The following is a 238766-nucleotide window of genomic DNA, read 5'->3' as shown; positions in this document are numbered from 1 at the left end:
AGGGGTTAAAGGTCAGCCTGTGCAAATTGTGAGACTTAGACTCTTAAAAAAAAAATAGTTCTGGAACTAGATAGAGGCAAATATACTAAAAACCACTAAATTGTATAATTTTAAAAGGTGAATTTTTATGATTTGTAAATTATATCTTTAAAAAAACATGCACTGGAAGCAGGGCAGTTGTGCTCATGTCCATTTTGTATATGAAGAAAATGGTGAAAAGTTTAAGTGACTTACCCAAAGTTTCTAAACCAGTATATGATGGAACCAAGACTCAAAATCTGTTCTTGTGATTCTCATGTTATTTCTTGTATGCCAAATTTCAGATTTTTCAGAGTATAGCTGATTCAGTAGTTCTTCCTTAAATCATTTTATCCTACATCCTTAGCTCAACCGAACAGCACTCATCCATATTAAACCTGTATGTCCACAATTAAGTATAATAGCAACTTTTAATTGAGTGCTTCATTTGTGTCAGGTACTTTACACATGTTATTTCCAATCCTTTACATCAATCAAAATAAAGATACTGAGGATCAAAAAAGTTAAGCATTTGTCCAAACTCACACAACTAGTAAGTGGTAGAGCCAAGTTCAAAGTCAGTTTTTTCCTGGCTGGGCGCGGTGGCTCACGCCTGTAATCCCAGCACTTTGGGAGGCTGAGGTGGGCGGATCACAAGGTCAAGAGATCGAGACCATCCTGGCCAACATGGTGAAACCCCATCTCTACTAAGAGTACAAAAAAAAAAAAAAATTAGCTGGGCATGGTGGCGCGTGCCTGTAGTCTCAGCTGTTCGGGAGGCTGAGGTGGGGGAATCCTTGAACCCAGGAGGCGGAGGTTGGGTTGCAGTGAGCCGAGATCATGCCACTGCACTCCAGCGTGGCGACAGAGGGAGAATCCGTCTCAAAAAAAAAAAAAAAAAAATAGTTGGGCGTGGTGTCTCACACCTGTACTCCCAGCTATCTGGGAAGCTGAGGCATGAGAATTGCTTGAACCTGGGAGGCGGAGGTTGCAGTGAGTTGAGATCACAACACTGCCCTCCAGACTGGGCAACAGAGTAACACTCAGTCTCAAAACAAACAAACAAAAAAACAAAGTCAGCTTTTTCCATTAAAACACACTGCCTCTGTATCTCCTGTGTGTTCCCTAACATTTATTGAACACTTACAGCATACCAGCCATTACTCTAACTTCACACAGATTATCTCATTTAATCCTCACAAGAATCCTCTGAGATAGGTACCTTTATTGTCTCCATTTTACACATGAGGAAATCAAGGTACAGAGAAGAAAACTATCCCACCACAGGTCTCATGGCTAAAAAGTAGGTAAGCGAGGGTTCAAACAAAGGCTGTTCAACTTTGGACTATACCCTTAAGCACTGCATTATAGACTTCTTGCTCTTACCCGTATCAATTCCATCTCCAATGGCCTTCTAATAGAAATCTTTAGAAAGCTCAAATATTTTTAAATTTTATATGTCTGGGAGGATATATGTCAAACTGTATTTTAAAGTTTTTTTCATTAAAAAAACTTTTTTAGAGAGATGGGGGTCTTGCTATGTTGCCCAGGCTGGTCTCGAACTCCTGACCTCAAGCAGTACTCCCATCTTGTCCCCCCAAAGTTCTGGGATTGCAGGAATGAGCCACTGAGCCCAGTCAATATTTAAAAAAAAAAAATTTTTTTTTTTTTGGGAAGGAGTTTCGCTTTTGTTGCCCGGGCTGGAGTGCAACGGTATGATCTCAGCTCACTGCAACCTCTGCCTCCTGGGTTGGAGGGATTCTCCTGACTTAGCCTCCCAAGTAGCTGGGATTACAGGCATGGACGACCACGCCTGGCTAGTTTTTTGTATTTTTAGTAGAGATGGGGTTTCACCATGGCCAGGCTGGTCTTGAACTCCTAACCTCAAGTGATCTGCCTGCCTCAGCCTCCCAGAGTGCTGGGATTACAGGCGTGAGCCACAGCTCCCGGCCTATTTTTAAATTTTTTAATTGACACGTAATACTTGTACCCACTGGCCAGGTGCGGTGGCTTACGCCTGTAATCCCAGCATTTTGGGAGGCCGAGGTGAGCGGATCACTTGAGGTCAGGAATTCCAGACCAGCCTGAGCAACATGGTGAAACCCCATCTCTACTAAAAATACAAAAATTAGCTGGGCGTGGTGGCCCATGCCTATAGTCCCAGCTACTCGGTGGGAGAATCGCTTGAACCCCGAGGCAGAGATAGCAGTGAGCTGAGGTCTCGTCACTGTATTCCAGCCTGGGCGACAGAGTGAGACCCTGTCTCAAAAAAAGAAAAAAAAAGTGACAATGGGTACAAACTTTCTTTAGGGGATGATGAAATGTCCTAAAAAAGATAACAACTGTACACATTTATGGGGTAACTTTTTATTTATTTATTTATTTATTTTGAGACAGTCTCACTCTGTTGCCCAGGCTAGAATGCAGTGGTGCCATCTTAACTCACTGCAACCTCCGCCTCCCGGGTTCAAGCGATTCTCCTGTCTCAGCCTCCGGAGTAGCTAGGATTACAGGCATGCACCACCACACCTAATTTTGTATTTTTAGTAGAGATGGGGGTTTCACCATGTTGGGACAGGCTGGTCTTGAACTCTTGACCTCAGGTGATCCACCTGCCTCGGCCTCCCAAAGTCCTAGGATTACAGGCGTGAGCCACTTCACCCGGCCCAATTTTAATTTTTGTTACAAAAAGCAGACATATTTTAAGAAACATGGAACAAATTCTTATTTTTTTAGAAAAGTAAAAATCCTGTTAGAAACTATTGCCTTATTGTAGCACCTTCCAGGGCTTCCAATTTGGATCTCAGAAGCTCAGCAAAGACCAGTTGATGCTGCTTCTTTGGAAATATAACGGTAGCTGAATTAAACCACAGAAGAAAAAGCAACCCTGTAAGCATGCTTCTTGAGGAGTCCCATAGTGGCAGTATATTATAATGGTTAAAAGCAGAGACTTAGGAATCAGACTGACCTGTGTTTGGCTGCTATTTTCAGCGCTTATTATGAGCGACTTTAGGCAAGTTACTTTAACTGTCTAAGCCTCAATTACCTAATCTGTAAATTGGCAGTAACATCTATCTCATAAGGTTGTGAAGTAAATTAGATGATATAATCTAAGTGCTCCCCACAAAAAAACTAAGTGCTCCTACATAGTAAGTACTCCACATTACATATCCACTTTTACGAGCAAAACAGATCACAAATTTTTTTTAAATGCAGTTCTATTTTTAACTATCAGTATCCCAGAAAAGCTGTCTCTCATTTTTTAAAGGCACTTTCCTTGTTTACCTCTGGTAGGTTTTCAGGGTCAAATTTCCAATATTATTTTCTTTTTAAAATTTATTGCTATTATTATTATTTTGAGACGGAGTCTCGCTCTGTCGCCCAGGCTGGAGTGCAGTGGTGCGATCTCGGCTCACCACAACCTCCACCTCCCGGGTTCAAGCAATTCTCCTGCCTCAGCCTCCTGAGTGGCTGGGATTACAGGCACGTGCCACCATGCCTAGCTAATTTTTGTGTTTTTAGTAGAGACGGGGGTTTCACCATGTTGGTCAGGCTGGTCTTGAACTCCTGACCTTGTGATCCACCCACCTTGGCCTCCCAAAGTGCTGGGATTACAGGCGTGAGCCACCGTGCCCGACCAAAAAATTATTATTGTTATTATTCATTATTTGTATTTGAGATGGGGTCTTGATCTGTTGCCCAGGCTGGAGTGAATGCAGTGGCCCAATCTCGGTTCACTGCAACCTCTGCCTCCCTGGCTCAAGCAATCCCCCCGCCTCAGCCTCCCGAGTGGCTAGCACTATAGGCGCGTGCCACCACACCTGGCTAATTTAAAAAAAATTTTTTTTTTAATTTTTAATAGAGTGGAGGGGGGCGGTTCCTGCTATGTTGCTCTAGCTGGTCTCAAACTCCTGAACTCAAGCAATCCTCCCACCTCTACCTCCTGAAGTGCTGGGATTACAGGTGTGAGCCACCGCACCTGGCCTCCAATATTTTATGTTTCTCTCTCCCTGACTTCCCAAATTAATTATGTCCACAGTTTGAAAATATTTGTTCCTTACATCTCCGTTCACTCATTCCTCGATTCATCCACCCAAGGAGCATTGTTAGTGTCTAATTTCTGCAATGCACTGGTGTTACAAAGCTTAAAAATTAATTAGACACAGGTCTTGCTTTAAATAAGTTAACAGTCTTCTTTAGCAAATAAGAAAGACAGGACACAGAGTGAAAAAAAAATTTTTTTTGCGACGGAGTCTCGCTTTGTTGCCCAGGCTGGAGTGCAGTGGTGCGATCTCGGCTCACTGCAAGCTCCGCCTCCTGGGTTCATGCCATTCTCCTGCCTCAGCCTCTCGAGTAGCTGGGACTACAGGCGCCCACCACCACGCCCGGCTAATTTTTTGTATTTTTTAGTAGAGACGGGGTTTCACCGTGTTAGCCAGGATGGTCTCGATCTCCTGACCTCGTGATCCGCCCGCCTTGGCCTCCCAAAGTGCTGGGATTACAGGCGTGAGCCACCGCGCCCGGCCCACAGAGTTAAATTTGAACCTCAGATACCCGAGGAATAATTTATTGCTATAAGTATGTTCCATTCCATGGCACCCTGTGGAGGGGAAAGACTATAGTGTAATATAGTGCTAGAAAAGGACTTACAGAGTGCTGCGAAATTCCCCCTGGAATGTGTCTACATCCTGCTAAGACTGATCTGGGAGCAACTGCATCCCCAGAGATTGTTGTCCTAGGGGAACAAACGCACACCTTGTTTCCAGATTGAAGGGCTAACTCTACACCAGCCCGAAATTTATCAGCCGGCGTTGCCACCCACAGCCGCTAGATGCCGCAACAGACGTATTTACGGAAACCATAGACAAACAGGCGACTTGGCCGCCCAGAGAGGCTTTATCCGTGACTCCTTGATCTTCTTCCTGCGTGGAGAGCCTTCGCGGGTGAGGCTTAACGCGCAGGAGGTCTCACGAGAGTGGAAGCAACTCTCGCGAATTTTAAAATTTATCTTTTTGCCTAGCGACTGACAACAGGCTGGTTGCTTGGCGTGGAATCCTAAAGTGGCCTGGCTTTGAGACTGGAGTGAGACCCCAGCCCTAGGCTGGGGTTCTTTCCATTATAGAGGAGACGGATTCAGAAGGGCTACAGGTAATTAGTACTCATCCCAGCAAAAAGGGAACTGTCGTCTTTCTAGAGAGGCTTAAGAGGACTCCCCTTTACCCCATTCCCGGTTACCTCTTCCAATCTCCGTGGTAACTGTTCCTTCGTCACCTCACCACCAACCGTCCTGCTTCCTTTATTCCCCCAAGAAACTTAGGTGGGATCCTATCTGCAAGATAAGGGTGAAAGTGGAGGTGATGATTTGGGGATTATTGGATGGGACTGAGAGACTGGAGTTTCCCCGCTCTTCGGGGACCCTCCCACCCTACCCTGCCTCAACCCACCCCACCCCACCCCAGAGGTGACTCCAGAGACAGAACTCTTTCTAGAACCTCTACAGCCTTCCCTGAGAAACCTCAACAGCCTTGGCCATCCACATACAAATAGTGTTCTGCCCTTGCGCGTGGTCGTACAGCTTTGGGAAGCTGCAGAAGTTGGCTCTCTTTCCCTCCACGATTCCCTGGTTCCTCAGCCAGCCTGCCAGCAGTTCCTAAATAAGGGCTGCAACAGAATGACTTAACTGCTTGACCGAGGGCCAGGAAGCCTGAAGGAAAGTTTGGATGCGGTGATGGTTTTGTGAAAAACTGGTTTCTTGAGTAAGGAAGAGGAGCCAATGCTGGTTTGGAATATACCTCCTGGCAGAGTGCTTTATGTCTCATGATAGGAGCTATGTAATTATGTCTCCCTTTGCTCAGACCAAGGTTGTTGAAAACCAGACATATGATGAGCGTCTAGAGATTAACGACTCCGAAGAGGTTGCAAGTATTTATACTCCAACCCCAAGACACCAAGGTAAGAGAGGAAAGAAGAGAAATGCTACTGAAAGAGCAGGTTGGATTCACGGTTGTCTTCAAGAAGTTCTTGTTTTATAATAGCAAATGTTGACTTTCAGCGTCAATTTACTTCACTTGCCATTGTTTGTTTTCTGACTAGTTAAGGGGGAGAAATCATAGCCTTCCAAATTACAGGATCTTCCCCCAATCCAACCCTGTCACCATTTACTTCATGTTACTGCTTTGCTCACTGTCTGCCAGGAATTCACTGTTCTTTTTCTTTTCTTTTTTTTTTAACTTATGTCTTTCCTAGCTTTGAAGATGCTTCATAACCTCCCCTTAGCCTGCAACCCCAACCAAAATCACAGTGGAATGTTTTTAAAGGACTGAACACTATTTATTTATTCAACAAACTTTTTTTTCTTAATTTTATAGAGACGAGGCCTCCCTATGTTACCAAGGCTGATCTTGAACTCCTAGCCTCAAGCAGTCCTTCCGCTTTGGCCTCCCAAAGTGCTGGGATTATAGGTGTGAGCCATCGTGTCTGGCCAACAAGCATTTTAAAATGCCTACTGTGTGCCAGCCTTATGCCTGGCACTTGGGTAAATAGTGTTAAATGACACAATGTCCCTGCCATCCCGATGCTGGTAATCATGGGAGGCAGATGACAAATGAGTAAACACATGCCAAATGTGGTAAGTGCACACTGATGGAGGCAGATTGTTTGCTGTTAAGGAGAATAACAGTGAGGAAGGAGACCCACTTTTTTTTTTTTTTTTTTTTTTTTTTTTTGAGACAAAGTCTCACTCTATCACACAGGCTGGAGTGCAGTGGTGCGATCTTGGCTCACTGCAATCTCTGCCTCCTGGGTTCAAGTGATTCTCCTTCCTCAGCCTCCCGAGTAGCTGGGATTACCACACCCAGCTAATTTTAGTATTTTTAGTAGAGACGGGGTTTCACCATGTTGGCCAGGCTGGTCTCAAACTCCTGACCCCAACTGATCCACCTGCCTCGGCCTCCCAAAGTGCTGGGATTACAGGTGTGAGCCACTGCACCTGGCCAGAGACCCACTTTTGATAGGGTGGTCAGGGAAGACCTAAAGGGGTGACATGTAAGACTGATAGATGTCAGGGATCCAGACACTGAGGAAAAGTAGACCAGGAAGAGGAAACAGTATGTGAGATGTGAAAAACCTTGAAGCCTGAAAGAACTTGGCTTAGTTTGAGGACCTGAAAGAGACCAGCTTATGGTAGAGGGGACACTACCGTATGATATGGTCAGATCAGAGAGGTAGGGCAGGAAGCACAATAAGCAGAGCTTTGGAGGCTGTGTTGCTGTCGTGTGTGGAATGGACTGTTGTGATGGCTGAGTTGAGATGATAGTGGCTTGGCCTCTGGTGAGGAAGCTGAGAATAAAGAAAAGAGGCAAATACGGTATAAGACATTGTCGCAGAATCACTAAGACTTGGTGATGGATTGGATTTGACTCGAGTTAGGAATCAAGGATGACATCCAGGGTTTCTGTTTGTTTATTGTGGTAAAATATACATAACATAAAATTTGCCATTTTAACAATTTTTAAGTGTGCAATTAAATAACATTAAGTACATTCACAATGTTGTTTAACCATCACCACTATTTCCAGATCATCCCGAACAGAAAATCCATACCCTTCAAAACAATAGTTCCCTATTGCTTGCTTCCACTCCTCCCTGGTAACCACCATTCTACTGTCTCTATGAGTTTGCTTATTCTGGGAACCACATAAGTGAAATCATACTGTATTTATCCTTTTGTGGCTGACTTACTTCACTTATTGTGATGTTTTTAAGGTTCATCTGTGTTGTTGAATGTAGACTTTCTTTTTAAGGCTGAGTAATATTCCAGTGCATGTATATTCCACTTTTTTTTTTTTTTTTTGAGACTGAATTTCGCTCTGTCACCCAGGCTGGAGTGCAGTGGCACGATCTCGGCTCACTGCAACCTACGCCTCCCGGGTTCAAGCGACTCTCCTGCCTCAGCCTCCTGAGTAGTTGGGACTACAGGTGCACACCACCACACCCAGCTAATTTTTTGTATTCTTAGTAGAGACGGGGTTTCACCATGTTGGCCCGGATGGCCTCGATCTCCTGACCTTGTGATCCACCCACCTTGGCCTCCCAAAGTGTTGGGAATACAGGCGTGAGCCACTGCACCAAGCCTATGCCACGTTTTTTAATTCATTCATTTGTTAATGGACACTCGGGTTGTTTTCATATTTTGGCTATTGTGAATAACACTGCTATGAACAGAGGTGTACAAGTGTCCATTTGAGTCCCTGTTTTCAATTCTTTGTGACCTAGCCACCTAGTTTTTTGACTTGAGCATGTTTGTGCTCTTGACAGCTGTGGATATTATAGTTTGTTTTTAATTTGGGCTAATTTAGTAAATAAAAAAAGGTGTTTAATTTGCATTTATTTGATATGGAAATCATTTATCATGTTTTCATTCCAGTTAATGCCTTACATCTAATTATACTTTTATTTTAATTTTTTATTTATAGAGACAGAGTTTTGCTCTGTCACCCAGGCTGGAGTGCGGTAGCATGATCATGGTTCACTGCAGCCTTGACCTCCTGGGCTCATGCAGTCCTCCTGCTTCAGACCCCCCGGTAGCTGGGACTACCAGCCCATGCCCCCATGTCCAGCTAATTTTTTTTTTTTTGAGATGGAGTCTTGCTCTGTCGCCCAGGCTGGAGTGCAATGGCGTGATCTCGGCCCACTGCAACCTCAACCTCCCAGGTTCAAGCGATTCTCCTGCCTCAGCCTCCCGAGTAGCTGGGATTATAGGAGTGTGCCACCACGCCTGGCTAATTTTTTTGTATTTTTAGTAGAGACGGGGTTTCACCATGTTGGCCAGGCTGGTCTCGAACTCCTGACCTCAGGTGATCCACCCGCCTCAGCCTCCCAAAGTGCTGGGATTACAGGCATGAGCCACTGTGCCCGGCCTAATTTTTGTATTTTTTGTAGAGACAGGGTTTCGCCGTGTTGCCCAGGCTGGTCTTGAACTCCTAGGTTCAAGCAATCTGCCTGCCTCCGCCTCTTAAGAGTGATGAGATTACAGGTGTGAGCCACTGCGCCTGTCATTAATTATCCTTTTAATTGTTCAGAATATTTAAAAATTGCTTTTATCTTTGCATACTGATTCAGATTCAAACTTGTGACTATTATTTGCCAGGCCCTGGGTCAGTTCCTTGCACATAAATTTTTTCACTTGATCCTTATAAGAGGCCTGGGTTAGAAATATTAGTGACCCCATTTAGAGGTGGGAATACTGAGACTCAAAGAGGTTAAATCTTTTTTTTTTTTTCTGTCCATATGTTTATCGTCTTTATCTGAAAAATCTTTATAGAAAATTGTTTGGTTTAGCTCTCAGCAGCCCACTCCTGAGCTCTGAGGGAGCTTGCCTTCTTTTAAGCTACCTGATGTTTCTTCTGAGCAAGGGACATTTTGGGACGGTTCCACCTATTCTTTTTAACTTCTTTCTTGGGCCTCTTTTCATAGACTGGATTCTCTCCTATAGCAGCATGAGCTTTCTTATACATCTCTTCCATCATGTCTGGAGTTACGCTCTTCTTTATGCATTGAGAGAACTGGTTCTTGTAAGCATCTTCATCTTCTTCTGTTAAGTAGTGCATGTAATCTGCAACATTCTGGCCCATGATGTGCTTCTGGTGTACTTCTGCATTAAATTTCTTGCTTTCAGAATCATAACTAGGGAATCGTTTGGTACTGTGAGGGACAGACAAGCCTCCATCCACAGCTCCCTTCAGGGTGCCAAAAACTTTATTGCCAGTAGTTCTGGCAAGACCTGTATCCAAATAGCAGGTAAAGGCACCTGGCTGACCATCAATGCTTTCCACATTGTATTCATTGCCAGTCTCCTCCACTTGGCCTTCATAGATCTTGTCCATGCCAAACCTATTGGGAAGCCTGCGGGCCAGCAGCAGGCCAGTACAATAAGCTGCAGCATAATTTGTCAGGCCAACCTTCACACCACATTTTGGCAGTTTGTGTGCATATGCTGCACAGACTATATCCCCCTCTATACGGGCATAAGCAGTCTGACAAATGATATCTCTGTTTGTTACATGAACTATCATCTTATATTTGGGTGTGTTGTATTTATTTTTACCCTGTATCACCAAGCGTTTCTGAGGATAGTAACCAGTTTTACCCTCTCGTCGTCTTCTAAATTTCACTTAGTATCTCTTAAAGTAGGCTTTATTCTTAACAATTTTAATAAACCCCATTCTGCGGAAGAGAGACCCGCGTCCGCGGCTCGACAGAGACCTGCCGGCCCAGCAGTGCTAGGGGGTGAAAAGGCAAAATCATTTTAAGTAATTTTTCTTCAAACCCACTCTTAGTATGAATTCAGCACTCTGTACTTTACTAGTTATTAACCTAATTTGACTAATGTGTAAACTAAGGGCAGAGTGTATATTTTTCTCTTTCTTTTCTTTTCCTTTTCCTTTTCTTTTCTTTCTTTCTTTTTCTGAGACAGGCTCTCACTCTGTTGCCCGGGCTGGAGTGCAGCGGCATGAACACTGGACACTGCTCACTGCAGCCTCGAACTCCTGGGTTTAAGCAGACCTCCTGCGTCAGCCTCCCGAGTAGCTGGGACCACAGGCGCACGGCATCACACCCAGCTAATTTTTTTCCTTTTTTTTTTTGTAGATGGGATCTTGCCATATTGTCCAGTCTAGGCTCAAACTCCTGGGCTCAAGTGATCCTCCTGCCTCCCCTTCCCAAAATGTTGGGATTATAGGCATGAGCCACTGCCCCTGGCCAGAGTTTATATTATTTATGTAATGGCAGATAATTTGAATAGTATAATGTCTAACCCAATGCCTTAAGCACAGTAATGTTTAGTAAATATATCTTGAATTGAACTGGCAGAGCCATGACTAGAATTCAGTCTCCTGTCTCTTTAGCCAGATGTTCCAATAAACCTTGTTTTATAAAATGGTTAGAGCATAAAGTATTAAAAACTAAAAAATATTTGTCTTTAAAAATCATTTTAACAATAATCTAAAGGAAAAACTTTTTTTCTAAGGACTTCCTCGTTCTGCCCATCTTCCTAACAAGGCTATGGCTGATAACAGCAGTGATGAGTATGAAGAGGAAAATAACAAGGTACAGTAAAACTCACAGCTTCTTGTAGAATTTCTGCTTTGGGTTTTTAGTAGTTAGAGATGACACCAGTTCAACGGTAAACATTTCTTGAACACTCACCTCCAGGGGTTAGGGACCTTTGAGCTCATGGAGGAAAATCAGTTACAAAGAGCCTTGAGATTTTGACCCTTCTTCAGGAATAAAGCCTACTACTACAATTGACTTTGGTGAGGAATTTCACATAATGTAGGCCAGTGTTTCACAAACTTTCCTGATCATAATACTCAACTGAGGTACTTATTTTTAAATATACGGATTCCCAGTCCCAGCCCAGAATCTCAAAAGTAAAAGCCTGGGAATTTATATTTTTTAGGAAGCAGTCCAGGTAATTTTATGCTAAAGCGAGTTTGAAATTATCAGTCTAGGCATTTTTTCATTGTCAATACTTGTGATACTGCCAGTATTTTGTGAAAGAGATTTTAATTTTGAGGTCTTAAGACCCAGATATTGGCTGCTGTTATTCTGTGAACCTAGAGAATCACCCTGCTTCTGAAAGAAACATGGCAAGAGGCCCACCTCTCTAGAAACATATAGGACCTTAGAGTTGCACATATGATTTCTTAAAAACCGTTTATGTTGGCCGGGTGTGGTGGCGCACTCCTGTAATCCCAGCACTTTGGGAGGCCGAGGCGGGCGGATCACCTGAGGTCAGGAGTTTGAGACCAGACTGTCCAACATGGCGAAACCCCGTCTCTACTAAAAATACAAAAAATTAGCTGGGCGTGGTGGCGGGTGCCTGTAATCCCAGCTACTCGGGAGGCCTCCCAAGGTGCTGGGATTACAGGCATGAGCCACTATGCCCAGCCTGTTTTTTTTTGTTTTTTTTTTTTTTTTTGAGACAGAGTCTTGCTCTTTCACCCAGGCTGGAGTGCAGTGATCTTGGCTCACTGCAACCTCTGCCTCTTGGGTTCAAGCAATTCTCATGCCTCAGCCTCCCGAGTAGCTGGGGGATCACAGGCCTGCACCAACTCGCCTGGCTAATTTTTGTATTTTTAGTAGAGATGGGGTTTTGCCATGTTGGCCACACTGGTCTTGAACTCCTGACCTCAGGTGATCCTCCTGCCTTGGCCTTCCAAAGTGCTGGGATTACAGGTGTGAGCCACTGTACCCAGCCTGATGGCTGCATTTTAATGGTTTTTGTTTTTGTTTTGAGACAGAGTCATCTCGCTCTGTTGCCTAAGCTGGAGTGTAGTGGCATGACCTCAGCTCGCTGCAACCTCCGCCTCCAGGGTTCAAGCAATTCTTCTGCCTCAGCCTCCTGAGTAGCTGGGATTACAGGCGTGCGCCACCACGCCTGGCTAATTTTTGTATTTTTGGTAGAGATGGGATTTCACCATGTTGGTCAGGCTGGTCTCGAACTCCTGACCACATGATCCGCCTGCTTCGGTCTCCCAAAGTGCTGGGATTACAGGCATGAGCCACCACCCTGGGCTGACAATATTCTTAAAAGTTCCCTCTGCCAAAACTGCTTCCTATGTGACTAAGGATAATTTTGGCAAATCTTGAATTGAGAAAGAATGCTCTAGAAAGTTCTTATCAGTCATATACTAATAAGGCATAGTCACTGAATAAATTCTGCAACTGTGTTTCATTATCTGCCATGCATATTATAGCTTAGTTAGAATATACTTTTATCTATGTATAATAAATTTGTTATTCTTAGAGCAAAATGTGACCAAAAGCAGTTTTTGGTGTCCTGTAACGTGTCACAATTTTGTGTGCCAATAGCTGCTTTACCATAAAAACAAATTAATTTTAAACAACTGGAATCAAACGTGTTAACCTCAGTATAAGCCATATGGTATATAGAAATCAAGTTTTGAAAACCTACTTTTAAAGGGGGCCAATTGGTCATCCTTCAGGTCCTAAGGGAGGGCATGCCACAGGCTCCAGGCCACAGAGGCAAAGACATGGACCCTGTTCCACCCGCCCCTGCAAGTCTCAAGTGCCACCAGACCCCTTCTCATGTACTTGAGAGGGCGGGATGGTACAGAGAGAGCCAGAAGCACAGAAAGGTAGGTTATAATGTCAAGAACAAAAGAGCTGTTTATCTTGAGAGAGAATGTGTAGTCATTTTATGTAATTTATGGGGTAAGGGAAGGGAAATACAGATAGGTCAGATACTCCATGAAGAGAAATATCACTGAACAAAAATGGAAAGTCCATAGTCTCTGGGACTGCTGGTTTGATGGGCACAAGGTTGATTTTGAACTTTCTTCTTTTGATAGTTTCAAGCAGCTTATGCTGGGCAGTCTTGCAAATTAAGTACTAGATTTCCTCTCTATGGTCTTTGTGAGTATTAAGACCCCTAAAATTTCTATTCCCACTTCATATTCCCTGATTTTCTTCCAAAATAACTAGAGTTGCCATCCTCTTCTTTGAAAGTCCATAGCTTTTCGGGCCGAAGCTGTCTAAAGTGTACACAGGGCCCTGAAGACCTAAGTAATATGTACAATAGATAAAATTAGATAGAATTTATACCCCAGCCTCAAGTAGAGAAATGGAATAGGGTTCTAGAAAGTGGAGTCCCCATTTGTAGCTGAGCAGGGGCAGAAGAAGGCTCTCAAGCCCCTTCTGGGAAGTGCCCCCTTCTCTTTCTGGTGACGAGGTGCCAGGTGGTTGGTGTATTGGTTAGAGCAATAGAGAACTGGGCATAGGTACATTTGATTTTTTTACTTGAAGCTTTCTATGCCTGCCCTGCCCTATCGCAGGAGAAGAAGAAGACCTCACAGTTGACACCTCAACGGGGCTTTAGTGAAAATGAGGATGACGATGATGATGATGATGATTCATCTGAAACTGATTCTGATTCTGATGATGATGATGAAGAGCATGGAGCCCCTCTGGAAGGGTGAGGAAAGAACACCCAAGCCAAGGGTGCTCTTCAGAATACCTCCTTCAAAACACTGGAGTGGGAGGACGTCAGTTAGAAGTGAAATTCCAGCATCTCTTTTCATCTCCTGTATTTAGGATTTTCAGATGTCTCAGAAACCCAACATAATAATGAGTTTTCCTCCCTTTATGACTCCACTACCTTATCCAGTCCTATAGTATCACTTTACTATCTGAAACGTTTGTGGGCTTGGGGGTGACATGAGATTTTGCTGAGTAAATCTAAAAGGTGGTGGCCAGGCATGGTGGCTCAAGCCTGTAATCCTAGCATTTTGGGAGGCTGAGGTAGGAGGATTGCTTAAGGCTGGGCGTTCAAGACCAACCTGGGCAACATAGCAAGACCTCGTCTCTACAAATTTTTTTTTTTTTTTTTTGAGACAGAGTCTTGCCCTATCGCCCAGGCTGGAGTGCAGTGGCGTGATCTCGGCTCACTGCAAGCTCCGCCTCCTGGGTTCACGCCATTCTCCTGCCTCAGCCTCCTGAGTAGCTGGGACTACAGGTGCCCGCCACCACGCCCAGCTAATTTTTTTGTATTTTTAGTAGAGATGAGGTTTCACCGTGTTAGCCAGGATGGTCTTGATCTCCTGACCTCGTGATCCGCTCGCCTTGGCCTCCCAAAGTGCTGGGATTACAGGCGTGAGCCACTGCACCCGGCCGCCCAAAAATTTTTTTTAAATTAGCTGAGCATGCTGGTGTGTGCCCATAGTCCCGGCTGCTCGGGAGGCTGAGGCAGGAGAATCACTTGAGCTCAGGAGTTTGAGACTGCAATGAGCTATGATCGGGTCACTGCACTCCAACCTGGTCAACAGAGTGAGACCCTGTCTCAAAAATAAATTAATTAAATTTTAAAAATAATAATAACACTGCTAAAAACACTTCTATAATTTTTTTTTTCTGGTGCAAACTATTTTCATGTCAGATATTTAAATCTCTTTTTTTTTTGAGACAGAGTCTTGCTTTGTCACCCAGGCTGGAGTGCAGTGGTGCGATCTTGGCTCACTGCAACCTCTGCCTTCCAGGTTCAAGTGATTCTCCTGCCTCAGCCTCCTGAGTAGCTGCGACTACAGGTGTGCACCACCACACCTGGCTAATTTTTGTATTTTCAGTAGAGATAGGGTTTCAACCATGTTGGCCAGGCTGGCCTTGAACTCCTGACCTCAGGTATCCGCCTGCCTCGGCCTCCCAAAGTGCTGGGATTACAGGTGTGAGCCACCACGCCCAGCCCTAAAATCTCTTGTTCTACCTTTTCTTGTCATCCTTTCATTAAAAAAAAGGAAAACCATGTATGCTACATTTTAACATCAAAAAAATATTATGTTTTGGATTTTCTGCACCTCTGTCCTTCAGAGTCAGAGATAATTGAGAGTTAAGTACAATCAACCTTAAAGTTGCCTTGCAAGCCACCAGGAAAGGCAGATATTGGAGAGGCAGAAGCTAGCTTCAGGATCATGTCCCTATAGTCAGTAACACACCAGCACCTAGGACCCTGCCACCTCTGCTCTTTTCTGGCCACCTCGAACAAACTGTTTTCCTTTTCCCAGGGCCTATGACCCTGCAGACTATGAGCATTTGCCAGTTTCTGCTGAAATTAAGGAACTCTTCCAGTACATCAGTAGGTGAGTACTAGGACCTCCCACCATACCCCACTATCCCTACCTTGCCCCAAACCTTTCCTATCTCTAGGCTGAAACAGGGCCATTCCCCTTAGATTTTTTTTTAGCCTGAATAGTAAAGTAACTTTTTCTGACTGTCTCTACCTTCCCTTGGCAATATCTCCTAGGTACACACCTCAGTTGATTGACCTGGACCACAAACTGAAGCCCTTCATTCCTGATTTTATCCCAGCTGTCGGGGATATTGATGCATTCTTAAAGGTATAGTCAGTACATCCTGAAAATGACTCCTTAAGTATTTCTTCTGATGCCCCTGTTACTCTTAACAGTTTCCCTAATTTCTTTGACTAGCATTGGCTAGTCATGTTCATTTCATTGGAGTTCTTAACCTTGCTCTCAACTCCAAATTACACTCATTGCTCTTAAGTAATACTTAATATCTCATTACACATTAACAGTTTGTCATGTATTTGCTTCCTAATTATCTATGACAACAGGTTCATATTTAAGCTGCTATGGATCATATTTTTTTTCTGAATAGTATTGAGTACAGCATGATAAGCATGCTTTTAATACTAGTAATAATGATGAACCAGAAGTGTTCTTCCTCTTTAACTTATTGGAAACATTTTCCTTTCTGCTTTCTTACCTTTTTCTTAACCAGGTCCCACGTCCTGATGGAAAGCCTGACAACCTTGGCCTATTGGTATTGGATGAACCTTCTACAAAGCAGTCAGACCCTACAGTGCTCTCACTCTGGTTAACAGAGAATTCTAAGCAGCACAACATCACAGTAAGATACTAGCTTAGTATAGGCCCCAGCTGGAGAGGGCCAAGAGTGGAGGAGGCCTTGCTGGCACTCATACAGTTGACTTACTGCCTGTCAAAAGAGATGGGCCCGGGCGCGGTGGCTCATGCCTGTAATCCCAGCACTTTGGGAGGCCGAGGCGGGTGGATCATGAGGTCAGGAGATCGAGACCATCCTGGCTTAACATGGTGAAACCCCGTCTCTACTAAAAATACAAAAAAAAAATTAGCAGGGTGTAGTGGCGGGCGCCTGTAGTCCCAGCTACTCAGGAGGCTGAGACAGGAGAATGGTGTGAACCCGGGAGGCGGAGCTTGCAGTGAGTCGAGATCATGTCACTGCACTCCAGCCTGGGCAACAGAGCTAGACTCCATCTCAAAAAAAAAAAAAAAAAAAAAAAAGAGATGGTTATTGCTTTGGGCCAGCTCTATTTTTAAATGACAGCTTTATTTATATATAACTTAAATACCAGCAAGTTTAGCCTTTTAAATTGTACAACTTATTAGTTTTAATATAATCACAGTTTTGTAGCCATGACCACTACCTAATTTAGAATATTTCATCACCTCAAAAAGAAACTTCATACCCATTACTATTCACTCCTCATTCTCCCACTTCCTCCTAGACCCTGGTAATTATTTCATTCCTTCATTATGGCCGAATAATATCCACTGTATGGATTTACCAGATTTTCTTTATTCATTCTCTAGTTCTGTCCACTCTTATTAATAATGGTGCTTTGAATATTTGTATACAAGTTTTTGTGTAGGTATATATTGTTATTCTGTTGGGTATATACATAGGAGTAGAATTGCTGGGCCATATGGAAACTCTATGTTTAGCCATTTGAAGAACTACCAAACTGTTTTCCAAAGTGGCTGTACCATTTTACATTCCCACCAGCAATGAATGAGAGTTCCAGTTTCTCTACATCCTCATCAATACTTTTTGTTTGTATTTTTTATTCTAACCATCCTAGTAGGTGTGAAATGGTATTTCTTTTTTTTTTTTTTTTTGAGACAGTTTCACTCTTGTTGCCCAGGCTGGAGTGCAATGGCGTGATCTTGGCTCACCACAACCTCCACCTCCCGGGTTCAAGGGATTTTCCTGCCTCAGCCTCCCGAGTAGCTGGGATTACAGGCATGCGCCACCACGCCCAGCTAATTTTGTATTTTTAGTAGAGTCAGGGTTTCTCCATGTTGGTCAGGCTGGTCTCGAACTCCTGACCTCAGGTGATCCACCCACCTCGGCCTCCCAAAGTGCTGGGATTATAGGTGTGAGCCACCAAGCCCAGCCTAAATGGTATTTCATTATGGTCAGTCCTGCCATTTTGACCTGCTGCCTTTCCATGGCTTCAGCAAATTATTTTTTTTTGAGACAGGGTCTCGCTCTGTTACCCAGGCTGGAGTGCAGTGGTGTGATTGGGGCTCACTGTAGCCTCGATCTGCAAGCAATCCTGCTACCTCAGACTCCCAAGTAGCCAGGACAGACCACAGGTGTGTGCCATCATGCCTGGCTAGGTTTTTTTTTTTTTTTAATTTTTATTTTATAGAGGTAGGGTCTCCCTATGTTGTCTAGGCTGACCTCAAGTGATCCTCCTGCCTCAGCCTCCCAAAGTGCTAGGACTGCAGGTGTGAGCCACTGCACTTGGCTTTTTTTTTTTTTAAAGACAGGATCTCGCTCTTGCCTAGGCTGGAGTGCAGTGGCACAGTCGTAGCTCACTGCAACCTCAAACGCCTGGGCTCAAGTGATCCTCTTGCCTCAGCCTCTCAAGTAGCTGAGACCACAGGCACACACCACCATGCCTGGCTAATTTTTAAATTTTTAGTACAGACAAGGTCTCACTATGTTGCCCAGGCTGGTCTTGAACTCCTAGCCTCAACTGATCCTCCCACCTCAGACTGCCAAAGTGCTAGGATTACAAGTGTGACCGCCATGCCTGGCCTGGCTGCAGCAGATTTTATCAGGGTTTCCTATCCCCTTCATTTGGCTACTGTTTCATGTGGCAGCAGCTGGCAGCAGCTGTCATCAGCAAGCTCGAATATGAAACAGCAGCAGATATAATGAGACACTGTAAAAACAAGAGAGCTACTTCAGTGCCATCAGCTAGGCTTTCTCCTTACTTTCCTAGCAACATATGAAAGTAAAAAGCCTAGAAGATGCAGAAAAGAATCCCAAAGCCATTGACACGTGGATTGAGAGCATCTCTGAATTACACCGTTCTAAGCCCCCTGCGACTGTGCACTACACCAGGTAAGAAATACCACATTCTTTGCAACAGTAACACATAGTAACCTTCACTACCTGTGAACTATTGCTCCTGAGAAGAGGCCCAGAGGCTGGGAACATATTTGATCAACCTGAGGTCCTGTGGATCCTGGCAACTACTGGCTGAGATTGTAGACATAAAGATTGTAATTTCTCTAGTATTACTTAGCTACCTCCTCCAAACCCCAGGCCCTGGGTAACTTTGGTATGCCCAGTCTAGGTTCTCCTGAAGCCTTCCTGACGTGCCAGATTGAAGACCTCTCCTTCATCCTAGAATATGCTGATCCAGAGGTTGCTGATGTTATCAGTTCACGTTTCTTGTTCATATTTACCTTTATACTTTTAGGCCCATGCCCGACATTGACACGCTGATGCAGGAATGGTCCCCGGAGTTTGAAGAGCTTTTGGGCAAGGTGAGTGGAAGGTAGCAGGAGGTAGGGTAAGAAAGTACAGTATTCGCTCTAGGGCCCAGTGTTTTTTCTCTTCCTCCATTATTATTATTGGTAACTTTTTTTTTTTTTTTTTTTTGAGACAGGGTCTTGCTCTTCCCAGGCTGCAGTGCAGTGGCATGATCATGGCTCACTGCAGCCTCTACCTCCCGGGCTCAAGTGACCCTCCCACCTCAGCCTTACCAGTAGCTGGGACCACAGGCATGCACCACCACACTCAGCCAGTATTTTAATTTTTGGTAGAGACGAGGTCTTGCTTTGTTGCCCAGGCTGTTCTCAAACTCCTGGGCTCAAGCAGTCCTCCTTCCTCAGCCTCCCAAAGTGCTGGGATTACAGGCATGAGCCACTCCACCCAGCGATCATTAATTTTTTTTGTTGAGATGGAGTCTCTCTCTGTCGCCCAGGCTGGAGTGCAGTGGCATGATCTCAGCTCACGGCAACCTCCACCTCCCAATTCAAGTGATTCTCCTGCCTCAGCCTCTCGAGTAGCTGGGATTACAGGTGCCTGCCACCATGCCACCATGCTAATTTTTGTATTTTAGTAGAGAAAGGGTTTCACCATGTTGGCCAGGCTGGTCTCGAATTCCTGACCTCAAGTGATCCGTCTGCCTTGGCCTCCCAAAGTGCTAGGATTTCATTAACTTTTTAATGGTAACACAGGAAACCCATGTATATGTGGTAATTTGATATATAAGAAAGATAGTTTTTTTTTTTTTTTTTTTGAGGCAGTCTCACTCTGTTGCCCAAGCTGGAGTGCAGTGGCATGATCTTGGCTCACTGCAACCTCTGCACCCCCCGCAGGTTCAAGCAATTCTCCTGCCTCAGCCTCCCAAGTAGCTGGGATTACAGGCATCTGCCACTGTGCCTGGCTAATTTTTGTATTTTTAGTAGAGACGGGGTTTCACCATCTTGGCCAGGCTGGTCTTGAACTCCTGACCTCGTGATCCACCCGCCTCTGCCTCCCAAAGTGCTGGGATTATAGGCGTGAGCCACCATGCCTGGCCAAGAAAGGTAGTTTTTTAAATGATTGGTGATAGAATTAGGGTATAATGAGACAATTATTTGAAAAAAATTAAAGTAGGTTTCTGCCTCAACTGTATACATATGTGAATTTCAGATGAATTAAAGAGTTAATGTGGGCCGGGCACAGTGGCTCATGCCTGTAGTCCTATAATTTTGGGAGGCTGAGGTGTGAAGATTGCTTGAGCTCAGGACCAGCGTGGGCAACATAAGGAAACTCTGTTTCCAAAAATAAACAAATAAATAAAAGAAGGGAAAAAAAGAGTTATTGTAAAAATAAAGCCATGTAAGTAATATAATAAAATATAGGAGATACAGAAGGAGCATGACTGAAAAAATAAATGAAATAAAATATAGGAGAAATTTAATTATCTCTTTTTAAAAAATTCAAGTGTCTTATAACTTAGGGAAATTTAATTCTATTAGGATAGTTAGGTGTTTCTCAGTGTAATAAGAAACTTAAAAGTCATATTGAGGCCGGGTGCAGTGGCTTAGGCCAGGCGTGGTGGCTCACACCTGTAATCCCAGCACTTTGGGAGGCCGAGGCAGGTAGATCACCTGAGGTCAAGAGTTTGAGACCAGCCTGGCCAACATGGCGAAACCCCATCTCTACTAAAAAAATACAAAAATTAGCTGGGTGTGGTGGTGGGTGCCTGTAATCCGAGCTACTTGGGAGGCTGAGGCAGGAGAATCACTTGAACCCAGGGGCGGAGGAGGGCGCGGAGGTTGCAGTGAGCAAAGATTGAGCAACTACACTCCAGCCTGGGTAATAGAGCGAGACTCCATCTCAAAAAAAAAAAAAAAAAAAGTCATAATGGAGTGGGAGGCTGAGATGGGAGGATTGCTTGAGCCCAGGAGTTTGAGACCAGCCTGGGCAACATAGACCCATCTCTGTTAAAACCAAAAGAAAAGGCCAGCCACAGTGGCTCACGCCTGTAATCCCAGCACTTTGGGAGGCTGAGGCGGGCTGATCATGAGGTCAAGAGATCGAGACCATCCTAGCCAACATGGTGAAACCCCATCTCTACTAAAAATACAATAATTAGCCAGGCGTGGTGGTGCACACCTGTAGTCTCAGCTACTTGGGAGGCTGAGCCAGGAGAATCGCTTGAACCTGGGAGGCAGAGATTGCAGTGAGCCGAGATCGTGCCACTGCACTCCAGCCTGGTGACAGAGCGAGACTCTATCTCAAAAAAAAAAAAAAAAAAGTCATAATGGAGAAAATGTGACAGTTTAAACTCATAGAAATGAAAGGTTCTACATACCAATAGATACCATAAACAAAGTTAAAAGACAGTAGCAGTCTGAGAAAAAATATTTTATATATGTATGTAATAGAAAAAATTACCGTCCAAGCAAAGAGCTCTTATATATCAATAAGAAAAGGAAACTGGGCCAGGCACGGTAGCTCATACCTGTAAATCCCAGCACTTTGGGAGGCTGAGGTGGGACGATCACTTGAGGCCAGGAGTTCAGGACCAGTCTGGGCAACAATAGGAGACTCTTCTCTACAAAAAAAAAAAAGAAAAGAAAAAAGGAGCTGGACATGGTGGCTCATACCTATAATCCCAGCACTTTGGGAGGCTGAGGTGGGCGCATCACCTGAGGCCAGGAGTTCAAGACCAGCCTGGCCAACATGGCAAAACCCCATTTCTACTAAAAAAATTTAAAAAATAGCTGGGTGTTGTGGCAGGCACCTGTAATCCCAGCTACTCAGGAGGCTGAGGCAGGAGAATCTCTTGAACCCGGGAGGGGTGCAGATGTTGCAGTGAGCCAAGATTGCACCACTGCACTCCAGCCTGGGTAATAGAGCAAGACTCCATCTCCAAAAAAAAAAAAAAGTCATAATGGAGTGGGAGGCCAAAATGGGAGTATTGCTTGAGCCCAGGAGTTTGAGACCAGTCTGGGCAACATAGACCCATCTCTATTAAAAGAAAAAAAAAAGGCCAGGTGCAGTGGGTCACGCCTGTAATCCCAGCACTTTGGGAGGGCGAGGCAAGAGGTCAAGAGATCAAGACCATCCAGCCAACATGGTGAAACCCCATCTCTACTAAAAATAGAAAAATTAGCTGGGCATGGTGGCGCACACCTGTAATGTAATCCCAGCACTTTGGGAGGCCGAGGCGGGCGGATCGTGAGGTCAAGAGATCAAGACCATCCTGGCCAACATGGTGAAACCCCATCTCTACTAAAAATACAAAAATTAGCCAGGCATGGTGGTGCACGCCTGTAGTCCCAGCTACTCGGAAGACTGAGCCAGGAGAATCGCTTGAACCCGGGAGGCGGAGGTTGCAGTGAGCCAAGATCGCGCCACTGTATTCCAGCCTCATGACAGAGTGAGACTCTGTCCAAAAAAAAAAAAAAGTCGTAATGGAGAAAATGTGACAGTTTAAACTCATAGAAATGAAAGGTTCTACATACCAACAGACACCATAAACAAAGTTAAAAGACAGTGGCAGTCTGAGAAAAAATATTTTATATATGTATGTAATAGAAAAAATTACCGTCCCAGCAAAGAGCTCTTATATATTAATAAGAAAAGGAAACTGGGCCAGGCACGGTAGCTCACACCTGTAATCCCAGCACTTTGGGAGGCTGAGGTGGGATGATCATTTGAGGCCAGGAGTTCAGGACCAGCCTGGGCAACAATAAGAGACTCTTCTCTATGAAAAAAAGAAAAAAAAAAGTCTGGGCGTGGTGGCTCACGCCTGTAATCCCAGCACTTTGGGAGGCCGAGGCGGGCGGATCACGAAGTCAGGAGATCGAGACCATCCTGGCTAACATGGTGAAACCCCGTCTCTACTAAAAATACAAAAAATTAGCCGGGCGCTGTGGCGGGCACCTATAGTCCCAGCTACTTGGGAGGCTGAGGCAGGAGAATGGCGTGAACCCGGGAGACGGAGATTGTAGTGAGCCAAGATAGCACCACTACACTCCAGCCTGAGCGAAAGAGTGAGACTCTGTCTCAAAAAAAAAAAAAAGAAAAGAAAAGAAAAGAAAAGTAAAAGGAGCTGGACACGGTGGCTCATGCCTGTAATCCCAGCACTTTGGGAGGCTGAGGCAGGTGGATCACCTGAGGTCTGGAGTTTGAGACCAGCCTGGCCAACATGGTGAGACCCTGTCTCTATTGAAAACACAAAAAAATTAGCCGGGCCTGGTGGCGCACATCTGTAATCCCAGCTACTCAGGAGGCTGAGACAGGAGAATTGCTTGAATCCAGGAAGTGGAGGTTGCAGAGAGCCAAGATCATGCCACTGCACTCCAGTCTGGGCAACAGAGCAAGACTCCGTCTCAAAAAAGAATTTTTTTAAAGTATCAAAACAGAAAAGGAAACTGAACAAAGATGACCAACAGGTCCTTCCTAGCCATCATGTTTAAACTGCTGCACCAGCTCCCCAGCATTCCCCGCCCTCTGTCCCTGCTTTTTCTTGATAACACTTATCTTCTAACATACCATAGACTTTATTTACTTATTTTGTTCTTCCCTACTAAAATGTAAGCTCTACAAAGACAGATTTTTTTTGTATATGAAGAATTGATTGTAAACACACAGAATTTGGAAACAGTCTCTTTCCTCAGAGCATTTTGAAGCTGTAGTTGAGGGGAAGGTGTCTGATTAGGGGATTGAATAGCTAGGTTGCAGTACATCCATTCAGTGAAATACTATGCAATGGAATATTATTTGGCCTTATTTTGCTCTAATATGAAGAAATATCAGTGATATATTGTTAAATGAAAAAAGCAAATTGCAGCAAGTTGCAGAACTATATGTACTCTGTTTTTTGTAAAAAGAGAAAAGAAGTTTTAAGAAACCAGTAGTTTAAAAACTTCACACTGTGACTTGTTTAGATCCAGAGCCTGTTACCTGAGTTAGATGTCATGCCCATTTTCTCTGTTCATATGGTGCCCTGGAATCATTAGGCATTATAACACCAAGTAATGCATATATAACTGTTAATACTTGCCCATAACTTGGTATCAGTTTCTTTTTCACAGATTCCCACAGGAAAAGAGTATGGCAGTGTATTTTACCTATAAAACGTATGACCAATTCCATACTGATCGGGGGAAAAAATAGCATGTTGTATTATTTTGCTAGGCTGCCATAACGAAGTACCATAGACTGAGTGGCTTAGACATCAGAAATGTATTATTTCACAGTTCTGGAGGCTAGTAGTCCAATAGTAGTCCAAGATCAATTTGTTGGCATGATTGATTCCCTCCCTCCCTTCCTTCCTTTTTTTTTTTTTACAGGGTATTACTCTATGCCCAGGCTGGAGTGCAGTAGCTCAATCTCAGCTCACTGCAGCCTCAACCTGCTGGACTCAAGCAGTCCTCCCACCCCAGCCTCCCAAGTAGCTGGGACTACAGATACTCAACACCACACCCGGCTAATTTTTTTGTAGAGATGGAATTTCACCATGTTGCCCAGGCTGGTCTCGAACTCCTAGGCTCAGGCGATCTGCCCACCTCAACCTCCCACAGTGCTGGTATTACAGGCGTGAAGCCACCGCGCCCCACCAAGATTGATTTCTTCTGAGGGGTCTCTTCTTGGCCATCTTCTGTCTGTGTCTTCCCATAGTCTTCCCTCTGTTATGTGTCTTTGTCCTGATTTCTTCTTCCTATAAGGACACCAGTCATACTGGATTAAGGCCCACCCTAATGACCTTGTTTTAATTTAATTATCTCTTTAAAGATGTTATCTCCAAATATAGTCACATTCTGAAGTACAGGGAGTTAGGAACTCAATATCTGAATTTTAGGGGAACACATTTCAGCCCATAACCTGTGTCTTATGCTAGAAGCTCTTTTGCTTCAGAGAGAGAGAGTGGTTCTGGGACCACTGACACCATCCTTTTGACTTTGGTCCTTCCATGCCCCTTCCAGGTAAGCCTGCCCACGGCAGAGATTGATTGCAGCCTGGCAGAGTACATTGACATGATCTGTGGTGAGTTCCTCTTTCCTTTCCTCGTCCCCATCTCTGGATAGAGACACTCTAGGCTTTTGGACAGGCTTGTTTACTCTGGGAAGATAGTATCTTGAGTTTTATCCTTCACTTTAAGCCCGTTGTGCTCTTTGGCAGCACTCAAAGGTGGTGTTTGGGCTTATGTGACTACCTGCTGGGTATTTAACCCCCAAAGTCATAGCGACACCCCATCTGCCAGGGCTTTGCCTATGCTAAACAGAAGTGCCTCTAATTCCCAGAGTTTGTTTGGTTCTGTTCCTGGAAGTTCTTCTTCGTTTCAGCCATTCTAGACATCCCTGTCTACAAGAGTCGGATCCAGTCCCTCCATCTGCTCTTTTCCCTTTACTCAGAATTCAAGAACTCACAGGTGAGCCAAGCGTCAGGGGTTGACTTAAGCTGTAGAGAGGATCACTACAGTTTCTACTGTTCTGAGCCTGCTGTGATTGCATCCTATAGCGATGTAGGATGTCTCTGCCCAGTTACCTTCACCCTTTCCCATAATTAGGAGAGCAAAGGAGGCAGGGATGGAGTTTTCAAGGGGAAAGTGGAGGAAAAAAAGGGTGGGTAGAAGTAGGAGTTGTGGGCCTTAGATGAAATCAGGTGAGGATCTACAGAGGACACTCATTCTTTCAGAACCAAGTGGCCTCATGAATGGAAGCAGGAAGGAAATAAAGGGGGTTCATTTTAAAGAAATTAATTCTTGTTAAAATATAGCAATTAGCATATCCCTAATACTCAATATTCCCTCTCCTCTTCCTTGCAGCATTTTAAAGCTCTCGCTGAAGGCAAGAAAGCATTCACTCCTTCATCCAATTCCACCTCCCAAGCTGGAGACATGGAGACATTAACCTTCAGCTGAGACACCTCCCAAGCTGCTGTTTCAAGGCTGAGCTGGCCCCTCTGCCCCAGCTGAGATGCACAGATCGTTGTCAGCTACTTGATGTCCTTGCCCATGCCACAGCTTGGCTCAGGGGCAGTGCATGTCCTGCTGCCCTCTCTGCCAGAGGGCACAGAACATGTTTGTTTAATGAACCTGCCTGCCTCAGATTGCTGTCCCCGGGGAGTTAATGCATCTACACCACTGTGGGGATTTGAGTTATAAGAATTGGAATTTCTGAGATCCCATGGAGGTTAGATTGGGAGGAAAGCTTAAAAGATGTCCTTTTTGTGAGAGGGATGGAATTGTTTTCTTTCATTCGTAAAGTTAGTAAAGATTTTATAAATCAAATGCTCTATTATATTGTCAGATTATTCTGCTATTTAATATGAAAGAGAAAAGGCTGACTGAGCATAACGCAGAGACACAGGAACTTTGCTTAGTAATGGGCATTAAATGAAGAGTAGTTAAAGCAAACACATTTTGTGAAATAAAATGAAACCCCAATCCTCCAAGATTGGCAGTCGAGGGGAATCATTTTTCCTCTGGAATTTAATTTTTCTAAGGGTCTCTCTTCAGTTAATGCCACCTTCCTGAGGCTGTCTGGCTCCAGACCTGTCTGGTTGTGGTCTCAGGGAGCGTAGCTATTGCAGTAATCCAGGTGAGAGGTGATTGGGGTGGCAGTAGTAGAGATGGACAGATTCAGTAAATATTTTGGAGTTATGTCAGCCAAGCTCCAGTCAGGAAGTCTGAAACCATGCTAGTTATTTCTAACAAAGGGTGTTTGTTTAGCCAGGCACAGTGGCTCACGCCTGTAATCCCAGAACTTTGGGAGGCCCAGGCAGGCAGATCATGTGGTCAGGAGTTCGAGACCAGCCTGGCCAATAATATGGTGAAACCCCACCTCTACTAATAATACAAAAATTAGCCGGGTGTTGTGGTGCATGCCTGTAGTCCCAGCTACTCAGGAGACTGAGGCAGAAGAATCACTTGAATCCATGAGGTGGAGGTTACAGTGAGCTAAGATCGTGGCACTGCACTCCAGCTTGGGCAACAAAGCAAAACTGCATCTCAAAAAAAAAAAAAAAAAAAAAAAAAAGGGGGTGTTTAATATGGGGAATTGGCCAGGTGCAGTGGCTCATGCCTGTAATCCCAGCACTTTGGGAGGCTGAGGCGGGTGGATCACTTGAGGTCAGCAGTTCAAGACTGGCCTGGCCAACATGGTGAAACCCTGTCTCTACCAAAAATACAAAGAATTAGCTGGGTGTGGTGGTGGGCACCTGTAATCTCAGCTACTCGGGAGGCTGACAGGAGAATCACTTGAACCCAGGAGGTGGCAGTTGCAGTGAGCCAAGATCGCGCCACTGCGCTCCAGCCTGGGCAACAGAGCAAAACTCTTTCTCAAAAAAATATATAATAATATGATAAATTGGTTACAAAAGTGTTGTAGAGGCTGAAGGAGCAAAAGGGAGAACGGAGGGTACTGAGGAACATAAAAGTCAAAGGGGTGGTAGTCATTGCCGGCGCTGGTAGCAGAGGTACTGTCTAAAAAAACAAAACAAAACAAAATCAATACCATCAGCCTAATAGATAGATACACAATAAACACATGGGTAGGAGAGGAACTGTTTCTTAAAAACCCTTTAACTATGATCATCATGCTTGAGTTTAAGGAGCAGGCACGTTTGAGCTGATGACAAACTTTGAGCTGACAAAACTGAGGCTTACAGCAACCTCCACCTCCCGGGTTCAAGCGATTCTCCTGCCTATGCCTCCCGAGTAGCTGGGATTACAGGCATGCACCACTACACCTGGCTAATTTGTTTTGTATTTTCAGTAGAGATGGGGTTTCACCGTGTTAGCCAGGGTGGTCTCAATCTGCTGACCTCATGATCCGACTGCCTCAGCCTCCCAAAGTGCTGGGATTACAGGCATGAGCCACTGCGCCCAGCCTCACCCAGCAAATTTTTGGTTTTTTGTTTTGTTTTGTTTGTTTGTTTGAGACAGAGTCTCGCTCCGTCACCGAGGCTGGAGTGCAGTGGTGCGATCTTGGCATACCGCAGCCTCTGCCTTCTGGGTTCAAGCAATTCTCCTGCCTCAGCCTCCCCAGTAGCTGGGATTACAGGCATGCACCACCACGGCTGGCTAATTTTTGTATTTTTAGTAGAGAAGGGGTTTCACCATGTTGCCCAGGCTGGTCTTGAATTCCTGCCTTTAGGTGATCTGCCTGCCTTGGCCTCCCAAAGTGCTGGGATTATAGGAGTAAGCCACTGTGCCCAGGCTTAATTTATATATATATATTTTTTTTGTAGAGGCAAGTTCTTGTTATGTTGCCCGGGCTGGTCTCCAACTCCTGGCCTCAACTCATCCTCTGGTCTTGGCCTCCCAAAGTGCTGGGATTATAGGCATGAGCCACTGCGCCTGGCCCTCAATATTTATTTATGATTTGCTATTGTTTGCCTATTTGTCCCCTCCAAAACTCATGTTGAAATTTAATCCTCCATGCGGCCGTATCAAGAAGTGGGGCCTTTAAGAGGTGTTTGGGTCACGAGGGCTCTGCCCTGATGAGTGGATTAATCCACTTATAGATTAATGGGTATTAAATGCATTGGCGGCTTATCATGGGAGTGTGACTGGTGGCTTTATAAGAAGAGAGACCTGACTTAGCATGTCCAGCCCCCTTGCCATGTGATGCTCTGCATTGCCTCAGAATTCTGCAGAGTCCCCACAAGCAAAAAGACCCTCACCAGATGTACCCCTCAACCGTGTACTTCCCGGCCCCCAGAATTCTAAGTGAATTAACGCAGGAACAGAAAACCAAACAGTGCATGTTCTTACTTGTAAGTGGGAGCTAAAAAGGCCAGGCACAGTGAGTCACACCTGTAATCCCAGCACTTTGGGAGGCTGAAGCCGGAGGACTGCTTGAGCCCAAACGTTTGAGACCAGCCAGGGAACGAAGTGAAACCACGTCTCTACAAAAAATACAAAATTAGCCAGGCATGATGGTATGCACCTGTGGTCCCAGCTACTCGAGAGGCTGAGGTAGGAGGATCGATTAAGCCCGGGAGGTCGAGGCTGCAGTGAGCCGTGATTGTGCCACTGCACTCCAGCCTGGGTGACAGAATGAGACCCTGTCTTAAAACATATATAAAAATAAGAGCTAAACATGGAGCACACATGGACATAAACATGGGAAGAACAGACACTGTGGACCACTAGAGTGGTTGAAAAACTACCTATTGGATACTATGCTCACTACCTGGTGTAATACCAGGTAACAATCCTGCACATGTACCCTGTGTATCTAAAATAAAAGCTGAATTTAAAAAAAAATTTGTTTTTAATAAATGACCCAGTTTTAGGTATTGTTATAAGTAACAAAAAATGGACTAAGACATTGTTCTTTTGTTAGGTGAAGTTTCTTTTTCTTTCTTTTTTTTTTTTTTTTTTGAGACAGGGTCTCGCTCTGTCACCCAGGCTGGAGTGCAGTGGCACAATCTTGGCTCACTGCAAGCTCCGCCTCCCAGGTTCAAGCCATTCTCCTGCCTCAGCCTCCCGAGTAGCTAGGACTACAGGTGCCCGCCACCACGCCCGGCTAATTTTTTGTATTTTTAGTAGAGACGGGGTTTCACTGTGTTGGCCAGGATGGTCTCGATCTCCTGACCTCATGATCCGCCCGCCTCGGCCTCCCAAAGTGCTGGGATTACAGGCGTGAGCCACCGCGCCTGGCCTGTTAGGTGAAATTTCTAAACAGTGAAAAGTACAAATCAAATTAACATTTGATCAGTTTTTAAACAACAGCTTTATTGAGATCTAACTCACATACCATAAGTTCATCCTTGTGTAAGTGTTTTTAGTATGTTCACAAAGTTGTGCATCTATCACTACGAATTCCAGAACATTTTCATCACCCAAAAAAAGAACCCCATATTCACCAGTAGTCACTCCCCATTCTGCCCTCCCCCCAGACCCTGGCAACCACTAACTTGCTCTCTGACTCTGCAGATTTGCCTACTCTGGACATTTCATATAAATGGAGTCAAACAACGTGTGATCTTTTGGGTTTGGCCTTTCACTTAGCATAATGTCATCAAGGTTCTTTCATGTTGTAATCTGCTAGGTTTTGATCTGCGTAACAAGCAGGAGTCTCTTATCTGTGTCTTCTGAAAAAAAGAGTGTTTGGCTTTCATCAACTTCTCCAAGGGGTCTGTCACCCGACAAAGGAACAAGGAATCCCTGATCTAAGGGATGTGTATCGAGAATTGGGACAGTAGTTTGCCAGTCCACCCCCTACTGAATATTTGGCAAGATGGAAGCCTTGTCAGGAAGAGTAAACTTTCTGATAATTAAGACCTTGGGTGCAGCTGAGAGGAGCTCAGAGCTTGCAGTCTTGCCAAGGGGCTATCAAAGGAAGAGCCCCAGGACCTTCTGAGGGAGCATGGATGAGCAAGTCAAAAGAAGTGACAGCAAGGCCCTCTGGCTAAGAAAAATTTTGGAGTGGCAAGGAGCTCACACGCAAAATCAGTAGAGGCTAGAACTCAGCTCCTTTCAGGTGGCTGGCACGGCCTTAGCCATTCTATGGAGGAAAACACTGAACAAGAGAGAAAGGAGGAAAGGGCATGAACCAGAAGCCCCCACAGCCATGGAAGCCAAGCCAACCCGTAGTCCCAGCTAGTGGGGAGGCTGAGGCAGGAGAATGGCAAGAACCCGGGAGGCGGAGCTTGCAGTGAGCCGAGATTGCGCCACTGCACTCCAGCCTGGGCAACAGAGCGAGACTCTGTCTCAAACAAAAACAAAAACCAGAAGATAAATCTGCGCTCAAAACGTCATCCCATTTCTAGGCTTTTCCCGCCTCATGATTCTCCAATGTAATTTTTTTTTTTTTTTTTTTTTGAGACGGAGTCTTGCTCTGTTGCCCAGGCCGGAGTGCAGTGGCATGATATCGGCTCACTGCAACCTCCGCCTCCCGGGTTCAAGCAATTCTCATGCCTCAGCCTCCTGAGTAGCTGGGACTACAGGTGCACACCACCATGCCTGGCTAATTTTTGTATTTTTAGTAAAGATGGAGTTTCACCATGTTGGCCAGGCTGGTCTCGAACTCCTGGCCTCAAGTGATCTGCCCACCTCTGCCTCCCAAAGTGCTGGTATTACAGGTGTGAACGATTGTGCCTGACCAAAAATTAAAGAAAAAATCACAGCCCATCGACAGAGCCGATGAAAACTTACACTTGGGAAAGTACACCCTCCACAATACATGGTGCTGGGAAAATTGGATAGCCACCTGCAGAAGAACGAAACTGGACCCCTTATCTCTCATGGTATATAAAAATCAACTCAAAGTAGATTAAAGACTTAAACATAAGACCTGAAACTATAAAAATACTAGAAAAAAACCTAGGGAAAACTCTCCTGGACATTGGTCTAGGCAAAAAATTTATGACCTGGCCGGGCGCGGTGGCTCATGCCTGTAATCCCAGCACTTTGGGAGGCCAAGGCAGGTGGATCACAAGGTCAAGAGATCGAGACCATCCTGGCCAACATGGTGAAACCCTGTCTCTACTAAAAATACAAAAATTAGCTGGGTGTGGTGGCACGCACTTGTAGCCCCAGCTACTTGGGAGGTTGAGGCAGGAGAATCGCTTGAACCCGGGAAGTGGAGGTTGCAGTGAGCCGAGATCACACCACTGCATTCCAGCCTGGCAACAGAGCGAGACTCCGTCTCAAAAAAAAAAAAAAAAAAAAAAAAAAAATTTATGACCAAGACCTCAAACGCACAGCAACAAAAACAAAAATAGACAAATGGGTCTTAAACTAAAAAGCTTCCGCACAGCAAAATAAATAATGAACAGAGTGAAGAGACAATCTGTTGAATGGGAGAAAATATTCACAAACTATTCATCCAACAGGGGATTAATGTCCAGAATATTCAAGGAATTCAAACAACTCAACGGGAAAAGAAACCAAATAATTCCATTAAAAAGTTGGCAAAGGACAAGAATAGACATTTCCTTTTTTTTTTTTTTTGAGACGGCCTTACTCTGTTGCCCAGGCTGGAGTGCAGTGGCATGATCTCAGCTCACTGCAACCTCCGCCTCCTGGTACAAGCGATTCTCCTGCCTCAGCCTCCCAAGTAGCTCGGATTGCAGCTACGTGCCACCATGCCCAGCTATTTTTTGTATTTTTAGTAGAGATGGGGTTTTGCCATTTTGGCCAGGCTGGTGTCAAACTCCTGAGTGCAAGTGATCCGCCTGCCTCGGCCTCCCAAAGTGCTGGGATTACAGGTGTGAACCACCATGCCTGGCCGACATTTCTCAAAAGAAGACATACAAACGGCTAACAGGTATATGAGAAAATGCTCAACATCACTAATCATCAGAGAAATGCAAATCAAAACCACAATGAGATACAAGCTTACCCAAATCAGAACAGCTATTATTAAAAAGACAAAGCCTGGCGCAGTGGCTCACGCCTGTAATCCCAGCACTTTGGGAGGCAGAGTTGGGCAGATCACGAGGTCAGGAGTTCAAGATCAGCCTGGCCAATATGGTGAAACCTCATCTCTAGTAAAAATACAAAAATTAGCCAGGCATGGTGGTGCACGCCTGTAGTGCCAGCTACTGGGGAGGCTGAGGCAGAAGAATTGCTTGAACCTGGGAGGTAGAGGTTGCAGTGAGCTGAGATCGTACCCCTGCACTCCAGCCTGGGTGACAGAGCAAGACTCTGTCTCAAATAAATAAATAAATAAATAAATAAATAAATAAATAAATAATAATTACAGATATTGATGAGGATGAGGAGAAAAGGGAACTCTTATACTCTTATATTGGTGGGAATGTAAACTAGTACAACCACTATGGAAAACCGTATGGGGATTCTCTCTTTTCTTTGGAGACAGGGTCTCACTCTGTGGCCCAGGCTGGAGTGCAGTGGAGTGATCTCAGTCACTGCATCCTCTGCCTCCTGGGCTGAAGTGATCCTCTTGCCTCAGCCTCCCAAGTAGCTGGCACTACAGGTACACACCACCATGCCCAGCTAATTTTTGTGTTTTTGTAGAGATGGGACTCTCACCATGTTGCCCAGGCTGGTCTTGAACTCCTGGGTTCAAGCGATCCGCCCGCCTCGGCCTCCCAAAGTGCTAGGGTTACAGGTATGAGTCACCACACCCGGCCTGTAATTTCTCAAAAACTAAAAATAGGATTACCATTCAATCCAGCAATCCTACTTCCGGGTATCTCCAAAAAGGAAAAGAAATCAAAATATCAAAGAGATGCCTGCACTTTCATGTTTATTGCTGCACTATTCACAATAGCAAATATCCAGAATCAACCTAAGTGTCCATCAATTGATGAATGGGTGAAGAAAATGTGGGTGAAAGAAAATGTGGGATAAACAAAAGAAGTGAGTTAAAGGGTACAAACATATAGTTGGAATAAATTCAATGCTTGATAGCAGAGTGGGGTGAGTATAGTTAACAAAAGTGTATTGTACTTGGGTAATGGACACCTTGAATATCCTAACCTGATTACTACACATTATACACATGTCACACCAGCCTGGGCAATAGAGTGAGACCCTGTCTCTACAAATTTTTTTTTTTTTGGACGGAGTCTTGCTCTGTCACCCAGGCTGGAGTGCATTGGCGTGATCTCGGCTCACTGCAATCTCTGCCTCCTGGGTTCCAGCATTTCTCCTGCCTCAGCCTCCCGAGTAGCTGGGACCACAGGCACATGCTACCATGCCAGGCTAATTTTTTGTATTTTAGTAGAGATGGGGTTTCACCATGTTGCCCAGGCTGGTCTCGAACTTCTGAGCTCAGGCAATCCACCCGCCTCGGCCTCCCAAAGTGCTAGAATTACAGGCGTGAGCCACCATGCCTGCCCCCTCCAAATTTTTTTAATTAGCTGAGCACAATGGCACACACCTGCAGTTCCAACTAGTCATGAGGCTGAGGTGGGAGGATCCCTTGAACACAGGAGTTCAAGGCTGTAGCGAGCTATGATTGCACCACTGCACTCCAGCCTGAGTCATAGAGCAAGACACACACACACGTGCTCTCTCGCGCTCTCTCTGTATATACACATACATACATAGATATGTTACAAAATTTCAATGAACCTCATAACTTTGTACCAAAAAAAATCACATCCCAGTCTGAGCCTTCTGTTCCCAAGGGCAGGACAAAGGGGCTCAGCATACTTTAGCCCAGTCCTGAGGTGGGAAGAAGCAGCTGAGTGAGGACCAAGTGAGAATCAGATGCTAGTTATAGCCAAGAGCCCCTGAAATAGAAAATGCCAATCCGGCCATTGGGAACACTATAATTAAAGAAATATTATTTATTTTTCTGAAGCACATTTGGTAATGTCAGAGTTGAGTGGTGGGTATACAGGTGCTTGCTATATTTTTTCCACTGTGAGACTGGAAAACTTCATTTAAAAAACATATTAGGCCGGGCGCAGTGTGGCTCATGCCTGTAATCCCAGCACTTTGGGAGGCTGAGGCGGGTGGATCACCTGAGGTCGGGAGTTCAAGACCAGCCTGACCAACATGGAGAAACCCCATCTCTACTAAAAATACAAAATTAGCTGGGCATGGTGGTGCATGCCTGTAATCCCAGCTACTTGGAAGGCTGAGGCAGGAGAATCACTTGAACCCAGGAGGCAGAGGTTGCAGTGAGCCGAGATCACACCATTGCACTCCAGCCTGGGCAACATGAGCAAAACTCTGTCTCAAAAAAAAAAAAAAAAAAAAAAAAGCATATTAGAAGGCTGGGTGTGGTGGCTCACACCTGTACTCCCAGCACTTTGGGAGGCCGAGGTGGGCAGATCACTTGAGGTCAGGAGTTCGAGACCAGTCTGGCCAACATGGTAAAACCCCATCTCTACTAAAAATATAAAAATTAGATGGGCGTGGTGGTAGGCGTCTACAGTCCCAGCTACTTGGGAGGCTGAGGCAGGAGAATCGTTTGAATCTGGGAGGCGGAGGTTGCAGTGAGCCAAGATCGCGCCGCTGCACTCCAGCCTGGGCGACAGAGTGAGACTCCATCTCAAATAAAACAAAATAAAACAAAAACAAAAACATATTAATAGAAGAAATGAAGCAGAGATATGTAAATGAATTCAGTCAAGTTTATTAAACTTGCTGTGTGCTCAGCACCGCCCTAGGCAGTAACATGAAAAACATTACAAAAGAAGATCTCAACAAGGGAAAAATATATTCTGTACTATACTAATTTCCAATCATTTACATGTTGCTTTTTAAAGCGTTCTTAGGTCATTTTGGGGTATGTGGTCTCCTTCTTTCTCCATGTTCCCCTAAAGCTTCCACACTGTTGAATTATGTGCCTGTGGCGACCATCCTCCAGGAAGGGCACCTTCCTGCTGGTGAGGCAACCATGGGTTGGTCAGGGCTGGGGTCCCGTGGTGGAGGAGACATGCTGAGAGAAAAACCATCAACCCCGAGAGCTCAGGACACTCACAGTGAATCCCAGAAGGCCAAACGTGGGGAAGCCACAAAGAGGGCTCTGGGCCCCTCACTCACCCCCTCCCCTAGGGGATGTGCTTAAAGTGCTAACGCCGTAGGAAAATGATGCATAGCTACAAGCCGTCCTGGGTGCTACTAGACTCATCGCCTGCCTCTTCCTCCCTAACTTGTGCTAATACTGGGCGATGGCACAGGCCAATAGAAAAGTCTAGTGCCCAGTGAAGTAGTAGAGAAGGTCCAGCGTGTAACCTAGAATTCCCAAGAGGAGGTGGGGACAGAAGAGAAGAAGTGAAGGGCAGAGACATGTGCAGCAAAAAGGACGTTTGTGCTTGGCCGGTACCCCTGGGTCAGGGGTTGGTTTCTGTGCAAAGGGCAACTGGGTTCTGCACAGCTAGCAGGGTCCTAAATTTTACCGGAGGGAACAAGGCTACATAGCATAGGAAGGAGGAAAATCCATGCAGGGCCCTCCCTGTCCCCCATACAGGCACGCCCCCATGCCTACTGTACAAGGTGCTGTGGAGTACTGGGGTGGGGCATACAGCAGGCCATGCCACACTTGGATGCTGGATGACATCTGAACACCCCTGGCCAAAGAGCTCCCTCTGGAAGGGCCCAGTCATCACATGCAGGGCCTACCCTGAGTCAGGATGAGGGGCTTACGTCCAACTGGTAGCCTTGCCAAAGATACCTGTGCCCCTGCGGGTTACAGCCCAGTGAAATGCATCACGTGCATGACATAGAGGGCACCCCAGCCAGGAGGGCAAGCAAAAGTGGCAGTGGCATAACTTCTTCACATTGGTGATGTAGCTAGGCAGAGGATGCCTTGGAGGAATGGGAGGGTGTCCAGAGGCCAAGAGAATACTCCTGTCTCGCCCTCGGCTCAGAGCCAGATCTCATCACTGCTCACGCTGGACACTCGATAGATATAGCCCAGCATTGGAAGGCGGATGAAACCTGCGGGATCAAAGAAGCCCGCGGGGACTCAGTAACGCTTGTTCCTTGGAATTTGGAGAGCTCTCTCTGCCTCCTGGGCACTTGGAGGCCTCTGGCATAAGCACAGGGCTTGGGGGCAGGGGAGGAGGGTGGCAGGCCCCTTCCCCAGTACCTCGGCTGGTGAGGAGGCCGCCGGGCTCCGGGTCCAGAAGCTCTGGCCGGCTGTTGTTCTGAGCCATCTGCCGGTCTGCTGGTTTCACTGCTGGTTGACAAAGAGGGCAGTGTTCAGGACGAGGAGTGTGCCTGATGGGGCCTCGCCCCTCCCAAGCACCAAGTTCTTTTTCTCAGAAGCACTTCTGGAGATTAAGCAGGGGCAAAGAGCAGGGCCCTAGATATACCTCTGGAATCTGGAGTGAGGTCATTGAGCTGAAGGTTGGACGGGAGGGACATGTTCTCCCGTGGCAGGCGCACGTTGTTGAGTTTTAGGTTGTTGGAGTCACTACAGGGAGGACAAAGTTCGGGATGGATATGAGTCCCGGCACAGGCACTCATGGCTGCCTCTACCAGAAACCCCAGGCTCCCTCCTGTTCCCATCCTGCATTTCGGTTAGGCTTGTCCACCCAGCCCAAGGAAGAGTTACCTTGATATCAGAGATGGGCGCCGGGAGGGGCCTGTGGAGAAAGAAACCATGTCCCTAATTCTCAGTGTGCCCTCCCACGCTGGGCTGTCCTACCCTTTCAGACCCAGGACCCTCAGGCAAGGGGTCTCTCAAATGCCCAGGCCTGGCCCTGGGGCCAGAGACTGGGTTCCCAGTGCTTGACCCTGCTACCTGGGATGCATGTCACCGTACCCATGGCCACCCCCTGGAAGTGCTCTGCCACCGTCAGAGATGACCGGTTCTGCCCAGCTGCACTTGCTGTCTTGGCTGCTGCTCAGCCTGACCTCATCCACACTGCCCCCAGTGTCCCTGGCCTACCTTTGGTTTTCTTCTCTTTTCTGCAGACCAGGCAGGCCACCAAGGTGCTGAACCCCACGAGGGTGCCCAGGGCAAGCCCAGCAGCCACAACAATGCCCAGCAGTGGCACTTCCACCCGGGTAGCCAGAAGCCCTGGAGGATGTCCTCTGTGTCAGGTCCCAAGTGGGTAGTGCCCCAGCCCCAACATGCCATAGGTACTACTCTGCCCTCCTTGCCCAGGGTGGCTGGGGACAGTTCATCCACAAGACCCAACCACAGGGCAACAAGTATTCCCATTTCTGTATGGGGACGGGACCCCTGAGCCCACCTGAGGCTTTGCAGGGCCGCTTGCTGGCCATGCTCACCTGGGGCTGGAAGCGACGCACTGGTGACACCCACGTCATTGGTGGCCACCACCGAGAGGTTGTGTGCCAGGCTGCGGAGCTGCAGCTGCACCGTGTGGTTGGTGAGCCAGGGGTAGTTCTGCGCATCCAGCACCAGGAAGTCAGAGGTGTTGACAGTCACTGGCCCATCCTGGTCGATCCAGGTGACATTGGCAGGCGGGTTGGCACGCACCAGGGCAAACAGGACAACCAGGAGGCCTGGGCCCTGAGCTTCCTGGTACTTGGCGCCGACTTGGGCAATCTCTGGCTTGACTGGTACAAAGCAGAGGCCAATATGCTCTCACCACAGCCCCTCATACTTCTAGCCCTTTCTTCCCTAACCCAGATGGGAGCCAGGGGCCTGGGCCTCTCCTCAGAGGGGATGCTGAGGAACAGGATGGCTGGGTCTGCCAGAGAGGCAGCATTTCGGAGTGATTATGAGTGTAAATACTAGAGCCAAATGCCCAGATGTGAATCCTGGCTCTGCTTCTTACCAGCGGGATCATCACCCTGGGCAGATTGCTTACCTCTTTCTGCCTCAGTTTTCTTATTTGTAAAATGGTGACGACAATAGTAATGACCTCATGGGGTTACTCAGAGGATCAAATGAGTTCATATTTGCAAAGTGCTTAAGTGTCTGCTAAATGTCCTGCAGACCACCTGCCTGGTGGGTGCTGGGGGTCCCTGGGCAAAGAACCTCTCTCCCTGCCCACCTCAGGGCCACTCACATTGCACATTAAGGATGACAGAGGCGTTGGCTGATCGGCCACTGCTGGGGTCCTGCAGGGAGCAGTTGAGCTCATGCTGGGCCCGATGGGCAGTGACAGTGAAGGTGCTGGTGCCTCCAGAGAAGGCCTCCCCTCCCACGCTCAGCAGTCTTGAGGTGCTGGCCTCCTGCAGCTGTCCATCCAGATACCAGGCCAATCTGGGGGTGCCAGGCCCCCCTGCCACCCGGCAGGTGAAGGCGTGGCGTTCATTCTCCCGAAGTGCCCGCTCAGCCCAGGTCTGACCATCTATTTGTGGCTCCAACTCCCCCCAACCTGGAACACAGCAGGGGGCCTCTGGGAAGGGCTCAGGCACAGTTGGTACTGTGCTGTGACCAGGAATTGGCCCAGTGAGAGAAGCAGCAGGCCAAAGGAAAGGGCGCCTGAGTCCTCTCACCAGGGACTGGCTGGTTGGACCTAGGGTAGGTGGGTGAAGGGGACAGGGACTCCAGGGCTTGGGGCCTGGAGTGGGTACCCAAACAGAAGTGCAGACAGGGGAGAGAGGGGGCTTTGGAACCCAGAAGGACTTGGTCAACGACTGAACAGGGGTGTACCTGAGCTCAGAAGGGCTGGCAGGAGCAGCAGTGTGTGCCGGAGGGCGGCTGGGCCCGGAGGCAGCGCCATGGTGGCCCGGGCCTGGGCCCTAGGCTGCTGAGAGAAGGCGACGGGCCTCCCTGTCAGCCAGGTGACAGCAGGCAGGCCTAGCAATTGCTCCAGGAATTTACTCTCCAGAAACAAAAGGAACCATGTACGGAAACGCAAATGTAGACCAGCCCCCAGTGGCGAAGGCACGGACCCACCCAGCAGACACATGGACATCCTGCAGGCGCAGAAGCGAGCACTGACTCCAGGCTACAATACAAAGAGGCACACACCCGCAGATACGCAGAAGCAACGAGCATCCGTGCAACCACACCTTGCACACACGCACACTCACACACACTCATACTCCACGCGCCCCTCCCCCAAAGGGATCGCCTTTCTCCTAATCCTATCCTCTCTCCTGCCCTGTTCCCATCCTCTCTCCTGCCCTGTTCTCTCTCCCATCCCTCGCCCTACGCCCCCTTTCCTGATGTTGGTGGTTCCGGTGGATGTCGGCGGAAGAGGAGAGGGTCGGAGGGTGGGGTCGCCGAGCATCCCGCCCCCGCCCCCCGCCACCGGGGCGGCTCACCTGGCTCCCTTCCCGCGCGCCGCCGGAGCAACTGCTCAGGTCTGATGAGCACCGCAGTCCGCTGCAGGGGCGGGGGCTGCGCCAGGCGGGGCCAATCGATGCCCGACCACGGGCCCGAGGGGCCCTTACCCGGCAGGTGGGCGGCCGCGGCTCACCACCCCCCGGCTGGTCCCCAGCCCGCGCCGAGTACCCCCGAGTGCCCTTCTCTCCGGGCGCGGGCAGGACGCAGGAGCAGGCGGAGTCGGTGAGGCCCGACGGCTTTATTGGTTCAGGGCCCAGTCCCGTCCCCTCGCCCGCGGACGCCCGGGTCCGCGGCGCTCAGCGGCTGTCGCGGGGGCGGCGCAGCTGCCCCATCATGTCGGCCAGCATGCGGTTGCACAGCGCGGCGTAGGGGTTGAGCAGCACCAGCTGGCGCCGCGCGAAGGGGCTGCCCAGCCGTGCCGCCCTCTCGAAGTCCTTGCGGGCGTCGTCATCTCGGCCCTGCAGCCGCGCCAGGAGTCCGCGCTGCACAAAGCTCTGGCGGGCGGCGCGGCCCCGGCCGCCGCTCAGCTCCACCGCGCGTTCCAGATCCTCCAGGGCGCCTGCGGGACCGACGAGACGGGCGGGGCGGGGGTCAGCGGAGGCCAGGGCGGCCTTGCCCGAGCCCCAGCCCACCTGCGGCCGCGCGGATCACCGTGGTCCTTGCGGCTCCCGGGCGTGGCCATTTACAACCCGCTTCGCACCTGCTAGAGGTACGGATCGTTATTCCCATTACACAGATGAAGACTGTGGAAGAGTTAAGAGGATTTGCCGAGGGCTCTACAGCCAAGCCACTTAGTGGCAGAGCTGGGACTGAAGTCCAGGTCTCGCCTTGTTCCTATTATTTTCCACCCCTGATACACGAAAACATGAACGTTGCAGGATTCTGAATGGCCACTATGTTTATGAGTCTGGCCCACTGCCCGGGCAAGTAGCAGCCAATTTATTCCACACCTGTTATTAAGCATCCACTATGTGCCAGGTGACTGACTCTGAATGTCAGGGTTCAAAAAAATAATATTAACCGCACAATCATTTCTTAAAAGTACAATCAAGACAGTTTCTCATTGTTTTCCTTTTGAGGGCCCTTTTCTCTTTTCCATTGCTTTCTTTAGAACACCTTCTCTCTCCCCTGTATCCTGGACTGATTGCCTTTCATCATTCTTTGGTTATCTCCATGTATCTAATTTCCTTGGTCCTGGAGCCAGAGCTGGCCTGCACCATTTTTATTTTTATTATTCTCATAAAATACTTGGGTTGGGCCTCAGAACTCTGAACTCAGAACTTCAGGCAGCCAGCCACCTTCTTAAAGTCCACCAGGCTGGCTTCTTTCGGGCTCTGCTTCAATTCACTCATGTTCTCTAATCTCCCAAAGAGCCTGAGCCTCCGGAGAAGCACTCAGAATGCAGTACTCCTTGGTTTCCCTCAGACGAGCTGGTCTGGAGGAATCTCCAGTTGGAATCACCACTGCATCTCTCTGGGGTTTTGGTCTGCAGGCTGTCTCCAGTGATCTGGGGCACATAAGCCTGGATAAGGGGCTCCTGGGAGGTTCCCATCGTTCCTGGAGTGGACTCAAAACTCCCTAGCCTGGTATTGCTGGTTCTGGGAGCACCTGTGTCACCACTGCTCCTAACAGTCAAGTAGTACTAGGTTTCCGTGGTTTATACCTTCACATTAGCCTCATCTTTGGTCCCCAGCATGGTCCCATTGTCTTCACTTAATTAGAATAACCTGAATGCAGCAGGAGTTTTGGACCTCTACAGACTGTACCTTCTCCACCCACCAACTAACTCCCACTCATCCTTCAAAACTCGCCCTTCGGGAACAGGTCCCACGCTGACCCCTCTCAAACTTGTTTTGCTGGTCTCAGAATTATGTGTCTGCTCTGCCTCCTGGACTGGGAGCTTTTCGAGGAGCAGTATCATGTGGGGATTAAGAGCACACACTCGAGCCCTACCACCTGGCTGACATCCCAGCTCTGCTGCTGCCTGACTGTATGATAGTGGGCAAGTTACTTAGCCTCTTCATGCTTCAGTTTCTTCATCTATAAACTGGGGATAACAATAGTACATACTTTTTAGGGTTGTTGTGAGGATTGATTTACTAGTTTGTATGTAAAGTGATTAATGCCTGGTACATAGTGACTGCTATATAAATGTTGGTGATCCATATACCTTTTATCTCAGTGTCCTCAGCACCAGCCTACTGCCACATAGTAGGCTCTCATTAACTGTTCCTTCATCAATGGAATGCAGTCTCTTCTGAATTTCACATTAGCCCCATGATATTAGCAGGTCCCCTGATACTACTCCTACCTTATAGGTAAGAAGACAGGCTCCACAGGGGTTTAGCAAGGCCACCCCAGCCGCACAGCCACTTCAGTTCTGGTCTGTGCCCTCCCGTGGGCCTTTTTGCAGAGGATACAGGGCATCTCCCCTTACCTGCCACGTCTCCCTGGAGTCGCCGGGCCTGGGCACGGTTGTTGTAGGCTGAAGCCCTCTCAGGCAGCAGGCAGATGGCTTGGCCAAACCTCTCCAGGGCTGTGCTGAGGTCCCCAGCCTCTGCTGCCATCACCCCCTGCAGCTCCAGGGCCTTGGACTGTTCCAGCTGTGCTTGAGGGAAAACTTCATCTGGGCCAGGGAAGGAGCCAGGAGAAGCCAGGTGTGCAGTTGGTAGCAAGAAGAAAAAGCCACCTCAGGCTTTGGAATTCTGAGATCTGAGCCAGAGCTGACTGGGTATGGGTCACAGCAGGGGTCAGTTGCAGTGTTTGGGGTAGGGGGAGATGAGGTCACTAAGGCTGGGAGCTAGCATTGCCTGAGTTCCAAGAGACCTGGGAAGGGGCCTTGGTTGGTTCCCCATTGCCAAGAAAATGAAGCCCAAACTCCTCAATCTGTTAAAGAAGTTGCTCAAGTTTTTTGTGTATGGCCTCAGCAGGCCATACGTTGCAGAGCTTGGATTTGAACCCAGGTCATTCTGGCTCCTGTCTGCATTTTACTCTACTACACCGCCTCTTATGCAAAGGCCACCATGACATTCCCAGATCATGAACATCACTTCTGACGTATCCCTCTGCGTTTCGGCCTGAGTTAGTAAGGTGTAGGCTTTACTCCTCTAGAAACAAAGGATCAAAAACTCCTTCATTAGGGACTAATGGAAAAGCCAGTGAACGCACTCACTGCAGAAGAGTTAGTTTGGAGCTTGGCTTGTGACAGTGTTTAACGGATACTGGTTGTGCTTGCTATATTGGAACCACTCAACTGAGCAACCATGCCCTGCCTTATTTCAGTCTTCTGTTCTGGTGGTGGTATTCTCTGTTATGACAAAAATGTGAGAGTTTAACATCACCTGGCAGTTAAGCTTGGATCATACAGTCAATTAAGTGGTAAGTTCAGAGGCATGAGAGCTGATGGATTGAGAGACAAACCCCAGCTTACTCCTCTTGGCAGGACATCTCTTACCAAACCCCCATCAGTGCGCTAAGGAGCAGCCAACCTCTCTGATTCCAATCTCAATCATAATCATGGAACAAGGGGCCTTATAAAACCACCTCCCTCTCTGCTACCTCGGGAGGCCAGCAGGCCAGCCTATGTGCAGAGCTACACTCCAGATGAAATGCCTACCTTCTTCTCGTTCTTCCTTTTCTGCTTCCTCTCCGAGGTCCAATCCAACAATGTCTCCAAATGGGGTGTCAGGGTTGAAGATGGCCTGCAGCACTGCCTGATCATTTGGAGTCCCCATGGTGCTCAACTCCAAAATCCCAAAAGGTGACTCCAGATGAGAGAAGAGGGAGGGACGTGGTGAGGGTGGAGCCTCCAGCAGGAAGTTGATCTGAAAGGATGAGGACCACCCCTTCATGAGGAGTGTCTCCCTGTCCATGGCTGTAGCATTTGCTCAACCTGTGGCCTGGAGGGTTGACCCTGGCTTGGCAGACTATTTGGTTATTTCTCAACTGCCCCTGCCCCCAGGAGAAACAGTAAACAAATCCAGCTTCAGCCTTAAGGTGGAGTGCAGCTAAGAGAAGGTGCTCTCCAGCTTCTCCCTGAAATGCTTTCAGTTTATTATATTCACAGTTGAGAAAATCGATACAAATCAATACTTAACCTCCTTGGATAAAACAGGGGAGCTATGTAGAAGGTAAAGGCCCTGTTCCTTTGTCCTCTTGACCCTGCCTCATATCCACAATTAATTAGGTCCTGAACATACATCACTGATGAATAAAGGAAGAAAATAGTCAAGAGAGCCAGTGTGGAGTGGACCTGAAGGTGGGCTACAGGGAATAATTTAGTGATGCCACCTTAAAGTAAAAGACTGTGGAAGGTACTTTGTGACCAGGTCACAGGCCATGCCCCTCCCGCTTTTCTCCACCCTCTCCAACCAAAGCCAAAAGGAAGCTTAACCATGTGCAGCAATAAACTTGACATGTTTATTAATTAAACTATCACTTAAATAAAAAAAAGTGCATAGAAAATAAACATGTTTAAAAACTCCTTTTTTTTACAACTATGTACACTTTTTACTTTTACATTCAGTCTTTCGTAGAGAGCTTTCAGCATTATTATTTTTTGAACTATTAAAGTATTTTCCTTCATCCCTGTCACAGGGAGTTAACACTGATGGACTTTAGACACATTTTCCTTTTTTTTTTTTTCTCTTTTTCTCTAACCAGAAGCTTGGAAGAACACAAGGAAAAAAAACAGATCTGTTATACATGATAAAGTTGTCAAAAAATGTCTTATTTCTAGAAAAGAAGCTTGTCATCTGTTGAGCTCTTGAAACAATTATTCAACTACCTGTATTTACTAAAGAGACTGTTAAAAGTTCAATAAAAGAAACACCACAATTCTATTTTCTTGGTTGAAAGACAGAACTAGAGTACCTCGGAACAAGATACCAGGAAAGCACAGAACACAATTTTCCCCTAAATGCAGGTGGTAACCCCAACATTCATAACCAAAAATAGAGAAACAAGGAGGACAGGTACTGACTGGCAACATTCATGGGCAGAAAAAAATCCAGGTGACACCATGTCTGCATTTTTCTCTGATCCGAGGAATGGACTGTTCTACCATTCCTTTATGGTTAGAGGTTCCCCCATTTCGGGAATCAGAGGAAAGTGAGCCTGACATCTTCCTGCCGCTACTAGCAACTGTAACACAATCCTTATCTATAGTGTTAAGAGAATTAAAAGCCATGGACTGAACTAGGCTTTGTTACATGGTGCATTACTATATTAGTTCCTATATATATCATATTTATATTTATTTGAAAACCAAAACAAACAAAAAGTTGCAAGTTTCCAGAGTGTGTGACTTGACTAGTATTCATGATTCGGCACAAAACCATCTGCTCCATAACCTTGTATTGCTTTAAAATGAAGGAAATGAAACATAAAATTACACCCAGCCCTTTGCAATGACCCGCTTTTCCTTAAAAACAAAAACAACTTGATTTCTATTAAAAAAAAAAATCCCAAACCGAACTTAAAAGTTAACATCTGACAAGGTTTTGACCTTTAGTATTTTCAGATATTTGATTGAACGTCAGTCCTTTAGAAAGATACATTCATTAGAATATTTTTTTTTATTTTTGTGTGTGTGTTGTATTTTTTTTTCCTTTTTTTTTTTTATTTTTTATTTTTTTTAAATCAAGGGAGCTACATGGTGCTCACTGCATTGGCCGGGGGTTTGACGGAGGCGAGCAGGGTGGCGGGCTGGGTCCCGGCAAAGGAGTCTGGTTGAAAATGTATAGCTGCCAGGGCTTCCCCCTTAATTCTTGTTATTGGTGTAAAAACAGAGGGGCTGTGCGAGAGGTGGTGGGTGGCCAAGGAGGGAGCCAAGAGACCAAGTTCCGGCCAAAGGGTCAGCGCCATGCAGCTATTCTGGTTACACAGTTGTCACTGGCCACCAGGAAATGCAGCCACAACAGGTTCTAGCAGCAAAGCTGTAAGTGAGCTGGCTCTCACTGAGAACTGACCAGGTTTGCAGCTGTTACTCCTCAGGGATTTGGGATGCCCCTTGGGGGATTCTTGGGAATGACCCATCACAATTCCTCAATCTGCACTTTTGTGCGGAGATTCCCTTGGTCACTTTTGAAATGAACTCAGATGTGTTTGGAGATAGCTGTGCCGTTTTTGCCTTCTTTCCCTCTTGTAGGGAAACCTTCGCTTATCCCCCCAAGTTGCTGGCAGGTGTGCTGAAAATTTGGCAATGGACTCAAGGCTGAGCTAGAAGAGGAATTTCTCATTTTTGTGGTTGACAATTAGGGGGTGGAAAGGCAAGGCAAACCATCTGCAGCTGGCAGGAGAAGGAAGCTGTGGGTTCCTCCCCTGTCCTCAGGGTTTAGGGTTGGTAGAGAGTGAGGAGGGGGCTCACAGTACAGCATGGCCTAGCAGGGCAGTAACTAGGTCTATTTAGCTGAGTTCCCCCCACCCCCTGACTGGCCTTTGGGTCTTTCTCAAGGTGAATTCAGGACCCATCAGTGCATTAATCATTTCAGTAACAAATGCAGCTTAAGTTTTTTTTTTTGTTTAAAAAAAAATAGGAATACAAGGATTTACAAAAAAACCTCACACAGTGCAATAATAAAGGAAAGCAGACACTAGTGGAACCCCTAGGGCCACTGCATCTTGTTCATGGGCAAAAGGAGGAAGGGAGGTGAGGTCTGGGTAGAGTGCTTTTCCCAGTCCCCTGCTGGCACTTCTCCATGATGACAAGGAAGTCTCTGCCATCCTGGCCACAGTGCTGGGCTCCCTGCATGACAGTGAAAACAGTGACAATGTTCCAGCAAAGCCACCAGACAAAGTTCTTAAGGTCACGGGAGAGAAGGGAGCCCAGGATGGAAGGCACAGCAGAGCCATGAGTCCTGGGGCAGAGAGTGCTGGGCTGAGTCGTATTGCTTTGCTAGACTTCCATAGGAATGGGCTTCTTGCGGCGAGAAAAGGGTGCCCCACCCTCTACTTGGACTACACTACTCTGAAACCTTGTGGCAGAGGCAGAGAAAAATCTGCTTTATCGTGAGTGGTCAGACTGTGCTTCAGTTTCAACAGGCTGCCCCAAAAGAGGGCACAAGGTGATCAATGGGTTCTCTGCAGATATGAGGACTTGGTGGGCAGAGGGAAAGGAAAGAGTGGCCTATGAGGCAGATGGTGATGGAAAAATGTCAAGTTGCCATTCAACTTGTTGTTTGCTAACTCTGAAGTAAGAAAGATGAGGGAAATGTAAAGATTGCCGTCTCCCACCACTCTGGAAGTTGCGCCGGAAAGGAGAGAGGCGGGAAAGAAGAGAAGCTGTTGTATCAAGATATTACTGTAGCCTTTTGAGGAGCTTCAATAGGGGAAGGAGGGGAGTGGCCCAATGGAGTTGGGTGACCTTCCTTCTCCATTTATTGTCAAAGAGCAAACCCAGGAAACATTTATGTCAACAGGGCACAAACAAGCTACACATTAAACAACAAAAAGTACACCTTCCAGGGGGAAGTTGGGCAGGAAAAACCAGACTTTGTGTGTACAGCTGAATATTTTCTCTAACTTCATCCTATGAAAATAAAAAATTATTAAAAACCGATCTTCTTTTAAATTAGGATAATACCGCGGTTTAAAAAATAGCCTTGTCATAAGTGCTTCTCCCTATGAAGTGCTTCTCATAGAAAAATATACAAAATATATTTACATTTATAAAACCTTAAATAGTAAACTGTAAACAGAACAGAGTAAAATCCAATGACTTAATTTAACAGGTTCAGGACACTGTCTTGGGGAAAGGAAGAGAAGAAACATTTGATGCTGTTTTGACCACATCCTAAGGAGTAATCAGGGCAGTAGTGTCATTGAATTTACTTTAGCTGTGGGTTGCACGCAGGTGGCAGAGTTCCCTCAACATAAGGTGGTCTAGTCCCCAAGTTGTGGGCCTTGAAATCTGATTAGTGTTCTGCCTTCAACTGGACACTGACCGTTTAAAAACTAAGTCTCCTATGTCTTAACAAGGGGAAAATAAAGTAACCATGTCTTAGGAATGGGACCCAGGGGTCATCCCGGCTGTGATACTCTCGTTGTTGCATGATTTAAATCCTATTTAAATAATCTTTTTCCTCTCCTAAAAAATCATGCTACATATGTTTCTTTAAAACTCTCCATGGAGCTTTATGAAAATGTTTCCAAATTCTGTCTGGTTATGACCAATGGCTCCTGTCCACTTCCCCACCTGGAGTGCTTACAGGCTCAGGGAACTTTTTGCAGGCACATCCTATGCCCAGCAGGGAGTGTCCTTGAGCAGGCAGTCAGTCTCCCCTACAACCAGAAAGAAGCATGGGAAAGCAGTGGGATGAAGACAGGGGAAAGGAAGAAAAGGGAGTGAAGAGGGAATGGGAGAGGGAAGCCGCTCCTACTGTCAAGAAAGGTAATTGGCTGAGATAAGGCTCCTGGGGGCAACACTCCCACTCAAAGCCTGCAGGCTCAATGTTTGGTAATTAATTGGCACAACCCCATGACAGCCTTTTGACACCGGAGGTGCTAGGAATCCTGTCTCCCAACCAGAAGTGAACTCTCGAGTGGGAGGATAGTAGGGAAAACCACCAGACCTCTGTTTGTTCGACAGACGCTGTAGGTGGGGCCTGGCTGGCAAACTGTCAGGAATCCAACCAACCCTCCATTTGGGGCTTTGCCTGACCCACTCACTTATAGTGCTTGGGAAAGGGCCAACCTGAGGATGGCAACGTATTTCTGTGGAGAAATTCAGGCCCAATCTCCCAACATAACCAACCCTCTATAATAGGCTCCTTCCAGGCAAGTCTGCTAGGGACCCCATTCCCACTTTCTAACAGTAAACAATTGGAGGGGCCCCAGGAGAAAGCCGATCATGGATCTTTTCTTCGAGACCTCAACTCTGTCTCTGGGACTATGATCACATGTCTGATGTGAGTATAGGACATAAGAGAGCTCAGCCATCACAGAGGCCCCTCAGCTGTGCCACGCAATCCGGGAGCTCCCAGCTGCTGGAAAAGGCCTTCAGCGTTGCTTTGGATGGCCCCGCGTCCTTGCACTCCAACACTGGGGGAGAAGAGCAGCTTTAGTTTAGGAACTTCCGGCATTTCTTGGCGCCACAGTTGCAGGGCAGCTTGTTGCTGGCATCCTCAATGGGGAACTTATAGTCGTAAGTGAGTTCCTCTCCTCGGTAGATCTTACGCATGGCAAAGATGACAATGTGCTTCTGCCCATCAATATTGATGACCCGAGAATAGCAGTTAGGCTCACACGAGTGATTGATGAAGCGTGCAGCATTTCCATGCATGGTGGCATCCACTACCTCTGAGTCATCAATTCGGAACATATAGCAACCAATGCCCTGCACATGCAGAAGAAGGGAGAAGAACTTGTCATTTCTTATAAACTCAGCTTTAAGAACATGTCCCAATCTTCTCTTGATGTTACCTATAGCCGCTGAGAAAGTTTCTTCTAGTAAAATTTCCAGATTTCTCCCAGTACTATCTTTCAAGATGCTTCCACGAGGATTTCCTAGATTACAGGCCACTAGTCTAGAGGTTTCTAACGTCTCTGCAGGAAAGAGAAACCTAAAACTTGTATAGCTATTTGCTTCTGATACTAGGAGCCACTCAGACAAACCTTCTAAGAGCAACTTTCTGTACTAATCCTCAGAGTGGATTCTGTATTTTTACTGGGCCCCTCACAAATTTCAGAGTTTATTTTTTTAAGAAAGGTCTTTGAATTGATAACATACCCTATTTCTTTTGTGATCCAGGGGTCATACTGGTCCCTTTCTACAGCAAAACAAAAGAACTGTGTGAGTGCAAGTGGGAGACTTACCTTGCTGTCGTAATACTTTTCCCGCTTGTCAGTCTGGATGGAGCGGATGACGTTGCCGGCATACTCAATCACCATCTCACCTGCATCAATGTTTCTCTTACAGAAAAGACCCCGGCCATGGATGGGAGACCTAGGACAAAGACGGAAAAGAGGTCAGACACAAATTTTGCAAGTAAGGTTAAGTGCATGAATACATGAATAAGTTCTCCTGGTCTGTTAGTTCCCCAGGAGGGACATATACTTGAGAAAATAAAAATTTGGACCCACTTGATTTGGCCATCTAACACATGGCCAAAGATAAAAGTTATTTCCATTCTGCGACCCGCTGGAAGCAGCAATATTTTAATGCTTATTATGTTAAAGTCCTTGTTCAACACAAGGAGGTGCAGGATCCCAGGATATGAGGGTCAATAAATAGTGTCCGTAAAATCCTCACTTACTGAGTGAGGAAGGTCACTCCAGCATTTGGTCTGCTTTGATTTTGAAAAACTGCATTCGTTTTCTGTAATTCTTTCTAGAATTTTAGCCATACCTGTAGACACCAACTGCCTCCTTAGAAGTCTTTTTTAAGTGCCGGAAGCGCATGGGCATTGGCAGATCCATGCTAGTTGCCCTCCTAAGAGATAAGACATACTATTAACGAATTTTTTTCAGGAAATAATGTTTTGAGTCTTGAATCGAAGGTTCCTAGAGACAATTAGTACACTCTTTGTTTAATGCCAAACTGAACAAGTGCCTTATAAAATGAGCCCCCCCCTTTTTTTTTTTGAGATGGAGTTTCGCTCTGTCGCCCAGGCTGGAGTCCAGTGGTGCGATCTCGGCTCACTGTAACCTCCGCCTCCTGGGTTCAAGCGATTCTCTTGCCTCAGCCTGCTGAGTAGGTGGGACTACAGGCGCGCACCACCACGCCGGGCTAATTGTTGTATTTTTAGTAGAGATGGGGTTTCACTATGTTGGTCAGGCTGGTCTCGAACTCCTGACCTCATGATCTGTCCGCCTCGGAGGCTTCCAAAGTGCTGGAATTACAGGCATGAGCCACTGTGCCTGGCCAATGAGTCCCATTTTTAGTATACATAGTACTTTCTGACCATGACAACTATGGTGGTACAACCAAAGCTGACAGGGTATACTATCATTAAAGAAAACAGGCATCTTACAGTTCTTTGAATTTCTCTTCTGTACCTTATATTCCTCACTCCTTACCAGGCACCTACTGCTACTTCAACACAAATGGTTTTCAGTCCTTTTAAATCTTATCCAGGAAATTCTGATGCAAACAAATTCCTACGTAGTGCCCTGACCAGCTGGAGGAGAGGGAAAGCAGTTTCTAATGACTGCTCCCCACTCAAGACTTACCGAGCTGACTTCAGCTGTACCTCCTCCTCTTCTTCATCATTGGGGTTGTATTCAGGAGGCTGACGATGTTTAGAAGCCAGGAAGTTAAACATGTCAAATGCTGACTTCCTGGGGCCAAAAGATTAAAACATATTTAGAGAAATGCTTTAATAAAGCAGTAAAGGATGATGGCATTAAAACTGGAAATCTCAAAGGGTATGTGGGAAGATGACAGTGTCATGAGATAAGAAAATCGAGACCCAAAACTGCTGACAGAAAAGAAGGGAACTTGCCTGAGGTGGACTTCAGCCCTGGCTGAGCCGTGAGGGTTCAAGGGGGGTTCATTGGCCTCCTCTGGCTTGTGGAAACGGAATTTGTAATTTCGACAGTGCTTGGCACCAGACAGCTGCTCAATGAGGAACACAACTGCATCATGGAGAATCCCCAGCATCCTCAAACCGTTAACACCTAGAAGAATCAGAAGCACCAGGGCAGTGAGGAGCGCAGTCAACAGGAAACAGCATGGTCCTACAGAAATGCCTATGCTACAGTCACTCTGCCAGAGGCTGCTCCAGGGTGAATTATAGTACATATTAGCTCGAAATTAGCATCAGATAGCCATTAAAATGATGCTGATACAGATCTATCAATATGGAAAATGTTTGTGATAGACGGCTAAGTGAAAAAAGCATGCCACCAAACTATGGACTATTTTGCTGTATTACACAGAAATGCTATATGCTAATGCTATATACACGTGTTATTTCATTTCGTGCTCATAATGACCACACAGGGCAGGAATTACTAGCTTCATTTTCAGGTGAGCAAACAGGCTTAGAGAACTGATGTAACACTCCCAAGGCTACATGATTTGACAAGATATGAACTCTGGACTGCATAACTACAAATATAATCCATCTAGGAATGGATTAGCTAGGTTCTATAAGCTTATGTTCCCCCAGATACCTCACTAAAGTTTAATTTTTTTTTTTTTTTTTTTTTGAGATGGAGTCTCGCTCTGCCACCCAGGCTGGAGTGCAGTGGCATGATCTCAGCTCGCTGCAAGCTCCATCTCCCGGGTTCACGCCATTCTCCTGCCTCAGCCTCCCGAGTAGCTGGGACTACGGGCGCCGCCACCACGCCTGGCTAATTTTTTTCGTATTTTTAGTAGAGACGGAGTTTCACCGTGTTAGCCAGGATGGTCTCGATCTCCTGACCTCGTGATCCACCCGCCTTGGCCTTCCAAAATGCTGGGATTACAGGTGTGAGCCACCGCGCCCGGCTTTTTTTTTTTTTTTTTTTTTTGAGACAGACTCTAACTCCGTCACCCAGGCTGGAGTGCAGTGGTCCGATCTCAGCTCGCTACAACTCCACCTCCTGGGTTCAAGCAATTCTCCTGCCTCAGCCTCCCAAGTAGCTGGGACTACAGGGGCACGTCACCATGCCCAGCTAATTTTTTTGTATTTTTAGTAGAGACAAGGTTTCACCATATTGGCCAGGCTGGTCTTAAACTCCTGACCTCAGGTGATCCACCTGCCTCAGCTTCCCAAAGTGCTGGGATTACAGGTGTGAGCCACAGCACCCAGCCAGCCTCACTAAAGTTTAAAAGCAATGTTAATACACCCCTAACACAGAACTCTTGTGTTGTTATGATGAATGTGTGGAGTAATACACTCAGTAGCTGCTTTGTTCTACTCACCGTCTCATGCTGTTAATGAGCATTTTTTATTTATTTTTATTTTATGAAAACAACATTTATATAAGTCTGCTGGCATTGATGGTGAAAGGCTTTCATTTTAAAATTATTTGGCTTTTTCCATTAAAGGGACAGGGCACAATTACAACTGCCACACTTCTTTTTGACACTAGCAAATAGCTAATGTTCTTTATATTTTTATTAAGTAAACAATATTATTTCATTTACGAATACTGGTTTGGTATTATTAATAGATATAGAAACAGTAATGGTGTTAATTTTGGATCAGGTATCCATTTCATAAGTGTAATTGTATTAGGACTGCAATTGCACATATGCAATTCCAACAGACATACAGTTTGCATTATGAAGCATATTTAGAGATGTAACCTTGGTGTAATGTCCTGGTGCAGAGGAAATAGCAGATGAAAAAGCAGATGATCACGCCACTGCACTCCAGCTTGGGCAACAGAGTGAGACCTCATCTCAAAAACAAACAAACAAACAAACAAACAAAAAGAACGCTGTCTCTAGATAAGCAATATTCTTTTTCTAAGAGACAGGTTTCACTTTGTTGCCCAGGCTGGAGTGCAGTAGCATGATCATAGCTCACTGTAACCTTGAATTTCTGGGCTCAAGCTGCTCCTGCCTCAGCCTCCCAGGTAGCTGGGACTACAGGCATATATGCCACTGTGTTTGGCTAATTTTTAAATTTCTTGTGGAGACAGGGTCTTACTGTGTTGCCCAGGCTGATCTTGAACTCCTGGCCTCGAGTGATCCTCCTTCCTTGGCCTCCCAACTTGCTAGGTAGGATTACAGGTGTGAGCCACTGCACTGGCCCCAGATAAGTGACATTCTTATGATCACAACTGTTGGTCCCTTAAGAATTTGGCTTAAGTATGTAACACTATGTAACACAACTCTATAAGATAAGAACTTAAGCCATATAAGGCAATGGCAAACTCTTTTTTCTTTTCTTTTTTATTTTTATTTTTATTTTTTTTTGAGACGGAGTCTCACCCTGTCGCCCAGGCTGGAGTACAGTGGTGCGATCTTGGCTCACTGCAAGCTCTGCCTCCCGGGTTCACACCATTCTGCTGCCTCAGCCTCCCGAGTAGCTGGGACTACAGGCGCCCGCCACCACGCCTGGCTAATTTTTTGTATTTTTTAGTAGAGACGGGGTTTCACTGTGTTAGCCAGGATGGTCTTGATCTCCTGACCTCGTGATCTGCCCGCCTCGGCCTCCCAAAGTGCTGGGATTACAGGCGTGAGCCACCGTGCCCGGCTGGCAAACTCTTTTTTCTACAGACCACTAATTTTCCTTAATAATTTTTTCCTGGAAGTTCTAGATAGCTGTGAATTCTTAGGTTAAAAAAAAAAGACATTGAAAAACATACTACATACTCAAGTATATTTTCACAGAAAGTTCCTTTTAATATGTACGCTGAATGTTCAACTCTCACTCACCAGAGAGATTACAATGAGATTAATGTTGTGTTGATAATGGGAAAACAAAGATGCATTATGTGTGGGCCCCCGTCTGTTCTTAAGGAGCTCACAGCAGAGGAAGGCAGAGACGTATACAAACCATGCAACGTGCAGGTGTCCAAATTAAGGTATAATATAAAGTACTATGGGAACTCTTAAGAAGGAACAATCTGTTCTGCTTGTGGGAGACTCATTTATTCATTCAATAAATATTTACTGCACACCTAAAATATCCCAGGCACTCTTTCCATCTTTCCACTGTGCCAGACAGGACCTTAGGAACTTACAGGTGAGCAAGACAGGCAAGGTACCTGTATTCATAGAGCTTTTACTTCATGGAAGAGACAGACAATAAACACATCAAAGATATTCCCACTTCAGGACTTTTTCATCTGCTGTTTCCTCTGTGTCAGGACTTTAGAAAACATAGTTAATTTAATTTAATTTTTTTTAAGAGAGAGTTTCACTGTTGCTCAGCTGGTGCCGTGGCTATTCACAGGTATGATCTTGGCACACTATAAGCTCAAACTCTCCTTCCTCAGCCTTCTAGCTTGCCTCGAGGACTTTCGCTTTATGTATATGCATGATTGGCTTCTTCTCATCATCACTCAGGTCTAAGCTCAAATGTTGCCTCATCAAGAGATTCCAGATTTCCTGCCACCAACTACCCACCTCTGTGTCACTCTCTATTTCATTTCCCCATGTTATCTTCTTCATGGTACTTACATATACATATACACCACTAGAATACAAGGGCATGAGGGTAAGGACAAGGTGGCAGCACTGGAAATGGAGAATAATGGACAGGTTTTGGATTGGGGAACACAAGGGTCATTGTGGTTAACCTCCAGGTTAAACCTTCCACCCCAGATGATTAATCTAAGACAATCCTGGGAATCCCAGTCCCTTTGCCAGAGACTGGCTTAGAAATGGACATGGGGCTGGGCACAGTGGCTTATGCCTGTAATCTCAGCACTTTGGGAGGCCAAGGTGGGTGGATTACCTGAGGTCAGAACTTCAAGACCATCCTGGCCAACATGGTGAAACCCCGTCTCTACTAAAATACAAAAATTAGCCGGGTGTGGTGGCGTGTACCTGTAGTCCCAGCTACTCGGGAGGCTGAGGCAGGAGTATTGCTTGAACCCGGGAGGCGGAGGTTGCAGTGAGCCAAGATTGCACCACTACACTCCAGCCTGGGCAACAAAGTGAGACCCTGTCACAAAAAAAAAAAAAAAAAAAAAAAAAAAAGGACAGAAAAAGAAATGGACATGGTACCAAATTCTGGTCTGTGAGATGTCCATTTGTTCCTAAGCCTCTCCTGTTCCTCTGAACACTGTGATGACTGAATGTTATTGTGGGAACTGCTGCAGCCATTTGCTATCAGCTTGAAGATGAAGTTTTACTATAGATCGTAAAGTGGAAAGAAGAAAAGAATCTAGGTATTTGATGACATTGCAAGCTCCTGTACCAATCAATCCTGACGTCTGTCCTACCTCTGGACTTTCTGTTATATAAGATGATAAATTATCTCACTCTTTAAATCAGTTAAGAGTTGGGATTTCCTTAGGCACAGGAAGAATGATCAAAAAAGGTTAAAGAGGTGACCTTGAGCAAAGTCTTAAAGGATTAACAGGAGTTTGTTGTGTAAACCAGGGAATTTGGAGGGAAGAGAGTAGATGGAGGAAGTAGGTCCTGGTGGAGGGAACTGCATCAACCATGTTATGCTGATATGAAAGCACATTTAGGGTAAGTAATAAGAATTGCTTGGGGGCACATGTTAAAAATTCAGCTTTCTCAGCTCCAAGCCCAGGGATTCTGATTCACACCTACAGGCTACACTTTAAGACACATGGATGGGCCGGGCGCAGTGGCTCACGCCTGTGATCCCAGCACTTTGGGAGGCCGAGGTGGGCAGATCACAAGCTCAGGAGTTCTAGAGTAGCCTGGCCAGCACGGTGAAACCCCGTCTCTACTAAAAATACAAAAATTAGGCCGGGCGTGGTGGCTCACGCCTGTAATCCCAGCACTTTGGGAGGCTGAGGCGGGCAGATTACCTGAGGTCAGGAGTTCAAGACCAGCCTTACCAAGATGGAGAAACCCTGACTCTACTAAAAATACAAAATTAGCCAGGCATGGTGGCACATGCCTGTAATCCCAGCTACTCGGGAGGCTGAGGCAGGAGAATCGCTTGAATTCGGGAGGTGGAGGTTGCGGTGAACCGAGATTGTGCCATTGCACTCCAGCCTGGGCAACAGGAAAGAAACTCCGTCTCAAAAAAAAAAATAATAATAATAATAAAAAAATAATAATAATACAAAAAATAGCCGGGTGTGGTAGCATGCGCCTGTAGTCCCAGCTACTCAGGAGGCTGAAGCAGGAGAAATCACCTGAACCTGGGAGATGGAGGTTGCAGTGAGCCGAGATCACGCCACTGCACTCCAGCCTGGGTGACAGAGTAAGACTCTGTCTTGGAGAAAAAAAAAAAAGACACATGGATGGATCTGGAACAGTAAATAGTGTAGTGTGGCTGCAGAACAAAGAATCTTGAGCAGTGAGGGAAGTGGGGAAAGCTGAGACTGAACAGATGAATCTGGCTGAAGAGGACCTCGCCATGTAAGGATCCGTAGACAGGAAACCTCAAAGAGCAGGGCTAGGTCGCTACTCAGCGACTGTATCCTGTGTTTAACATGGTACCAGGCATTTTACAAGTGGTCAGTAAATATTTACTAATAACAAATACGTAAGGGTTGAAGATTGTACTCTGTAACTAGTAGGCAATAGTAAGATTCTGAGGCACCTCTGGAGACTCTGAGGGTACAAGGAGGTGAGATAGGAGACTCAGTTATAGGGCTTTTTAACATTGCATGAGAGAATAACAAGGGATATGTCAGAGAAAAAGAAAGGGATGTGACTTATATTTTTGGGGTAGAATTTTAAAAATTATGAGCAAGACTTTTTTTTCTTTTTCTTTTTTTTTTTTTTTTTGAGACAGGGTCTTGTTCTGTCACCCAGGCTGGAGTGCAGTGCCATAATCTTGGCTCACTGTAGGCTTGACCTCCCAGGCTCAATGTGCTCCTCCCACATCAGCTTCCCAAGTAGCTGGGACCACAGGCATGAGCCATCATGCCTGCCTAATTTAAACAATTTTTTTTTTTTATAGAGATGAGGTCTCACTCTATTGCCCAGGATGGTCTTGAACTCCTAGACTCAAACAATCCTCCCAAGATGTTGGAATTCAGGTGTGAGCCACTGTGTCCAGCTGAGATTGAGTACCCTTTCATGCTATGGGCCATTTGTATTTTGTGGGAGATAAACTGCCTGTTGGGTCTTTTTCTCTTTTTTTTTAATTAAAAAAGTTCTGAAAAATTTTAAGTATAAAAAAATACACAGGGTGTTATAATAGCCATGCATGTACCTGTCACATAAAATGAACAAATGTTAGTATTTTCTAAAGTGCATCCAAACATTTTCCTTCCCTTCCCTCTTAAAGGAAGAACATCACTGATAAAATTAAATTCCTAAAAAAAAAAAAAGTTAAAATTCCTGTAAGTACCCATTCGCCCACCTTTCCAGGAGCAATCTGAAAGGAGGTAGGAGAGGTAGATATGGATAAAACAAAGTCAATGGAAGGTTCTACCTTAGCTTAATTAAATCCTTCTTCTTCTTCTTTTTTTTTTTTTTGCGACAAAGTATTTATCTGTCGTCCAGGCTGGAGTGCAGTGCTAAGATCATAGCTTAATACAGTCTCATACTCCTAGGCTCCAGTGATCCTCCTGCCTCAGCCTCCAGAGTAGCTGGGAGTACAGGTGTGCATGCCACGGTGCCGGCTAATATATATTTTTATTTTTTGTAAAGATGTATTCTCTGTATGAAGCCCAGGCTGGTCTTGAACTCCTGGCCTCAAATGATCCTTCTGCCTTGGTCACCCAAAGTGTTGGGATTACAGGTGTGAGCCACAGCATCCACTGATTAAAATCTTTAGTGTTTGCTCAAAACAAGTGTATTATTAAGTTTGTATGCTGCCTAAATTTAATATGAAGTCTAATACCAATGGTAAATGATTTCAACTTTAAGAAAAGATATCATTTCACACTACAATGTCTAAAATAAAAAAAAAAACCAAAAAACAGGTAAGTGTTGGCAAAGGTGGAGAAATGCGAACACTCGTGCATTGCAGGTGGAAATGTAAAATGGTATAGCCACTTTGGAAAAAAAACCTGGCAGTACTTCAAAAAGTTAAAGAGTTACCATATGACCCAGCCATTCCACTCTGAGGTATATACTGAAAAAAAATAAAAACATGTCTACACAATAACTTGAACATGAATATTTGTGGCAACATTATTTGTAGCAGAAAATAGAAAAAACCCAAATGTCCACTGACTAATGAATGGATAAGCAACATATGGTATATCTACACAATGGAATATTTGGCAATAAAAAGGAATGAAGTACTGATGTGGAAGGGAAGATGTAACAGAAGGGAAGAACCTGGAAAGCATTCTGTTGAGTGAAAGAAGACGGTCACAAAAGGCTACATATTGTCTGATTTCATTTATATGAAATGTCCAGAATAATCAAATACATAGAGACAGAAAGTAGATTTGTGGTAGCCAGGGGCTGAGGAATGACTGCTAATGAATAGGGGGTTTCTTTTAGGGATGACGAGAATGTTATAGAATTATAGAGTAGTGGTGGTTATACAACTCTGAATATATTAAAAACCACTGAATTGTATGCTTTAGATGGGTGAACTGTATGGTATATGAATTAAATCTCAATAAAGCTGTGAAAAAAATTTTTAACTGATTTTTTTTTCACAGAATCAACTCTGCCTTAGGCGAACAATTTACCATAATATTCTGAGACAGGAGTGGAATAACACCTCCAGCCATTACCTGCAAATGAGAGCTGCTTTAGGCGGGCATTTGATCGAGCTTCCTGGACTTTATCTGTCAATGACTTCCAGGCATCTGAAAGGAAATAAATAAAACCATAAGCCAGAAAATATGCATGTAAACCCTTCTTAACACCAATGATGTGCACAAGCACTGCTTAGAATCCCTACAGTGTGAACACTTGCCCTCCTAGAGCAGTGTTTTGATATTTTTCTTAGAGTTTAAATCAGTTCATTACATGTGAAAGGAGCCGAAAAGGTACACTCCCCAGCAGGGCTTCTTTCTGTTGGAGGACACAGAAGCACTAAGGACCTTCCGAAATGAACTCTGAATCCCCAACGCATTCACATCCCTTGATGTAAGTCTGGGTCTCACACCTGAATGTTTGGTACTATTATGTTCCCCGTACCCCTAATCAAAACAGCACTAGTAATAATGATTTAACCAGGACTGTGGGAAGATCATAACCTCTCTGTTCCTTAAAGTTAAGAGGCAGAACTAGAAAATCCTTACAGTTCCTTCCAGCTCTAACCCAAGATTCTGTGATCTTTTCCTGTCTGCTAGGCATTTCCACATGGATTTCTTACATCACTCCACATCAATGTCTTCTGTGGAGCCCCCATACTCCTTACTTATCTCCTTTGTTCTCCATGCATTATCTTTTGTTTTAGTCACCCAGGCCTGAATCTTTAGGGTCATCTTTGACTCTCCCCTCTCCATATTCTACCAAGTGTACTCATTCTTCTTTCCTTTCCTTTCTTTTCCTACCAAATGTTGGCTTTATTACCAGACATCTCTACTCTAGCAATACTCTCATTAGTAAACTCTCGTCTTTGAGCATCTCCAGTTCATGCTCAATCTGTCTCATATAGAGAGCTTATCACATTATGTTTCCTGAAATTCTGCTTCTATTCACTCCCTCAAGTTTTCAAAGTCCTCAAGGTTTGGCACTGAAAGCCCTCTAAAACCTGTGCCCTGTCCACCTTCCCAATTTTCTCTTTCACTACTACCTCACATGGATTTCAATGCCATCTCACCTGACACTACTCTAAACCCACCAAATGCAATCCTGCCTTTCTAACTTTGCTTACCTCCCTTCTTCTTCCTAGAGAGCCCTGCATTCTTCTTTGCCTAACCCAAATTCCACTTTCTCCTTTAATAGAATCTTCTATTTATCTTCATGGGTTTTTGATAACCCTAACTCACCCATGGTGACCTTTCTCTTCTTTGAACTCTTCTAGTACTTACAGCCTAGAGAACATTTACTAGTCCTTCAAAGGTGGATGAACACTTAGATGCTTGCGATACAAAGATGAATAAGAAAATAAAATTCCAGCCCTTATGGAGAGCTCGCTGTTGAGTGAGTGATAAAAGTAAACAAACACGGACAAAACAAAATTTAAGCTATGAGAGAAGAACATGTAAGATTCAAAAGGAGGGAGAGGGAGGGCTTAGCTACCTCAGAAGGTCAGGGAAGACCGTCTGAGCTGGATCTTGAAGGGTGAGCTGGAGCTCACCAGGTGATTGAGGGCAGGGAGAGAACTCCAGGCAGAGGAGAAAGCACGTGTGAAGGCACACAAGGGAGAGAGAAGGGCACAGAAGGCGCATGAAGGAATGGCAAAAAACAAGGCTGGAGGGGGAAGCAGAGTTCTCAGGGGCTCCGCTAAGGTGTGTGCAATGTTGAAAACATAATCTGTATCATTAACTTTTCATGTAAAATATGGCTATTTCTCCAATAAGACAAACTTCTCAAGGACAAGGAAAATGTACGATGCCTCCAGGTATCCCACTACCATCTAGCATAAAACAGCCACCTAAATGGTGCTAATACTCAGAAAATGAAGCTCTAGCTGAAACAGGGCTTCTGCTGATGGGTCAACCTGGTTTAATCCACTCACCTTCAATACTTTCTGCACAGATCTGAAAGCCATCATCACTGGAAATTTCAAAAACAAGTCCTTTCTTGGGTTTTTTCTCAGTAATGCTTTCCTTCCGCTTTTGTTCTTGCTGAAGCCAAAGCATCAGTGGGGAGCTGAAATTACTTTCTTCTTCTTCCACTGTTTTAGGTTCTAATAGGGAGAAAATAGATAGTGGTTGCAGTAACAAATGCTCACTGAGCACTGACTACATGTAGAGTACTTTACATAAATGATCTCTAAGCCTAACAACATTCCACAGTTGGTTTATTATTCCCATTTATAGATAACAAACCCAAGACTCAAAGAGCTTGCCTAGGTCATTGCTAGAAAGTGGTGACTAAAACCAGATTTTTTTTTACATGAAGTTATGCTGTCTCTGTGGTAGAATTTCTAGTATGACGATCTGATAGTTTTTCAATAAGCAACTGTCCTCAATAGAGTTATACCCAGAACTCTCTAATCTTGAAGTGACCATTTGTTTCCTAATCAAATTCATTAGAACTGATGGAAAATGCTATGGAGATGTATCTGGTATTGTAACCAAAATCTGACTATCTAATAAAAATGGTTCTTAGTTTTCTTTAGTAACAACTAAAAAGTGAAGTCAGGTTATTACTAGCTATTTAAGCCTCAGTGCTGGTAAAACCAGTACAGCAGAAGAGTATGGGTATGGTCTTGAGTCCTTAGCTGACAGGTAATCACAGAATATGTACTGGAAGAACACTGCACCGAGAGACAGGTGCGCCAAGTTTCAGTCTCCAATGTGGGCCAAATCACTTAACTTCTTTGGAGCTTAGATTTTTTTTTTTTTTTAATGTAGAAAATAAATAGGTAAAGTGGGTGATTCTCATAATCCTTTTAGCATTGATATTCTCTGATTCTAACCTTTTACCCACCCACATACCTGTACTTTCTTGTTCATTTGCTGGATTTTGGGTCACCTGAACTTCCGGAAGAACAGCCACTTGCCTAAATAAAAACCAAATGTAAGATATAATATCAGCTAGTTCTTCAATTCAAAGAAAAAACCCATAATTTTCTATACAGCTGTGGTATACAAAATAACTGCTAGAAAATGAGCCACAGGGGGCTTTCTGTAGAACTTGTTGAATGAATACAACCACCACACCACTGTATGGTACATAACATAAAACTCTTTTGTGAGATTCTTTACCAAATACTGACATTAAGTTTCTGTTTTTAAAGTTGTAAATTGTGCCCTTGAAATTCTTCTCATATTCAGTATTAGAAAAAAATGAAAGGACACTTGTCAGAAGCAATTCTAAAGTTACTTAAATAAGTAAGCTGGTTTAACTAAAACTAAAAAATAAGCTGCATGAGCTTATAAACCACAGTCAATTTTCACTTTTTTTTTTTTTTTTTTTGAGATAGGTTCTCACTTTGCTGTCCAGGCTGGAGTGCAGTGGCAATCACGGCTTGCTGCATCCTCCAACTCCCAGGCTCAAGCAATCCTCCCACCTTAGCTTGGACTGTGGATGTGCACCACCATGCCTAGTTAACTTTTAATTTTTGTACAGAGAGGGTCTCCCTATGTTGCCAAGGTTGGTTTCAAACTCCTGGGCTCAAGCAATTCTCCTGCCTCAGCCTCCCAAAGTGTTGGGATTACAGGCATGAGCCACTGTGTCCAGCCCCAATTTTCACTTTTTTAAACTAAATAAATTCTGGAAACAATCCAAATGTATATCAATAGAGGACTCATTAAATTATTGTAGATCCACACAATAGAATTGGGGGCAGCGATTTAAAAGGTGAAGCACACCTACATATATTGGCACAGAAAGATGTACATAAGTGAAAAACCAAATACAGAACAGTATGTACAGTATTATTCCTTTTATGTAAAAAAGTGTATACATATTCATATATATACCACGTTATATCTTTATATGCAGAGAGATGTCTGCATAGATAAAAACAAATTATTAGCAATGACCACCTCTAGGGAATAGATTGGGCGGGGGTGAGGGGGACAAATAGGAAACTATTATCCATTATTTAAATAATTCTTGTTATATTTTTTGTTTACTTGTTTACAAGCCTGTACTATTCTCATTTAAAAAACTTTGGCAAGAAAACAAAAATCAATGTGAATCAGGAAGAACTATTTTTTACCTTTTTTTTTGAAACGGAGTCTTGCTCTATCGCCCAGGCTGGAGTGCAGTGGCGCGATCTCAGCTCACTGCAAGCTCCGCCTCCTGGGTTCACGCCCTTCTCCTGCCTCAGCCTCCTGAGTGGCTGGGACTACAGTGGCCCGCCATCACGCCCGGCTAATTCTTTTTGTATTTTTAGTAGAGACGGGGTTTCACCATGTTAGCCAGGATGGTCTCGATCTAACCTCGTGATCCACCCGCCTCGGCCTCCCAGAGTACTAGGATTACAGGCGTGAGCCACTGCGCCCGGCCTGGAAGAACTATTTTTTAAATGAGGTGGACAAAACTGAGAGCTTAGTCTTAAAGGACGAATTCTTCAGCTTACCCTGCAGGTTGCCCACATTCCTTCTGGGAGGACTGCTCCACACTAGCTGTATCCTGCTGCTCAGCCTCTGCTCCTGGAGTCCTGGAACACAGGCATTTGTATCTTTTCAAGACAAACCACCAGTAAATATGTACTGAATGTGGAGGTGAGTCGAAAGAAATGGCTCTATCAGGATCTGATAAAGTCTATAAGCCAGCAAAACTGACCTAAGGTCATAAAGGTTAGAATAATGGTTACTTTCAGGGGGCACTGACCTTATAAGAGAAGACACCCTTGTGGGTTGCTAGAAATGTTCTGTATCTTGATCCGAGTGGTGGCTACATAGGTGCACTCCACCTAGGCTGGAGTGCAGTGACATGACCATGGATCATTTAGCCTCTAACTCTTGGGCTCAAGCAATCCTCCCACCTCAGCCTCCTGAATAGCTGGGGCTACAGGTGTGCAACACCACACCCAGCTGTTTTAAAAAATTTTTTGTAGAGACAGGGTCTTACTATGTTGCACAGACTGATCTTGAACTCCTGAGCTCAAGCAATCCTTCTGCCTCAGCCTTCCAAAGTGCTGGGATTACAGACATGAGCCACTGTGCTTGGCTTTCAATGATAAAGTTTTAAAAAAAGGACTCTGTGGATCTACAAGAGGGAGCTTTGCCCTCAAGATAAGAATAATCATTCTAGTATAAGCCTCAGTAAAAAAGAAACAGGAACAAACAGCAACACTGTTTGAAATCAGAGCAAAAAGTGATTAGATGTGGTTCTATTCAAGAGACAAACTGCCCATGGATGGAACTACATTTTGTTATATAAATCACCACTCAGAGAGAAAAAAAGTCAAAACCCGGAAAACTCCCAAGTAATGCAACTTGAACAGAAGAGTGTCTCTCCCAGACTACCACATCAACAGCCCCTAATTTACAACACGAAATCCCACAGACCCAGCCTAGCTAGTATTTGGATCTCTCACCCTGTGCCTGAGGTCAGGGATGTTGTTTCTTGGTCTGGAATGTGTGCTTCAGAAGAACTGGTCCGCAAATGGGAAACTTTGTGCTTCTTGCCATTCCCTTTGTCTAGAGGCAGCTGAAACCGTTTGGTTTTTGGTTTGGGTTTAGTGGGACCCGGCACTGAAGGGCTTGCTGACCGCTGTCCAGAAGATGGAGAGGATGGAGAACCCCCAGGAGAGGTGGGGCTGGCTTGCACAGCTGAGGATAAAGCCTTGTTCTGCTCCAGTCCCATGCTATTAGGAGCATCTACCGTCTGGGTAAAGTTGGATACCTGGGGCCCTGAAGCAGAATCAAGATCACGCTGGGAAGAATGAATCCCAGTTTTGCTGGCAAGGAGCTGGTTCACATGCTGAAGCTGATAGTGTTCGTCTGCTTCCCCAGAAGGTGAAGCGGCTGTTATGCCCGTAGTCTGAGTGGAGGGGAGCACACAGATGCTAGATGCTGCTGTCATTGCAGCAGTAGAGGGGGTCTGTGATGTCCCCAGTTGTGGAAACATTCCTGAACTTGGCGGTAAAGCCACAGGCTGGTCCTGAATCCCCAGGCTCTGCTGGCTAGCTTTGATTAAAAGATTGCTTATTGAGCCAATATCTGGGGTACCAAGCAACCTTGGGTTGGTTAAGGTGACGTGTCCTGGAACTGACGCACTACTTGTAGGGGTTGTGGTAGTTTGCATGGATACAACATTCAAGACAGAGGAACTGGATGCCAAGCCAGACACAGACCCTGATGTGAGGTGGCTAGTATCCTGGCTTATTGTTGATGTGCCTGCCGCTGTGGCAGCAGTTCCTCCCACACTCTGTGGTAACAGGGGTGCCGGTTCAAAATACATGATGCTAGATTTAGATCTTTTTATGATGTTGGGGACAGTTCGGTGAGATGAAGTATTAAGTGACCCCAAATCTAACAGACTGGGATGATTAGGAAGCTGGGAGGGTGTGAAGTTAATCAATGTCATATTAGAAACCACATCAGAAGGGGCAATGTTTGAAGGGGTACTAGAGGGAGCAAGTTTTTTATTCTTTCGGGTCTGTAGACGAGATATGGGTCTTTTCTTGAGTCCAGAGGATGGAGTGGCTACTGTGGTACTGAGGTCTGTCCTCTGGCTGGATTCTGAAACCAAAAGTTGGGGATCCGGAGGAGGCTGAACCCCAATAAGCAGGCCTGAAGGAGGATTGCTGATGTTTGGTGGGAAACTACTTTGAGTAGCTGCAGGGAAGGAATGTAAGTGCTGGTGATGAGACATGGGTAGCAACCCTTTGCTAGCAGAAGGGAACAAAGATTGAGAAGTTGGCAAGCTTGGATTTAGTCCTGTGGTAAGGGTGAGACCACCTCCCATGGGTCCCAATACTGAAGTATTCGTCTCCATCACACTGGGTGTAGAACTAACAGAAGAGGTCAATTGGATTTTTTGGGTCACTCCATTTGGAAGAGTTTGGAGAACATAAAGTGGCTGCATGTTCTGGTTAACAACTATGAGTTTCTCAGTGGCTGGCTTCAGGTGGGGTGGAGTGGTCTGGACAGCTGCATTGGAAATCTGAGACGGGCCAGGACTATCAGTAGAATTGGGCACATACTTCTGGTTCTGGATGGGAACAGTTGGGGAAACAGGTACCTGAAGGCCAGGGGTGCTACTGTTCCTAGTTAAATCCTGATTGTTGCCATGACCTTGCTCTACTGAACCACAAGGAGGGCTAGAGATGTGGTCTGCATCCATGTGTCCTTGGATAAAATGATCAGGAGTCATGTGGCCTTCAGGAGTTGGATCTACTCCTGGGCTCAGCAGTGCTGGGTCACCTTCAGAGGAGGCTACAGATTTTTCTGTGATGGTTACTCTCTTCTCCCCTGAGTCTGAGATAACAGCTAGTCTACTGGGATTCTGGCTGGGGACAGTGGGACTCCGGGTGGTCAAGACAGACAGATCAGATGGTAGCTCTAGAGGCAACTCAAACTGTTCCTCTGCTGAGATAGAGGAAGAGACACTACTATCCACAGGTTCTGTTGTAGGCAGCTGCTGAGAAAATACTTCAAAAAGACCCATGTCTTTTTCACGATTACTGTCAAGACCCAATCCTTCACCAAGATTCAGGAGTTCTGATGAAGATGACTCTGGGCTCTCACCCAAAGCCTGCATGGATGGAGTATTCTTTAGTACAAAGTCCATAATGTCTGAAGGCAGGATATTCCCACAGTCATCACTGTTGTTATTGTCTGAATCTGATTTCAGGAGCTCAGTATTATAGGTGTCCAGTAAATTTTTGTCAGAGGGGGTACTTGTGTGGACTCTGCGGCTTGACTCCAATGAGCTGAGCTGAGCTTCCAAGGAATCCTGTCCCTGTGTTTTAACTCTGCTTACAGAATGGCAGTTATCCATCTTTGGCTCATTTTTGTGGCCGACAGAACTCTTAGTGACATGGTCTTTCTCCCCAGCATCTTCAGGTCGATCAATCTTTAAGTTCTCTGTTCCATTTTCTTTACCATTTCTTTTTGGAATCTGGCTGCTTTTCCTTGTTGTGGCTGTGACACTAGTATCACTCTCTGTCCCATCATCAACACCATCCAACTGTGAGATTTTTGGAAGATCACACTGTTCCTCCTCCCGAAATAAATTATGGGATGCCAGTCGTTCCTCTCCACCTGAAGAAATCACTGTTCTAGTGAAGTTGTAATAGTATAAGTCGTCTTCATCTGAAGTGCTTAAGTCATCGGCCCCATCCACCTGTCCTTCAGCTGATCTCTTGCCTCGCTTCTTCCCAGTTGAGCTGCTGTAGAATGGAATGTCTTCTTCACCATAGGATCTTACTCCATAGAGTGGGGTAAGCCCAAAAAACATGTTAGAACGTGCACGGGCACTGCGACGGGGATACCTCCTTTTAAAAGAGCCATCCTCCTGAGGTTTGGGGCCATCTGGAAGCATTAGGTTTCTGTCCTGTACTGGAAGATTCTGATAGTTGTTACTTTGAGAATCCTGGCATGAGGTATTATTGGGGCTTGGTTGGGCCACTGGACCATCTCCTGGATTTTCAGAGGCTGAAATTGGTTCTGTGGGAGATGTTGACTCTATCTGCAAAGGGGAAGCAGGACTACTTTCTTTCAGGGCGTTTTTGGATTGACTCTCATTTTCCATTTTTAGAGGTGTCAGTGTCACTTTGACTGTGCGTTTCCGTGGTGCCTGTAATTCCTTGGCAGATCCTTCTACTTGCATGGGTGGAGCTTTGGGGACTCCTGGCATAGAAAGGCCTTTATCACCAATCTTATCAGAAGAAACATTGTTACATGGTCGTTGGCCCATATACTCAGGAGTCAAAACCTCATCCATAAACTCTGGCTTCAAGTTTCCTTCCTCACCAGTTGTCACCTGACCAGGTTCCAAAAAAGATTTACTGGAATGCTTTTCTTTGAAAGTTTCTTTACAAGATTTTTTCCCTTTCTGTCTCCTATCTCTGGAACTAGATCCCATATGTTCATTGATAATGGATGATCTGTTGCTCATTCCAGATAGCTTCAAGGTTTTGACTTCAGTATCTTCATCTGCAGAGGAGTTTGCTGATTGGGTAGAATCTGTGTGTTGGTCTCGATCATTCCTTTGCCCTCTCAAATGGAGGTGTGGGAAGGAGAGGGCCTCTTTAGAAGAAAACGACACTGAAGAGGGTTCAGCAAAGGAGCCGATTTTACTAACATTCAGTTCTCTAGATGTTGTGTTATGAACCTGTGGGGCCAGTTTAGGAATTCCAGGGTAAGCCACATTATGTGCAGATCCCTCTGAGCTCTTGGAACTCAGCACTTTGGTCTTCTCTCCCTTTAAAGAGGAGCTCTTGGATGCCAAGTCTGAAGCACTGGACTGCTTCATTTCTGAAGATGAAGATCCATCCAAGTGACTGTTTTTATTGCCTACAGTAACCACTGTCCTTTGCAAATTTGAAGAGGTGGAAGTGTTTTGCCCTAAACTAGTACTTGAATTCAGTGGCCCCAAGACATGATCAACTACTTTGGCACTTGATTCAAGATCAGTAGCGGTCCCAATGGTGGAGACTGAGGAAACATTATTCCTAGAGTAAGTATTCCCAGTTCTCATTGGAGACATTATCCGGAGTTTGGACCGCTGGGGTGATAAGGAAGAGGTACTGTGACGCCTGGAGCCAATGCTTCGAAGTCCAGAGGACAGTAAAGGATCACCTACTGTGACTATTTCATGAGTGGTTGGGGTAGGACTTCCTAAACAAGAGAGAAAAAGTAATAAATGCTATTGTAGATAGAACAAATGTGTAGAAGTCACTGGTTTCAATGATTTGACTATATATATATATATATATTTATAGGTAACTGGAAATCTACATTTTCTATTTATTTATTATTACTTTTTTGAGACAGTGTCTCACTCTGTCACCCAAGCTGGAGTGCAGTGGTGCGATCTTGGTTTACTGCAACCTCCACCTCCTGGGTTCCAGCGATTCTCCTGCCTTAGCCTCCTGGGTAGCTGGGATTACAGGCATGCGCCGCCACACCCGGCTAATTTTTGAATTTTTAGTAGACATAGGGTTTCACCATGTTGGCCAGGCTGGTCTTGAACTCCTGACCTCAGGTGATCCACCTGCCCTGGCCTCCCAAAGTGCTAGGATTACAGGCATGAGCCACCTCACCCACCCAGAATCTACATTTTCAATCAGTAAAAGTCACCAAGATAAAGTTGCCTGAAAGAATTACAAATTAGTCTTTGGGCTGATCTTCTTAGGTCAAGTAGGTCAATAAAGTCTTTTACCTGCAGAAGGCAATGGTCGACAGCCAGGGGATCTCTGTGTTGGAGAATAACTGGGTGTTCGAATCCTGGGGACCTTTGAGATGACATGATAATAACAGGAGCCAGAGGTTTGTGAATGAGGAGGTCGGTCTGGTGATGGAGGACTTATAATTTCAGCTGTGTTTTGACTCTCTTTTGATGAACTTTCTGTGGCAGGAAATAAAAACTCTTAACTAAAAAGGCCCAATTAAAATATCAAACAAATTAACCAATAAAAAGTCAGCTATCAGGTAAATGTAAAACTAGAAGCAAATGAGACTTCCCAAGTAAATGACTTTTCCCCCAGCTTTCAATCATAGTACTCCCTGAATCGAATTCAAGTTCCATCCCATCTTTTTTTTTTTTTCTTTGAGACACAGTCTCACTCTGTCACCCAGGCTGGAGTGCAGTGGCGTGATCTTGGCTGACTGCAACATCTGCCTCCCTGGTTCAAGTGATTCTTGTGCCTCTGCCTCCTGAGTGGCTGGGATTACTGGGATTACAGGTGCCTGCCACCATGCCTGGCTAATTTTTTTGTATTTTTAGTAGAGATGGGGTTTCACCATGTTGGCCAGGCTGTTCTTGAACTCCTGGCCTCAAGTGATTCGCCTGCCTCAGCCTCCCAAAGTGCTGCGATTACAGGCGTGAGCCACTGTGCCCAGCCTCAAGTCCCATCTTGATTCAAGACTAACCTGTAAAAGATGTTGGACTATGGGCAATGGTCCTGTTTTCATCATGTTCAACAGTGCTGTTGATATCCGGCTCTACGACTGGAGGACGGCACTCCACTATCTTGCATGTATATACACAGCGCTTGCGAGCATCTGTGGTGCTCCAGTATACCCTGGAACACCTGGGTAAACAGATTTGGGAAAATCATCATAAGGGAGAGGATAGAAGCAGAAACTAGCATTTTTCAAAACCTCTCTTTATCCTAGGTTCCCTGGCCCTCTTAATTACAGAATTTAGCTTTATTTTATGGGTTCTTAGTATAGATTCCCCTAGTTAGGTTGTTCCAAGCTTTTTGAAGTCCTTGGTTTTTCTTAGCCTCTCAGAAAATAGCCTAAGATCTTTTTTTCTTGTACCATAAGCAGGCACCAAATATAGTAAAATATCCTAAAAGCAAGAGAAAGAAAAATATTAACTATTACAAAAATTAGTTTTGGTCTTCAGGACAGAACTATTGCCTTACAATGTATACAAAGTACGGCCTGAAAATAAAACAAAGGGCAAACCTGAGGTTTCCTTTGGGAGAAGAGCCCCATGAGACAAGAGAAAGGTAACTGCTTCAAATCTGCTGAATGCTAGTGGAATCTGGTTTGTGTGAAAAGCTGCCAGCTAAATGTGGAGCACAGACTGTGTCATCGGAATAGGAATACAGAGTAAGTTGGAGCATATATTGCAAAATGAGACTCCAACGCGGGAGCGGTAGAAGGGGAATTTTGAACTTATATTGTTAGCTTGTTAGACATTTTAACAACTTACTTCATATAGGTAAGAATATAAATTCTTATTGAAAAATTTGATCATTATTGTGGGGATTTATAGTTTTAGAAGGACTTATAAAATGTAAAGTTGGGAACAGGGCATGAGCTGTTTTATCCATGAAAACAATCTGCACTTCTGCATGGAGATGAATGGAATTTGGAGGAATCTTAAGAGACTGACCTTGTGTTTTCTACTAAGGTTTTATTTTTAAGTAATTCTGAAATTATGTCAATAATACTTTCCTTCTATAACTGGATTCCGCCAACATAGTCCCAATCTACAAGCAGACGAATCCGAGAACTAGCAAAATAAGTGATTAATTTTTAGTAGCAGTTTAAAGTAGCTAACAGGTATGCCTCTACATTTAATGACCTGCACATGGCTTCAGTGTGTTCAGGTTGTGGGGCTGCTGTCTTCTCTTTATAGTGCTACTTACTGATATCCAATAGGAAAGAGCTTATCTTCACAGTCGGAGAGATCATTTAGAATTCCTAAGCAGTCGATTGTCATAGACCCTGACCAAGGAAAGAAGAACCGATTAGAGAAGATAATGAGCGTCATTTTATTTTTTTGAGAGAGTCTCACTCTGTCGCCCAGGCTGGAATGCAGTGGCGCAATCTCAGCTCACTGCAGCCTCTGACTCCAGGGTTCAAGTGATTCCTGTGCCTCAGCCTCCCAAGTAGCTGGGATTATAGGGATGTACCACCACTCCCAGCTAATTTTTTTTAGTAGAGACAGGGTTTCACCACATTGGCCAGGCTGGTCTCCAACTCCTGACCTCCAGTGATCTGCCCGCCTCAGCCTCCCAAAGTGCTGGGGTTACAGGCGTAAGACACCACACCTGGCTGAGGGTCATTTTATAACTGAGGACCAGAAATTTCCCCAATGATATATACAGCCTTCCCCAATAACCAAGGCTAGGTCATACCAATCATCATGTGGATATTTTCTGGTTCCAAGCCATTGAGAAACTTCCTTCTCAAGCTGATTCCTTCAAAGTCCACAAACACTCTTCTGAAAACTTCAAATCCATTCTCAGGAACCACCTTAAATAAAACCCATGGTAGCTGTTAATAGGCTGTCCCTTTGCACATTATACTCATGATCCTGACTGTCTCAGAGTGGAAGGCACATAGCATATCTCAAAAGCATCCTTCTATTTCACTTAGCAGGACACTTCTGTATTTCCCAAAAGAGGTGGTGCCTCTAGGAACACCAAGTAGAAAAGCAAAACAGTTTATCATCTTGCTGTATTTTTGTTTTTCTTTTGCATTTCGAAATAATTCAAAAAGCAACTAAATAAGCCATGAAAAGACTTGAAGGAAACTTAAATGCTAAGCAGAAGAAGCCAGTCTGAAAAGGCTATGTACTATATGATTCCAACTATGTGAACTCTGCAAATGGCAAGACTATGGAGATAGTAAAAACATCAGTGGTTGCCCAGGGTTGGGGAGAGGCAGGGATGAATAGGCAGAGCACAGAGGATGTTTAAGGCAGTGAAAATACTCCATATGATGCTATAATGGTGGATATATGTCATTATATATTTGTCCAAACCCACAGAATGTACAACAACAAGAGTGAATGCTGATGTAAACTACAGGAGTCAGGGTGATAACCATGTGTCCAGTGTAGGTTTATCCATTGTAACAAATGCACCACTCTGGTGGGGGATGCTGATCATGGGGGAGGCTGTGCATATGTGGGTGCAGGAGGAATATGGGAAATCTCTGTACCTTCCAGTCAATTTTGCTGTGAACCTAAAACTGCTCTAAAAAATAGTCTTTTTTTTTTTTTTTAAAGCAACTAAAGCTCTCTCACTTCGCCTTTGATCAAATCCCGATGTCGTTGGCAATATACTTTTTTATCATCCAGAAAGACACAGTTCTTGGCTCGGGAACACATGAAGTGATAGTTGCTGGTGCAGGATGTGAGACAGCAACCCACGGTGGCTCCTGGCTTTTGGCAGAATTCACATCTCTAAAAATCCAAAAAGAACAGAGCCCTATTCAGACTTTCATATGTTTTAAGACGTTTACCGTCTCCTCTATAGACTCATCCCATTCTACAGTTCCTACAATTCATTTTATCTATTGATAAATTGAAAACAGATAAAATTTATCATTTTATCTGTTGAATTATGTATATCAATACTTGTTGGTTAACTACCCTGATGGCACTGTGAAAAATATCAGGGAGGCCATATTCACCCACAGGAAGAATATCTGGAAACTGAGAGGGAATCTCTTTCATAAAATTTACCCATAAGGTCTTACCAGCTGCTTGCCCCTGATCACAGCCATATGCACATTCTTTAGTGATCCATCATCATCTTCAAACACTTCCGCTGACCACAAAGCACAATTTACATGTGTCCACTCATTTTGGCCAATATATAGTAAACGACCAGCATCCTATAAAATAAAGAGATTTCTTTTTTCCTAAAGAATATAATGCCAAAGGAGGTTTTCCTTGGCATTAGCTTTTCCAGTGAAGATAACCTCAAGAAAGCAACTATAATTCTTTAATGTAGGGAGGCACACAGAAATCAGAATTCTTTTTGCAACGTTGCTCTGTTTCCACTTCCTTCTTTTCAAGATTACTTTTTCCATAGACTGAAACTATTTCACAAATCTAGAGAATAAAAAAATGAGCTGGGTATGGTGGTTCACGTCTGTAATCCCAGCACTTTTGGAGGCTGAGATGGTAGGATCGCTTGAGCCCAAGAGTTTGAGACCAGCCTGGGCAACATAGGGAGACTTTGTCTCAACAAAAACAAAACAAAAATTAGCCAGGCATGGTGGTGCGCATCTGTGGTCTCAGCTACTCAGGAGGCTGAGGTAGGAGGATCACTTGAGCCCCGGAAGCCGAGATTGCAGTGAGCCAAAAGCATGCCACTGTACTCTAGTCTGGGTGACAGAGCGAGACCTGGTCTCAAAAGGAAACAAACAAACAAAAAGAGCAATAGGTGGTAAGTTTATAAAAATGTGCAGTGACATCTATAAACTGTATTTCAAAGCCAGTTCTCTCAGATTGTATTTAAAAGCTTTTGGCCGGGCACGGTGGCTCACGCCTGTAATCCCACCACTTTGGGATATGAGGTGGGTGGATCACCTGGGGTCGGGAGTTTGAGACCAGCCTGACCAACATGGAGAAACTCCGTCTCTACTAAAAATACAAAATTAGCCGGGCATGGTGGCACATGCCTGTAATCCCAGCTACTCGGGAGGCTGAGGCAGGAGAATTGCTTGAACATAGGAGGCGGAGGTTGTAGTGAGCCGAGATCACGCCATTGCACTCCAGCCTGGGCAACAAGAGCGAAACTCCAGCCTGGGCAACAAGAGCGAAACTCTGTCTCAAAAAAACAAAAAAAAAAACAAAACAAAAAACACAAAAAACTTTAAAAAAAATTGTAGCTTACTGTGTGTGCCAGGCACCAAATAGAGGCTTTACATACATTATTTCATTTAATCCTCACAGCCACTCTGAGGTAAGCATTATTATCTTCATTTTAAAGATGAAACTGAGGGTCAGAGAGGTTAAACTACTTGCCAAAGTCAATAAGTAGGCAGTTAAGCACAGAAATGTATTCAGGCAGGCGGCAGAACTCGGGCTCTTAACGATTCTGCTATCCTATATGAAACACAAGCTTTTTAATATGCAACTTAGATTTTATTAACTTTCACAAAATATTCTTGAGGAACTTCCATTAGAAATTACTAGACATCAAGGGTTTAATTTAAGGCAAATCAGTCACCTTTTAATCAACAAAATCAGTCATTAAAAAACTCCAAGTGCCATGAACTAAGTGACAAAAAATAAGTTACAAATTAATAAGTTATAAGTTATAGGTAAATAAAAGTTATAAATTAGTAAGTTATAAGTAAGTTCATTAAATAAATGGCACCCAGTCATCAAGTATGGACACAAGGACAAACAGTTCTTTTGGAGTATGTATTAACTAGGGCCCTGTGTTGCAAAGTACTTACATTAGCACTGTCATCACCATAAGTCAAACATAACGCACACTGTCTATTGTCTTCTATGCCTGGAGGTGGGTTCAGCTCTGGACTGTCTTCTCGACTCCTATCAGTACCTTGAAATCCAAAAGACTCCCATCAATACCTTGAGATCCAGTTAAAATTGGCAATACTATGTCTGATTTCCAGGAAAAAAGAAATAATTCAGCTTACATAGCCCACAGCCTATAAAATAATCACTTTTCAAAAAGTGTTCAGAGTTACGCTACCTCATCATCTATGTTACAGTACTCCAGAGTGTCCTCATTAACACCTCAAGTGAAGCAAAATTAATGATGGTATTACATTTAAGGATGACCTGAAAATTCCTTTCTGATATCCAAGTATATCTAATTTTAGTGAATTGGATTCACGAAGTCAATCATCTGCATCTAGAGGGAAATGGGTGACGACTCTCCTTTTGGTGGCTTACTCAAAATTGGTGGTGTAGGAGGATGCAGAGGAGTTGGTGAGTCTGGTTCTCCAGGACCTTTGGGTTTGGGAGCTGGAATGATTTTCTTCATTAAAGGAGGCTGCTCAGTGTGGCTGTTTTCCTCTCGCTCCTGCCACTGAGCATAATTATGGTCAAGTGAAGGTGGAAGCACTGCGTTTGGTAACATCCCACTGCTGAAAATAATTGATTCAACAAGCATTTATTGAACTCCTACAGTATACCCAGAACTGTATAAAATAAATTCTTGATATCACCTGTTGCCCCATGTAGGAGCCATTCACAGAATATAAGAACAAGTCACAGCGTTTGAAAATTGCTGAAGTACACAGAACTCAATATTTTAAAAAATATCTCAACATATGACTCTTGGTTAAACTTGCTGAAACAAATGATAACCCTATCAAAAACTTAAAAGAGGCCGGGCATGGTGGCTCATGCCTGTAATACCAGCACTTTTGGGAGGGTAAGGCAGGCGGATCACCAGGTCAAGAGATCAAGACCATCCTGGCCAAAATGGTGAAACCCAGTCTCTATTAAAATACAAAAATTAGCTGGGCATGGTGGTGCCCGTTTTCCCAGCTACTTGGGAGGCTGAGGGAGGAGAATCGCTTGAACCAGAGAGGCGGAGGTTGTAGTGAGCCGAGATCACGTCACTGCACTCCAGCCTGGTGACAGAACGAGACTCCGTCTCAAAAAAAAAATAAATAAATAAATAAATAAAATCAAATCAAAAGAATTTACTGGAATAAAAATTAAAGGTTACATATGGAAAATCAAGAGCAGTACAAAGCACCATTTGAACTATCAGTCAAACAGAACCCATTTATAACAAGGCCAGCTACATGGCTATACCACACATGTATTGTACATTTGTCACAATTAAACCAAGCTCCCTACAATAAAACAAATATAAAAGTAAAGAACAAAAACGCAATTGCTTATAACAAACATTAAGTGTAGTCCTCAAAACCACACCGAAAAGGCATTTCAACCAATTCATTTCTAGTATTAAAACCTTTCGGAAAACTGCAATCTAGAAATATGAGAACTCTCAGATTTCTAGCCGATGAGGAGAAAAAAAAGTTATGCTAAATTCACTTACTTGCTTGATACTTTATTTGGCTCCCAAAACCTGGACTTTTTGACACTGAACCATGGAAAAACACGTTCCATTTGCTAAAAGAAAACACAAACAAAATGTAAATATGTAAACACTCATTTAGATACCACATGAAAAATCTTCAAACCAGCTTCTCTGTTAATACGAGGATAATTTCAGGCCACCAAGGGAAAGATCCATCCACTCTGGCAACCTCACCAAATTCCTCTCAAAGAATCAGGGGATCAAATTAAACCAAAGATGTTTTATACACACGACAAAGCAAAAAGTAGAAGAGAACAAGTTCATTGTATTCACAGGGTAATTACTTATAGGTAAGCATTAAAAACATGAATTAGTAATATCATTCACCCGAATGAAGAAGGACTTGACCATGCTGTTGGCTTTTTTAATTTCTGGCTGTCCTCCATCTGAATTAATGGCTGCTTGAATGATCTTCACAATATCATCACTGAACTCCAACTGTATACAAAAACAAAATGTTAATTATTCTTAAAACAGTGTGCTCTCAGTGTCCTCTTCCCTCCTTAATCATCCAGCACAGAGATCCAACAGAAAACTCACACCCTATTTTAATGTGGTATAATACTCTTTGGCTGAGACCTTTGAGATTCAATTCACGATTAACCTGTGGCAATTAAGAGACGCCAGGCTAATGAGGTAAGAATGCAAACAAATTGGCTGTATCATGATAAATTATCCAAGCAGGTCCACAGTTTTTAATTTGGATTAAAATAAATAAACAGTGGCTCACGCCTGTAATCCCAGCACTTTGGGAGGCTGATGTGGGTGGATCACTTAAGGTCAGGAGTTCAAGACCAGCCTAGCCAACATGGTGAAACCCAATCTCTACCAAAAATACAAAATTAGCCAGGCATGGTGGCACATGCTTATGTAATCCCAGCTACTTGGGAGGCTGAGGCAGGAGAATCACTTGATTACGGGAGGCAGAGGTTGCAGTGAGCCGAGATCATGTCACTGCATGCCAGCCTGGGTAACAGAGCGAGACTCCATCTCAAATAAATAAATAAATAAATAAATAAATAAAAATAAACAACAGAATAGCAAATATAGATCATGAGATAATAAATAATCATTTCCTATACATACTTAAAATCATAAAATTAACAGGCATCTATCTACAAATGAAGACCTTATAAAGAAAGGCACATTATTCAGATCTGATCTCAAAAGGGGAGGGAGAACCAATTAATTTCACATTAGCATTTCCCACATCAACAGTTTCTTAGTGCTTCCTCTTAATATAAAAATAATTTTCAGAAAACTGAGATGAAAGCCAAATAAAAGAACTATTTTAAGACATTACCTTCCCTATCACCACCCTTCTTCTGAAACACAAAGCTAAAATAACTCATACATTTTTAGGTATCTAAAGCCACGTGACATTTCTAAATATAATACAATTCATTTTTTAATTTGCTTATACTCAGTCTCATGCCCCAAAGGTCCAAAGAAGCTTTACTGGCACTAGAAATTCTGATGGCTCACTGTAGAAACATACCACAGATGTGTAATTCCCTTGGTCCATCTTCCTCTTGACTCCTTCTAGATCTAAAGGCTGCTGATCATCCTGTTTGCTGACCTCAGTAAGAACTGGTGGATCAGGTCCTTCGGGGGAGCTGCGGGAAGGTATACTCTCCTCTGTCTCGGGATTTAAGTCTGGAGGCTTGGCAGCCTATTGCCAGGAAAGATATGTTGCTTTTATCTAACACTAAAACCAAGGTGTCCATGCAAATTCTATTAAAATTAATAAAGATGGTACTGAATGATTAATATTGTAAAACCCAAGGAACATGAAAATAATCAGATTTCTCAAATAGAAAAGGAAAGTTAAAAATGAGACTGTTATGTAATAGCTTAGCTAGGGTAACTTAGGAGCTTTTCTTGATAATTCCAAACCTAGTATGAAGAAGCTGAAACTGTGTTCAGTTCCTTTTAACATAGAAAGCAGCTAATTTTCCTATTCAAAAAATGGAGCTCTATTAAAAGATAAAACAGCAGCTTAGCTCTGAGGTAAAGTGATCCATGTGGTTCTTCTTCTTTTTTTTGTTTTGAGATGGACTCTCGCTCTGTCACCCAGGCTTGAGTGCAGTGGCGCGATCTCGGCTCACTGCAAGCTCCGCCGCCCAGGTTCACGCCATTCTCCTGCCTCAGCCTCCCGAGTAGCTGGGACTACAGGTGCCCGCTACCATGCCTGGCTAATTTTTTGTATTTTTAGTAGAGACGGGGTTTCACCGTGTTAGCCAGGATGGTCTTGATCTCCTGACCTCGTGATCCGCCCGCCTCGGCCTCCCGAAGTGCTGGGATTACAGGCGTGAGCCACCGCGCCCGGCCCCGTGTGGTTCTTCTAATGACTACTTTATAAATGTGTAAAGTTCACAACTTACATAAACAGAAAGTGTTTTTCCAATTGATTACTATAACTGTCCCCTAACTACGAATCCTGCCTCTAGGCTCAGGTGTCTCCAGTCCTTCCTCTCCACTCAGTCAGAACAATATTTTTTCTAAGAAGCAACTCTGATCAGGTTACTGTCTTGGGTGAAGTGCTTCACTGGCTCCCTATCACCTTCAGAGTATAAAGTCCAAATTTCTCATTGTAACAGCAAGACCTTTGAAGATACAGCTCCTTCCTACTTCTTACGCTAAAGAAGGTCCTATTCTTGGCTCTAAATATTTTCCTAATGGTTATAGCCCAAACAAGTAACTAAAAATTAAGTGAGGAGAATGAAGTGAAACAAAAGAAAAACACTAGGTAAAGACTACCTAAGAACAAGCTCTCAGAAAAAAATGAGACTTGGCCTACCTGCCGGTAGCGTAGCAAATGGCTGGTAGTCCGAGAATTCAACAAAGCTGTCAGAACTTGCTTCAGAGAAATCTGCAGCTCTTTTTCAAGGGCCAGTCGCCACTCTGCAGGGTGCCGCTCAGTACAGTTCACACAAGTGTAGGCCACACTTTCTGGCAGATTAGATAGAATCTCATACATCTCATCTAAGAAAACAAAAACCTACCATGATGAGGTCCTCTGAAGAATGGGAGAGAGGAAGAAGAGGAAACTATTCCACTGAACTTACTATAAAGCCATATGTTGGGAACCACATTAAGATTCTAATGTCCTCATGGATATGACACATATTGATCTCAAAAAGTGGCATTATTAATTAACACTAATCCTGAATTTGGTTATTGAGAATCAGGTTATGGAACCCACAAAGGACAGCAAATAAATACTTTAAAGGCATATATTCAAGATAAGTGAGCACAAATGTAATACAATGCTGCTTATTCTAGAGACTAAAAAATAAATTTAGAGATTTCAAATAACAACACAACCATAATTTTAGGTTTAAAGTGCTCTAGAGGCTAATAAATGTAGTAGTACCTAGAAAGAAGAAAACTGAAATAAAAAGACTCCAACCTTCTGTACCTGAAAGATTCTCACATTTGGAATGGACCCAGCGATCACACTTTCCACATTGCATCATCTTACTCTCATAGTCATCATCATCATAACATTTGTCACAGAGAGGGCAGAAGTTTCCTGAAAGCAAAGCAAAGTTTACAGCAGTGCTTTGGCTCACATACCTGTGTTTTTACGGCCCTTGACTTGCATTTACCAACCCAATCTAAATCTATATTCTTCTGGGATCATGAACACCAGCATGGATCTACTGTGGAATGTTCACACATCTGCAGTCTCAAGATTATTCTGAGCCCCTCGAATACTCACAGAAAAGCTTCATATGCTACTAGTTTTCTTTAGTTTACTAGTTTTCACTTATAAAGGTCATGAGGTAGATTTTAAAGATAAAACAATAGAAAAGAATGGAAGAGAGAAGTTTCTCACACATTTGTAAGAAATATTTAAATATTTAAAAGAAGTGGCAATATGGAAGTCAGAAACAGTACATGTAAGCTTTTTCCTTACTTCTAGGGCATTTACATTAGAGCTTAGAGGAGCACTTCCTAAGATTCAGTACTCTGTATAACCTTCATACATTTTCTTTATATACAGAGATCTCCTATATTATTTTTTACTTAATGAACTTCTTCAAACTGATCTGCTTATCTTACTTAAAACAGTGAACTTTATATGATTATCCTAAGTCAGTAATATAACAGGTTTAATGTACTAGTTATATTAATATTTTTTTCTAATATAACTATTGAAAGAAAATGTTTGGGTAGCAACTAAAATAATGTCTGAAATAATCAAATATATAATATATATACCACACTTTGGGAAATACTAGCTTAGAGGATTTCTTTGTGGTTAGTTATAATGAAAAGTCCCCTTAACACTTCCCGTATAAACTAACAAGACATTTCTAGTTGCTAAGTTCTAAACAGGAACTTAGGAAATGTGTCTAAATGGTATCCTTGACATAATGTGTGAGACTTTTCATTTCATTTCACTAGAGTCTAGTTCACCTCCAGAACACCAAGTACAACCTCCGAAAGTTGGCAAAACTGGCTTTTTTGGGTACCTTTAGCAAAGAGCTTGGCGCAATCATGACACAGTGAGAAATCGTGAGACCACTGTGCATCCCACCCTTTGCCTGGAGTTGTGGATCCACAGCTCTTACAGCGAACACACTTGGTACAGATCTAGAAAAGAAGAAAAGAAATTCAATAGGAATTTCTTGTTTTTAATATCTTTCCTTAACGAAAAAGATCTTAAATGCATCCATTTATAGATTTAATTTCTCTGCTGAGATGATTTCCTAGTAATGAGGCAAAAAGATTGTTATACTGACATCCTCAAGCATAGATATTTGTAATACAAGTTACATAAGCCCAATAGTCACATGGTGGTTCTCTGTAAAAGAGCATCATGTGTATAACTCACCCAGACTTTCTTCTTCTTTGTGGGTTTGGTGGGGTAGTTTGGTCCCAGGCACTCAGGGTGATAGCTGTTTCGGCACTTATTACACTCCAGCAGCTGCTGTAAGAAAATATAATGGCAAAAAGATAAGCATCATATTACCTTCACCCAACACCTATTACTTAGTACCCCATTTCCCATTTACTGGCAAGTGAGTACAGCACACAATTATAAGTTTAAATTTCCTCATACATTATTTACTCCCAATTAAAGCATTGAGATAGATTTATTTCCTGCCAAAGGCGCTCAGTGATGAGTATTCATATTAGGTAGATTTGACTTATTTTTGGAATTTTATTCAACATCATGTTTTCTGCTATAGTCCCAAAATTAAAACACAAAATAGGCAACTGATTACACCCAATTAAATGCTAAAGACAGACTAAGTAAAAAGAGAAATAATATAGATACAAAATCTTAACTGGAAGACAGAAATACAAATCAAGAAAGAAAGCAATACTCTAAGCACAGTCATCCTTGGTTTCCATGGGGGATTGGTTCCAGGACCCCCAGAGGATACCAAAGTCCATGGATGCCCAAGTCCCTAGACAAAATGGTGCAGCATTTGCATATAACAAAATGCACATCCTCCCATATACTTTTTTTTTTTTGAGATGGAGTCTCATTGTGTCACCCAGGCTGGAGTGACAGACTGCACCACAGGCTGGAGTGGCTCACTACAACCTCTGCCTCCAAAGTTCAAGCGATTTTCCTCCCTCAGCCTCCCAAGTAGCTGGGACTACAGGTGCCCACCACCACACCTGGCTAATTTTTTGTATTTTTAGTAGAGATGGGGTTTCACCATGTTGGCTCAGGCTGGTCTCGAACTCCTGGCTTCAAGTGATCCGCCCACCATATACTTTAAATTATCTCTAGATTACTTATCATACCTAATACAATGTAAATAGTTGTTATACTGTATTGTTTAGGAAATAATGACAAGAAAAAGTCTGTTCACATAGAGTACAGAGGCAACTACTCATTTTTTCCCAGATACATTCAATCCAAGGTTGGTTGAGTCCAGGGATACAGAACCCACTGATACAGAGGCCCAGCTGTAGTTCTATTACCAAGTTTTGTACCTTTGTAGCCTGATGTTGCCTTCCACAAACATGACAGAATTTGCAGCGACGACAACACCAATTTTCCAGCTGGTCCTCCAGAGGGCGCTCGTTCTCCTCTAAACAAAACTTGTGGAAGGGCTCACAACAGACTTGGCAATACACAAACTATAGTAAGAACATGGGAAGATAGAAGTACGTCAAATAATATGTAGAAAAACATAATCAACCATACCCTTCTTATATACTTTGGGTTTTAGAGGTCCACTGGCATATATTTAATTCAATACATATTCATTAAGCAATGACTATGTAAAAAAGTACAGTATTGGACACTGTGGGAGATTCAGAGTACTAAAGTGGTAATACCAGTGGAAATAGAAAGTAACAAAATAAATATAATACAAGATTTAACAGAACATGCTAAGTGACCTAAGAGTGGTATAAACAAAGAGCTATGGGAATATAAAGGAGTGGGGTGGGGGAAATAGGGAGGGTTTAAACGTTTTCTGTAATATACGAAACAGTTGTAGGGTCTGGTTTGTCCTTTCCATTTCTAATTTTATTTTTTTAATTGTTTTAATTTTTATTTATTTATTTTTTTGAAACGGAGTCTCGCTGTCGCCCAGGCTGGGGTGCAGTGGTGCGATCTCGACTCACTGCAACCTCCGCCTCCTGGGTTCAAGCAATTCTCCAGCCTCAGTCTCCTGAGTAGCTGGGATCACAGGCGCGTGCCACCACACCTGGCTAATTTTTTGTATTTTTAGTAGAGATGGGGTTTCACCGTGTTAGCGAGGATGGTCTCCATCTCCTGACCTTGTGATCTGCCTGCCTCGGCCTCCCAAAGTGCTGGGATTATAGGCGTGAGCCACCACGCCCAGCCTCCATTTCTAATTTTAGAAATAAGTTATTTTCATATTGATATAGGATTTTCAAAAATACTAATTAGGATAATCCAGAATTTTCTTTTGCCATAAAGGAATTATTGGGACAATTGGTCAAACCTAAATAAGGCCTATAGATCAGATAATAGTAATGTACCAGTGTGTTAATTTCCTGATTTGGTAATTATACCATGGTTAAACACGAGAACGTCCTTGATTTTTAAAAATATACACTAAAATATTTAGAGGTAAAATGGTTTATGTCTGCAACTTGTTCTCAAATTTTTAGATACATGTGTATCTACAGGTAAAATGTGTATATGTATTTTATTTGTTATTTTGTAAAATATATACACACAGAGAAACATATTAACACTTAGGGAATTTGGGTGAGGGGTACTTAGAATTCTCTGTACAACTCTTAGTTTTTTTGTAAGTCTGAAATCATGTCAACATAAAAAGTTTAAAACATTCGCATGGAGGAGAGTTTATCAAGCACTGGTCATGCTTTAGGAGTGCAGTGCAGGCAGCATGCTATTCTCTAATTTATATTTTAGGAACCCTGTGAGATTGCTATGTACAACTATAAAGAATTTAGATCAGAACAATTATACCCTGAAAAAAAATCTGTTTAATCCCAGAAGTTGAAGGACTGGTGCTATAAAAAAAGTTATTCCTGTGGGTGGCATATATATGGGTACAAAGCACTGTATTAAGAGGGAAAAGAGGATACAGTAGACCCCTGGCACTTATAGACTGAATATTCTCAGTCTCAATGATATCTGAACTTCTGCACTTAGAACAATAAGTTGTTCGTAATAGGGACTAAGAGAATATTTGCTTAGTAAATGAATAGTAGGCAATAATTTGTAATTTTGCTAGTAATAACTTCAAATGGCAAGTGGGCAGGGTTGACTTTCTTAGCTAGTTTGTGTCTCACTGACTGCTCAACATTCAGATTTCAACCTAGCTTGGATTTTCTTATTTTTTAAATTTTTAAAAATTTTTTTGAGACAGGGTCTTGCTTAGTTGCCCAGGCTGGAGTGCAGTGGCGTGATAATGGCTCACTGCAGCCTCGATCTCCTGGGCTCAAGTGATCCTCTCACCTCAGCCTCCCAAGTAGCTGGGACTAGAGTAGCTGGGACTACAGGCACATGCTACCATGCCTGGTATTTTATTTTTTTTTTAGTAGAGATGAGGTCTCACTATGTTGCTCAGGCTGGTCTTGAACTCCTGAGCTCAAGCGGTCCTCCTGCGTCAGCCTCCCAAAGTACTGGGATTACAGGCGTGAGCCACTGCACCCGACGTGGATTTTCTTTACCACCTTTGAATACATATCTTATGTGGTAAGTAATAAGCCAAAGAGGTATCTGCCAGGAATTTAAGAACTGTAAAGGATGTAGGATATGTCCCTTATAAATGACAAACTACTGCTTCCTATTCAAAATTGTGCTACTTTTTCCTTCCTCATTGTAAAGGTGGTACATACTGCAAAAAAACTCAGAAAGATTAAAAAAAAAAAAACCAGAGAAACAAATAAAGGTCACCCATAATCCAACCACACTCTTAGTATTTTGGTGTGAATCCTTCCAGATTGTTTTCTAGATATATATTTTAAAAACACTTTTCCAAACTAAGATGGGATTGTGCTTTATATATTATCTTGTAACCTGCTCTTTTCACTCAGTGATATGTCATGGACATCTTTCCATGTTATTACTGCAATTACTTTTGCACCAACCTAATAATATTAATATATATTATCTTTAGGACTTCATATTTGCCACTATATATGCCCTACACTTTTATTTTTTTTTGAGACGGAGTCTTGCTCTGTCGCCCAGGCGGGAGTGCAGTGGCGCGATCTCGGCTCACTGCAAGCTCCACCTCCCGGGTTCATGCCGTTCTCCTGCCTCAGCCTCTCGAGTAGCTGGGACTACAGGCACCTGCCACCACGCCCGGCTAATTTTTTTGTATTTTTAATAGAGACGGGGTTTCACCGTGTTAGCCAGGATGGTCTGGATCTCCTGACCTTGTGATCCGCCTGCCTCGGCCTCCCAAAGTGCTGGGATTACAGGCGTGAGCCACCGTGCCCAGCTATATGCCCTATGCTTATTTTAACCCATGCTCCCTATAGATGGACTTTCAGGTTGTTTCCAGTTTTTTATTATTATGAACAATATTGAAATGAACACTTCTTTATATCTACAGATTTGCCAATTTATCTAATTATATCCATAAGATAAGTGTTTGAAGTGCAATTGCTATGTTAGAGGATATACCTATTTTAAAGATAAATATATATTTCCAAATAATTCCCTCAGAAAGAAAGATTGTAACTAATCTATATTTCTTTCCACCAACAGAAAGTCCCCATTTATTCAGGATTCTTTTTTTATCATGCTTTAATTTCCAGTTTTTGGTCACTAGAGGGCTAAAAAACAGACACCCTCCCTTCACCTCCCCCTGCCACCCAACATGTATTTATTTCTAATTTTGTGAATTATCTATTTCTGTCTTTTGCCTATTTTTTTTTCTGGATGTCATTCCTTTTTCTTATTAATTGGTAAGAGCTCTTTATAGATGAAGAGGCTTTGATATACAATATAAAATAACCATCAATAGCATCCCTTTTAATAGACCACTGTATAATTTTTTCTCTTATTTAGACATCTAACAGAAAGATCAGAGCTCTAATAAAGACTGAATTTAAGAGAGATAGGATTATTGATCTTTTCACTCTCAATAACTTTGCTACTCTAATAGCAGATTCCTTCCTAAAATCTCTAAAATACTTCAAAACATTTCTTTAGCTGGTTTAAACAGGGAATAGTACCTGCTAAATACCAACAAAACAGACTATAGTAATTTCATCCACAGAAAAATAATTTATGTACTTCCTGGGGTACAAAGAAGCAGGATGCCTTACCTCTACATGCCCACTACTGGCACAGAGAAAGCAAACCACCCTGGGTGTTATAGGAACAGAAGTCAAGATTCCTAAGCCTCCCATCTCCCACACATTTTCTGCTTCACAATCCTCCTGTGGAGAGAGAAAGGTCACTTAGGAAAGTTTTACAATTACACAACTTTGGATGGAAAATAAGGATGAAAAGCATAAAATTAGTGTGACATCACAATGTCAGAGTATTTCATTTCAATGAGTCCAAAAATAACTGCTGCTTTAAAAAGTTTTAATCTCAGACACGGACTATTAAAAGGCTCACCTAGTTGTTCAATTCATATTGAATATATTGCAAAAATACACTGGGATTGAATTTCTCTTACAGTTTTGCTGACTCAAGGAATCATCATGGTTTGATACTTTCCATGTGAAGGAATTACTTCCTCTGATACTGCTCAGGATGGATAGGAATGTTTCATTATGTATGTTCTGCAGTCAGTTCACAAACAGTGACCTAACAACACTGACCAAAGCTCTCCCAGCGCTAAACCCATCTGCTAATGGGAGTTCTTATTCATTCCCCCAGTTGGTGCTGATTTCCTCTTTCAACACCTTTGGTAGTAGCATTTTCTTTATTTAAAGTCTTTGACACTCAATATACTTTATGATCACTGAACACCTTTACCTTAAAGTCCACTCTGATCCTGTGGACTCCATCTGCTGGAATTTTTTGCTTAGAACTATTGCCATTGGAGAGAGTGCTGAGGATGTTCAAAGTGCCTGCATTCTCCTGCTTATTGACCGGAGGTGGTTTTTCCTAAGGAGACAAAAGATGAATATAGAACAAAATCACACCCTATTTGCCTTCACATTTGCAACAGATAATAATGCAAATGACAAATTTTATTAATAGATCTAAAAAACATGTTTCCAACATAAACAGAGAAATAATCTTTGAATTTTTTTTTTAAAGAGATTGGGTCTTGCTTTGTTGCCTAGGCTGCAATACAGTGGCACAGTCACAGCTCACTGCAGCCTAGACCTTGTGGGATCGTGATCCTCCTGCCTCAGCTTCTCAAGAGTAGCTGGGACTACAGGTGCATGCCACCATGCCTAGTTGATTTTTAATTTTTTTATAGCAACTGTGTGTCACTGTGCTGCCCAGGCTGGTCTCCAGCTCCTGCCCTCAAGTGATCCTCCCGCCTTGGCCCCCCAAAGTGCTGGGATTATAGATGTGAGCCACCACACTATCTCTTTATCCATAATAAATAAAAATAGTGAATACAGGGAAGGGTGATTTTTACAGACAAATAATTGCTAAAGGATGTTGGGGTCAAAAAATAATTACGCCAAATGGCCTTTAGAATAAGCAGATTCCTAGGCTAGAACATGTGGGGCCACAAAGAAGGGAAAAGCAACAAGGAAGAAACCAAAAAAGAAACAGGCTAAAGCCTAAACTTTTTATTTTTTTTTGAGACGGAGTCTCGGTGTCACCCAAGCTGGAGTGCAGTGGCGCGATCTCGGCTCACTGCAGGCTCCGCCCCCCGGGTTCACGCCATTCTCCTGCCTCACTCTCCTGAGTAGCTGGGACTACAGGCGCCCGCCACCTCGCCGGGCTAATTTTTTGTATTTTTAGTAGAGACGGGGTTTCACCGTGTTAGCCAGGATGGTCTCGATCTCCTGCCCTCGTGATCCGCCCGCCTCGGCCTCCCAAAGTGCTGGGATTACAGGCGTGAGCCACCGTGCCCGGCTACTTTTTTTTTTTTTTTTTTTGGGATGGAGTCTAGCTCTGTTGTCCAGGCTAGAGTGCAATGATGCAATCTCGGCTCACTGCAGCCTCCGCCTCGCAGGTTCAGGCAATTCCCCTGCCTCAGCCTCCCAAGTAGCTAGGATTACAAGCACCCACTACCACACCCGGCTAATTTTTGTATTTTCAGTAGAGACAGGGTTTCACTATGTTGGCCAGGCTGGTCTCCAACTCCTGACCTCAAGTGATCTGCCCGCTTCGGCTTCCCAAAGTGCTGGGATCACAGGCGTGAGCCGCTGCGCCTTGCCAAGCCTAAATTTTTTTTGGAGACAGTGTTTTGCTTTGTCACCCAGGCTGGACTGCAGTGGTACAATCATAGCTCACTACAGCCTTGAATTCCTGGGCTCAAGACAATCCTTCTATCTCAGCCTCCTGAGTACCTGGGACTACACGCAAGTGCCACCATGCCTGGCTAACTTATTCTTCTTCTTCTTCTTTTTTTTTTTTTTTTTTGTTTAAATAAAGACAGGGTCTTGCTATGTTGCCCAGGCTGGTCTTGAACTGCTGGCCTCAAGCAATCCTCCCACCTCAGCCTCACTAAGTGTTGGGATTACCGGCGTGAGCCACCGTGCCCAGCTAAAAGCCTAAACTTGAAGTTTCTTAATTTTAAGAAATTCCACTGCCATCTACATAGAAGTCAAGGATAAGGCTTTTCCCTACAAAATAGAATACATCCCTGAGAAATGGCAGAGAAACAAATCTCTCCTCACCTTTTCTTTTGGTTTTTGTTTTACAGGGATACTTGGGCGGGGAGCCACTTTTTTCTGTTTGCTCTGCTCTGGACCTAAAAAATTCAGAATAAATTGCAGTCAGATGCTGGCAACGACTACTTTAGTACTGACTGACCTGTGAAGAAAGGGCCATTAGAAAAAAAAAAAACAACTATTTAAACTCTAGGCTTCGAACAGGAAATTAAAACAATACCTCCAATTTAACTGTTTTTTTTGTTTCTGTTTCTTTATTATTAAACATAATAGTTAGAAAGAGAGCTGATTTTCTTGAACTGAAGACTTCAAATCATACATTTCCTGCTTTCAAATGCTGTTTGAGACATCAGTGCTTTTTCGTTAGTACTTGTGGTTCAGCAATTCCTTCTTGCCCTCCTCACTCACCTGATTCTGGTGGTGGAGGCTGCTTTTTCTTGGGCTCACTAGGAGTGGTTTTGGGAACTTCTTTTCTTGGCGGTCCTGTAGTAGGTGGCTGAGGCGGGATGACCAGTGCTGGCTGGGAGACCTGCTTGCTTGACTTCCTGGAAGCTGGAGTGGTGGCCTGTTTGGATTCAGGCCCAGGGGCCGAGACATTCCCTTCTTCACTCTTTTCCTCGACGGGCTTTCGTGGAGGAGGCTCACTACTGCTTTTCTTTGGGGCAGGATCCTCTCTTGCTGATGGGGTAGGTTTCTGACTAGAGTCCACCACGTTCTTCACAACACTGCTGTCTTTGCTGTCTTTCTTTTCACTGGTCTTAGACTTTTTCTCTTTCTTTTTCACAGCTGAGGGAAAAACACAACAACATCATCTGTCTATAGTGAGAATAATTTTATTTATAATAGAATTACAGAGCCACCATATGATCCAGCAATCCCACAGCTAGGTATATACCAAAATAAAGGAAATCAGTATATCAAAGAGATATCTGCACTCTCATGTTTCCTGCAGCACTATTTATGATAGCCAAGATTTGAAAGTAATCTAAGCATCCATCAACAGATGAATGGATAAAGAAAATGTGGTACATATCCACAATGGAGTACTATTCAGCCATAAAAAAGAACGAGATCCTATCATCTGAAACAACATGGATGGAACTAGAGGACATTATGTTAAGTGAAATAAGCCAGACACAGAGAGACAAACATCACATGCTCTCACTCATTTGTGGGAGCTAAAAATTAAAACAATTGAACTTATGGAGATAGAGACAGAGAGAATGATAGTTATGAGAGGCTGGGAAGGGTAGTGAGGTTGAGGGGGAAAGTGGGGATGGTTAATGGGTACAAAAATATAGCTAGATAGAAGTGAATGAGATCTAGTATTTGATAGTACAACAGGGTGATTACAGTCAACAATAATTTACTGTACCCTTAAAAATAATTACAAGAGTATAATTAGATTGTTTGTAACACAAAGAATAAATGCTTGAGGTAATGGACATCCCATGTACCCTGATGTGATTATTACCCATTGTATGCCTGTATCAACATAGCTCATGTACCCCCATAAATATATACACCTGCTGGCCAGGTGCAGTGGTGGCTCATGCCTGTAATTCCAGCACATTGGGAGGCCAAGGCGAGAGGATTGCTTGAGCCCAGGAGTTCAAGACCAGCCTGGGCAACATGGCAAAATCGTGTCTCTGCAAAATAAATTTACAAAAATTAGCTGGGCGTGGTGGTGCGCACCTGTAGTCCCAGCTACTAGGGAGGCTGAGGTGGGAGGATGGCTTGAGCGTGGGAGGTTGAAGCTACAGTGAGTCATAATCATGCTACTGCACCCCAGCCTGAAAGACAGAGTGAGACTCTGTCTCAATAAACAAATAAATAAATATACCTGCCATGTATCCACAAAAATTAAGTTAAAAAAATACATTTAAAAAATAGAAGCGTAGAAATGTGACACAACATTCTCAGTTTCCTGCAGTTAAAAGTTAGCATTGAAAGGCTAAAGAAAGTTAATGCCAAGTTGATCAGGTGAAATAGGTATACTTTATTGCTCTAGGAAATATAATGAACTATGATTTTTATATAAATTTAAAAAATTTATTATGGAAAATTTCAAAAATATCCCCCAATACAGGAAATAGTCCAATCAACCCCCATGTACCTATTACCTAGCTTCAACAATCTACTCCCTGAGAAAGAGTTGTACTTTAAAAAAAAAAGTATTCTCTTCTACTGGGTGTATACAACTATACACCATTTAAGCAAGGAGCATTTGGGGGAAGACCTTTTTAACAACACTACCTTTAGCTTGCTTCTGCAGGTAGGCTTTGGAAGGCATCCATTGTAGATTCTGACATTTTCTCATCCTAGGAAAACAAGGAATAAACCATGAAACAAATTAAATTTAGAAGAAAAGCACTGAAACAAGTGTTCATTTTGTCTGCAACAATCAGTGGATCTGTATTCAGGTTCACATTTTTATAGTTGAAAAAAGGACTGCTCATTACTCAGATTAAATCTGAGCCTTTGAATCCCTGGATCAGCAATTTCACCCACCTTTAGGATCTAAAAGGAGCAAATATCAAATTATTTTTGAAATGGGACTCAAATTTCTTGTAATCCAACACTGACTAGCACCACACAGAAAATGATCAGTCAGTATTTCTTGTAGTCGCATCAGTCCTACTCTCTTACGACGTTAATATCCATCAAGTAATCTTAATACAAAACAGACTAAAATTATCAAACAACTCCTTTGTCTACCACTATAATGCTATAATTAAATCTGGTGGCTTTGATATATACTTCACCCTTAAATTTAGATTTAATAAAATTCAAATGTAATCTGAAGTCTACAATTGCACTGAATCCACTTTAACTCTTAAATTTAATGCAACTTTATCTTGCTATCATGTACTTTTTTGTGATCTGTGAATTAGTTTACTTCTTTCCACTAATGGGACTGAGACAAGATTCTTGTTTAAGGTCAGACCAAACCAAAGCACAGAACTACTTCTTGTCTCCTAGAAATTATCTCCCCTGAAGTAAATAATGTAGCATTTCTCCCAACTGTTCTTTATATTAATCACTTGCATGTGACTCACTCATTCAGCAAATATCTATTGACACCTATTATTTGTGCCAGTAGTTTACAAGATGCTTAATCACCAAAATTTCTGTTTATGCTACTATCTCGATCTATTTTAAATAAAGTATGCCAGATGGCAGAAAGTACCTCCACAAACTGACTAAAAAAGAGGAGAAAAAGTAGAGTAATAAAAATTTCCACATAAAAAATTCCATATTAGGGGATGGCTAATGGGTACAAAAAAATAATCAGAAAGAATGAATAAGACTTAGCATTTGATAGCACAACAGGGTGATTATAGTCAATAATAATTTAATTGTACATTTAAAAATGACTGAAAGAGTATAATTGGATTGTTTGTAATACAAAGGATAAATGCTTAAGGGAATGGATACCCCACTCTGCATGACATGATTATGATGCATTGCATGCCTGTATCAAAGCATCTTATGTATACCATAATATATATACCTACTATGTACCCATAAAAATTAAAACAAAACTTTTAAAAAAAAGAAATTTCATATGAGGCCAAGCACTGTGGCTCATGTTTGTAACCCCAGTACTTTGGGAGGCCAAGGCAGGAGGATCACTGGAGCCTAGGAGTTCAGTGTTGGCAGTGAGCTATGATCATGTCACTGCACTCCAGCCTGGCAACAGAGCAAGACCCTGTCTCTTAAAAAAAAAAATTCCATATGCATGAACATATTCTAAGAGAGAGTGAGAAAGCACAGATATTTATGCAAGGTATCTCCAATGTTTCCTGAATTGTCATAATTTTGTTGGGTCAACATAATTTCAGTAGACCCAACAAAAATTATACATAAAGTTGTCAGGTTTTAAGTAGAAATCCTCCAGAGCTACAGTCTGATATGGTAGCCACTAGTTACACATGGCTAAAGTTAAACGAAATAAACAATGTGGTTCCTCAGTCACACTAATCACATGTCAAGCGCTCAATAGCCACATGTGGCTAATGGCTGCCATACTGAACTAAACATTTCCATTATTGTTGTCTACTATTCCAATAGAACATTTCCATTGTTGCAGAACATTCTATTAATGACAGCATGGCCCCAGAGTATTTCTTATTTAAGCACAGCCCACACCACAAAATCTAACTGTAACAAGTCTTGCAACTCAATTACAACCACATTCAGTTTCCTGATGCATCTCTGCAACAAACTAGGGATAAATAAGCAACCTTTATGGTTGAGAGGTCAACATCTCAGAGTGAAACACGCACTTACTTGCAGCACTGCTTCTTTATATTGCGACCACCAAACTTGGGCTTATCTAAGCAATTAGTACAAACACCACAGTCCTCAGGCACCTGGCAGCCGGGACACTGCCCACACCGCCTCGATCGACGTCCTTTCTTTACTGGAGGTTCCTGGGGTGCCTTGTTTCTAGTGACAGGTTTAATTGGTTTGATGGGTGGAGCAAGAGGTTCAGCATCTTCTGAGCCAGCAATTGATGACTTGTCTGTTAAAGAAATGTGGCATTAGTTCCAAGGGAGTACTGAATTCAAACCTTGTTTTAATTGGTACTCCAAAAATGAAATACATTAAAATAAAATATTTATATACAGAACTCAGAATCTATTTTAAATAATTATTTAAATGTTTAAAAATGCCAATAACTTGGCCAGGAATGGTGGCTCATGCCTGTAATCCTAGCACTTTGGGAGGCTGAGCCGGGCAGATCACCTGAGGTCAGGGGTTTGAGACCAGCCTGGCCAACATAGCAAAACCCCTCTCTACTAAAAATACAAAAATTAGCCAGGCATGGTGGCACATGCCTGTAATCCTAGATACTCAGGAGGCTGAGGCAGGAGAATCGCTTGAACCCGGGAAGTGGAGGCTGTAGTGAGCCGAGATCACACCACTGTACTCCAGCTTGGGCAACATAACGAGGCTCCGTCTCAAAAAAAAAAAAAAAAAAAAAAAAGCCAATAACTTGCATCTTGATGAAAGCAAAATTCCAAATACTGAAAACAAAAGTCTAATCTAAAATCGAGAATAGAAACCAAATGCTTCTAAGGATTCTTCAAACCTCTAAATTTGTTCTGAGTGGCTACTCTGCACTTAAGAACTATATGACAGCCATGAGAATGTGCCTCCCAGACCTCCAACTACAGAAAGCACAACTGACCTGGGCCCGCGCTTCTGTGCTCTGAAATCCAGTGGTGCAGGGGCCACACTTACCATGGGCTTCCAGGCAGTGACTCGGCGGAGGAGCCACTCCTCCACCTGCTCCCGACTTGGCCTGTTCCTGAGAGACGCAAGACTCCCCTGACAGTCCACTTTTACTCAAAGACTCCTGGACAGCTTTGCCAAATCTTTCTCACCTGCACAGCAGTCTAGGAAGATTCTGCCTTCCTTCCCCTGCTCCTTCATGGGGGTAAGATGGGCATCACAGTCTGACAGCTCTCCCAGCCTTCCCTGGCTACCTCCCCGTTTTCCTTCTCAGGCATTTCTTCTAATAAAATCCTCATGTATTTAATCCCCTCTTGCCATCTGTTTTTCAGAGGACCTACTAACTATGAAGAGCCTACTGGGCATCCCCAGAATAATCAACAAACAAATCAAAAGTCTGTTCCGACTCCAAGATTGACCTTCTTGACCTACCATCATTCCCCATGGAAGACAAAATCTTTTCTCGTTCTTCCCATGGTAAGGCACTCAGGGTGGGCATGTCATCAGGAAACACAGCTCGTTTTCGGCCAAGGGCAACAGCTGCTCTTCTGCAGACATGTTTAATCCGGGGTCCTCGCACAGAGGTCTCTGATGAGTCACTTTCTTGACCCTGAATATGAGGCAATCCAAAAACAATAACAACCATACATGTTGAAATTATAACTGAATGAAGCCAAGGTATACTTGATCAATTTCAGTATGATTTAGAATCAAAACACACAACTCTAATTATTCCCAGCTGATAAATCATATCAAAACAGAAATCAACTATTACTGTATCCTAATTGGCAGCACAAAAAAAGGCCTCTAATCAAAAAATAAAAAACAGCTTGAGGTGGGAAGATCATTTGAGGCCAGGAGTTCAAGACCAGTATGGGCAACATAGCGAGAACCCATCTCTACACAAAATTTAAAAATTGGCTGGGCGTGGTGGTACACACCTGTAGTTCTAGCTACTCAGGAGGCTGGGACAAGAGGATCACTTGAGCCACCCTGGGTGACAGAGTGAGACCCTATCTTAAAAACGAACAAACAACTAAGCTTCTATTCCCAATTATACTACTATTTTAAATTCCCCTCAAAATTCAAGCTGCCAGTCTATATTATCAAAAAGTTCAGTGTGGTATAAATACGGCTTATCTAACCAAAAACTATTTCTTATATTTCCTTGATCATCAGAGAAGTAGGGGTGAAATAACTTATAAATGAAAGTATAGGTGGTGGCTCACGCCTGCAACTCCCAGCACTTTGGGAGGCCGAGGCGGGCAGATCACCTGAGGTCGGGAGTTTGAGACCAGCCTGACCAACATGGAGAAACCCTGTCTCTATTAAAAATACAAAATTAGCTGGGCATGGTGGTGCACGCCCGTAATCCCAGCTACTTGGGAGGCTGAGGCAGGAGAATTGCTTGAACCTGGGAGGCGGACGTTGCAGTGAGCCGAGATCACGCCATTGCACTCCAGCCTGGGCAACAAGAGCGAAATTCCGTCTCAAAAAAAAGAGAAAGTATAAAAGGCTCCAAAAGAAATGTCTCAGATTTTAAAGAGCCGCTGCTCCTATCACAAAAACATCCAACATGGTGTTAAAAATAAGTCCCATCACATTCCTGCTACAATTCTCAACTGGCAGAATTAGTAAATGTAACTATGGCCCTAGGTTGAATAACATTAATTTTATTTATTTATTTTTTTTGAGACGGAGTCTCGCCCTGTCACCCAGGCTGGAGTGTAGTGCCGCGATCTCGGCTCACTGCAACCTCCGCCTCCCAGGTTCAAGCGATTCTCCTGCCTCAGCCTCCCGAGTAGCTAGGACTACAGGCGCATGCCACCATGTCCGGCTAATTTTTTGGATTTTTAGTAGAGACAGGGTTTCACCGTGTTAGCCAGGATGGTCTCGATCTCCTGACCTCGTGATCCACCTGCCTCGGCCTCCCAAAGTGCTGGGATTACAGGCGTAAGCCACCGTACCCAGCCCGTGAATAACATTACAAATCTAAGTTTATGGCCATCTTAATCTAACCTGATTTGCTGCCATAAATAGGCATCTACTACATGACGATTTTTTTAAAACCCTAAAGATCAGCAACTTTTCTCAGAAAAGGCCAGTGACTAGCTTACTTTGTTAAACAAATAAACAAAACAATAAAAAAAAACAAAAATGCTGGTCTTTGTAAAAATATTTGGCATCATCTTAACTAACTGAATTCTATAGCTTTCCTGTTCCATGGCTCAAGGCTAAGTGCTTCCAATCTGTTTGTTTATTTACTTATTTATTTTGAGATAGAGACTTACTCTATTGGCCCAGGCTGGAGTGCAGTGGCGGGATCTCAGCTCACTGCTATCTCTACCTCCGGGGTTCAAGAGATTCTTGTGCCTCAATCTCCCCAGTAGCTGGGACTAGAGGCATGCATCACCACGCCCAGCTAATTTTTTTTTTTTTTTAGTAGAGATGAGGTTTCACCGTGTTGGCCAGGCCAGGCTGGTCTCAAACTCCTGACCTCAAGTGATCCGCCCACCTTGGCCTCCCAAAGTGATGGGATTACAGGCATGAGCCATCGCACCTGGCCAGTACTTCTCATTTGTATTCTGCAAAAACATATTATCTATTGCTCCAATCCCTCACTACTCAGAGGAAGAGAATGCTCCCCTCTGGTTTTCTATTCTATCGGGGATAGTAAAACAATTTGACTATTAAAATGTACCTTTACAATTAAGTCCCTGGTTTAATTACATCAAACTTATAAGGTACAAACAACTCGGCATCCTCTGTGATATAGTCCCAACCTTAGTTCATTCAGCCTTAGTTCACCAGTTTTCCACAGATGCCAATCCAGCTATCCAGTATTCCTCAAATATGTTTCTTACTTTTCCATTTCTACCCACACTGTTCCCTCTACTTAGAATGTTATGTCCTGCCATTTTCTACCTATCAAAATCCTACTGGTCCTTGAAGGACTACTGCAAATACCACTGCCTCCACCATACTTTTCTTGGTTCTCATAACTGGATGTAATTGAACCACTTAGCCTAAAACTTGCCCATAGAAAGGGCTCAATAAACTGTTAGTTTTAATAGGCAAGGTGGAAAAGAGTACCTGTGCTTTGGGCTGGTCAGTTTGTTTAAGACTCTTACTCTTCTCAATCTTGCAGAGCTGAGCTTTGGCCTTTTTTAGGAGGCTGGCAACCCTCTTGTCAGTCATTGGAAGCTTGTCTGCCTGAGCCAACATGGAGCCTATGGAGGAAGTGGAATGTTTAACAGTGCTAGATGAAGGAGTGGAAAGGCAGAGGGTTTTCTCCTTCTCCAGGGATGGGGCAGTTGGGCCGAGGTCCAAGTTGGTTTTTTCCAGATTTCCTCTCCCTTTCTTTATAAGTATTTTGGTTTTGACAGCTGTTGTATCCCCAAGAGTCACAGAAGTAATATCAGTCCCAGAATCATGTGATGAAGACTTCTTCCGCCCTGTTGCTTTTTTGGCAGAAGATGAAGTGGCAACATCTTCACCAACAACCTTCTCTTTGGAAACCCTACCCACAGGATACAAAGCAGAACTACTCTGAATTTCTGATCCCTTTTTCCTTTTCTCTTTCCTTGACTCCCGCTTATTCTCCTTTTCTCTCTCCCGGTCTCTCTCTCTACTCTTGTCCTTCTCCACGCTCTTGTCAGCATCTCGATCTTTGGACAGCTCCTCGGGGGCCTTGTCTTTATTTCTCCCTCTTTCAGTCTGAGAGCCTGGGGTAAACCAAGGGAAGAGAGGAGTAGGACTACTTGATGAAAATGGCTCTGCCGGAGCACTAGTCTGCTTCCTTGGTCTCTGATTTTTCTCTGCAGATTCCCCAGACTGAGTCAGGGAATGAGAAGGAAAAGTAAAAGTTGGGTTTAAGGCACTAGTGGCAAGAGGACTAACAGAAATGCTTAACGAGGAAGAGACAGAAGACGGGGGGGTGAGAGGTGATAGCTCAGAAGTACTAAGCCTTCCACTTCTTGTCCTCATGGAGTGAGAAGGAGATCTTGGTTCAGATCGAATAGGACTAAACACTTTTCTTTTCCTTTTTCTATTGGATACTCCTGAAGAAGATGTTCCAGCAGAAGTTCGATTACTAGGCAAGGTTACAGACTCAAATATTCTAGAGTGAGCCTCACTTGGAGTAAATCTTGGAGCTCTCAGAAGAGGGCTCCTTTTGTGCATATCAAACCTTGTTCCAGAATGGAGTGGCGAAAACAATCGGGCTGAAGCAGCGGTACCAGATGCAGAAAAACCAGATGCAAAGCCAACGTCCTCGGGAGTTAGCGGAGGGGGTCGGAAATTATCAAATATTGGTTTGCGAATAAGACCTTCTTTGGCATACTTTGCTGAGGAAAAGTATTGTGGCTCTGACCTAGAATGCTTTAAAGAAGTCCACCTAAATGTCGGTTCTCGCAAAATAGATTTTCGCTTCCCTTGCATAGGAGCAGTGGAAGCAGGCAAAAATGGTGATGCTAAGGGGATTGTTGGAGGCATAAGCCAAGGTGTGTGGTCAGAGATACTGGAGGCTGGCTGCAGTGGTGGCGGTGGAGTCAGCAGAGGTGGAGGTGGAGACGAGGAGGTCTGCTGCTGGGGGGCACTTTGTAGAGTTGATAATTTTTTCGTCGTTCTAGATCCAAAACTTCTCTCCGACACTGAATACCTTCTGCTTCTCCTATCATTACTCTCATTTTCTGGGGACTGGGAAATGGGCAGTGGAGGATGAACTTCAGGGGTATCGCTCCGCTCCTCAGGAAGTACCTGAATCTCCTCAGAAGCCTGAGAGTCTGTGGAGGTATCAACACTGGGGCTACTAGATCGAGAGGAGTCTGAAGACATTTGAGAGGAGTGCTGAGAAGCTGCACTTGATTTTTCAGAAGATCCACAGGACGGGGCACTGAATCTACTATTCGGTGTAGACTCTAATCGGGCAATTTTAATTGGAGGGTCATAATCCTCATCCTCTATAAACCGCCGAGGGGTCTTAATGATCCGCGAGGAGATAGCACTGACAACAGGCATGATGAACTGTCGAATATTTTTGACCTGTGTCTTCACCTTTCTTCCCTGCAGCTGAGCTGCTTCTTTTTCAATTTTCTTTTGAGCCCCCTTTTTTGCCCTCTGTAAGAGTTGCTTAGCAATGGTTGCATCTGTCCTTTTTGAAGAAGGAATAATCCTAACTGGCTTAATCCTTCGAGGGCTTTGTCTGACAACTGTCTTATCTTCTTTTGTAAGTGGAGGTGTTCCTTCCTTGTCTTTCCGGACTTTCTGGGGCTTTTCCAGTTCAGAATTAATGAGGAGACCCGAAGGGGTCTTTATCCTTTCTGTTGATGGAGGCCTTCCTCTCCGTCGTACAATTTGTACCCCCTTCCTTCCTATTTGAAGCTTCCCTGTCTTAAACTTAGACTTGAGAGGAGAGAGTTTACCTGCTCTTAATTTTTTAATCTTTGTGGCTTGCTGAAACGTAGCAGAAGGTGTCCTTTTAATTTTTTTCAGGCTATCTTCTTTGTTTCCCTTTGGTAACTCTGAAATGTCCTTTCCATGTGTTATTTTGATTTTTACTCCAGGGAAGGTGGGAGGTCTTCCTCTCTTCTTTTCTATACTTTTAGAATCTTTCTTCTTGATCTTATCTCCAGATTTGGTCTCTGATTTATTTAGAGGGGAAAACACAGATGGATCTGAGAGGATAGCTGAATTTCGGTCAGAGCCACTTCTAGGTCTCCCACGAGGTTTTCGAGGACTAGTTTTAACTGTGTATAGAAATTAAACAATGAAGAGCATATATTTAGCTGTGTAGTTTAGGTTTTAACTAAGCTGAATATAACTTAGCACTGGCCATTTTGTACTGAGTTCAACTTGAGTCTAATGAGTCAATCAAACATCTTAATTGTGCTTAGTTTCTTTTCACCCAAAATTTGCCTCAAAGAAGTCAGCAAATAACATTCCACCTGAAAGAACATTTAATTACTTTTTTGATACAAAAAGATAATAAAAAGTTTTCAGTTGAACAATTAATCCACAAAACTGATTTTCTTACAATTTTAGATGAGCAAGAAGGTTTTTTCTGAATTCAAAGGAATTGTAAAGAAAAAACATCTGAACTTCCTCGCCATATCCTAGCCACCAAGAGTAACATTTAAGAATATGCTTCTAGTTAGTCATCCCATCTTTTCAATTCAGAATTCTGGCTTTGAACAAATTTGAACACGCTGCTCTTCAATCATCAACATACCAACTCCCTGGGCAGCTCAGAGTCCCATATTTCAATCTGTTTTGCCAAAGTAGACTAAGAAAGTTTTACTGAATAGAAAAATGTTCATTTATGACACATCAGAATAAGATCACTGAACTCAGTGGCATGTGAACTAATCAGTGAAGTGACATAATGTGTCCACTAAATCTACTCCCCTGCTTAGAGGTTCTTGAGCTAGCCTCAAGTTGCAAAAAGATTTAACCTTAACTGATGTCAACAGCAAAGTGACAACTTATTAAATCAAAGTTCTATTCTAAATAAAAGGTATTTGCCAATTTATAAATAAGCTCAGTTTGCTGCTTTTCAAGCCATTCAAGAAAACAAGACTGTTTCTAAAACACCTTGTATAAACCTGTATTTTAAAAAGTAGTAAGACTAGGCTATTTTATCAAATCTTCTTTTCCCTTTTGATAACATTCTTCTGAGACTAAAACTTCCCTTAATAGGCACCAAAAGAGATGAACATTTTTACAGTGGAACTGCCTTCTAACAGAACAGAAGTCAACAAAGGTTTTATTGTTGAGCTTTCTAAATATAAATGCATTCCTCATCAATTAATTTATGAGACTTCCTTTAATAGATTAAGGATTCACAGCTCCTTTCTCAACATATCCTAATTACAACAAAGGTAATAAACTAGGAGACAGCAGAGAAACCATGTTTCATTTCTCAAATAATGAAGCATATCGAGATGGTTTCTTAGAAAACAAGACAACATCCAAGGTAGACTGGTAGTCAAGAAAAAAAACTTAAGAGGAAACTACCATGAAAAAGTTGTGAATTAACAAAATAAAACTCCTGCCCGGAGCCTGGGTGACAGAGTGAGACTCCGTCTCAAAAACAAAAACAAAAACAACAAACAAACGAAACAACTCCTGCCCGGAAATACATCAAAAGATTCCTTACCATTGTGGTAGACTTGAACCTGGCCAATCAGAGGGCTTTATCAATTCTGAAAACCTCTTCTATCCTACTTTTTTAAAAACTCTTTTGGTAGATAAGTAGAAGCAGCAGAACAGAGAAGAGTCCCAGCACTGCTGCTAACTTCCCTGATCCACAACATATCCAAAGAACTCTCAAACTGGTTATAAATCATTACTCATGTATTTCATGGACCTCATTTTTTCATCTATAAACAAACAAACAAAAATCCCAGATGATCTCTCTAATTCCTTTCCTATATGAAGTTTTAAGACTTCATCACATGTTAAAGAGAACACTGCTACTGTCTGAATAGCACAGATACTGGGACACTACTGGCCAACTGCCCCCAACTAGAATGGCAATACCACTCCTCTTTAAGAAAAGAAAAACTGTCAACTTGGATGTTTGAATTAGATGATAATATATGATGACTCTTAAGTGAGACCCTAATGCTAGCACACATCACAAGCTAAGTCAATGTCAAAAAGCAGAAACAGCTAACAATACCATATTTAGCTGGAGTGTCTATCCACATAAAATCAAAGAAAACCATATATGAAGTCAGAATGGCAGCACAGATGGGGAATGCATTTTCATCAAAAGATACATAGCTTTCTCCTATACAGAACTGAATTAGGCAAGCCATTAAATGTTATTTTCATTGAGGGTCTTCTCTTAGGAAACTGCTTGTAAGTCTAGAATTTCAAGATATTCTAGATATTTTGTTGGTGAGAATAATGACAAATATTGCTAATTTTCCATTTTTTTATTTTAATACAGCCTTTCAAGAATCAGGTAAAAATGTTTCACATAATGCCAATTTTTTTTTTGGTTCTTTGACAATAGTGGACCAAATTTCATCCAAAAAAAATAATGGCCAAATTATTCCCAAAGACATATACACTACCACATAACACAAAATGTGTAAATCTGAGGATACTCTTACTAGGTTACCTTCACTTTGCCTACCAGATTTCCCAGTAATTCTGTGGAAACCTACTTCCCATGCCCCAAGTAGTTCCCAGAGAGAAAGAATAAACCCAATGTGGCCTGATAGATAAGAGTCCCATAAAGAAGTCTAGCTGGGGGGAGGGGGGAGGGATAGCATTGGGAGATATACCTAATGCTAGATGACGAGTTAGTGGGTGCAGCGCACCAGCATGGCACATGTATACATATGTAACTAACTTGCACATTGTGCACATGTACCCTAAAACTTAAAGTATAACAATAATAAATAAATAAATGAATAAAAAGAAGTCTAGCTCATCAGCCATTTCCTAACCCAAGTATGGTAGAGCATCCTTTACATGTAAAGAAGGCAAGAGGAAGCCACAATCTCCTAACAAACAAAACTTAAAAGGCACCATGCACTTAATTGGCCGTACCTGAAGGAGACCTTGTGGGACTTCGCACTCTGACTTCTTCATCTGAGCCAAAACCTAAGAATTGCTCATCCTACAACAAAGGAAAATTATTTTAAAATCAGAAGCAAAAACGTGCATACAAACACATCCCAAAGAAATGCCCAGAGGAGACACAAATGAATTTGGAAAAGTTGCCTTTATATATTAATTATCATCATTCCAATGGATACTATAAAATAACTAATATTGAAATAAATGGACCCAGCCATACAGCTTTATTACAGACAAACAGGAGCTGTGTAGTAACTGAACAATGCATTGAAATGTCATCTTTGGTGCATAGTACACAGAGGATAGTCCTAATTTCAAACCATAGATACAGCCCAAAACAATTAAAGGACAACTTTAAATCAGGTAAGCAAATAAGTATAATGGCAGAAACATACAGCCCCAATACAACAAACAAATGCTTTTCAAAAAGTATTTAAGTCTACAGACACATAAGGAGTAACATAAACAATATAATAATCTCTTGCCTTCTAAATATTAATAGAGACTGAAAGTGCCATAATTGTCAGTTCCTTAACTCAGGAATTGACATTTAGATGTGATTTCTGTACATTTGAGATCCAGAGAGTCTCAACATGCATTTTATGGTATAATTTTTAAAATGCCTGTGATAAGAGACTTAATGGTGGGCAGCAGCATTTGTGAAAGGGATCATGAATTGACTGCATATAGGATGAAATCCTTTACTAAAACTTAGGGAAGCATCCTATTTTCAGTTATAGTTGGAAAGGACAAAAAGCAAAAGCTTCTGCTTACCTCTAATTTTTAACCTGCTCTATAAAAAAAAAAAAAGGATTTGTTTAACCTATTTTGCACAAGTTCTCAAGAAAGATGGTCTATTTAAACAAACTGATTAATAGAAATTCAATGATTCAGAGATTGAGTTCTTTCCAGAGACAGACACAGAATGATAGAATTTCAGATTCCAGAAACAAAATCCACATAAAACAAGAACAAAATAAGGAATGAAGAACAGACATTCTGGAACCTCCAATTTATAGTGGTAAGTCCCAAACTGAGTTCCAATGACAAAAGCATTAACATTTTCCTCTCAAGAGGTAAGAACACATGTATGTGGACAACATCAATGATTTTCTGAAGGATTATTTTCTCAGTTAATTTAAAACTAGAGTCAGGTGCTAACTGTCTTAGCCATTTTTCAGCCATGACTATATTAAAAGACATATATAACTTTTAGGACAAATTAGCAGGTTCATCTCTTAAATTTAAATGCTTTAGAGGAGCAAAACATTTAAGGCCCAGCCTTTGCATACTAGGCAACTGAGAGAAAAGTCTTATTGGCATCTAAAAAGGCTTTTGCTCTGAGATTGCTAAGATTAAAGTATTGGACTATTTAAGAAAAGGCTGAAATTCTCCTCTTCAAAGACATCTGAAAAAGTATTATAATTTTTTTTTTTTTGAGACGGAGTCTTGCTCTGTCACCCAGGCTGGAGTGCAGTGGCGCGATCTCAGCTCACTGCAACCTCCACCTCCTGGGTTCAAGCGATTCTCTTGCCTCAGCCTCCTGAATAGCTAAGACTAGAGGCCCTTGTCACCATGCTCAGCTCATTTTTGTATTTTTAGTAGAGACAGGGTTTTACCATGTTGGCCAGGTTGGTCTCAAACTCCTGACCTCAAGTGATCTGCCCACCTCGGCCTCCCAAAGTGCTGGGATTACAGGCATGCACCACTGTGCCAAGCCATGAAAAAGTATTATAATTCTAAGAATGTATGAAACCTAAATTTAAGGAACACAGACTACAGTAATTTTTTTTTTAATTACATATTTTGCTCAGGCTGGTCTTTAATTCCTGGTCTCAAGTGATACTCCTGCCTCAGCCTCCTGCGTAGCTGGGACTACATACATGCACCACTATGCCTGGCTGTAAAAGTACTGGAGTACTTTTTACAGTTTCTTCTTTCATCACTAATTTAAATTCTTACACGTAAGTTCTTTTTTTGTTGGTTTTTTGTTGTTTTTGTTTTTGTTTTTGTTTTTTTTTTGAGGCAGAGTCTTGCTCTGTCGCCCAGGCTGGAGTACAATGGCGCCACCTCAGCCTCCCGGGTTCAAGAGATTCTCATACCTCACCCTCCCAAGCAGCTGGAATTACAGGCGTGTGCCACCACACCTGGCTAATTTTGTATTTTTAGTAGAGATGGGCTTTTGCAATGTTGGCCAGGCTGGTCTTGAACTCCTGGCCTCAAGTGATCCACCCACCTTGGCCTCCCAAAGTGCTGGGATTTACAGGCGTGAGCCACTGTGCCCAGCCAGTTCTTTTTACTTTAAAAAAATTTTAAGTAAATTCTTACTGTGAACATTATTTGTGAATAAGAAAAATTCTCTCTTGGCCAGCACAGTAGCTCATACCTGTAATCCCAGCGCCTTGAGAGGCCAATATGGGAGGACTGCTTGAGGCCAGGAGTTCAAGGCTAGCCTGGGCAACATAGTGAGTCTTTAGAGAAAATTTTAAAATTTGCCAGTGCTCACTCTGTCACTCAGGCTGTACTGCAGTGGTGTGATCACGGCTCACTGCAGCCTCAAACTCCTGGTCTCTAGCAATGCTCCTGCCTTAGCCTCCTGGGCAGCTAGGACTACAGGCATGTACCAGCACTCAGCTAATTTTAAAATTATTTACAGAGACGGGGTCTCACTATGTTGCCCAGGCTGGTCTCAAACTTCTGGGCTCAAGTGATCCTCCCATATTGGCCTCCCAATCTAAAAAAAATCTAAAAGTAATTTTAAAATAAAAAAATTATCTCTCTTCATCTTAAAACAAGTTAGTATATAACTAACCTAAGACATGTGAATCTGAACCCCAAATAAATTTCTGGAATAATTTTCAGGGTTTACACTTGTAGGCTACAATGTTACCAAAAAAACAAAACAAAACAAAACAAAAACAGCCAAAACTCCTAACAGCACAATTAATATAAAATCTTATCACAATAATGAAATTCCATACTGTTAACTTTTAAAATGTACTTTCAGGCAGAAAAAAAAAGACATTAAAAATAGTAACCCTAAAATATATTTTGAGGAAAAAGCAAATAAAATAGGTAATGGCAAATCACTTCAGAAACAAAAAAATCATAGAATATTATAATTGTAGAGGGGGCCAATCCAGTCTTCTCATACGTGATGCCAGTGAGGAGAGTGCTGGATGTGGGGAGAGAAGGGTTGGTTTAGGGTCTCAGTCTGATTCTCTCAGACTATGTAATCTTAGACAACTCACTTACTGTATCTATCCCTCAATTTCATTTTTTATTTGAGCACTGTAAGGAATAAATAATTTATGTGAAATCACTTGGAAAGCTATAGGCAACATACATATGATGGGACTTCAAAAGGTTCATGGAAAATGGAATGAAAAGATAAAAATTAAAAATATAAATTTTATTTCTCAACTTAATCTCCAAGGTCAAGACACTTTTGTAAGCCATGATACCAGCTATTTAGCCCATCCCTAAAGAACTGGGGGTCGTGGGAACTGAAACATTTTAATGCAGTCTTTTTTACATTATTAACTGAAGAAAAATGGGTGCCCTTCATAGATTTCTTTTTTTTCTTTTTAAGATAGAGTTTCACTCTGTCACCCAGCTATAGTGCAGTGGCACAATCTTGGCTCACTGCAACCTCCGTCTCCTGGGTTCAAGCGATTCTCCTGCCTCAGCCTAGATGCTCCGCCTCCTTCATAGATTTTTAAGATTGGGAAACAAAAAAGGCAAAGGAGACAAATCAGCATACTTAATGATACTGAATGACTTCTCATGAAAATTCTCACAAAGTTGCCCTTGTTTGATGAGAGGAATGAGCAGGGACATTGCCATGATAGAGCAGGACTCTGGTGAAGCTTTCCTGGGCATTTTTCTACTAAAGCTTTGGTTAACTTTCTCAAAACACTTTCAAATAAGCTGATGCTATCATTCTTTGGTCCTCCAGAAAGTCAACACGCAAAATGCCTTGAGCATCCCCAAAAAACTGTTGCCATGACCTTTGCTCTTAAACAGTCTGCTTTTGCTTTGACTGGACCACTTCTACCTCCTGGTAGCCATTACTTTGATTGTGCTTTGTTTTCAGGATCGTATTGGTAAAGCCATGTTTCATCTCCTGTTACAATTCTTCAAAGACATGCTTCAGGATCTTGCTGCCACTTGTTTAAAATTTCCATTGAATGCTCTACATTTGTCTGCAGCTGATTTGGGTGCAATGGTTTTGGCACCCATTTGGTAGAAAGTTGCTCAACTTTAGGTTTTTTTTTTTTTTTTTTGAGACAGAGTTTCCCTCTTGCCACCCATGCTGGAGTGCAATGGCACAATCTTGGCTCACTGCAACCTCTGCCTCCTGGGTTCAAGTGATTCTCCTGTCTCAACCTCCCAAGTAGCTGGGACTACAGGCATGCACTACTACACCTGGTTATTTTTGTATTTTTAGTGGAGATGGGGTTTCGTCATGTTGGCCAGGCTGGTCTCGAACTCCTCACCTCAGGTGATCCACCCACCTTGGCCTCTGAAAATGCTGGGATAACAGGCGTGAGCCATCACGCCCAGCCAACTTTAGTTTTTCAGTCAGAATTGTGTAAGCTGAACCAATTGAGATGTCTATGGTGTTGGCTATTATTTGTGCTGTTAATCATCATTCCTCTTCAATTACGGCATGAACAAGATGAATTTTTTCCTTGCAAACTGGACAGTCTGCTACTACAGGCTTCATCTTCAACATCATCTTGTCCCTTCTTAAAATGAGCCATCCAATTATTTATTTGGGGCATTGTCCCCATAAACTTTATGTAAAGCATCAATGATTTCACCATTCTTTCACCCAGCTTCACCATACATTTTATGTTTGTTTTTGCTTCAATTTTAGCAGAACTTATGTTGCTCTGATAGGGGCTCTTTTCAAACTGATGTCTTATCCTTCTTAGTGCCTCAAACTACATCCTGTTCAGATATGTTATAAGTTAGTGCAAGTTTATTTTGGTGCATAAAAAATTTTGAAATTCTGCAGTTTTTTCATAATATGTATTTTTCCATGAGTTTTCTTTGAAGTCCCCTCACACAGTAGTTCTTATTGTTGTGTTTGAAGAAAATGAAGCTCTAAAAGGCCAAATGACTTGCCCAAGATCACACAGTTAGCTACAAAGAACCTAAGTGTCTAAACTGGCTGTAGAATAGTTTTCCTACCATAATAGATACAATATAAAACAATAAATATTTAAAGGAATTGAATAAGTTGTCTAAAGTACAAAAATTGCTATTCTTTTAGCTACTGTAAAAGTCACATGATGGCCATTTTCAGATCCTTCAAACTTCTGATTAATTCATTCTTTTCCTGAATTATACTCGTGGAACAACCTGCTAATCTATGCATTTCACAAAGACATCTGGGGATTTCCCAACACTTACTAGGGGATTACATTGCTAAATACACGCATTTTATGTTCCAAATGCTACAATGACTGACAGCTCAAGCAACTATACATATAATAATCAATAGGTAAAGTATTCAACAGGTAATAAAAAGTTATTACTCTTTAAAAGAAATGGGCTGGGTGCAGTGGCTCATGCCTGTAATCCCAGCACTTTGGGAGGACAAGGTAGGAGGATTGCTTGACCCCAGGAGTGCAAGAGCAGCCTGGGCAACATAGCAAGACCCCATCTTTATTTTAAAAAAAAAAAAAGATAAATGTAAGAGATACACACTGCTAGGTTCATTATTAACAACCTAATGAGTCATTTTTATATATTTCAAACTTTTACAAAATGTAACTATATAATCCTAACTGCAATGTATTCCAAAACAAGAGTTCCACTGAGCTGTCAGGCAGTTTAACTGCCAATATTTAAAGTTTCTAAGTACTTTCCAAAATGACAGGAAGCATTAATTCGTTTTCCTTCTGGTCTTGTACTTGGAATAAGGAAATAAAAAATAAGTAGTCGGGCCGGGTGCGGTGGCTCACGCCTGTAATCCCAGGACTTTAGGAGGCCGACGGGGGAGGATCACAAGGTCAGGAGATCGAGACCATCCTGGCTAACACGGTGAAACCCTGTCTCTACTAAAAAAAATACAAAAAAATTAGCCGGGCGTGATGGCGGGCGCCTGTAGTCCCAGCTACTCAGGAGGCCGAAGCAGGAGAATGGCGTGAACCCGGGAGGCGGAGCCTGCAGTGAGCCGAGATCGCACCACTGCACTCCAGCCTGGGAGACAGAGCGAGACTCTGTCTCAAAAAATAAATAAATAAATAAAAATAAGTAGTCAAAATGAACTATACTTTTACCCAAGAACTTTCTTTGCACTTGAAATATTGATTGATTTCTTGAAGCATGCTTTAAAAAATAAGTACCCATTGTTTAAATAATCCGGACAGCTTAGCCAAAAACAAAAGCTGTCATTGTTGTTAAAGAGCTCCAGTCTTCTAACTTGGAATTTCCAAGTCTATGTAAGAGCCCTAAAAAACAAAACAAAACAAAACAAAACAAAAAAACTAAGTAAAGCCAAGTTGAGAAAGCACTGGGAAAGAACGCTACAAGAGGGTGCTGCAGCCGGGCATGGTGGTTCACACCTGTAATCCCAGCACTTTGGAAGGTAGAGATGGGTGGGTCACCTGAGGCCAGGAGTTCGAGATCAGCCTGGCCAGCATGGTGAAACCCCGTCTCTACAAAATATACAAAAATTATCCAGTTATGGTGGCACGCGCCTGTAGTCCCAGCTACTCGGGAGGCTGAGGCACGAGAATTACTTGAACCTGGGAGGCAGAGGTTGCATTGAGCCAAAAGCTCACGCCACTGCACTCTAGCCTGGGTGATAAAGCAAAACTCTGTCTCAAAAATAAATAAATAAATAAAGAGGGTGCTGCAAAAAAGTCCTCCTTTCACTGCACTATCATGAGCAACAGGCTTCTCACCTTGCTCCATCACTCTCCTTAAGCACATGGGATCCCTGGAGGCTGGAAACAAGGTAAGAGTGTTGGCTTCCCAAGGATTTAAACTTATCTAGAAATCAAAAGACTACAGTAATATGTGTATAAAAAAGACAAAAGAAGCTACAATTAAATCCACATTTGGCATCGTGGCATCATAAGCCTGGACAGCCCTGAAGAGAGAGGGTACAGGAGACATCATGCTATACATGACTAGGGACTCCTGGGAACTGGGCTCAGGCAACCATTCATCACACACTTTTCCTTTCAACTTGGCCTACTCTCATGGGCACAGCATTCCAAGACAGTATAGCCACAAAACCTAAACCTTGCTGACACTGATGTCCTTGGAGACTAGATCACCAATATTTCATTTTCTTACCAGCAAAGATAGAAAAACACCCTTGCCAAGTAGAGCACTGCAAAATACTGTTAACTCATATTTAGCTTCCAGTGATTAAGACAGCAAATTAAGCTATGTAATGTCCCTTCCTAAGTGAAATCTAGTTGTAAAAATAATAAACATGTAGAATTTCTTTCTGACCCCTGCATCTCCACTCTGGGGTAACCAGTTATTTGAGAGCTTCCAAGCATACCTTTACCACTAAATTCACGTTATTCATAAATATCTTAATATTCAGAAATTTTATTTTAGTGGCAAAACTTTAATTCTTTAGTGGCCAGTTATTTTTGTGAGTGACGAAGCAATAGGAATATTTCTCCCACAAAAGAACCTAAGTGAACCCTAAATAAGTATTAAACATAATGTTTGTGTATAAAATATAAGGTATATTAGAAAAATACATGAAATTCTGTGTTTCAAGGAATTATGTACTACTAAGACAACTTTTCAAACAAAGCAATATTTAATTCATTTGTTCACTCAAAAAACATTTATACACTTGCCCTAGGGCTATATGTTCCAGATACAACATTGAGTAAGACATGATTCCTGCTCCCAAGAAGTATCTAAGGCAGACAGGCAGTATGCAATTTCAGCCTTCCTTTTAAAAATCAGTTGCATTAAAATGTCACTAAAGAATAGCTGGGTATGGTGGTGTGCGCCTGTAGTCCCAACTATTTGGGAGGCTGAAACAGAAGGATCACTGGAGACCAGGAGTTCAAGGCTGTGGTCCCCTATTATTGCACCTGTGAATCCACTGCACTCCAGCCTGAGCAACATAGCCAGATCCTGTCTCTAAAAAAACAATGTTACTGAAGGATAAAATACTATGTGTAATTCATATTCTGGAATAAAAATTTTTGCTTAACTCTTGAAGGCTGGGTGTGGTGTCTCATGACTGTAAACGCAGCATTTTGTGAGGCCAAGGCAGGTGGATTGCTTGAGCTCAGGGAGTTTGAGACCAGGCTGGGCAACATGGTGAGACCCCCATCTCCACTAAAAATACAAAAAAATAGCTGGGTGTGTTGGTGCATGCCTGTGGTCCAGCTACTCGGGAGGCTGAGGTAGGAGGATCCCTGAGCCTGGGGGACGGAGGTTGCAGTGGGCTGAGATCGTGCCACTGCACTCCAGCCTGGGTGACAGAGCAATTCCCTATCTCAGAAAAAAGAAAAAGTCTATTCTTCCTTCTATATTAGTATGTGGTTCATGGAGAAATATTCAAATTTCAAAATTCTTCCAAAGGATGGCAATGTATATCTCCATTCCTCAGTATTGTAACTAGGCACTCCAGAGCTAGAAATCAGAGTTTAGGCAATCAAGACCTAAATTATCTATAGTAATTAGATGTGACAGTTTCTAGTAATACCAGTGACCTGATAAAATTTCAACTGATAAACTGTAATGTTTTCTTCCCTATCCCCAACTAAAATGCATAGCTTTTAGTTCCTCCCTTAAATTCTTCCCAATTGGGCCTAAGGCAGTGGCTCAAGCCTGTAATCCCAGCACTTTGGGAGGCCAAGGCAGGCAGATCACTTGAGGTCAGGAGTTTGAGACCATCCCGACATGACCAGAGACATGGTGAAACCCTGTCTCTACCAAAAATACAAAAATTAGCCGGGCGTGGTAGTGCCCGCCTGTAATCCTAGCTACTCGGGAGGCTGAGGCAGGAGAATCGCTTGAACCCGGGGTAGGGGGTTGGGAGGGCCGGGTAGAGGTTGCAGTGAGCCAAGAGCTCATGCCACTGTACTCCAGCCTGGGCAACGGAGCAAGACGCCATTTCAAAAAAAAAAAAATTATTTTCAATATACCATAGTCAGAGCAAAAATCACCCGCCTAGACTTCTTTACCTACCAGGCTAAGATGGAAGCTCCAGAGCTACTTTGAGAATTCCTCTATTGAATAAGCTCCAATACTCCTGGCCTCAGATGAATACAGCCTAGGATGACTTTGCTCACTCCCTCACCTTCCTTTTCTAGCAAGAGACTCCTAGGTACTTCACAGCACTTAATTAAGTGGTAGGCATCTCAAACATGCCCTTTAGCAGCTATATCTTAGCATTCTTCTGTTTCCAAAATTTTTAGTCTTATGAAAAATCAGGGCCTGGCATGGTGGCTCACACCTGTAATCCCAGCACTTTGGGAGGCTGAGATGGATGGATCACTTGAGGCCAGAGTTCAAGATCAGCCTGGCCAACATGGTGAAACCCTGTCTCTACTAAAAATAAAAATTTGGTGGGCATAGTGGTACATGCCTTTAATCCCAGCTTCTTGGGTGGCTGATGCACAAGAATCACTTGAACCTAGGAGGCAGAGGTTGCAGTGAGCTGAGATTGTGCACTGCACTCCAGCCTGGGTAACAGAGCAAGACTCTGTCTCAAAGGGGGGAAAAAAAGAGTTTGAAAAATCAAATCCCTTCAATTACAAAACAAATTTCAATGAATCAATTGAAAATAACATCAATACCATAGACAGTATCAAAATCACTCCTGATGCACTTGTTTTTTGAAATACTTTGTTTTGAAGGCTTCTAGTACCATTATATATCATTCCATCAAATGAGGAGGCCACAGGAGAACTAACAAAATTACTGAGAACAACTAAAGTTGAAGAAATATCCAGGAGGCAAACTGTGCATCTTGGCAGCGATAAGTTTAAAAAGAATACCACTTCCCCTTTGGGAATTTATTCCAGGTAGCTATCACTTCAGCTGGCACATTTCCCCTTGTGGCTACTGCTACAAGCTTCAAAATACCAAGGTCTTAATGTTGCACCTTAAAGACATGCTCACATAATTACTAGTATTAGCAAAAGGAATTTTTAAAAATGTGTTCACACATTTGTCTTCTTTAGAGTGTGTACTCTGAGGATAGAAACAGTTTCCCTATTCATTTTTGTATTTCTAATATCTAGCACAAATTTAGCACCCAATAAATGTTTGTAAAATGAAAATAAAAGAAATGCAATAAACTTGTTTTAAAAACATTAAATACCTACTGTGGTAATAGTACTATAGTAGAAAATACAGAGGGACTTCAAAGAATTACACAATATGATTCTTACTTTTAAGAATGTATAGGGGCAGGACGAGGTGGCTCACACCTGAAATCCTAACAATGGGAGGCCAAGGAGGGAGGAAGGCTTGAGCCCGGGAGTTGTAGACCAGCCTAGTTCTAGACCAACATAGTGAAACCCTCTCTCTACAAAAAATAGAAAAAATTAACTGGGTGTGGTGGGTGCCTGTAGTCCCAGCTACTTGGGAGGTTGAGGTGGGAGAATCACTTAAGTCCAGAAGATACAGGCTGCAGTGAACTGTGATCGAGACACTGCACTCCAGGCTGGGTGACAGAGTGAGATCCTGTCTCAAAAATAAACCAAAATAAAATAAATTTGAAAGCATCTCAAAAAAAATGCATAGGGAGAATGCCCTCAGGTTGGGAGGACAGACTGTACCAATTCATTCATTCACTCACTCATTAAAATATATATCGGCCATTCCTAGGCTACGGTATGAAAACAGAGATAAAGGACAGCTTCTATCTTTAAGGACCTGCTAGTCTTAAAAACAGATGAGTAAATTAATGAAATATCGTATGTTGCCTGCTATGCTAGAGGAAGACACTGCTGGAGGAGCACAGCAGAAAGACAATTAACCCAGTCAAGGAGAAAGGATCGGGAAAGCCATTGCAGAGAGGATGAAAACTTAATCTTTCGAAGGATGATAAAGCTGGTGGGGGGTGGGGGAGGAGTGTACTGCAAGCAGAGAGAATAACACATACAAAGGCACAGAGACACAAAAGAATGTGGCATGGAGTGAAATTAAAAACAGTTCTGGATGACTGAGGCCTTAGCTGATGTGGGAAAGGGGCAAAAGATATTGAAGGGAAAAAAAGGCGGTCAGGCATGGTGGCTCACACCTGTAATCCCAGCACTTTGGGAGGCCAACGCAGGTGGATCATGAGGTCAGGAGTTTGAGACCAGCTTGGCCAACATGGTGAAACCCTGTCTCTACTAAAAAATACAAAAAAAAAATTAGCCAGGCGTGGTGGTGGGCGCCTGTAGTCCCAGCTACTCAGCAGGCTGAGGCAGAGAATCGCTTGAACCCAGAAGGCAGAGGTTGCAGTGAGCCAAGATCATGCCACTGCACTCCAGCCTGGGTGAGAGAGCAAGACTCTGTCTCAAAAAAAAAAAAAAAAAAAAAAAAAAAAGGCAGGAGGTGTATCATGAAAGGTCTTATATGCCTTCATGAGTTTGAAGTTTATCTTTGAGGACGTGTAGACCTCATCCTGAAGGCTATAGCAGATTAGTGACTCTGGTAGGAGAGAAGTATGATTAGATTTGGATTTTTGCTGCCAAAAGCTATGACAGCAGTAGAGAAGTAGAGGCAGGAAGAACAGTTGTAAAATGACTGTAGTGGCCATATGGATTAAGGGGAAAAGGACAGATCCTATAGACATTAGGAGGCAAAATGGACAAGACTTTGATATAAAGGTTTAAGGGAATGCAAAGAATCAATAAAACACTTGTGGATGTCTGGCTTAGGTTGATTAGGTTTATGGTGGTATTTACCAAGACTGGGAACACAGAAAGGAGACAGGTTTAAAGGAGTGGGAAGAGAGATCATTTTAGACATCTGAATTTGAAATGTTTATCCATGTTGTCTAAAGGGTATAATGATCTGAAGAAAACACATCTGACTCAATGAATATATGAATGCTGAAACTGTGTATGAATTCAATCACCCAGGGAAAGAATATAGTACTGAAAGAAAAGGAGGGTAGATGGCAGAGCTCTGAGGAATACCTACATACTTAGAAATATACAGGCATGCCAGGCGCGGCGGCTCATGCCTGTAATCCCAGCACTTTGGGAGGCCAAGGTGGGCGAATCATGAGGTCAGGAGTTTGAGACCAGCCTGGCCAACATAGTGAAACCCCATCTCTACTAAAAACACAAAAAATTAGCTGGGCGTGGTGGCAGGTGCCTGTAATCCCAGCTACTTGGGAGACTGAAGCAAGAGAATTGCTTGAGCCCAGGAGGCGGAGGTTGCAGTAAACCAAGGTCACGCCATTGCACTCCAGCCCGGGTGACAATGTGAGACTCTGTCTCAAAAAAAAAAAAAGGTTCATTTTTTAAATTTTTAGTAGAGATGAGGTCTCACTATATTGCCCAGGCTGGTCTGAAACTCCTGAGCTCAAGCAATCCTCCCAAAGTGCTGGGATTACAGGTGTTAGCCACCATGCATGGCCCTAAAAGTTTTAAAGAATGCAGCTCTGAAGGAAATAGATCATGAAGGTAATGAGCGATGGCTGATTAACAGTAACAGGGAGAGGCCAGGTGCAGTGGCTCACATCTATAATCCTAGCACTTTGGGGGCCTGAGGCAGTGGGATATTCCAGGAGTTTGAGATCAGCCTGGGCAACAAAGGGAGACGACTTGTCTACAAAAAAATTAAAAATGTATTAAAAATGTAGCCAAGGCTGGGCACAGTGGCTCATGCCTGTAATCCTAGCACTTTGGGAGGCTGAAGCAGGCAGCTTGCTTGAGACAGCAGTTCAAGACCAGCCTGGGCAACAATGTGAAACCCCATCTCTACAAAGAAAAACACAAAAATTAGCTGGGTGTGGTGGCTTGTGCCTGTAGTCTCAACTACTCAGAAGTCTGAGATGGGAGGATCACCAGAGCCCAGGAGGTCAAGGTTGCAGTGAGCCATGATTGCGCCACTGAACTCCAGCCTGGATAACAGAGTGAGACCCTGCCTCAAAAAAAAATAAAAATAAAAATAAAAATAAAAAAAATAATAATAAGGGGCAGAGAGGGGGAAGAAAATCAGATGCAAGGATTGGAGGATTGGTAAAAACTGATTAGGTTGAAAAGGGGTAGCCACAGTAGGGCCAAGATAGAAGACAAATGAAATAATCAGAACCTTGTTAATTCTTATATGGTATGGTCAAAGCGAATGCAATGAATACAGACTGCTACCATTGGTTCTCAAATGTAGAGAAGGCATTAACTGTGAAGTTTATTCTGGAAATGGTATATATAATGAACTAGAGTAAGAAAGACTTAAAAAAGGGGGACCAGATAGCAGGCTACAGGCATAATCCAAATATGACTGTCACTCAATCATTCAATAAGTATTTACTGAGTATTGCCAGGTACTGTTTGACTCTCAAGATACATGTAAAGAACTAACAAAATTCCTGCCCCATGAAGCTACAGTCTAATGGAGAGACAGAAAATAAACACATAACAAATAAATAAAAGACACCAGGGGCTGGGCATGGTGGCTCTCGCCTGTAATCCTAGCTACCAGGAAGGCTGAGGCAGGAGGTTCATGTGAGCCCAAGAGTTTGAGGCTGCAGTGAACTGACTGAGCCACTGCACTCCAACCTGGGTGACAGAGTGAAACCCTGTCTCTAAGAAGAAAAAAGACACTACGACAATAAGAATTGACAGGAGTGGGGGGTGGAGAGGTGTTAGCTGTGGGGTTATATTCGCTAGGGTAGACAGGAAAGGCTTCTCTAAGGCAATAGTTTACCGAAGACTGGAAAACTATGGGCCACAGGCCGAATTTGGCCCACCATCAATTGTTCTGCAAGTTAAAATTAAAAAAAAAAAAATTAACCATTTTTTTAAAGTCAAAAGAATATTTTGTGTACATGAAAACTATATGAAATTCAAATTTGTGTTCATAAATAAAATTGTATTGGAACATGGCCACGTTCAGTTGTTGATGGACAGACAGTCCCTGACTTACAATGGTCTGACTTACAATTTTTGACTTTACGACGAGCTTCTAAGTGTATTAAATGTATCTTTGACTTATGACATTTTTGATGTATGGGTTTTTCAGGATGTAGCCCCATCGTAAGTTGGGGAGCATCTGTATTGCCTGTGGTTGCTTTTGCACTACAACAACAGAGTGGAGTAGTTTCAACAGAGGCCATCTGGCCCTTTGCAGAAAAAAACTTGCCAAACCTGGTTAGGCCTAAATGAGAAAAGTCAGACATATAAAGACCTTGGTGGAGTAGTGTTCTAGCCTGAGAGCAAGTGCAAAGGCCCCAAGACAGCAACAGGCACAGCATGCATGACAGACAGAAAAAGGCTAGTGTGGCTATATAGCAGAATGGATGAGATGAGAAGAGACAATGCTCGAGAAGTAGGCTTGACCAGAGGCCAGATTATGTGTGGCTTTTTTGGCCATAGTAAGGAATCTGGATTTATCCTAGCAGTGTGGGGAGACACAGATAGGTTTAAAGTGAAGGAATAGGATTTGATACCAGAGTTTACTGTTGCTATGTGAGGAACAAACTTTAGTGAGGTAATAACACAAGCAAGTCCAACCAAGAGACTATAATGGGAGAGTCTGAGGTTTTGGTAGCAAAGTTGTTGAGAGGTAGTTGAATTTAGGGCTTATTTTGGATGTAATACAGACAGAATTTGCTGATGGGATAGATGTGGGATGTGAATAAAAGAGATAAATCGACGATAACTCTTACATGTTAGGCCTGAGCAACTGGATTTTTGGTGGAATAATTAAGAAACAAAGAGACTGGGAATGGAAAAGGTTTGAGGAAGAAAGTCAAGACTTTTTAGATATGGTAAGTAAGAGATACCTATTAGGCATCCAAGTGTTTCAATGTATATGTGTTTCCTTGCCTATGAAATGGGAATACTAGTGATACTTCAGACAATGGTCATGAAGGTTAGGTGAGATAATTCATGTGAAGTGCTCAGAATATAGCCTGGCCCACAATAAACACTCAGTAACTATTAGCCAAATGGAAATATCAAATTGGCAGCAGGCTATACAAGCCTGGAACTCTGAGAAGTAGTCAGTGTTAGAGAAAAAGATTTCTTAGTTGTCAGCGTATAGCTGAGGCCTGGATGAGATGACCTAGGAAGAGTGTGTAGACAGAGAAGGCAGTGAAAAGTAGACTCCTGGGAACCTTATTCAGGAGAGTTAAGCAGAGGAGGGAAGCCATACAGAATACTGAAAATTAACAGCCAATGAGTTAAGAAGAAAAACAGGTGAGTACAATGTTAAAAAAAAAAATCCAAGAAGGGAGTGGTCAGCTGGTTCAAAGGCTGCCAAAGGGTTTAACAAGATGAGAACTGAGAATTATCTATTCAATCTGGTAAAATAGAGCTCCTTGAGAACCTTGATAAGAGCTATTTCAGAGGCATCATGGGGATAAAAGCCCAACTGGAGTAGTTGAGGAAAGAATGAAAGGTGAGAAAGTAGAAATAGCAATTACACACAGCACTTTCAAGGAGTTTTGCTGTGAAAAGGGAGAAAAGAATCAGGTAGCAGCTAGAGGTGGACGTGGGGTCAAGCGTTTTTTTAAAGGATTATATTAAGGCAGATAGTTTTATATGGTGATGGGACCAATCTAGTTGTGAGAGAGAAATTACCTATGCAGCAGGAGAGATGAGATAACTGCAGGTACAACCCTGACTAGATGAGAGGAGATGGGATCCAGAGCTCAAATGGAGAGGTTGGCCTTAGATAGAAGGGGGCACTTCGGCCAGGCACAGTGGCTCACGCCTGCAATCCCAGCACTTTGGGAGGCCGAGGTGGGCAGATCACGAGGTCAGGAGTTCGAGACCAGCCTGGCCAATATGGTGAAACCCCATCTCTACTAAAAATACAAAAATTAGCAGGGCGTGGTGGTGGGCGCCTGTAATCCCAGCTACTTGGGAGGCTGAGGCAGAACAATCGCTTGAACCCAGGAGGCGGAGGTTGCTGTGAGCCGAGATGGCGCCACTGCACTCCAGCCTGGGCAGCAGAGTGAGACTCCATCTAAACAAAAAAAGAAAAAAGAAAAAAAAAAAAGAAGGGGGCACTTCTTTAATGGTAGAAGGCAGCAGAGCATGTAGTCACATCTAAGTTCCATTTTAACAGGAGGGAAAAAGTTTTGTTTTTTGACAGGGTCTTATTCTGTCGCCCAGGCTGGAGTGCAGCGGTATGATCATACCTCACGGCAGCCTCCTATTCCTGGGCTTAAGTGATGCTCCCATCTCAGTCTCCTGAGGAGCTGGGACTACAGTGCTCACCACCATGCCTGGTTATTCTTATTCTGTTGTAGAGAAGGGGTCTCACTATTTTGTTCAGACTGTCTTGAACTCCTGAGCTCATGCGGTCCTTCCTCTTTGGCCTCCCAAAGTGCTGGCATTACAGGTGTGAGCCACCATGCCTGACTGAAAAAGCTATTACATACTTTGAGAACATTTAAAATCTCCTGATTCAGAGCCAGACGTAGTTGTGTGCACTATGGTCTCAGCTATTTGGGAGGCTGAGGGAGTAGAATCGCTTAAGCTCAGGATTTCAAGGCTGTAATACATGATGATTATGCCTGTGAACAGCCACTGCCCTCCAGCGCAGGTAACACAGTGAGACCTCGTCTCTTAAAAAAACAAAAAGCAAACAAAGAAAAACCCTCCTGACTCATGTATTACATTTGGTGTAAGACAACTGACTCAAGAATCACTAAATCCGTAAATGAAGAATAGCTGAATTGCTCCCAAGGACAATTCTGTTAACATTAGTTCTGAGAGCTTCAACCTTCAAATTATCAATTTCCAAAGTACCTTGCAAAGTATTAAAAATGTGAATACTTATATTCCTGCTACATTTTAAGCTGAGCTCATTAAAAAGAATAAGAGGCTGGGCATGGTGGGTCACACCTATAATCCCAGCACTTTGAGAGGTCAAGGCAGGACGACTGCTTGTGCCCGGGAGTTCGAGACCAGCTACACAAGATGGTGAGACCCCATCTCTACAAAAAAAAAAAAAAAAAAAAAAAAAATTCACTTTGGGAGGCCGAGGTGGGTAGATCACCTGAGGTCAGGAGTTCGAGACCAGCCTGGCTAACATGGTGAAACCCCGTCTCTACTAAAAACATAAAAAATTAGCCAGATGTGGTGGCATGTGCCTGTAGTCTCAGCTACTCAGGAGGCTGAGGCACGAGAATCATTTGAGCCCAGGAGGTGGAGGTTGCAGTGAGCCGAAATTGCGCCACTGCACTCCAGCCTGGGTGACAGGGCAAGACTCTGTCTCAAAAGAGAACAGAAAAGAAAATTAAAAATTAGTCAGACATGGTGTTGTGAGCCTATGGTCCCAGCTACTCAGGAGGCTGAGGAAGGAGGATCCCTTGAGCCCAGGAGTTTGAGGCTGCAGTGAGCTGTGTTTGTGCCACTGCATCCCAGCCTGGGTGGAAGAGCAAAAACCTGTCTCTAAAAAAAAAAAAAAAAAAAGAATTAGATAGCAAGTTTCATGAGGGAAGGGACGTCTCCAATGGTAGAGCCCCAGTAGCTGGTCATCTACCTAGAGTATAAAAGATGTTCTTTGATAAATGAATTCAGTTTTTCAATTTCTATTTCTTACTTTGTAATGCAATATTTATGATAGCCATTTTTAGGAAGATGAGCCTCTTTGCAGGTACTTTTTTATTATTTGTAGTAGAAAAAAAATGTAGTGACACCTGTAAATCATTTCCAAAAGCAGAATATAAAAATAATGCTGCTCAATCAGTAAGAAAAGTATAATATACCCAAGCACAGTCAAATACACAGACATCAAGGGGCAAACTTCTTAAGCCAAAATAGTTAATGAAATTCAACCAGTCAAGAAATGTATGCTGTTATTGAACTGACATCATATTCTCTTGTGAACAGATTGTCAGGGGCAGGAACAAGGGCAGATTCTCTCTGGTTATTGGTGCATCAAGAGAACAATGATTATTTGAATGCATAACAGATAGGAAGAGATTGAAACTGTTTAAATATGATCTCTGCCTGATATTGAGAAATGTTAACACGAAAAGGTCACTTGGGATTTAAGAGCACTAAGACAATAATTCTCTGTTCTTCAATAACAACAGAAGGTAAAAATTTCACCCACACAAGAATGAAGTCCAGTTTTCAAATATTTAATTCAATTCTACCTAGCAACTGTCACCTAAGAAACACAAATGCTACTCACTTTGTAACTAGAGAAATAGGTAGTACCCCTCATCCCCACTCCATGTCAACAAGAATAAGCAGCAAAGATGCTGAAAACAGCAAAGCAAATGAGACAGGTGAACTCCACCCACCCTGCTTCAGAAAAAGAGGTAGTCATAAAGTAGCTTATCTGTCTTAAAAACAAAAAAACAAAAAACAGCAAAATGAATGCACTACTTCAGATAGTAAACTATTCTGATTCCTGGCAATGTCCCAAATTATTCTGCAGAATCTTTAAAAAAAAAAAAAAAAAAACTCAAGAAAGGTGTATTTCCAGAATCCTCAGGTTCCAAGTCTGAACTGGTTTATCTACTTGCTAAAGCAGAAAAAATAAGCCCACTTAACTGATTCACTGTAGAAAATTAAGTTAAGCATCACAATCACAGGGTTTATTTTTCTCTAATAGGAAAGTACCATAAATGACCAGATTGATTTGAATAGGCTAGAAAAATTAAACAAACACCAACTTTATTTTCAGATATAGTTCTTTTTATTATAAGAAATTTTGGTCCCCCATATGACAAGTTTAAGTGGTTAACTTCATTTTGAGCTACATGCTCATTCAACTACAAACTTCTACTATAAAACTCAGTTTTTTTCTTCCGTTTGTTGTTCTTATCCTGGTGCAAAAGTCAGGTTACATCTTTCCTTCTGGGAAGATGGGCTGTTGAATGACCAATAGTAATGGGAGTAACACTGAGGAATCCACAACTTCCTTCTTTCTAAAGGTAAACAGGGTTATCTCTCCGTAAAGTCAGTTTGCTGAAGGAGCAGTGTAAAATTAGATGACAAAAGTGAACATTCTTCTTGGCAAAATAACACTGAAGCCTCCAAGTCGGCCAATACAATTTTTTTTTCTTTTTTTTTTTTTTTTGAGATGGAGTCTCACTCTGTTGCCCAGGCTGGAGTGCAGTGTCATGATCATGGCTCACTGCAGCCTCGACCCATTGGGCTCAAGCAATCCTCCCTTCACAGCTTCCTGAGTAGCTGGGACTACAAGGCGCCAGGCCACCATGCTTGGCTAATTTTTTTTTTTTAATTTTTTAAATTTAAAATTTTTATTTTGTAGAGATCAGGTCTTACCAAGTTGCCCAGGCTAGTCTTGAACTCCTGGCCTTAAGCAATCCTCCCACCTCAGCCTCCCACAGTGCTGGTATTACAGTTGTGAGCCACTGTGCCCAGCCCACCAACACAATTTTGACTTATTATTTTTTAGGAATATTCAAATATATGAGTTGGGAAATTTTGTGTTCTTAATATTTTGTAAAACCAGTTGGTCTCTTTTGGCTCCCACATCATATTTGGAAGTTTGCCATCACATTCTGAGAAGCCCACATTAGGTGGCATTAACCTATTAAAAAAAAGAAAGTCCCTGGTATTTTTTATTACTCCAACACTTGAATCTCTCAAGTAGAACAAAGAATCGTAAGACAATTTGTCTTTGCTTTTATAATCCTGTTTTCTGAATTTATACAAGCAGTTTTATGAATTTTATATCTCTTGTTTTCTGAATGTATGACAAGAAATTAAAAGTTATAGGGAAAGTATGAATTTGTTCTACTTCCAATTCCCAGAGTTTCTCAAACGACATCCAACTTTATAATTAAGGAGTCAAACTGCCCTTCGCTTTGCCAACAATTGCAGAATTCCTGCAACAATCCAGCTTCACCTATGAACCGCAGGCATTTTATGAGACTGGTTAAAAGTAGAGACCATTTATTATATGCCACTTAAAAAATACTTAAGATATATAACTAATCTTAAATAAATCTAGTATCAGTTCACTTGAAAGAAGGAATTCATACACAATTCCAGTAGGAAATTCAAAAGTCCTAAAGCGTCAATAACCCAATGAAGGTTTTGGAGTTAAGAGTTAGTAGGAAAACTGGCTGGTGGTAATATCAGCTCTGCCCAGACTTTTGGTAATCTATATGAATAATCCCAATTCAAGTTTTCATTCTGACTGTACAGGAAATGCTTTCTGCAACCCAACATATCTAAAAAGGTTTCATTCTGAGTGATGCAAGCCCTCTACACAGCCTCAAAAGCCAAGGGTCAGAGGCTTTTATAATACTAACATGAAGCAAACTTCTATTAGTTTGGAAATGATTTGTAAGCATTTGTTATAATGTATCCACAAGCAGTGACAGCCTTAACAAGAGCCATTCTGAACTATACCTCTTTAAATGACAACTGAAAATGGACATAAAAGCTACAAATACTTATTTGTTTCCTATATTGATACCACACCTACTGTTTTCCTTGGTTTCTCTTGATGTTTAAGATTTCTCTCTTAGCTCCACTTAAAAATTTGTATTCTCCTATAAAGCCACTACAAAAACCATTACTTCCTAAAGAAATTTCTCTGGAAGCCTCCTACTGGAAAGTAATTATTGCTTCGAGGAGCTGAATAAGAATTTATTTACTGATTCACAGAAGGAAAAGGTAGCTTAAGAGGTCATTTTATACATATGTAGGCAGGACTGTACTTTTAAAATATACTTCCAGAGAAGATAATAAAATTATTTTGGTAACCTTTTTACCATGACTATAATGACAACCATCATTACCAATAAGTTCTTTACACAACTACTCCTGATTTCGGTTTAAACCTATTTTCACTTATTCTGCTGTCAGTGGAGCTGGGAAACCGCTGGTTACCATTCCTAATAATGGATCCATTCATGTTTTTTGAAGAGTTATTAAGTTGCCTCTTAACCTTTCATTCTCTCAACCTTTCCTCATAGGACTGACTTCCAATCATATAATCATCTTTTGAGTCTCCTCAGAACCGTCTCCAAGGTCTCCTCATCCCTTTTAAGTTGAGGAACCTAGAAATGGAAACAACACTCAAGTAAGGGGATGATCAGTGCTAAGTATTATCTACATAAAAGATAATGCCATCCCATCAGGATACCTTAACATCGCTTTCAAAACCCCAATCAATACCTTTACAAAAATGTCGCATCATGGCGCCTGTGCTTTCCTTTGCCATACTTAAATTAGTATTTCTTAATGATTAGTTCAAATATTCTGTTCGTAGTCTTAAGTTCTCCTAGTTTATGTAATGTGTCCCAGCAAAGTATTCCTAAAAGTTGTATGGACATCAAATTTTCAATTCAACAAATACTATATAAAAAGTCACCATTATAAAAAACATAAAACATAAATGATGATTTAGAAATGGCCCGTGTCTTAAGGGAGTCACTATCTAATGGGACAAAGACAGACACATTTCAAAAGTACCACGACATAAGGTATACTGGGTTAAATTTTTTAAGGATAACATACAAAACACAAAAAGAAAACAGGAAAGAAGTTCAGTTTCAACTAGCAGTACAATCTGTGAAAACTTCATGGAAGAGTTAGGATCTGGGGATCTGAGTTGAACCATGGGAGACGAATAATAAGCCCAAGACAGGTCAAAATGGGAAAGACTTTAAGGCAAAGGAGAGGCTTTAGCAAAGGTACAAAGGCAGATAAACAAGGACTGTGGAGAACACCTAATAGTTCAGTAGTCCAATGTGGTTGAAGCAGTAACAATGTACATTCAGGAGACACCGTTCAAAATTTAGAAATACAGGCTAGCAAGATCATGCAGGGCTGAGAATCTTAAATTTTATTTCATATTCAGTGAGAAGCCAAAGAATTTTAGGAATAAAGTGACATAATCTGATCTGTATTTAAGAAAACCATCATATTGTGAAGCACTGTGTAGGGTGAAAAGATAGGTGGGAAGACCAATGAGAAGATTACCACAATAAACTATCCAAAAGTAATGGAAATTTAAACTAGGACAGCAGGAACAGAACAGCAGGGACAGATGAAAGAAACACTACAATAATATAATGGACAAGACTCAGAAATTGATTGGATGTGAGTGGGAAGAGAAAGGACTTAAAGACAGCACAGTGTAGAGAGCAAGAATCAACTTTCAAACAGATGTAGGTTCAGATTTAAATTCTAGCCCTGCCACTTACTAGCCATATAACTTAAGGAAAACTATTTAACTTGTCTGTGCCTCAGTTTCTGAGGTGTATTGATGGTTTCTGATGGTGTACTGAGTATGTTAGCACATCTTTTCTTTTCTTTTCTTTTCTTTCTTTTGAGACACAGTCTCACTCTATCCTCCAGGCTGGAATGCAGTGGTGTGATCTCGGCTCACTGCAACCTCTGCCTCCCGGGTTCAAGTGATTCTCATGCCTCAGCCTCCCAAGTAGCTGGGATTGCAGGTGTGCACCACCACACGTAGCTAATTATTGTATTTTAAGTAGAGACAGGGTTCCACCATGTTGGCCAGGCTGGTCTCAAACTCCTGACCTCAAGTGATCTGCCTTCCTCGGCCTTCCAAAGTGTTGGGATTACAGGATTGAGCCACTCCACCCGGCCTGCAAATCTTTTTAAAGAGAGTACAGCAAAACTGTACTTTTCTTTTTTTCTTTCTTTTTTTTGGAGACAGAGTCTTGCTCTGTCGCCCAGGCTGGAGTGTAGTGGTGGAATCTCAGCTTACTGCAACCTCCACCTCCTGGGTTCAGGCGATTCTCCTGCCTCAGCCTCCCGAGTAGCTGGGAATACAGGCGCGCACCACCACACCCAGCTAATTTTTGTATTTTTAGTAGAGACAGGGTTTCACCATGTTAGCCAGGCTGGTCTTGAACTCCTGACCTCAGGCAATCTTCCCGCCTTGGCCTCCCAAAGTGCTGGGATTATAGGCGTGAGCCACTGCGCTCGGCCCAAAACTGTACTTTTCCTCCTTAAACACACTACTCTTTACTAGTTATTCTTAAACTCTAATCTGCTTTTGACCATTCTGCTCAAGTTCCAACCCCCAGAAATTGCAACCTACAATTCAGCATTTCTTCTATAATTAAATGGTTACTTGCATTGATCTCTGTAGACCAGCACTCATTCTCCTCAAGCTGACACTTAAGAACAAATGTCACCAAGTATAGACTAATGGGTCTGAACCTGGAGCCCAAGAACCCTGAAGAGCCTCAGAGCTGTTATAAGGAACGACCAAGTGCCTCCTCATAAAAATATCAGGAACACTAGTTATAGAGACAACAGGTAGCAACCCCATTATAGCTGCCTTGGCCTGATAATTAGCAACTCATGGAGGCACTGCGTTCCTTGGTATCTTACTTGCCTATTTACCATCTTGTTCTCTTTCTTCTTTTTTGCCTTATCTTTAATATGCTTTAGTTGGACACTAATGTTGTTACCAAGACAGGTGGCTGGCCTTCAATTTGGTTCCACCTAGTTTATAGAAGAACTTGACACTCAGACTAATACCAAGAACATTCTAAGATTATAGCACTCAAATAGGTGTATGTATGCATACATATACAGGTATAACTTAATGTAATAAAAACCAGTTATTTTGATGAAAAAAAAAAGATTATAACCCTGCTCTCCTTTCAATCTCTTGGTTCTAACAATTAGGGCTTCCTATGTGCCAGGCAAAGTGCTAAGTGCTTACATGCATGATCTCACTTAAGCCTCACAATGAGACTATGAAGCATGAGTACCTCTCAGTTACAAATGAAGAAACAGAGGTATGGAGAGGTTCAAAAACTTTTCTGGTTGGGTGCAGTGCCTCACATTTGTAATCCCAACACTTTGGGAGGCTGAGGTAGGGGGACCACTTGAGGCCAGGAGTTCAAGACCAACCTGGGCAACATGGTGAGACTCCCATCTCTACAACAAATAAAACAATTAGCTGAGTGTGGTGGTGCATGCCTGTAGTCCCAGCTACTTAGGAGGCTGAGACAAGAGGATTGCTTGAGCCCTGGAGGTTGAGGCTGAAATGAAATGTTTGTGCCATTACACTCTAGCCTAGGCAACAGAGCAAGATCCTGTCTCAAACAAACCAAACAAAACACAAAAAAAACTTTTTCAAGATGGCTGAGCTTAGATTTGAACTCAGGCAGTTTAAATCCAGAGCCCATGGTCTTAACAACTCTTAATTACTGTGCTAAACGATCTCACACCACTACAGATTAGATTATGAGATTCTCCCTTTCTTCTGTAAAGGTATTTATATATGCACAAATAAAAAATCCTAGCCAAAGAGATTACAAAAGGATTTCCTCATTAGCTAAGCTTAAAGAGATGTTATCCACAAGGTTTTACTGCTTATAATTAAAGGCAATAATCTAGGGACAATGTTTGTGTTTGATCTAAAAAGTGGTCAATCCTCATGGATGGACAGAAGTTGAATATGGGCATGTGTAAATATTTCTTTCTCTAGGTGTAGGATATTTATTAGAGATAAGAATTAACTTTTCCCTAGTGTTTAGAACTGAGATAGTATAAAGGACAGCCTAAAGAAAAAACTATTCTCCAAAACCCTTCTCACAAGTAATATCACTCTCCTAATTCAAGACAGAAAGCTACCATTACCTTGATGCTGTAAAATAAGAATGAAACAATGATGCTTCAGCAAAGCATAGATAATACAAGTGGATCTCTCTAAAACAGTATGAGTGTTAGAAAGATTCATATCTTTTGTTGCTGAAAGACATCAAAACATCTATACCCAAACATCCCAACAAAACACAAAACCAGAAATGCAAGAAAATGGATAAAACACTATACATGGAAGAAACTCCAGCTCCTGAAATAAATGCTACTGGACCGATGCTGCCCACTGGTACTTCACAGGGTACTGCTGCAGCAATAATTGAAGGTAAGATATCTGGGGAAATCCCTTCAGTCTATTTGTCAAATAGAAAAACAACTACTCATTTCAAGGGAAGGGGAATTTTCATACACTGCACACAAAACTGCCAACTAACTCTTATATCTTTGTTGTTTCCTTAAAACTAAAACTCATTAGGGCAATACATTCAATTCAACATCTAAAAGTTAAACCAAGCTTGGCCTCTTAGAAGTTTTGGACTAATCCTTCAAGGGGATTTATATCATCCACAACAATTACAAATCACGTAACAAAATTCTTCTTTCAAATGTCTTAAGTCTTTAGAAGCGAATGTTTGGCAGCAGCTACAGTCTCATGGTTGGCTTCCCCTGGTGTGTAACCTGACAAGGTAAAAAAACTCTTTGAAATATTTAACAGTGGTGGTATGGATTTCTTTGGATAGGTCAAGAAAAGCGGCTCATCATTTTAAAAACATAAAGAACCATTTTATGGGAAGTCATTCCCTCAGTCCAAGTGTCTCTGTATTTCCTCAGGGTTTTCGCAGAGACTTTATTGAGGGGCAAAATGAAAAGGCTAACAAAAGGACCCCTTTTTCCTCCCTATTCCCAGCATAATCTACCTCAGCCACAGGGCCAGTAGCATCCACACTGTCATAAATGCCAGCAATTAGAGAATTAGGCCATAAAACCACCCACTCAGGTATAAGAGTGCAGGCCTCCAGCTTTATTTAATGCATGCCATAAAAGATCCTGTACTTCCTTCTCCCAGGCCTTCTTCAACAACCAATGAAATGACAATAACAACAACCAAAATAGCCCTTTGTCTGCGTAACCTCATACTGATGTGATCAATGAAGCCATCTGGGTCCAGGTAAAGGACTTAAGATTCCTTTTTCTTAATAAAAGATAGCATTTTCTCTAGCATGCCACATGTAGATCTAGTAAAGAACATACTGTATTTTGAATACGAAGGTCCTGGAAACTAAAGTCAAACTACTTTTTCCAGAAAAGCTATTTTATCTTATTCTGAAAATACTCTAGAAGCCTAGACAATTCCTGAAAATCTCAAGAAACAGTGGAGCCTACAAGGGTATTCTTAATTAACTCAACAATTTCCAGAACCTCCTAAAGTCTTTCTAATCAAAAGTTAACTCAGATCTGAAAGCTAACTTTAATTCAGTCTGTGTCTCAAAGCCGATACAACTTAGGAGCAATCAATAATTTCATCTGATTGTCTTGTCTTCAACAACCTCAGAGTCCACAAAAATCACGAGTCTGAGATTTACTCCACGACAATATTTTACTCATCAAGTTTCATAAACCAGTCTAGATAAGATCCAAGGAAATACTTTGTAACAGTGAACTCTGTGGCATCCTCTTTCCTACTAGTGCCTACAGGGTTAAGAATCTGATTAAAATGTAGGTACATCATGCCAGACTCATTAGTAATTTAACCTTTCTTAATCCCTGAAAATAACATATGCAAACAAAGGAAGGTCCCATCCCAGCAATCCTCGAATAAATTCCTCCCAAAGCAGTGATAGTCACAAAGCTTCCCCCTTCTCAAAGGTCTATGCCACTGGGCTCTCCACCTTGGCAGAGGAAGAATGGAAAGAGACAAGATATTCACAAAAGGCCCGATTGAAGGCCTTCAGTTAAGTGCTAGAAGGAAGCTGAAGCTCTGTGCCAACACTAGTGGAATGTGGGCAGGCACAAAGAGATCTTAATTAGGAGACCTACAATTAAAACACAGCGAGTTTCCAAAAGAGAGAGGCACTGCAGTCTGTTATGTCTCTGAGCAAGCAAAGCACTGTTGCCACCCCCTCTAGCCACAGGGTAAGGGAGGCAATTGGTATAGAGTCTGCACAGCTGCCCCACGGAAGGACAGCTCTAAGGTGAGCAAAGAGATGAGAATTAAGTCAAGATGGGAATAGTTTCTCTCAACTTCCAATAAGAAGATGGATCACTATTGTGTGAATGATGATTTCCTCCAGGAGTATGTGCCTTAAGATAATTAAATGGAAGTGAAAGATGGGGACATGTCATCTGGTTTTCAGTCACAGAGGAAGAAAAGTTCTAAAGACTGAATTTCTAATGCTCAGTATAAACCATTTCAGAACATATTAATAACTATATCCTATGAAGTAGGTACTGTCACTTCAGATTTATAAATACATTGATGTATTGGATTTTTCTTTTCATTCAAAATTCATACACCTACAGGAATACACCACCTAGACTGAAAATAACTTCTCTTTTGGATAGTCTGGAATTCACAACAATGACAACACATTTAGCCAAACAAGAGGGCCTCTAAACACCAGATAATGCCTGGGATTCTGTAGGTTCTCAGAACTATGTGTAAAAACTTTATCCTCATTTTTCTTATAAATGAAACTGGTCAACTTCACCAAAGTCCTTATGTTTTTTCCACACAACGAAAACTTTCCAAGTTGAAATTTCTCCTCCTAATAATAATGCCAGTTATATAGGCAAATGTATAATCTGATATTAAAAATTACCAAACAGAATCCCAGCTACTCAGGAGGCTAAGGCAGGAGGATCAGGAGTTCAAGATGCACCTGGGCAACATAGTGAGACCCTGACTCAAAAAAAAAAACAAAAATTATCAAATCGTCTCACTTGACTCTGACTTTTGAAATAAACTCAGAATAAGAAATTCTGATTTGACCAAAAGTTTAATACAACAGAAAGGAATCATAATACTGACACAGAACAGATTCATGAGCTATTTAGTCCAAACTTTTCATTTTACAGATCAGAAATTTAAGGTTAAAAGTGAATTTGCCCAGGGTCTCATAACTGTTCAGTAACGGAGATGAGAGCCCACATCCACTGACTTCTACTCAGAGGCTTCGTGCACTCCACTCTACTTGTGTTCCCTCCTTCATTTACCTTCTGCCAATCTTAGGACTAGCTGTGAAGGCAATGAAGGAGCAACTCCCACTCTTGGTACATACATGACCAGTAAACATTAAAAAAAAAAAAAAAAATCACGCTCTCCTACTACCTTTCAGCTGCAGGAGTACTATCTTTTCAAGTCCAATCCAAAAGCCTGTCTCAGTCCACATGAACTAAACTGCAATTTCAAGTGAAAATAAATACACACCAATGCTGTAACTCAGTTTCAATTTGTATCTAATTAAAGTTTGCTATGTTATGATCAGGATGGAAATTTTGCTTTTAATATTTTGTGAAGTAGTAGTGAAGGTAACTGGATTATGACATTAATAAACGAAGACTAGTTACTGATAAACACACTGTTTCAGGGGTTTATTATTACAACAGCCTAACTTCTAGTCAACAGAAAGGGTGCTGCTGTACTATGTTTATTTAGATGGCAAAGTACAGTAGTATGAACATTACCTGAGAGAATCCTTAGAAAAATGGGATACTGACACTACAGAGGGAAGGGGAAAGGCAAAAAATGGACCTCTGATTTCTTACAGTGCTCAATAAAACAAAACCTCAATTCTACTTCCTAATTGTCATACAAAGGAAGTTAGGAACCAACAGCAGTGAAGGACAAGTCTCCTATGGCTAAGGGAGTTCAAACAGCAAAGTCATCTGGAAGTTCTGTTACCTAGTTTTAGAAGTATTAACATAGGTGTTGTTACAGGCAAGTTATAGTCATTATTCACTGAAGGCGAACCAGAGTTTAAAGAGGTTAGAATCATTTTGGATCATATAACCATTTCTTCATGAATCCAGATAAGACTTGATACAGAGCTATGAGTGAGTTCTGAGAAGCAGTCTTTAGAATTCTATGTCAGCCCAGGGTGAACCCTAAACTTCCCTTTTGGAACTTTATCATTGATTAGTAAGGCTATGTTAAAAAAAAAAAAAAGTGCTTGCTTCTACACTGAAAACTACCAGCTCAGAGGTTTACCACTACTCAATGCATACCATCAACTCATACTGGATTGCCTCAAACACCACATAAAAAGCTTACCCATGGAACAGAGCTCATTCAAGTCCAATTCAGAAAAAATACTCAAGTTTAATGTAAGGAGTCAACCACTCTTCTCATAATGAAGCAGCAACTACTGTTCAGGAAAAAGTTTTAAAGACAAAAACCCCTTATAAATATGATCCTATTTGAAATAACTGCAATTCCTTGACAGGCTTTACATTATATACTAGTGTTAAGAAAAATAAAACAGTAGTTTACAATTATCTCATAATGCCAGTAGATAAGAAAACGTTTAGCCCCTGATTAAAACTTTAAAAGTGATTTGTCAAAGACCAACAGATAACATATTCTGGTGCCCAGACATTAGGTCCCTGAATCCAGGTGGCTCTCTTTCTAACCAGTCTCTTGAAAAACTATGATTGGAAGCTGTCAGCATAAAACTTTGCTTTTGAATATGTGATAATATTTGGAATGTGAATGCTTAGTCCTTCAATACAAAATAAATAAGCATACTGAACAAGAAGAAAATGCTTCTTAGGATCCCCTTAAAATGGACTAACTTCTCCTAATAGAGACTTTCTTATTAAACTCAAATATACATGGGGCTAAAATGCTACATATAACCAGGCAAGTCTCAATTTTGAAAATAAGCAGGTAAATGAAATGTCAGTTTTTTTCTTTTTCTTTTTCTTTTTTTTTTTTGCTGCTGTATCTTTTAAAAAAGCAAAATCAACTCACATTTAAGCACCAACTCCATGCAAGTAACCTGAACGGTTCAGTCTTTTTGTCATGTATGTGGCCTTTGGTTCTCCAACTACATGGGATCTGTGTTGTTAGCTTAAAAAATACAGAATTGGCCTTTCAAAAAAAAATAATAATCTACAGCAACCAATAAATAGTCTCAAACAACCCTGCTGACTGCAGCTGCCTTCTGAAGGCTGGGAAAAGGAGGTGGAGATAGAGCAGAGAGAGGCAGGGAAAGGGGACGCTGCAGCTAGCTACATAGCAAGGAACACGCCCCCATCATGTCCTCCTTGCTCTGTCAGAAGGCGGGTTGTTGTCAGTCTCCTGATCAGGCTGCCTTAGAAACGATTAAAAAAAAGGAGGCAGGAAGACTAACAACTAAAAAATGCCAGCTCCTTGAAAGGAGAGGCCGGGGTCCTTGGGATCTCCTCCCTCCCCTTCTTCCCAGGATCTTTCCGTAAATCTAAAGGGGTGCGGGGCACAATAGGGGACAAGGGGTTTGCCCAGGATATTTTGTGTGCACCAACGGCAGAGCACGCAGGAAACGGCTGGTTGTTATCTTTCCCTTTCTGTTTCAATCAAGAGCACTCCAGAGCAGCAACCCCCTACCCCCCTTCGCTTCAGCCCCTAGCAGCTGCTCTTCCTCCTCCTAGCATCCCCCATGCCATCCTCCCCCCTCTACAATTCGAACTCCCCCCTTCTGCATCCAATGGAAAACAAATGCGCAACGCCACTGGCTGAACCTGAACTCAACTTCCCTTCCTTGGGCAACTTTCCTTTTTGCTGAAGGGGGCCGAATAATGTTTATAGAAGCAACTCCGTTCTTGCCCCAGTACTAATGGGGAAGGGGCAACGCTCTGACCCTTCATCCACCTTGGGTCCCCTTACAAGAATCAGAGACAACCCCAAGTCCTTTCTAAGGAATAACTTTGCTTGATAATCCTTTTTCTCCCATCCCAAAGCAACCACCGCCACCACACTAAAGTATAACTGTCCCTTATCTACTCTCCTCACCCCAACCTGGCTTCCCCCACCCCTTCCAAGCCCCAGGATTGGCCTAGGAAAAGGTGGATCAATAATGAAATGACGAGAAGAGAAGGGCGGGAGGGAGCTCGGGTTGGAGATTGCGTGCTCTCAGGCGCAGTGGGTGGGGTAGGAGAGCAGCTGCTTCCCCTGGGAGGATGCTGCCTCAGTCCCCCCACAAACACCTCCCCTCACAGGGGCCCCCTTCCCCAGAGCTGGAGGGAAAGCCTGCCTCCTCTCCAAGGGGAGTGGTGGAAAGCTGCTCTTCTCTAAGCCTAGGGGACAGTGGACTATTTTCCCCTCCAAGATGCCACTAATCCTTCATTCTAAAGGAGGGAAAGGGTGGAGTGAAGGTAGAGTAATTCCCGGCTACCAATAGGCTAGAAACTGTAGCCCTGTAAGACGGGGGGGGGGGGGGGGGGGGGGGGGGGAAGAGACTGCTGTATGAGGAATCACCGTTATCTTCAGAGGGAAAGGAGGTGAGACCAGGCAAGGTGCAGAGGAGAGATTTTCCCCGGTGGGGTAGGGCGGGATGGGGGAGGATCGGTCTGCTTGGGGTGGGGGTAGAGGGTGGAGGTGAAGGAAGGGGGAGTGGCTGGCGGTATAGGGACCTGGCCCGGGGATGGGGTGAGGGTTCATCGGGTTTTCGAAAGCAAGGTGCTGGAAGGGACACGATCCCCAAGGGCTAGGAGAACGTGGCCCTGGATGAGGCCATCACCCGAGAGATGCCCGAGAGGAAAACTGCCCTAGGAGTAACACATCTGCCCAGAGAGGGAGGCGGGGATGTGGCGGGATCAGGTCTCTAGGAGGGAGGGAGGGAGGAATCTTGCTCGGATGAGGTAATCTGTGAAAGGGAGGAGGGGTTCAGTCCCGGGATGGGAAACCCCGGCGAGGGGGTCTGTGCCAAGGGATTTGGGGAAGGGTCAGGGGGAGGAGAGCGGGGGGCAAACGCCCTCAGCCAGATGGGCCCAAACCCCGGGGTGGGGGCGCCTGGGGGTCTGCAGCCCTGCATGGGCGTCCCAAGATGGGAGAGCCATTCGCCCCGGGTCAGGGACCCCGAGATGGTCCCAGAATTGGGATGCTCCTCAATCCCGGATGGGGGAGGGGAGGGGGCTCCGCAGAGGGTCGAGACCCCGGACCTGGGGGTTCCTCGCCCCCTTACCTCTCCGCTGCCGCCTCCCCCGCCGCTCTCCCCAAACACGGCCCGGAACCGGCGCAGGTTGGTGCCGATGGCGGCCGAGACCTGCAGCGCCGCGTCGAAGCCCGGGCCCACCCGGAGCAGGGCCGGCCCTGAAGAGGCTGAGGACGATGACGAAGACGAAGACGAGGCGGACGACGAGGAGGCTGCTGAGGCGGCGGCCGCTCCCCCTGGAACCCCAGCCCCGCTGCTTCCCGCCGCCGCCGCCGCGGCCGCCACAGCCGGGGGGGAGGGGGGCGCCCCGGGGCCGCCACCGCCGACCGGGGGCCCGGGGGGAAGCAGCAGGGCCGGGACGCGTTGCCGCGGGGCGCCCCCTAGGCCCCGGCGCCCCCCGCCGCCGCCGCCCCCGGTGGTCCCGGGTCGGGCGGGGAAGCGCCACCGACAGCTGTGCGCCATGTTCGCCCCGTGAAGTGAAGCAGCGAGAGGGAGAGGCGACAACACAGGGGGGCGGGGAGGCGGAGGGGGGGGCACGGGGCCCCGGAACCTGCCTAACCAGCTCTGCGCCGCCCGGCCGCCTGCACCCTGCCGGCCGCTATGCAGAGCGCCGGGCCGCGCCCGCCAGCCCCGCAATCTGTATAGCGGCCTCGGGCCTCCGCCTCTGACGCCTGGGCGCTGCAACTCCATCCCGAGGCCCGGGCCGCCGCCTCCTGCCCGCCCGCCGGCCCCGCAACCTGGATAACTGCATGCCCCGCCCTCCGGGAGAGGCATTGCTCGGGAAAAGGAGGGGGGAAGGAAGCCCGGGAGCCCGGAGCAGAGCGCGGGTTCCGGAGAGAGGGGGAGGGGGCGAGGACTACGCGGAGGATGGAGGCGGAGGGAGCCGGGCCGCCTGCAGCCTTGAGCGCCGAGAGGCCGATTACACACGTTCCCGGGACGCGCTGGGAATCGAACAGCCCGGGAGAGCAGCTTCCAGTATAACGCGGCGGCTGGGTCGGGAAGCAGTGAGCCTTCTCCTCCGCCCCAGGGCACGGATACAAGATGGGTTAGCCCGAATTGAACGCTTCTAGAATAAAAGAGCCCTTATTGTACTACATGCAAAACAGAAGCGCTGCCCAGTTTACTATATGCAAAACAGAAAGGCCCTCAATGAACGCACTTTAAAAAATAAAAAAGGAGCCCCTCCCATTTTCATGCTGGAGCTCTTTCCAAAATGCACACACCGAGTGGCAGGTCTCCTGCCACCTCTCGCTCTACTGTGCACTCGTCTGGCTTTCGTGCCCTTCTGCAGGGAGTTGGGTTGTGTTTCTCCAGCCCGGGCACTGAGGCCACGGCGTGCTCCGCTAACGACGCGGTGTTACAACGAAGCTGAAGCTGGGTGGCTAACGGGGCCTGGAGGGAAGAGGCGGGCAAAAGCGCCCCCGCCCCTTCTTCCTCCGGTCTCTGCCTGCCGCTGCATGCAAAGCAGACCCTAATGTATGCACGCAGAGGGAGGGGGGCTCGCGAGCACGTTTCTGATTAAGAGAGGGGGAGGAGGAGAGCGTTGGGCATTATGATACACTGGGTGGAAGGGGCCCGCCGGCGGCGAGCTCTGTGCGCGGGGTTAGTAAGCTGAGGGGGGAGGGGGAAAGAAGGAGGCGAGTTAGGGAGAGGAATGAATATCCACCGGGTTTACTTTATTGCGGGAAAGAGGGGAGGGCGCCTCGAGCGTAGCGTTAGAAGCCTGCAAGGCTGGGAAAGCCGAGAGGGTAGGGAGGGGTTTGTGTCGGGAGAACTTGCGTTGGCTGAGGCTGGGGGATCGATACACAGCCTGCAGGCCCCGGGGCAGCCTCCATCCCCCAAGCCGAGGGGGAGTTCGCTGGAAGGTCACGCAGCCTTCCTGGACTCCCGCACCGGTACAGCGCACTGCATGTAATATTACAGCCTGGGGCGGCGAATTTGGGAAGGAGGGAGAGGGTCGTTGTGAGCAGGTTGCACTCAGCTCTGGCCCTCCGGAGGGTGCACTTCACGCCTCCAGAGAAGGTCCACAGCCTCCTGGTGCTGAAAACCTACGTCCCTCCACTGGCGAAACATTTGTGCAGAGCGGACGATGGGATGGGGGCTGGAGAGGAGCAATGAAAGGGAGGAGACACAGGCAAGCCTCAACTCCCCCAACTCGTCCCGAATCGATCTTCGTTCCAACCGCGCAGGATGGGGCCCAGATGGTTTGCAAAGCGCACACTCGCACAACGCATACACAGAACAAGATTCCGTTGTTACAGCGCGTGGTTTACTAGATGCTAAAAGGGTGGGAGTAGCAGGAGGGTCTTAAACGGCAGCCCCAAGGCTCTGCTAAGGACAGAGACACCCCATTGTGGACGGTTTCTCCATTGCAATATATTTAGCGTTGGGCGCTGGGGTTTTTGCTTCAGTGTAGCTGCTCTGATCAGTTACAGATTGGCGACCACGTGGATTCCCTCAAGCATCCTGATTTGTTCTCTCTCTCTCTCTCTCTCTTTCTCTCTCTCTCTCTCGTCTCTCTTATTTTTCTTTTGTATTTGCCGCCCCCCCTTCTTTAATATGCATAACGGTCTGCAGAGGTAATAGGCAGGGGACTGAATGACAGGCTTTATATAACTGTGTCAACAGATTTCTTCCCGCCTTCTACCCTTGAGAAAACATGAACCGGGTGGGTTCTGAGTAACCTCACTTCAAGCATTCTTCATTTAACACAGGTGGGAGGTCTGCAGGTTGCAAGGCAGCAGAAAGAAGGAAGAATGTCTTCGAATATTGTGTGGAGTCCCCAGACTCAAGCCTCTGAGCAGAAAAACTCCTTGAGAAATCATATAGTTTGTCTCTTTGCCTCTAGACTAGTCCAAAAGGAGCCAGAGCAAGTCAGAATTTGGTTTATTGTTGGAGATTTTAGGGCGAAAATATTAATAATAACATTTTTCAGTGCTTTCTGTGAGCCTAAGTGCTTTATGTGCATTCAATTCTCTCCAATTCTATAAGTTTGATTTTACATATGGGGAAACTGAGGCTTAGAATAATGTCTAAAGTCACACAGCTAGTAAGTAGAAGTGCTAAAACTCACTGGGGTCTGACACCAAATATCCGTTAACCATCCTGCTGATCATAAAAAGACATTACGACTCCTGTAATCCCAGCACTTTGGGAGGCCGAGGCAGGCGGATCATGAGGTCAGGAGATCGAGACCATTCTGGCTAACACTGAAACCCCGTCTCTACTAAAAATACAAAAAATTAGCTGGGCGAGGTGGCGGGCGCCTGTAGTCCCAGCTTCTCGGGAGGCTGAGGCAGGAGAATGGCGTGAACCCCGGGGGGCGGAGCCTGCAGTGAGCCGAGATCGCGCCACTGCACTCCAGCCTGGGCGACAGCAAGACTCCGTCTCAAAAAAAAAAAAAAAAAAAAAGACATTCTGTGCCTTACACATTAGGTACCTTAAATTCGATGTGCTTTACTTATTTTTTATTTTAAATTTTCATTCAACATATTTTTCTTGAATACCTAATACATTCATATGGTTAAAAATTTAAGGCTGGGCACGGTGGCTCACGCCTGTAATCCCAGTACTTTGGGAAGCTGAGCTGGGCAGATCACCTGAGGTCAGGAGTTCAAGAACAGCCTAGCCAACATGGTGAAACCCCCGTCTCGACTAAAAATACAAAAATTAGCGGGTGTGGTGGCGGGTGCCTGTAATCAGCTACTCGGGAGGCTGAGGCAGGGGAATCACTTGAACCCGGGGGGCGGAGGTTGCAGTGAGCCGACATCGCACCACTGCACTCCAGCCTGGGCGACAGAGTGAGACTCCATCTCTAAAAAAAAAAAATTTAAAAAAAAAATTTAAAAGGAGGCCGGGCGTGGTGGCTCACTCCGTACTTTGGGAGGCCAAAGCGGGCGAATCATGAGGTCAGGAGTTTGAAACCAGCCTGGCTAACATGGTGAAACCCCATCTCTATGAAAAATACAAAAATTAGCCGGGTGTGGTGGCAAGTGCCTGTAATCCCAGCTACTTGGGAGGTTGAAGCAGGAGAATCGCTTGAACCTGGGAGGCAGAGGTTGCAGGGAGCTTAGATCCCACCATTGCACTCCAGCCTGGGCGACAGAGCAAGACTCCATCTCAAAAAAAAAAAAAAAAAATTAAAGGAATTAAAGTCCTTAAAGTCCTCACTTTATTTTTGCTCTGAATCATCCTCTCCCCAACCTCAGTAATATTACTTAGCCTTTAGTAGGAGTAACTGTTATCAGTCTATTGTATATTCTTACATACATAGTCTATGCCTACAAAAGCATACACATATAGAAGTTTTTGCATAAATAAAAGCATATCAAACCAATTTCCTGAATCTTGCTTATTTCACTTATATCTTGGAAATATTACTATAAGTAGACAGTTTCCTCATTATTGGGGCTGTATGGAATAGAGATAGAGCTTACTTTAATCAGTTCTCTATCGGTGGGCACTTGAGTTGTTTCCAATCTGTTGCATGTATTTCACACAATGCTGCAGTGCATAACCTTTAATATACGTCATTTTGCAAATGTTCAAATGTATCTGTAGTATAGATTTCTAGAAGAGCAGTTGCTGAGTCAAAAGGTATGTACATTTGTAGTTTTAATAGACAGTGCCAAGTTGTCCCCGGTAAAGGTTATGCTAATTCATACTCCCACCAGCAATGTTCTAGAGTGCCTTTTGGCCGGGTGCAGTGGCTCATGACTGTAATTCCAACACTTTTGGGAGGCAGAGGTGGGCAAATCACCTGAGGTCAGGGGTTCGAGATCAACCTGGCCAACATGGCAAAACTCCGTCTCTACTAAAAATAGAAAAATTAGCCTGGTGTGGTGGCACACACCTGTAGTCCTAGCTACTCGGGAGGCTGAGGCACCAGAATCACTTGAACCGGGGAGGTGGAGGTTGCAATGAGCCAAAATCACCCCACTGCACTCTAACCTGGAAGACGGAGAAGAGTGTCTCAAAAAAAAAAAAAAAAGAAGAAGAAGAAGAAAAAAAGAGTGCCTCTTTCATAATTCCAGGACTTCGGGAGGCTGAGATGGGAGGATCTTGAGCTCAGGAGTTTGAGACCAGCCTGGAAAACTTGGCATGTGCCTGTAGTCCCAGCTACTAGTGGAGCTGAGGTGGCTGAGGCTGCAGTGAGCCGAGATCAGGCCACTGCACTCTAGCCTGGGCAAGAGAGTGAGATGAGACCTTGTCTCAGAAAAAGAAAAAAAATAATTAATAAAATAAAATAAAATAAATAATAAATAAATAAAAGTGCCCCTTTCTCCACAGCATTCCAAAAAGGGTTTTTTTTTTTTTTTAACTTTTTTGATCTTTGTCAACCTAATGCACATATTTTAAATTTTTTCCAAGTGACAGAAGGAAACTTTTAAGAAGGGAACCCCAAATTTTGCCAATTTCTGCAAACGAATTAATTACTTCTGTTTAAGGGGACTTCTAGATATTTATTCCCTTTCCCCCTCACCTGGAAAGATTTGTCTTGAGAACCAATATTGTGACAGAATTAACATCAGCTCAGAGTCACAAATCTGGGCTTGATTTGCATGTCCAATAATGTTAGCTATATGATCTTGAACCAGGCACCCAGCCTCAGTACGTCTTAGTTTCCTAATCTGCAAAAATAAGGATATTAATTACAGCTTCACAAGATTATCATGAAGATTGAATGAGTAAATAAAATGTCTCCTCTCTAATCCAGACAGAAGCATTTTCTCCCCAGGGATTTCCTTAACCATTGGTGCGGCTGCCCCTCTGAAATTAGCAATTTTTTCTCCAAAGGGCCCCCAAGTGGACACATTGCATCAGTAGTCCCAAAGTCCTGCAACAAAGAACAGTGGCTGAGTTATTTAAGCTTGTCCAAAGGAAGGCTTGATCATCACTGAGCAGAGAACTGTTCAGAATCCTCAGGTGCTGCTTTTTTTCTGGGGAAAGAAGGGTACAGTCCATTACTCTTCCACAAAAACACTCTTCTAATTAAGGAAGCAATGGCTGCATTTTACCCTGAATCCGTGAATTTCCATTTCTGAGCTTTAAAAAAAAAATTATATATATTGGCCGGGCGTGGTGGCTCATGCCTGTAATCCCAGCACTTTGGGAGGCCGAGGTGGGCGGGTGACCTGAGGTTGGGAATTCGAAACCAGCCCGGCCAACATGGAGAAAACTCTGTCTCTACTGAAAATACAAAATTAGCTGGGCGTGGTGGCGCATGCCTGTAATCCCAGCTACTTGGGAGGCTGAGGCAGGAGAATCGCTTGAACCCGGGAGGCAGAGGTTGCGGTGAGTCAAGACTGCGTCATTGCACTCCAGCCTGGGCAACAAGAGCAAAACTTCATCTCAAAAAAATAAATTATATATAGCTATTCCTATGACTAAAAGGACTTTTTTGTTTGTTTGAGACAGAGTCTCACTCTCGTCCAGGCTGGGGTGCAGTGGTGCAAACTCGGCTCACTGCAACCTCCGCCCCAGAGTTCAAGCGATTCTCCAGCCTCAGCCTCCTGAGTAGCTGGGATTACAGGCACCCACCACGACACCTGGCTAATTTTTGTACTTTTTTTTTTTTTTGAGACAGAGTCTCGCTCTGTCATCCAGGCTGGAGTGCAGTGGCGTGATCTCAGTTCACTGCAACCTCCACCTTCCGGGCTCAAGGAATTCTCCCACCTCAGCCTCCCTAGTAGCTGGGATTACAGGTGTGTGTCACCAAGCCCAGCTAATTTTTGTATTTTTAGTAGAGACAGGGTTTCACCATGTTGGCCAGGCTGGTCTTGAACTCCTGACCTCAAGTGATCCATCCATCCCAGCCTCCCAAAATGCTGGGATTACAGGCGTGAGCCACTGCACCCAGCCTTAATTTTTGTACTTTTAGTAGAGATAAGGTTTCGCCACCTTGACCAGGCTGGTCTCGAACTCCCGACCTTAAGTGCGGGTCAGGAGTTCGGCTTCGGCTTCCAAAGTGCTGGGATTATAAGCATAAGCCACCATGCCCAGCCTAAAAAGACTTTAAATACAACCCTAGCATAGGCATCTGGCTTTCTGTAAAGAGGTCAGGAGTTCGAGACCAGCCTGGCCAACATGACAAAACCCCGTCTCTACTAAAAATACAAAAATTAGCCAGGCATGGTGGCGAATGCCTGTAGTCCCAGCTACTCGGGAGGCCCAGGCAGGAGAATCGCTTGAACCTGGGAGGCGGAGGTTGCAGTGAGCTGCGATCACACCACTGCACTCTAGACTTGGCGACAGAGTGAGACTCCATTTCGAAAAAAAAGAAAAGAATTCAGTAGAGTTCTGCGCAAAGGCAAGGGCTAGATGCTTCTTGGACCATGAGCTCTTTGAGGACAGGAAACCGTGTATTACTTATCATTTTATCCCCTGTGCTGAACAGTGTCTATACCACCCAATTAATGTTTGCAAAATAAATGACTCTTCCCAGATGCACTCTTGGACCTTGGGATTTATACCCAAAGGGTCATGTTTTGTCAGGATTTTGGCAGTTACATGTCATGTCCTGGGCTGTTTGGGTTTGTGTGTGTGTGTGTGTGTGTGTGCGTGTGTGTGTGTGTGTTTTTAAGAAACATTTTATTTAAAATCACTTAAGCAGTCCCCATTTGAAATTGTACCAATGACAAAAGTTCATATTTTTCAAAGAGACTAATTACAGGAGTAATTATTATTTGATTATGATTGTTTCACCTTGTAGAAGCTTGAAGGAAATGTTACACTAAAGCATTTTCTTTCCTTCTCTTCCTGATTACTCCAAATTGTACTCTCATAGTAGTCTTCTGGTCAGTGTCCTTACTTTCAACCTTTGTGCTTTCTGATTTTCTTTTGTCCTTTTATTTATTCAACAAGCATTTGTTGAGCACCTACTTTGTACCAGGTACTACGTTAGAGCTGGAGATACAAAGGTGCTACGTCATAAAACTTTCACAGAAGCAGGAAAAGGCATGGGGTTTTTGAGAAACAAAGAGTACTTCGGTATTATTTAAACATAAGATATGTGGCGGGGCGCAGTGGCTCACGACGGTAATCCCAGCACTTTAGGAGGCCGAGGCGGGCAGATCACCTGAGGCTAGAGTTCGAGACCAGCCTGGCCAAAATGGCGAAACCACGTCTCTACTAAAAATAAAAAAATTAGCTGAGTGTGGTGGTGCACGCCTGTAATTCCAGCTCCACGACAATTGCTTGAACCTAGGAGGCGGAGGTTGCAGTTAGCTGAGATTGAGATTCTGCCTCAACAACAACAAAAAAGATATATGTGGGTGGCTGGGCAGGTGGCTCATGCCTGTAATCCCAGCACTTTGGGAGGCTGAGTCAGGCGGATCACTTGAGCCTAGGAGTTCAAAAGCAGCCTGGGAAACACAGCGAGACCTCGTTTCTACAAAAAATAAATGAAAAAATTAGCCGGATGTGATGTTATGTGCCTCTAGTCCTAGCTACTTGGGAGGCTGAGGTGGGAAGATCCCTTGAGCCTGGAAAGTTGAGGCTGCAGTGAGCCGTGACCACACCATTGCACTCCAGCCTGGGAGACTGAGTGAGACTTTGTCTGGAAAAAAAAAAAAAAAAAAAAAAAGATACATGTGAGAAAGTGTCAGAAGATGACTGGCCAGAGCATATTAAGGAGTTTGAATTTTATTCTATAAAGGTTAGGAAACATTTGAAAAATTTTGAGCAGGAACCGACATGATAGAATTTGTACCACATCCCTCGGCAGCTGAGTATAAGGCTGGTAGTGATAATAGAGGCAGAAAATGTAGTTAGGATATTTCTGGTCTCTTCCTAGGGGTTCAGACTCATATATCCATATGCAGTAGTCCAGATCATTGGTAATGAATGCAGTGACAGTGAAGATGTAGGAATGAAGACAGATTGCTGAGATATTTAGCAAATAGAATCACTTTTGTTGTCCATTTAGATACAGGAAATAAAGAAAAAGGGCTTTTCTCAGGTTGCTAGATGGGGTCAATAGGGCAGATGGTGGTACCACCAAGTAAGTTAAAGAGAACAAGAGGAAGCAGATGTTTTTAATTAGAGATGATGACTTTGGTTTTGGAACAGTTGAGTTGAGATGTCTGTGAGATCTGCAGGTGGAGCTGTCTAACAAGCAGGTTGGTACACTGGACAGGGGCTCAGGAAAAAAGGCTAAAAATACAGATCTGGGACTTGGAAGCATGGAGATGGTAGTTGAAACTATGGGCATGGACCACACAAAAGAGTATGTGTAGCACACAGAGGCAAAGGCATTAAGACTGGAACCAGAAGAAACCCAGGTCTGTGGGATGGGCTATAAAAAGCAGCCAATGAAAGGAGACTGAGAAAGCAGCTCAGGAAGGTAAAAGGGGGCAAGAAGGAAAGCAAAGGAGAACGTTTCAGAGGAGCTGTAAACAATGTCAAATGTGGCAGAGAGGTCAAGAAGCAAGAGGACTGCGAGTGTTCGTTATAGTCAGAGGGAAGTCACAGGTGTTCCCAGGAAGAGTAGGCGTAGGGGAAAGGTGAAGTCTAAATCAGATGGCATTTGGTTAAGAAGAAAATGGGGAAGGCAAGGAGGAACATGTGTAGGAAACTGTTTCAGGAAGCTCAGCTGCAAAAAGAAGGAGAAGGGGCTTTAGCTGGAGTCCCTTAACACATGGTTAAGAGTTGATTTTGGGCCAAGGTGGGTGGATCACCTGAGTTCAGGAGTTTGAGACCAGCCTGGCCAACATGGTGAAACCCCATCTCCACTAAAAAGACAAAAAATAGCCGGGTGTGGTGGCGGGCACCTGTAATCCCAGCTACTTGGGAGGCTGAGGCAGGAGAATCGTTTGAACCTGGGAGGCAGAGGTTGCAGTGAGCTGAGATCACACCACTGCACTCCAGCCTAGGTGACAAAAGTGGGACTCCATCTCAAAAAAAAAAATGTTGATTTTTGTAAGCTAATTTTTGGTTACTATAAAGGTAGGATATGCAAGAAGTTACAAATACTATGGAAAAATACAAGACAGAAAATCTAGGCTGGGTGCAGTGGCTCATACCTATAATCCCAGCCGAGGAAGCCGAGGCGGGCGGATCTCTTGGGCTCAGGAGTTCGAGACCAGCCTGAGCAACATGGTGAAAACCCGTCTCTACTAAAAATACAAAAACTAGCCAGGCATGGTGGTGGGCGCTTGTAGTCCCAGTTACTTGAGAGGCTGAGGCAGGAGAATCGCTTGAACCTGGGAGGCGGAGGTTGCAGTGAGCTGAGATCGCATCACTGCACTCCAGCCTGGGTGACAGAGGGAGACTCCTTCTCAAAACTAAATAAAATGAAATAAAAAGTCTAAATATCCCTTCCTTCTCTTCAACTGTAGTCTAACTCCTACAAGGTAATCACTGTTAACTTTGTTGTCTGATATTTCAGACTATAAATAAGCATGTATGTATACCTATCTATATATGTGTATGTATGCATATACACATAAGCACACACACATATATATCTTTTTAATCAATGTGATTATACCACACAAGCTACTATGCTGAGTAATTTAATCTTTTCATTTAGCAGCATGTCCTGGAAACCTTTCATAGCTTTCTGAGTGCTTACCTCCTGCCTCTCTCCCCCTAGTTCGTCGTATCCCTTTTTGCTTTGACCTCCTTGGAGTTCCTGGAACACGTCAGGCACACTTATACCTTAAGGCCTTTGCACTTACTGTTCCTTCTGCCTGGAATGTTCTTCCTCCAGATAACCTCTTGGCTCACTCTCTCTTTTCCTTCAGATCTCTGTTTAAATGTCACTTCCTCAGAGGTCACCACTTATCATTCATGATACCTTATACTACTTCATTTTTCTTCACAGCACTTATTACCGTAGATTTGTTTACTTGTTTAATGTCGGTCTCCCCTACAAGGATATAAGCTCCATGAAGGGAGGGGGCTTTGCTTCACTGCTGTATACCCATAGCCCAGAACAGCACATGACCCTTAATAGGGTCAAGAAAATATGAAGAAGCATGGAGAGTGGGCAGAGTGTGGTCTTATGGATAACAATGTAATGATTAAGAGCAAGCTCAAATTGCTTGCGTTCAAAGCTTTCTTTTGTTTTTTTTTTGAGATGAAGTATCGCTCCGTCACCCAGGCTGGAGTGCAGTGGTGCGATCTCAGCTCACTGCAACCTCTGCCTTCCAGGTTCAAGTGATTCTCCTGCCTCAGACTCCGGAGTAGCTGGGATTACAGGCACCTGCCAACATGCCCAGGTAATTTTTGTATTTTTATTTGTTTGTTTGTTTATTTATCTTTTGAGACAGAGTCTTGCTCTGTCACCCAGGCTGGAGGGCAGGGGCGTGATCTTGGCTCACTGCAACCTCTACCTACTGGGTTCAAGTGATTCTCTTGCCTCAGCCTCCTGAGTAGCTGGGATTATTGGCAAGCACCACCATGCCTGGCTAATTTTTTTTTTTTTTTTGTATTTTTAGTAGAGATGGGGTTTCACCATGTTGGCCAGGCTGGTCTCCAACTCCTGACCTCAAGTGATCCACCCGCCGTGGACTCCCAAAGTGCTGGGATTACAGGCATGAGACACCCTGCCTGGCCCAAATCTTTATTTCTTATTAGGTGTGTGCACTTGGGTGAGTGAATCAGTTTCCTCATCTGTATAATGAGGTTATACTAGTGCCTAACTCCTGGGGTTGTTGTGAGGCTTTATGTGTGAAAATATGGAACGTGCTTACAACAGTAACTGACGGGTAGAGAATTGTTAGTAAATGTCCACTGCCATGATTATTGGTAGTATTCGATAAAGGCAATCTAGGAGCTCCGCCATCTGGGGACCTACTGGTCCAGCTCTTCTTCCCCTCTTTGATTATTCTGTCTCAGCCTCCTTTCTTTGTCCTTCGCCTCTTAAACACTGGTGTCTCCTGAGTGTTTCTCATTTCTCACATTCTCTTAGAGTGAACTCATAGTTTTAACTATCACCCAGGCTGAAAAGTGCCATAACTGCCACCCAAACCACATGGTTCCCCAGGGCCTCAGCCTGTGGCATCCAACTGCTTTGAGTATTTCCATTCTAATTACTTGTTAGGTTATATGACTCACTGAGGTGTGGGTTCCTCAAGGGCAGGAATAGTTTCCTGGCTATCTTTTTTTTTTTTTTTAACGGAGTCTCGCTCTGTCACCAGGCTGGAGTGCAGTGGCGCGATCTCGGCTCACTGCAACCTCCACCTCCCGGGTTCAAGTGATTCTCCTGCCTCAGCCTCCCAAGTAGCTGGGACTACAGGTACGTGCCACCACACCTGGCTAATTTTTGTCTTTCTAGTAGAGATGGGGTTTCACCATGTTGGCCAGTATGGGCTCAATCTCTTGACCTCGTGATCCGCCTGCCTCAGCCTCACAAAGTGCTGGGATTACAGGCGTGAGCCACCGCGCCTGGCCTCTGGCTATCTTTATCTCTGCTCCTTTAGGCGAGGTGCTCTTGGTAGGTATGCTTTGTGGGTGCTCACAGTATAGTGAAGGGAACCAGACAATAAATAAATAACTAGGACAAGCCAGGTGGTGAGTAGTGCAATGCAAGCAGGATAGAAAGTAGAGACTTGGGAGCGGCTGAGGTACAATAGTTTATAAAATGTGGCCAGACTTTGGGTTAAGGGGCTATTTGAACAGAGCATTGAAGGAAATGAGAATAAACCAAATGATGTCTGAGGGAAAAGCATTCCAAGCATAAAACAGCAAATGCAGAAGCCCCGAGGTGAAGTGTGTTTGGAGGTGACGAGGCCAGTGTGGCTGGAGGAAGAGTGGTAGGAAACTAGATGAGGGACGTCTGTGGTGGTGATGGTTTCAGAGCATACGAGAATGCAAAATGATAGGAGAAGCTATTGGAAGTTTCTGAAGACCGACAAAATATGACTTAATATTTGAAAGGATCACTCTGTCTGCTGGTTTAAGAATAAACAATAGGCCGGGCGCGGTGGCTCACGCCTGTAATCCCAGCACTTTGGGAGGCCAAGGCGGATGGATCACAAGGTCAAGAGTTCGAGACCAGCCTGACCAACATGGTGAAACCCCGTCTCTACTAAAAATATAAAAATTAGCCGGGCGTGGTGGCATGCCTGTAATCCCAGCTACTCAGGAGGTTGCGGCAGGAGAATCGCTTGAACCCAGGAGGCAGAGGTTGCAGTGAGCTGAGATCATGCCACTGCACTCTAGCCTGGACAACAGAGTGAGACTCTGACTCAACAACAACAAAACAAGAATAAACAATAGAAAGGCAAGGGTGAAAGTGGGGAGACCAGTCAGAAGGCTATTGCAGTGGTCTGGGTGAGAGAAGATGGTGTCTGGGCCTTGGGTGGTAGTGTTGAGGTGATGGAAAATTGTCAGATTCAGGATACATTTTGAAGATAGATGGTACAAAACTGTAGGCTCTAAAAAAAGAAAAAAATGAAAAAAAAGGGTAAGGATTTGCTGATTTGCTGATTGTATTAAATGTAGGGTGTGAATGAGAAGGCAAGGAGGCAGAGATAAGTAATGAATGATTAGGTCAGAATATAAATAGTTGGGAAATATTAGGAGAACCAACAGAAGAAAGAGGATTCAAAATACGCTCACATACCCTACCATTCACTTATAGGGAAGAGTAATGAAAGATAAGTCAGTAGCTTGAGAATGAAGTAAAGGGAAGACTTTTTTTTTTTTTTGAGACATAGTCTCATTCTGTCGCCCAGGCTGGAGTGCAGTGGCACGATCTCGGCTAACTGCAACATCCACTTCCCAGTTCAAGTGATTCTCCTGTCTCAGCCTCCAGAGTAGCTGGGATTACAGGCCCCACCACCTCGCCCAGCTAATTTTTTTTTTATTTTTAGTAGAGATGGGTTTTGCTGGTCTTGAACTCCTGACCTCAGGTGATCCGCCAACGTCGGCCTCCCAAAGTGCTGGGATTACAGGCATGAGCCACCATGCCCGGCCAAGGTTTTTTAAAAATTTAAATATTGGGGCTGGGCATGGCAGCTCATGACTATAATCCCAGTACTTTAGGAGGCTGAGGTGAGTGGAACACCTGAAGTCAGGATTTCAAGACTAGCCTGTCAACATGGTGAAACCCGGTCCCTACTAAAAATACAAAAATTAGTCTGGGCACGGTGGCTCATGCCTGTAATCCCAGCACTTCGGGAGGCCAAGGCAGGTGGATTGCCTGAGGTCAGGAGTTCGAGACCAGCCTGGCCAACTTGGTGAAACCTTGTCTCTACTAAAAATACAAAAATTAGCCGGGCGTGGTGGTGGCGGGCACCTGTAATCCCAGCTACTTGGGAGGCTGAGTCAGGAGAATTGCTTGAACGGAGGCAGAGTTTGCAGTGAACTGAGATCATGCCACTGCACTCCAGCCTGGACGACAGAGCAAGACTCCATCTCAAAAAAACAAAAAACAAACAAACAAACAAAAAACAAAAGTTAGCCAGGCATGGTGGCTGGCACATGCCTGCAGTCTCAGGTACTCAGGAGGCTAAGGCAGGAGAATTGCTTGAACCCGGGAAGTGGAGGTTGCAGTGATCTGAGATTGCACCATTGTGCTCCAGCCTGGGCGACAGAGCGAGACTCCATTGCAAAAAAAAAAAAAATATATATATATATATATATATATAAAATATATATGTTTCATATTTAATATAAAAAATAGGTTAGGTGTGGTGGCTCACGCCTTTAATCCCAGCACTTTGGGAGGCTGAAGCAGGCAGGTCACCTGAGGTCGGGAGTTTGAGATCAGCCTGACCAACATGGAGAAACCCCGTCTCTACTAAAAATACAAAATTAGCTGGGCGTGGTGGCACATGCCTGTAATCCCAGCTACTCAGGTGGCTGAGGCAGGAGAATCACTTGAACCTGGGAGGCAGAGGTTGCAGTGAGCCGAGATCTCGCCATTGCACTCTAGCCTGGGTGACAGAGGGAGACTCCATCTCACACACATACACAAAAAACAGCCACATTTCTGAAAAGAGTCACCTACATTCACAGTCTCCATTCCTTGCCATGTTCCATGTACCTTTTTTTTTTTTTGAGATGGAGTCTCACTCTGTCGCCCAGGCTGGAGTGCAGTGGCACGATCTCGGCTCACTGCAACTTCCACCTCCTGGGTTCAAGTGATTCCACAGGTGCCCGCCACCTTGCCCAGCTAATTTTTTTTGTATTTTTAGTAGAGACAGGTTTTGCCATCTTGGCCAGGCTGATCTTGAACTCCTGACCTCAGGTGATCTGCCAACCTTGGCCTCCCAAAGTGCTGGGATTACAGGCATGAGCCACCATGCCCGGCCAAGATTTTTAAAAAATTTAAATATTGGGGCTGGGCATGGCAGCTCATGACTATAATCCCAGCACTTTAGAAGGCTGAGGTGGGCGGATCACATGAAGTCAGGATTTCAAGACTAGCCTGCCAACACGGTGAAACCCCGTCCCTACTAAAAATACAAAAATTAGTCTGGGCACGGTGGCTCACGCCTGTAGTCCCAGCACTTTGGGAGGCCAAGGTGGGCGGATCACCTGAGGTCAGGAGTTCGAGACCAGCCTGGCCAACTTGGTGAAACCCTGTCTCTACTAAAAATACAAAAATTAGCCGGGCGTGGTGGTGGTGGGCACCTGTAATCCCAGCTACTTGGGAAGCTGAGTCAGGAGAATTGCTTGAATGGAGGCAGAGGTTGCAGTGAGCTGAGATTGTGCCACTGCACTCCAGCCTGGACGACAGAGCAAGACTCCGTCTCAAAAAAACAAAAAGCAAACAAACAAACAAACAAAAATTAGCCGGGTGTGGTGGCACATGCATGTAGTCTCAGGTACTCAGGAGGCTGAGGCAGGAGAATTGCTTGAACCCGGGAAATAAAGGTTGCAGTGATCCGAGATTGCACCATTGTGCTCCAGCTTGGGTGACAGAGCGAGACTCCACTGCAAAAAAATATATATATACACACATGTATATATTATATAATATATATATTTTTAATATTTAATATAAAAAATAGGTTGGGCGTGGTGGTTCATGCCTGTAATCCCAGCACTTTGGGAGGCTGAAGCAGGCGGATCACCTGAGGTCAGGAGTTCGAGATCAGCCTGACCAACATGGAGAAACCCTGTCTCTACTAAAAATACAAAATTAGCCGGGCGTGGTGGCACATGCCTGTAATCCCAGCTACTCAGGAGGCTGAGGCAGGAGAATCGCTTGAACCTGGGAAGCACAGAGGTTGCAGTGAGCCGAGATCTTGCCATTGCACTCTAGCCTGGGTGACAGATCGAGACTCCTTCTCACACACACACAAAAAAAGCAGCCACATTTCTGAAAAGAGTCACCTACATTCACAGTCTCCATTCCTCGCCATGTTCCATGTACTTTTTTTTTTTTTTTTGAGGTGGAGTCTCACTCTGTCGCCCAGGCTGGAGTGCAGTGACATGATCTTGGCCCCATATAGTCTTTAGGCCCATATCATCTGACTGCCATCTCCGTTGAAACTACTGTCACAAAAAAACACCAATGGCTTTCTATTTGCCAAAATTAATGGACACTTTTTTTTTTTGAGACGGAGTTTCGCTCTTGTTCGCTCTTGTCACCTAGGCTAGAGTGCAATGGGACAGTCTCTGCTCACTGCAACCTCCGCCTCCCAGGTTCAAGCGATTTTCCTGCCTCAGCCTCCCAAGTAGCTGGGATTACAGGCATGTGCCACCACGCCGGGCTAATTTTTGTATTTTTAGTAGAGACAGGGTTTCATCATGTTGGCCAGGCTGGTCTTGAACTCCGGAACTCAAGTGATCCACCTGCCTTGGCCTCCCAATAGTGCTGGAATTACAGGCGTGAGCCACCGAGCCGGGCCTAGCACACTTTTTTTTTTTTTTTTAAAGAGGTGGGGTCTCACTGTCTTGCCCAGGCTGGCCTAGAACTCTCCAGCCTCAGACACCTGAGTAGCTGAAAGTACAGGTGCATGTCCTTGTGCCTGGCTAAGGAACACTTTTTAGGTCTCACTGTATTTGATCTGTTTGCAGCATTGTTGATCTTCTAGAAGCTCTCCTCCCTTGGTTTCTGTGACCTCGCTCTCTCCTGCTTTCCTCCTACCTCTCTAACCTTCCCATCTCAAACACCTTCCTGAGCTTCTTTTCTTGTTTAACCCTAAATGCTCATGTTTCTCAGAGTCATGTTCTTAGCTCTCCTTTTTTTCACTATTCCATTCATTTATTCAAATATTGAATGCTTACTACATGCCAGGCACATTTCTAGGCGATGAGGGTATAGCAATAAGCAAAACCTACAAAAATTTCTTGCTTTCCCTTATGGAGCTTACCTACTCTTCTGAAGCAATCTCACCTATACTCAAGATGCTTATCACTTCTAAATTTACATCTCCAGCACTAACCACTCTTGAATTTCAGACACATATAACCAGTACTGTGTTAGGCATCTTCATTTGTATGTCCTTAAATCAAATTCCTCTTTACACTGAAATTTGCCTCTTTCTATAGCCCCTCTTCTTTTTTTTATTTTTTTCTGAGACAAAGTCTTGCTGTGACGCCCAGGCTGGAGTACAGTGGCATGACCTCTGCTCACTGCAACCTCTACCTCCCCGGTTCAAGGGATTCTCCTGCCTCAGCCTCACAAGTAGCTGGGAGTATAGGCACATGACACTACACCTGGCTAATTTTTGTATTTTTTTTTTTTTTTGAGACAGAGTCTCGGTCTGTCCCCCCAGGCTGGAGTGCAGTGGTGCCATCTCGGCTCACTGCAAGCTCCGCCTCCCGGGTTCACGCCATTCTCCTGCCTCAGCCTCCCGAGTAGCTGAGATTACAGGCGCCCACCACCATGCCCAGCTAATTTTTTGTATTTTTAGTAGAGATGGGGTTTTGCCATGTTGGCCAGGCTGGTCTTGAACTCCTGATCTCAGGTGATCCACCCGCCTCGGCCTCCGAAAGTGCTGGGATTACAGGTGTGAGCCACTGCACCCAGCCTATATTCCCTCTTCTAATTATACCACCATACACTTCCAATTGCCCATTTCTCTTCAAGATTACACAATAGTTCCCAGTCTTTTATTTTTTTTCTTTTTTGAGATAGAGTCTCACTCTGTCGCCCAGGCTAGGGTGCAGTGGTGTGATCTTGGCTCACTGCAACCTTCAGCTCCCGGGTTCGAGGGAGTGTCCTGCCTCCGCCTCTGCAGTATCTGGGACTACAGGCATGTGCCACCACCCCCAGCTAATTTTTGTATTTTTAGTAGAGACAGGGTTTCACCATGTTGGCCAGGCTGGTCTGGAACTCCTGACCTCAGGTGATCTGCCCGCCTCGGCCTCCCAAAGTGCTAGGGTTACAGGCGTGAGCCACCACGCCCTGCCAGTTCCCAGTCTTCTCCTTTGATATGTGATTGAATTTCCTAAAATGCAAATCTGACCATATTACTTCCATCCTTAATATATTTTAATAATTCCTTATCACCTTCGAGATTCTTTATTATCTGGTGTAACTCTCCCTTACCCCTTGTCTTCAAAACACATCTATTATTTGTGTTCTTTCCTTAGTGAACTAATTTTATTTGAATTCTCTTGTGTGATCATGCTTTGGTGCATGTTTCCTTTGTTTAAATGCCTTTCCCCTCTTGTCCTCTTGGTTAAGCTCCAGACCCAGCTCTGCTACATGCACAACCAGAGCATCATGTGTAGACTTTTATTGTTGCTCTTTAAATACTGTATCACAGTATCACAGTTGAATGATTTGTAGTTGTTTTACTACCTCTTCCACTAGACTGTGAGCCCCTTGAAGGTAGGAAACATGTCTTTTAAAATTTCAGAAGCACAATCTGATGCATAACAAGAATATAATAAATGTTTGCTGAACAAATAAATAAATGGACAAATGAAAATGAGGAATAAATAGGGAGAGACCACTGAAGAGTGAAATGGAAGAGAATCAAGAGCAAACATAGAAAGATAGTTTTGGAAAGAATGTCCTGTTTTCCTCTGGGATAGGAGAAAGAAGGGAAGGGACAGCAGAAAGAGGGTGTAATCAGAAGTAGATCCGTTCAGGCCAGGTGCGGTGGCTCACACCTGTAATCCCAGCACTTTGGGAGGCTGAGGTGGGTGGATCACCTGAGGTCAGGAGTTCGAGACCAGCCTGGCCAACATGGTGAAAACCCCGTCTCTACTAAAAATACAAAAATTAGCCGGGCATGGTGAAACATGCCTGTAATCCCTGCTACTTGGGAGGCTGAGACAGGAGAACCGCTTGGACCTGGGAAGTTGAGGTGGCAGTGAGCTGAGATCATGCCACTGCACTCCAGCCTGGATGACAGAGTAAGACTCTGTCTCAAAAAAAAAAAAAAAAAAAAAAAAGTACATCAGTTCAAAGTGAAAGGGAGAAAACTGAAGGAGTTCATGCTGGATGGTTTCTATTTTCTCTTTAACGTAATAGGTAAGGCATTCCTCGTTTTTGGAAGACACTGCATGTCAGTGAAGTTACGTAACAGCTTCTTTAAATCTCAACTTTCATACCAGCAAAATTCTTGATTCTACTCTCTGACCCATATCTCTTGTAAAGTTGTGAGAACCAACAAGACCATATAGGATAGGGCTTTGAGCTCTTTAGGTAAGCAGCAATGGACCTACTGATCATCACTTAAATCTAACTTTAAATCCATGCAGTTGAAAGCAGCTAAATTCCAAAGTCCCTCCCATTTTATCATTCCTTTTATTTCTGTGTATTATCAATGCTGCAGTTCCCAGAATTGTAAACATTTTGTTTGCCTCCAAATTACTTTGAAAAAATTCACTAAGCCTAGTATTACTGTTTTTCTTTTTTGAGACAGAGTCTCACTCTGTTGCCCAGGCTGGAGTGCAATGGCACAATCTTGGCTCACTGCAGCCTCCACCTCCTGGGTTCAAGCACTTCTCCTGCCTCAGCTAGGATTGCAAGTATACATCACCATGCCTGGCTAATTGTATTTTTAGTAGAGATGGGATTTCACCATGTTGGCTGGTCTCGAACTGCCGACCTCGCCTCGCCTCTGCCTGCCTCGGCCTCCCAAAGTGCTGGGATTACAAGCGTGAGCCACCGAACCTGGCCTTTCTTTCTTTTTTTGACATAGGTCTCACTCTGTCACCAGGCTGGAGTACAGTGGCACGATTATAGCTCACTGCAGCCATGAACTTCTGGGCTCAAGCAATCATCCTGCCTCAGCCTTCTGAGCAGCTGGGACTACAGGTGTGCACCATCACCCTTGGCTAAGTTTTTAATTTAGTTTTTATTTATTATTTTTTGAGACTGGGTCTTGCTCTGTTGCCCATGCTGGAGTGCAGTGGTGCGATCATGGCTCACTGCAGCCTGTACCTCCCAGGCTCAAGCAATCCTCTAGCTTCAGCCTCTTGTGGAGTTGCAACTACAGGTGCACACCACCATGCCTGGCTAATTTTGGTATTTTTTTTGTAGAGACAGGGTTTTGCCATATTGCCCAGGCTGGTCTCAGACTCCTGAGCTCAAGGGATCCACCCGCCTCAGCCTCCCAAAGTGTTGGGATTACAGGCATGAGGCACACCTGGCTTTATTTTTAATTTTCTGTACAGACGAAGTCTCGCTGTGTTGACCAGGCTGGTCGTGAACTCCTGGCCTCAAGCGATCCTCCCATCTCAGCCTCCCAAAGTGTTGGGATTACAGGTGTAAACCACTATCAACTATTAGTCTTCCCACAGCTTCAATTGCTCTCATTATTCTAATCCTACTGACCATTCTCAAAGTCCTCCCAAGTTTTTTTTTTTTTAATGAGGGAAAATGGATAAAACTGAGCAATATTATCTCTCCACTGAGATGTCTAGCTTTTTTTGAGTCATGCTTAAAGTCTAACTATATGGTCTAAAATTGGTTTAGGATTCCTTTCAGCCACCAGTGCCAACTTATCTTAGGCTAAAAGGAATAGAGTTCAGTTGATCTAATTTAGAACAAATTTGTATCCGTAGATGGGACGGAAATCTAGGTGAGGATTAAGGTCATGGCCAAGGTACAAGAGGAGGAGGAAGTCTGAGTTAATTATAACCTAGGTTATGCAGTCTTAATTCCAGGAAGCTGTGCCTCAGCTAGGTAGACACCTTGTTGATTGAGGAATATTCTCAGAGGAACTGGAAGCTATCCATTTCTGAATTCCGAGCTGAATTTCTACGTCATCTGAGATGAAGGTGAAGGTGTCAGTGTCCAAAGACTAGAAATTCTAAGAGAAATATGTCGCTTGGAGAAAGCCCTTTAGTAAGTATTTGCTTATTTTCTTTCCAGCAGTCATGACTGGCCTGGAAGATTTCCCAAAGGTTATCTTTTTCAAGACTAGTTGGGTAAGGCTGTTTTGATATGTTTTTGAATATACATTATAATGCATTCATTGTGTTTGTTTATTCCTAGATTTTAAAAAAAAGTATATATTTTGCTAATAACTAAAGTAAAAACAGATAAAACCAAGAGAACATGGCCATCATTGTTCAAGGCCTCATACTCTCTGATGCAAAAAGGTAAGCCTGAATTAAAAGCTACATTTCTTAATGTCTCTCATATGAAAAGCTATATAAGCTCCTGGTGTCAAGTTTAAAAACTGAGAACTTATTTGTAAACATTATGGGTAGAGATTAGGGAGTTAAATGATCACTTTTTAAAATGTTTAGGATTAGGTATTAACACCTATTTGCCTTATTCTCTTCTTTACTAAGAGCCCTCTCTATCAATATATAGCCAATAGTCTTGCTTAAGGCCCAGGAAAAGTCACTGTATCCAAGGCTTGATGCAAATTATATGTTACGAATCTTCACTTACTCCTGCTAAAGTTAAAATGGAGTGTCTTACATGCGGGTTAGAGTTCAGATGTAAGTTTCTGAATAAAAACATAAAAAGTGAACCATCTCCCTTACCTATTCCTGCTCCTCACAGTACAATAAACAACTTAAATATCGCAGAGTAGAGGGAATGTGGTTAGAGTTAGGACACCGAGGAATCAAGTCCTGCATTCCAGTCCCCTACCCCTGACTCATTTACCTCAGGCAAATGGTTCCACTTCATTTCATTTTGTACTGAAGTGAGGAGAGTAACATTTTGTTTCAAATTTTCTTAGGTGAGTGGGTTGGGCTAACCTGCAAGGCTTTTGCTGAAGTTGAGATGAACAAATAAGGAAAATATGCAACTATAGATTGTTTTAAGAGAGGTGGGAAAAAACCCAACGGATTTTGTTGCTGATTTGTGTCCTTAGGACTTTCCACAAATAACTTTGAGAGATTTACTACTTAGTCCTTAGAGGCAGCTTCCTTCTGGGATGGGTGGATATGAGGCGTGCGCTGGGGTCAGATGGTGATGGGAGAGCAAAGGAACACAAGGGTCCCAAATCAAGGCCCATTTGGCTTCAGTGTTTACCCTCAGTGCAGTGGGGGTGAAATTTGGAGCCTAGGGTGAGGTAGAAATTAGTTTCCCTGTTGCAGTAGTAACTTGGGTATCAGATAATAAAGTATATTTCTGCCAGCATATTCTAAAGGCAGATGAAACTATACAGGGGTTTAAGGTAAAGCTATGATGAGCAAAATATCACCCGTGACTTTTTAAAATTTCATTTTATGTTCCAGGGTACGTGTGCAGGATGTGCAGGTTTGTTACATAGGTGAACGTGTGCCATGGTGGTTTGCTGCACCTATCAACCCATCAACTAGGTAATAAGCCCAGCATGCATTAGTTGTATTTCCTGATGTTCTCCCTCCCTCTGCCCTCCCCTTGACAGGCTCCATTGGGTGTTGTTCCCCTCCTTGTGTCCATGTGTTGACATTGTTCACCCTCACTTGTAAGTGAGAACATGTGGTGTTTGATTTTCTGTTCCTGTGTTAGTTTGCTGAGGATAATGGCTTCCAGCTCCATCCCCATCCCTGCAAAGGACATGATCTCGTTCCTTTTTATGGCTGCATAGTATTCCATGGTGTATATGTACCACATTTTTTTTATCCAGTCTATCACTGATGGGCATTTGGGTTGATTCCATGTCTTTGCTATTGTGAATAGTGCTGCAATATGTATGTATCTTTATATGTACCTAGTACATCCACTTTCAAAACAACTTAATCACATTTTTGGAGAAGTTTTTTTCTGATTTTCCCAAACTGCTTCCCTTTACCCTCCTGTTGATGCTTCTTGTAGCACACATCATTGTATAATAGAATGATTTATATAATTTATAATGATATAACAGAATGATTTATGTTAGAATGATTCATATTCTATAGAATAGAATAGAATGATTTATATTCCTTTGGGTATATACCCAGTACTAGGACTGCTGGTTGCAATGGTATTTCTGGTTCTAGGTCTTTGAGGAATCGCCACACTGTCTTCCACATCACCCCTGACGTAATGTTTACTTGGTCATTATTACTTTCATTTTTTCCCCCAATCTGGGGCTTACCTGACTTCCTTTCCATTGTTCTACCCGGAGGTCACTAAAATTGGTAACCACTCTTCCACCATCACCTTATAATTCACTGTCTTAGAACTACATTTATTCAGTTGTTCTATTAGGTTCCCCACTCTCTTGAGACCCAGAGTCAGATGACATCAGGTAAAAATGCAGGCTGTCCTTAGGGGAAACGGTAGCTATTTTAACAAGCAGGCTATAATTCAAAACCACACAACAGTATTTAATTGCTTTTGGATTTGACAACACTGGAATGCATTAAAACTTGGAGCCTCTGAAGATAACCTTCCTAACTTCATGCAAGAAGTCCAAGGTATAGTTCTTATAAAAATCCATCCATAGGTTGCATATGTAAAATCCTCTGAGGAAAATGGTGGTGCTATAAACCTTTATATGATGAGCTTCTTTCAGCTGTAACAAGGATATAAATCAGGAAATGCGGGCTTGGCAAAGAAAGAGTTAAGATGATCAATTTCTAAGGAATTTCAGGGATTTTCAGATTTCAGGCTTGGTCTTTTATAAAGGATCTTCTGCTGCCTACCTCCTGGTTCTCCCCTGCTAGACCTTACATATGCAAAGGTAGCTTTGCATTAGCTAGCACAGTAGAGAAGGCTAATCAGAGATCCACATCTCTGTTTGAGAGTTGGAGATTGAGATGCAAGAGTGACTCAGCTGGCATCAGCTCTGTAGCAGTCTCAGCCTGCAGGCCTTCAGGAAGTGAGTCCTCCAGGCCTGCATCTCCCTCTGTGGCAAATTGCCACTAAACTCTGCTGTTTATCAACCCAGTACCAAACACAGTAGGAAGAAGAGTCTGCTGTTTCACTGTTTTCAACAAAACCAAAAACACAGAAGCCAGATTATATGATGGGATAGTATTACAAAAGTGTATTAGATACAGTATCTCCCTTAAGAAGCTTACAGTTTAGTAAGGAAATAAATGTAAATATAGCATTAGAGTGCAATGATGTGTGCTACAAGAAGCATCGACAGGAGGGTAAAGGGAAGCAATTCGGGAAAATCAGAAAAAAACTTCTCTGAAAAGGTGATGAAGTGGTTTTGAAAGTGGATGTGCTAGGTAGAAAGTGCCAGGAATGAAGGCAGAGGGGAAAACATTTATATAGATTCATTAATGGATACATTCACTTTATTCATCACATTTGCATTGAGTGACTTCTGTGTGCTTGCAGCATGTGATATGAACCATATAGTACAGGCAAGGTGGTGTATATATATAGGTGGAGATATGGTAAGATGAGATAATGATGTTGTGGGAGTAACTCGGAGTTCTCCAATTGCTTAAATTTTCTTAGTCAAGTAGGAAGTAAGGTCATCTGTTGAAGGATGTAATTGCGGTCTGAAGAAACATAATATGATTGGCTGGTAATATTAAGTGCTCTCTTAAGGTTCTGACCATCATGAATATAAAGTGAGACTACTTTTTTTTTTTTTTTTTTTTTTGAGACAGAGTCTCGCTGTGTCGCCAAAACAGGAAGGAGTGTAGTGGTGCAATCTCGGCTAATTGCAACCTGTGCCTCCCAGGTTCAAGCGATTCTTATGCCTCAGCCTCCCAAGTAGCTGGGACTACAGGTGCGTGCCACCATGCTCAGCTAAATTTTGTATTTTTAGTAGAGAGGGGGTTTCACCATGTTGGCCAGGCTGGTCTCAAACTCCTGGCCTCAAGGGATCCACCCAAAGTGTTGGGATTACAGGCGTGAGCCACTGCACCTGGCCAGACTAGTTACTTTGTTTTCTCCAACTTCATTTGGCTGCATAGGTGCAGAGCAGGTAGACAGCTGAATTAAGCCAAGGAGGTGGTTTTGGTAAGTGAGTACAATGAAGTGAGTGAGAGGCAAGGAAGTTGAAGGTGTATTCAAGAGAATGCTTATGATTGATCATGGAACCTAAGTTGTAACAGGAGAGAAAAGCTGAAATCAAGGGGGTGAGGGAGATGGTAGGATCAATTTATTGATGGTCATGAAAACTCTGAATTTGTGTAGTTATTTGACAGAATGGGCTAGGAAGGTCATAGGTGGTCAGAGAGAGGGATGCATGAAATTGAAACTAAGATGGTTGATGTTTTTGGTAAAAAGATGGGAATCAGTATTTAAGGAAGGTGAAAGGTATTAACTGTTAAGTTTTTAGGGAATCAAAAGGCCAGGTTGGTTGAAGGATCATTTATGTTAATAGTTCTCAAACTTTAGCATGCATTAGACTTATATATGGAAAGATAATTAAAACACAGATTGTGGTGGGTGCAATGACGTATGCCTGCAGTCCTAGCTACTTGGGAGGCTGAGGGAAGAAGATTGCTTGAGCTCAGGAGTTTGAGACCAGTCCAGGTAACATAGTGAGACCATCTCTAAAAAAATGCAAAACAACACAACAAAAAAAATACAGATTGCAAGATCCCACTCCTAGTTTCTGGGGTAGAGCCTGGTAATTTTCATTTCTAAATTCCCTGGTGATGCTGATGCTGCTGTGGTCCAGGGACTGTACTTTGGAAACTACTGACCCATGTGTATGTTGAAATTGCAATTGTCAAGAATTAAGATAGAAGTAGTGTTATAAAGTGACAGTGAGCCAGGACACAAAATTGGCAAGAAATAAAGGGGACCAGCTGCGGTGGCTCACGCTTGTAATCCCAGCACTTTGGGAGGCCAAGGTGGGGGATTCTTTCAGCCTAGGAGTTTGAGACCAGCTTGGGCAATGTGGCTACCCTGTCTCTACAAAAAAATAGCCGTGTGTGGTGGCATGCGCCTGTAGTTCCAGCTATTTGGGAAGCTGAGATGGGAGGATCTTGATTGAGCCTGGGAGGTTGAGACTGCAGTAAGCTGTGATCATGCCACTATACTCCAGCCCAGGCGACAGAGCGAGACCCTGTCTCAAAAGACAAAAAGAAAGAAAGGGGAATGAACTGATTAGTGGAAAATTGCAACAATCAGGGACAGTGGATACACACTCTAATAACATGACATTTAAAGCTAGGTTTTATGGGGATTGGTTAGAAACGGTGGCTGAAACAATGGTTGGCAGCTAAGTGAGATTAAGGTGAGGCAGAAGGGAGATTGCCAAGGGCTTTGCATGTTAGCATTTTATTATATCAGGGCCTTTTGTTTGGTAAACAGGTCTAGTGTAAGTTCCCTAAGGGATTACCTCTGGTGGAACTGTTACTGAATTCATCACAAGGGTGATCACAATCTTATGTCCTGGTAGAAACAAAAACCACGCTAATTAGGAAATAGTAAGTCCTACTAAACTACCTATCACTTTACATAAGATTAGGGAGGTTGATATCTAATGAGATAAGAAATCTTAAATAACTTAATAGTAGGGCAAAGCAGGACCAAGAATATATAATATAGAATGGAACTGTGGAAATACAAAGCAGGATCCACAAGCTGGTCACAGGTAGAGTCAGGGCACAGACTACAACACAGGATCATGACCTGGGCCCAGCTTATGCTGCCACCACTTATTGCTCTTGGGATCCTAGCCAAATTGTTTTATGTTTTCTGCTCAGTTCCTCTCTTGTTAAATGGTATATCATTTATGGCACGTGCTTCAGAGGAAAGTTGAGGGCTAAATGAGATAGTTGGTGCAAGTGCTTTGAAAAGGTAAAGTGTTACACAAATATGAAATATTTAAAAAGAATGTATTGAGCTATCCTTAGAAATCAGGGTAGAATACTTAGGTATGTAAGAGATGAATGGAAAAGAGGAGAAACTGTTAATCTAAGAACAATGCTGAGATGTATAAAACAAAGGATGAGGCCGGGCGTGGTGGCTCACTCCTGTAATTCCAGCACTTCGGGAGGCCGAGGCAGGCAGATCACGAGGTCAAGAGATCGAGACCATCCTGGCCAACATGGTGAAACCCTGACTCTACTAAAAATACAAAAAATGAGCTGGACATGCTGGCGCGCGCCTGTAGTTGCAGCTACTTGGGAGGCTGAGGCAAGAGAATCTCTTGAACCCAGGAGGTAGAGGTTACAGTGAGCCGAGATGGCACCACTGCACTCCAGCCTGGCGACAGAGTGAGATTCCGTCTCAAAAAAAAAAAAAAAAAAAGGATGGAATATGCAATGTGGACAGTTTCACATTAGTTTTTTTTTTTTTTTTTTTTTTGAGACCAAGTTTCGCTCTTGTTGCCCAGGCTGGAGTGCAATGGCATGATCTTGGCTCACTGCAACCTCCGCCTCCCAGGTTCAAGAGATTCTCCTGCCTCAGCTTCCCAAGTAGCTGGGATTACAGGCATGTGCAACGACGCCCGACTAATTTTGTATTTTTAGAAGAGATGGGGTTTCACTATGTTGGTCAGGCTGGTCTCCAACTCCTGACCTCAGGTGATCCGCCAGCCTTGGCCTCTCAAAGTGCTGGGATTACAGGTGTGAGCCACCGCACCTGGCCTCACATTAGCTTTTTTTTTTTTTTTTTGAGACGGAGTCTCGCTCTGTGCCAGGCTGGAATGCAGTGGTGCCATCTCGGCTCACTGCAACCTCTGCCTCCTGGATTCAAGCGATTCTCCTGCCTCAGCCTCCCAAGTAGCTGGGACTACAGGCATGTGCCACCACGCCCAGCTAATTTTTGTATTCTTATTAGAGATGGGGTTTCACCATGTTGGCCAGGATGGTCTTGATCTCTTGACCTCGTGATCTGCCCACCTCGGCCTCCCAAAGTGCTGGGATTATAGGCGCGAGCCACCGCACTTGGCCACATTAGTTTTGAAATGATGAAAGCCTAAACAAAAAGCCTCATTTACTTATATATAGATAGCAGTTTCCTTAGGAATAAACCTTTGGACCACAGTGACAAATATTTGCATAACTGGCTTTGACTTAACCATTATGTTCTCTCTCCTCGTGATGCCTACTACTAAATGAGTACTTCTACTTTTACATACTGAGAAAATTGTAGGACCACATGCACTGTTACATGAACCCTATGCAAGTTTGCAGGTTTCTATTCTGGCTTTTGTTACATGGAATTGAAATTACCTGCTGATGTTAGACTACCCAAGTTACTTCAGGGCAGGACTGTGCCTTGTCAAAATCTTTCAATGGCTTTCCATTCAATGTCCTTAAAGAAGTCCAAGCCTTAATAGGCATAAAATACAATCTGGTCCCCACCATCTCTGGCTTTACCTCTCAGTGCTCTCCTCTGCCTGGCTATTTGGCCACACTTACACTCTCAGACCCTCAATGTACTACACTTTTTCTGACAGTAGCTTTTGCACAGGTTGTTTCACTTGGCCAGCATACCTTGCTCCATTCTTCTTGGCTAATGTAATTTCCTGGTTTATATAGCTACTATTTTCTCTGACAACCTCCCTTGAACGTCCTTCTCGTCTGGGTTAGCCTTTCTTTTTTTTTGAGACAGAGTCTCCCTCTGTCGCCCAGGCTGGAGTGCAGTGGTGTGATCTCGGCTCACTGCAACCTCCACCTCCCAGGTTCAAGTGATTCTACTGCCTCAGCCTCCCGAGTAGCTGGGACTACAGGTGTGTGCCACCACGTCTGGCTAATTTTTGTATTTTTAGTAGAGACAGGGTTTCACTATATTGGCCAGGCTGGTCTCAAACTCCTGACCTCATGATCCGCCCGCCTTGGCCTCCCAAAGTGCTGGGATTACGGGTGTGAGCCACTGCACCCCGCCCTGGGTTAGCCTTTCAAGTATACCTTCCCCTTCCCTCATTATAGTACTTCTCACATCTTATTATAGTAATTGCATGCCTAATTACCTGTCTTACCAGATCAAACTCTGTGAAACAGCTAACAGTCTTGTTCATGAATGTTTCTGCCATTTTAATTGTGCCTAGAACTTAGGAGGTGCATAATAAACACCGACTTTGCCAATGTCAAACACTTGGCAGCACACATTCAGTGAAAGCCTCAACAGTTCTGTTAGAAGATATTTGGGGTTGATGAGGACAAAAAAAAAAAAAAAAAGAGAAACAAGCCTGGTGAAGTCAAGTGGCCACTTCAAGGAGCTCACTGCTATTTTAACCTAAGAAAATTCCGTACATGCACTATTAGCCACAGGGGAGACCAGAGGTGTTGTGTATGGCAAAACAGGAGGAAGTTGCAGTGAAGTGAGTAGTAAATGTTTATTTTGAGGACCTTCTGGTGTGACCGTGGCGTTAAAAACAATCACATTACATATCATTAATCAACTAGGTGTCTGTAGGTTTTAACTAGTACTAGCTGATCTCCTACCTTGTTTTTTTCTGGTTAATTTGAATAATCATGCACTGTATGAAAAAGAAACTGATTGCCTTTCTCATATCAGTCTTTTTGAGCACTTTTTGAAAAGAGGTCGTTTCAGTTTTGACCACCTGTTTATTGCAGGAGTAAGTTAGGCATTACTTCACATTTTAGCAGCGTGGCAGTCTCTATGGAGACTTTCTTGTCTATCACTTAGATAAGCTGTGACGTTTATTAGGCTAAAATAGCAGTGTTCTAAATGCAGTGGGTAAATTTGGGATTGACTGGATAAAGGTTCCACACTATTAAAGGATTAATACTATATTGTGAGCCATAATGCTTTTGTAATAAATATACAACCACCTTTTGGTTATCATCAGTTGGTATTGCATGTTTTGCTGTGGCTGCAAGAATAACAGTGGATTTAGGAAAGTACCAAAGAGTCAATTAAGGATTCTAAGATCCCGGGGAAAAGCTAAGGAATGATCAATCTCTCCTATATACCCAATAAAATCGCTCCAGAAGACAGACTAATAGCAATCATTTCATTTATTTCAGGATATAATATACTATTTAGATCCAGGGAAGATGCTAAATTATAACCTTGTTTAAATATCTGTAGGGTATTTTGTTTTTGCAAAGGTAGTAACACCAGACAAACGAATAACACACATAAAAATCAGATTTCAAATGTATGGCTCTGTCCTACTGCTAAAGATGTTACAAAGAAACATACTTAGAATACCACCCTGTTCTCTCTTGGGGAGGCTATATTCAAGATGACAAGTACTCTAACATTTTTACAGACATAGATGTTCTCAATAGGGTCTTTCTGTGATTTTAGCAAAGAAAACAGTTGAAATGTTATTCTAACTACCGACATGATTCATCTCTATCACTTTGGCATATGGTACTACTATTTCTTCTACTTTGGCAAGTTATAGTTTTCCCAAGACCTAACCCTCACTGTTCTGGAAATAAAGCTTAAATATATATATTCCAAACCTTCAAATTAAAATGTTATCCCCATATATTCATGTACCAGGTTAATATTGCCACATATATCCTTTCCAATTGCGGGCTAAACAGACGTGTATTTAGAGTTGTTTAAAGACAACCCAGCCTAATATCAAGAGAAATTGTGACCTTTCATGGACTATCTGATGGAGAAAACACTGAGTTTTGACAAATCTTATTTTATTCAGATAGCAGTCTGATCACACATGGTCCAACAACACTCAAATAATAAATCAAATATAATCAGATGTTAAAGATTGGTCTTCAAACATCATAGCCAATGATGCCCCGCTTGCCTATAATCTCTCCGACATAAAACCACATCAACACCTCAGTGGCCACCAAACCATTCAGCACAGCTTCCTGAAAAAAGAAGCATACATTTTAAGGTACCTTTTATATATATATATAATTATATATATATATATATATATATATTTGAAACTATTCTTTTCCAGAATTAAGGAGACAAAGAACATAAAAGATGCTATTCAAACTAGAAGGCAGTTTTAGTCAAAGTTGAGAATTACTAACATTACTTCTCTTCAACTGCTGAGAACCCTTGAACTTTCAATTTTGTAAGGTAAGTAGTCAAAGCTTATATAAATTCTTTCAAAGCATTCTTTAAAGACCTGAACTGACTTAACCCTTTCATTATAAGTTTATGAGACACTTTATGAGCCCTAAAACAATCCACATCCTGGATATAGCTGGCGCATTTAGATAGGATGGCTATAGGAAGGCCGAGTCTCTGAATAGACATTTTTGTCTGGCAAAAGAAAATCTGCTGAAAGATGAAGTGCTGTCTTCCCCTTTAGACCTCATTTTTATTCATTCAGTATTTGACTTAACTCTGACTAAGTATCTGGTATTCATATCAACATATTGTTGTCCCAAAGAGAAATATGCACATATGGCTCAGGAAAGCACTGTTATTAATACATGGAGCAATAATATGGATCTTGAAATTCTAGTTGAAAAAATAACTTTCCATAACAAAACTGGACCTTTTCCTTTTAGCACTTCTGGAAGTGAATTTTCCCCATCAAATTAGACCAGAAATTTATGGAAGTCTTCTGAAAAACAACCACACTTCCCAGGATGTAGGCTCTAAAATTAGCAATTATTTAGGCTTTTTGTACTCTGTGCTTGGATCATGCAAATAAAATCCAAGTTCCAGTTCTTTTTTTCCTTTTTCTTTTTTTTGAGATGGAGTCTCGCTCTGTCACCCAGGCTGGAGTGCAGTGGCGCGATCTCGGCTCACTGCAAGCTCCGCCTCCCAGGTTCTTGCCATTCTCCTGCCTCAGCCTCCCAAGTAGCTGGGACTACAGGCTCCCACCACCACGCCCGGCTAATTTTTTGTATTTTTAGTAGAGATGGGGTTTCACCGTGTTAGCCAGGATGGTCTTGATCTCCTGACCTCGTGATCTGCCCGCCTCGGCCTCCCAAAGTGCTGGGATTACAGGCGTGAGCCACTGCGCCCAGCCTTTTTTCCTTTTTTAAGAGATAGGGTCTTACTCTGTCACCCAGGCAGCGACACAATCAGAGCTCACTGCCTCCTCTAACTCCTGGGCTCAAGCGATCCTCTCGCCTCAGCCTCCCAAGTAGTTGGGACTACAGGTGCATGCCACCACACCTGGCAATTTTTTTTCACTTTTTTGGATAGAGATAGGGCCTTGCTATGTTGTCCAGGCTGGTCTTGAACTTCTGGCCTCAAGCGATCCTCCTACTTTGGCCTCCCAAAGTACTGGGATTACAGGCAGGAAGTGACTGCGTATGGCTGCAAGTTCTAATTCTTACAGTTTTTAGATTTTATCTTCACACAATTCAATAACCCAGTTTGGTATTTTCATCTTATATATAAGAAGTGTTAGCTTCCTGACTGTGACATAGTTCAAGAGATGTTTTGGCTGAACTGGGGACAATCTCAGGACTACAGATGAAAAAAGTACAGACTCAGCAAACCAAGCCATCATATTTTAGTATACTATCTAATATAGGAAAGGAAAAAAAATTTCCCAATAAAAATGGTCACTTTTTTGCTAGGTTTAAGACTCTTAGGAAACTAAGATATAAAATGGGCTAATTATTTCTACCCAGGTGACAAAATTAGAAAAGTAAGTATCTTCCTCAGCAGTCAAAATTTTTTTCCTCATTATGCTGGATTCAGCCTCATTGGAAACATATATATTAATCAAAACAATCAGAAAAATCCCAAGGGAAGACATTTTCTGTTATGCACATCCGTTTTCATTTAGCCCGTGGTTACCTTAACTGTGAGCTGTTTGAAGCTACCAGTCTGAGCACTATTGACTATTTTTTTCAGGCTCTGAATAGCTCTAGGGATCTCAGCAGGGGTGGGAGGAACCAGCTCAACCTTGGCGTAGTACCAAAATGTGGCCAATCGAGGCTTCGAGTAAGTCACAGCAGCTGGAAAACAAAACAAAACAAAAAACCAGGATGAACTCACTAGAGACCGAAAGAAGCAGATGTGTGGGCTGGACACAAATATTTATTCATGCATCACCTTCATTCACTGCTTGTACCAAATGTGCACCCGGTGTGAAAAGTCAAAGCTGCTCCCTGGTAACAAGAGGCTTTTAAAGATGCAGAACACCTGTGCCACAGGGATGTTCAATCAGGCAGGATGCTATAAGCACATTCAATTATGCCAGTACTTCACTAGTGGCCAGCTAGTACTGTACTTCATTTATGAATGGCAAATCTAGCTAACTGTAAAGATGCTAGGAATTGGATTTAAAAACAAGAGAACAGTCAATTTATTCATATTTTCTTAGAGAGAGACCAGCAAATTTGAAGAAAGAGGTGAAGAAAGGGATGAAGGATTTAGAATGGCACTCTTAAGAACAAGATGAAAAGTTATCATAATATTATCCACAAGTCCAGATGGAATTAAAACAACTGGTACCCATTTTGGTATCCTCATCAATATGTGCTGGATTAAATGTTTCTCTGACAAAAGCACAGCTGCTCCTCTTTTAAAGGCACCACAAATAATAAAAGTAAAATCTACATGTATAGTTAAGAAGAGCCAAAACTAGAATCTATTACCAAGCTGGAATTCCTCAAGGTATTTACTATTTCAAGAGAAGAGATCATTAACAACCAGGGTAGTTGTGAGACTGCAGTAGTGATTTCAGAAAGAGGAAGACATTTTTTATTTAAAAAATTATAAGAGAGGCTAAGTGCAGTGGTCATGCCTGTAAACCCAGCACTTTGGGAGGCCGAGGCGGGCAGATCACTTGTGGCCAGGAATTTGAGACCAGCCTGCCCAACATGGTGAAACCCTGTCTCTACTAAAACTACAAAAATTAGCTGGGCATGGTGGTGTGTGCCGGTAGTCCCGGCTACTCGGGAGGCCGAGGCACAAGAATTGCTTGAACACGGGAGCCAGAGGTTGCAGTGAGCCAAGATCTCACCATGACACTCCAGTCTGGGGGACAGAATGAGACTCTGTTTCAAAAATTACAAGAGAAACGTAATAAAAATAGCATGAAAGCCCATAAAGTGTCTACTCTTCAAAGACAGATTACCCAAGGCTCTTGGTGTTTTCCTCATATTAACGGCCTCCATTTGAGTGTTTCTGAATTACTATCTCCCTCATCTTCTGTGTTTGGGGATATGGGCATACCTTTAAGCAGACACAAAGCTCTAAGAGATAGTTCCAAACAGAACTGCCAATGCCTGTAAGATGGGACAATAAAAAAAAAGCACAATCTTGTATAAGTCAATCAATTGTCAATATTATCTCCAACACACAGACATTTCATCCTTAAAAAAAAAAATGAATCAGTATACTGTACATAAACACTATTTTAGGTGGTAAATTTGTTTCTTAGGGGATACAGGTTAAAGAGTTTGAAACTGCTTTACATGTATACAAGAGATAAAACATAATGAATGGTAGATAATGGGAGCTAGATTTCTCAGTGGAGGTTGAGTGACGTTACAGGTAAGCAAGAAAAGCAGCAAGAATAAATCCCACAGTACTGGGTTAGAGTTGGACTCAGGTTTAGCTTAATATATACACAGACTGATAGACACAGAAATAATTATATATACATATATGCATGTATATACATGGCTTAGTATGCATGTATATACACATACACACATCTATACTGATACATATCTATATTCCTGTCAAATGAGAGGACCTAGAAGTAGTGATATTCTGGTAGCAAGGAACATAAACAGCACCCAGACCTTAGTTTCTTAATTCTATTGTCCAATAAAAGGAACTAAGGTTCCTTGGAGAAATGGCTGATTCTAGGGCTGGGACAGGGAAAATACAATATAAATCTGAAGCATCTTGTAGTATCAGAAAGGGTGGCGGTATGTCAAAGGGACAGAGGTGCTAACCTGAAAGAGCTCCCAAATAGCCAAGGCTGAAATAATTTGAGCAATAATACAGTATTTGATACAGAAAGTATGAAATCAATGTACAAGTCCATACAATAAGTGACTGGATAAATAAATGGAGAAGAGACAAATCTTTCTCACAGAAAAATTCTATTTAATTTATGTAGATATTCCCTCCTACAGGAGATGGAATCCCCCCACTGTAATCACACCTTGCCTTTATGGGATAGGCTTAGTTATTTGCTTCTATAGAATAGAACACGGAGAGAAAAACAGTAACTTTACAGTAGAGGAACCTATAACCAAGTGATGAAAGCTTGTATCACCAGAGATGTCACAGGAATATCATATATCTCCTGACATGTGATTAGGGCATCTCTTCACTGTGGTATTTCCTCAAAATCCATAGTGCCAAACTAAGCATGAGAAAAACACCAGACAAATCCAGATTGAGGAAATTCTTCAGGATACCTAGACAGATACTTTGACAAGACAGATACCTAGACAGACAAGATACCTAGATACCTTAAAACTGTCAAGGTCAGGAAAGATGAGGGAAGACTGGGAAACTGTCCCAGACCAGAGGAGATTGGGAAGACACAGAAACTAAATGCAATGTGGTACACTGGATTGGATCCCGGAACTGAAAGATTATTGGAAAAACTATTGAAATACAAATAAAGTCTACAGTTAAGGGAAAAAAAAATCAGATTCCATGATCTTCCTAGGCAAACCTGATGATAAATTTACTTATTTCCATAAGCTTTTTTGACCCCCAGGGGAATTAACAGATATAGTCAGTAATTTTTATTAAATATTTAACATTCACATTTAATACACTAGCCTATGTATGTTATAAAGCAAAATGTATTTCCACGTTAACATTCCAGCCCAGTTGAGTCCTCCTTTCTAAGTACTTTTGGAAGAATAACAAGTTATCTTTCAATTATTTACAACGGAGGGAAAGGTTCATATTATATATTTCATAACAAAAAAATTACCTTGGTGTTACTTTTCTTTTTAGATCATAAAAATTAGTTTGCAATTCCTTAATATGCGCCACCTAAAAAATGTGAAAGCCACACCAGAAAAAAAATCCACTTGAAATATTAAGAATTGTGCCTTAAATCACCCACAAAGTCCAGAGTGAAGCCTCTAATCCTTTTTTCTCTTTAGTTTGTTTGTTTTTTTTTTTTTAGACGGAGTCTCGCTCTGTCGCCAGGCTGGAGTGCAGTGGCGCAATCTTGGCTCACTGCAACCTCCGCCTCCTGGGTTAAAGAGATTTTCCTGCCTCAGCTTCCCGAGTAGCTGGGATTATAGGCGCCTGCCACCATGTCCGGCTAATTTCTGTTTTAGTAGAGACGAGGTTTCACCATATTAGTGAGGCTGGTCTCTAACTCCTGACCTCAGGTAATCCACCTGCCTTGGCCTCCCAAAGTGCTGGGATTACAGGCGTGAGCCACAATGTCCAGCATTATTATTATTTTTTTTGAGACCTAGCCTCGCTTCGTCGCCCAGGCTGGAATGCAGTGGTGCAATCCTGACTCACTGCAACCTCCGCCTCCGGGGTTCAAGCGATTCTCCTGCCTCAGCCTCCCAAGTAGCTGCGATTACAGACATGCACCACCAAGCCTGCCTAATTTTTGTATTTTTTGTAGAGATGGGGTTTCACTATGTTGGCCAGGCTGGTCTCGAACTCCTGCCCTCAAGTGATCTGCCCGCCTTGGCCTCCCAAAGTGCTGAGATTACAGGCGTAAGCTACCGCCGCAGAGCCATTCTCTTTTGATTTATATAAAATTGTAGAGCTCTATGACAGGTATCTTAACAATCTTAGTAAAGTAAAAGACTTTCTTGCAAGCTTACGAAATTATTTGGGAAAATGTGTAAAATGTTTCACTAGTAGGCTGTGAGGTTCTGCAGGACAGCCTTCAATAACTCATAGTTTGGCTGGTGATGGAGGGAAGGGAGGAGAGAATGGATAAATTACCCGGCTGGCGCTGTGGCTCACACCTGTAACTCTGGCACTTTAGGAGACCGAGGCGGGAGGACCCCCTGAGCCCAGGAGTTAAGAGACTAGCCTGGGCAACATGGTGAAATCCCGTCTCTTAAAACATACAAAAATTAGCTGGGTGTGGTGGCGCGTGCCTGTGATCCCAGCTACTCAGGAGGCTGAGGTGGGAGGATCGCTTGAGCCTAGGAGGTGGAGGCTGCAGTGAGCTGTGATCTGCACTGCACTCCAGCCTGGGCGACAGAGTGAGTCCCTGTCTTCTAGAAAAAAAAAAAAAAAAAAAAAGAAAGAAAGAAAAAGAAAATACCCAAACCAAACTCAAACACAGCAAAATAGGCTAGAAAGTATTACATTTTTTTTGAAGTTCTGCTTTCTATTCACATTTCACAAATGTAGGCGAAAGTTAAGAGATCCGACCTTCAGTCACTTACTGGAATACAGCACATCTAGGAAAAACTTAGGTCAATTTAGCTTATCTCACTTCAGGAATAAAATGAATAGCTTGCCACTGAGAAGACAACTGAAATATTTACTGGCCAAATAAACTAGTACTCAGAGGCTGTGATTATTCAGGGTTCTTGTGAAATACAGCGGTCTACCAGTGAGGCTCTTCAAGCTGAAAAAATTCCACGAATGCTAAGCTGTAGTAACAAAGATTATTGTTTATACGGATCCCGTTCTATGCTTCTCGGGGCATGGATACTCATCCATGAAGTCCATTTCCACCTAAAATTTCCCTCGGATTAAAGCGGAAGTATCTTAGAATCCGTCTAGGACAGAAAGCAAAGTCAACGTTCAAAAAAGCTCACCCATCCTTAAACATTTCTGTTGACTTCCAAATACTCCACTGAGAACAAGACCACATGTAATGAGGCCGAATTGATTTACTTTCACGTTTCTGCCCTTCCTTTTCTTAGCTCTCCTAACAGAACCATCCCCTCTAGATCCCTGCTCTTAGCGATCTCAGGGGGCGTAATGGTTGCAGCTGCCGGGCAACGCCGGGCTTCCTTCACACTACCTCTCTTCCCAGTCGTGGTGAGAATTCAGGAACTTCTAGGTTGTGTAGAGAACCCAATCTGCAGGTCAGACGAGCGGAAGGCTAGAAAAGAGTCGCCAACCTGCTTCCTGCTCCCTCCACCTGCAGGCCATCCCGCCCCGGCACCCGCAGGCCCCTCGGGTCTTCGCCGCCCGCTTCTTCCTCTCAGGCCATCGCAGGCCTCCCTGCCGCCCGTGTGCCCGCCTCGGCGGTCTCACATCGCGCTCACCGTTCACCAGCGCCGGGGTCTTCTCCACAAGGTTACGGACAAATTGGGCCATGGTTCTGGGATGGAGAGTCCGTCGCCCCGAACCGCCGGCTGAATGTCACCCGCCGGAAGGACCCGCTGCAGGACCCCGTCCCACTTCCAAGGTCAGGCCGCCTCTTTTCGCGCCGGTCGAAGATACTTAAATGTCCAAAGATCTTTGCAGAATCCAGTCTGTCAATTTAATTTTTCAACATGGAAGAGAAAGTGGATATGAAAAGATGGCATTAGAGAGCATGTGAAGAACAGTAGGATTCCGCAGAGAAGCAGGCATTTTGTGGGGCAGCCACTCGTAGAGGTCCGGAAAACCGGCAAGGAGCGGAAATGCGCATGCGCCCTGAACCTGCAGTGCTTTTCTTGGCGCCGACCTCCGCTATTTTGCGTAGGGTGCTTTCGCTGCGATTCCGAGAACCTTTGAAGTCAGTACTGGAGAAGGATTCGCTGAGATTCTTCTAGTCCAACACGATCGTTGTACAGAGGTAGAGAGGGTCCAAGGCCAAACATATAAAGTTAGGGGCCGAGCAATCACCACACAGCCTGTCACCAGGCTCAACCCATAGCCCTTTTTATTTGAGACAGTCTCGCTCTGTCGCCCAGGCTGAAGTGCAGTGGCACGACTTCGGCTCACTGCAACCTCCGTGCCCCGGGTTCCAGCGATTGTTGTGCCTCAGTCTCCCTAGTAGATGGGACTACAGGCGCCCGCCACCACGCCTGGCTAATTTTTGTACTTTTAGTAGAGACGGTGTTTCACCATGTTGGCCAGGCTGGTCTCGAACTCCTAGCTTCAAGTGATCCGCCCGCCTTGGTGCTGGGATTACAGGCGTGAATCACCGCGCCTGGCCCCATAGCCCTTTTAAAGTTGATTTTTTGTAATCCCCATCTCCCCAAAGTGCTGTATCACGATTGGAATCCATTTCCCCTAATTCCCTAGTTAACCACAAGGAGCTGTGCAGATGTGAGGAAAAAATCACCTGTATTGAACGCCCACACTATGCCAGGCATTTTGGAATTTAAAGAAAGCCTGTAAGGCATTGTCCCCATTGAGACTGGGCTTGAAAAATGGCCACACAGTTTGGAAGTGGCAGAGTTGAGATCTGAAGTTGCAATGTATACTCAGAGACGGGGCATTCCATCAGATTAGGCATGGTGCTGATTTCAGCATACTTCCTAGAAAAGATCCTTGAGCCGATGTCTAAGAGGACAGCTGTATACTACAGAGGGCTGAAACTTCATAGTTTAATATGAGGAGGAAAAGATGTATGTAGGGAAGTGGCATTTGATGAGAGGAACAGAACTATAAGTAATGTAACCTGGGGAAGTCTGAGCAGAAGTAAATCTCCGATTTTTGGAATGGTTAGAGAGATGGAAAGAAAAATTAGAAGTGTTATCAAGGAAGTAAGAACTTTTCAGTGAAGGAGTGATTCTGCTGCCCTAGATACTGCAGAAAAGTCAAATTAAGGATGGGAAAGTTAATTTAGCAATATGGCAATCTTTAACTAATTAGCGCCTTTTCAAAAAATTAGGATAGAATCCAGGGTGAATGGTGAAGAAATATGGCTGTAAAGGATTACAAGTCAGAAAACCAAAGGGGAATGTGGAACTCAGGGGAGAAATTGAAGACAGAGAAGAGGCAGTCATTTATTTATTTAGAGATGGGGTCTTGCCACATTGCCCAGGCTGGTCTGAAACTCCTGGCCTCAAGAGATCATCCCACTTCAGCCTCTTGCTTAGCTCTGGGATTACAGGCACAGGCCATCCTGCCTGATAAAAAGGGATATTGACAAGAGCCCTGATGCGGCAGGAAAAGAGAACTAGCCAGGGATCTATGGGGCCTTTTCCACAGATGTGATTGTGGGAGAGAGGTCTGAAAGTCTTCAAAGTCTCTGAAGTCTTTATCTTCCCAGCAAAATGAAGGCAAAGTCATCGGATTGTGAGGGGTCAATGGGAGGGGGGTATGAGAAGGAATTTGAGGAAGGAGGCCAAAGTTTGGAATAGCTGAAGGACACACAGAAGGGTTGTTGGGCAACGTTAGAGATAAGTTTGTGGTTGTACCATTCTAAAAATTGTGTTTTTCCTCCAACAATGGTCTGCAGTTTGGATATTACAGCAGAGGGGAATGGCTGAGTTAATCTAGGCTGACATCTTGCATGGCAGGGGTATGGAAACAAGGAGCAAGAAAGGGGAAGATAACAGCAAATGATTACAAAGACCTGGGGTTCAGGCCAGATAAAGAAAAACAGTGAAGCCAAAAGACAGCTGGTTAGGAAAACCATACTGTGAGATTCATCTCCTGAGGGTAACCCCAGGGTCCCCTCCAGAGGCCTGGTAAGGCAGGCTGGGTCAGCCAGGTCACACATATTTGATGTTACTTACCTAAAAAAAAAAGTGAAACGTTAGAATCCTCTAAGTTTTCAGGGGGATTTCTGAAACTGCCACTAGCTTTTAATACTGGAATAAAGTGATAACAAAGGTTGTAAGTCAGATGTTCATTTATTAAATACAAGTTTTGAACAAACACTGCCAGGCAAGTTTGACAAGAAGTAACCTTCCTGGAATGTTTCAAAATACAGTCACGTTGATCAAGTTTTATTTCAATCAACCTTTTCATTTTCTGTTTCTAGGTTCATTTCCTGTTGAGCAGTTAGAGCATGTGCATTATTTCCTCACATGACATCAACAGTGCAGCATCAGCCTCTGGCATGTAAAGGCACCCAGTAGACTTATGCTCTGTGCAATGGCTGCTTAGCAACCACCATCAAATAAAGTAATGAAGCTTTTGTAGAGTGCGATATCAAATAGCAACTGGCACCTTCACTTGCACCATTAAAAAACCTTTAACGTTTCCTTCAGTTTTCACATATCCATTAAAAAGTATATTAAAAAACAAAACCCAGACTGCTTGATAAAACATACTTAAACAATTTTCCAAGTTTAGTATTAGCCTCTTGGTAAGTTATGAGCAATACCAGAGCTGAGTAAAAGAGTCTTCATTTTGCTATCATACTCCAGCAAAGCCAATACACAAAACTAGGTATGTTAGAAAGTCTGCTCTACTAGATTTAGAGCTGCTTCTAAGTTCCAGACAAAACACCTTTTTAAGCTTCCAAGTGTATATACACACGGTGTTGTACCAAGATAACTTTTTAAAGTCTAATTTTTTTGGATATTCTTAAATTACTTCACAGAAAGAAAAAAGGCACAGAGGACACTTGGTTTCCTTACCAGTAGTGGCCTTAAGCTACACACTTGCCTGTGCAGAGTTTAAAGATATTCAGCAGCATTAATGGTGCCATAGCCATTCATAAAAAGTTTCAGGAAAAGAGTTTAAAAAAAGAAGAAAAGCTTGCCAGAAAAGGCTTACAATCTGAAGGTTAAATACAGAAGAATACAGACAAAGACTGGAGGCAGCATGGGGGTTGTTAACTAGGAAGCTGCTGGGAATAGCTGCCTTCTGAGTTTTTGTGCCCATTTTCCTCCAGTTTTCTCCTGAAAAACTCTGGTCTTTTCCCCTCGTTTTTAAAATGAGAACATCCTACTAGATTGGGTTTGGAGGATAAATGCAAATAGGCAGAAGCTTATTTTATACATAGTTCATTCTCAGAGAGGGAAAGGAGGATGATAAATATTGAATGAAGCTAATTTTAGAAAATAAACAAATCCTGTCAACCCATGCCATAAAGGCCCAGGGAGCACACTGAATGAATCTTACATTCTGGCATTTGCAAAAGTGTCCTCAATTTCCTTTTTCATTTTATAAGCACAGCAATAGGCAACACCTATTTTATATCTAGGATGGGAAGCCCTCTTAGATTTGAGGCTTTCCAGCTGATGCAATCAAAAACCCATCAAGGACTGCTTATAGCAACTTGTGTTGAAATATAAAACTACTATTTTATTTTAAAGAGACCATAGTTAATAACATGTTCCAAATGAAGCAGTGACACCCATTTCTTGATCCTATCACTTTTCTTGTCACTTATGACATCTCTGGGCTTAGAAAGACAGTGATATAAAGATAATCCATAGGGGAATGTCCCTAGTCAGCATATTAAGCTGCACAATTGAGTAGTGAGCTCAAGTTCACTTATGAAAGTGGTGTCCACCTACCAACTACACAGGGCTAAGTGGATATTTAAAATGGCTGTGGACAAGGTTGTGCTCAACTTCCTACTTTGTTAATTGAAGACCTAAGGCTGTGTTAGAAGTAGCTCTTAGAAGTCAGGTCACAAGCTCAAACAAATATTAACTATATACATTTTATAATCTCAGAATTTTGTGAAGAATGAGTATGTTAGTAAACATGGCCACATACTGCATACATCTCACTATGGAAGAGAAAATATAAAGTGGTACTCAGTTTACACTAAACCAACAAAAAAGCACATGGGGTGTATGTGTGTGTGTATTTATATATCTCACACACTGAGATATACTGTTGATATTAGTGTCTTAAAATGACATTTTTCATGGATATGATACCCGTTGCCTAAATCTACTTAGGCCTAGTCCTTGTAGAAACAGATTTTCATAAGAGAATAAGGGCCCAACAGTCTCCTCACCCCCATCAATTGGTAGGATTGCCCTACCAATCCTCATTAAAAAGACTGTATAACAAAATTAAGAGCTATCAACAGAAGTTGCACAAGATTCCTTTAAATTCCTTTTTTTAAAAAAATTCTCGTCTATCATCTTATTCAGAAGTCTACACAAACTTAAAGGTATCTGCTTTTATGTGAAGTTACTCTGTAACACAGAAAAGGGGTTAAGTCTAGATCATGAGGACTAGTAAATACACAGGATAACACAGGATTTTTCTGATAACATCAGCTGTCACTGAAATATGTGACATCACATACTTATAAAAGCAGCACTCACCAAAAATGTTTGAACAGTAATTGGAAGAGAAATAGCAGGGTGGCGGGAAGTTTTAGTAGTTGAAATAATATAATTTCATTTAGGAAAAGGAAGAAGAATATGAAGAGACAACAGAGGGTGAAAATTAGTGATGATTTCTAAACTTGGTGATGCTATAATAAGTATAATTTCCTGCAAGCCAGGGGAGCATTGTCAAGTTCTTAGGAATCTTAACTATCATAATTTCGGCAAGAGCAGTTCTCTAATTTAGTAAAGAAAAAAAAAAAAAAAGAAAAAGAAAAGAAGAAAGAAAAGGAACAGAACCAGAAAGAGAGAAACCACAAACAATTGTTTATCTGCACTCTGGGGTTGGTTTTGGTTTGGTTAGTTCACAGTATCTATTCAAGTTGCTCCTTTTGTTGTTTCCTCTCTGCAAGCCACCGTTGGATTTTTTCTTTTAGTTCTGTGTTTGGCCGGATCTGGTCCATGGTGAGGGGACTACGGTTAAAGGGATCTGTTTGGTCACTGGGACAAAGAGAGAAAGGGAAATAGGGTTATTTCCATAAGTTCTAACATTCTAAGCCAAAAACAGAACACCTGGGCGTTGCATCTTAAGAATGAAGCCAGAGTGCATTATAACTTTGAGTCAAATGCCGAGTTGGGGTTAGAAAGAGTGAGAACAAGATGATTCAGGAGTTTTTGTAGCTACTTTGTCTATTTCTTTCTTTCTTTTTTTTTTTTTTTTTTTGGAGACAGAGTCTTGCCCTGTCGCCCAGGCTGGTGCAGTGGCACCCAGGATGGAGTGCAGTGGCGTTATCTCTGCTCACCGCAACCTCTGCCTCCTGGGTGAAAGCTATTCTCTGACCTCAGCCTCCCAAGTAGCTGGGATTACAGGCCTGCACCATGACACTCAGCTAATTTTTGTATTTTCAGTAGAAACAGAGTTTCACCATGTTGGCCAGGCTGCTCTCAAACTCCTGGCCTCAAGTGATCCACCAGCCTTGGCCTCCCAAAGTGCTGGGATTACAGGCGTGAGCCACCCACCTGGCCTCTATTTCTTAATAAACTTTGTCTCAACACTGCTGTTCAGATGATATTTAATTACAGTGGCTTAAAAAATGCTATGCTTCTGTCACCTTTAGATTTCTCTAAGGCAGAGACACTATATATTCATGTCAGTGTAAAGAACTATTTGTAATTATAGTAACAGATTCTTAGAACAGTATGAGATGTTAAGGAATAAAGCCTTGTAGACCAACATTTGATTTAGTCAGCTGATTGTTATGCAAGTACATGCAGATTACGGTTTCTTGAAACATAAGAAGGTTTATGACAGATGTCAATCTTTTGGCTTCCCAGGCCACATTGGAAGAACTGTCTTGGCCTATACATAAATTCTTATAATGTTTTAAGAAACGTTATGAATTTTTGTTGGGCCACATTTCGAGCGATACAGTGAATGCTTAATACCAAATACCAAGAGGTAGAAAATTCTTTTTTTTTTTTTTTTTCTGAGACGGAGTCTTGTTCTGTTGCCCTGGCTGGAGTTGCAGTGGCGTGATCTTGGCTGACTGCAACCTTTGCCTCCCAGGATCAAGGGATTTTCCTGCCTCAGCCTCCCGAGTAGCTGGGACTACAGGCACGTGCTATCATGCCCAGCTAATTTTTGTATTTTTAGTAGAGATGGGGTTTCACCATGTTGACCAGGCTGGTCTTAAACTCCTGACCTCAGGGTGATCCACCTGCCTTGGCCTCCCAAAGTGCTGGGATTACAGGCGTAAGCCACTGCACCTGGCCAAAAATTCATCTTTTTAATATTTAAAAATTTCCTTAACTTTGGGTCAAAGTATACCACATGTATCTATCTGTTTATTTAGAGACGGTGTCTTGCTCTGCTGCCCAGGCAGGAGTGCAGTGCTGCCATCATAACTCAGTGCAGCCTTGAATTCCTGTGCTCAAGCGATCTGCCTCAGCCTCCTGAGTAGCTAGGACTACAGGCATGTGCCATTATACTTGGCTAATTAAAAATAATTTTTTGTAGAGATATATTTTTTTTTTTTTTTTTTTTTTTGAGACGAGTCTCGCTCTGTCACCCAGACTGGAGTGCGGTGGTGTGATCTTGGCTCACTGCAACCTCTGCCTCCCAGGTTCCAGTGATTCTCCTGCCTCAGCCTCCCAAATAGCTGGGATTACAACAGGCATGTGTCACCACTCCCGGCTAATTTTTGTATTTTTAGTAGAGACGGGGTTTCACCATGTTGGCCAGGCTGGTCTCGAACTCCTGATCTCAAGTGATCCACCTGCTTCAGCCTCCCAAAGTGCTGGGATTACAGACGTGAGCCACTGTGCCTGGCTCGATATAACTTAATTTTAAATATGGAGAGGCCAAACAAGGTGGCTATGCCTGTAATCCCAGCACTTTGGGAGGCTGATGTGAGTGGACTGCTTGAGCCCAGGAGTTTGAGACTGGCCTGGGTAACATGGAGAGACCCCTTCTCTACAAAAAATACAAAAATAAATAAGCCAGGAACAGTGGTACATGGCCTGTGGTCCCAGTTACTTGGTGACGCTGAGATGGGAGGGTTGCTTGAGCCTGGGAGGGTGAGGCCACAGTGAGCTGAGATCATGCCACTGCACTCCAGCCTGGTGACAGAGCAAGACCCTGTCTCAAAAAAATAGATAAATAAATATATAAATAGGCAGAGTCTCTCAGTACTCATTTCTTTCTAATGCCGGACTAAAAAAAGTTAAGGGGCCCATTAAGCAGCTAATAAGCTACCATTTATTGCTTTATTCCTGTCTTTTCTATAGTTATCATGGGGCAGACTGTCTAAAGAATAGGCAGGCTGGGGAAAGTTCATGGTTACCACAGCTGATACAACAACAGCAACAGAACGTGAGTTAATCCACATGGTGAATATAGTGTAAAACCTGAATTAGAAAAAGCAGGCTGGGTGAGGTGGCTCATGCCTATAATCCCAGCACTTTGGGAGGCTGAGGTGGGAGGATCACTTGAAATCAGGAGTTTAAGACCAGCCTGGCCAATATGGTGAAACCTCATCTCTATTACAAATACAAAAATTAGCCAGATGTGGTGGTGCTCACCTGTAGTCTCAGCTATTCGGGAGGCTGAGGCTGAAGAATCACTTGATCCTGGGAGGCAGAGCTTGCAGTGAGCTGAGATCGCGCCACTGCACTCTAGCCTTGGTGACAGAGCGAGACTCTGTCGCAAAAATAAAAAAACAGGCCAGGCGCAGTGGCTCACACCTGTAATCCCAGTACTTTGGGAGGCTGAGGGGGGTGGATCGCTTGAACCCAGGAGTTCAAGACCAGCCTGGGCAACATGGTGAAACCCTGTCTCTACAAAAAATACAAAAATTAGTTGGGCGTGTTAGTGGATGCCTGTAGTCCCAGTTACTCCAGAGGCTGGGGTAGGAGTATCACCTGAGCCCAGGCTGGAGTGCAGTGGTGCGATCTCGGCTCACTGCAACCTCTGCCTCCTGGGTTCAAGCAATTCTTCTGCCTCAGCCTCCCGAGTAGCTCAGACTACATGTGCGCACCACCATACCCCTCTAATTTTTTGTATTTTAGTAGAGACGGGGTTTTACCATGTTGGCCAGGCTGGTCTCAAACTCCTGACCTCAAGTGATCCACCTGCCTCGGCCTCCCAAAGTGCTGGGATTACAGGCATGAGCCACTGCACCTGGCCAGAAATTATTTTCTTAAGGCAGGAAGAGGTAAGGTTAGAGTTAGCATTTCTCAACAGAATGTTTTGTTTTGAAATGTTTATATCCTAGCAATTGAAACCAAAATGTCTTCCAACATATCAGTAAGTCAATAATATGTGGTATGTGTTGGGTGCAAAGTACTGTCTTAGGTGCCTGGGAGAAAAAGATAGCAAACTAATATATATATGTGCTCTTGAGTCTGTTTTTGGGACTGGCCTACCTGAGCAAATGTCTTGCAATGGTGGATCTATCCACAGTGACTCTGGAAGATGGCAGCACCACAGGGTCACACATCAGTGTGCTCATAATGGGATCCAGGAACTCATCACAGGCATCTGCATAGGTTTCCTCTTCCTGTTGTTGGAGGTCTGCAAGAGACTGAATATACAACATCTGGTAGTTAAAGTGAATTCACAGTGTAGCTGAATTCAGCGTGCTCAATGACAGAGCAAGACTCCATCTCAAAAATAAAAAAACAGGTCATTAATAACCCTTGACAGTGATAGTGACTCATGTGAGCTTCATTTTCTCAAAAACAAGCCAAGATATTCTAAGAACAAACTAAGCATTGAGCCCCAACTCTGGACCTTTAGGTTGGCTCAGCTGCTGGCAGTCATACTGGAAATGGGTTTAAATGTTAGGAGGAAAAGAAATACATCACATATAACATCCATCTGGCAACAGTTCTGTTGTAAATGCCATAATTCAAAAGGGGACGGAGAAGGGGGAATGGAGGAGGGTATTATTTGCATAATTAGAGTCACTCATGCAGCCTGTGTATGAAAAGCAGTTTTTGATTTTTGATACAAACAGGTATAGGAATTTTAAAGTCATTTTGACATTTAATTCCTTCACAACTTGAGTTCCTCAGGGATCCACCTGGCTAAGCTCTAAACAAAGATGAAGTCCAACTCAATAAAAAAGAAACTCAATAGAGGGAAGACTGACAGCAATAAGGAAGGTTTTCTATTAGACTTTTGTGCCATGATTTTCCTTCTTCTTACCTGCTAATAGAGCTCTGTCATACTCTAACTAAAGGGATTTAGCTAAATACAATATAGTATTTTAATCTTTAAAATGTATGCATATTCCAATAAAAGCCAACTACCAACTACAAACATAGAGACAATCCAAATAAAAATTAATGACTGAAAACTACTCATATTTTTTTTTTTCTAAAAAGTTATTCTGCATTAACACCCTAGCTTTTAAAATCTATTGGTAACACTGTGCATAAACGTTTTCATAAAAACATCTTACATAAATGTGCACATTCTTCTCTTCTAGTTGAGGTTTCTTAAATTTTTTTTTTTTTTTTCTTTTTTGAGATGGAGTCTCGCTCTTTTGCCCAGGCTCACTGCAAGCTCTGCTTCCTGGGTTCACGCCATTCTCCTGCCTCAGCCTCCTGAGTAGCTGGGACTACAGGTGCCTGCCACCACGCCCGGCTAATTTTTTGTATTTTTAGTAGAGATGGGGTTTCACCGTGTTAGTCAGGATGGTCACGATTTCCTGACCTTGTGATCTGCCCGCCTCGACCTCCCAAAGTGCTAGGATTACAGGCGTGAGCCACCACGCCTGGCCCTTAAATTTCTTTTTTCTTTTTTTTTTTTTGAGATGGAATCTCACTCTGTTGCCCAGGCTGGAGTGCAGTGGTTGTGATCACTGCAACCTCTGCCTCCCAGATTCAAGCGATTCTCCTGCCTCAGCCTCCCGAGTAGCTGGGATTACAGGCGCCTGCCACCACACCCAGCTAATTTTTGTATTTTTAGTAGAGACAGGGTTTCACCATGCTGGCCAGGCTGGTGTTGAACTCTTGACCTCAAGTGATCTGCCCACCCTGGCTTCCCAAAATGCTGGGATTACAAGCATGAGCCACTACTGTACCCAGCCGATTTCTTAAATTTCTATTCTCACTCTCATGTTGACAAGAATAAAACTAAGAATATTGTAGTTCTAAGTGACTGTCCAAAAAGAACCATCTGTTTATATTTTCTCTTGGTAATGCTCTTTTTCTCCCTGAAATAGAGTAAAAATCAGCACAGCTGAGGTGACAATCTGATTTTTTTTGCGTGGATTTTTAGGAGATGGGGTCTTGCTATCTTGCCAAGGCTGGAGTGTAGTGGCTATCCACAGGCATGATCATAGCACACTGCAGCTTCAAACTCCTGGGCTTAAGTAATCCTCTAGCCTTAGGCTCTTAAGTAGCTGGGACTACAGGCTTGAGCCATCATGCCTGGCTGACAACGTGGTTCTTAATGAAATCAGCAAACAATTCCTCCTCTTCCTCACCTTGATTCTCTCTGCCAAGTTGCTGAAAGCCACAATCATATTCCCAGGCTTATTTATTTTCTTCAAGACTCGAACTGTCTGTGCAAAGAGAGTTGGGGAATAGGAACGTCCATCCTTGGGCACAGTGGCACAGAAATTCTCCTCATCCCTGGAACGTTAGCATCAGAAAAAAACTGATCACCAGAGGGGTGGTCAATGGAAGAGACAATAGGTAGGCTGCAGAACAAGCATTCTCACCACTTAAAAGCCATGAACATTCTTTTGATATAGAAAGACTTATTTCAATATATATTATTTATAATATATAAATATTATTTTATTATTTATAATATATAAATATTATATTATTTATATATTATATTATTTATATATTGTAAATTATATTAAATATAAATAATATATATTAAATATATTATATATTTAATATATATATACTTTTTGATACAGAAAGACTTTCTAGGAAGTCTATCAAGTATCATGTGACCTTAAAAGAATGCTACTTTTCTAAACAGTGGTACAACCAGTAAAGTTTCTCTTTGCACAGATCAAAGCAGAATACTGGAAATCTCAATGTCCCATGGGTCACACAAAATCTTACTAGTTTTTAGAGACAGAGTCCTGCTGTGTTGCCCAGGCTGGTCTCAAACTCCTGGCCTTAAGCAATCCTCCCACTTCAGCCTCCCAAGTAGCTTGGACCACAGGCACACGACACCTTGCCCAGATAAAATCTCCTTATTTAAAACTACAGAAGATTCCTTCATCAAGCAACTAGGAATTAACCATTTCTTTTCTATTTTCACGTAATCACCAACCAGTCATTCTACTATCAAAACCCTAAATCAAAACAGCATCCCCTCTGGCTTGACAGATTTCAATCTCAGGTACCCAAGATTTAAGTAGATAGTGCAGATATCTGATACAAGCTGCTGGGGCTTGAAGTCAAATTCGCTGAAGTCCTTGACTTTTAAGGCACCCATCTTGGGGCCAACCAGGTGTTGCAGGAAGTAGTTCAACATGGAGATGATGCGCTCAGCCAGGAAGGGATGCACAAAGAGTGACTTGATCTCTGGAAAAGAATCCAAAGTCTCTGAAAACTCAATCCATTAGCACTCTTTTCCTTATTAGGTATAGTTTATTTGGAGACCTCTGGGGACTACTGTTATTTTATTTCTAAAAAGTTTGAAGGAACTACTTTTTTTAAAAACTAAGTAATTCATTTTCACTGCAGAAAATATAGACAAGCAAAAAACCAAAACCAAACAAAAAACAGAAAAGACAAAAACTACCATCCAGAGATAAACACTGTTAACATCTTGCTAATTTAACATTTTGTCCTTCTCTAGCTTTTCTGTCCTTATTTACACACACACAGACATTTTTTAAACAAAAATGATCATATTTTACATATTCTGAAACTTACTGTTTTCAGTAACTATATTGCAAATACTTTATCATTTTAGTAAGTGTATGTCCCTGTGCTATCCAACATAGTAGCCACTGGCCATATGCGGCTATTAAAATTAAAAATAAAAAATCCATTCCTCAGTCACACTAGCCACATGTGGCTAGTTAAGTATGGTTCTGGACAGCCCAGATTTATAGGACATTTTCCCCATCACAGAAAGTTCTATAGAATAGGGGTGATTCACATAACCTTTTTAAAAAATGAGATGGGGTCTCACTATATTGCCCAGGCTGGTCTCAAACTCCTGGGCTCAAAGTGATCCTCCTGCCTCGGCTTCCAAAGGGTTAGAGGATTACAGGCGTGAGCCACTGTGCCCAGCTGTTTTACATCATTTTTTAAAAAAATTATTTTTTATTTTTTTGAGACAGGGTCTTGCTGGTGCCTAGGCTGGAGTGCAGTGGCACGATCATGGTTCAAGGCAGTCTCAACTTCCTGGGCTCAAGTGATCCTCCTGCCTTGGCCTCCCAAAGTGCTGAGATTACAGGTGTGAGCCACTGTACCCAGTCTGTTTTACATCATTTTTAATGGCTGACTTTTCCAGTTGTAACTGCACCATAAGTTATTTATTTAATGTCTTTACTGGTGTACATTTTTACTATTTTCAGTTTTTTCCTACACTTATCAATGAACTTCATTGTGGATACATCTTGTAGACTCATCGCTTCTTTTTTTTTTTTTTGAGATAGAGTCTCATTCTGTTGCCTAGGCTGGAGCGCAGTGGCGTGATCTCTGCTCACTGCAACCTCCGCCTCCTAAGTTCAAGTGATTCTCCTACCTCAGCCTCTCAAGTAGCTGGGACTACAGGCACATGCCACCACACCTGGCTAATTTCTGTAATTTTAGTATAGACGGGGTTTCACTATGTTGGCCAGGCTGGTCTCGAACTCCTGACCTCGTGATCTGCTTGCCTTGACCTCCCAAAGTGCTGGGATTACAGGTGTGAGCCACCGTGCCTGGCCTATCGCTTCTTCTTAACAAATCTGTAAGGAACTGCTATGTTATAGGGCATGAATTCCAAAAATTAAAAAAAATTTATACATGCCAAATTTAACAAGTCAGACAGTATCATAATGCTATGTTTGGTTGGTACTAATAGTTCTTGATTTTTCAGTTTTAGTCATTATCACAGATGCCCTCAATATATAGTCAAATTTTTGGTTAAATAATTTAGTTTGTTGTTAAGATTATGTAAATATTATTCACAGCAGAGCCATGTGCTGTCCTAATGAGTATATAGTTCCTTTTTAGTATAACTTTTTGCTTATTTGCTTATTTTCAGAGCCTCTTATCACTAAATCCTTTCCAAACTCTCCATTGGAATTTAAAACTCTCAACATGGTCATTTCCAGCTGCTGATTAATTTTTGGAAACATTCTTTCTGGATGTTTCCATCCTTTGCTCCAACCTGGACTGCTTGCTCTACAGGCCTGCTATGTAGTGGCCACACAAGCTCCTTTCACCGTCATCCTGGGAATCTCCTTTGCGTCTCCCTTGTGTTGAATTCCACCTTCCTCCTCCTAGGTTTACTTTCCCTCAGAAATGTGTCTCAGCTTCAAATGACACTGTTGGAAGTGCAAAGCCATTTTGATACTTAAACTATGGTAACATTACCTGACTTCTCTGGGCTCTTTTAGGGTCTTGTTTTTACCATGATTTCCTAAAATTTCACAATGTCATACCTCACTGTGGGTTTTAAAAAATTCTCTGTGCAGGGGCCTTGGCAAGCCCTTTCAATTTAGAGGCTGTCTTTGAGTCTTGGGGATTTTTTGGTATCTTTGATAACTTCCTCCCCTCCATTTTTCGCTTTTGAGACTTCCTAGATCCATCCTTTGTTTTCTTATCCTTTCTCTTCTAATTTCCATCTTTTTCCTTCTGTTCTACGTTCATAGAAGAGTTCCTTGAATTTATATCTTCTAACTCTTTTACTGAATATTTAACATTTCCGAGGTAAAAATTTCAATATCCAAGGGCTCTTTCTTATTCTTTAAATAATCTCTTTCATTGCCTCTTTGTTCTTGTTTTGTGGCTGCTGTATCTTCTCTTATCCCTCTGAGATTAAAAAGTTTTTTTAAAAAGTTTTTACAAAGTTTTCACCTATTTGTTTTTCACATTAGAGGATTTCCTCAAATGTCTGGTGATTACTGATTGTCATATCACATTTAGCTGAGACATTAAAAATGATAATTTCAGTATGTAATCAGTATAAAAATGGACAGATTTCACATTTTAACACTAAGTCTTGTTCTTATAGCACATCTCAATTCAGACCAGCTACATTTTAAATCCTTGAAAGCCACACGTGGCAAGTGGCTACTGAATTGGACAGTGGAGCTATAGAAGGAGTAGAGATAAATTTCTGTTAGATCCACCATATTTAACCAGGATTCAAGCATATTTCTCAGATTAACAAACATATATGTATATATGTGTGTGTACAGACACACATATATTTATACGGCTAACTTGTCCTCAAGAAAGATTTTACCACCTTATGCTCTCTGGCAGCTGTGTGAGGGTGACCATTTCCTCACTTCCATGTCAACAATGGGCATCATCATTCTTTTTGAAGCTTCTCAAGTGATTCGTTTCCCTTCCAGATGTGGAGGATACTGTCACCAGGGTCTGAATTCTTAGTTTCAGCTGGGCTGATCCCCCAAGTGAAGCTGATCTTGGCCATTACTTTTTTGGGGGGAAGCAGTACTTCATGTCCTTACCTGATGTGAGAAAGGCAAGGGTACCGATTGTTTCATTGGACATGATGTTATGGAAACGTGCCAGCTGTCCAAACATCTGTAGGCCAGCCTCCTTTTCTCGGCGGGCTTCTGGAGTCAGACTATCCCATTCACCTCGATCCTTCTCAATTTGCTGAATCTTTATCTTGCTCAAATACTGCAGAAACCAGAGATGGGATATATCAGAGAAGAAAGGTGCAGTTGAAGGGACGTGACATTTAAGAGGTCCTATTCAAAATCCAGTCAACTAAGCTGGGAAAACGAGGGACCATGTAAGAGACATGAGCCTTTATTTCTCAGCATAAGGCTGAAGCTCAAAAGAACTTTCAGGAAAAAAAGAAATTGTGGCTTCATACAGATTTGTTTCAGCTTGGGTAGATTCACAGGTAATTCCCCTAGAAATAGTATAGCATTGTGAAATGCAAAGAAGGATGAATAGTTTAATATATGAAACCCAGGCCAAGAAACAAAAAACTAAAAAACCCCACACTATAGTGAAAAAACAATGAATCCTTCCTGAAAGATGACAACAAATCCCCCCTGCCAAATTGCTTACAAAAAAATCAAAGCTCTATCACATATGCAAGATGCGTGGAAGAACCATAATTATTTAAAACTCTCTACCTCACGTCATCCTTCCTGTTGTAGCAAACAACTTGTTAAACTTACAGTCTCATGAAAATACCATCTGCTTCATGCTTTGTGTCACACACCTCTTGCTTAAAAGGGCCTGTTTGTAACAGGACCTATTCTCGCTTTTGAAGAAAACCTATCTTAAATCCTAAAGCGTAGGATTATGAAGAAATCAGATCAAACCTTTCTCACAAATTAAACACAAGCTACTCAGGGGATTGCTGATCATAAGGAGGAGCTCATGACTGTCTAAAGGCTACCCTCAGGATTTACCTGCTTCATCTCCCTTTAGGTCAGTGCCCTGTCCATCCTATACCCATCACAGGTAAGGGAAGTTTTGCTCTACAGACAGCCAAGTTTTTATGGGAGAAGTAAGCAGTTCCACCAGGGAAGGTTAAGGAAATAATACACTGAAGGAGCTGAGAGGCACCCAGCTGCATTTTATACTTTGTGAAACCTTTGTTTCACCATATAGCCAAGAATTTAGAAGGCAGTGGAAATATAAGAAGTATTGACAACTTGGAGCCTTTATATGAAAAAATAACCCAAATCAGAGATTTTCTTTCAAGTAGTGGTGCAAAAATCAGAATCTTTTAGGAAAGTGGGTTAAAAATCATTGTCTTAGTGAGATATTTTACTGACATGTTGGGATTATAAGGGTTGAAAGTCACTGACCAAAAGCAAGCTCCTCTGATTTCTTTCTGTAGTGCTGGCCTGATGAATTACTCCTGCCAGTACAACTTAGTTTGGCTTCACCATATGGTATTTTTGACTCTGCCAAAATGTCCATCTCATGATGCTTCAATGACCCTTGATCTTGGTCTCTAATGGAATGAACTAGAAAGCTCTATAATGACAAGCTTGGTGGTACACTACTAATCACAAATTTTTGGTGTTCAAGTCTGGTACTAGGGGCATAAGGACTGCTCTATGATTAAAAGGTAAAATGTATGTACTGCTGATGATTTGATGGTATGGAGAAGTTAAATCTTTTTTTTTTTTTTTTTTTTTACCTGTATGGCTTCATCCAAAAGGAAGATGGCATCATTCATTAGCAGGTTAAGAAAGCGGAGGAAAAGTGGGGGATTCATGGCTTCTAAATTCTTAGAGGCATAGTCAGCCAAATCCTGTAAGTCCCAGCCCACAAGAAAACCATTTTAGTACTGAATTACAACTCATTAGGGCTTATATAAAGCAACAGGTTTCATCAAAAACTCTCTCACCTTAATGCTCTCCCGATAGGTATCTGTCCCCCACATGTATCTTAGGATAGGATACATGGGACGGCGGTAATTAAACTTCTGTTCAAATTGATGGGGGTCTCCTGGAGTAAGGCAAGAGCGAAATATCAGCAAAGGCGGTGCCATAAGAGGAAGAGTTTATGCTTATGTGTAGTCATTTGCTTTGTAGTCATTTGCTTTTGAGTGTGTTAAGGCTACTAACAAAATCTGCCCTGGAGTTTCTAAAGGCCTAGAGTTACGGCCAAGTGTTTGCTCATTTCCTTACTGGTGAAGTAAGGGGGAGACAGAGATAAAGGATACCTTACTCTGCAAGAGACAAGTACCAAGCTGTAAAATAAAATTAAGGGAAACAAATGTTTCCATATCCAAACATGAGTACTTCTCAGGCTTTAAATGAGGGCTCAGGGCTGGCCATTATGGCAGTGAAAGCCATGTGCAGGACGGGACACTAAGCAATTCCCACATTCTTCACAGACAATATCCCAAACTGTGTAGCCAACAGGTTCTTGATTACTCTGAAAAATCAGGTCAGGAGCTAGAAATCTGAGGCTTATACTGCTTTTGAAATACCAAAGGTATTACTAGAGCTCCACAGGCTGGGTCATAATAAAGGAAGAGTGTAGGATTTGGAGTCAAAAGACCTACGTTTTCATTCTGGCTCTGCTTAATCTAAGTCTCTTAATCTTCTTCAGCTTCCACTTCCTCAGAAATAAAACAGAAATTGTACTCCATTACAACGCTTTGGTTGTATGGTCACATAACGAGATAACTGCAGTGATTTATTATACAATTTCTTATGTATTATAAAGATTTACATGCATTATTTCACTTAATCATCACTTTGACCCATTTTATAGATGAGGAAACTAAGGTTGATAGGTGAGCGAATTAAAAAAAACCAGAATCCAAATATGGAAAGGCGGCCAGTAAAATGTTAAATGCCTCTTTAAATGTTAGTTGTATTTATCATTGGATGGTAGATATCCCTTTAAAAAATGGTCTTCAACAACTTCTTAACATATCTTATTTACTGATTGAGACAGGGTACTGTTTAAACAAACACAGGGGCTCAGGGTTAGATAGAGAGGGAATGTTGCCTGCTGGTTTTTTTTTTGAGAGGGATTTCTTGCTCTGTCATCCAGGCTGGAGTGCAGTGGTGCGATCTCAGCTCACTGCCACCTCTGCCTCCCGAATTCAAGCAATTCTCGTGCCTCTGCCTCCTAAGTAGCTGGGATTACAGGCACCTGCCACCATGCCTGGGTAATTTTTGTATTTTTGTAGAGAATGGGTTTCACCATGTTGGCCAGGCTGGTCTCAAACTCAGGAGCTCAAGTGATCTGCCTACTTTGGCCTCCCAAAACGCTGGGATTACAAGCATGAGCCACTGTGCCTGTCCGCCTGCTGGTATTTTTAATCGAACCATTAGACAGTTGGAAAGTTAGATAGTCTGGTTAAGATAAAAGAATCTCTCAACCAATACACTGCCTCTTTATGCACTATTCTGTAATTTTAAGGCAGAGAAATATAAAGACCCAAATAGTCTAATTTGAGTCTGATTTGATGATGCAACATAATAAGGGTGTTGAATATGTAGATTTCTTTAGGTGACACAGACCTGATTCTACCACTTGGTAGTTTGTTATGACATGGACAAACTGATCTTTTGGGCAGTCATGTCTTCATATGTAAAACAAGAATAATTAAAAAATAAAAAATAAATAAAACAGGGATAATAGAGTGAAACTTTTCCGATGGTGACAATGGGATAATGTTAAAAAAAAAAAAAAGCACTTATCATCAAGCCTGGCATATAGTAGGTATTCAATAAGTAATGGCTTGACATTTCTTTGATATCCAAATACGGATCAAACTATGAAACTCCACTGGTATCAGCTTCCCAGTTCTGGGCTCAGCTTCATGACTGCTTTACCTGTAAATTCGATGTCCACAAAAACCTTGATTAGAGCCTCTGCAAGTTGGGGTGCATACTGAAAGTTGCAGAACACACGTTTCCGGTGGAATACACTGGATACCAAGGGATTTGGGGTCTGATCCAGGTGGGGCATCACTGCTTCCAACACTTCTGCTAGTTTGGCCCTCAGGTGGGGATTCTTCATTCTGCAAAATGGGCAAAAAGCAAGATGAGCAGATAAGCTTAACTCCAAATTTATGACTCTGTTCTCTCCACATAAGAATCAAAATCCACCCTAAACCATATTATAGGAAAAAAAAGGATCCACTTCTGCAGTTTTAAGTTTGTCAGTTTCTTGGTGCAGCTGGGCGGGGGGTGGGGTGGTGATGCAGGGTACATCATTTAACTCTTGAGTTGACAGCTTACCAAATAAGAGGGTGAGCACTTAAGTTTCTATTGAATGCTTAGCCATTGTTTACTTCTCTGTAATAATACATTATTTACTGCTTCCTATTCTCTGACAGTTTCATGTGGAATAAACTTGCCTTTTCAAGCTTTCTGAGGGTAAAGACTAGAATATAATTACGCTACATTACCCATGACGCATACAGTGTATGCATAATACTTGTTGACTTATGACTTCTCATTAGGTATGCTCAGCTCAGTGACGAAATGGCTTCTCTCTACTTATCACTGATACGGCTCAGGGAATTGTGGGTCATTCTCTTCATTGTGCAGCAAATCTTCACTTTTGTACACAGAGTTTCCACTTCCTTTAGCCTATGCATCAAAAAAATCAGGGAAGCAATTCTACAAGTCACAGTATCTTCCTTTGGAAAAGAGGACTAGAAGCTATGAGTGAGAAAACTTGAAATGAGAAATAACATTGACTTAAGTTTACTGCTCATCCAACTCAGAATAGCAAGAATAAGCTTTATTATCATATAATTATTAGAAGATCATTAGCACCTGGCTGCCACTGTTAAGTTTCTGGCATTACGTTAACTACTTTAACCAGGGACTGGCAGTGGAATTCCCATAAGATACTTATATGCAGGATTAAATTCTCTGTGGACAAAGTCCTTTGTTTATTATACCTCTCAACAGCGGGATTTCTGGCTACCCATATGGATGGTCAGGTGATTCCTTAATGTTACCATAACTTCTGAAGGCAACCCCTTATGATTCAGGCTTGTTTATTTCTTGGTTTAGAAGTCTTCTGAATGTTTTACAGCCTAAACAGTGACAGAACCAAGCTTTCAGCACTTCACCTTTCTATGCTTCCAGTGAAAATGGTGATAAAGTGAAGGACATGCTCCAGGGAATCTGCTGATGTCTCCAAAATGTCATCGGCAAAGCGGCGGAGAAAAATGAGAAAATCACCTAGGTTATCTGCAAAAAATTCTGAAAAAGAAAATATTCACTGGAATTAGCCAAACATCTGTATATCTGTACTAATAAACAACATTTAAATTCCTTTCACCCTACTTAATGAAGGTTAAAAAAAACCCTAAATGTTTTGTTGGTACTAGAGATGGTGATAAGTCAATAAATGTAAAATCTCCTTTAAATGTAAGTCAATTTAAATTTTTATTCAAGTAAATATATGAACAGTAATGACACAAAATGTTAACACACCAGTATACTAATATATACATTTTTACTCTCAAGGTTAACTGTGGTTTAAACCCTTCAGATGTGTGAGGACTCCCTAATAAAGATTAATATGTTAGGTGACCGTGGTAGCCAGACTCCAGGATGGTCCTCCAATGATCATTGCCTTTTGGTATTCATGACCTTATGCAGTCCCCTCCCACATTCACTCTTTCAGAGTAGAAGATAAACTCTGAGGCATACAGCAGATGTGATAGTATGTCATTTCCAAGATTAGGGTATAAAAGCTTACAGTCTCCATTTTGGTCACTTGCTCTGGGGGAAGCCAGCTGCCATATCATGAGTAGTATTTAGAAGACACGTACATGGCCTAGAAAAGAAGCTGCTGGCCAATAGCACAAGCAACTGAGGCCTGTCAACAACCACATGACTGGGCTTGTAAGTGGATCCTCCAGCCCTAGCAGAGTCCTCAGATTCCTAAGGCCCTGATTGACAGCTTGGCTATATAACTTCCTGAGGAACTCTGAGTCAGAACACTGCAGGTGAGTGAGCTGTTTGCAGTTGTTGTTGTTATTTTGTTTATTAATTAATTAATTTATTTTTTGAGACAGGGTCCTGCTGTCACCCAGGCTGGAGTACAGTAGTGCAATTATGGCTCACTGTGGCCTCAACTTCCTGGGCTCAAGCGATTCTCTCACTTCAGCCTCCTGAGTAGCTGGAACTACAAGTGTGCACCACCATGCCTGGCTAATTTTTTATTTTTTGTAGAGATAGGGTCTCTCTATGTTGCCCAGGCCAATCTTGAACTCCTGGGCTCAAGTAATCATCCTGTTTCGGCCTCCCAAAGTGCTGGGATTACAGGCGTGCACCATCATACCCGGTCTGTAGTTTTAAGCTGCTATGTTTTGGGGTAATCTGTTACTCAGCATGATATGACCAATACAATGGTTAAGAACACATAACCTGATTAGATTGACAACACCTGCCCACCCCTCAATGACTCAATGACACACACACACACGCGTACGCGCGCGCGCGCGCACACACACACACACACACACACACTCTTTCCCTTCTGAGTTAACCAACAGGAGCTAATTTTTTTTCTACAAAAAGGACGGGGAAAGTTAGATGAATGTGTAAGTTGAACAAATATTAATGATAGAAACTAACAGCTCTGAAAACTCTGATTACACTTAATCCTTTGAAGATGATTTTCTGATATGCATAGCAGGGGGACACAAGGTTGAGGGAACAAACTGTTAGTCCCCTAATACTTTGACCAGTAGATATTATCTAAGTTTGAGTTGTTTCTCCAAAAACAACTGAATGATAACGAAGAAAGGATATTTTGAGGATTAAACTTCCAAAGTGACCTACTTAAACTCAGAAGGCTATAAATAGGACATTCCCAAGGGAGAGCCTGCTTACCTGGCACATAAGCCAAAGAGCTGTAGCCATCTGGCAAAGGAAAGGTTAGCTCTATTGGCTGTGAGCCCTCATTGCCTATGGCCAGTTGAACCAGTAGAACAGCCATGGACACCTGCAAGTTTAGGCAGTTTTGTAGCATTTGTGGCTCTGTCATGGCAGTCTTGGTAGAAAGATAGATGGTCATCAGTCGTTCAAACTGCTCACGAAGATTGTCAGCAGCAGGGCTAGAACTTTGCTGAGCATCCCGCCAGGCAACCTGCAGCCGATGCAGATTTTGGTTGATTTTTACCATCTGATCGTGCAACCTGCCCCCAAGAAAGCAGAGGAGACTGGGTCAGGGAAAACAGAAAGTCACAAAAAAACAAATCCTCAATTATTTATCTAGCCTTCTCTTTAAGGATAGTAGGGAGTTGCAGTTGCAATGACACAGAAGGCACTCACAAAAGTTTTTGACAGGACACAGGCAGGGTGCACAGCAATGGGAAAATGCTGCCAAGTATTCAACACAATTGAAGCTAATTGCAAATAGTTAGCAGCCTTCAGTTGAAATGCACTATCCAAAGAAAGGCAGCTTGGTTGAGTAGGGTGTAGAATGGGTTGTTATTACATAAAATAATTATTAGGCAAAGTACAAGAAGCCCAGCAGGATAGTTTTACATCACACAAGGGCAATGATCATACTTTGATGCAATGATCATACTTTGATGGGGTTATATGGATAGTCTTTCTTTGGTTAGTAGAAAACTAAGCTGGTGAAAAGGGACTCTAGATTAGTAATGACCACATATAAACTAGTAGCCACCTGAGATGCAATCTAAGAGCAGCTTCCAGCTCTCTGTTGTTCAATATTAAATTAAATTATTCTTCAGAAAAGGTCAGCCTAATATTCTCTACTGAAAGGAAGACACATAATTCAAAGTTATGGATAATAGTCCAAAATCATTTCCTTTGGCCCTGTAGATAATGTCTTGAGCTAGTTAATATTGGGAAACTAGATGATATTCATTTTTTGTTTGAATCTAGGTAGCTGAGCAGCTTAAGCACATGCTGAACTTTTATCTACTGTCTTATTTAAAATGTCTATGATGGAGATTTCTCTCTAAAGACATAATTTCCTTCTTCCGGCAATGTGTTGACTGAGTAGTTTTGAAAAATGCTCTGCATCAATTCAGGTATCTTGAGAAGGCATTAAAAATTGCTATTCTTAGTGTCCCTTTCTATGACTGAGTTGCTGTTTTCTCCCTCTACTTATACCTGTCATAATCAGCTAAATCAAATTACAGAATAATGAATAGCCAGAACCAGAACTGTTTTTGGAAGTCATACATTCTAGTTCTAAAATCTTAACATTTCTAGAATCTTCTTTATCTAATGTCTTCTGTGGTCCTATTGATCTCATCAGCTCCCTTATAAACATTTCCTTAATATTTGCCACTTTTGTCTCTATCTGTAGAGTAGAACTTGGTCTTTTTTTTTTTAAATTAATTAATTTTTTTTTTTGAGACAGATTCTCGCCCTGTCGCCTAGGCTGGAGTGCAGTGACACCATCTCGGCTCACTGCAACCTCCGCCTCCCAGGTTCAAGCAATTCTCCTTCTTCAACCTCCCGAGTAGCTGGGACTACAGGCGCGTACCACCAAGCTGGGCTAATTTTTTGTATTTTTAGTAGAGACGGGGTTTCACCATGTTAGCTAGGACGGTCTTGATCTCCTGACCTTGTGATCCGCCTGCCTCAGCCTCCCAAAGTGCTGGGATTATAGGCATGAGCCACTGCGCCTGGCCGAACTTCATCTTTTATCACCAGGAGTAGTAATGAAATTTTTTTTTTTTTTGAGACAGGGTTTCACTATGTTGCCCAGGCTGGAGTGCAGTGGCGCAATCTCGGCTCACTGCAGTCTCAACATCCCAGGCTCAAGAGATCCTCCCACCTCAGCCTCGTGAGTAGCTGACACTACAGGCACACGCCACCATGCCCAGCTAATTTTTGTATATTTTGTAGAGACGGGGTTTTGCCATGTTGCCCAGGCTGGTCTCAAACTCCTGGGCTCAAGTGATCTGCCTGCCTCGGCCTCCCAAAGTGCTAAGGATTACAGGCATGAGCCACCACACCCGGCCAGTAATGAAAATTTAAGAGCAGAAAGTGCAATATAAAATGAAAACAATTCCACTTTCCCAGATCACAATAGGAAGACAGTGATTTAATTTTTAAAGTTTAACAGGTCAAAAGTTAAAAACAGGCCAGGCACAGTGGCTCATGCCTGTAATCCCAGCACTTTGGGAGGCCAAGGTGGTGGATCACCTGAGGTCAGGAGTTCGAGACCAGCCTGGCCAACACAGCGAAACCCCATCTCTACTAAAAAAATACAAAATCAGCTGGACATGGTGGTGCATGCCTGTAATCCCAGCTACTTGGGAGGATGAGGCAGAAGAATTGCTTGAACCCAGGAGGCGGAGGTTGCAGTGAGCAGAGAATGTGCCACTGTACTCCAGCCAAGGTGACAAGAGCGAAAATCCATTTCAACAACAACAACGACAACAATAAAAGTTAAAAACAAATTTAAGGAATCTGGACAAAGCTGATTCATGAAACACAAGTAAATTCATACAATGCCCCTTTTCTATTAGATTCTAATGTGAACCTTTAGAATAAGCTCAGATTATATCTGTAAGACTCTTCCTCTCTTTTTTTTTTTAAGAAACAGGTTATCACTCTGTCACCCAGGATGGAGTACAGTTGCACAATCATAGCTCACTGTGGCCTCCAACTCTTCGGCTAGAGCAATCCTCCTGCCTCAGCCTCTGAAGCAGCTAGGACTACAAGCATATGCCACCATGCCTGGCTAATTTTTTTTTTTTGGTAGAGATGGGGGTCTCACTTTCTTGCCCAGGTTGGTGGTCTTAAACTTCTGGCCTCAAGCAATCCTTCCGCCTTGGCCTCCCAAAATCCTGAGATTAAAGATGTGAGCTACTGTGCCTGGCCAAAGACTCAATTTCTACCTTCTAGTTATCAACACAACTAAACTGTTTTTTCCTAATGACATCAGAGGAGTTACCTGTGAAATCCCAAGTACAAGGTGTACTCTGTCAGAGCAAGGTTCTCTGTTACAAGGTTGTAGTTCTGTGGAAACTTCGGCTCCTGCACAGCTGGGATCAAACAGGTTTCTTTGTCCAAACCTCAAAGAAGTTAAAAAAAAAAAAAGAGGGTAAATGTCTTGTCACAGACATCTATCTTGGTCTCCAGTCTCCTCTTACACTCATTCAATTTCCATACTGTTAGCAGTGATATCTTCTTAAAAACATATCTTGTCATATTAGTTCTTTGTCTGAATATATCTTTTGGTTTCTCACCGTCTACAGAAATACAGTTAAATCTTTTTCATGAAATCACCAAAAATTAAAAGGAATACTACTATAGATTGTTTCAAGTGATAGGCAATAGATCATTTGTATTTATTTTGTGCTTTTCTGAATTTGACTATTTGCTTTTGAGCAGTTATCATGTTTACAATTAGTATTATAAAACTGGAATGAAATATACCAAAATTAAGAGTGATTTCACTTTGAATGGTAGGACTATGAGTCATTTATTTTCTCTTCATTTCTCTGTACTGTTTTCTCCAATCCAGCCCCACCTATCTTCCTCCCTTGATCCATTTCCTCCCCAACTCAACCCCATCTACCCCTTGCCCTAGCCACATTGAGCCTCTCACCATTCCTTAGTCAAGATTTTCCATAGCTTTGTACCTTTACACTTGCTTTTCTCTCTGTATAAAGGGACCCTCTTGCTTCTTTGCCTGGTAAAACCTAACTTGTCTCTCAAGACTCAGCTATGAAGACCTCCAACTTCTGCAGAATTGATTATTTACTCCCTCCTCTGTGCTCCCATAGCTTAGCCCTATACCATATTATAATTATCAGTTAATATATCTGCCTTCTGGAGCCTTTCAAAAAGGATGAGGACTCTGCTTTATTCATTTTTATAAACTATGAATGAATGAATATGCAAGGCTGCCAAATCCAGAGAGAAGGTCTCACTAAAGTACAACATTCAAAAGCTACCAGGTGTTTTTTTTTTTCTCTCAAACATCTGTCTTTAAAAAATTCTGGCTGGGCGTGGTGGCTCACGCCTGTAATCCCAGCACTTTGAGAGGCTGAGGCGGATGGATCATGAGGTCAAGAGATCGAGACTATCCTGGCCAACATGGTGAAACTCCGTCTCTATTAAAAACACACAAAATTAGCTGGGCGTGGTGGCGCGTGCCTGTAGTCCCAGCTACTCAGGAGGCTGAGGCAGGAGAATCGCTGGAACACGGGAGGCAGAGATTGCAGTGAGCCAAGATAGCGTCACTGCACTACAGCCTGAGTGACTGACAGAGTAAGACTCCATCTCAAAAAAAAAGAAAAAAAAATCTAAATAGCTCTTGTTTCTGCCTCATCTTTTTTTGAGAAAGGAACTCTGTGAAAAAGGATAATGGAGTGAATGCTTTACACGTTACACACACACACACACACACACACACACACACAGTTTTGAGAAGCCTGGTTCTCTCCTACCTCTCATGTGTACATTTTTAATTTTTCGTTCTTCATCATTCAACTCCTTGAGGGCACAGTATGTGGGATTAAAGGTGAGGAGCCGAGAGGATCTGGGTTTGCAAAATGGCTGGCATAGCTTCAGGAGAGCAGCACCCAGATTCAGAAAGAAAGCATCTGAGGCATACATTTGGAAAAAGATTTCTGGCATCTGATTGGCCCAAATCTTGGTGCGGCCTGCATTTGCATGCAAACAGTTTCCAAGCCAGGACAAGATACAGTGTTTGGTTTCTGGAGAGAGCTGGAGTAAGTTCTTCAGCATCTGGTAGATCTTTTCGTGGAACTGAGCCATGAACTGTTCAACCAGAAAACACAACCACAGAACGTTTCACAATCCTAAGAGTTTTTATTCCCAAACCTTAGCAACTGGCAGTTTCCAAAAATATGCTAATCCTAATCTTTCCCCTCACTCTCTGTGCCTCATCCCCTAATTTGATTTTAAAATATATTTCTGGGCACTTATAAGAGATTTTCTGATCAGCTGCCCAACTGCAGATGGCATTACACGGTATTAGAGCACAGGTCTGTAAATTTTTTCTGCAAAGGGCTAGACGATAAGGATTTCTGGCATTACTTGCCATACAGTGTCTGTAGCGATTATTCAACTCTATCACTGTAGTATGAATTCAAACCAGAAACAATACATATACTAATGGGCATGGCTATGTTCAATAAACCTTTATTTACAAAAACAGGTGGCAGGCCAGATTTGGCCACTGCTAGTTTGCCATGCCTTGCCTTAGAGAGTTGTAATGATTAATGATTAGGGGACTTAAACTATCCCCAATTCAATCATTCAATGCCTCATGTTGGCCAGACCTCTACTATAATTTATGTGAAGAAGCCCAAATAGAGAGGGCATAGGTGGAGACAGGAAAAGGAAGAAAAACTGGGTTTATAAGCTAGAGTTCAGTCAAAAGACTTTCAGAGCTAAAGTTATAGCTCAGTGAGAAAAATGAGGGTTGGGGAGAAGTAGCTGTAGCAGTGCTACAGCAAAGGGTAATGAGTAGCAGCAGCTCATTCTTACCCCACACATGCTGTTCTTAGCATATGCTACAAAGAGGGGATTGTTTTTTTTTGAGACAGAGTCTTGTTCTGTCATCCAGGCCGGAGCGTGATGATGCAATCATGGCTTACTGAAGTCTTGACCTCCCAGGCTCAAGTGATCCTCCCACCTCAGCCTCCCGAGTAGGTGGGACTACAGATGCTTGCCACCATGCCCACCTAAGTTTTGTATTTTTTTGTAGAGATGGGGGTCTCACTGTGTTGCCTAGGCTGGTTTCAAATTGAACTCCTGGGCTCAAGCGATCCTCCCACCTTGGCCTCCCAAAGTGCCGGGATTACAGGCTTGAGCTACCATGCCCAGTTTTAATTTATTTATGTGATGTAAAAGCCAACTAGATCAATTTGCTTTCCCAGAGAGGCTTGAGCAGCCTTATCTGTATCTGCTTTCTGAGAAAACTCTTTTAAGATCAGGGGGCTGGGATACCCTGGTAAACAGTTCTACCTGATGGATGTTGGCCTCCTGTACTTTGATCTCCTGGGGGCTGGAACGAGATGGATTCAAAAAGTAGCCATGATTTTCTACAACACCCGGAGTCTTTAATAAGCAGGAGATACTCAGAATTACTCCCAGCAAGGTCTTCTGGTACATTTGCCCATTGGTAGGGTCCTTGGGCTGAATGTATTCTACAAAAACCTGTAAGAGAAGACAAGTTCTGCTTATTCATCTTCATGGTGAGATAAGGTGATGGGGTGGGATGGCCTCAAAACAGTTAAGTTGATACAACAACCAAGCTATCTTTTTCTTATTTTATAGGTAGTATTATAGTGTCTTCAGGATAGGGAAGCATCATGTATTACACATCTAGCTCAACTGAATACATATCATCTTTCAGACCTACCTTTGCCATATCTTTTTGCCTAGTGAAATAGAGAAGAATATCCAGATATGCATACAAAAGGATCTGACAGAGCTCTAGATCTTTTATTCGGCCCAATAAAATATCAAACACTGGAATCATGACTTCTGGAAATGTTCTAACTTCCTCATCCAATATCAAGGCTTTAATGACCTCTTCCAGAAACTCAGTTACATCTTCAAAATCTAACAGAAGACAAATGAGAGAGAAAGGAGGGCACAAGAATTTTTATATGCCTTTACACACTAGCTCTTTACTTTCAATAATTCTTTTTTTTTTTTTTTTTTTTTTTAGAGGTGGGGGTCTTCTTTTTTTGCTCAGCCTGGAGTGTAGTGGCTATTCACAGGTGTGATTATAGCACACTACAGCCTCAAACTCCTGGGCTCAAGGGATCCTTCTGCCTCAGCCTCCAGAGTAAATGGGACTACGGGGGTGTGCTACCATGCCCAGCTTTATTCTATTGGTACTCAACCTCAAAGATCAAGATGTGAGCCCTCCTCCTTAATTTATACCAGAACCATAATGGCTCTGAGACTTTCTAATGCAATTAGTGAAATTTTAAATCTGAAAATCAAAATGTAGAAGCTTACAGATCTTGTTCATGTACTCACGGGCTCCCTGGATGGCTTCTAACATCAAATCTACCAGTTGCTCATGGATGTTTTGGTCAACATAGATCTCTGGGGTGAGAACAACTGTTCGGGTATTGGACACAGTGAGGTTTCTGCACTGCACTGCAAAGGGTAGCAGGTTCTCTGGAACTTTGGTAATCTGCAAACAGCATGAAGAAAAGAGGGACTATAGTCTAACTCTGTAATCTGGAACGAAAGTAGACATAGTGAATACAATAGAAGAGACATACTGGTCTCCTGTGGATGCTTGAAAATTAATTAGAGATTCCTTCCTTGGCTTAAGGAATCATCTAACTGCCTATTTAAAATTCCAAACCTGGAAATATCCGGCTTAGCCTACTCTAATATTTACATCTCAGTGGAAATGAATTCATGAGCCCTTTTCTGATTTTTGAGACAGAGTCTCGCTCTGTCACCCAGGCTGGAGTGCAGTGGTGTGATCTCAGCTCACTGCAACCTCCACCTCCCAGGTTCAAGTGATTCTCCTGCCTCAGCCTCCTGAGTAGCTGGGATTATAAACGTGTGCCACCATGCCCGGCTAATTTTTGTATTTTCAGTAAAGGTTTTGCCATGTTGGCCAGGCTGGTCTCGAACTCCTGGCCTCATGTGATCCGCCTGCATCGGCCTCCCAAAGTGCTGGGATTACAGGAGTGAGCCACTGTGCCCAGCCTCATGAGACTTTTTTAAGGATGTGATTTCTAAAGAGGTTTTAGAGAGAATAGGAGGCACTGGTTAATTGGGGAGAAGGGTGGAACCCAAGATACGGAAAGGAGACTAAAGCTTTAGTGCATCTGATATCCAGTGTTCTAAACATACTATGACATATATAAATTGATATAAAAGCTTTAGTGTCCCTGATATTCACTTCTAGACATACTATGACATATATAAATTGAAATAAAGACTGATCCAACTCTGGCCCACATGCTGAAGTCATACCCAAGAGGACAATACAGTATTCAATGGGGATTATTCCTTTACCTCTTCCTTGGCTCTCTGGAAGCAGGAGTAAAGGTAACAAAAAATGTGCCTCTCTCCTGCATCTCGATCAGCAGAGAGATTTAGCGTTGTAGAAGAAGTCATGTTAATTAAGTGGTTGCCTGGATCTTGAAGTAATAAGCGAGCGAAGAGGGCCTATAAAGAAAGCCAAACAAAAATACTAAACTATTGCAAAATTAATCTGAGAACATTAAGATGTAAAAGGTAATTCTGACACAGGTTATTAGCAAGAATCACAGATTTGAATGTAGAGTGAAGGAGAAAAAAAGGGCCCTGTATATTTTTACTTTAGAAAATTTTAGAAAATTATGGCATATATAAAGTTATCCTAAATCAAGCCTCAAGTGTCTAGTATAGCCCCAGCATAGAGTAGGCATTAAAAGACTATTTGTTGAATGGTGCTGAGATCAGTGATTAAACTTAGATGTGAAATCTACTATTCTGTGTGATTGCTGATCTCATTCAGACTTATATAAAGATACTCCAAATGTGAAGTTAAACTGCAAGCTGTCAACTGTCTTTCCTACCAAACTTTTATTCTTTTAATGTTACTCAGGCACCTGCAAGGTACAACGCACTGTTTTGATTTTTAAAGTGCTGTGGTTTATATGTTTGTCTCCAACAAAATTCATGTTGAAATTTGATCTCCATGTGGCACTGTTGGAGGTGGGGCTAGTGGGAGGTGTCTGGGTATGGAGGCGGATCCCTCCTGAATTGCTTGGTGCTTTTCTCAAGGTGCTGAATGAGTTCTTGCTCTCACAAGACTGGATTAATTCTCATAGGAATGGACAAATTTCCTCCAGAGCGGGTTCTTATTAAGCCAGGACACCTCTCAGGTTTTCTCCTCTTTGCATGCATCCTCATGGTATGTGTCCTTTGGTGACTTCCTCCACCACATTGTGAGGCAGCACAAAAGCCCTCACCAGAGGCCAAGGACATACCCTGAATCTTCTCAGCCTGCAGAACTGTGAGCTAAATAAACTTTTCTTTATAAATTACTGCTTGGGTGTTCTTTTTTTTTTTTCGATGGGTCTTTCTTGCTCTGTCGCCCAGGCTGGAGTGCAGTCGTGTGACTATGGCTCACTGCAGCCTCTGCCTCCCAGGCTCAAGCAATCCTCCCACCTCAGCCTCCTGAGTAGCTAGGACTTCAGGTACATGCCATCACACCCAGTTAATTCTTTGTATTTTTTGTAGAAACATGGTCTTGTTATGTTGCCAGGGCTGGTAACTCCTGGCCTGGAGATCCTCCCAACTTGGCCTCCCAAAGTGCTGGGATTACAGGTGTGAGCCACTGTGCCTAGTCACAGGTATTCTTTTATAGCAACACAAAACAGACTAAGATAGAAAGGATATAAAGAAGAAAAAGTGATGGGCCTTGCCCTTAAGAACTTAAGTCTAATAGGGGAGATAAGACAAGTACATAAGAAAGCTGCAACATGAGACAGAAAGTGACAATTCCCACAAGAGATTCAGAGGCTGATTATTCTAGGTACCCAGAGGAGGGAGTAACAACTTTTATTTGGCAAGGCTTTGTAATTTTTTCTTTTTTTTTTTGAGACAGAGTCTTGCTCTGTTGTCCAGGCTGGAGTGCAGTGGTATGATCTCGGCTCATTGTAACCTCCGCCTCCTGGGTTTAAACCATTCTCCTGCCTCAGCCTCCCAAGTAGTTGGGACTACAGGCGCCCACCACCATGCCCAGCTAATTTTTTGTATTTTTAGTAGAGATGGCGTTTCACCATGTTAGCCAGATGGTCTTGATCTCCTGACCTCGTGATCCACCTGCCTCAGCCTCCCAAAGTGCTGGGATTACAGGCATGAGTCAATGTGCCTGGCCAAGGCTTTGTAATTAAGAAGGCATTTTAACTGGTTCTTAGAGGATGGGTAGATTTGGGCATGTGGCCATGGTAGATGAAAAGATTCCAAAAGAGGAACACCACAATGTTAGAGATGCACATCCAGGTTAATTGGCCTTCTACTGGTAAAAAAAAAAAAAAAAAAAAAAAAAAAGAGAGAGGGATGGACATATGGACACAAGCATAAGTTGGAGAACAGTGAGCAGAATTCAGCTGCATAGCTAATTTTTGCTAAGGGCACACATTAGGAACATAAGAATATTACCTGCTCAACATTGCTCATATCAAGCCAGTCTTGATCTTCTAGCTCTACTGCCATTTCTTCCAAATACACACAACGGCTAGGGATGCCATTCCCGCTTTTCAAGCTGGGATCACCTGGGAAATGGTTTTAATATGATAGGTTAAGGATAATGCTTCTGTTTTATACAGACAACTGATCTTGACAGCATCACTCTTGAACTGCAAATCTGACTCAAGTAATACCAGAATGATCCTGATACACAAAGCAACATCTAAAGATTCAAATCTTTTTTTTTTCCCCTCTAGTCACAGAGAATGGGATTTGTTATAAACCTAGCATCATGACATTTAAAGAGTAAATCCCAGACATTAGTACCAACCTTGGGGTTTAAACACAGACAGGGCACAGAGGGCAAACACTCTCTGATGCCTCTGAAGGCTTCCATCTGAATATTTAGGTTACCTCTGAGAAGAAAATGGGTTTGGCTACCCTTCCCATTTCCTTTTTAAGGTAGTAAAGGCAAGTAGCTATATAGTGCAGTCAGTATTGAAATGGGAACAAAAGTTAGATCTGCGTCTAAATACTGTTTTTAGGTCATACCAAAAGGTTCACTGAAATATAAACCCTGAGTTCCAGGGAGTGCAGTGAGTAGGTTTGTATCTAACCATTAGCTGTAACCAGTTTCAAAGAGCAAGCCCCTAGCCCAAGCTCAAATAGGAAGGGTAGAATAATGCTACAAGTTTGTAACTCACTGTTGTCCAGAGTAATAAGGAAGATCCTTTGGATCATGTGATTGATGTTGAGTTGCTCACATATTTCCTGCTGTGATCGGAATGAGCGGCTAATCTCAGCCACAGAGTAATCGAATTCATCCAGGCTCTCTGACACGCTATTATCCGAGTCATCTGGGCTAGCTGGGAGTTCATCTGCCAGAAAATGTATACTGTTAAATGTTACACCCCTTTAAGAGAGAACCAAGCATGCTACCAAAAATAATAAATGTAACCAAGAGGATGATAATTTCAGATGTAAAACAAGCTAATCATCTAATTAGTGAACATCTCAAGCCAGGGAAGTTAAGTATAGGGTTTTGAAATTCCTGGCTATAAATCCTACCACATTTTACAAAGCAAAAGTTTTATTTCTATCCATAATTATACTCCACACTGCCAGAAATAGCAAAGTTATCTTCTCTACAGAATCCTAGTGAACAAAGAATTACCTAATAGATCAAAATGCCTTTAATTATTTTAAATGTATGGCTTTTCTCCCTGATTTTAAGAGATCACATTTGTTTTAATAGTTCTTAACTGTACAGAAAAATATAGTATAGAAAGTCTCCTGAACCAATTCCCTAAAGACACTTAACAGTGTTCAAGAATTTTTTTCTTTTCTGGTGCTAATATTCATTACTATCTTTTTAATTTTTTTAAAAAATGGGATACTATACATAGCTCTTTTCAGCTTGCCTTTTAATCAGCACCAACACCTTTCCCTGTTAGGCCATTTAGAGGCCTACCTCACTCTTTTTAATAGCTGTATTGTATCACATCTTTTGCATGCCCTGTGGTTTATGTAGCTACTTTTCAACTGATGAACAATAGGGTTGTTTCTAATATTTCATGATTTTAAATACTGCACTGAATACAACTTAACTCTTTTTGTTTACTTGTATGAGTATTTCTATAGGATAAATTCACAGTAGCAGAACTGCTGGATCAAAGAGCTTGAACATTTAAAAAGTTAACATTTACTGCCTGGCACGGTGGCTCACACCTGTAATCCCAGCACTTTGGGAGGCTGAGGCGGGCAGATCACGAGGTCAGGAGATCGAGACCATCCTGGCTAACATGGTGAAACCCCATCCCTACTAATACAAAAAATTAGCCGGGCGTGGTGGCACACACCTGTAGTCCCAGCTACTCGGGAGGCTGAGGCAGGAGAATTGCTTAAACCCGGGAGGCAGAGGTTGCACTGCACTCCAGCCTCGGTGACAGAGCAAGACTTCGTCTCAAAAAAAAAAAAAAAAAAAAAAAAGTTAACATTTACTACCAAGTTACCCTCAAAGAGACTGTCTGATTTACATGCAAACCCAACAGTATATGAGAGAGTGCCTGTTTGAATCTTCACAAATTTCATAGGTAAAAAAACTATTTAATGGTTGTTTTAATTGGCACTTCTCTAATGATTGATGAGAATAAATTTTTTAATCATTTGGTTATAAGTTGCATGTCACATCTTTTGTACCTTTTTATTCTTTCTTGTTATTTTTTTCTTACTGATGAAATTCCTTCGATTTTTTTTTTTTTTTAAACTTCTGTCCTCAAAATCTGCTCCCATCCTTTGATTTTTTTTTTTTTTTTTTTTGAGATGGAGTCTCACTCTGTCGCCCAGGCTGGAGTGCAGTGGTGTGATCTCGGCTCACCGCAACCTCTACCTCCCAGGTTCAAGTGATTCTCCTGCCTCAGCCAAGTAGCTGGGACTACAGGCGCCCACGACCACGCCCGGCTAATTTTTGTATTTTTAGTAGAGATGGGGTTTCACCATGTTGGCCAGGCTGGTCTCAAACTCCTGACCTCAGGTGATCCGCCCACCTTGGCCTCCCAGAGTGCTGGGATTATAGGCGCCTGTCATCATGCCCGACTAATTTTTGTGTTTTTAGTAGAGACGGGGTTTTGTCATGTTGGCCAGGCTGGTCTCGAACTCCTGACCTCCGGTGATCTGCCCACCTAGGCCTCCCAAGGAGCTGGGATTACAGGCGCGAGCCACTGTGCCCAGCCCCATCATTCATGTTGAATGACTACATAAAAGTAGTGTTATTCACTATATGCCACATATGAGTCTATACCTACTTTTCTCTATTGACAGAATGGTTACTCTGAAAGTCCAGGTAAAACTCTCAAAGTAAGAGTTGTTTCAGTGTGGTGAGTATAAGCTCAACATAGGAAGCCAAAGGTTTTGGCAAAGTACTAATTGCTAGTGGAAACAGGTTGGACCTGGTAGCATGATAAACTCAGTGTAAACAAACTAGGATGATGAGGTGCCAAAATAGTAACAGAAGGGCATGTGCCTTCAATGCTCCCAACTCTAGCCAGATTTATGTCTGTTTATAGCCAGAAGGACAAGCGTTCTGTTGCTCAGCTGCTATACTGTTGAGTTTTTCTCTGACCTCCAATGGTGACAGAAGCTAAGAATCTGTTTAGCAAAATTTCCCTCAACCACATACTCATAAATCATACTTTCTCATTCCTTATTTTTCCTATTTTTCACTCTGCTTTTTCCCCTACAATCTTCTAAACCAGAGTTTCCCATTCTGGCCCCGTATCATAGAAATCTGGGAGAGATTTCAGAGACTGAAAATACCATGTTAAAAAAAATCAACATTGATTTTGTTTTTCCCTTGCATCAATCACTCATCTGTCTTGCCTTTACCTCTTTTTTCTTCAGCCCTTTCTAACTGAAAGGCCAAAAGTCAGCTATGCACCTGAGTGTTTTTTTTTTTAAATAAACAAAATAAAGGGAAAATGCAAACACTTCTCCTTCTCTCAAAAGAAAAACACTATTATTCTTTTCGGAGAGAGGAGAAGGGGAGCAATTTCTGGTTTGAAAGATTGTGAATATCTTCAGAAGACTAACATATTTGAGAAAAATCCTAATTCTTCTAGTGTATATGTCTCCTTATAGGAGGAAGCTGGACTTGATCTTAAATTCAGTGCCTGAAAGAAAACCGTTTTTTTCTGATTAGTGAGATGTTATTCTGATGTTTTTCATAGTAAGGCTAAGGATCAGATTTTTTAAAAAAGTCTGTCCTAACACGACTAAGCTACAAATGATGCCACTCATCGGAACAGAAGAAGCACTTTGCTTGGGAGGGCCTTTGAAGTGCTGAGCTTAAGAACAAGTCTCATTTGCCTACAGGTCAAAAAGCTTTTATAGTTCTTCCTTTTACATCTACTTTCTATAGCTGCACATGACTTGCTTTCTACACCTACACTTACCACCTCTGTGTCCCATGTTAAAAACATTTATTTAAATAGCTTTTACTAGGTGATTTTTTTTTCTTTTAAAGAAAACAGCCTGACAGCTTTGGGATCACGACTGGCATCTGTTACTATGGAACCACCTGTTATCTGGTCTCTTTTTGTACAGTGGAGAGGACAGCGGAGGGGAGGGACTCACAACAAAACCAACAACAAAAGCAAACAAACAAAAAACCCCAATTTCTGCTCTAAACAAACAAACAAAAACCAACTTTTGTTCCAAACTTAAATTCCAATTGCAATTAAGGACTCAAAGAATACTTAATTTCGGAAGACCCCATTCTAGGTCATCTTATTTGCTGCTATTGGCTCCTCCACTTACCAGATTGTTGCTTCAGCTGCTCTTTTTGGATTGCCGCAAACTGTTTGGCATCAGCCAGGGAGCCAAAAAGAGCAGCAAAGGGGTTACTTGAGATGTTGTTGTTATTCTCCTGGTCTGTCATTTCACTTTAAGGTATCCTCCATCCAGACCTAGTGGGAGAGGCTGTTCAAAGGACAGGTATTAGACACAAGAGGGCAGATGACACAATAGCTGTAATATACCTGTGGTTGTTTCTTTTCCCATTTCTCAAATACAATACATTTTAAAATACTTTGGGTTAAGATTTTCCAATTCCTGTCCCCAAACTCAAAACATTTTTGGCAAAATGGTTACAAACCTACCAGCTGGACTCGGTGGCTTGATTTGTAGATAGCTGAAACTAAAAAGTCTAAAACATGTTCAGCTGGAATGCATTAATCTGTTGATATGCTTTTATTTGCAATACCTTTAAGAAAATAGGTTAAGTAGAAAGTATTATTGGAGTCAAAGAGAGAACTCACCTACTAATTGTAATAACAATGTGGCACTGAAAAATAATAAGACAAGAATTATGGATTTCCCAAGAATTAAGCTGGCAGTCTAGTTCTCATTCACTGGAGTGAGGACAAGGCACTTCTATGACTTAGGGCTGGGGATGGATATTTCTCAGCTACATATAAATTAAGTAAAAGCCCATATCTTAGATTTGGACTCTGGCAAATCAGGACTGGAAGCAGTTCAGCTGTATGTTGTGGGTTTTTAACATAGATTAAGCAATCTATTTATTTCTAGGCTTAAAAATACTGATATTTCTTCCACTAAAAATTAAATGGTCTTTGCTTCATGCTATATCTAACCTTCACTGTTTACCTGATTTCTTAAAATAATACTGAAGAAACACGAATTCCAACGGTCAGGTCTACTGTGTAATATGAAATATAGATACCTCAAAAGTGTTTAGTAGAGCTGGCTGAGCCTGCATTCACACTCTTCTGATTACATTTCCTCATTCAAGACCAAGTGAACTCAGTGGCACAACAGAATAAGCAGGGCTCCCTGAAAGGCTTTCTCCCCTTTCTGAAATTTTAAGGCCATGACATAGAAATATTAAATACAACCCTGAAAAGGGTGGGAAGAGACAAAGGGTATGAATGTTTTGTTCATAAGGATCTTGAACTGCTATAAGGACAGAGACCTTAGAAACAGCGGGAGTAGGGGTACAAAGGAAGAAAAAAAGAACATTTGGTCTACCTTTAGTTTATTGAGGCAAGACTCCTCACAGGATCATATCAACAAAAGCTAATGTGGGCCAGGTGCAGTGGCTCATGCCTGCAATCCCAGCACCCTGGGAGGCTGAGGCAGGTGGATCACCTGAGGTCAGGAGTTCAAGACCAGCCTGGCCAACATGGTGAAACCCCATCTCTACTAAAACACAAAAATTAGGCAGGCATGGCGGCAGGTGCCTGTAATCCCAGCTACTTGGGAGGCAGGAGGCTGAGGCAGGAGAATTGCTTGGACTCGGGAGGCAGAGGTTGCAGAGAGCTGAGATTGTGCCACTGCACTTCAACCTGGGTGACAGAGTGAGACTTCGTCTCAAAAAAAAGAAAAAAAAAAAAAAGAAAAGCTAATGTGGTCGAAAAAGTTACCCTTATTTACCAGAGAAAGAGATTATTTATAACATTTCTTGACAATTCTGAGGCATCTTCAGCACTTGCTTCATGCTCCTCTGCCATTTTTTCCACACAAGAGCTAAAGGCTAATTAGCTGTAATGATTTAGGCAGTCTAGTCTCCTCTCAGTGCAGCTCAAAGCTTTACTGCTTCAAGGAACTGAACTGTTATTTGGATTTTTAGTAGAGACGGGGTATCACCATGTTGGCCAGGATGGTCTCGAACTCCTGACCTCAAGTGATCCTCCCACCTCGGCCTCCCAAAGTGCTGGAATTATAGGCATGAGTCACTGCGCCTGGCCTTCTGTATTTTATTTTTTGCTATGTATATTTCAGTAAGCTTAATAATGCAAAAAAAAGGGAAAGATACCATATTTAGTATTGAAATTAATGAGAGGGATTTTCCCCATGTAATTACTGCACAAGTTTAATTATTACCTGTAGTTAATGTAAAAACACCAAGAATTGTCTTATTGTTAGCTGACCACCATTCTACTTCCATCCTAAAATACCTCAAATTCCAGAGGAATGCAAAAAGTATATTGAGCTCTTGTTATTTCTCTCTCTAAAACATCACATTCATTTTTTTCCTTTGGGTATCCACTCCACTCAATCCAGAAGAGGCTGACCAGTTCAGAAGGGGTTGACCTCACCCACTAGCCCCAGGAATGAACATACAAGTCTGGCCAGGCTAAAAAGAATACAGCATTTTCCGGCCAAAGCAATTGATCCAGGAGTGGGCACAAGACACTATGGAGGCCTAACAGAGTCAATGAATACCAGCTTCAGGGCTTCAGCTGAATCTACGGAAAAGTGAGTTTTTTCCTGATTGAGTTGATAAGCCGGTAAGATAAGAGTTGCCATCTTTACACCATTTAGAAAAGGCCTAGCCTAAAACCAAGCCAACATACACTAGAAAATAGAATTGAGAGATGGAAAGATAAGTCTGGACTTTTCAGTTATAAAAACCAATAAAATTTCCCTAAATGCCTAAACCAGTTTGATGTTTTTTAAAACACAACTGAAAAGTGTCCAGATTATTACAAAGGACATGCATCACCTGCAACACGTAAGCAGAAAGGAAGCTGAAAGCCAGGAATATAGGACATATGACAGAGAAGCTCTTAAGACTATCAAGAAGGCCGGGCACAGTGGTTCATGCTTATGATCCCAGCACTTTGGGAGGCCAAGGCGGGCAGATCATGAGGTCAGGAGTTCAAGACCAGCCTGACCAACATGGTGAAACCCCATCTCTACTTAAAACACACAAAAAATTAGCCAGGCATGGTGGCGTGCACCTGGAATCCCAGCTACTCAGGAGGCTGAGGCAGGAGAATCGCTTGAACCTGGGAGGCGGAGGTTGCAGTGAGACAAGATCGTGCCACTGCACTCCAGCCTGGGCAACAGAGGGAAACTGTCTCAAACAAACAAAAAGACTATCAAGAGAAACAAAAAGAATTTATCACCATAAACTGCATTACTTCCTTCTTTCTCAATACTATACTGTTGCACTGTATAAAGAAACTAGCTTTCTACATTTTACCTCTATTTTTACTAGGATTTTAAACTTTCTGCATTGTATTTCTAAGCAGATCTTCTACATTGCTAGGCTGTAAGCTCTTCTGATTACATGTTCATATCTGATTATTCTTTCTTCTGTGTCTGGCATTATACATCACAATCACAAAATCCTAAATAAGTAGTTATTGAATGGCTTCAATCTTACATGTAGTTCTTTCTGAACTCCTTGTAATCAACAGCATCACCCATGACCCTACTTCAAGGTAAGGGCTTTACTACTTGTCTTAGGTTGCAGTGGAAGGTCAAGCTACCAGGCTAGACACTGGTTCTTTGGTATCTTGGCATGTGTAGAATGGTGGATGGAAATAAGTCTCTGTTGTCATCTCTACTATCTGTGAAAAACAAAAAGGTTCTCACCTACCTTTCACTAAGCTCATCTTTTTCACACGTACGTCAAATCTGTGCACAAACTTTTTTTCATTAAAAAAGGGCTAAAACTGTGTAGTCACTTATAGAAAAATTTTACAGGAAAAAGGAGGACTGATCACTTGATGAGAACCTTTGTGGAGATGCCAGTTTAGATTTGTTCAATGGACTTACCAAAGTAAGAGTACCCAGATAATCACCCACTCTAAAGGTCCGATAAAATGAAACCTAAATATTTTGTTTAATATTCAATAATGTCACTCGGGATTTATAATCTCCTATTTTCAGGGCCGGGCGCAGTAGGTCATGCCTGTAATCCCAGCACTTTGGGAGGCCAAGGCAGACAGATCACTTGAAGTCAGGAGTTTGAGACCAGCCTGGCCAATGTGGTGAAACCCCATCTCCACTAAAAGCGATTACAGGCGCATACCACCACACCTTAGCCAGGCTGTAATCCCACTACTTGGGAGGCTGCGGCAGGAGAATCACTTTTAAACTGGGAGATGGAGGTTGCCGTGAGCTGAGATTGTGCCACTGCACTCCAGAGCAGAGCCTGGGTGACAGAGCCAGACTCTGTCTCAAAAAAAAAAAAAAAAAAAAAAAAAAATAAAAAATATATATATATATATATACACACACACACACATACACACACACACACACATATATATACACACATATATGTATGTACTTTTTTTCCTATTTTCAACTGCCATACAGAGATACAACACTATCCTGTTGTCAGACACTTTGGGATGTTACAGCTACCAACCTTAGAAGCTTTTGGATTTGATTCTTTTAAAATATATCCTCCCTGAAAACAAGTTTCACTCTGATATACTTGCTGCAAAGATCTGTATCTATAATAGCTGTCCTACAAAATTCTGTCACTTCCTCCTGACACAAGCTTTTGTTTATGAATAGTACCACTAATCCTTTAAGACCATTGTCAGCTCTCATGAACACACAAGTGTGTTAACATCAGACTTGGTATTGTTTTTCAACAGAAATATCTGGAACACTTTGTAAAACTGGGATCGTCAAAATCAAGCTCTATCAAATCATACTCCCATAAGGTCTGTGTCCTGGCAAATAATACATATATCAATTTAAAATAGAAATTAAAATATCAATTTAAAATAGAAATTAAGAAACAATTTTCGTTGTCGTATGTTTCACCTAACACTATCAGGCCATGCTAATGTGGCAACAAATTCCATCAACACATCTATCTGCAGCCTAGAAGGATCTCAAGTCAAAAAGCAGACAGCAGTCCTTCTTGGATCCCATTTTATCGCAGGTGGGCTTCCACGTGAGACCAAAACAGTAAATGACAGCGAGACTAAACACATGCTTGCTGTCAGGGCATAAAACTGATCCTAAAAGGAAGGCTCATCAAATATAAGGTCATGAGGCACGGTCACTCAATTTTAGAAGTGTCTTCTAAACCCAAGGAAACATGAAGCAGAGTGCCCCAAGAGTTATCTGTGGTGAACTCATCACCTGCCTTAAGAAATATCAACACCCTGACGTATGCATTGAACTGGTTTGCTTACGACTCGCGATTAATCTTATCTTCTTGGCATCTGCCTATTTGTTATCTACTCTTTATATTTTATCCTTCCATGTTCCATAAGGGATTCGCGGGAAGGAGGGAGATCCACCCGCCCGGGGCACGTTCTAGAGAAAGTTAAGTCAAAAGATAATGCAATGATAGCGCTCTGGCCTCTTCCAGGAGGGGCTTGGCAAAGATGGGGACAGAAATGTACAAAGAGACATCAGAAGCTGGGGCACTGTAAGGGGTTCCAAATCAGACAGGGTCGAAGTTCAAGAAGGAGAAGGTCCCTGGTTAGGAAAGCACAGGAGAAAGAATTTGGAGAAGATAAGAGTGAACAGGCTAAGTCGCATTGGACCAGCAGAAAACATCACAACGCAAAGTCAACGACCCCGTCCCCTGAAGCTATTGCCTGCCTTACCAGAGCCTGAAGTGCCAGCAGCGACGACACGACAGAAACTCAGCGGCCGAAAGCCTCTCACTTCCGACTCAGCACAGCAACCGGAAGTTACGTCATCAACAAGCGCCGGGGCATGTGGAAGTTCATCTCCGCGCCGGAAGCACGGTGTGCAGGCTCACCCGGGGGACCGGCGAGCAAATAGTCCTACAGCGCATGCGCTAGCTTGTTAGCGGCGGGCTGGAGGCGGGCCGGAAGTGGCAAGAAGTGGCTTTGGCATCGGATTGTGGGGGCTGGAGTTGGGCCACCTGGCAGTGCGCTTTGGAGTATAGAATATGAGGCTGGGTTTTGGAAATCAGCGTACCGAGGGCAGATAAAACTCTGTGATCCCCGGCTCTGCTCGCAACCTCTGTTGGGGGTCTGCTCTCTTATTTTCCCACCAGTCCTAGACCTTTTTGAAGCAGCTTCTGTTACTCTCTATTATTCAAAGGGATAACACTAACAGCAATAACAACTACAAGTTTGTTGTTATTGTTGTGCTGTCTTTGGAGCAATCTTTGGAGTGTGCTATCTTTGATTGGATTTCAGTTTTCTTATCTGTAAAGTGGAGACAGTATACATCCTACAAGGTTGTTTTGAGATACACATAGATGGCCAGGCACAGTGGCTCACGCCTGTAGTCCCAGCACTTTGGGAGGCTGAGACGGGCAGGTCACGAGGGCAAGAGATCGGGATACACATAAATAATAGAAGCAGCATAATTTTCAAGAGTTAAAAGCGCTGTGCAAGTGAAAATTCACAGATTGAGAGAAAATAGTTGCAACTCATATATCTGATAAAGGATTCATCTCTAGAATATATAAAGAACTACAAGAACGAAAAACCCCCAAACAGTTCAGTTCAAAAAAGAGCAAAGGACTTGAATAGACATTTCTCCAAAGAAGATACATTCCAAGAGAATGACTATCCACTTGGTATCTGTGGGGGATTTGTTTCAGGACCCCCTTGGGTACCAAAATCCAAGGATGCTCAAGTTCCTTACATAAAATGATGCAGTATTTGCATATAACCTATGCACATCCTCCTGTGTCATCCTAGAGATGACTAAGTCATCTCTAGATCACTTATAATACCTAATACAACATAAATCTAAATAGTGTTGTATTGTTTAGGGAATAATGACAAAAAGTCTGTACATGTTCAATACAGATGAAATTTGTTTTGGAATATTTCCAATTCATGGTTGGTTGAAGCCACAGATGCAGAGCCCACAGATATGGAAGGCCAACTGTACAAATGGTGGATAAGCATATGAAAGAGTGCTCAACATCACTAGTCTTTAGGGAAATGAAAATAAAAATCATGAGATACCACTTAATACCTACTAGGATGGCAACTATAAAAAAAAGGAAAGTAACTGTTGGCAGATGTGGAGAAATTGAAACCCTATGCGTTGCTGATGGCAATGTTAAATAGTCCAGACTTTTTGGAAAAACAGTTTGATGATTCCTCAAAATGTTAAACATAGTATAACCACATGATCAAGCAATTCCGCTTTGATATAGATGTTCAAAATAACTGAAAGCAGGAACTCAGATACTTGTATACATATATTTACAGTAGCATTATTCATAATAACCAAAAGGTAGAAATAACCCAGAATGTTCATTAACAGATGAATGCATAAACAAAATATGGTATATAGCTACAGATGACTTATTCAGCCTTGAAAAAGAATGAAGTTCTGATACATGCTGAAACATTGATGAACCTTGAAAACGTTATGCTAAGTGAAACGAGCCAGACAGAAAGGACTAAATAGTGTATGATTCAATTTATATGTGGTACACAGAATAGGCACATTCCTTGAGAGAGAAAGTATAATAGAGGTCACCAGGGATTGGAGGGAGAGGCGAATGGGAGTTATTGTCTAATGGGTACCAAGTTTCTGTTTAGGAGGATGAAAAAGTTCTGAAATGGGTACTGATGATGGCTACACATTGTGGATATATTTAATGCCATTGAATGGTACACTTAAAAATAGTTAAAATGGGGTTGGGTGCAGTGGCTCATGCCTGTAATTCCAGCACTATGGGAAGCCGAGGTGGACAGATCACTTGAAGTCAGGAGTTCGAGACCAGCCTGGTCAACATGGTGAAACCCTGTCTCTACTAAGAATACAAAAATTAGCTGAGCATGTTGATGTGCGCCTGTAACCTCAGCTACTTGGGAGGCTGAGGCAGGAGAATCACTTGAACTTGGGAGGCAGAGGTTGCAGTGAGCCGAGATCGTGCCACTGCACTAGAGTGCCTGGATGACAGAGTGAGACTCTGTCTCAAAAAAAAAAAAAAAAAAAAGGTTAAAATGGTAAATTTTAGGTTATATATCTTTTACCACACACACACACACAAAGCCCTGGGCAATCTTTGTGTGCCTACCACTGTTCTAGTTCCTAAGGATACCATGGTGAAAAAACATAAGTCTTTTCCTTCTTGGAGCTTATAATCTGGCAAGTGGGGTTGTAACAGCATTTAAAATTAATGGACACAAAATGAATCATTCAATAATATTTCTGGAATAACTGGGTAACTATCTGTATTTAAAGTTGGTTACTACATTAGATCTCATGCTAAAATCAATTCGAGATGGGTCAAGGATATAAATGCATAAAATAAAACCATAAAAATGCTAGAGGAATTCATGGGGGAACTTTTAAAAAAGGATAATTTTAAAATGGAGGAAGACTTTCTAAATATGAAACGTAACCTCGAGGCCATAGGAGACCAGTGAATTATACTACATGCAAATAATTGTAAAGTGTGCGTGAAAAACTAACCAATGTGTTTTTTTAAGCAAAGTTAAAAAACACATAAAGTTGGAAAAAGACTTGCAACTAATATCACAAAAGACCTAGTTTCCCAAATATGTAAGGGGTTAGTGTAAGTCAATAAGAAAAAGACCAAAGATGTGAACTTATGTATCATGAGAAGGAAAAACAAATGGTTTACTCCAGTTTTTTTTTTTTTTTTTTTTTTTTGAGACGGAGTTTCACTCTTGTTGTCCAGGCTAGAGTGCAATGGTGCAATCTTAGCTCACTGCAGCCTCCACCTCCCAGGTTCAAGCAATTCTCCTGCCTCAGCCTCCTGAGTAGCTGGGTTTACAGGCACCCACCACCACATCCAGCTAATTTTTTGTATTTTTAGTAGAGACAGGGTTTTGCCATGTTGGCTGGGCTGGTCTCAAACTACTGGCCTCAGGTGATCCACGCGCCTTGGCCTCCCGAAGTGTTGGGATTACAGGTGTGAGCCACCACACCTAGCCTCCAATTTTTAATAAGAAAAATGTAAACTAAAATTATAGTGAGAAGCCATTCAGGTTGGCATGATTCAAAAGTTTAATAATACACTGTTGGAACATGTATGGAGTAACAGGCACTTTTGTTTGTTGTTATTGGTAGTGTATATTGGTACAACCTGGCTGGGCACAGTGGCTCACACTTGTAATCCCAGCACTTTGGGAGGATGAGATGGGAGGATCACTTGACCCCAAGAGTTTGAGACTGGCCTGGGCAACATAGTGAGACCCTGTCTCTATAAAAAAAATTAAACAATTAGCTGGATATTGTGGCACACGCCTGAAATCTCAGCTACTCAGGAGGCTGAGGTGGGAGGATTGCTTGAGCCTGGGCAGTCGAGGCTGCAGTGAGCCAATGTTGTGCCACTGCACTCCAGCCTTAGCAACAGAGCAAGACCCTGTCATATATATGTATATGTGTATATACGCATATGTGTATATGCGTATATACGCATATATGTGTATATGCGTATATACGCATATATGTGTATATGCGTATATACACATATACGTATATGTGTATATATGCATATATGTATATGTGTATATGTGTATATATGCATATATGTATATGTGTATATATGCATATATGTATATATGTATATATGTGTATATATGTATATATGCATATATGTATATGTGTATATATGTATATATGCATATATGTATATGTGTATATATGTATATGTGTATATACACTTGTGTGTGTGTATGTGTTTACAACTGCTATTTGGCAATAGTTAATAAAATTACAAATGCAAATACAAGTGCCTAACAATTCAATTTATTTGTGTTTGTTACAAATAGTCTTATGTATGTTCAAAATCACATTTATTGTTAGAGTTAAAACCATAAAACTGTAAAAAGTATAAAAAGAAGACAGGAGAAAATCTTTGTAACTGTGGGTTTCGTAAAGATTTATTAGACATGATACCAAAAGCACAATATATAGAAGAAAAAATCAGTAAAATGTACTTCAAAATTCAAACCTTTTGCACTTCAAAAGACACCATTAAGAAAAACAAACCACAGATTGGTAGAAAATATTTCCAAATCATATATCTGATAAAGGACTTATATCAAAAACATATGCAACCCAATAGTAAGAAGACAAACAAATAAGTCAACTTAAAAATGGGCAAAAGATTTGATAGACATTTCACTAAAAATATATGAATGGTTAATAAACACATGACAGGACACTCAGCATGGTTAGTATCTAGGGAAATGCAAATTAAGGCCATAATAAAATACCATATTAAATCCATAGAATGGCTATATTAAAATACAGTTACGGGCCTGGTGTGGTGGCTCACACCTGTAATCCCAGCACTTTGGGAGGTCGAGGAGGGTGGATCGCCTGAGGTCAGGAATTGGAGACCAGCCTGGCCAACAGGATGAAACCCTGTCTCTACTAAGTACACAAATACTAAATACACAAATACTAAATACACAAAAAATGAGCTGGGCGTGGTGGCATGTGCCTGTAGTCTCAGCTACTCGGGAGGCCGAGGCAAGAGAATTGCTTGAACCCAGGAGGTGGAGGTTGCAGTGAGCTGAGATCGCGCCACTGTACTCCAGCCTGGGCCACACAGCAAGATTCCACTTAAAAAAAAAAAAAGAAAAGAAAAGAAAAAAAAGAAAATGTCCTAAAGCTGGATTATGGTAATGGCTGTATAATTAGTTAAATTTACTAAAAATTTCTGAGAACAGGTGAAATCACTTAAGATGGGTGGATTTTATGGCATGTAAATTATGCTTCAATGCAATTATTTTTAAAAATGATATTTATACAATGTTAGTCATTGCAGAATTGTTGTAAGAGCAAAAGATTGGAACCAACTACCAACTTAAATATCCACTGATAGATAACAGGTTAAATAACTCATAGTCTATTTGTACAATATGGCTGCATTAAAAAGGAGTTCTTCATATAATGGTATGCAATAATCTCACAAGATGTATAGTTTGATATCATTTGTCTAAAAGATAGGGGAAGGGAGGATAATATGTACTTGAGAATGTGCTCATATATGCCTAGAATACCTCCAGAGAGATATATAAGAAACTGGTTTTAAGACCGGGCATGGTGGCTCACACCTGTAATCCCAGCACTTTGGGAGGCTGAGGCGGGCGGATCACTTGAGGTCAGGAGTTCGAGACCAGCTTGGCCAACAGAGCGAAACCCTGTCTCTACTAAAAATACAAAAATTAGCCAGGTGTGGTAGTGTGTGCCTGTAATCCCAGCTGCCCGGGAGGCTGAGGCAGGAGAATCGCTTGAACCCAGGAGGCAGAGGTTGCAGTGAGCCGAGATGGTGCCACTGCACTTCAGCCTGGGTGACAGAGCAAGACTGTCTCAAAAAAAAAAAAAAAAAAAAAAGAGAAACTAATTTGTCGCTGAAGAGGGCAACAGGGTCACTGGGTAGCAGGGGATGGCGGTGGAGGGAGATCTTTCACTGAATATTTGAGCCATGTGAATTATAACCTATACAAAAACGAAATAAACATTACAACACAAAAAATTATGTTCAAATCCAGGGGGTTATTTGATCTTTTCATTTTTCTTTTACAATTTTCCCCAATAGGTGGCGCTTCTGAAACACAGTATTTGTTTTTATTTTTATTTTATTTGAGAAACCCCCAAATTTGCTCTGATGGCCTTTCTTCTCCATTTGTCATCTCTGGGAACCTTGAGTCTAGATTTAGGGCTGAAAGTCTCTCTGCTAGGAGCTTTCCAAAATGCATTGCTTTGATTCTGGGAACTGAATAGGAGGAGAACACCTGGACTGAAAAAAGAAAAATTGCAATTTGTTCAAAAAAACCAAATAATGCTTTCAACCCTGTCTTCCTGATAGAAACTTCAGATAGATTAATTAAATCATAACTTCTGACTGATTGATTTATTGATTGGAAGGTTAATATGGGTTAGTGGTTCTTAACTAAGGGTGATTTTGCCCTGGAGGTGATGTTTGGACACATTTGGTAATGTCTGGACACATTTTTGATTGTCACACTGGACAATCTACCAGCATCTGGTGGAGAGAGGCCAGGGATGCTTCCATAACTCCTACAATGCACAGGCTAGCCCCTCATCACAAATAATTAATTAGCCCAAAATGTTAATAGTGTAGATAATGAGAAATTCGAATGTAGGTTAAGATTAATATTCAGCATCTCTATGGCTTGAGGCCCTGCTCTGACAGGATTTACAGATACATAAAATTCATATTTTCCTAGGCCAAGACAATCAGTATGGCCCCAGAATTTTTAGAAAAGAGTACCCCAAACCACGTCCCAATCCCTGATCCCCAGAGTCTGATGCTTATAGCCGCTTAGGGAAGGGAGCTAGACTTAGAAGCAATTGGGAGGGCAGTTGATGCAAGGGTCCTTTATTAGAATTGGCATTGAAGAACCCACCTACTCTGAGTCGTGAGTTCAATTCCTCCTCAACTGGTTTCCTTGAAGGTGGCTGTACTGGTCATCTTCTCGATCCTTGAGGGGCTGGAAAGGACAGCACAATCATAAGTCATTTTTTCCATCCTCTATTAATTAATTTGATGCATGTTTATTGAATGTTTTTTATATGTGAGAATTTGGAGTGGGTACTTCATGGTCCTGAGGATGGAAAGAGGACAAGGAGATGGAGGCTCTGTCTTTTTTCTTTTTTTTCTCTCTCTTTTTTTTTTTTGAGACGGAGTCTTGCTCTGTTGCCCAGGCTGGAGTGCAGTGGCGCAATCGCAGCTCACTGCAACCTCGACCTCCTGGGTTCAAGTGGTCCTCCTGCCTCAGCCTCCTGAGTAGCTGGGACTACAGGTGCGCGCCTCCACGCCTGGTTAATTTTTTTTGTATTTTTAGTAGAGACAGACTTTCATCATGTTGGCCAGGCTTGTCTCGAATTCCTGACCTCAGGTGATTCACCTGTTTTGGCTTCCCAAAGTGCTGGGATTACAGGCATGAGCCATGGCCTGTCTACAGTGAGTGCCCGGCCTGTCGAGAGTTTCTTCATGTGTCCCTCTCAGTGTGTTCTTCAACTTGTGCTCACTAGATCCTGACCTCAGTCTCTGTCAATCCTTCTCTTTAGTTCATTTATTCTACCCAAACTGATCTCATCATCTGGTATGCTGTTAGCAGTTTCTTACCTGTATAGGATCTTCCAAATAACATGCCCCTCAATCCCAAAGATTTACCCCCACTAATTACAGCAATGTCTCTTTTATTCTTCATCCCCTTACCTGGTAGAGCTGGTCATTGGGCAACAGAGTCTGCTTGTCTGAAGCTGCACAAAAAAGAAACAGAATCCACACAAGGTAGAATGCATAATAAATTGGGTTATATTCACAAAATGGAATACTAAATAACAATAAGAGTTTTATATACACACAAGAGTATGGATAAAGCACATAAACATGTTGTTGAGTGAAAGAAGCTACTCACAAGAATACTTAGTATATGAGTCCATTTACGTAAAGAACAAAAACAAGCAAAGTTAATCCTTGTTGTTAGAAGTCAGGACAATGCTCACTCTTGAGGATGGGTAGTGGCTGGAAGTGACCACAGGAGGGGCTTCAATGGCATTGGTAATATTGTCTTTCTTAAATTATGTGCTGGCTGCATGGGTGTATTTGCTCTGTGAATTTTTTTTTGAGCTGTATGCTTGTGATTCACTTTTCTGTATGTAAGGGTTTACTTAAAATAGTTTTTTTTTTTTTTTTTGAGACGGAGTCTTGCTCTGTCGCCCAGGCTGGAGTGCAGTGGCACGATCTCGGCTCATGCAAGCTCCGCCTCCCTGGTTCATGCCATTCTCCTGCCTCAACCTCCAGAGTAGCTGGGACTACAGGCACCCGCCACCACGCCCGGCTAATTTTTTGTATTTTTAGTAAAGACGGGGTTTCACCGTGCTAGCCAGGATGGTCTCGATCTCCTGACCTCGTGATCTGCCCGCCTCGGCCTCCCAAAGTGTTGTGATTACAGGCGTGAGCCACTGCGCCTGTTTTTTTTTTTTTTTTTTTTTTTTTTTTCACAGAGGGAGTTGTATCTTGAGACCGGTGAACACGCTGTGATAACACCAAGTATCCTTTTCTCCTGTCTCAGAGAAATACAGCCTCACCCAACTATGCACACTAGCAAGAGGCACCAACTGTCTCTTCTATTGGGTACATAATGGTAGGAGGAAAGCTGAGGGTCTCAGGTGGTCCCATCTCTCATCTAAGAGCATTCTTTTACCTCTCGACTGGCGAACTCCATCCTGTCCAGCAATGAAGTAGACCCCAACAGCAAGGACGAAAATGCTGACGATTTCAGCAAAGAGAAAGCCAGATATGGTGGCTGCATTTAGTTCAATGCAGTTCTGACACACTGCAGGGAAAAGGAGAGACAAACCTTCAGGTTGCGAAAGTTGTTTTTCCTGGTTCGTTTTCTCCTGCCTATCTGCAATAATGCCGCTGTGGAGGGCAGCAGGCTTTTCCTCTGTGGGTGGCGGGGCAAGGGAAGATCCTTGCGCCAAAACTCAATGCATCTTGATGCTCTTAAGTCCCCCAGGATTCCTGGGGAAGCCCATGTAGTCTAACTACCAGGAAGTATCTGGAACAGAAGGAAGACTAGATGCTCTTCATGCTCCACTGCGCTCCAGTTCTCACTGCTGCTCACCTTATGATCACCCCTGTCTCCCCAACCCCTTCATTCAACTCAGTGCTGAATTGCTCGAATCCATGGAGCCCACCCAAAGGTAAACAAAGTTTTACAGGACTGGCTGTAGTTTTTCAATAGGGTGAGGGAAGTATCTTACAGTATTTTAAAAGAGGCAAGCTGAAATTAAGAGAACAGGCGATAATATTACTGTTGAGGATCTATTTCCACTTTCACCCCAGATAAAAAGCTCACCAGAACAGCAAATACTGATTAATTTCACAACAAACAGACCAAAGGGGATTACATACTTCTGTAATACACTTGGAGTGGTTTTGACTTGTTCTGTGATCCTTTACACTGATACATCCCTCGAGGGTCCTTGGCATTACTTCCCAGATTCCATTTTTTTTTATCTTCAGTTAGGAAGCCTATCATCTTCCCATCTTTAAACCATGTGATATTTTTGGCTTCCGCATCACAAGTCAGAAGTACCGAACCATCTTCTTGATAGTCATACACCTTAACCAAGTGGTTTCCTGAAATGAGAAAAGCCATGGTTCTATTAAGGATCTTGCCTCTGAAATTCTCCCTGCTTCTGCATACCAGGAGATCATTAGAGTAGTGTTTCTCAAACTTTGATGTGCACATGAATCACATGGGGATCTTGTTAAAATTTCAGGTGCTATTTAGTAGTTCTGGGGAGGGGAGATTCTGCATTACTAACATGCTCTCGGGTGACGCCAGTATCTGCATCAGGGGGTGAAGAATAAAAGAGACATTGCTGTAATTAGTAGGGGTAAAACTTTGGGATTTTGGGGCATGTTATTTGGAAGATACTATACAGGTAAGAAACTGCTAACAGCATACCAGATGATGAGATCACTTTGGGTAGAATAGATGAACTAAAGAGAAGGATTGACAGAGACTAACGTCAGGATCCCAGGTGACGCCAATACCTGCTGGTTCATGGGTCACAGTTTGAGATGTGTCCCTAGCTACTAGGGTCCTGCTTCTCCTGTAAGAGACCAGTTAAATGCTTAGCTACAGGCAAGCTGCCCGGAACAGGTTATGTCAGATCACTGATTTGGTTGACAATAGAGACATCACCTATCTATCCCCGTCCTTTCATTCATTCTAAACTGTTCGCTCCTGTAGGACTACTGTTGTAGGAAGCCAAATTTCCGTCAATATTCTGAGTCTGAGTATAGAAAGAAGCCATTTCTCCTACCTTTGATTGACTGGGCCAAAGTACCTGTAAAGACAGAAGAGAGATAGAGTATTAGCTGGGCATGGAGTTGTTCAGATGCCCTGAAGTATTTCCATGGTTATTTGAGGCCAAGATGAAGAAAGATCCAAATCCATGAAAATGGTAGTATCTATACTTAGTTTTCCGGATTGTAGACTAAATCACCCAATTGAATTCAAGGTGATAATAAATAATTTGTCTCATCTTTGTCCTGGTATCCTGGGAGGGTGTTTCTAACCGTTGGAATTTCATGAGTGACAGGAGTGGCTTTGTTATCTGTGGTGGACCCTTAGACCATACCTGAGTTTATGCATGGCAATGACTCAGGATGGTGCTGGTCAAGACCAACCATATGGTAAGAGGATTGCAGCTTTGAAACTAGTGGTATCAGCCCCAGGAAGGGATCCTAGAGATTGAGATCAGTCAAGCGGCCAATGATTCAATCAATCATGCCTATGGAAAGATACCTCAATAAAAACTTGGTGGAGCTTCTTGGTTGGTGAACCCATCAATGTGCTGGCAGAGTGTGGGAGAGTGCTGGGGGCGATGTGTTCTAATTCCACGGGGAGAGCGCACGGAGGCTCTGTGTTCGGGACCCTCCTAGACCTTGCCCTTTTCATTTAGCTGGTTCTGATTTTATTTTATTTTTTAATAAAACTGAAATAGGGAGTAAGCACTTTCTTAAATTCTGTGAGTTATTCTAGCAAATTATCAATGAGGAGGGTCATGGGAATCCTTAAGATTGCAGGCAGTTTGTCAGAAATGTGAGTGGTCTGGGGTACCCTGAACTTGTAGCTGGCATTTAAAGTGAGGGCAATCTGGTTGGGAACCATGCTCTTAACCTGTAGGGTCTGACACTAATTTGGGGGGTTAGCATCAGAATTGTATTGTAGTATATGTAAGTAAGGATATTGCCTATCCGGTCCAGAACACTCTGCTTCTTAAGCAGCTAATGCCCTGGCAAGGAGTGGGTGTGCACTATCCAAAACCTTTAGGCTGAGTTCCTTATAAAATATTCAGCCTTGGTGATCCTTTTCTTATAAAAACCCTGGATGTCCCAGGGAAGTTAGCTTTTCAATTAGTCCTCAAAGCTGTCTCAAAACTCAGAGTTGACTGGCAGCAGTGGCTCACACCTGTAATCCCAGCACTTTGGGATGCTGAGGTGGGCAGATTGCTTGAGCCCAGGAGTTAGACACCAGCCTGGACAACATGGCGAAACCCTGTCTCTACAGAAAATACAAAAAAATTAGCCGGGCATGGTGGTATGCACCTGTAGTCCCAGCTACTCAGGAGGCTGAAGTGGGAGGAATGGTTGAGCCTGGGAGGTGGAGGTTGCAGTGAGCCGAGATTGCACCACTGCACCCCAGCCTAGGTGTTAAAGCTGTCTCAAAAAAACAAAAACAAACAAACAAACAAACAGACAAACAAAACCTTAGGGTAGTAGAGTTGCATGGTAGACATATTACAGAGATCTGGCACTTGAATTCAATTCAATTAGATTTAATCCAAACATTTAACGAGCACTATTACGACCTAAAATAATTAGATATTATGAAAGAAAAGAGTGCTGATATGAAGAATCAACTGCTGCTTCCAAAGTTTATGAATGAAGTGAAAAAATTAAAACATATATGCAATTAATTTAATAGAATGTATACATTATCTTTTAGTGCTTATATGACTGCATATGAAAAAAGGGTAGAAGCTATTAATTTTGTCCAAGGGTGAGGATCAGGGAAAGCTTAATAGAGGAAATGACATTTGTCGGGGCCTTGAAGAGTAAGCAGGAATATACCAGATAGAGAAAGTCATTCTGAGTAGAAAGAATAGCTGAATAAGATGCAGCTTTGGAAAAGGACAAGAGAGGTAGTGTGGCTAGAGTTGGAGTGTGTGTGATAGGGAGAGGTGGTCATGAGTCAAAGTATAATGGAAATACAAGAAGTGAACTGTCTTAGAACCTCATGCAGGGCGGGATTATTTTTGAACAGTATCCAGTGCAGTGCCTGGAACATGGTAGGAACTTTATTTGTTGAATGAATGTGCAAATGAATAAATGAGCAAAAGGGAGAAAAGGCAAGACAAACAGTTAAAGAGGTTTCTAACTAGTTCTTCTCCTGACCACCTGATCAGAAGACCAAGAGAAGACAGAGACCCCTCATTCTAAATTGGTTTCAGGGAAGGAGATTGCACTGAACGTTGACATAGTTTTTTTTTTTTCTTTTTTGAGACATCTTTTTTTTTTTTCTTGCTCTGTCACTCAGGCTGAAGTGCAGTGGTGTGATCATGGCTCACTGCAGCCTCGAGCTCCTGGGCTCAAGCAATCCTCCCACTTCAGCCTCCCAAGTAGCTGGCATAAGTGCATGCCAACATGCCTGGCTAATTTTTGTAGTTTTTGTAGACACAGGGTATCCCTATTTTGCCCAGGTTGGTCTTGAACTCCTGGGCTCAAATGATCCTCCCTCCCTAGCCTCCCAAAGTGTTGGGATTATAGCCATGAGCCACTGTGCCTGGCTGATTGACATCTTTTAATGTTGCATATCTGAGTGAGGTTTCCTTTTAGGACTTAAGAGGTCATATAGCCACATTTCTTTTTTTTTTTGTTTTGTTTTTTTGAGACGGAGTCTCACTCTGTCGCCCAGGCTGGAGCGCAGTGGCACCGTGTTGGCTCACTGCAACCTCCATCTCCTGGGTTCAAGCAATTCTCCTGCCTCAGCCTCCTGAGTAGCTGGGATTACAGGCACCCACCACCACACCCCACTAATTTTTAAAATATTTTTAGTAGAGATGGGGTTTCACCATGTTGACCAGGATGGTCTCGAACTCCTGACCTCAGGTGATCCACCTGCCTCAACCTCCCAAAGTGCTGGGATTACAGGCGTGAGCCACCATGCCCGTCCCTGCCACATTTCTGGATTGGCTGGCATGAGAACTCCCAGACAGTGGAGGAGTTGTTCAAGTACACATAGCTCATTGGTGTCCAAGCTGGATCCAGAGCTCAGGTTTTCTACTGCTCAACTCAAATGCTCTTTCCACGATATGCAGCCACCTCACCCAGGCTTGAGAGTTGCTCCTCAACCTGTGTTGTCTTTAGCTGACTTTTCCTCGCATTTCTCTCAGAAATAATTCTATTCTAAGCTCTCCGTTTAGACTAGACAGTTTAGACTCCGTCTCACTGTCCTCTTCAAGTCTCCCAACCGGTCATCACCCAGCTCAGTTTCAGCAGGTGGCATTGCCTCCCACCTGGATTTTTTAGAACACGGAAGTTGTTATTGTCCTTTCTCCTTTAGCTTCCTTTCCCTTTATAAACCTATTTGTGGCCAGCGCCGTTTGCACTTCCTTTCTCCCGGTCTTAGAGGGTAACGTTGCCTTCCCCTCTGTGCTCTTGACCCCACTCTTGACTCTGTCCTTCCACCATCAACTCCAGGACCTTGCTCTACTCATCATCTTCTCCTTTAGCCTAGAAATGTGCTCAAGTTTCTCTCACCCTCAAAAACATTTATTCTTAGACTCTACTTCCTCCTCTACCTACCACCCAGTCTTTTCTCCCTCCTCATCTAAATTTCTTTAAAGAATAGTCTACACTTGCTGACCTCATCACCTGACCTTCACCTTCTACCAATTTTCACTTGGCTTCCACTCACAATACCCTGCTGAAACTGTGCTAAATCACCCATGATGCATATTCTGCCACATCCCGCAGACTTAAACTTTTAAATATATTCTTATATTAGTGGGCTCTCTTTAACATTTTATACTCTTGGTAATTCTCTTCTTCTAGAAGCTCTCTACTCCCTTGGTTTCCAAGGTAGTGCATACATTTGATTATTTCAGCTCTTTGATTCTCCTTTTATCTCTTTCCTGGAATGTTTTTTTTCTCTAACTGCCCCTTAAAATTGGTGCCCTCACTGTTCCATCTTCAGCTCCCTCTTCCTCACATAGTACTTATGTGACTTCAGCAAATTCCACGGTTTTAACTTTCCCAGTATGTCCAGACTCCAGGCATCAACCCAGTTCATCCACTTCCTATTGGATATTCCAATGGAGTATTCATGCAGGCACCCATACTATACTGTACACTCAGTCTGGCACCACGAAAACTAATCTCTCCAATGAGACTATGAGCTCTGTAGAGCATAAGTGTTTTATTCATTTTTATTTCCTCATGGCGTATCACATATTAGGGTCTCACCCATCTTTGTTGACCAATTGGCCAACTGCCGAACTGAGTGAATGGACATTTCATAGCTCGACTGCTAGCCCCCAGCTCTGAAGTAGGGAACATATACTTTTTCCTTTTAGTTTCTTGGCCTATGCCCTTTTGGGCTGCATTCAAATCTAAGATGGCGGTAACAGGGTCCTCTCTTCAGCCAGTTAAGTACTCTGTTTGCATTTTTCAGAGACAAAGATTCCTTCTCTTCCATGGGACACTGTTTCTCTCTAGCAGAGAACAGTTAAGAGGCTCCATTTTGCCCTTCTTTGAACTCTAAGGTGACAGCAGAGGTAGGCTGAAAGTTAGGGATCCCAATATTCCTGTCTCACTAGTGATGGGCTCTTCCCTTGAGCCCTTCCCCAGGCTGCCAGACCCCTAGTAGGCCCTTACCTTGAAGAAGAATGATAGCCAGGATGAGGACAGCCAGGCCCTTCCCCTGTTCCATGTCAGTCTCTGTCCTCCGGCAAAAGCGTGGAGCAGCCCTTAGCAGCCAGCCAGCCAGCCTGTGCAGCAGCTAGACTGGCTCCACCCATCACTGTTGGGGCTAGGGCCTTTAAGAGAAGGCAAGAACCCAGAGCCTCCACCCTCTGCTGCAAGCGTGAGCAGCAGGGGCCTCAGCAGGGCTGCAGGTGCAGATGCCTTTTGTTTTTCCGTTAAGGAGGGTGGAGGTGGTGGAGGAGGAGAGGGAGAGAGTGCTGGATTCCCACTCAGAGACTCATCTTGCACAGGGAACCGCAATGGATGCTGGGTGGGAGATGGTCCTGGGACTGTTTCTTCATGAGGGAGATAAATGTCCCTGTCATTAGTTGTTAGGATTGTAGCCAGTTGTTACTTGTTGCTAGTTGTTGTTGCTATAGGTAATGAATTTAGGAGGGACTCTCAGCTGCTTGGGGCTGGACCTCCGAATGGAAAGCCACCTCAGTCCAGGCCTTCATTCAGGAATTTTTTTCAGTTTTTTTTTCTTTTTCTTTTTTGAGACAGAGTCTCACTTTGTTGTCCAGGCTGGAGTGCAGTGGCGCTATCTCAGCTCACTGCAACCTCCACCTCCTGGGTTCAAGCGATTCTCCTGCCTCAGCCGCCTGAGTAGCTGAGATTACAGGTGTGTGCCACCAAGCCCGGCTAATTTTTGTATTTTTAGTAGAGACGGGGTTTCACCTTGTTGGTCAGGCTGGTCTCGAACTCCTGACCTTGTGATCCGCCTGCCTCAGCCTCCCAAAGTGTTGGGATTACAGGCGTGAGACATGGCACCTGGTTTCACTATTCTTTTGAGATCATGAAAGAGGCGCCTGGAAGGGAATAGGTGGAACAATTCTGAGGACAGGCCAGCACATTTTCAGGGGCCAGAGCCCGGACTGAATGTCCAGGATCTCAGGCCCCTATCTCCCTCAGCCAGTCAGTCAGTGAGCCAACAAAAATGTGCAGAGCTCCTGTTATGTGCCAGGCACAAGATACAGCAGTGAGCAAGACAGGCATGACTCTGTCCCCAGGTAAGTGACAGTCTAACTGCAGCAGCGTGAAGAGTTTCAGATCCTCGTAGGCCACAGGGGAAAAAGGTCCATTTGTCTCACCGGGAGGCTCAATATTGCCTGTCAGTCAATTATATTATTATTAATAACTACCCCTTATTGAGCACATATGATGCGTGAGGCACCATGCAAACATCTTGTTTGAATCCTAATAATGGTACTAATGGAATAAGACTCTGAAAAATCTCATGGCTGGCCCAGGCCCCACAGGTAGGCAGTATTGGACCCAGGATTCAAATCTCTGGCTGGGGTCTCTAAAGCCCAACCTCCCACTGACAAGAAGCTGCTAGATCTGGTGTCCCTGGCTGCCTAGTGAAGGGTCCTGAGAAAGATCAGCCTCCATGAGAAATCTAGCTGCTACGGCTTGTGCTATGGGGCCGACGGCTTCTCTCAAGGGGCTTCGAGATGTGGCAGTGTTTAGGTTGTGCGTAAATGTGGTTGCATTGTCAATAGGGACGCTAAAGTTCAGGCCACCTTTTCCATATTCTCTGCCAGCTCCCTGCTCAGAGATAGAGCAATTAACACCGCTTCCTTCCTACCCTACCCCTAGCCCACCCCCACTCTGACAATTTCCCATCATCAACGGCAGAAAGCAGAGAAGCAGACATCTTCTAGTTCCTCCCCCACTCTCCTCTTTCCGGTACCTGTGAGTCAGCTAGGGGAGGGCAGCTCTCACCCAGGCTGATAGTTCGGTGACCTGGCTTTATCTACTGGCTGAGTTCCGCTGGGAGATGGAACATAGCACGTTTCTGTCTGGCCTGGTACTGGCTACCCTTCTCTCGCAAGGTAAGGCTACTCCAGGTGGGTGGGGGAAGGGACCTGAGAGGGACATTACTGATGGGAGTGAGGCCCACTTGAAAGTGTTTCTTGCCAGGCACGGTGGCTCACACCAGTAATCCCAGAGCTTTGGGAGGCCGAAGTGGGAGGATCCTTTGAGGCCAGGAGTTTGAGACCAGTCTGAGCAACATGATGAGACTCTATCTTTACAAAAAACAAAAGAATTAGCCAGGCATGGTGGTGCACAACTGTAGTCCCAGCTACTTGAGAGGCTGAGGCAGGAGGGTCACTTGAGCCCGGGATTTCAAGGCTTCAGTGAGCTGTGATCATGCCACTGCCCTCCAACCTGGGCAACCTGTGAGACCTTATCTCAAAAAAAAAAAAAAAAAAAGCTTCTCGGTGCTAGCTTCAGTTCACCAGGCACCCCAGGGGTGTCAGGAGGGCAGGGGCAGGATGTAGCATAGAGTCTGGGAAACAGGCTCTTGGCTTTGACTGACCCCAGCCATGGGTGCATGTGGGCCTAGAATGACTCTCAGAAGGCCTTAGGCCAGAGATCTGCAGAAAATAGCTCAGTACGTATGTACCTGAATCTGGGAGCACAGCTTCCTGCACTACTCCTTTTAGGCCTGATGGCCTCTGGAATCAGGACTCTTGTTTGTTTGGCCGTGATTATGTCATCCCTGGAGGCATGTCCTAGCACTCATGTGAATGCTTTAAGAGAAGTTAACTTTAGGTTGAGCAGGAGGGAGGGAAGATTTGAGGGGTTGTTACATGGGAAGATTTTAACTCATCTCAGTTTGCCAATTTCAGTTTTAAAATGGAAAGTCCCATGTCCCAGGAACCCCTTCAACACTAAGCAAACTGGGTCCAATGGTCACCTAATAGTTGGCTGCACTAGGACACTCAGGATTTCCACTGGAGACAGATCCCTGAAGAGGACGCGACTGTAGGATGTGAAGCATTTGATGTGCATGTGTCTCCCTGAGTATACATGCATATACTTCCAACCTGCTTCAGAAGTGTGAGCAACAGCTGTTTCAGGGTTTTCTAGAAGATGCTCTTGTATCCAAATTTGGGACTGAGTGTGAAGCCCAGGAAGAATGAATGTAGCCTCCACTTTTCCCTGTGTTTGGAGGCATAGACTGTAGTGCCTCTGTGGCCTGTGGAGATGTGCTCAGGCTGTCAGAGGAACTCACTGCATCTGGAATGTTGCTGCACTCACCTCCAGCCCTAAAAGTCTCCCACAAGACTTGACTTGTGAGGAGCTCTAGGGATGGATTCAATAAAATTTTTTTCCTGTTCTCCTCCTTCTAACCAAGGGTGGAAAACTGTACATGGGATTTGCCCTGGTCCCGTTCTGGACCACTTGGCTGATAATTCAGGGGCTGGTAAACCAGCTGGTCTCCACCCACAGCCATCCCTGGCCCTGTGAAAGGCTTCAGTATTGAGAGCCCCGCTTTCTTGGTTGTCAGTGGAGCAGGGGCAATGAGGAAGGATGAGGATAAGAAGCTGAAGTGGGAGTGTTGTAGATGGCTGGGAAGTAGAATTAGATGTTTCCTTGAAGAAGAAATGCAGACATTTCCAACCGAGGAATGTTCTTCTGTCTTTCCACATCTTCCGGGTGCTTCAGTGGTCCGTGCTCCCCCTACTCCTCATCAGTGGTCTGGATTCATTTCCAGGAAGGTGCTTGGGTCAACCCTGCTCTGAGGGGTCCTCTTTTGCACCAAGGCCCCAAGACCTGTCCTCTGCTTGAATGGCATCCTCATGTCCCCCTTGACCCCTGCAGTTGGCGGGGAACTTTCTGAAGGCTTTTTCTTGCGACTTCTGTCTCTCTTGATGGAAGCCATAAACTGTCCTGGACCAGGAAAATGGTCTCTGTTAAGTATGAGCTTCCGCACAACAAAGGGCTTGGTGCAGACCAAAGAGCTGTCTCCAACTGTGATATTTTTTCCCCTTTAGTGAGCCCCTTCAAGATACCTATAGAGGAACTTGAGGACAGAGTGTTTGTGAATTGCAATACCAGCGTCACATGGGTAGAGGGAACGGTGGGAACACTGCTCTCAGACATTACAAGACTGGACCTGGGAAAACGCATCCTGGACCCACGAGGAATATATAGGTGTAATGGGACAGATACATACAAGGACAAAGAATCTACCGTGCAAGTTCATTATCGAAGTACGTGCTTCCTGAACCCTTTGGGTTGGAATGGATAGGGCTTCTGGATGTGAGAACTTTCTGGCTAGAGAGGGATATGGTGAACCCATCTGTTCTCTAAACAAAGTGAGGTCACTATTGTAATGGTACAAGCCAGATTTGGGGACCTTCAAAGTGGAAGAGAGAGCTTAACTCAGCAAGACAGAGCAGTAGGGGTCATGTTACTGCAGCCTTGGTTGGGTGAGAGGTTTGGCCCACCACCTTGTTCAAGGTCCCAAAAGCTGAAATTACTTCTTGGCTCTTCCCAGGGATTCCTTAGGATGCAGGGTGGAGGAAGGTGTGGCAAGCCCATCACCAGGCCTTTCTCCCAGGGTCTTATTGAAGTTTGGGTTTTGGCATAAGAGATCTAAGGGTTGCCCTAGGAGGCAGAGGATGGTTCCCTGATCTTAAAGGCTCTCAACCTCTCCTCTCTCCTCCCTTCCCCCACAGTGTGCCAGAGCTGTGTGGAGCTGGATCCAGCCACCGTGGCTGGCATCATTGTCACTGATGTCATTGCCACTCTGCTCCTTGCTTTGGGAGTCTTCTGCTTTGCTGGACATGAGACTGGAAGGCTGTCTGGGGGTTAGTGGAAGAGCAGAGCATGAGAATGTGTGTGTGTGTGTGTGTGTGTGTGTGTGTACCAGTGAGCTTATGCACCAGCTAAGGAATGGGGCTGGTGGTAGGTTTAGTCTCAGCTGGGAGTTACTCTTGTAATCTCCTAAAGACTCCTAGAACTTTGACTGTTGAAAGAACTTGTGTGTTCATATCACTCATGCAGACTTCTGAGGGTGTGGGAGGGTGGATCTCACTGTCCCATCTGCTGGGCCATTGATGTCTCTCTCTGGTTCTTCTAGCTGCCGACACACAAGCTCTGTTGAGGAATGACCAGGTCTATCAGGTGAGCCTTGAGGGGAAGGAGGCAGGAATGAAGGGAGGGTAAGTGGGGATAGAGAGGCTGACACTGAATGCTGTTTGCATGTGGGAAGGGTCCTACTGGGGAGTTCATTGCTGGGTGTGACTGGAGAGGTCAGGCAGGAGCTCTCATCGTCGGGGCCTGCTGGGGCCCTTCCTTGAAGAGTTCTAACCCTGCCTCCTGACCGTTTGCTCTTCTCCTCTCTTAGCCCCTCCGAGATCGAGATGATGTTCAGTACAGCCGCCTTGGAGGAAACTGGGCTCGGAACAAGTGAACCTGAGACTGGTGGCTTCTAGAAGCAGCCATTACCAACTGTACCTTCCCTTCTTGCTCAGCCAATAAATATATCCTCTTTCACTCAGCGGGTGCCTGGGCTTCTTAAGGCTCCTGAGCAAGGCATGGGAGTTGTCCTGACTTGCTTGGGATCTCGCCCTCCTACCTACCTGTTCCTTCCTTCATCTCCTTCCTTCCTCTGCCCCACACAGACAGTGTGTTGGGCAGTCTCTCGCCACATCCTGGCTGTCTGGTGTTTCTAGCCCACAGGGCTCCCTGGGTGAAGGGTCTGCGCCACCACGTTCCCACAGCTACTTGTTGACTCCAGTCCCTATCACAACCCTTTTAGGGTTTTGGCTGCCTCATCCAGCCGAGGGCAGGCTGCTGTGTTCAGGAGCCCAGCCGCACAGAAGTTTCCATGATGTCATGAATGGGGGTGGCAGAGACAACAAGGGGCCCTGGGACTAGTTTCTCACCAAGACTCAGAGGGTGTGTGTAACAAAGTCCCACTGCTGCTAAGGGGATGGCCTCAACTCTATGGCCCTGCTGACCAGGTGCCACTAGCTGTAAGGAGGTCTCACCTAAGCCCCTTTCGTATCCCTTTCCCCTGTATCAAAGGCACCATTTTAGCTTCCTTTCGCCAGGACCCGTCCCTGGCTTGCTCCTGCCTTCTGCATGATAAACGGGGATCAGAAACCCTTCACCAATTAAAGCACATTATCCTGCTCCATCTACCTGGAAAGCAGGAGTTTGAGACAGGGATTTTTTTTTTTTTGAGATGGAGTCTTGCTCTGTTGCTCAGGCTGGAGTGCCGTGGCATGATCTTGGCTTACTGCAACCTCTGTCTCCTGGAGTCAAGTGATTCTCCTGCCTCAGTCTCCTGAGTAGCTGGGATTGCAAGCATGTGTCACCAAGTTCAGCTAATTTTTGTATTTTTAGTAGAGACAGGGTTTCATCATGTTGGCCAGGCTGGTCTCGAACTCTTGACCTCAAATGATCCACCCACTCAGCCTCCAAAAGTGCTGGGATTAGAGGCATGAGCCACTGCACCTGGCTGAGACAGGGATGTTTTCAATAGATGTCATCTTCTATTACTTCTAATGGTAGTGGTTCTAGGCTGGGCACAGTGGCTCATGCATGTAATCCCAGCACTTTCGGAGGCAGAGGCAAGAGGATCACTTGAGCCTAGGAGTTCAAAACCAGCCTGGGCAACATAGCAACATCCCATCTCAACCAAAAAAAAAAAAAAAAAAAAAAATCAGCTCGGTGCAGTGGTGGGCACCTGTAGTCCTAGCTATTTGGGAGGCTGAGGTGGGAGGATTGCATGAGGCCGGGAATTGGAGGCTGCAGTGAGTTATGATTGTGCCACTGCACTCCAGCCTGGGCTACAGAGTGAGACCCTATCTTAAAAAAAATAGCTATGGTTCTGAAACTTTGGAGGCCTGAAGGATTTATTAAAAATATAAATGCGGCCAGGCATGGTGGCTCACACCTGTAATCCCAGCACTTTGGGAGGTTTAGGCGAGCAGATCACAAGATCAGGAGATTGAGATCATCCTGGCCAACATGGTGAAACCCCATTTCTACTAAAAATACAAAAATTAGCTGGGCATGGTGGCGCACGCCTGTAATCCCAGCTACTCGGGAGGCTGAGGCAGGAGAATTGCTTGAACCCGGGAGGCGGAGGTTGCAGTGAGTCAAGATTGCACCACCGCACTCCAGCCTGGTGACAGAGTGAGACTTGGTCTTAAAATAATAAAATAAAATAAAATAAAATAAAATAAAATAAAATAAAAGTGCTAGAGACGCACTCTAGGCAGGGTGTTTCCAGTTGATTCTGAAACAGCCCAAATTCAGAGTCTCTGGTTTAGAGGGAGAATAGAGGCCACTTTCTCTCTTATGTCTTTTATGCCTGTTCCTGGATCCCAGAGCAGGGGATTCCTTCTTTTGTTCTCTGATTACACAAATAATTTAAAGAGCCTCTGGAAAGTTTAATGACTGAGAATTTCCTAGACCTGGGTTCCCAAAGAAGAAAAGAATTAGTAACCACATAGCCAGAAAATTGGATGATTCTGCCCACCATCTTCTCAAGATACATTCAGACCCTAATTTCATGAGAGACAGAACAAATGTCTAATTCACATGTTTCATTCATAGTTCTGAGTTATCCCTATCCTTTTTATCCCTACTCCTGCAGTCGTCCTAACCCAAGATCCTGCTTTCCCACTGGATTCTCTACCTTGGGCATCCCTTCCATGGCTTGTATCTAACCAAAACTTTGGATCCTTCTCGCGTTCCACACATTCATAATACCTTGTATTCCTCGGATTCATTTACATCCCTCATTCCCCAGTTCTCAACATTGGCTGCACATTGGAATCTTCTGGGAGCTTTAAAAACACTGGTGCCTGGCCAGGTGCAGTGGCTTATGCCTGTAATCCCAATACTTTAGGAGGCTGAGGTGGGTGGATCACTTGAGCTCAGGAGTTCGAGACCAGCCTGGGCAATATTGGAGAAACTCCATCTTTACAAAAATACACAAAAAAATTAGCTGGTGTGGTGATGCGCACCTGTAGTCCCAGATACTTGGGAGTTTGAGGTGGGAGGATCACCTGAGCCTGGGGAGGTCAAGGCTACAGTGGGCCATGATTTCACCACTGCACTCCAGCCTGGGCGACAGAGTGAGACCCTGTCTCAAAAAACAAAACAAACATGTACCCTAAAACTTAAAGTATAATAATAATAAAATTAAAAAAAAGTTAACAATACTTAAATGCTGATATGAAGTCAATAAATCTTATGTCACATGATAAAAAAACAAACAAAAAACCAACAAAACAAAACAAAAACAAAAAACACTCATGCTAGCTAGGTGTGCTGGTGTGCACCTGTAGTCCTAGCTACTCGGGAGGCTGAGGCCAGAGGATTGTTTGAGCCCAGGAGTTCAAGGATGGAGTAGTGATCTCCACACCTGGCAAATTTAAAAAAATTTTTTGGTAGAAACAGAGTCTTGCTTTGTTACCCAGACTGGTCTTGAGTTCCTGGGTTTGATAGATTTCACCAGTGTTGCTACCTAAGTCTGAAGTGATCCTTCCTCCTCAGCCTCCTAAAATGCTGGGATTACAGTCATGAACCATCACCCCTGGCAAGGTGAAACTTTTTTTTTTTTGATGGAGTCTCACTCTGTTGCCCAGGCTGAAGTGCAGTGGCCTGATCTTGGATCACTGCAAACTCTGCCTCCCAGGTTCAAGTGATTCTCCTGCCTCAGCATCCTGAGTAGCTGGGATTACAGGTGCCCACCACCATACCTGGCTAATTTTTGTATTTTTAGTAGAGACAGGGTTCCACCACATTGGCCATGCTGGTCTTAAACCCCTGACTTCAGGTGATCTGCCAGCCTTGGCCTCCCAAACTGCTGGGATTACAGGCGTGAGCCACCATGCCTGGCCCAAAACTTTTAAAGGAAGTTGTTTTAGCTACTCTAAGTCCTTTGCACTTCCATTTGAATTGGCTCCTCAGTTACTACAAAAATGCCTGCTGGGATTTTGATCAAGATTGTATTGCATTTATAGATCAATTTGGGGAGAATTAACATCTTAACACTATTGAGTCTTTTCATACATGAACATATATTTTACCAGATTTATTCCGAAATATTTTATATTTTTGATGCTATTGTATGTGCTTTGTTTTTTTTTTTTGGTTTTTTAGAGGCAAGGTCTTGCTGTGTCACTCAGGCTGAAGTACAGTGGCATGATTATAGCTCACTGCAGCCTCGAACTTCTGGGCTTAAGTGATCCTCCCACCTCAGCTTCTCAAGTAGCTCTGGCACTACAGACATGTGCCACTATGCCTGAATATTTTTATTTTTGTGTAGACACGGGATCTCACTATGTTGCCTAGGCTGGTCTTGGACTCCCGTACTGAAGTGATCCTCCCACCTTGACCTCCCAAAATGCTGGGACTATAGGTGTGAGCCCCTGTACCGGGCTATATATGGTATTAAAATTTTTTAAATTTCCAATTGTTTATTACTAGTATATAAAAATACAATTAATTTTTGTATATTAATCAAAACAAAAAGCAAAACTGCTACACTCA

General features: G+C 43.1%; 8 protein-coding genes, 1 long non-coding RNA gene and 1 pseudogene across 57 annotated transcripts; 3 read left to right on the top strand and 7 right to left on the bottom strand.

Moving 5' to 3' along the window:
* The first annotated feature begins 4869 nt into the window (after nt 1–4869).
* On the top strand, nt 4870–26404 carry IFT46 (intraflagellar transport 46). 5 transcript variants are annotated; one of them, XM_009424058.4, is made up of 13 exons: nt 4870–5166; nt 5874–5970; nt 11045–11124; nt 13026–13178; nt 13875–14014; nt 15597–15671; nt 15836–15929; nt 16333–16461; nt 18605–18726; nt 19088–19154; nt 25098–25158; nt 25416–25543; nt 25940–26404. In XM_009424058.4, the coding sequence occupies exons 3-13, from the start codon at nt 11080–11082 to the stop codon at nt 26033–26035; spliced, it is 1110 nt and encodes a 369-aa protein (XP_009422333.1). In that variant the 5' UTR covers nt 4870–5166; nt 5874–5970; nt 11045–11079; the 3' UTR covers nt 26036–26404.
* LOC134807280 (large ribosomal subunit protein uL18-like) lies at nt 9261–10364 on the bottom strand (annotated as a pseudogene).
* Nucleotides 24273–39933, bottom strand: TMEM25 (transmembrane protein 25). Of its 25 annotated transcripts, none has more exons than XM_054661136.2 (9): nt 39740–39906; nt 39123–39388; nt 38533–38844; nt 37787–38077; nt 37443–37574; nt 37107–37137; nt 36865–36965; nt 36639–36728; nt 24273–24832 (listed from the first exon to the last, which is right to left on the bottom strand). In XM_054661136.2, the coding sequence occupies exons 2-9, from the start codon at nt 39385–39387 to the stop codon at nt 24804–24806; spliced, it is 1251 nt and encodes a 416-aa protein (XP_054517111.1). In that variant the 5' UTR covers nt 39388; nt 39740–39906; the 3' UTR covers nt 24273–24803.
* Nucleotides 39934–39980: 47 nt separating this feature from the next.
* TTC36 (tetratricopeptide repeat domain 36) lies at nt 39981–43700 on the bottom strand. The gene is made up of 3 exons (XM_009424260.5): nt 43378–43700; nt 42199–42387; nt 39981–40320 (listed from the first exon to the last, which is right to left on the bottom strand). The coding sequence occupies exons 1-3, from the start codon at nt 43631–43633 to the stop codon at nt 40058–40060; spliced, it is 708 nt and encodes a 235-aa protein (XP_009422535.3). The 5' UTR covers nt 43634–43700; the 3' UTR covers nt 39981–40057.
* Nucleotides 43701–44158: 458 nt separating this feature from the next.
* On the bottom strand, nt 44159–134700 carry KMT2A (lysine methyltransferase 2A). 13 transcript variants are annotated; one of them, XM_063783442.1, is made up of 37 exons: nt 134223–134686; nt 132032–132130; nt 102329–102398; nt 96860–99513; nt 94199–94376; nt 92819–93053; nt 90782–90846; nt 88934–89311; nt 88532–88605; nt 86700–86831; nt 86039–86152; nt 82247–82393; nt 81129–81224; nt 80767–80887; nt 79707–79820; nt 79086–79270; nt 77784–77957; nt 76613–76723; nt 76244–76317; nt 75121–75314; nt 74658–74764; nt 72945–73082; nt 72490–72648; nt 71597–71714; nt 71105–71183; nt 69873–70033; nt 69163–69348; nt 64370–68618; nt 63407–63487; nt 61815–61879; nt 60890–61060; nt 58992–59066; nt 51203–51377; nt 50931–51038; nt 50107–50190; nt 49575–49704; nt 44159–49095 (listed from the first exon to the last, which is right to left on the bottom strand). In XM_063783442.1, exons 1-37 carry the CDS (start codon nt 134652–134654, stop codon nt 48820–48822), a joined length of 12009 nt encoding a protein of 4002 aa, XP_063639512.1. In that variant the 5' UTR covers nt 134655–134686; the 3' UTR covers nt 44159–48819. The 13 variants fall into 13 exon arrangements, with proteins under 13 accessions (XP_063639512.1, XP_063639515.1, XP_063639516.1 ...); XM_054662735.2 differs by having other exon boundaries at nt 47070–49095; nt 50931–51034; nt 51199–51377; nt 79698–79820; nt 81129–81221; XM_054662737.2 differs by having other exon boundaries at nt 47070–49095; nt 50931–51034; nt 51199–51377; nt 81129–81221.
* LOC107967231 (uncharacterized) lies at nt 49678–59101 on the top strand. The gene is made up of 2 exons (XR_001707572.2): nt 49678–49726; nt 58917–59101. It is a non-coding gene; the product is annotated as an uncharacterized LOC107967231 (long non-coding RNA).
* Nucleotides 134701–164960: 30260 nt separating the features above from the next.
* On the bottom strand, nt 164961–173553 carry ATP5MG (ATP synthase membrane subunit g). The gene is made up of 3 exons (XM_001161526.6): nt 172458–173553; nt 167071–167231; nt 164961–165164 (listed from the first exon to the last, which is right to left on the bottom strand). The coding sequence occupies exons 1-3, from the start codon at nt 172507–172509 to the stop codon at nt 165066–165068; spliced, it is 312 nt and encodes a 103-aa protein (XP_001161526.1). The 5' UTR covers nt 172510–173553; the 3' UTR covers nt 164961–165065.
* A 1411-nt stretch (nt 173554–174964) lies between these two features.
* On the bottom strand, nt 174965–214668 carry UBE4A (ubiquitination factor E4A). 7 transcript variants are annotated; one of them, XM_054662733.2, is made up of 21 exons: nt 214567–214648; nt 209922–210052; nt 208997–209158; nt 205387–205560; nt 204656–204768; nt 202520–202672; nt 201518–201677; nt 200889–201091; nt 200492–200683; nt 198946–199279; nt 197445–197565; nt 194393–194697; nt 192619–192751; nt 191366–191553; nt 189418–189518; nt 189208–189321; nt 187544–187718; nt 184250–184430; nt 183365–183512; nt 181296–181453; nt 174965–177872 (listed from the first exon to the last, which is right to left on the bottom strand). In XM_054662733.2, exons 3-21 carry the CDS (start codon nt 209115–209117, stop codon nt 177746–177748), a joined length of 3201 nt encoding a protein of 1066 aa, XP_054518708.1. In that variant the 5' UTR covers nt 209118–209158; nt 209922–210052; nt 214567–214648; the 3' UTR covers nt 174965–177745. The 7 variants fall into 7 exon arrangements, 5 of the variants coding, with proteins under 5 accessions (XP_054518708.1, XP_016777575.1, XP_009422531.1 ...); XM_016922086.3 differs by having other exon boundaries at nt 200474–200683; nt 214567–214626; XM_009424256.5 differs by lacking the exon at nt 209922–210052 and having other exon boundaries at nt 200474–200683; nt 214567–214668.
* Nucleotides 214669–218664: 3996 nt separating this feature from the next.
* On the bottom strand, nt 218665–230566 carry CD3G (CD3 gamma subunit of T-cell receptor complex). Of its 2 annotated transcripts, none has more exons than XM_508790.7 (7): nt 229371–230566; nt 224753–224776; nt 223833–224060; nt 223120–223251; nt 222129–222172; nt 221314–221397; nt 218665–220682 (listed from the first exon to the last, which is right to left on the bottom strand). In XM_508790.7, the coding sequence occupies exons 1-6, from the start codon at nt 229423–229425 to the stop codon at nt 221332–221334; spliced, it is 549 nt and encodes a 182-aa protein (XP_508790.2). In that variant the 5' UTR covers nt 229426–230566; the 3' UTR covers nt 218665–220682; nt 221314–221331. The 2 variants fall into 2 exon arrangements, with proteins under 2 accessions (XP_508790.2, XP_009422530.1); XM_009424255.5 differs by having other exon boundaries at nt 220528–220677; nt 229371–229509.
* A 573-nt stretch (nt 230567–231139) lies between these two features.
* On the top strand, nt 231140–234753 carry CD3D (CD3 delta subunit of T-cell receptor complex). 2 transcript variants are annotated; one of them, XM_508789.8, is made up of 5 exons: nt 231140–231292; nt 233243–233461; nt 233930–234061; nt 234334–234377; nt 234601–234753. In XM_508789.8, exons 1-5 carry the CDS (start codon nt 231238–231240, stop codon nt 234664–234666), a joined length of 516 nt encoding a protein of 171 aa, XP_508789.2. In that variant the 5' UTR covers nt 231140–231237; the 3' UTR covers nt 234667–234753. The 2 variants fall into 2 exon arrangements, with proteins under 2 accessions (XP_508789.2, XP_003313382.1); XM_003313334.5 differs by lacking the exon at nt 233930–234061.
* Nucleotides 234754–238766: the final 4013 nt, after the last annotated feature.

The sequence above is a fragment of the Pan troglodytes genome, chromosome 9, assembly GCF_028858775.2.
Source record: "Pan troglodytes isolate AG18354 chromosome 9, NHGRI_mPanTro3-v2.0_pri, whole genome shotgun sequence".
Lineage (NCBI taxonomy): Eukaryota > Metazoa > Chordata > Mammalia > Primates > Hominidae > Pan > Pan troglodytes.
Note: the sequence above shows the minus strand (reverse complement) of the source record. Positions and strands in the feature narration are given on the sequence as shown.

Coding starts and splice junctions, on each gene's coding strand:
- IFT46 (XM_009424058.4), top strand. CDS start 11,080: ATGGCTGATAACAGCAGTGATGAGTATGAAGAGGAAAATAACAAG. Junction 14,015..15,596: donor CATGGAGCCCCTCTGGAAGG/GTGAGGAAAGAA, acceptor TCCTTTTCCCAG/GGCCTATGACCCTGCAGACT. Junction 25,159..25,415: donor GTACATTGACATGATCTGTG/GTGAGTTCCTCT, acceptor TCTAATTCCCAG/AGTTTGTTTGGTTCTGTTCC.
- TMEM25 (XM_016919840.4), bottom strand. CDS start 39,387: ATGTCCATGTGTCTGCTGGGTGGGTCCGTGCCTTCGCCACTGGGGGCT. Junction 38,845..39,122: donor GCCAGCCCTTCTGAGCTCAG/GTACACCCCTGT, acceptor GCTGTGTTCCAG/GTTGGGGGGAGTTGGAGCCA. Junction 36,726..36,864: donor CCTCACTCCAGATTCCAGAG/GTATATCTAGGG, acceptor GTCAACCAGCAG/TGAAACCAGCAGACCGGCAG.
- TTC36 (XM_009424260.5), bottom strand. CDS start 43,633: ATGGACAGGGAGACACTCCTCATGAAGGGGTGGTCCTCATCCTTTCAG. Junction 42,388..43,377: donor AAAGGAAGAACGAGAAGAAG/GTAGGCATTTCA, acceptor TCCCTGGCCCAG/ATGAAGTTTTCCCTCAAGCA. Junction 40,321..42,198: donor ACTCCAGGGAGACGTGGCAG/GTAAGGGGAGAT, acceptor TCGGTCCCGCAG/GCGCCCTGGAGGATCTGGAA.
- KMT2A (XM_054662734.2), bottom strand. CDS start 134,654: ATGGCGCACAGCTGTCGGTGGCGCTTCCCCGCCCGACCCGGGACCACC. Junction 76,318..76,612: donor TCAAGTCCTTCTTCATTCGG/GTGAATGATATT, acceptor GTTTTCTTTTAG/CAAATGGAACGTGTTTTTCC. Junction 75,315..76,243: donor CCAAATAAAGTATCAAGCAA/GTAAGTGAATTT, acceptor AATTATTTTCAG/CAGTGGGATGTTACCAAACG.
- ATP5MG (XM_001161526.6), bottom strand. CDS start 172,509: ATGGCCCAATTTGTCCGTAACCTTGTGGAGAAGACCCCGGCGCTGGTG. Junction 167,232..172,457: donor GACCCCGGCGCTGGTGAACG/GTGAGCGCGATG, acceptor TTTGTTTTCCAG/CTGCTGTGACTTACTCGAAG. Junction 165,165..167,070: donor TCAAACAGCTCACAGTTAAG/GTAACCACGGGC, acceptor TTCTTTTTTCAG/GAAGCTGTGCTGAATGGTTT.
- UBE4A (XM_009424256.5), bottom strand. CDS start 209,117: ATGACAGACCAGGAGAATAACAACAACATCTCAAGTAACCCCTTTGCT. Junction 191,554..192,618: donor TTCACTGGAAGCATAGAAAG/GTGAAGTGCTGA, acceptor CCCATTTTGCAG/AATGAAGAATCCCCACCTGA. Junction 177,873..181,295: donor ATTGCAAGACATTTGCTCAG/GTAGGCCAGTCC, acceptor TCTTTGTCCCAG/TGACCAAACAGATCCCTTTA.
- CD3G (XM_508790.7), bottom strand. CDS start 229,425: ATGGAACAGGGGAAGGGCCTGGCTGTCCTCATCCTGGCTATCATTCTT. Junction 222,173..223,119: donor TGGAGTTCGCCAGTCGAGAG/GTAAAAGAATGC, acceptor TTTTTTGTGCAG/CTTCAGACAAGCAGACTCTG. Junction 221,398..222,128: donor CCAATGACCAGCTCTACCAG/GTAAGGGGATGA, acceptor TGTCCTTTCCAG/CCCCTCAAGGATCGAGAAGA.
- CD3D (XM_508789.8), top strand. CDS start 231,238: ATGGAACATAGCACGTTTCTGTCTGGCCTGGTACTGGCTACCCTTCTC. Junction 233,462..233,929: donor CGTGCAAGTTCATTATCGAA/GTACGTGCTTCC, acceptor CTTCCCCCACAG/TGTGCCAGAGCTGTGTGGAG. Junction 234,378..234,600: donor GGAATGACCAGGTCTATCAG/GTGAGCCTTGAG, acceptor CTCCTCTCTTAG/CCCCTCCGAGATCGAGATGA.